Genomic DNA, 288358 nt, shown 5'->3' with positions numbered 1-288358 from the left:
CTTTAGGATTCTGTTAATTTTAGACTACAAAAAGACATTGCAGTCAGGTGTGCAATGCTGAAAGGAGAGCTAGTTCTGTTTGATTTGGTAGTCCTAACATATTTTGGAGCTACTTGATACTCAAAACATAACCACATATACAAAAAATTTATTTGAATGTGTCAGATAACACAGCCCTAAAAATTCCATTAATAATTAGAGGATTAAGAGATACATTCACCCACACAATTTTACTGATTTATACTTGAAATGTGATGCTGAATTCTTCACAGAATCACAGATGGTCCTTAAGTTTTGTAGAAACACAAGAAGCAGTCATTCACTTCTTCTATTTTAACTGAAGTATTTTGGGTTACTTCAACACGAATCTGTATCCCTCTGATAAAACTTCCTGTATCATTCGGGAAGGATTTTGTACAGCATTTCATTATTTTCATATAGTCTGGGTGTGCTGTTAATGTTCTACTTGGAAGAAAAACCAACAGCTGACAAAAAAACAAAACAAAAAAAAAACACTTCAGGCTTTGCGAGGTAAATTGCTTTTACAATTCTGACTAGAATAATGGAATTTTTTCTGATTTTACAGCTGCAAACTCGAACACAGTACTCAATTTTGCTGTGGCACTAAATAAGAGTATCGTCTACAGTTATTTCTATATGAATTTCCATTCCAAGTTTCTTTATAAGTCAAGAAAGCTACATTGTGGCATTTATAAAGTTTGTACAGCAATATCCTCTATACTTCATAAAACACAGTGTATGTTTTTTAAGTTCAGTGTATTTCATTCACAGACCCAAGCAAAACAAGCATTCAAGAACTAACAAATTAAAAGAAAAATTAAAAAATAAAAATTAAAACTAGCAGCCATTTACTCTGTGCCCAACCAAACAATAAATGACTTAGGCCAAAATGGGATGTACAAAGTGTTAAAATTCAAACTGTCTACCAATTGATGACCTTCTGTTTAAATTCCCTCTCAAAAGGGCTCACCTCTAACATGCATTCAAACTCCAAAGATAGAAGTTAAAGAAACAAAGAACAGAAAAAAGGTATTAGCGCCAAAAAAACTAACACTGCCACATGCCTAAGACCATTAAAGCAAACTAAATTCCAAGGCCTAATACCTCTCAAACAAAAAAAGCTCTTAATTTGAATTACACAATGAAATTCTAAGGTCCAAGTCCTCTCAAACAAAAAACACTCTTAATTTGAATTATATACTGAAATATTTAGTGACATATGTTGAAGGGAAAAGGTGGTTTTCTTCAGCTGAACTCAGAGATAACTTATAAGTTTTTACTGAAGAAGTAAAACTCATTTTAGCATGTCAAACTCTTGTGAGGTACAGATGGTCCTTGCAGATAGCCCTGTGGTAAAAAATATTCCAGGTAATGAATCAGCTGTTGCACTAATGACTGCTTGGATCATTTTGGTGCCACACTGATTCTACCCCCAAACTCTGCCTCTAACACTGCTAGCCCAGACTGTTTCAGGGCCAAGGATGGCTTTTTTCTGGATAGCTGAGTGTCCAGTACGCTTCAAGGACATATACACTTTTAAAACCAGAGATGCAAATACAATAGCTGGAATTTTTTTTTAAATACCCAACATTAAAAACATTGCTCAACTATGAGTTGTAACTTACGTTTCCCAAACATGATCCTATTACCAGAAAGAAGTATGCGCTTAACAGGTCACACCTAAAAAACCTAATGACTAGCATGAGCAACTTCCATCTTACTCAACTTCCACCTTTACTGCCTCCCAAGCATATAATAAACTGTTCTACACTGGAAAAACCATCAAACAGTAAGTTGACAAACTAGAACATAATCTCAGTGAAGAACCCTCATAAAACCCAGAGATCCAAATTTAGTGCAAAAATTAAAAGGTCACATGCTACATAAGTGCTGTCACAGTAGGTGCTTTAAGTGTTAAAGAATACTGTGTAAATTTTATACTTGCAGATAAAAAGAATTCCCAACATGCAACCAATGCACTCAAAATTATCTTGCGTAATTAAGGCAGTGCTGAAGTGTGAAGATGTGAACTACAGCTCATGAGAGCTGCAGCCAGGGAAGTGACAGCCCAGCTGAGAGCTGAGCACAGGCAGCAGAGACAGCATCTGCCCTCCCTGTTGCTGCTGTGCCCAGACTAATTCATACAGACCCCAGCAGAGAAGTTCAGCTGTTTGCCTGCACTCTTTGCTCACCCACATCCCTCTCATTTTCTGGGAAAGGACTATCACCAATTTGATGGATTCTCCTGCATGGAATGGGAGTTCCCTGGTTGGAAGCTCCCAGAGCTCTGACCCAACTGAAAAGGCAACTGCTGGGCTGAAGTGACTAATGTGCCATTTATTTTAAGAACAACCAGAACATAACCATATTTTCTAGTCATCCTGGTATAAATGCATTTTTCAATACAAACAGTAGTATTTAAATAGACACAAGTATTCCAGACGTAGCTAGTTTTGGTGACACACTTTATTGACTAGCATCAAGAAGCACATAAAATATCAGCTGTTGTTCAAACTGGTACACCATTCCTAGAAAATACACAGGACAACATATTCTATGACTTATTTAAATTATTCTCTTCCTTGCAGTCTACCATTGTCTATCAGCATTATGTTACTGATGAATCATACATACTAAGAAAACTTTCACACAGTTAAAAACACAAAAAAGAGTAAATCAAAACCCAACCTGTCCTAGTTTACAGCCTTCACTCACTTAGCTTGTGTTGTTCTTATTGTGCAAATACTCCTTGCCAACATAATTGTCATTTTTGTATCCACCGCCCTGTTTGCTGCTTGAAAAACGTTAAAGGCACAGAGCTTCAAAGGCTATCGGACATTTTTAATGAAGTGTCCTTAAAACATGTTCAGAGGAAAAAATGTGAAATAAACATGTCAAAATTATTCCTGGATGCTGTCCAGCAACCAGCTGTGGTGCACAGTCTATGCTAACCCTGGGAACATTCTTTTTTCTCTATGGGCCTCCAGCTTTGTCTTCTGTTCCTACGGGTATTTGTATTCCAAATGCATTCAGTTAAATCTCAAACTAAGCAAGACCAAACTGAATTAGTACTTCAAGAGGAAAACAATTAAGCATGACTAAGCTTTTAAAGCAACTAGGTTTTTTTGGTTTGACACTGAGTACCTTTTCATTAATATACCATAAAAACCACACTGCGGAACACCTACACTGCTTTAATCATGTCAAGCTTTCAAATTCTAACACTGAAATTCTGCTCACTTAGGGCAATTAAATAACCAAACATCTATTTTTTGAATAGCAGTACTAATTCCTACTTCATGGCCAAATCCAAACTTTGCTAGTCATGCTCAGTGTCTGTAGATTATAGCAGAGTTCTAATTATTTAAGACGCTGCTCAAGCATGCGCATAGAGAGTTAAGAAAGGCAAAGGTTACAAAAGAAAGGGTAAGAAAAAGGTGGGCCTAACACTTAGCAGAGAAGGTGAACGAGCACCAAGGATGCACTCTTATCATCTCTTAAAAGTCATGGCATCAAGGGAGATTCCCAAAGACTGGAAAATTGCATGTAGCCATCTTGAGGAAAGGCAAGAGAGAGGATCTGGGGAACTACAGGCCACTCAGCCTAATATCAGTTTAGAGAAAGGAGTAACCCCATGCAGCAGTACAATGTAGATCTGACTTGCCCATTCTCATCAGCATTAATTATTCAATTCTCCTTTAAATCTTTACTGACAGCATAATACTATCACCCTTTTCAAGGTGCACTTATTATACTTTCTAAATTTGGGCACATTAGTTCCCCTTCACCTCCAGCCTTCTAAAATTTCTCCACTGTTCCATGATTTGTTAGAACTCAAAATGAATAATTCATACAGCTTCTGAGCTTTTTTTCTTTTTTAGTATCTGTAGGTGTCAGTGCAGCAGATTTAAAAACATTTAACATTAATAGTTGCTGGTACAGTGATAATACATTCTTCCCATCACTAATGATGGAGGCGGTGAGATGTAAAAGCATCATCCAGCCTCTTTCTGAATACAGAACAAAATATTTATTGAATATTTATGTCCTTCACTGCACAGCAGAAATTTATCATCTTTGCCTAGTATTGGACTTCTATCATTACTAAGCTTTTGTACCCTTCAAGAACATCCTCTATATTTAAAGAGCTCCATTGTACTCTACTGCCCACAGATTTTTATTAATAACTTTACCTCCTTAATCTCCTGTCTCCAAGCCATACAGTGCTTGCCATCATCAGCTCCCCATTCTTTAAAACTGTACTGCTTCACTCCCTTCCTTACCTTGTTTCAACCAAACAAATCATGTCTCCTAAAAGAATTGTTCTGGGAGTAACTAAATGAACAAGTAGGTGTCAAGCAAGTCACATTTTTTTTGCTCAAGTACTCCTTGTTTTTTAAGTCTGCTCTTCTTTTAAAGATTTAAGTTGGAGATATGTGCATGCAGAACTTGCTCTTGGCTCCCAACATGCAAAATTAAATCACAGTTCCTAACACACCTGCTCTACTTATTCTACATGCCTCAGATAAAAAAACCTGTACAGAAGACAAGAGAATGGCTTTTATGTGTTTGAAAACTATCAGATAGATATAAAGAAGTATTTTTGAAGCATCAGAAATTGATTAGTGGCCAAGTGATTTATCAGCACAAGCTCCCAACACCTGCCACAGGCTGAATTCCCATAATTTTTCTTTACTGAATACAGAATGACTTTTAAGACACTGCTCATCTTCCTAGGACCTGAATTACATGATAAAAACTCTCCAATATATTTTTTCAGATAAAAAATACTTGCACAGTACTACTCTACTTGTCTTCTGAATTGTTCAATCAGGCAACAGAACATTTAATATACAAGACCACAGAAAAGCCTGTGCTATGACATTTCACTTTTTAGAGGTAGTCTAGTGAGCACTCATTAAACATATTTTAACATACAAATTATTTAAGTCTGCTGTAATTTTCTTTACACAGCTGTAATTTGGTTTTCTCATCTATTGTTTTGCTTTATCTCAAATTTGCACTTAACAGCAAAATATGCAAGCCTGGACAAAGAAGACAGTATCCTTTAAGATTTAGATAAGGATTTTAATACGGAAAGAACATTACCAAACATATTTCTGTAAAAACAAAAATCAGTGCTTTCCTTGCAGCAAAACAGAAAACCCTGAATATTATTGCTACCACATTCACTTCTGCTCTACAAAGTCATTGAACTTTCATTACCAGTGAAATAATGCAAGATCTGTGCTGTAAACTTTGTAGTTTTGAGATGTGCACTGGATGCATGCCAATAATCTGCATCATCCTCTGTATCAAACATTCATTATCCAGCTCAACTACTTCTTTTTAGGGTACTGGAAGGGAGGAGGGGAGATTAAAAATAATGGTGGTAACTGCCAAAGGCATTTTGCATTTTTCCTCTAAGCTATTTCTGATCTGTGTGAATTCATTTGCTACATGCAGGCCTCATGGCCCATACCATGTAAATGTCAATGATCATGCTACAAGTTAGAACTGAATTAACCTTAAAAATGAAACACAAAATTGCAGTGACAAAGAGTTCCCTTCAAACTCACAGTCCTGTGACGAATCTAAAAATTTAGTAGTTCTACTGATGACAGTTATCATCAAAGATCAATGAGTAAATATTTTTTTCAGTATTTCTGGCTATATACAAATGTAATTTGCAAGTATTTTAAAAACTGTTGACTGCAATAACTGTAGCACGTATGGTATTTAAGTATCATGAAAATTCACACATTGGAAGGCAAATTCATTTTATACAGATGGAAGAACTGAGCTTAAGTTTCTGAAATGAGAAGTTTTGGATAAGAATTCTAGAAGCAGCCTCCCATAAGTAAAAACTTTAGACAATATGTATACATTTAGAAGATGACAAAACATAAGATTACTTCAAGCACCAAAGCAGATGACAAGAACAGAACTCTTTCTATACAGGAGAAACACACACATAATAATAATAGTGTATTCTGTTTCCTAATACCTTTCAAATTGCTAAATACCTTGCAACGTTCTCTCTTTTCATGACTGTTCATCTAAAACCATAAATTTAAAAAGCCTTAAAAATACAGAATCAGAGAACATCCTGAGTTGGAAGGGACCCACAAGGATCATAGAGTCCAAGCCCAGCCCCTGCACAGCCCCACTCCCAAGAATCACACCATGTGCATGAGAGCATTGTTCAAATGCTTCGTGAATTCCAGTGGGCTTTGTACTGGGACCACTGCCCTGGGGAGCCTGTCCCAGTGCCCAGCCACTGTCTGGGTGAAAAACCTCTTCCTGACATCCAACCTAACCCTCCCCTGACACAACCTCGGGCCATTCCCACATGTCCTGTCCTTGGTCACCAGAGAGAAGAGATCAGTGCCTGCCCCTCCTCTTCCCTCACAAGACTGCACTGAGGTCTGCCCTCAAGTCTCCTTTTCCAGCCTGAACAGACCAAGTGATCTCAGCTGCTCCTCACACAGCTTCCCCTCAAGGCCCTTCACCTTCATCTTTGTGGCTCTCCTTGTTATGCTTTCTAACAGTTTTGTATCTTTCTTACATTGTGGCACCCAGAGCTGCCCCCAGCACTGGAGGTGAGGCTGCCCCAGAGCAGAGCACAGCAGGACAATCCCCTCCCTTGCCCGGCTGTCCCTGATGTCCCCAGGACAGGGTTGTCCCTCCTGGCTGCCAGGGCACTGCTGGCTCACGTTCAACTTGCCATGGACCAGCACCCCCTGGTACCTTCCTCTGGCACTGCTCTCCATCCTCTCATTGCCCAGTCTCTACATCCAGGGTTGCCCCCTCCCAGGGGCAGAATCCAGCACCTTGCCTTGTTGAACTTCATGTGGCAGCTGATTGCCCAGACCTCTGGTTTGTCGAGGTCTCTCTGCAGGGCCTCCCTGGGGAGCATCAAGCACAGCCGGGCAAGGGACGGGATTGTCCTGTTCTGTGCTGCATGGGCACAGCTTCTCCTGCAGGCCTGTGCAGAGTTTTGGGCACCACAATATGAAAAGGATAAAGCTGTCAGAAAGCATAAAAAAGAATGCCACCAAAAATGGTGAAAGGCCTTGAGGGGAAGCAATACGAGGAGTGGCTGAGGTCACTTGGTCTGGAGGAGACTGAGGGAAGACCTCATTCCAGTCTACAGCTGCTGTGTGAGGGAAGAGGAAGAGCAGGCACTGATCTCTGTGGTGACCAGCGACAGGACCTGAGGGAATGGCCTGAACTTGGGCCAGGGGAGGTTTAGGCTGAATATTAGGAAAAGATTCCTCACCCAGAGGGTGGCTGGGCACTGGAACAGGCTCTCCAGGGAAGCTGCCACAGAACCAAGCCTGAGCTCAAGGAGTGTTTGGACAGCGCTCTCAGCACATGGTGTGACTCTTGGGGCTGTGAAGGCCCCAGAGCTGGACTTTGATGATCCTTGTGGGCCCCCTGCAACTCAGGATATTCTATGATTCTTTCTGCACACCAATGGCAAACAACATAATTCATCAACATTTTAGCAGTACTTAAGACTCTGTCATATACAGTTCAAGTCAAGAAAGCCACTGAGATAAAAATTGCCCTTAAAAATCTAGTCAAGAGGCACTCTGTGACTAAACAGCTTGTGAACACTGAAAGTGAGAAACCACTGCACTGGAAAACAAAGCGCCTTCAGTTCTACCAAACGTGCTATTACACCGGATACGTGTGAAATTTGTTTACACGTTACTTTTTATAGACAGTTTCAAACTGAGGCACTTAATCTACCCTTAGATAGTAAAATGAATTAATTACTATTGTATCCTAGACACATTTATGCATTTTGTCACAACAGTAATTTACACGTCCTCCCTAAGAGAGAACAACTCTGAATATAAAAACACAGTTGACTACATTGTCTGAAAGGTTAAAAACTCCCCTAATTCAAATCATTCCTTATTTCTCTAGCAGCTGGATAAAACCAAAGAGTTTCTTTCTCTGCACTTAATACACTTAGTGTTAGGTCCAACTCTTCCCTGCATCACACCTATATGCATCACCTTGCCTCTAGTACATTACAGACATCTAAGTCCACACGAGTTTCAAGTTAAATCACTGCAAGATCATCATGCACACATACACAGAGGATAAGCAGAATCAGCTTACGTCCTGTAACATGACTTCTATACAAAAAGCAAGACTCTGAAACCACAAATTTTTCATGAACGAAAATTCATTACCACTCAGGGTACTTTCCACCACAAAGGTGAAATTCATAATGGAGAGTCTGGTCAGTTACATTCTAAGTATTTTACAAAATAAATTCAAAACAGGTTATGTGTAATTACAAAACAGTGAGCAATTCTTCTCTGCCTTCACCTAAGCAGAAGCAAAATTAAACAAGTAAAGAGAATGGCAAGATGAACTATACACCCTATTAGAAAATAGGCTTCAGGAGAGTTTGCCTCTCAACTAACTCAGTATTATGAGAACACTGACAAATTTATAGTCAAAAGTGAGCTGTTTTGGGGGAAAAAAAAAAAGCTTTAACGAAATCATTACCCTGCTGCACAGGAAGCCTATCATGCACACAACATATTTAACACATACCCAAGTGGCTAAAGGTAAGCCCCTCTTCATATGAAGTTTCCCAACAAATCTCAGGTGTCTGAAGAAGACAAGCAGGCCACAATAAAACAACAGTGTAATTGGAAATTACAAGCAGCATCTTTTTCTCTCCAGTTATACTCACCTAGTGCTTCATGTTTCTTTTCACGTAACTACTGTATAAATACTTTATTCCAGGACTGGATTTGTGTTGAATAATACTCCGTAAGAATATCTGGGTTCAACAACAAAAGCAGACAGATCTGACATGCATGTTCCCAGTTACATGATAGACTATGCTTTAATGAACTGGCCACCACACTGACTGCATTCCAATTATAACTAAGGCATCAAATTCAAGACTTCCTGAAAATATTAAAAACACTTTCATTAAAATATATTCTTCCTATCATTCACTAGCATAGCAACATACTCAACAACACACACTCCAACTGTTTTCATTCCTATTAACATAGTAAAGCACAGGCATTTGAGTACAAATACAAATTAAACTAAGAAAAGGGCTCAAACGGATACAATTTATTACCTGCAAACCATTTTCTTCTAGGTATAATCATAATCCCACTGAACTCACAGTTACACATTGATAAGGCTTCAGTCAGCCAGTTACTGGGAACACTTCTGAGTATCTGTGTTGCAAGTACAATAATACAGCTAAACAAAACAGAATTACTTGCAGCCTGAGAATTTCACAAAGCAGCCAATTAAATGCACAAGTTCATAAGACTGGGACTGTGACAAAAAAAAAAAAAAGGTTACCTATAACTTGATAATAAGATACAGTAAGATAATGAGATTGCTCTTAACTGAAGTATCACAATTCAGGCTACCTCTTGAACCAAGAGAGTACAGAACCTCCAAATACTTCCTCTGACACTGTCAGTAACAAAAAAGAAACAACAAACCAACCCAACAATCACCACTGTCACTGTATCAGCACATTACACCTCCTCACACCCTAAAAAAACCCTGCCATCACAACCTTTCATCCTTCTTGGCACTGCGAGAAAACAGCATAAAGGTCACGGAAAACAAACTTCACTCACATTCTTACAGGTGTCTCCTCCACATTAAAGCTGAAGAGCAGCACAGAAAACCTTTTGGTGCCTTTACAGAACAGAACACTTCAGTTCCAACACCTCTGAAGTCAACATTTTTCAGAAGTACACAATCGCTCCTATTTAAAGATAAAATAATACCTTGGGTTTGCTGTTTATATGCCAAAACTGAAAATCAGAAGAAATACAGGATAACTGAACTATGCAAGAAAGACAGAATTGAGTAAGATTCTGGGGTTTTTTTCCCTTTTTTTTTTTTTTTAAGATATGCAGCTACTGCAATGAATTCAAAAGAAAAAAAGAATCCTGAAGGCTCAGCTAAGTAGTTCTACATTCAAACAAGCTTAGAAAGATTTGCCAATTATATGGACTAAAGTAAGAAGCTACAGTCAAAATCTTTTTATATAATAACCTATTTTCCAAATGTATTAAGAAAAAATAATCTTCAATGTGAACTCACAGTCATTCAACCAAGATTCAGCAAATTCTAAACCCACACACTTGATTTGTCATGTATTTTGGCTGCTAAGTCTGACTCTAAAAGAGTGATGTGCTACCTTATTATTTTTTAAAATATTTCTCTTGGGATTGCACAGCAAAGGAATGAGTATATAGCCTATCTTACACAGGAAGGAGAGATTTTTATCCTTAAAAACAGGAGGTTCGCCCACATGATCACCTGGGACAAACTTGGCCAGTGCAAGCAGGCTAGAAGGTTATAGGAGCCTGGGAATGTTTAACATCAAGAAAGTAATTACAACCCAGCAAGATCAGAAGGAATTACACAGGAAATGTGAACAGTAACCCTTTCATGCCAAAAAAAATCATGAAAAAGTCAGCTCTCAGCTGCCAGGCTATAAGTCTGTACAAACCCATTGGCAAAGGCAGGAATGGAAAAAACACTATATATTACTAGGCTATAAATTCCCAATGATGTGATAAAGCTACACCTCCATGAAAAGAACAAAACCCCAGGTCTTTCTCCTTGCCATGTATATGTGGTATAATTAAAGCCCAGAAGAAACAGAAAAAGTTGCTAACATTATGCATGAATGGTCAGTTGTTTCTTCTGGACTTTTTCTTTTAAATTTATGCTGACAAAACAACGTTCCCTCTAGAAGATAGTCAAGAATCTTGTTCTTATTTAGTCATGGAAAACCTCTGTCCAAAATATGCAGGGCATTATTCAAGCAAGAATGCTAACTCTCTCTGTTACCTATTCCATGAAAATGAGTCTCCTGAATTCTGAAAAAAACCCCGTAACTCAGCAGAATGGGCTCAAAGTACTCCATGTATATGCTGGTGAAACAACTTCTATTCTCTAGGGACCTGGGGGAATTTGTAACCTGACTGCACTTCAGTCTAGCTAGAAAGCCTTCAAGTGTGATATTGGAAAGTGAACAGTGATCACACACCTGTTGTTCACACAGAACTGGGACCCATTTTAATGAGATGAGATTTCTTCCTAAGCTCCTCACTAAGGAAAAGAGCATTCCTTTAAATCTACCAAGACATAATGCTGTACATAACCACAGTCAGACAAAGAAATGAACAATAAAGATACCAAGCACTACTGTTTTTATTAATTGAATAAAATTACCATGATTACATATCCTCATTGAACAAAAATAAGCTCCTCTAAAATGAGTCAGTGTATATCTGCTCTACTGATATATGAGATCAAAAGATACTTATACAATTTTAAAAAAAAATTAGTGAATTATCTTACTTAAACAACATGCTTCTTTAGCTGTTCTTAAAGCTGCAAATTAAAACAGCTTCATCACACATAGCAGTGCCAAAAACAGCGTATCACTTTAGCTTCTTTTCTTCCAACCTTGTGACTCAGGTATTCCCCTCTATCTTCTTTTACTGCCAAAGCCCTTCTTTTCCCATCTCTTCTCTTGGATTCTGTTTTGTTTCCTTTTCCTTACTTTCATATATAAGACGGATGGGATTTTGCCATCATTAAAGCCACCTCCACAACCAATTCCTGCATGGCTGAAGTCTACTCAGCTACCTGCTCAGTGGAATCTCTAAATAAATAAAATCAAGGGGCAAAAAAAAGAAAATGCAAAAGCAGCGCATGAGAATTTCAAACACGGGCATGCAAATAGGACAGAGACAGTGCAGTAAAGAAGCAACAAGGACAAGATGTAATTGCTGATATTATGGTCTGCACAAGTAACCATAACTCCCACTCTTCAGGAGATAAAGCAGAAACATGAAACAATTACATTTTCTATTATTTTACTGAGATGGAGGCTGAAAAGAGACAAGCACCATGACCTCACTCTGGAGACAAAGGGAAAGTTCTATTTTCTCCTGCACTAAACTTAATCCCACTTCTAAGGGTTGGTGATTTGCAAAAATAAACTGAACTAGCTTTCCCAGTCAATACATGTTCTTCAAAGATTAAAGTTGCTTCTCCTAAATTTGTCTTGTCTCCACAGCAGATTAAAGATTCGGCAGTACAATACTCATAAAAGATGTTAGCCAAAAAGACTGCAGTAGTGGATGAGCCACTAGTTTTTCCAACAGCTATAAATGCAACACAAATCTGGCCGCAGGATATAACATTGTTCATTGATCAGAAAAAAGGATTGCAATATTGTTGCAATATACTCTGCTTCCAAAGGACTTGTATGCGTAAAGCAAAAATACTCCCAAGGCTGGTTTTTTTCAGTTCAATGTGTTTAAAGCCACAACTTATTTTCAGCCAGGTGAACTGACTGAAGTCTGTCAGAAGCCAGGAGCCACCTACAAGGGCTATTACTGTGCAAATGAGTCGGTGGCAACAGCCACGGGAAGAGCTCCCTGTAGCTCCCTGTACCTCCCACGTCAGGAACTGAGCATTCCTTTCAACACATGAATTTGTAACTGACTCATCTGCAGCAGCCTGAAGCAGCACTGTGGCTCTCAACAGCGGGCACTGCATAGGATTCCTTTGCAAATCGACATTTTCCACCCGGCCACACGCGCTCTTTGTGAAACCTCTGTAGAATTTGTATCTGAAAACTTGTAGGAGTTGACCTCAGTGATTCTTGCGGGCCCCTTCCAACTCAGGATATTCCACAATTGTAACGTACTGCTACAAGTAATGCTCTTTAATTGGAAGGTTACTGGCATTCATCTAATTTCTAGGAAGAAATGTAATTAACTTTCAAAACCTTAAAGAAAAAAATGTCATATTTTGGGCCTGTGAAACACTTTATAATGAAAAAGTGAATTCCAAAGATACTAGTTTTGAAAATTACTATGCTTCTAAATACAGTTATTTGTAATACAACTACATTTCAATAGAAATTTAAAACTTCCTCTTGTGGAGACATCTACAATCAGTCAACCTACACAAGTTAACACTGCAAGTATACACATTAAACATTTTCTACTTCCCAATCCAGAACAGCTTTCTAAAAGTAATTGCCAAAGACTGAATTATCAGGTAACTGACACACAAGACTTGGAGAAAGAGAAGCCAGTAAAGAAAACCTGGAACCATTCTCTGTAAATATCCTCCATTAGGCAGGCATGCCTATTCCCTCTCAACCATTACTAACATCTATGAATCCTTTAGGTTTACCTATTACTATTACAATTATTAATAAACATTTTTGAAACAGTCTTTCTAGTGTTTCATGTTTGAAATGTTATGAAAAGACAAATTAAATAAATAGTTTCCATTATTGAACAGCAAACACTTCAAAACATAATTACAAGCTGACAAAAAAAGGCTCTCATGCCCAAGTTAATTACATCCCTCATCACTGAAATCCTTCAGGATTAAATAAAACTCAGGATACTTACCCTGTCCTATTCCCCTGATAGGACACTTGCAATAGTATATAGGTACAGTCCATTTTACAAAATTTTTTTTTTTACTTTTTGTTTTCTAGGGGGAAGATGCTTTATATATTCTCTGATATCACCATCAATACATTATTCCTTTTCCTTGACTCGCATTTTTGAGGATATTCAAATTAAAACCCATTTTTCCACAACTTGTATAACCAAGACTCTATAGGTTTTTTTTATTTTTTGCTTTTCCAAAATAAACAGCTTCCTGGAACAGGAAGAGACTTATCCAGATAAAATCAGTTCTATATTCAGGAGCTTCCAATTTTGTCAGCATTATTCTTAATCTAAGGAATTTTTATGCTTCTCAAAAGCTGATCAGCTAAATCTTTCAAATGTAACTGCATTTCTCTAAGTGTAGAGCCATTTTAAAATTGAAAAAATAAAGTAAGAAATTGGTTTGCTTTAATCTTGAACATGAACAAAGCTTTCTTTCAAAACTGAACAGAAATTTCACTTTCCAATGAACATCTATATTTTTAGATTAAAAAAACCTTCAAAAAGGTTTCAAAACTTTTACAGTTAGTTAGACCAATTATACCTTAATAACACCCTAGACCAGCTCTCCTCACAACACCCAGCTATCTTTAAAGCATGCTAGCACATAAATGTAGGTTTGACATTTGCATTAAATCATTTAAAAAAAAATTAAACAGGTACTACCTTGATCTAGCCTAAATAGACTTTACAGTTCCATGCTTCTCTGGAAGCAAAGTCTTATCATGCAAAAGAAACCTTACGAACACTTAATTACTTAAAAGAGCTAGAACACAGTCTTTAAATACTACAGAATCCACAACACAACCATTATTCCAACTTTTTTAATGTGGTCACAAAGTCTTTCTGACACAACAAAGAAATCTGACAGCCAGATTAAATATACCTGTAAGAAGTTAAGTTTAGGGCAAACAAATGATACTAATCAAACACACCAAAACTGTTCGTTTCATCAGCTCACCTGAGGCAGAACATGCTCTAAACTGGTCAGAGGTGAAAAATCCTGCACTGGACTAGACCAATTCAGTGTCTTAATAACCCTCCCAACAGTTTTTGATCAAACCTGGCTTCCTTAAGAAGTTTAAGAACTTTGGATTTAAGAAATCCAAAAGGCTTCACTCAATCCTCTTGGAGCAGCTCTGACCACAGTTATCTCCAGACCTGTTACTTTCAAGTCACTGAAATTAGCTGTCTAACCAAGAAACAAAACATGCTGCAGGCAAGTGAGTCCTGTGTCCTTTTACCAGGGCACTGACATAGTTCATCAGCAAAAGACATGGGAAGGTTTGTTCTCAAACCTGAACAGCAGCACACTCCACTCAGAACTTTGCAGAGGAGAACAGAGCAGGTACATTATATACCTTACACGTATGATGCTTCTGTCAAGTGACCTCACTATAATAATTGCTTTAAAAAAAAAAAAAAAAAAAATCAGACTTCATAGTCTTACTAAATGCACAATAACATACATTCCTGTTATTTCAAACTCCATCTCCCCAGCAAATGATAAGAGCTACTGTCAGAGCTAGCTAGACAAGAGTCCAGCTTCACCACCAGAACAGAAGACCCAAAACAGTAGTCAATGTGGTTTACTAAAACACTAAAAAACCCTCCATGAATTATCAAGCATATCATTCTACACATACGACAACAGGGAATAGGCACAATTTCCAAATACAGCAACCTGCAATCAAAATTATGCCAATGTAAATATGATGTAAATTATATGTAATTATGATGTAAATATGATGTAAATTATAAACTATACTGTGGCAATATATACTTTTGTAGTATATGTAGCAATATATACTTTTGTAGTGCGAATAGACGATGAAAGAAAAACAAAGGTGTGAGAAAGAAAGAGAAACAAACCAGCAATTAGGCTGCTAAGTAACAAACTACACCAGGTAGTTTTCAGAAATGGCCCTTAAAAAGCTAAGATTTAAAGAAAAAATAAGTCACCACTGACTTTCAGATCATTAGAAAAGTGGAAATAAATAATCAAAAGCAAGAAACTTCTCCAGGATCCCACATCCACCTGGGACCCACCTTATCATGTAAAGGCTGGCAACATGTAGTGTGGCTTTTAAATGTGTATTCTTCAAATAGTGACAATCCTGAGTAGCAAAACTTACTTTTCAGGTGTTCCAACCCTAAATAATGTTTAAAAGCTGACTATTACTTTAGACCTATCATCCCTGGCAGAGTACCTCTAAGTTACTGAAGTTTTTCTGCCTTGACAGGGGAATTCCATTTCTAGGATTCACACAGAGAAAATGTTTCAGCATAAATCATGGCTATTCTAAGCCAGGAAAATATCCCACGGATTGCTAAATTACCATCTTTCAGGCAAGTTCTTTGTAATTAAGGTATCAATTATAATTTCACAGGCATGTTTTATTTTATAAATAAACTCTGTTTCCACAATTTGAGCTGTGGGAAAAGAATGTCTGCGTCAATGCAAAAACCTTTGCAGCACAGCAAGTTTTGAACTGAATGCCAGCTGTAAATGTTATAACATGGATTCTAGCATGGAAAAAATAGGAGGAAGACTTCCCCCTCACCCCCAAATTCCCACAAGACTTCTGAATTTTTTTATTCCTGTCATGGCACCTCCCTGACATCTGCTCTTTGCTGCTCTAGAGCCAAATACAACAAATTTAACTCAATCTGCTGCTAACCACACCAAAAGGAAAAACTGCAGCCTGCACTAAATGGAGAGAAAAGGACATTTAAGTGGGAATGAGAAAAAGCCAATTCTGTACTCTTTTCCTGCTGAACACTGCTTCTGATACTTTTATCACAGAGTTTTATATTTGAGTTTGATAGAGACTGAAAGCAAACAGTTTCTAGAACTTGAACTATGCCAAGAGAAAAGACTGGCAGAGCGACAAGCATGCTCATTTAATTAAGATACCCCCACTGCTATTTTTATGACTTTTTACATACTCGCTGGGAGTTGGCAGGGTGACACAGAAGGCCAGCGTTAGCTCATTTCATCCTCCCAAAATATTCCATCATTCTAGGTACAGAACAAACTTGTGTACTGACTTGAATTAAATTACTGCAGGAACACCAAGTTAATGCACGAGCCCAGGCAACAGAAAAATCAAAGCTGAACAGAACAGTGTCTCATGAGTAGTAAGTAACAAAACCAACTGGCCTACATAAATTCTTTCCAATTTCATGAGGACCCTGATGTTAATCCCCGAAACCTCTTCTCCAATGTCCACATCTACAAAAAAAAACGAAGTAAATCAGTGCATCCTACCAAGGGAGCTACACATATTACCTAGTGGGTATCTCACCTAGATATAACTCAACACAGGGAAAAAGAGCAAATAAATTAGTGAGATGCTGTAACTCTTTCTCCTATAAGCAAACTAGGGATAGATTTAATTTCTTTACTCACAGCATCAACACATGGTTTTTAGATGAGCTTTATTAAAAACCACAATGGAAAAAATAATTTTGCAAGTGACAAAAAGATAAGGGATTATATTCTTTCAGGAGAAAAGGTAACCTGAGCCTGTGTAAATATTCTTGCACTCTAAATTACCCGATTTCTACTAGAATTTTTCTAAATTAAAATTATCCCTAGACTGCAGAGCTCAGTCTTACCAGTTTATTAAGAAATATATCCTTTCTCAAGTTTCCTTTCTCACTTTGCCACCCTAATTTCACAGAATGTCCCCTTACTCTTACAGCATGAACCAACAAAACAAAAGCTTTTGAATTACCTCTGTCAAACAATTCATCATCCTGTGTACTTGTGTTATACTTCTCCACATTCACTGCCTTTCAAAGGCTAAATAATCTCTTTATAAAAGCCAATTTCCATCCCCACAGATTCCTCTTTTAGGCTCTTCCCTAATTCCCTTCCTCTCTACATCCTTTTTAGAGGCATCCAGCACCACATCCACTGTGATGGCATGCTGTGTGACAGTAAGACACTGATTTTTACCGTAGCATTTTATAATCCATCACACTTTGCTCACTTTGATTTTAAGTATGAACATAGGTATCAGAAGTTAAGAGAAAAGATTTTTAACATGCAGTCTCCTACTTTTGAGTATGTGGCATTACTAACATGACAAGACATCATTTGGGGCCAGGAAGTCTTTGGTTTTTTGTCCTTCAGCATAATTTCTTTTTTGTATCTCACCCACTACAGCCTGCAAATCTTTGTCTTTTGCCAGTCAGAGTACCTTCCCAGAAAGGAAATCACTGGTTTACAGGATAACACAAATACACACTAAGCAAAGGTAACTGCCCATGACTTTTTGCTTTTAGGTCTTCAATGAGGCACCAAGTATGTCAGTAAAAAAAAAAAAAATGCACAAATACAAAAAAATGCTTTGGCACAAAAGCAAATCAGTAAAAAAAATACAGCAGACCTGTCCTTTTAAAAATTAAGACTGTAGTAAAAAAGATAACTCACACTATATTTAGGACAAGAATATTCTCCATCCTGCTTATTCTACCAGAACTATTGAAAATACATAACATCTCTGAATTAACTTACTAAATATCACAAAATATATTGGATATTATATTGGTCCTTCCAAAGTACAATCCAGCCAAAACCAGCAAAAAGTTTCCAAAAACACGGTGCATTACATTTCTAATTTGAAGATTTGAAATCACAAGAGCCTATCACTATTTTTCTCTGGAAGCTAAAAAAAAAAAAAAAAAAACAAGACAATCTGTAAGACTTTTTATTTTCCCCCTCGATGACAAAGAATATTGTCAAGTTTGCTTAATATTGCCATTTAGGGAAAAACATAATAAAGTGATTGACCTGACTCTCTGTTCTTAAACACTCTGCTAAAAGAACAAACTATTTGTGAAAATAACAAAAACCAGCTGAAGGCATTTGGGTGGTCTCCATTTGAGTCCTATAACACAGAACAGTTCCTTTTTCCTAAATCCAATACTGATTTGTTTTCCTGCTTCAGTAAATCAGATCAAAATCTGTTGATGACAAAAGCAACACAAGCCACTGAACATCCATATCATTTTACTGGCAGGCTGGTAACTTCCAAGTGTTTGGTTCATCACACACACAGTACTACACTTACAGACAGAACAGGACTATGCAGGTTTCTATACACGATCCTTTTTAATTCCCTAACAGTATTTTGGGGCTCATATAGTTTTATCTTTAGGACACTGCACAGAATTAGCAGAGACCAATGCTGGGTAGTTCAGTTTTACTGCTCTGCTTCCTATAAACATAGATCTATCTTATTTCTTCACTAGCAGTTCTGTTTTGATTAAGCTGAGGAAGAGCAAAAACTATCAGAACTTCGTGTCTTGCTGCATGCAGCACTCTTTGAAAGGACAGCCTGATATAAATCTGAGATTACCCAACCTCACAATCAGCAGATTGTAGTCTCCCTTAGGAAGGAGAGTTGGCCAAAAAAATCCACCAAAATTAAGATCTACGTCATTCAGCAGAAGACTGAAGTGTGCTCAAAACTATAAAAATCAGTAACATTTTTGAAAAAAATCCCTATTTTCTACAGTTCATCCCAAATAAACACAAACATACATACAAGAAAAATTAAGTGGCAAAGAAGCACAATGTAACAGCAATGGCTTCAGTCCACACCATTTTCATAGTGTTGGCCAAAGAGAAATATCCTTTGAAGAAGAGATACAGTCCCTTGCAATTGTCATTAATAGCTGAATAATGCACCAAAAATTAAGACAATGCACCTTTGAGAGGTTTTTTGGTTTGGTTTCTGCTTTGGGGTCATGTAAAACCATTAAGTAATTCCCACAGACGTTTCAGCATTCAGCTGCTGGTAACATAGGGCTTCTTGAAAAAGACTGAGTATGGAAACATAGCTCTGACTGCTCTGCCACACACACTTGAATGGCAAAAATTTTCCTTGGAACTGTAACTTACAACCAACTTAATATCCTAAACCAATTCCAGTGATAGATCCTAGTAAGTCTGCCAGAAGCAGTTTCTTTCCCCCACAGCTCCTTTACCTATCAAACAAATTTTCCAAGCTGCTTTTCCATATTTTTAGCACCTGCTCCTCCTGGCAAATATCCAAGTGAGCCCCAAGAATACTCCTGTGTCCCCAGTGACTTGCTGTGACAGAGGCTCTTCAGCAAGGCTGAGATAGTCCAACTCTGAAGCTCACCATGACCTCTTCTTGGCATTAACTACGACACTTTTTCTAAACCAACAATCCTGAGTTTAGACTTTCTGAAAATCAATGAACTGCTAAGCCACAAAATAAAACAACATGATGCACACACAAAAATTAACATCCTAGAGCAGCCTCTAAAAACAAAAGTCACACTTCAAAAAAAAGGGCACGTTTATGACTCAATACTCCATATTGGTACTCTTTTATAGGATTCCACGAAAACAAAAATCTCATTCTGAAAAAAAAAAAAAAAAGTTTAACCACAAATGAAGTGACCACAATGCATTACAATTCTGAAAGATGTACTGAGCTACTGATTACATTCTTTCCTTTCCATCTGTGCAACAATTCAAGGTGACTGAGCTGACAGCTCAGTACTAAACCTCTTCTGGTATGAGTACACCAGCCAGCCTCCCTTCAAGCAAGGCTTTCAGTACTGTATGGCCTTCAAAAAAGATGCAAGAACCAGAAAGAAAAAGAACAGTTCACAGTTCAGGAGAGGAAAACATTCTTTACCATTATAAAATGGTAAAAAGACCGAACTGACAAAGCAAAGGTAGTCTCTCCTTAATTGATGCCCTTTTGCATCCTTGCTCAATACACAGTACAGTTCTACCACAGTTAGGTTTATGGTGTTTTGATTACATTCTTGATATTAACTGGAAGAGTTATCAGATTACAGTGTATTGCTACACAAACCTCACTAACATTTCCTACTACATTCAATTACATTATAAATACCTGCTAAATTAGTCCTTTTAAAAAGTAATGCTTGAATACAACTGACACTAGATTTAATCAGCCAATTAGGGACAAAGCAATACCAGTAAATACAGTACTATAATACAGTAAGTCAAACATACAATAAATTAGCAAATATCACACTTCATGACATTTAAATAGGATGATTTCTACCCAGCTGTTCTACAGTTTCATGAGGTGACAAAACCAACAGTGACAGAGCAAATACAGTACAAAGACAACAGCATTCTCCAAATGCCATTTTAAGCCGGCAGTAAGAATCTCTGTTATATCAGCACAAGAAAGAATGAAACTTAAAAAAACCTAACAACTTTTTATTTTTTGATTTAAAAAATATCTCTGTCATATATTTTAATGGTGGTTACATTGTGAAGAAGTCTGTAATTTGTTTAACTCTGACAACAACATGCAAATATACTTCATGAGAAAAGGCTCAATTTTTACTCAAGAAGCACTGTTTCTCTTATTCGCCAATGTTAGTCTTCTAAAAATATATGGTCATGTTTTAAATTTGTTTTTAAAAAATCTTTTTCAGTAAAAGTATGTTCTGGATCTCTGTAAGTGCATTAAAATGCCAACATGAAGTATTAAGTCTTACCAAATAAGGCCAATGTCTTGTCTTGACTACAAATAAGGATGAGTATCAAAACATACTTTCCTGCTGCTGAACCACTAGTATCTTTTATTGAAATTATGAAAACAATTAGTTTCGCTGGAGTAGAAGCCCAATGGAGTACACCCTCAATGACCTTAAAGAATTATAAATGAGCAAATAAACAGCAACCCAAACACAGAGGCAAAAACTGTCTTTGTGTTCGGATGGACACAGAATCAAAATCTAAAACACTCTGCAAAGATATTAACTGTAATCTTTCAAAATACCCACCTTGTATGTCCTGCTGCTGCTATGACCAATGAAACATTTCATCCATCTTAATGCCTATTTCAAGGAAATAAGAAACAAACAAAAACAACAGAAAGTTCCAATATCTCAGGAAATATATTTAGCAAAGGACAGAAAATTGTATTTAATAGAAGAGATAAACATTTTAGGAAGCAGTAAACAAACAAGAATTCTACTAAAACACGTTTACCCATAATACTACTGCATTTCCCCTGAGGCGTACCATCCAGTAACAGAACTTTAGACTACAGACTACAATATTAAATATCTGAATAAATACTGCTAAAATAACTAATAAAAAGTTCATACATTTCTGATTTTACCATACAATACACTTTCTAAACTCCGATGTTTCGTTAATTGCAACTGCAGTAATGTATTTCCAGTTAGCTTCTAATCCAAGCGCTATAGTCAACATTTGGCTATTTCACTTTGACCTGACACCATCTACCTCCTTAGGTGCAAATAAATACATAAAACATCACCAGTTTCATACAGACATTTAAAACATTAAACTGCTTCTATAAATGTTTTACCTGTGCACATAAAAATGCTTGAAACAGTCCAAGTCACTGATGAAGAACACTCCTCCCACCTAGCACATCCTTGAACCTGTACATCAAAAACATATGTGTGACAATCACTACAGCTTTCTAAGGCTTCACATGAGAAAAATCTCACCTATGCTTTCCCTATCATTGCTAGTTCTGATATTATCACTCACAAATGAGATGTAGGAAACATAAGAAACCAGTATTTTCTTCATTAAATGCTTTGAAAAACACTTCAATTACAACTTTAGCCACCACACAATCTTCTCATTAACAGCCTGCCCAAAAGCTAGAAATACTTGTATAGTGGTGGTTTTCCTCTGATCCTCCAGTTATCATCACCCAAGAATATCTTTACCATTAAATACGAAGAACATTGGATCATTACAAAAAATATGTTAAACATATGACTTGTAATATACTTTCTCTCTTCCTTTTCCTGTCTTTTGATGAACTCTAAACTGGAAAAAATCCAATTCTTCTAGCTACTGAAGCAGAAAAAATATACACTCATCCCTGATGTATTTTGCTTTACATAAAAATAGCTTTGAAAAATATTAAATTATTACTAAAAATAACTAGCTACTATAAGGTTATTGAAAAAACAAGCAAACAAACAAAATAACAGCTCAGTATGTTGATTGCTGAATAGTTCTGTGAGTTAAAAAAAAAAATGTACCTGAACTACTGTGATCCAAGGGAGCTATGCATTTACCCTGTTATCTTCCTCTTCCCTTTTTATTAAGGAATAATAGCATGAAAGACCACTATTAATGGCATATTACAGATTCAAATAAATCAGTACAAGAAAATTCAAGGTTATACTTAGCTTAACTATACAGCATTTAAGGGCTAGGCTTTTGACTGAGACTTTATACACATTAAAAAGCCATGACAAAAGTTAACTTGGAGAAGAAAGGAACAGAGCACAAAACAAACTACATCGAATCAAACTACATCAATCTTAATTTAGGTACAGAAGTAGGTAAATCTTTTAACAGAGCATGACTTTTGGGCCAAATAAATTGAAAGAAAGCAATCTTTCACATCGTTTCAAATCTGCCACGCTGCAGACATTTGCAGAGTCTTTTGAAAACTCTCTTAGGCAGCTTTAAAATGCTTCCCTCCTTGTGTAATCTATGCCAGACACATCTGATCACTTGGAACCCGGAATACATTCCTGATGTCATTATTAAAAGTTCTAACGGATTCATAAGCCGACAGGCCTCAGTAAACTACACACCAACTCTACACCCATTTACTGCATCCATTTCCGCAGCCACAGGACAAAACCCCTTTGGCTATCAGTTCCTTCCAAACCGTAAGGAGCCCGAGAGGACCGCACATCGTATTTGTACTTTTATGGAAGCAGCAGCAAGGTTATGAAACATCGCTCGGGTCTCGGAGTCAAGAGCTCGGCGCAGAGCTCTGACTCACGCTGGCAGGGACCGCACAGGAGCCCAACGCTGCCACGGCCCAGCGCCACAGAACCTGGAGGCAGCCACTGCCACCCCTCACAGAGGTCACGCTCTACGGCCACCGCTGAAAAAAGCGTGAGCTGTACCAGCAGCCGTCGTGACTCGGAGGAACCGCTCCTACGCGACCTTTCTGCAGGTCTTTATTATAACATCAGAACCGGCAAAGGCAGTCACGCCCTCTCGCAGTTCCCGCACTCGCGGGGGTGACACCCGGGCCGGGCTGTGACACCCGGGCCGGGGCTCCGAGCTCTGAGCTCACACGGCGCCCCGGCCGAGCGCCGCAGGCCCCGCACCGCCGCTCCCGGGCTGCGGCGGCGAGAGCCGGGCGGGCCCCGCGCACACCTCGGAGGCCCAGGGGACGCTGCCGAGCCCGCCGAGCCGCGGGACCAGCTGTTCCGTGACGGGGCGAGCCAAGGGCCCCGCAGGCGAGGAGCGAGGAACCCCCTCGGGCTCACCGAGCGAGGGCCGGAGGAGGAGGAGCCCGCCCCGCCGGGTGCCGCCATCCCTCCGCCTCTTGCTTCCCGGCCCCGCGCCGCCAGCGGGCTCCGCAGGCGGGGGAGAGCGGGACAGCCGCGCCCCGGCGCCGCCCGCCCCCAGCCCGGGCCGCGGCCCCACCACCGCGGGGGGAAGGAACTTACGAACGCCCGCCGTGCCCGGGTCCCGCCTCCGCGGCGCGGGGCGGCGGCGTCACCCCCGCGGGAAGGCGCAGGGGCGGGGCCGCCGGCGGGCGGGGGCTGTCGGGGGGAAAGGGGCGGCGGGGACGGGGTTTGTTCCGCGCCCGGGCTTCGGCGGCGCTGCTGCGGGTGCGTAGGGCTCCGGCCCCGGGTGCCGCTGTGCTGAGTGAGGCCTTCCCTCCTCGGGCAGCCAGCCCCTGGCGGGGGGATGAAGCTGCTGTCCCAGCCGGTCCCAGAAACTGATGGCCGCCAGGCGGTGGGATGGGGAGTTTCGAGGGGCAGATCAGAAAAAGGAATGTCTGGAAAATACAGGCGTTGTGCTGGCAAATAAGCGTAAGGGACCTGAAGGCACTGGGTCAGAGGGAGTGCAGATGGCTGAGCATGAGCCGACTTGAAGGCCGGTGGCACCCAGGCCTGTGTCAGCAATAGCGTGGCCAGCAGGATGAGGACAGTGTTTGTACTTATGTGCTCAGCAGTGGTGAGGCCACGTCTCAAGTACTGGGCTTGGGTTTGGGGCCGTCATTTTAAAGCAGACATTGAGGTGCTGGAAAATGTCCAGGGAAAGGCAATGAAGCTGGTGAAACATCTGAAGGACAAGTTTGATGAGGAGCAACTGAGGGAGCTGGGAGTGTTTAGTCTGGAGAAAAGAAGGAACAGGGAGGACCTTACTGCTCTTTAGAGCTACCTAAAAGGAGACTGGAGTGAGGTGAGGGCCAATCTCACAAGTAATGAGTGATGGGACAAAAGGAAATGGTCTCAAAGTTGTGACAGGGAAGGTTTAGTTTGGATATGAAGCAAATAATCTTGAGTATCCTCACAGGCTCACGCAGGTAATCAGGCCCAGCTAGCATGGGTTTATTAAAGGTGAGTCCTGACTGACTGACCTGTCCCTCTGTGATGGGGGACCCACTTAGTGGGTGAGAGAAAGGCTGTGGATGTGTCTACCCATCAGTAAAGCCTTTGACACCATTTTCCACAGCATTCTGGAGAAACTACTTCTCGTGGCTTGGACAGATGTGCTCTTCATTGTCTAAAAAAAGTCCAGGTGGCCAGGCCTAGGGAGAGTTGGTGAATGGAGCTACATCCAGCTGGTCACTGGTTACCAGTGGTGTTCCTCAGGGCTCTGTGTTGGGGTCAGACACATTTAACACCTTTATGCCTGATCCGACTGAGGAGACCAAGACCACCCTCAGTTTCTGTACACAAGTTGAGCAGAAGTGTTGATCTACTGGAAAGTAGGAAAGCTCTGCAGAGGGATCTGGGCAGGCAGGATCAATGGGGTGAAGCCGTGGTACAAGGTTCAAGAAGGCCAAATGCTGGACCCTACACCTGGGCCACAACAACCCCTGCAGTGCTGCAGGCTGGGGGAAGAGCAGCTGGAAAACTGCCTGGTGCAAAAGGACCTGGGGGTATTGGTGGGCAGCAGCTAAACACGAGCCAGTGAGTGCCCAGGTGGGCATCAGTATCTTTTGCCAAGTAACAAGAACTAGGATGAGAGGAAATGGCCCCAGAATGCACCAGGGGAGGGTTAGATTGGATATTGGTAAGAATTTCTTCTCCAGGAGGGTTGTTAAACACTGGAACAGGCTGCCAGGGGCAGTGATGGAATCACCATCCCTTGAGGTATTTTACAAATGTTTAAAAAGGTGTTTAAAAGACACTGGGTTTAGGGACATGGTGTAGTGGTGGACTTCATAGTGCTGTGTTAACAGTTGGACTTGACAATTAAAGTCTTTTCCAGTCTATATTTCTGTGGTTTCTGAAAGAAAAAATGAAAGTGTGACAGAAATAGGATAATACAGGATTTAAGAGAAGGCTGAAAGGAGAAGTTATTTGGGCAGGAGAGAGGTGGGGAGGTGCAGAAGAAAGAAGGGGAGTATAGAATATCTAGGTAGGAAAAGAAAAGAGAAACAACATTCAGAATTTTTTAAAAAACTAGCCTCTTTTCTTTACCTTTTTCTAACCATCCCTAGTACCACAGAGGTGTTACTTGTGGGGAAGAAGAGGACTTCAGGAAGACTGTCTGCACCACTTCAAAATTTATTGGACATTGAGGCCATGTCCTTTTCCAGTTTCATTCTGTGATGCAGGACTGTCTCCATCTTCACAAGCTTCTCTTTCAGGTGCTGTGCCAAGACACCCCTATCTCCCATGAGCCTGCACTCAGCACAGCTTTCTGCCATAGCTCTTTGCTGGAAGAAGGGGTGAGAGTAATCCCCTTGCCACACTTGGAACAAAGAATCTGTGGAAAAGCATTGACACAGCTTCTGGGAAATGGGGGTAAGGGAAAGAAGGAAGTGGTGTTAAGCTAAGCATTTAATTTTGAGGGGCTTTGCTATCATGTACTTAGCATCATGATGCTGGTTGTGATAATAAGTCCAAAAGCACCAAAAGTGGCCAAAGTAATCGGTAGGGGAGAAGACAGGGATATGGAGTGTCTTCCAAATATTCACATTTCTTTGCATGTACCTAAGGCTGAAATTTGAACTGTATAGGTGTAGACAGTATGCTGACCATTAGAAATATATTTTAAATGTTTGTGCAGTTTTCTGAAAACCCGTTTCTGCAGCTCACTCCAAAGTGACAGCTAAGGAAGCAGGTATCCTGATACTTGACACTTTTTTCTAGCATAGCCAAACAATAAAAAGAAGTTAAAAGTTTAGGCTCTTTTTGAACTCAGATTTCCTGAAATTAAATGTGAATTAGAATTAGTGATTCTGAACATAAGCACAGTTTTGTGAGTAAGTAACTGCATCTTGGCAAATGAAATTTGTAGTGATAAAACAGGTGGACTGGCTCAAAGTCATTTCAGAACATTTATGATATGATACTTTCCTTCAGTCATGTGTTCCACTTGGAAATTCTATATTTGAAATAACTGTTCTGGTGCTTCAGAATACTTCCTTTAAAAGTCATTGACAATTTCAACAGGAACTGTAGTTTAAAATTAAACATTCTTCACCTTCATGTACCTACAAAAACAGTTACAGAACTTATCAAATAAAGTGAATTTGAAGGTGAGTCCTCCAAATGATGTTGAATAATTACAATTCCTTTTGGATATATACAAGTAATACCTTTGTTTAAGCAAAGGTATTACTATATGCATTGTATGTACTGCCTTTCTGAACCACAAATGTGGCATAATGAGCATGTGATGGTTCTTGATCTGTTATATGCCACTTAGAGAGACAGAAAATATTCTTTACAATGCATGTTTGTTTGTACCTTTAGCAGCTATTCATTTTTATTTAAAAATAAAATAAAATGCTATAGTGGATTTTTTCTGTTGGTGGTAAAAAGAAAAGAGATGACAATACAAATTTCATGTATAGACTATTTTCAGTATTCACAGAAAACATCAGTTGTTTCTAATAGAGAGTGTATTAATTTTCCTTACTTCATGATATACTGTAGAAACTTAGTAGCAGTGACAATGTCAGTCTGGAATATCAAGTTTTAAAGCAACACTGGGAAAAATAATTCATTGTGACTAGATGAAGAAAATGTTTTTTGTGGTATAGTACCTCAACATCTGAGCTTATAATATTCAATAGTACCGTTTCCTGAATATTTTTCAGAAAAGTGTGTCAGTAATCTCAATCTTATTTTACAGGCTTTTTTTGAAGGAGTTTTTCTTAAAAGCGAAGTAATAGAATGAGTTCCTGCTTAGTACTGAAAGTAAGCAGACCTTAGTCACCAATAAACAAAACCATGGGAAAAAATGAAAGCTGTGATACCTGATTAAGATTATATTTTCTGTACAACCTATAGTGGACAAAGAGCTACTGTTTTAAAGATTGCATTGGTAATGATTTAGAAGAGTGGTAGTGTATTTTCAGATAGAATAAACTGAAGAGTATACATACATTATTAAGAATTCTATGATATATGGTATTTATGTGCACTGCTTAGAATTCAGGGTAATAAAAAAATCCATAGTTGCAATGCTCACATTATTTTTTTGTATTTGGCAATGTGGTATACTTTCAGAATTAAATCAATAGAGGTATTTGCGCAGCAGTGCTTTTGCCATGTATCAGTGCAAGTGGAAATGCCAGAACGTGGTCATAAAGAGGTGAACCACTGTGATCTGCGGTGCTGTGAACTGGAGCCTTTATGGGGACAGCAGCAGCAACAGACAACTGTAATACTTAACACCCTCCTGTATCCATGAAGTTTTAGAACATTATTCACTACTGTTCTCTCTTACACTGCAGTCTACATGGCACAATTTTACATCACCTGTAAAGAAAATCCTCCCACATGCAGTAAGGTATTGCTGCATAATACTAGTTTGCTTTAGACCAGGCAGAGAATCATTTAGTTGGTGTTGGCTTCAGTAGTTAAGTCTGTAGTATTTCAGAACACTGTTATTTAAAGATGATGAAGATACTTCATTCCACTGCACTAGAGCACAGACTGAAAGAAGTTAGGAAACTTGGACAATACCAAGCACAAGCTTTGAAAAACCTCTTAGTAGCAGACTTCTCCTGCTTCCTAGAGATTAGGCCTCCTGCTGACTATTTGTACTTTTTAAATGTATAAGAGATTTAAGCTTTAATATCTGCACCTCAGTTCACCTACCTTTGAAACAGCAGTGGTAATTCTGATTTAAATATTGTGATGATACATTAATAAATATGAGCAAAACTCTTTGAAGTTGAAAAATATAATGAGATTTAAGTACATTCCTTTTTGTCATGATTAACCTGTCAGACATTTAAGTGCTGAAACACTGCTTTTGGAACAAAAAAAAAAAAAAAAAAAAAAAAAAAGGGAGGAGAAATGCCAGCTAAGGTAATAAAGAAGCCGAGATCCAGATCGAACAAACAGAATAAGCAACTAAAATAAATACAGGGGAAAAAAACCAGGGGACAGAGCAGATCACAATATACAGCTCAGAAAAATGAGAAGAAAAAATCTGAAACAACTGCTGTTGGAAATCAGAAGGGCGATTAATATGCTACTAAGGAACACCTTTGCATAAGATTCAAAAAGAATGCATATTAAGACAAAGTGTCAGAGAAGTCTGGGCAGCAGTTTAACTCGCGCTGTCTCAAACAGATAAATGGTGCCATGTAAGTTCTTGTTTCTTCTCCTCAGACTCTTAAGAGGAGCCTATGGCACTACCTCAGATACGTGAGCTCAAGTACCTCTCGTGTCAGGGGATGGTCAAATGGAGACATTCAGAAAATTGTTTTGATCTTATCTCGAAGCAGACTGGACAAGAAAACTGAGACTGGGCAGAGTCCTATAAGTGAAGGAAAAAGACTTCAGTCTGTTCAAGTACAGGATAGACTTGCAGGAGCAGGTAGAAGGAGGAAGGACAAATTCATGGACAGCAAGCCGAATAATCTTGCACACATTAACACATCCTATTCCAAATCCTGGAATGGATTAGAGATGCTTAATTTTAATATTTGCCCTTATAATAATTATATCTGCAGATTAAAGGTCAAAAGCATATATATTCATTTGCACAGAAGATGAGAATCCATCACTGCACATGGTCAGCACAGTAGTCAAAACAGCAGCACTCTGTATGGTTACACATACATCACCCACCTGGCCAGACAGTGAAATGCACTGTAGTCGCTCATTCAGTCCACCTCTTGTTCTGTTTTTCAAAAGAAGTTGGACACACATAACTAAGAACTGTATCATCATCAAGAGCATGAAAGCCAAAATCAGGCTGGTTGGCATTTCCTAAATTATCAGGATGTTTTCTGAGGATTCTGGAGATGATTTGTCAACCTCCTAAAATTCTTTAAATGTAGCTTTTGTGTTGTGAAGGCCAGAATTTATGTTCTTTATTACTACTTTATGGAAGAGAGTACGAACATATCTATTCTTCTTTTGAGGTGACACTTTGAAAAGCTTCTAAGAAATCACAAAGTAAGAAAAATCTCTCTTTAAACTGATTTTGTGCCATCTTAGGTTGACTGATTTTCCAGAGACAGCAATAGATTTCAGCAACATGAAATGCTTGACTGGTGATGCCAAATAAAAATTATTTTTAAAAACCCACAAGCTGCTTGTTCTGAAGTTTTCATTTTGTGTCCAACAAGTTGATCTGTGTCCTTCAAGGTAGTAAAATACTGTGACAAGCCAAGAACACATAGTTCTTGTCTCTCTTTTTCTTAATGACAAGCCAAGGAAACACACATGACTGAGAGGAAACCTGCAGGCTTGCAAGCAGGAAGAAGCAAACTCCCTTCTTTCAGTATCATGAAATGGTTTTTACTACTACTGTGGTCTGAAAACCCTCTACAAAGAATTGTAACATGGTGAAGGATTAAAAAGATGCAGAACTTTTGAAAGTGAATAAGATAAATATATACAAAAATAAAATATTTTTAAATTAGATTATAGAAAAAATGAAATTATACTTAGAAATGTGGGGAAAATAAGATTTTGCAAACAGAATAAGTAAAATGAAGGGAAACAAAATAAGCACAAGATTAAATGGGAATGACAGAAATTAGCGATTCAGAAGTAGTAAAGATACTGTTTCATATGCACTTAGAAAATAATTTCCATAAAGGTTGAACAACTTAGAAGTAAGTAACAAAAGGTTTATAGAAATAGCTGTTCCTAAAAAGCAGTCAAGGAAACATTTGAAAAATGTGCAGTTGTAAGTCCGTCAGCCAGCCCAGCTGCAATGCATCCTAGGGGATAAAAGGTATTTGCTGTGAAACTTCCTGTAGTGCTGTCAATGAAGCTTGCAAAGAGGGACAAATAGTGGGAGACTGAAAAAAAAAATCAAATATGACCTCTTTTTTTTTCAATGAAAGCATAGAATGCCCTTTGTAACTGCAGTCCATACTTGACCACTATGTATCTTATTCTAGCAATATTGTATAGCAAGAGTATGCTGTGTTCCAGAGACAAGGATTATATTGCTTTTGCTGAGAATTTTGAGTTAGCTCGTGAAGGTATTATGCTGACAATGAAGAGCTCCTTTGTAAAAATAAACTTCTGAATAAAGACTGCAGTCACAGAGAGAGCATTCAAGGCTGTGAGTAGAGCAGGAACCCTGCACAGACAGCCATGCTTCTAATACCTGATGATCTGTGGCACAGACACACAGTTGGCTTTCTGGATGGTTTTCAACATGTTCTCATAAAAATCTTTATTTGTGTGTGTGTCTCGCAATATGTCTCTTATGTAATACAAGGAAGTGCCCCTCTGTTTCAGTTTCGTAATGCAGAAGACTTGCACACTGGGACTTTGCTTCTTGCAGATGATTATGCCTGAGTACAGTTTGCACAGCATTTTCTGGGAGTGCAAAGGTGGCACACATGCAGCTGTGTCTAGCAGAGCTGCAGCACCGAGGGTGAGCAAATTGTTCTTGAATCACAGGACAGGCCATTGGGTTTAATGAATATTGCAATCAGATTTGTTTTAAACCATCTTATAGATGTCTGCAGAGCATATGGGAATGGGATGCACGGGAGGTTGGACAATGAAGAATTTCTGTCATTTTGATCTCAAGAAATTTAAAATAGTCCTTTAGTACCTCTTGAAGCTGTTGCTATTTTCTTTCTTTAATTTCAAAGAATTAATTTGAATACTTTATCTGAATGCCACTCAGTAAGCAAGAAAACTATATTCTCCTTTTCCAGTTAGGTACTGAGGCAAGGAAGCCTTAATGTTTTTGAAGGTTTCTCAGAGAATCCCAGCCAGTCTGTTCTGCCCAGACTGACAGTTAAGACGGAGGCTTCTGTTAGACACAAACCATATAGGAAAAAGATCCTGGTGTGAAAAAGCTGAGTGTCACTGAGCCACTGGCAGTCTTCTCTGGAAAGTTTTCTTTTTCCTTGTCTTCTCTTTATAATATATATTTAAAGCTGTGTTTGTTGTTGTTTTCTTTTACCATTACTGGCAGTCTATAATTTCTACATCCCTTGTCTTCAGTGTACTTCACTACACAAGAGATTTATAAATACATCTAAATTTATTTGGTCGACTTCTGTGTTTATACAGTTCCCACTGAAGTGAGGTCACTGAACTAAAGAACTGACTCTCCAACTGGTTCTCAAACCCTTGTAGCATCTCACTGTCATTCTTGGCATGTGAAGCGTGACCTCTTGTCCCACAGTGGCCAGGCATATTACCAAGAGGTTTTATCATAGTCACTTACTCCACATTTAATTAGTAATATTTTTTTTCACAGCAGTGCATCTACATGACAGTTTTATTTTTCATTTCCATTAATAAATCTGGTGTACAGATAAAAGTGCTAAATCAAAGGTCCCTGTAAATGCTTACATATCTGGAAAACTATAGCATGGCGGGGGGGGGGGGGGGGGGGGGGATGGGGAAGTCCTGAAAATCTATAGTCAGATTTTATGTACTTCTATTCCCCAACTGAATTTAAAAAATCATGGGAACCAGCTTCAGTCACTATGAAGTATCATGTGCTGAAACCTCATCACATCGACACATCACCAGCTAAGTATAGAGTAAACTTCTGGATGCAATCAAGTGACCCATGGCCTTGGCAAAGATCTAACTTGAAGTCTCATGGGGAAATAATTTCTGGCTCTTAATTTAAGACAAAGCCAAAGGAATTGAGCCCTTCAAGTGCTACAGTTAAAACCCAGAAATCCCACTTTGATTTGAATAGTGAGCTTCTCAGTTGCTAGCAGGTATGTGTGTAAGAGTTAGTGAGGCACAGATTTCCTGCTATTTTGCCCTTAATGTGGAAAAATCAATCAACTTCTTCAAACAGCAGACTTCAGATAAAACATGCGGTGCTTGGTCCTTATGAAAAGGCTCTCTTTTTCCACAACTTTGATAAGAAGACGAAGTTAAACAGAGTTTTAACCTTTTTTGTGAGTACTTTTGAAGTGACTGAGGACCTGATTTTCATTTGCATCAAGGCTTTTGCATTAAGCTTAAGGAACCTTAAATGGGCATAAGCTGTAATTAGGACCAAGTCCCCTGTCTCTCCTAGCTTAAGGTATGTAGCAACTCTGAATCTTTAATGTCTATAGATGCAGCTCCAGGGGAGAACCTCTGATGTCCAGAGATTCAGCTCTAGGGAATAGTGACAGACTGGCAACAGCCTAGAAATATGATTAAACAAAAGTCTGTCCTCTGAAACCCCTAGAAAATCAGTATGTTTAAAAGCATTAAAAATTTATTATTATTCTTTATTCGGGATTCATATCACACATAAATGTGAAACCAACTATTATAGTCTTCAGTCAGTGGTGAAGAAGCCTAATAATTTTCATAGTTTCTTAACTATTTTACATAGATGATACATTTACTGTTATTTTATTTTTCATATGTATTATTTGTACATAGGTATATTAAAAATGTATGAGTGAATAAGGTCCAAAAAGCAAAGTTATAGCTGCTTAAAATTAGAGAATCCAGTTTACATTTTTTCTTTATGATTACAGTGAGTGCATTATTTCAGAAGATGTGTGTGGGAAAATGCTCATATAGTGCCTTGTGATCCTCAAATAGAAAAATTATACAAAGGCAAAATCTGACTTTAGCTTTAAAACCATAAATAGTATGTTCTTAAAACAATAGCATAAGGCAAGAAAATAAGTTGTTCCTGTAGTCTTAAAATTCCTGCACCTTGATTCCCTGTACATTTGTCTACCTCCATCACATTCAGGACCATTCTGATGTTCCAGTCTTGCAAGGGACACCAGTATTGTGGCTAGCAATGCTTGGAGCTTGCTGGGCTATCAGCCAGCTGCTGCCATCTAAAATATGGCACAATTTATGTCCAACTAATCCCCCAAATGGCACAATTTTATCTTGCTGTTCTCCCCTACCTGCTTATTGCTGCAAAACCACTAAGAATGTAATTTTCTTTGAGACTCCTCTTTCAGATGCAGACAAAGTTCCTCTGTGGATTTCTCTGTTACTGCCAGGGCACTGGTAGGCAATAAAAAACAAAACAAAACAAAACAAAACAAAACAAAACAAAACAAAACAAAACAAAACAAAACAAACCATACCACCAGATGAAAAGCAGTGCTGCAAACACCTCATTTCCGTGGGCAGCCAGGTTAAGAAAAGAAGTTTATAAGGCCTGTGACCATCCAGCTCTTGGCCATGAGCAGCCCAGCAGTGAGAGGAAGGAAAAGACCAATAATACTGAGCTGTGATTCCTCAGCACAAATCCTGTGCCAAGACATCTGTGTCCTGGACAGAAAGAAATGGAACCATTTTGGTAACTTGTCTCCTGGGTTAAGGGTAAAATATGTCACAAGAAGGATGCAGGATATCCTAGTGAGTTCTTACCAATTATAGTCCACATAGTAATGGTAACACAAATGAAGGTAGACTTCGTGCACTCATCAAATTACTTAGCAGATGTAACAGAGAAGAAAGGAGATGCCTGATGTCAGGAACCTTGTGGTGTCTGGTACAGAGGACAGCCAAGGAGTCTCCCAAGGCTTCTTCCCCCTATGCTGGTTCCAGAGCAGCAAGACATGTCCATATAACAAGTGAGAAGGGCACTTTTGTTTGGCACAAGAAAACTAGCTAGAATTTTCCAGCTTGTGAAATAAAACTAAAGAAAAGTATTAGTCTAATAATGGCAAGTATAAAACTTAAAAAATAGTATCTATATTATTATAATTAATTTAAAATATTGTCTTGATATATGAAATAAAGGTTTGTTGTTGTTTTTTTGTTGTTGTTTTTTTTTTTTTAAAAAGGTATTCCTAGGGCCACAAATTGTGCAAGATGGGAGAGCGTTCCAAAGAAGTACTGAAATATGTTTTGCTTGGCGTACTCTCCCCTGCTTATCTACTAGCAGGTAAGATAATAGAATACATGAATCTTTGGTCAGGAAAGCCTTTTATCAGTCTGTTCATACTTCAGTTATTGATGTTTAAAGTTGACTGTTTCATACCGTAGTCAAAGGAATTATTCAGTAAAGCTCCCAGTGATGGCAATGGTAACATATATCCTGCTGTTTATTTTCTTCATAAAAGCAACACAACTATATTTTAGTTCATGAGCATCTATTTTACATAATTTAAGTTGCATGAATTGAAGAGTTGGACCACTATATCTAGAGATGAACTATAATGGATTTGTAGTTACATATCTGAAATACAGGCTGAGTGTGAAGGAGTCATAATTTACTTTTTGAAGGAAAAGGTACAGGTTTTTCTATCACCAGGTTTTTCCCAAATGCCACATGAAAAGGTTTTTTAAAGCATCACTAATTAATTGATATTGACAGTCAGTACATAAACCTTTTAGATATAATTGTAGTCCTATACAGGTGGAATTGGTGGATCTGAGAAGAAACCAAAGGGTCTTATGTTATATGTATGTCTATTTAACATTTTTATGATTTATATCCTTTAGACTTGAAAACATAGGCAGAATTATGTTCAAATTTTTAAAAAAATCCTGGAAACAGAAGGAAAAAGCTGAAATTTAGTAACTATCACTAATGATTCCAGATTGAATGCTTTCATGCATAGCCTACAAAGCCAAATGAAGATGCATCATAAAAAATGTCACTGAATTGAGAATGTTAATTTTTCAGGAGACGTTGAGTTGGTTGCTGTCTTTTTTTATATATTTAGCTAGGAACACATACCAAAGCATGTTCTAAGTTATGTATAAATAACTACCCGTTTCCCCCATGCAGAGAGCAGGTCTCACAATTTGCAATGGTAAAATTTAGGATGACAGAATATACACAGTATAAAAGCAGAATATGGGAGAAGAACTGTTTTGTTTTTAACATAAAAAATTCTGTCTACACAAGAGAGAAAGAAACAAAGCTTTTTAAGGACACTCCTAATTGAAACAGGCCAGATAATAAAATGTACAAAATTAGAAATCCTTTTTACAAAGCAATAGAGCGAAAATACTCAAAAAGTGGGGACATGCCTTGGGCACATCAGTGGGAAATTCCTGGATATGTCTGCTTGGGGTTATTCCATTGGATTAATTTAGTCATTCACTGAAATTACAGTAATTAAAGAGAAGTGCACGCATACCACCTGTTTTTTTCCCCCAGTCAAGATGCTTTTCTTATTAATCATACAGTCTCTACAGTTCTATGTCTATATATTAATAAATGCTCCAATATCCCATGAGGATATTCCATAGTTGTTTTTTCTAATGGTGAATTCCAGGCTGCCAACCAGAAACTACAGAAATCTGGAAACTGGACTTAAAAGTAACAACTCCTGTGACTGCTGTGCTGGCATGTGCTGATTTTGCCAGGGCCACCTTTGCCCTGCTGACAGGCAGTGTAGGGGATGCTGCCAAGCAGCAGACTGGTTTGGCAGTGTAATTTCATCAGGTTTCTGAGGACATGGGAATATTGTTAACAAGAAAGACAAAGACTGAAAAGCAGCTTTTCTGGAACCACCATACCTGATATGAGACGTGCCTGTAGGCTGAGCCAGCTAGCAGAGCTCCTGGGATGGGTGGTGAAGCAAAACTCTGATGTCTGAGCCTCCTAGCAGATTGTCAGAAAGGTAAAGACACTCCTGAGAAATCTGTGTCCTAGAAGTCACCTAAGCGTTGCAGCACCAGAGCATTAGTATGAAAGTTGTCCCCAGTGCTGAAGAAATAGGCTGCCCTTGCTCTTTGGGGTGCTGGCTGCCCCCACTTACTGCCTGTTAGTAGTTAACCAGGTCGGATCTGGCAGATCAGCTTCTGGGCTTGTTGCCATAGAAGATTGAGATGTTTCTTTGAGCAGTTCTGCTCTACCAGGTGTATACACAGGAGGAACTGGCATCTCTTCAGAAAGCAGAGGAGAGAGATTTGTGTCCACTGATTTTTGGGAGCAACTTTTCTGCTTCATTTGCTCCGACGGTGCCTTCTCAATGTTTGGGTTCGTGACTCATAGATGGAACTAAATGTAGCACTTGGAAGGGCAGGACTGACCTCTGCAGTAGTCCATGCACATGCATGGCAGGGCATTAATGATTACTGTATAGCATCCATGCCTAGATTTACATCAGACAGCAGTAGAGTTTGAAACAAAAGAGTTCCCACGTAGCTGGCACAGGCACTACTTCAAAACATTTAAATATCCCTTTTCAAGAGGTAAAAAAGGAGTAGAAAACTTGGTCACTGATATTCTCAGTGAGAAATGTAATATACAAAGAGGTAGAAAGTACCCTGATGAGGCTTGTGGAAATAAAACCTAAGGATTGCTTGTAACTACGCAGGCTGGCAGAGGCAGTGGCAACAGAAGCTGCTCCTTTAGTAGGCTGGACACTTCAGAGAAGTTCCTGTAATCTTCCCTTCTGCCTATATCTCCTCTGGTTTTAAAATCCTAACTCAGCTGTAAAAACCTTTAGATCTGCTTCCTCCGCTTAAATGAAAGAAAAAAGACTCTTCAGTCAAATTCTGTTCCAAATGGCACAGATATAAAACAAGATCGACTTGTGGTTGACTTTAACGGCACCAACTGGGGCACACTGAAGCCCCTCAGCGGATCCATCACGTGGCTCAAGTCAAATGCATCAACAGCAGAGGTACCGCCAGCGGCAGCCACGTGTTCCGGGGGCACGGCCACGTGACACAGCGCGATAGCCACGTGATTGTGGTGGTTCACGTGACACCCCGCGGCAGTCACATGATTTGGGGTGCGGGTTCACGTGATACCCGCGGCAATCGCGTGATCGTGGCGGTTCACGTGACACCGCGGCAGTCACGTGGCTGAGGAGGCGTGGTCGCCTGGCCCCCGCGCACGTGCCCCTTCTCTCTGAATCCTTTGGTTTCCTTTGGCTGTTCCTGCGGTTAATCTTAGTCCTGAGTTCCTAAGGCCTGGATTTCACCCACAGGGGTTCCATCTGCAGCAGCCTGGCCTAAACGGTAGCAGAATAACTCTGTCAGCTGAACGAACCATGCAAGCACCTTTCAGCTGCAAGTTCGGGGCTTTCAGTGCACCTGTCCCGTACTCTGGGGAGCCTGAAAGGGAGCACGTTTCACGAGCAATCACAAAACAAGAGAGGAGAAACATATTTGCAATTCCAAAATACCTACATAGAAAAGCATTGCTCAGAAATACCTCCACACGTGTCCTTGCGTAAGTATCCTTTGTTGTGAGCACGGCTAACTTGTAGTGAACCCCTTGACGTGGGATTTTATTTTCAGACCGCTGCAGACACAGATTTTTTTTCAAAGCAACAACTGCACTATTTACCACATGCCACAGCTGTTTTTAGAAAGAGTTGCCATGAAACATAATTTTAAAAGAACTTTCATGTAAGACCCACAACCTTCTAAGTATCCTTACTAAATAGTACATATTTCTATCAAAAAGCTGTATTCTATTTTTCTCAGATAACAATATTATTATATAATTCTTTACTTCAGTAGACATCAATGTTCTGTTCTTTTCCTGTATGTTAATGGGAAGGAAACAAGAGGTTGCTTTGATTCTAAACTATCTTGTCTTTATCTGTTGCATTTATCATGCAAAATAGATGCAGGCTACTGTCGGGTACTTGAGCAGCTTTCTGTGCTCATTTTAAAAGTGGTTTTCCCAGACAGCTGCATATGAAACAATGCATGGGAAAATCAGGGCCCAAAACTCAACCGAAGACATACCTGGACTGAGAGCCTTACACCCTTTATGGCATAAAGCAACATCATTCTATTTTTAATGGAGCCCGTTTTCTGGAGATAAGGATGTGGCCATAGGGGTCCTCAAACTGCTATAGCTGAGAAATTTCATATGGACACTAGAATGGGAAAAATAATCTAATATCCAGCTTCTCGTCTGATTATACTGAAAATTAGTTGTCTGCCTAGATTAAAGGTGTATCTAAAATGTGAAAACCAGCTGATTAAAAAAAAAAATGCTATATCCTTTGTTTCCTTCTCACAAGCATCTCTCTGTCCTGCATCTTGGGCTAGACATCTCTTTCCACAGAAAGTTTTGCATAAGACATGCTTACCCAGTCTGGTAGCAAATCTGCCTTGGTCTCTGCACATGAACAAAATACACTCTTTTTAGTATTTGTTATGACCATAAAGAAAAAAGGAAAATATGTGTTAGGCACTCAACATCCACTTTTACCCTCAACTAACTGTAATCCCTTATTATTTAATTCCCTCAGATGTGTGCATGCAGCTTCTAATGGGTGAATTTATGCCATTGCCATATTGAGCAGGACTGCATTTCCCTGCTGAATAGCTATGCCAGTTTTCAGCAGTTAAAAGGCCACACTTTGAGGTTGAGCATTCTCACTGTCTGTCTGTCTGGGATACCCAGAACTGCAGTTTTTCTGTGTGCTTTTTGTGGTGAAGTATGGGTGAGCCACTGACTGCAAGGAAGTCCCCTAACTTTGTTCTTTCTAACGCTGTTGTATCCAAACAAGGGACAAAACACAGAAGACTGAAGCTAAATCAGATACTTCTGTCTTTAGTTAATCAAAGCTGTAGTACAGATAAGCCTTGAAAAGGCTGGAAGGAACTCCAGCATCTTGTCTTCTTTTGCTTCATTTTTTTGCAGATGTGTGTGCTAACTTTTTTTTCCCCTTTTGAGATAAATGCAAGCAAATATATATGCATATTATCTACAATGTTATTTTATATAACTCAGTATTTGTCTGTTGTTTATATACTACACATAAGCACACAGAGAATTTCCTAGCAGAAAATTTAAGATGACAACTGAAAAGCTACTTCTAGGAGAAGTGCATATTTTCAAAGATGTGAAAGCACTATGTTAGGGAGCAAAGCTCTAAGCAATGTATGTAATTTTCTCACGGACCCTTTCCTTTTGTACTCCCTTCCTTTGCCTTTATTGTTGCTACTTCACTATAAGAAACAGTGCTCTAGGGTAGACCTCAGAGCCCCAGTTCCTACCAACCTCTTCCTCACTTATTCTCAGTAGCAGAAGCTACTGCAAGCTTACTTTGTGATAGAGAAAAGAAGTTCATACAATGCCCCAACTCTGCAGCTTTCAACTGTTCCTCATTTTTCCAGATTAGTGCCTTAATTAAGTCCAAATGTTTTTCATTTTCTCCCTTATGGTCCCTTCTGTGAAACCTGATGCTGGCCATGGACACTGTCCTCTTGTGACCTTTTCTCTTCCTGTTCCTGCTGCTGGCTGGTTTTTAAATTGTGAGCAATTGCAGGAGGGTGATGGTTGCACACTTTTTTGTCTCTTCACACACACAGGGGGCTGTTCACTCCGTTGCTGAAGTCAGAACCAGTTAGGACTCCACCTTGCTTTTTCCCTTCTCTATGGGGCGAAGAGAGTGAGAAGAAAACAGATTTTTAGCTGGTGGATAAAGCAGTTCATACCGTCCACTTGAGTCACTCTCAGTACAAACTCTTAATACAGTGCGACAGTAATTTATTGCATTGCTTAAAATGTATAAATGAGGTTTCTAAGTCCAGCCATTGATTTCAAGATTATTATTTTGCAAGTTCAGCCTGCAATTTCACATGCATTATTTTAGCAGATCACGTGGGTGCCTGTGAGGCAGGAAGAGAACTCAAAATATTCAGCACAGTGGAAAGAGTTCAGTAGAATGGAAACACAGAAATTTTAACTGACTCATTTAGAAATTTACCTGTAACAATGAAGTACAAATTTTGCCAATACAGTATGTCAGCAGAGCTGAACTGAAGATAACAGAGGAAAAATTAAATTAGCTAAGAATCTGGCCCAAGTGATTAAGGAAAAAGAAACTGAAGAAAACAAAAAAGGGCCTCATCTTTTTCCTGTGGCGTGAGTAGCCCCAGTTACTGGAACTACACTGATGTAAAATTGGTTTATGTAGCAGAAAAATCAAATCATATGTCAATTGGAATTGCATGACTGATGGTAAAAATAAAAATTAAGCATGAAAACCATGGTTAGAGAAAAAAACATTGCAATGGGAAAAAGATGACAGTAGCATCTTCAACTGCATTTATCTGCAGGAAATAAAAGAGAACCTCTAACACTTATATTTTATATTAACACAAAGCAACAGCATGTCTTTCTCAAATAAATATTTGTATCAGTAACCTCATTTCTCTATGTGAGGTGTAATAGGATTTGTAGAAATTGTGCAGATGTCTCCACAAAAACTGCAAGTACCAGAAGATGAATGATGTACAGAAACAGTAATTGTTTATTTTCTCTATGCAAGGTTTGTTCATTGTTCCCCTCAGGGAGACAGATGTGCAGACTGTATGTGCTGAGTGAAATGAGAACCCCTTCCTTTTTGACACCTTTAAAATTATTCGAATTAAATCTATACTTTGTTAAGTGAAATGTTTCAATTTAATCAAACTGTGCTGTCATGACCGTACTTACATTAAGAGTTTAAGAGCCCTGCTTTGCCCTCAGCTAATCCCTCACATATGAGGTTTTCATGGTTAAATTGTCTCCTGTGTAAGTAATCAAGTACATATGAACTTTGCTGCTAGGGAAATTGAGCACAAGTCAAAATCTCTAAGAATGAATTGCTAAGAACAGTGGAGTTAAGGAAAGGAGGGGAGCTGGCCTCAGTCATCAGGTCCTCCTGATTCTCTCTTGCCTTGCAACCTACTCCAGTGAAAATCTTAAAGATGAACAATATCTGCTTCTGTAACAAGAAAATGCATTCAATCTGTGTGCTCCTGCTTCCACCCTTTCACTTTTCTAATCCTTCTCATAATTATATTTTGAAAACCGAACACCCATCATATTAGTGCTGGTCCATGGAATAAGATGCAAAACCTAGAGGACAGCATCACTTTATAAGTTTCCAAGTGTCTGGAAAGTATGGCCAGCAGGAAAGAAAAAGGAAATAATGGAACTTCCAGCTCAGAAGACTTTTTTGTGGAATCACTGGAAAATGTTGCAATCAAAAATCAGGGAAAGCAGGTGTAAGAGTTCCAATTTTTAATGTGGTTAGAGGTATACTAGCCAAAGCAGGACCACTATGAATTTTAACAGTAAAAATTCACAGATAGAAGGTGGTAAAGAAGCAAGATTTAGGCCTTTATGTGATGAACACACGCATAAAGGGAATATGTGAACAAATTGCAAAGTTGATTAATAAATTAAGCAAAGTTCCATAAAAATTGAATAAATGCCTAGAAAGATAGTCAAGAGGTCATGTAGCCCATTGCTTTACCCACTAATAGGAATTATTTTTAGATGACTTCTGACAGTTTCCTGTCTTTCCTAAAGACCTCCATTGATATAAAATCTGTGATGTTCCTACTCACAAACAGTATATACTAGCTTTCTCCTACTTTACCACTGAATGTTTTTCTTAATGTTGAAATTATTTTTTTTTTTGCTAGAATCTAATCCTATTGTTAAAAAAAGAAAACAACCCAAACCTCTCATTTTTATGGGACTTTTTATCTATTTGAAAATATTTTTTCACATCTCCTTTCCTCATTTTCTGTGTTTTTTATGCTGTGCAATGTTTCATTTTACTTCTGTTGGCCATATTTTGCAAATAGCTTAACCAGTTTGTTCTCTTTATTCAGTCTCTAGAGTTTCTCTTATGTGGAATAATATATGCTTAACAACATTTTTTTGAGGAATTTACAGCTGTCTTTGATGCCTGTGTTCACTTTGCTGCCTGCTATCTATTAGTTTATTGAAGCCTCCACGCTTCTAGTCCAGCATCTTTTTTTGCTCTTCTTCCTTGCCTTTCCAAGAATCATATACCCGTGACTCCAAGGTTACTCTTACATATGTAATCTTTCACCTTCACATTCTCACATCATTCTTTACTGGTTAGCTTCAAATCTGGAAAATCCTACATTTTTTTAAACAATAATTGCCAGTAATTCCAGGAACTCACTGGACATTGGCATTCTGTTGCATTCTTTCACTAAAGAATACCTGGATGGTTAAAATTCTTCATTAATATTATATCCTGTCCTTTGGCTGATTCTGCTTTTTGCACAGAAAAAGCTTCAAGTCTTCCTTGTTTAATATTTTGAAGTCTTTGCAATCAAAGCCTTCATGTTCTTTTCCTCTTTTACCTCCTCAGAGATAGTAAATTCCTCCACATTCTGGATCTTCCAGCACACCTGTGTACCCTTGAAAGCAGGGCAGTATATCTAATCTTTCCTGTCCTTCCAAGCAAGCTAATGTTACCTTTATTAATATTCCAGTCATGCCACCACCTCAGCACAATTCATGAGTATATTGGTGAAAGCAGTACCCATTAATGAGTTAAAAAAGTCGGAGTGCCTTTAAGAAGATGCATTTGTTGGAAAGCCCAAGGACTTAAAAAAATTAAAGATAATTAGGGGAAGCCTTCTGAGGAAAAAAGAAACTCTCAGAAGAACAGGACAGAGCAGGGAGAGTGCAGCATAACAACAGTTCACACCACTCACCTTGAGGCAGGAGCTAAAATGAGACTGGATAAGTGCTCTGAGAGACCTGAGAAACCACGAGTGGCTGTGCTTATTGGACACCACAGCAGGGAACAACAGAAGCATTCACTTATATAGAGAGAACCCAAAAAAACCCGAAGTAGGTATGTTAAGAAAGGAATATTTTCCACTACCTACAAGGAGAGAAATCTTTGGAGACGTGGTTTGTGCCAAATATTTTCCTGTGCTTGGTGCATCAGCAGTATTCTGGCAGGTGTCCTTAGGAAAACAGAGCACATGTTTGTGCACATTCTGCACCTCCTCTGGGAGACACTGTTTCTGCAGATGGCTCTTTGGGTTGTGTTTGGCACCCACAGTGTTTCACATGACAACACAGGAAAAAAACAATGGTGGTGGTATTAAAGTATTAGGTGATATTCCTACCTGGGGAAGGCAGTAGAAAAGTATGACCAGAAACTCTGAGTAGCCAGAGGTTTACAAAAATACCAACAGCAAATACTGTTATGCAGAAATAACACATCTGGGAGAAAAAATAGGATGTGAGTAGGCCACTATAAAGCCATTTCCGACACATTTGCTTGAAGAGGCAAGAATGCTGAAGACTGCATTCCCCAGCTGTCCCTGCCAGGCTGGGAAGTGCTGACTGCTTCAAGTTGTCCAGCTCCAAAGCAGGAGAATGCTCCTATGGATAGAGGTGTCCTGTGGCTGTGGCCACAGTGCTCCGTGGCAGGCAGCCCATGCTGGCTCATCAGGACCTGTGGCAGCTTGGTTAGCAGATGGATGTTTTTAGGCAGTGGCTTTGGCTGGACCATAGCTCTGCTCTGGCACATGTGAAGCCAGAGACCAGTAATTTAAGTATAATGGGTACAAAGAGAAATGGTGCCACTGCACTCATGTGGAGAAGGAGGCTTCAGCCTGAAATCAGGAGTGAAAAGTAACCATGTCCTGTAAAAAGCAGAGGCTGTTAGGCTGACCACTAAGCCATTGTCCCTAAGGACCTACTAAACTTCCAAAAAGGATTTGAAACTCATTTTTGCAGCTACATTTTTACCTTTGATTTAAAATCAAATTCAAATCTGGCAAAGATTTACAGCTGCAAATGTGTTTTCTATACCACAAATAGTCAGAGTGCAAAAAGTGGAATTAAATTTTCCCTAGGTCAGTCTGATAAAACAAAAAAGTGCAGTCTTGGACAAAATGATTGTCAGGAGCTCAAGTGCGTATTAGGCAAAGCACCACTATGCTTTTTTTTGTACACTCTAAATAATCACAACTGATCTTTGTTGGTGACAAGGTACTTGGTTAGGTAGACTCTGGTCTGGCAGTTATTTGTTCCTCTGAACTACTCGTGAGAACAGAATGTGGGGAAATCCACGAGCAGTGGCCCATGTACAGCTTATTTTCTCAGCCTGTTAAGATGGAGTTCTTGTTGTTTGGAAGTACTTTGTTTAAAGGCACTGAGCAGTGATTCCAAGGGCACCATAAAAAATGTGCTTAAAAGGATACGTGAAAGTCAACCAAGGGACTGAAAAATCTAAGAGAAGGTCCAGGGATGTTTTATATTGGCCTTAAATAAACAGTGCCATTGTGGGAAGTTAAATATGGTAGCATCTGCCAAAAATACTACTCAAGCAAAAGAGCTTATGTTGGTAGCAAAAGAAATATCTCCCCCTCTCTTCTTTCCTGGCATGAAGCAGGCGTAGGTTTGTTTATGTTGGCTATATAAACTTCATTGCTTCAAGAGAATTATTCTCAATTCCTGAAATGGACTCATTTGAAGATATTAGAATAAAAAAAGGACAATCTCATGTAGTTAATCTGTTTCACTGTAGCGGAGTTTTCTTCATTATCAGATGCTGTGCTTGAGACTGACATAGAATCTTTGAGGGGTGACTGATGCAGAACTAGGACCCAATCAAGTCATATTTTTCAAGAGAGTTTCATGCAGGCAGAGACCCCAGGAGAGTATGCCATTTGAGTCCCAGAACATAGTATAAGCAAAACAAAAAGGTTTACAACCAACCTGAGAATATGAGACCTGGGGAGCACAATTTGTCCCCTAACTGAGTAAACACAGTAGCTGCATTTCATGCTCCAAATTCAAGAGGTCATTCCTGCCTGAAAAAGTATCGGACTGTGCTTAATATCCATTGAATACCTCTGTAATCTGAGCCTCAGCTGGTCCAATAGGCAGGTCACAGAGGAAAAATATCTTCAAAACACACAGAGATTTGCATGCAGAAGGATGATGCTCACGTGTCTAGAGAACCACAAAGGGCAGAAGAGTACAAAGACTTTGCCTAATGCAACTGCAGCTGCACAGTGACTGGGAATCTGCTTCTTAGATAAAGTGAAATTGCACAAACCATAATTTCTCCTCCGTGGGAAGGCAGAGAGCAGTGGAGCTCACCTCCTGCCTGCAGCTGAGTGAGCCATTTTCTGCAAGGAGAACATTACATTTAATCCAGCAGGGAGGTCCCCATTCAGGTCTCTTCCAAATGCTGCCTTTCAGCTTAATGTTTAATCATTCAAGCTGCCCTCATGCCTTTATGAATATAATATGAAATGGAAAAAGAACTGTTTGCCTCTAAGATTCATTGCCATCAGATAAAACTTACGGTATTTATGTGGTGTATTACACTAAAGAAAATTACTCTACTGGGGCATAGCTCAGTGCTGGCAGAAACCATGAAAGAGATGCTAAATTTCTGGAACTACTGTGAAAGACTGAAGAAATTTGTTATTTCAGTATTATGATAAGCAATATGTGCATTGAAATTCTATTCCATTAAAGACTATATACTAACATTCAATCAATAAGACTTTTTGTTTTGTGTGTTTTTTTCCCCACAGGAAAAAACTTTCTGAGGTCACGCTTCAGAAATGAACAATGAGTATGTAAAATTTAAACTTTTCCTTAAGTTGCTCAAGACCTGAGAAGAGTGAGTGCATGTGGAGAAAAATGCAAAGGATCTTCTATTCTCCACTTGATCATGCTGGTTACATTTTTCTATAGTTCTGACTTGGAGGTACACAGAAAGCAAACAGAATTTATAGCATAAAAAAAATCAGTTGCCATCCTTTATGCTTTCAAATGGAAGATGTGAAAATGCCACAGACTGAGATTTTTATTCATGTAAATACATATTTTTATGTTTCAAGTGTTTGTCAGGCCAGAAGAGGGTAAAAAATTGAATTTGACAGTTAATTTCTAATCACCTCCTTTATCATCCATTGCAGTGCAGTAATAAATCCTACTTCACCTCTCCCTTGGACTCTTTTTATTCAGATGACTGCGTTTCCATGGCTGTTGTTTTCATACCTCAACCTCCTTTTCTAGGCTCTAACATGTGCTTCAGGACCCATCCTCAGAGTTCCACTGTCTTGCAAAGCCCACAAACACCTAACATTTAGAAATATTATGTTAACAAAGGGAAAGGAGTGTGTAGTTGGATTTTTCTCAATGTATTTAGTACATTTAGTGATGTATATCCTTTTACCATGTCATCTTCTGGCTTGATCCACACAAGAAAATGGTTAGCAACTAATAAAATATGCTGATGAAACATTTACAGGATCTCTGTGTCCAGCAATAGCGCTCTGGGCCAAAAATGACTTGGGAACAAGGGCAGCAAAGTTGTAATGAGAGGGAATGGAAATTCTACTTTGCATAAGGAGACCAGAAGTGCTTGACATATTTAGTGTAGCAAAACAAAAGCTGATACAGAATGTCACTGCTTTCTATAAATACACCGGGAGGTTAAACATCAAGGAAGGAAAAGATCTTTTGAAGATAAAGCACAGCGTTGGCACAAGAACAAATGGGCATAAACTGCCCATGAATGTATTTTAACTGGAAGCTGAAAGACATTATGTAGCCAGTTGAGCAATCAACAACGCTGGAGAGAGCAGACTTCCAATGCAAGTTTGGGGGCACGGGCGGGTTTGTAAGATGGAGTGAGAACAGCTGAGGAAAGGCATTGTGTGATGTGGCCTGGGGCTAGCGGGGGACTGGGTTCCAACACACAGGGGGTCCCTTCCAGCCCTCTGTTCCTTTGTTTTAATTTTTCTCAAAGGTATTTGGAGATTCTGCATGGTGATGTCTCACAGCTGGTAAAGGATATGGCTCAGAGAAGAAAAAGAAATAAGCAACATGTTTTAGCTCGCCAGATGTATGTTATTACTTTATTCCCAATTCACAGGAAATGAACAATCATTTAGTACTGACAGGTACATACTGGAACTTACTATCTTTCTTTTAAACCTTAAAATAATGTGCTACAGAAGTTTAGCATTAACCTTAAAGTAGATTTCACATTTTTGCCAAGGTTACTGTGATATCTTGTGAAACCTATGGGGGAAAACAGAAGAAGAAGAAGGAGGCAGCAGACAGAAATGATATAAATTGCTGCCAGAATGGCCAAAATGCTAGTAAGATTTAAAAAAAAAAAAACCAAACAAAAACAAACAAACAAACAAAAAAAACCTATTATCCAAAACTCCTCTGCTCGCAGAGAAACCAGTGAAAGATCTCTTGGGAGCTGCAGAAGGTTAGGTAGGTCTGATTTTCATTGGGGTGTAACCCAAATTACCATCTTAATAGACAATTAGACAAGACAAAAGTAATGGTAAAAGAAGCAAGTGTCTCACTGAATCGAAGGACTACAGTTTGTTAACTGCATTAAGTGGAGTGGGTTACAGCTGTATAAGGGTAGGTCATTTCAGGTCTAAGACCAGGTCAGTGTTGTTTACCAGGATGATTCAGTTTGGCTTTTTACATAACTTTTTAGAGTTTGCCTCTGAAGAGGTGAAGGTTAGGTATGATAGCAACTAAAGAAAAACTCAGGCCAATACTTTCTAATGTTGCTAGAGTTCAGCATGCCTTTATTTAAAAACAGATAAGGCTGAGCTCTCAAAGGCAAGCAAGTATCCAGCTCTATCAGCAACCAGTTTGTCTAAAGGAGAAATCTGGATGGCATCTGAGAGCCACCAGGCTGCTGCTCAGGGTGTCATCATTCCCACTTTTTCCTTTTCCACTGAGCAAGTCAATGCCAGAAGTGGCATTGGAAAGTATTGGTTTTCCCAGACATCCCTTGAACTGGCAAGTCAGGATGATTTCTAAATAGCAAATGGAAACAGAACCATTCAGGTTGAAAGAGTCTTCTGGATATCACCTTCCCAACCTGCTCTTCAAAGCATGGTTGACCTGTCCAGCTGAGGTTTGAGTATCTCTAAGAACAGCTATGACCAATCTCTCTGGGCAGCCTGGCCATTGTTCAGCTATTCTTAATGGGATTTTTTTCTCCCATATGTCCAACTGGAATTTCCCGTTCTTACATTTGTCTTGCCTGTTATCTTCCTGCTATGCAGCTTCAGGAAAAGTCAGTCCCATCCTTCTCAACAACCATTCCCTAGGTAACTGAAAACAACAGTAAGATTTCTCCCGATCCTTTTCATCCCCAGGCTCAGCAAAGCCAGTTCTCTCAGCTTCACTTTATTGCCTCTTGCTGCAGTTCCTTGAGCATCTCGCTGGCCTTCTTCTGGACTCTTCCATGAATCAGTGTTTCTCTTGTAGCAGGATTCCCATACTGGACACATTATTTCATACAAGGTCTCATGATTGTCTAGGAGAGGAGAAGAGTCCCTTCTTTTGAGCCCCTGGTTTTACCCTTCCTGTTACAGCCCAGTATACAGAGGGACCTTTGTTCCCAGAGGACACACTGCTGACATATTTAACCTGTTGTTCACAAGGACTGCCAGCTCCTTTCCTGGTGAGCCAGCATGAGTGCAGCTATTGTCCTGTGTTGGCTTAATTCAGCCCAGGTGCAGTTTTTGTGCTTTCTTTTGTTGAACTGCAAGAGTTTTCTCATGGCCCATTTCTCCAGCCTGTCGATGTCCTCCTGAATGGCAGCTGTGCCCTCCAGAATACTGACCCCTCTCCCCAGTTTGATATTATCTGCAAATCTGCTGAGTGCATCATAGATTATTGCGAAAGACACTAAGGAGTACATGAAACAGCATCAGCCCCACTGTTAAATCCAATAAACTCTTCAACTGGTTATCAGTTAGACTGAACCGTTGGCTAATTTTCTGTGAGCCTGAAGATTCAGTCAGTTTATCACAGATCTCCAAGTCCAGCCATCTAGTCCATATCTCCCCAGTTTGGATACAAGGATGCTACAGGAAATAATCTCTGAAGTATTGCTTAAATCAAGGGAAATGCCATCTATTTTTTTCCCCTCATGTACCGAGCAGACATCACAGAAGGCAACCAGGCTAGCACAATTTGCCCTTAAAAATATAATTTTGTTTTTATTCTGAATTTCATATTTAAGTTCTGAAATTGCCAATTTTTCCAACATTCTCCCTCCAAAACTTTATCTCACATCCAGAATATCACTAACATGGTTGGGTTTCATTCTTGAGGCAGGATCAGCACCCCAGCACTTTCAAATCTCTGTCACCATGACTCAGAAGCAGTCCTGAAAATCATCCAGACTTTTGCTCATGAATCTTTTCCAACATCCTTAAAATGAAGGCTAAGCAGAGGCCTCTGCCCTTCCTTTATTCATTATTTTTAGGTGAGCCAGAATTAAAAGATATAGATGGGCAAGCTAACTTTACTTTTCACTCTCTGTCTATATTTTTCCCCAACGTATACTTACTTTTCTTTCATTAGAATCTATAAAATCTATTTTCCACTTTTTGTGTTGTGCTAGGAAGGATATAAATGGACTAGCACCCTTTTTTTTGAGCTTATGCACATTCTCATTTTCTTTTCACCTTTTTTTCTTTTTCTTTTTTTCTTTCCTTTGATGGATATTCACGTGAGTTTGGCTAAATTGAAGGCTTGCAAGTAACTGTAAGGCTGAATTACCTGCAGGTAAATCTTAGTACCCTCAGAGGAATGCAGTTAACTTCAACTCATCTCCAGTCTGAGTTGGTGCTTTTTGAAGTAGGTCTTCGTGTGGTGAACAGGAAGACTATGAGGGTTTTATTATAGTTGGCTTCCTTTACTGCATTAGTGTTTATATTTTCCCAGTAGAAATCCCCAAATTGAAAATATAGAGGTGTCAGCTAGCACTACTTTATTTAAGGTTGTGTCAACGTTTCCTATAAACGTTGTTTTTCTAGGGTTTATAACTAGACCATAAAAATGTGCTCAACACAGAAACTTGGCATAGAAGAGCTCAGCTTGGGAGAGAATTTTCACAATTAAAAATTGAAAAGTCCACTCATCTGGTTTTAACTAATATCCATGTAATTAAATGGAAATTAATTGATTTAAAGATGCATTTTTGCAGCATAATTCAAAGCAAGCTTTAATTTAAAAGAATAAGTTCACCAAGGGATTATTTCATTAATGTTATCTTGTTGCACTCAGTAATATTGAAAAAGTCAAAATTACTAAGGTATTGCACACTAGGAAATAGTGACTACATCTGCAAGTGCTGGTTTGTATAAGCCTCTTTGCTACACATAAGGAAATACTTTTAATAGATGGGGTTAATAGTGCATAATATGATGTTTGCACAATATTTCCTATTATAAAATCACATTTTGACACATTGTCAAGTTTTAACCATTTGGGATGATATTTTATATTCCAGGTGTATGCCTAAGGCAAAATTTTTGGAAAAAAAAATTGTCAAAACAGATTCTGGGAACAAGAATTGAGAAAATATTTTGTTTAGTTCATATTACCAAAAAAAAGTGATAACAGTGTTTATTTTCAAAAAGGTCTAATTTCTCAGAAATTTGTAGCAGGGACTCAAAAAGCAGGAGTGCATCAAAGTGGCCTTTTCTGTTGGGAAATGCCTGTTGCTGTTTTTATAGAAGTCTCTCATTTAGGTCCAGTTAGAAACTTTTGGAATAAAACCTACTTTGTCCATGCTAAGTAGAGCCATTTTAATTTAGGAATTAATATTTCCATACTTCCCATCTTTAGGGCACACATGTGAGTTTCTCAGGGATGCGGGAGTGGATGAAAGAAGATGCTCTGTGTCCACAGAGAGTGATTGCACTTGTTCTGTCCCTTCACAGCTCCTGCCTGGCACAAAGCTGGTATGTGCATCATCCTGGGCTGAATGTACTCCATCCGAAGCCAAATAAAGTGGATTTCTCCAACTTTGGAGAAGTAAAAGTCAGGGATGGGATGAAACACCCCTGCCAGAACTGAGGCAGTGTAAACAAGGAAATTTTTTTAACAGCTGGAAAGAAGGCAAAAACTTGGCTAAAGGAAAACAACAAACAGATGGTGGAACCAAGAAGTAGAAACTGGTTAGGACTGACCAAAGAGGGAGGGACATAACAGCGGTGGAGGTCTGGACCCCTCGGGCAAGAAGACTGAGAGCCAGGATCTGGGACTGTGGCAGACATGAGAGAACTGGGCAAGAAAAAAAATATTCTTCTTTGAGAATATATGAGCTTGTATCTCCAGTGGTTGGGCTAGGCCAAAATTTTAGACACACATCTGAATTTCAGAGGATGAGTTGTGAACTTTGAGTATGGAGCCAAGCACTGCTGCAGACACTAGCAAGTCCTGAATGGTGGCTGGCAAATTCAAGAATTCATCATCTGGATGCTTTTCTCTTTTTCTAATACTTTAAAGACACTAAGACTACCTTACGGTATGACACTTTCAGTGTCATTTTTTTACATATTCAGTTGATGTGACTGAAGTAAAGATGTTCAGTCATCACTGGGGAAGAGCTGCTCCCCACAGCTGGAGAGGACAGCAGGACTTCTGAATGGAAACAGCAGAGTGCTCACAGGACAGCCTCCAATAAAGTTCAAGGCAATGCTACGAGTAGTCATAGGGTCCTTGTTCCAGATGTAGCCTAAAACTTGGTCTCCTAAATGTGTTTGGGTTTTTTTGTTTGTTTTGTTTTGTTTTTGTTTTTTGTTTTTTGGGGTTTTTTTTCTGAGCAAATAGCAGAACAATGGCAGAGTGAAAGATCTAAGAGAAACCTTCTTTGGTGTTGAGCTCCCTGAGTTGGAAATACTATATATACCAATTAAATACAGCCAGGCTGTTTGAACTGCTGTGTTTTAGTAAGCAAGCAGTATATCACAGCAACACCTGAGGGTGCTGCTTTGATCACAGCCTGTCAGCATTTCCGCTGTGAACTTTGTTTATTAGAGGTAGGCTGCAAAAGATCTCTCTATGCTGAAATTTCAGTGCAAAGCCTGTCCCAGTCATCAGTTAAGAGAATCAGGAGGATAGAAGCTCTCATAATAATGTCATACTCCTATGTGGGATTTTCTTTTTAAATCTGAGGCTTTTCTTCTTTTCTGGAAACTAAAGTTTCTATATCATCTTCAAAGTGCATTAATCCTTACTGCATACTGAAGAAGAAAATCAAACATCTGAATTATTAAGAGAGGTGTTTGAATGGCTGAAAAACTTCTCATCAATTTTTTATCCATTCATTTTGTACAGTTTTCAGGACACAAACGAAGCATTCCTCATCCTGCTGGACTCTGAGGTGGTTAAACCGCATCTAACTGGAATAAAAGACAGGGCGGGGGAGAGAAGAGAAAGGAAGTGTCACATCCTCTGCTGTGAATAGCTAACACGCTCACAGCTATGCTGAGCCGAATGCTCAAATCCTTCATGTGCCTGCTTTGGGATCGGGTGTCTGTGCTGCGCACTCTGACCAGCGGGTCTCACTGCCGGCTCTCTCCCAGGCTCCCCTGCTGAAGCCGCTCCGCTTTGTATGAGCTGATTAAATATTCAGAGGATGGCAATGAAAAGGGCTCTGCGGCTTGGGGTGGGGGTGCTCATCCAGGAGGCCGGCTCCCAGTCCCCGTGCCAATGAATATTTAATCGCTTTGTACAAGGTGGAAGAGTTTCAAAAGGAATCCCTGAAAATCTGTAGCTTGGCAGCTCGAGTATTTAACCGAGAAGTGTCTTGGGTCAGAGCCCCTTTTCAGTATTGTGCGGGAGAAGGGATTTAGAAGTAAAACCCTGAGAAATGCTTTGGCCACTACAGTGCAGTACTCAGCTCCGGGGACGTTGTGTGAGAGCGGCTTAGGCAGCCAGCTCGGAGGATGGAGCTGTGTCCCTCCCACCCCAGTGAGCCGTGAGTGCCCTGCTGGGCTCCCAGCGCTGCCATCCCTCCCGGGCTGTGCCGGAGGGCTGGACTTGGCATTGCCGTACGGCTACCCCTGAGCCCCTCGGTGGCTTTTGTACTGCGGCTGTCGCCCAGCAGTGCCGTGTTTCACCTCCCTGAGGAGCAGTCAGCGATTTCCTTGGACGGCGGTGAGGTTGTGTGCTGATGGAGGTGAGGCGCTGCCAGCTCAGAGGACAGGCTCTGAGCAGGTCCTCCCGAATGGGCTTGGAGTTGTGGTGTTGGACAGCCTCTGCTGCTGTGTTCTTGGTCTGTGGCTGCCCTTGAGAAGAGGTTTTAGAGAGCCCAGCATCATTTACTGCTACAATATTCATGAGGGAAAAAAGAAAAATGAAAAAAGTCTGTTTTATGACCGCAACAACCTTCCCTACATATTTTTATAACTGCATAGGAACAAGTAACTATGTTATTATAAACTGGATTCAATTTGTATCTACACCCGTTTGTAACTATAGGTACATGCATACATCAAGTAACGTATACATAGGAGTGTGTACATGCAGCTCTGTCCATAAAATTCAGTGCTTTCACAGTCTGGAAGTGATCATGCCTGGCTATCTACAAAGCTGTCCTCCCCAGCGCCCTGCCAAACATCGCCATGGCTTATCGTATCACTTCAGCAATCAAACGACAAGTTCATTGTGGAAGAAACCCCAGCCTGGATTCAGAGAAATATTTACAGATGTGCTTAACTTTCCATGAGTGAAATTCCACCCCTATTTAGTAACACACTTGATTTCAGCAAGATCCAGCTGCTGCTTCAGGGCTGACATCCCTGGCTATACTGGTCCTTCTCTGAAGCAGCCTGGGCACATCAGTATTTACCGCAGGTTACTGGGTTTTAATAAGAGCTTGATGAAAAGAGGACCAGTTGTTCTTTGTCAGTTTTTGTGCTGTGGGAGAGAGAGGTAGCAAGGACTCAATAAAGGACCCCAGAGGGGCTCTCTCCATCCTGCTGTCCGAGCCCACATTGCCCTTCCCTTCCTGCAGCACTAACCCTTCGGGCTGAGCTCCCCGGGAAACTGAGGCAAGTGCTGGCCGGAGCTGCGGGTGGGCTTCTGGGGTTCCCAGGCTGCTGAAGATCCCGGCCTCTCCGCCTTCCGGCAGGGCTGCTGCTCCCCGCCAGGAACGCGACCTGGGGGAGCATCCTCATCTGCCTTCATCCCCTCCCCTGCCGGGTCACGCTCTCAGCGTGAGAAACCGCTCCAGCTTTGGAGTGAAACCGGACCCCGCCCGCCCGGTGGAGGTGACCAGATGTCGTGGTTTCACCAGCAGCAGCGGCCCCGGAGGGGAATCGCCCGGTCGCCAAAACGCCGCGCTCTGCCGGTCCCCCGCGCAGATGGCCAACCTGGAAATCCCACCCCAGCGCTGGGAGATGCCGATCGGCCAAATCCGCTGCTGTCAGCAAAAGACAAAACCTCTCCCAAGCCTTGCGGCTGGCGATAAAAGGGAGCGGGCGCAGGAGCAGCCCTGCGGAGGCCCCTCGGGAACAATGGAAACCTTTTCGGGAGCCGGCGAGGCAAAGCTGGACAAAGGCTCGCTCTGCCCGCAAACTCCAGCTGCTGCCTCAACACAAAACAGGGGGCTGCAAATTTGGTTTCTTTCATCTAAATCCTCTTAGGCGGAGAGCAGGGGAGCACCCTCGCGTGTCACGCTCTCTCCCTCGGCCGCCAGTGCGCGCAGCCTCGAGTGCCGGGCGACAATTCAGGAGCGCTTATTTGGCTTTGTAGGAGCGGGGCGCTTTCCCCGCCGTGGGGGCGAGCAGGGAAACAGGCAGCGGAGGGGCATGGAGAGTATTGAGCAGAGAATTTGTGCCTGCCTTGCGCTGTTTTTCCTGGAAAAGGCTGAACTTTTCATGTTCTGAAAAGCCAGATGAACAGCACAAGTCATTAGTCACCCAGGTATTTACAGTGTTTTTCCTATTTCCTTTCTCCCATGGCCTCTGTGGTCAGCAGTATAAAATTCCTAGGCACTCCCACCTAAACACAAGTTTCCTGTTTATGCTCTCAGTGGCTTTTATGTTTAGCTGTTAAAACCCGTTGTCTAAAGTACCATAAAACAATATGAACAGAGACTGCAGGTGAGCAAGCAGGGGGGGAAAGCGAAGCCATGAGCAGGCTGAGCGGAGGCTGGTCTGGCCAGGGAAGCGGGGCTGGGGGAACAAAGGAACAAAGCCCAGCGGCGGCCGGGCTGCTGCTGCTGCCCCAGCGCCGCCGGATGCGCCCCGACCTCAGCCCCAGAGCTGTGCTGTGCTGGCTGAGCTTCCTCATCTCAAATCAGCTCAAAACACCTGGCCTTAGAACCTAGGTGGCTCAACGGGTAGTGAAAGTCATTCAAGGTCTGTGTTATTGAATAACGTAGAGTTGTTTAATTTGAGTTATGACACCTTTTTTTGAGTATTTTCATTACGGCAGCGTTGCACTCACGCTGCTCCTGTTTGGTCTGGTAGCATTTACATCATGTATGTTCCTTCTTTAATGTTTGCTTCATCCTGAAACCTGGGAGAAAAGTTGTCTGCAAGAGCAACCCTGAGGTTCTCTGGAGCTGCAGGAAGGGAGAAGCTCCAGCTGACCATCAAACCTACCCCTGGAGCCGCTGCAAATTCCTGCCCTGCCAAAAGATTTCCTACACCTTGGTCAGACTGCACAAGCATTTTAAAGTTATGCTGACATCAAGAACATCCAATTTAAGATACTTTGTTGTGACCACATGAGGTCATAATTTCTGAAGATACAAAATATGGTGGTGGTCACAGCATAGATTTAGACAACTCTTCCCAGAACCCTTAGGTAACTTTATACCCATAGCTATATCGATATCACTAGGTAATATTATACGTTGGTCAACTCATTTTTATCACCCTCTCAAATATGCCAATTCTTCAGAATAACATTAGCATTGGCCTTTATTACCATTGAAATAAAAATTAATAGTTATAAAAATACAAAATATACCTTGACCCACCATAAAATTTGTAACTAAAATTAACACGATTTCTATGAAAACCTTTTATATACAACAGTGTGATTTTAAGGGCCTTTGTCAATATTGTCCTTGATTTTTTTTTTTGGTTGATTTGGTTTAGCCAGACACTTACAGCTATTTAAACATAGTTTTGTGTAATTAGTTATATCATACATTATGTCATTTTTTACTACAGACACCTTTGACATTTAATGTATTTCATCCGGTAATTAGTAAAGAATAATTAAGCTTTTACTACTATAACTTCTTTTCATGATCCTTGTCTTCTAGCAAGACAGAGCAGCAGTAGCAAAGTTTATGTTTCAGATACTAAGATTTATCAGTAATTTTACAGTTTCTGTATACAAAGCAAGGACTGGGTTGAGACAACGTTACTCAGTCTATGTGTTCCCTTGCAGAGATTAGCATGAGTGAATAACAGATCCACTGTGTTCAAAATCACAACACAGGGAGATGATTTTATGTGCATGTATAATATATAAAAATACTTGTGATCTATATATTGCATAGGTTTTTGGTTTTTTGCTTAGTGAGACTAAAAAGGTTCAAATGTGTACAAAGATTTCAAATGCAATATATGCAGCATAATTTCAACAGCTCTGTTTGTACTGGCAACTCTCATGAGTGATATGTCACTTCACAAGCTTTTTTAAACACTCTTTTTTGAATACAGATGGTCTTATTTCCAAATATTAAATTTTCTCTGTGTGATACACAGTGGAGCACTGGTCACTGTTCCTTTGTCTGTGTTGAAGGTTTGATTTTTTATTATTTTTAGCCTATATTTCAGGTCCTTCAGCAGCATGGGAACAGAGTGCTACCTGGAGCATGGCACGGACAGAACATTTTTTTTGTCCATACTGGACTTCCAGGGTATGTTTTTAAGTGTGTGTTTCACCTAAAAGACATTGGGTTCATCTATCCCAGATCCACTCCACAAAGGAAGAGAAAGCACAGGAAATAGGGAGACTGGCTTTGGAAGTTGGCTTCTGGCCCAAACTAAGACTCTGGTGTAGATGCATCAGTGTTCAGGTTTTCATCTTACTGTCATGGTTCCTTCAGGTCCTCCATTTAAGTACACAGACTTCAGAGTGGTGTGTTCCCAAATCTCATCTTCTGACAACCTCTTTGCAGCCCTGTTCAGATGAGCCCCTTCCCTGCCTTCTCTGCAGAAGTTTACACATCCTAGTCTTGGTCCCCAGCTGACATCACTCTCTCCCACTTCAAAGGGGGGGGGGGGGGGGGGGGGGATATTTGAAATATTTGAAGGCACCTCCTTGGCCTGGCTCTCAACAGAAAATTAACTTTGCAAACCAAGCTAATTTGTGGATATGATGAAGCATTCCAGTAAGAGACACATGGGAAAAAAAACCAAAAAGAGTCAACACAAAGGAAGTGCTTTAATGTAGTCTTGATTCTGCAAATCACTTCAGTTTCATGCTCAAAATCCCAGTGAGGCATCAGCACCTGGAGTGTGTGTAGGCAGAAGGTAGACAAGGAGATCACTCACTGGTGCAGGAACAAAAGAGGTGAAGCCAAAGCATCATCTGTGAGAACTTTTGAAGGAAAGTGTCTCTGCTGAGAGAAGGTTACAAATCTTCATGCTTGTTGCGATGTGTGCATCTGACCAGCAGCATCATTCTAAGAGCAGCCAAGGAACCATGAAGAGCAGAAAAAAAAACTGCTTTAAGAAAAGCAATCTGAAAGCTGTATTTAATTCTACATGAAACAGAGCTTTCCCCAGTCCTGAGGCACCCCCCCCCCCACCCCTTCCTCCTGGTGCTGCATGATAATCCACAGAAATTCAAAAGGTTTTCTCTCTCTCTTCTCTTGCTCATCACAGAGCTGGTCCTCACAGCAGCACAGCTTGAAATTCAACTTTAAAAGACACGTGTTGTTTTCTGTACCATTGACACTCAAAAATGGAATACCGATATGGGTCTGGACACAAAGTCTTCCCTTAAAATGCTTGGGCTGGGCCCATTTTAAACTGCAAAAGTAAAATCACTAAATATGTGTTCCCTGCTTCATGAAGACATGCTACTCTTTCCTCCCTGAATCTCACATGTCTCTGATTAAAGAGGAAACCAGAAGTTCCACTGTTTGCTGTGATTATGGCTATTATATTTGCATTTTGACTCAACTGATATTATGGGTGGTCCAGCTCATACACAAAGCTTGACTTGTTCTACCCTTAAAGTGCAGCTGGGTGGATCTTCTCTAATGAGACTTGAAGCCAGGTGGACACAGATACAGATCACAGGCCAAGTTGGATTCACATTTGCAGAGAGTCACAAGGCTTTCAGCAGACATGGACCAGTTTCTGTGTCCAGGTGGGAGTCAGACTAAACTCTGGCTTCCTCTATTCTTCTGGAAACCCCAAAACAAAGCACAGCTCAGCAGTTTGAGAGAAGTTTGGCTTTTTTCCTACAAATTTAATTGCAAAAAAATCCATGCAAAGGAAAACTGTACAAAATAGCTTCAAGAAGCCCTGAAGCTAGGAGCCCTGAGATTAATTTACTGTCCCAGATTACTTCCCTAGTATATGTGCATAGTGATTTCTGCTGGTTGGCTCCCTTGAAGTCACTAGGAGTTTCATAACACGTTCCATTGCTGCAGTCACTTTCCATTATCCATGGGTGGCTTCTCTGTTGGCAGATAAGCTGCATCCTGGGCCTGAGCCAGCTAAGCCAGCTCTGTGCAGCTTGGCTGAGATGGAGCTCTGAGCTCAGCCCTGGCCCCACACACCTCTGAGTGACCACGGAGCAGACACTGGAATTAGCTGGTTTGATCTGCTCTGAAGGCAGAGAAACTTTCAAAGGATTGGGAAAGGAGAAGGATGGTCACAGAAAGCAGAACAGGCTTCAAACAAAGAGTTAAAGTCCTTTGAAAAACAGTTAATGTGGAATGAGCCCGTTTACAATTCACTCTTCACTATTGAATGAGTTTTTCTAAGTGGAAGGAAAGGATCTGTCAGTGCTTCTAAAGCCCAAAGAGCAGGGAAGGTGTTGCAGTTGTTGTACCTGCCTGTGGGCACCAGCCAGCCTCATCCTGCCCTGGGGAGAATGCTGCCTGCTCTCATGCCCACAGGCAGGCACTGGCCCCCTCCTCCCCCACTGCTGGGTGTTGGCAGGACAGACTCTGCTCCTGCATGGTTGCCTAATTTACCCAAATGTAGCAACCCCAGGTCTGAGCTTTCACTTGCAGTTCATGCAGAACCCCCAGAGCAAAGAATTGATCCAACAGGGGTGAACCTTGCTTAAACGAGCAATTTCTACTTAGTCTCTCTGATGGAGACAGGAGAAAGAAAATGAAGTGCAGAGCCCATCTATTTACCAAGTGCTTGTTGATTCTAAACAGCTCTAATACATACAGTTCTGCCTTTATAGAGGACAACACATACACTATATATACACATTTATTTACACACAGCCACAGGTTGCATGGCAAGTTATCTGTGGAATGGTGTCTTGGAGCTCTACCAAGTCAGGGAGGAATGTAACTACACAGATTGAGGGGAATTCAGAGAAGATGGTTTGTTAGCTCATTCAAATGAAAGGATGCTAACATATACTTGGGGTGCTGTGATCAGGGAAGGTTGAAAAATAGTAAGCACAGGAAAGGAGACACTCAACCTATGAAAACCTTATTAAATAGTCTATTTAACCATCAGTCTTTATTTTCAAGCAACAAAACTGGTTTTAGTGGCAATCCCCACTCCTAGCCTCAAGTTCCCTTGTTTTCAGAGACTCTGTGTGGCAAGGGAGCTAAGGGAGCAAGGAGCAAGGGAGCACAGCATGGATGCAGCTTTCATGACTGGCACAAACAGCCTTACCCAACAATAACAGTCCCCCAACAATAACAGTGTAATATATTCTCCCCTCTGGAATTTTATATCACACAAGATTACCCAAAGGTGGGTAACTGCTGCAAAAGATCTTTTTAGCCAGATTGGAAACTATATGAATGCACCAAATTCCCTGTGCTAGGACACCTTTGATGCTGCATCCACCGAGAATGCAGAAGCTCTCAGTTGTTCTCCACTGAATTTGGAGCTGAAATGCCAGATCTGCACTGAGGTCCATTTTAGGGCCTGTTCTGGCTGTTTCTGTCTCTCAGTGATGGAGATCTGCTGACTCTGGCTTCTCCTCAAATGCAACAGTGGGGTAAGGGAGGCAGTCCATTCCAGATAGCTCAGAACAGGAGAAAGTGCCCTTAGCAGTGATCTGGAGTCACCTTTGGGTCCTCCAGGTGCCACTGAAAGGAGCTGTCTCTCCCAGCACTGTGCAGTGCCCTCAGAGCTGTCACTCCAGAGCTGTGTGGGGCCAGAGGAAAGGTTGGGACATGCCCAATACTTGGGCATGAGCCTTATGGGGCTTTCTTTGGTCAGGACTTCAGGTTTCATTCTGCAAGGCTACAAAACCTCCAGTAGAAATTCTGGAATGACCTGTGAGGAACACATTGCTGCCCAAAAACACCCAAGAGAATATAGAGAAGGTGTTTTGGGGCCCTGTGGTGGTTTCACCAGCAGGACCTGGTGAAAAGCGCTGCTGAGCTTTGCCCTACTGCTTTCTGTGCAGGGATGCAAAACTGGAAGAGAAAGGGTGAGACAGAAGTGTCCCCAAATCACAACAGCAATGTCATCCTCACAAAAGTACTCCAAATTCAGTGGTCACACAACAGAATGCTATAAATCCTGACTAACCTCACTTGGCTGAGAGTGCATGACTGATGTCAGACTTTTTTAGCAGAAACACTTAAATCACCTCAAGATGAAAACTGCATTAAGGATCAGAGAACAGACAGAATTTCTGTCTTCTCCTCCTGGGCAGATTTCTCTTTGATATATGGCTCCCTAAGTATGAAGAACAAGAAGTTGTCGAACTGAAAATCAGCTTAAGGTGTGTGGGATGAGAGGTAAAAGAGCTTCAGACACAGATACTGCTGAAGATTTGGCAATGTCTCGTACCAAGGAGAGTGAAAATTTCAGACATCAGCAGTTTGGTCTAAACCCACTGTTTTGCACATGGGTTTTACAAACTCAAGCTTGTACAACAGATGTCACAAAATGCCCCAGACATATCTAAGGGACAATTCACAGGCCTTCCTAAACATTTTAGGGACTTAATCCGTAACCCAAGAGTTTGATCTCAGGCATGTAAAAGTTTGAATTAAATGCTTGATTTGGACCTGGCTCCTCATCCTGTCTTAGTTCTGCTAGGGTTTATTAGGAATACAAACCTTCAGAGTGTGGCTGTGTCATCTATTTTTTTTTTTCTGCTGACTTTGGCATGTGAACATATCCTGCTCGTAAAGACAACGAGGCTGATCCCCGCTGTGGCCAGCTGGATGTATCTCATCAGGGACTACCTCCTGTTGAAGTAAATTGTTTTTATTCCTCAAACAGAAGCCATGAGATTTCTGTAATTAATGGCCCACAATATTGGAATGCCTGAAATCTCAAAGAAAACAGGTTGTCAGAGCCCTACATGTTGGGTCTGGGGAGTGGTGGCCTGCTGAATTACCCTTCTCTAGTTATACAGGACCCAGAAATTTGTACTGCAGGTAGGTTCATACTAACTGACAGTGACAAAATTTGCCAGAACCCACAAAAGGAAAATAAAATAAAATAAAATAAAATAAAATAAAATAAAATAAAATAAAATAAAACATCTGCTATTTTATATGCATGGACCTGTTGCAAGGTGCTGGATCTGCCTAGATGCCTCGCAAAATAATGTGCATACTAATAACTGGAGAAATTTTCTTTTGGGTCTGGTAAGTGATACCTATATCCAAGCAGTCCTGCACAAACCCTGTGCACCCAGAAATAGAAAATACCATACTGAATACATTTATTAGTCTTATTTCTGCCTACAGTGTTACTGTTTTATCCCAGCCATGCAGTTATTTCACATGCTAACAGGGATCAGGTCACTACAACCAAGGGTATTTGGAAAAGTGGGAAAAGACTGAAGTTCCAACCTGGTTAGGTACTGCTGATTCTCAAACTACTCATATTCATGGAGAGAACCTGCATGATCATCTCAGGGGGTGCCCGTGTGCTGTAACCCAGCTGTTGAACACTGTCCAAAACCCATGGAGGTGTATAGGGCAGGCACAGCTATTTGTAAAACCTACACATGAAAGGCACTGAAAGTGGAGAAAACTGTTCTGCTTTCTGTGTGTGACTTTTGAGAGTCTGGAAAGGGAGCTAGCATAGCTACTGTAGCACAGATCTACACCACAGCTTGCTGTGCATTAAAAGCAATATAACCACCCATCAAATCCTCAGAGAAGTCAATATATTCACATGTTCTCCTCTTTTAATTTTTTTATTTTTATTATTTTTTTCTCTGGATATAAAATGTACTTGGCCCCCAAGAGTAATGGCCTGGGGAAGAGGCAGAGGCTTAAGCCCGTGTACATGTCAGCCTGCTCATCACTCTGCTGCGTGGTGGCCTCATTACCCATTAGAAAAGCTCAAAGAAAGTCTGAATGAGTAAAAAGGGTCCAGATTAAATTTTACTTACCACATATTTAAATAATTATTTCTACAACAACATGATTCATTTTTCATTCATTGTAAAATCCCCCATGATGTACTCCTATCTACTATCTGTTCCAAAAGCCGCTGCATCCTTTTTTAAATGAGTATCAGATGCATCCTTGCATTTGGACCAGCTTATCAAGTTCAGGCTCCTGCAGCCCAACTCTTAGAAATACATCTTACATTCATATGAAAATTACACTGAAATCAAAAACACCAAAGGAACTGGGTCCAGTGGTATGTTTGGAACATGTGCTGTTCAACCAAAAGCAGCCAAACAGAATCCTAATGGGTTTTGTTTGATGTTTAGTGAGAAGGTGCCTGCCAGACTCACCTGTTTCAATGTCTGGCCACACATTAAATAGTCCCACCACTTTCTAATCTACCATATCCCACCTCCCCTTTGTCCTCCTCTTTGATTTCTTTGGAGCAAAGGTGTCAGTCCTATGGACTGGGGTCCTGGAAGCAGCAAAACATCTGAAAACAAATAAACCTTTCCTATCTGCCATTTTGCATCTAAATTCCCCCTCTGCACTGAAGGCCCACTGTGAATACAGACATATGTTTTTAAAGAGACACAGTTTTGTCTTGCTGATCACAATGTAATTAGAAAGCTATTTGGCACATACAGGAACTTCTGTACTAATTTGGCACTATCCCATCCTACTACTGGCAGCATTGGTTTTGCTCCCTGTTGGCGACTCTCCTAGATGTCTTACAGCTCCTGGAAACATCAGCCATGCCTATTCAGGGAATAAGCTGGCAGGATGCTGACACCTTGTGCAGTACATCCAGAAGCAGCGTGGCTGTGTGATGTTGGCTCATTATCAGACTCCACTGCTGGATCTTCTGAAAGGGGTATGGCATTATAGAGACAGGTGCATGGTTTGTATTATGAAAGCCAGCATGACATTTCCCATTAACTCAGCTTCAATTACAAGGTTTTATTTGAGTTATGCTTCGAAGTGGGGTCCTATGTCAATTCCTCATTAGCCTTTTTTCCTGAAGAACTTAAAGTAGAAAGGTAGTATTTCCCCCTTTGGTCTCACTTGCTTTAATAGGAAGGGCACAGGTTTCAGAGGTTTCAGGTATCCTTGTTGATGATCCATGGGAATATGGGTCTCCCTAATCCAGTGGACTGTCTCCAGCATTCTCTTGTCATGTTCATCAGTAATGAGAAAACACGTATTGCCAGATCCTGTGTGGCAATTCTGGAAGAGTGCATAACCTTTACAAAAGAATGTTTTTATCGTAATTACTTAGCCAATGATTACTTTCTTCTTGCTGTTTGGGTATTTTAGCTGCCCCACTAAATCAGGACTCCATGCCCTCCAAGTGAACACACAAGTAAAACATGAAACAATCCAGTGTGGTGAAGCCTTTGCCTGATCTACTGCAGGACTGAGCTGTCCTCCTTAGTGCTATTGATCTTCATTCCCAACAGTCCTTTGAAATCCAGCCTCCCTTGTCGTTTCCAGAGTTATTTGAGCTTCTTTCAGAGGCTTTTCACTGTCTTCTTCAGAGTATTTTGGAAGGGGGAAATGTAAAGCTGCTTTCTCTTTCCTAGCCCTTCCCTCTCTTTCCTCAGTCTCCCCTTGGTGTCGGTGGCTACTCATGCCTCCTCATCCCTGTTGGAACAATCCATGCAGGTCCCATTAGCTCCAGAAGCCATTCTTAATATTGCTGACACCAGCCACTCACATATTATGACCTATCAAAAAAAAATTGGAAATTTTGTTGGTTTTTTTTTTCTTCTTTCTTTTTTTAAACTTTGGGTGTTGGATTTTCAATATTGTTAATACAGTATGAAAAATTCACTTCCTTCTTTCAGAAAAACTTTGATTTCCACACAGTATTATTGCCAGTAAGAAAGGACACAGCAAACAACTCTGGGACAAGGTTCATGATAAATGAGGAGGGTCACAGAGCAGACAATACCTGCTACTGCCCCTCTGGCTTCAATCCACTATGCCTAAGCCAGGGAAAACATTTTGGCTTTTAACATCATTTGCAGCCACTGTAACTAGTGCAGTACAAACATTACTTTTATAAAAGGCTGGTGATTTTCTAATCCTGCAGAATACATTTAAAACTTTCTTAAGTGAATTCTACTGGTTTACTGTAGCCTTCTTATTCATGGTTCTCTTTGTCAGCTTTAAAAGTGTCATCTTACAAATGCATGCTTCCCCTTTTCCTTGTTTTCTGGGACAGGCAGAACAAGAGCATCTGACTGGCAAAGATGTTGATCCCCTATGCTCATGAAAATGTGGGAGGAATTAGGTCCTTCCTGCAGATTTGACTGCATTCTCCAGAAACTAAGCTTTCATTTAAAAACCTAATGAAGTGTTTAGCCCTTCTGGTAGCAAAGATAACCATGCTTCAGCATTTTGCAGGGGTTATCTTGTGTCAAAGCCAGAGAAACTGCAACTGAACCAAAATTATGAGCTTCCTCTCTTTATCTTAAATGGGAACTAGGTGTAAAGCAATGTGTCAGGGATGGTGCACCACAGACCTGGAGACAGAGAAAAACTGCTGAAGAGAGGCTGTCTGAAGGGTTGATCCAGTCTGGATGGGGGTCCCATGGGATTCTGCCATCTCCTGCCTCCTCTCCACTCCTTGTTGCTCACTGTCCCTCCTCTCTTGCAGTTTCATACCCCAGCCCCTCCTTTTGTGGTTCCTTCATGAGTCCTGACTAGCACTGTTTCAGTTTTCCATATGGATTTATGCACCCAGGCCATAAGTATGACAATAATTAATAATACGAGAGGCAAGATGGGCCATGATCCTTTTTTGAAAGTGACAGAGGGGCAAATTTTGGCAGAAGTACTTAGAAATATCCTGAAAGGGAGAAGCAGGGCCAACGCTGATAAGGAGTCTGTGCACTCAGACACCCCATATGCCTACCCAAACCCTCCCATTCTCCCAGCTTTTGGTATATTGCCAGAAGGACTGGCTGTCTCCTAGACACAAGTGACCAACTTCATCATCCTCAGCCCTTCTTCTCACTTGGGAACCATGAATTATTCACAGGTTCTTTTAGCAGGTTCACATTGTACATGTGGCATCTGAAGTTGCACAGAGTAACGAGGCTGATGAGCCTCCCCTCTGAGTGCACATGTGGCCACACCTGCAGCCACATCTGCGCACCAGGGTAGGAATATTCGTGTTCTCTTCTTAATGCATCCCCTCACTGCAGCATCTCAGGCACTTTTTTTTTTTTTTTTGCTTCTTCTGCTTAGTATCTTCACTGAGCTGTTCACAATAATGCTCAGGTCTTTTCTCCAGAGATTACAGTTAATTCAGAAGCCATCAGTGTGTCAGAGTAGTTTAAATTATTTCTTTCAAATGCATTACCTTTTAGTTCAAGTTCATCTGCCATCATGTTAGGACAACCACTGGTGGTATTAGAGTTGTCTGGTGTTTCAAACAATCCTTTGCAGCTTTTCCTTTCTGATCAAGCTTTTATCAGCTGCATAGTTTGACATTTCATTGTTCATCAAATTCTTAGTGCTATTAGGAAATGCAGTACTTAGCAAATCCACTGAAACTATGATCATACTCTTAAGACATCTGTCTTAAGACACAAAAAAAAATCTATAAAAAACCTAATGGGTACATTCCTTATCTCAAAGTCCATATTTGTCTGCTGTCTGTTGTAAACAGATCCTCATAGAAACTGAAGGAAATCAGTGTAATGTATGTACAACATAGTACCCTGCACATGGGTAGATAAAAAATAGTCCTTATAGACATCCTTAGGGCACTTTGATTTTAATACTTTTCAGCCTTAGGCTTCAGACACTTATTTCCACTGCCAGCTTGTCTCTTCAGCAGTTGTTAATCCAGGACAATATTTTACCTCACCCTCTTGTTACCAGACTTCTTTCATATTCTCACAGGCAGAATCCTATCAGAAGCTTTTCAACACTCTAAAGAAATTTTATCCATCATCTTGCTTTAATGTACTATTTTTTTTTAACTCAGAGAATTCTATGATTTTAGGAGAAACATAATTTGCTTCTATGTCATGTTAGTATGTTCTTAGCAAAGTATTAAAATTCTTTTGCTTTATTAGTCTAATTATTTTCTCAATCTTCTACACACTGAAGTATTTGATTCAAAAATTATCCTTAGTTCTGTTTTTAAATGTGGGCTCCATATTGAGCACTTCTGCCTGTGTTGGTGTCTCAGTTTCTGCTTTTTGTGAAGGAAAATGGTCTAAGCCTTTAATCACAAACTACCTTCAGATATTACTGTAACTTCAGCAACTCTTGGAATTGACTGCAGCAGAGAAAGCAGCATACCTTGAAATGAAAACTTTCAACTTTTTTTTTTTTAAGATTTTTTTCATATAACTATCTTACTACAAATCTCCTCCACAGTTTTAACAAATCTTATTATAATAATTCACTGGGTGTTACTCATGAGCTGCTGTGACACAATTGTTTCCATGAATGACTTTATTGGGAATATTGCTGCAAACTGAGGAAAACAAAAGCTCTATGGGAACTTTAACTCTATCAGCTAGACTACTGTACTTAGCTATAAGGACTATTATTAACCCAGTTACAGAAACATTTACTTGAATAATGAATGAGCTATTACTGCATGCTGTAAGCTGTGCGATCTAAAAAGAAAAGCTGAAAGTGTTCACACAGAACAGTGGAGGACAAACAAGGAAAAAGGAAGAATTATGTCAAATATTTAATTTTTCTTTTAGGTTAGTTTTGGAAAGGTATTGATTGACATCTGAGGATAATGATCTCCCCAAAGATTAAGGTGAAAATGAGTCTGTATGTGAAACTGCCCCTTTAAGAGGGTGGAAGGTAAATTAGCCCTCAGGCACAAAACTCTTTACTTTTTCTTCTGTGCAGAAATGGACCCTCTTCCCCCTCCCTCATTTAATCCCACACAGCTCAAGGTAATTTTTTACCAAGCTGCCAGGAACACCACAGTCAGGCAGTGCCAAGGCACTTGCTGGGCAGCCCTGACCCCCACCAGGCTTGAGCTGCTGCTGCCTACAAAGGTGCCCAGCTGCACCACAGTGTCCCAGCTGGCCTGAGAAATGGCACAGAGGACACAGAGTTCTTACAGAGCCAGAGTGAGGAGGCACCACTGTCCCCCTGGTCACACCTTTCTGAGACCTCAGGCCATTGCTGCTTCCATGCATGATGCTGAGAGTCCCCTTGAGTTCTTTATGGCCACCACTCTGGACATTTCTGCAAGGTCTGGTCCTTTCAGAAGGGAAAAAGGATTGACAGCTGGGTCTCCCATGGCCCAGACAAAGGATAAGGTGAGTAGAAGATGAAGAAGGATGAAATGACACCTCTCCTTCTGGCTCCTTCCTTGCCTCCTCCCCCCTACCTTCTTGCCAAAAAAAAGAAAAAAAAAAAAAAAGTGAAGCTATTTGAGCGCCTCAAGCTGAACCTGAACTCACAAATAGTTTCAGGACTTTCAAAACCACATTTCCGTGTAAATTTACTCTTCCTCCAAGGATTTCACCAGCTTCTCCTTCACTCCTGGTTTTATTTTCTGACTGGTTATGGTGTGTTGAGAGGCCAGCAATAAGTTCATTGTTAGCACTGCTCAGCCTTCTGTTGGGAAACAACTTCCCTCCTTTGTAGGGCTGCCCATGAACTGTCTTAAGACGTTTCAAGCTCCTTGCAATCCCTTTTGCACCCTGCCTGCCTTTACTTTTTTGAATTCTCTCCAGTCATGTTATTAACACAGTTTTTAGTCACCTGCTTTTCTGGAATAGTATTTTGATTTAACACAACTGTTAAATTTTTCCCAGGTGAAAATTAACCATTTACTGTCATTTTTTATTTTTCACTAGGCTGAATTCACACATGCCGGTTTTGTGCTGATCAGCTAGGAAAAAAATTTTCCAAACTTTAGGGGCTTATGTAATGTATCCTTTCCCTATACACATGGTAATAAAAAGTCCTGTTTATTTCCTCATAAATTCACTGAATCCCTTGAAGGCAGACTCTTAGAAAAACGCTAGGAACAAAACCTTACCATTTTTGAATTTAAAAAAATATTTTTTTTCTACAGTTACTTTTGCTGCAAACATTCCATATTTACAATTATTTAATATTGATTGTATTTTTTAATATGAGGCTGTTTATATTTCTTTTTGTGGATGCATAGAGGAGGGATTTTAATTTTCTGGAAGATTCCTGGATGTCTCCAACCACCTGGCCAGTCTTTCTGCTTGGCCATGTGGCAGAGGGAGCTGCACGGACCCAGCCTCAGCCTGTGTGCTCATACTCTGACAAACAGGGTGCCTGCTCTTCCCACAGTGGGAGCCACCCTGCCATGCCCCAGGGCCACCTTCAGCCTCTTATTTACACTCTCAGAGCTCACTCCTGTGATGAAGCTGAGATGAGGATTCACCAACACAAGATCAGATGAGATGTGCATGGAGAGCTGAGGAGCTGCATTGCACATCACTGGGAATCACCTCATTGCCTTGAAACCTCTGGCTTTAATAGACATTTTAATTGGCTTTTCCTCCCAAAGTTTTTTCTTGTCTCCATTCATCTTGCCACCCATAAAAGAGTCCAGAATCTATACAGGGACACAAAAGTCATTTGAGTAAGACTAGATTTATTTCCATATTGCAGTCATTCCAAGAAAAAACATAGGTAATACTATGTCTGAGAGTAAAGCATATTTGGACTGCTTTCATACTTTATTGAAAAGTATATCCCACTGAGTATCAACACCAAACAACATTACCTAGAGAAATGTTAATAATAGTTTAGTTGCTTACTGGAAGATTAAGATTTTACAATTCTCACAGAAGAACAGCATTCTATGTAAATTCCTCTTAAACCTTGACAACAGTACTACAGAACGGATAACTTATTTATTTTAAAAATGTCAGCAGGCTATGACCACTGAGATGAAACATCTCATTTTCAAGAACATCTTCAGGGATGATGGCAAATTACAGGCACTCACAGCGACGCACATGGCATTAAAGAATACAGTGTATGAGCAAATATGACAAGTAGAGGGCTGCTGGTTTTTTTTTTATAAGCAGAACAATAAATTTGCCTAAAAGGCAGATAAATTGTGATAGAATACAATATTCTGTACTATGGTGTTCTAGTTCAATGGCTCTGAAAAACTAAGGAATTTTGTTTAATTTTTATTTCAGAAATTTGAGCCCTCTCATCTTCACAGCTCTCAGTCTGTGTTAGTTACCAAACATGGTTTGATAGATTGCACTAGACAGAGAAATAATAACCAGCAAAACAGTTTTATACAACTAGATTTTTTCTTCCCTCCACCCCCCCCCGGGAAACTATCACAGAATTTCTTGCTGCTACTTTATATAAGATACTGCTGTGGGGTTTATATTTTCTTTCTTATGTAAAGTACTTTTTTTTTTTGAAGAATTTTATCATTCAATCATCTTTGCAATATTTTTCTTTAAATCTCAGACTTTCCATCTGTGTTTAAAAAATTATCCAGTGATCAAAACACCAATGATACACATGAAGTTTCATTTTCTGTAATAAAACTACAAATGGCTTAAAAAAAAAAAATATTTTAAGGGCTCAGTGTAAGAATTACCTGCCTATGTATATCACTTTTTATTCCTGTACTTTTTTATTCCTTTTAGCAATACTGTTTCTGTAGAAAGATGCCTAAAAAGAAAAACAAACACCTTAAGTAAGAAGTTCTCAGTGCTGCACAGCTCCCAGGTACAGACACTATCCCATGTTTTAAAGGCTTTAGGGTCAGACACTCACCTGGTATAGGTCGGGATGGCCCTGCTGACCCCAGTGACAGCTCTTATCAGATGGGACTTCAGCTTTCAGCATTTCCATGAAGTCTCTGTAGTGTACAGTGGGTTACAGATCTAAATGTTTGCAGTTTTGTTCATTACAGAAATGTTTCCAAAGAACTTGATGTTGAAATGAAGTGTGTTTCTCTACAGAGCAGATGTATCACCATGTTTAGACACTGCAGTGACCACTGCGTAAGAAAAATCTTTATCTTTCTGAAGTCACACTTGCCTGAGAGTGTCTAAGCCTCATGCTGCGGGCCTGGGCCCAGCCTGCCCTTCTTCCAGCACATGCATTTTCCCTGAGCTCACCCAGGAATAGGCTCCTGTGGGTGTGCGGGACCAGGGCACTCAAACCGGGACCAGCAGCACAGACCGGGGCTCCCGGGTCAGCCCTCCCTGCCCAGCACGACACCTGAGAACGCACACAAAGCTGTGCTTACCCCCACTGACACAGCCAGCGGTTCTGCCGAAGCTCCTGAGTGGCCAGCTGGCACTCCTTCAATGGGAAATGATTTTTATTTCTGAGGTGACCAGGACTGCCCTGAGGGAATGGCAGGTGCTGGCTGCAGGGTGCCCGGTGCCATTGCAGCAGCTCAGCTGCCTCCTGCCTCCTTTGTTTGCCACCCAGGCAGACCAAAACTCCTGAGCTGGAGTCATCCAGCCCTCAGCTGCAGCATAAATGACTCAAATGCTGCAACAGAAATCCAGGGAAGGAGAGGATTCACCACTCTCTTGGGATACTTCGTGCTGCTTTACTGGGGGAAATGTTTCTGCAAAGTTCCCCAGGACTCCCTTCAGTGGGGGAGCTATTTAGTACTAAACACTGCTTCTTTACTACCCCCACTCCGTATCCCAAAACAGGAGCAATGATTACTCATGAATGCATCTATAATCCTGGTGCTCAACCCCTGCCACAGCCCTTGGGACATTCAGAGTAGCAGTAAGAAAGTCTCAAATTATTTTTACATCATTATGAATGGTGCTACTTCATTATTTTCCTCTTCATCTTGTGCATTAGTTGCACCTTGGCCACATACGAGCTTTGGCCTGCAGCCTCTGGAGTGCTGGTTCAGTATGAGCTCCTGCTGTTTTCTCTGTTGGAAAGCTTGAGATGATCATCTACAATAGTCCTCGTAGACAGTGTAGGTTAAAAACCTGTTTCATGAGTATTTTGTGTCTCATGCCCATCCCATAGCAAGGTGAACCTTGTTCCCAGTTCTCCTTTCTGTCATGTGCAAATACAGAGCACCAATGGCTGAGAAAGCCTTTGGCTAGAGCTTCTACCTTAATTTCAAAGCAGAGGACTGACTGGGATAGTGTGTGTGCACCTGGGAATGTGACAGGATCACAGTATGGGCTGTTTCCTCCAGCAGCCACCTGCAGCAATTGCCTCCTTCTCCAGCCATAGCCCACAATCATCCAGCTGCAGCCTGAGACCTTAGCAGAGAAATTTGGGTGCTCAGCAGAGCTGAAACAGACACCACCACCTCCTACAGCTGCATCCCATGTCCTCCAGAAGTCCAGTGAGCTGGGGTTTAAGACTGAGTCCTGAACATGCAGGTGAAGAAAATACATTCAGGACAAACATGTCAAAAGTTGGATCAGAAATCCATACCGCAAACAGGATAAAATGCAAGAAGACAGATTTCTACTCCAGACTAGGCTAGACAGAGGGATGTAAGAAAGAGAATAAATCTGTACAAAAATTGGAAAGAGTACCAATATGAAGAAAAGAGGGGAGCAGAAGTACTCTTAATACTGCCAAAGGAAAACTGAGATTGATCTCACAAAGCTTGAGGCAATAGAGCAAGAGCTCTTCAGCAGTGTAAAACATGAGGAAATAGAAGTGAGACACTATGGATCCAGGCTTTGCCTCAGTTTCCCACAGGGGGGATGAGTTTAATCATGAGAGGAAAAGACAGACGAGGGTAAAAAGAGCTGGAAATCACGGTGGAAACAGAACTTAAGGAGTTGAATGCGCTTGGTTCAGAGAAACAGTATGATCTCATCCGTGTGTTCTGAAAAATACTGGCACAAAAATGGCAAGATGGGTGCTTCAGAAGGAAAACAAAGTACTCAGATTAATTCTAGACTCATTAGTCTGCCTCAGCTGTATTCATGGTTTAAAAGAGATTCTGAAGAAAATTGTAATTAAAAAAGGTGATAAAGCACGACAGGAGTGATTTTAAGGTAGCTTCTGCCAGATTGTCTTAGATAAAGCATTAAATTTATCTAATAAAGAAAATATTCCATACGAAGTCTCTGGGCTTTAGTAGGATATATTTACTCTAGGTCATATGGAAATCCTTTCTTTAAACTGGAAAAGCTGGGGTCAGTTGGGAAAGTGAAAGGTGAGTAAGAAGTTGGCTTAGAGATAGGAGTGTAGAGGAAAAGGAGACAATGAGTAATCCTGCAAGAAATATGGGGCTGGAGGGAGGTTACTAGGAAAGACTCCAAAATCTTAATATTTAGATAATGACCTTGTCAAAGCATTAGAACTGTGCAGATGAATTAGCTGGTGACCTAATGTTAAGGAACATCATGAATACAGTGGAATAGCAGAATACCATACAAAAGAGAAATTATACGGCCCTTGAGGCTAGAGTAAAGGGAAGGGATGAAATTCTACAGTACCAAAAATGAGCTCATGCTCTTGAGAACAAAAGATCTTCATGCAGAACCAGTCCTAACTTCCAGCTGTGGAATTTGCTCAGTCATACCAGCATAACAAGGGTGTTATCTCTCATTGATTGGACTGATAAGGAGTCTCCAAAACACCTTTAAATTATGGAACAAAATTGTACAGGTAAAGCAAGAGGAGGTGACATTTTAGAATGGGTGCCCCATCAGCATCATCTCCATAAAATCCTCCTGTGAATGGCAGCCTTACACACTGGTACGTGTGGGACAGCCACTGGAGCTCCCTGTGCTGGCCACTGGCTCCTGATCCCTGAGACAGAGCAGCCTGTCACATCCCCTGGCTGGGCACCAGGCAGTCTCAGGGCACAGAATACCTAAGAGTGTCCAGGCTGCAAGGTCTGTCTTACCACAAGTTTCTCGACAGTCCTGATCAGGAGCAGGGGGTTTGGAGCAGGTTCAGAAACTACAGATGGTCAACCTCAAGGGACTGGTTTTGAAGGAGAACGCTCCCAAATCCCTCAGTAAGAAATAGCAATTTTCCCCTAATGTGGACATGGAAACCTCCATTGCTTGGCACCTTTTTTTTGGTCAGTTTTCCCGTGCAATAGGGAGGGCATGGGCACAGATGACTTTTTGCAGAGCAAGTTTCTCTTGAGGCCCTGTGAACCCTCAAGAAGAAACACTAGTCAAAAAAATAAAGCAGGAGCCAACTCTAAATCTGTTCCCTTGCCATATTGCTCTGCCACCACAGACATGAGCTCTTGAATTCAGATCTAAGCATACATGCTTGCAAATTCACAAATGCTTTTCCCTGAGCTAGAGGTACTTTGCATAAACTGAATGGAGGCACTTTGGATTAACTTGGCTATAGAACCAGCACAGACCCAGAATCTGGGTGTTTTCACACAACAGAGGAAAAGGAGCCTTCTTTTATCTTGCTGAATAACTACTGAATATTATTTTCAATAATCTTTACAGAGTGTCTACAATTATAAAATGTGACTCTATAAGCAGTGGATAAAGATTTCTGAAGGTTTGAAATGGTAAGTATTCTAAATATCAAGTTCCAGCAAGGTGTGCAGATGGCCAGTTCTGCGTGTGAATAAGCTATTAAGGTGTTTATAAAAAGCCAGAAAATAACCTACCCAAAAATCTCTCAGATCAGAAAAATAAATTTAGTGGCTATTTTTCAGCTTTGAAGTAAAGAGCATCATGGGTCTATAGAATTTCCATGTGTTAAGATCTCAAAATTGCAGTCAAATATGACTAAGGAGTCATTACTGCTGCAATATAAGGACTCATCTACAAAAAATGCACAGAAAGGGTTTGTCTGAAAAACAGGAATTCTGATGACATGGGATCAGCAAGGAGCTTGGTAAAGATCCCAAACACATCTATAATACATGGGCTGAAGTCATGGTTCAAATTTATTGTTCAATTACAGCTTCAGGCTCTTGGAGTTCACTGTTGCCAAGAAATATATATGACATTAAATTATAGAATATTTTCTTAAATATTTTAATACATTTGAGTACTTGTAACATTTTATTTAAGCATATTATTCAGAGAACAGAAAACATTGCTCTTTCCTAATTAAAGGTGTGAGTCAGCAAGACTAATAAAATGCTTACTCCAGTGCTGGAGAACTCTCTGAAGAGGGAGAAAAATCCTATTAGAAAGTTCCCTATTATCCTGGCAGTGCCTGCCTGAGTGACATCTCAATGTAGTTTTGCTGAGTTAAGCCTTACAGGGCCCATCCACTTATGGCACAAGATTTCATTTCACCATTAATTTATTTGATTTGTCGAGAGATTAATAGGCATGTGAGATGTTAGTTAAAATTTCAGAGCACCTTGTGAGGCTCTATCAGATAGAGGAAGGCTGTTACTAGCAGGATTGCGGATGCTATCTGAAGGGTGCAGGGTCACAAAATGTGAGGTGAGACTGGTTACCTTAGGTGGGAAGGGCCATGGAGACACTGGGCAGGCAGCACCTTCCCACTGCTCTGGCTGAGAAAAACTATCCAAAAAGAACAAGATAAGAGATGGCATCTTAATTTACAAAGAGTATTCTGTCAGGGTTTGAGGTGTTTTACTTCTTGTGACACCTGCAAGACACACTGGACATTCTAGCTCTGCAGAACTATAAGGCTTAGCAGACCAAAAGTTTGGTCTCTCACTTCTAGGGCTGACCCACACCTGAAGAGCTCAGCAGCTGGAGGCTTGGCCAGGTCTGCTCCTTGGTGCACTCATGATATGTCATCCAGAGCACTGGGATCCAGTCTTCTTTCACCTTTGTGTTCTTTGGAAACCACAGCAAAGAATGCACCCAGCCCTCACCCTTGCATGGGTTTAGGCTTTCAACAGGCTCTGTAGTTAAATGTGAGAGGAAGGAAGAGCCCTTGGTCCTGTAACTCAGATGAAGCTCTGTGGACCAGCAAAGGCAGTGCAGAGGATTACAAAAAGATTTCACCTTTACTCTAGCTCTTCTGACTGGTGAATAGATCAATCATTAAAGCAGATTGCATGGCTTTTCAAATGGTTTCAAATGATTTGTGAGCCTTCAACTTTATACACTGCATTCAAGAACCATTAAAGAGGCTGTTTCTGATCTGAGATCTGTTAAGTAGAAATGCAGTATTTAAACTGGGATTACCTTCTCAGCTGCAAATTTTTAATAAAATTTCTAAATGGCAACATTAACGTCATTAGTAATGAAGTAGATACAATTATTGCTAAGTGAACATTCAATACATATTAATAGCATCTCATACAAACATGCAGGAAAATTTCATTGCATACATTTGACCAGAATGTATCCCGCAGGGAACAATCTCACACTCCCATGAGGCCAGATTCCCATGTTGTTCAAACCCATACAGTTAAAAGAATAATTCTGATAATTTCTAATAGGTTTGAGAGAAAAACATTTTCAACAGCCTTCCACAAATCAAGGGTCTGATCCTTTGTGATGAGGGATAAATCCACAAAGGAGTTTGGCCACTGTAATGCTCTTCTACTCCACAGCCTCCCTGATATTCCCTGTATCACTAAGTTTGTCAACTGGGAATACTTCAAAACAGGAGGTGAGGGTCAGAACCCCTTCAGGCAATGACAGCATCTGAAATGAAGGAGAAGTCCATTAAAAACCTGGAAAAACCAGGTGACAAGGGGCAACATGGCCACCTGGTTCTCAAGCATTACACAGGTGGGTGCTGACCTGTGGAGAAGGCTCCCACCCCTTGGCCATGCCTGAGCAGAAAATGGTGACATGAAGTTCTGAGCCAGTTTTAATGGCACCTCTGCTCTTTCCTTTTTGCATTGGTTTAGGTATCTCCCTCAGAAGCCAAGACCTAACCTTTCCATGCTCTCTCTAGGCTGCAAGCAGGCTAGATTTAACTCCTTCTGCAACCTGCTCCTAGTACAAATCACCTTATTTTAAAGCATTGACTAATTTGAAACAACTAAAATGGCTTTTTTTGGATGGTACTGTAATGCATCACTGAGCCCCATATCCTTTCACATCCACCAGTGTCTCACCTGTGTTGAAAGAACTGAACTCAGCTCCTCTGCCTACTTTCACACGTCATTTAAACCAGAGCTATGCTCTTTAGCTGCAGTTACCTGTCCCTGTTAATGCAGTAAGTGCCTGGTTGGTGTTCAAGATCATTAGCCCCTGTGCATGAGCATGTATCTCATCTTGGCTTCAAGTAGCAGTCTCTCCACTGAGAGCCACATGCAGAGATGGTGGTGCTCTTCTCCACTGCCATCCTTCCGGGAGATTTTCTGAAGTGAAGCATTGCTACTGTGCAGATCTCTTGGAAACAGCTGTTTGCTGAAGTTTGCTGTGTCTTCAAATATTTAATGAAATCCTTATAGAAGCTAAGGCTGAAATTAAAGCTGAGAGGAGAGTCTGGTAGGATTTGAAAAGCCCAATTCAGTGAGAGTCATGAGAGTCTCTTGAAGCAAAGCTCTCTGAAGCGGTACAGTCTTTGCTCTGGATGAACATATGTTTGCCTTGTCCCTGTAGGAGTGGAGCACATTCCCCACCAACACAGTCTCGTTGTTCTAAAGAGGGATTTTCTGAACATCAGCAGCTTGTCCAAATGCTAATCCTGAAGTGATTGAAGCAATTCTTTGAAGACTATTATTTTTCCAATACACATTAGAGTGTTATTCTGGACACTGCTTTTCTTTTCATCTGTCTGCAAAACCTGCAAGAGATTTTCCTATTTAGGGCGTGAGTCTGCACCTTTGAATTTAGCAGGAATGTTAGTATTGAAATAATACAAATCCAGATTTTTTTTTTAATGTGGTACATAAAATAGGACTTTTCCCAGAGCCAGAACTTATAAACATCATGTATTTTCCCCATTTTAAGGGGAGTGGCATCACAGTGTTGCCAGAAAATAAATATTCCCTGTTCTCTTTCCATTTCTCTCTTGTACACAAACATTTATAGTGAACGTCAAGAAAATTACAGCATAAATTACCATAACTGAGAGTTTAGAAATTGCCCAGAACTATAAAAATGTTGGACTGAGAACAGACAGAAAGAGATTCTGACTCGCTGAGTACTGACCATGATCAGTACAGTGGAAGAAGATGGACACAGAACTTGCAGTAAGACACTGGCAGTCTCTCTAAGGAACTCTCCCTCAGTGATTGAAAACATCCCAGATAAGACATATCCCCATTTGGGTAGAAATGTAGATCTCCTCCTAGTACCAGATGGGTGGATTTCTGCACATTGAGAGCAGCAGTGTTAGTGCTACCAGCCATCACACTTAGCCCTTCCCCTCTAGACAATTCCATTGGTATAATGCCATATTTTATATCTGAAGATCTGCTTTATCTCACAGTTAAAGCCTCCAGTGTAATGTTTGCAGAGGTCTGAAAATCCAGGATTTACCTGGAATATGTGACTGGAGGCAGAAGAGCCAATGGTAAAGGCTGTGGGTAAGCAGGAAGATCCAGACATCAAGGTGCTCACTGTGAGCATGACAGCATTGCAGCCTTTATGCCATGGTTCCCACCACATCCTGTGTCTCCTCTTTGCACCATGCCTTGCTGCACTGCATCTCTGTCTCCATCTTCAAACATCAACATTGCATGGGCGTGGTGTGGTTTTAAACTCCCTTGTATGTCCTTCACTTTCATACAGGGAATACCAATACATTTCTCCATAATGTACTTTCTTTAAAGTTTTATCTAAGACAAACATATTTATGTTTCAGATATCAGATCTGAGTTTTTCAGAATCAATATCAGCAGAATGTGTCAGAATAAGGCAGTGAATATCTTGGCATACCTGTATTCCTCTCCCCATACATGCAGGAAAGGAGTGGATTCTAGACACTGTGACTAATTTACAAGCAGCTTTCAGAGTTTCTGTTTCACGGGTAAAGCAATGACTCCCTTAATCGTGAGTATTCTCCTGTAGTCCTAAAAATTCTGATAATTATTTGGAAATTAGAACAGCATCATCAAATTTTTATCAGAAAATTTTGTTCAGCGTTTACTTACTTCTTGAGGAACATATGTGTTAGTGTGTTTAGTTTCCCATACAACTCACAAGGAGGATGCTGCTTAACACCCCAAATGCCAAAAAACTAATAGTCTCTTCTAGAAGTGAATCTGTAGAGAGTAAAGTGACCCATGATGATTCATAATTTTCTGGGAATAAGCAACCCAAGACTGTGTCATCAGAATGGGCAAATACCATAAGCACAGCAGTTTTGCTAGCAGCCACCTGAGGTTAAATAACTTGCTTGAACGTCATCCAGACATCCTGTCATGGCTGTGAAGTCACCATGGCAAATGATAGGTGATAATGTGTGAGTTCAAGGACTTAGCTGAGCTTTATATCCTTTGTTCCTGGGTCAAAAATATTTCTGTCCTTTATTGATCTTGTTATTATCCTACCACAAAATAGAGAAATAGCCAATATTTCTCAGTATTTCTTAGAGGAAATGAGAAAAAGTGAGGAGCTTTCATGCTCTTTCTTAACTGACTGGTCCAAACACCTCTGCAGATTTTCCTTTGAATTTACTGATTTTTTTCCTTTGAGCTTTTTACAGGTGGAAATTTTCCTGGGAAAAAAAACCAGGCTCCTCCTATAGAGAAGAAACTGCATTGTTGCAACAGCTGAAACCTTGGAACCCTCCACAAACATTTTCACAGGCTGAAGGAGTAGCCAGGCAATAGGCATTTTCAAATTGTTGCTATCTACCTTAAATCATCCAGAACAGCCCTGTGTATTGCCAGTTTTTGGCCCGAGGTGAGGGTTTCTTGGGCCTCCTGGAATAACTCCAAATCCCGACCGAGATGACGGTGCCAAGGCCTTAAGTGCTGCAGCCCTGCTTCTATCACTGTGCAGAGCCAGGGAAGAAAAGCGGTCTGGGTCCTGCCAAGCAGACCACAAACCACTCGCTGAGCCCATTGTTGCTCTATTTCCCTTAAAACAGGGGTTCTCTTCTTTTCCTGGTCATGCTTTTTACTGGTGTGTGGTGCTGACTTGTTCCCAAAAGTGAAAGGAGACCCCGGTGGGCTGTGAAGCTGCAGGGGCCAGAGGTTTGTCTGGTGGAAAGAAAGTCTCATGCTTCCTTTCCCAGCCCCTATGGAGCTGGTGGCCACCTCCAGTATCAGGTAGATCACCATCCTCCTGGGAGCACATCCCACATCCACAGTGCCCCAGGCTAGGCCAGTCCCAGGATTCCAGCTCGTTACTGACCCCAGTGCCAGCAGCAGAAAAGGCTCCCTTGGGATGCACATCCCTCTGGATCCACGCCTCATCCTGCTTTGCACCACTCCTTGGAGTGCAGCAATGGTGTGGGCTCTGCCGGGCTGCAGGCAGCCAAAGGGAAGGAAAGCATCAGGGGCAGTAAATAAGTGCATGTTAAAAGTTAACAGCATCAGTCAAAAGCCTCAGAGATGGAACATTATCAGTCTTTAAAAGTTATTATGCAGAGGCAGGCTGCTGAGTGCATAAATATTTTATAGATCTTAAACTATTGAACAGTTATTGAAGCCGGGATTTAATCTCTTTCAGCCTGACTTGACAAAATAACAAAAAAGGGGGTCATAGTGAGAAAACAGGCTATGAACTGGTATGATGAAATCTTGGAGTCTATCCAGAGAGTCCATTCTTCTCCCATACTGGTAATTGTTGTAATTCACTGATTTTAATGAAGTTACTTTTTATTCACACCCAAAATAAGCTGGAAAAAAAATACAGTGCAAAGCTCTTGACTAATCTTTGGAAGATTTACAGTATTAGAACCTCATCATCTGTGTTGCAAGGTCATCTGTGTGTAAATATTTCTAGTGCCTTTCAACTACAGATGTAGACTTTGTTTTGTCACAAAACCAAAGGAACAGATTTGATATATGAAGGCCTTTAGATGTGCCCTAAAGTTCTTCCCACAAATACATATGAAAATTCCCAAGGTTTCCTGAAGGAGTGCTTTATACTGTGACCCTTTACACTTCCATGGTGGTTTTATTTTCTGTGTAAATTTTGAGAGACATTGGAAAATGCCCTAGTGTGGCTTTGATATGAAAATTCAGAGCTGCAGATAAAACCTCATGCATTTTCTCACCTGCACAAACAAGGATGAACCCACTAAACTGCAAAATGGGCTTTGCAGACCCTTTATTTTGTCTGTTTCCTGCATAGCATGGAAAAGATTTTGCTGAAGGACTCTGCTGAAGGACTCTGGACAATTGAAATTTGCTTCCTGCTCAGGAGCAGCTGCTGCAGCACTTCCACCTCTCACAGGTGGCCCAGGCCAGCTGCCTGCACTGGAGGGCTCCTGCCCAAGGAATCATCCTGGTGGGATCAGGGGCCTCCCTGGTGCTCTGTGGGTACATGGCAGGTGGAAAAGTGGAGCTGCCTCAAATGGAAACACAGCATCCACTGCTTTCCATCGAGTGGGCACGGCTTGCCCTGCCTGGAGAATGTCCCTGGAAATGTCTCTCCTCCTTTCTGGGAAGGGAAGAACAAAATCCCTGCCAGACTCTGCTGTCAGGAGCTCTGACTCTTCCCTGCCATGACCGAGCCCCCCACATGCTCATAGCTGAAAAAATTGCCTGCCCTTAAGCACAGCCTGACAAATGTCTTCTCTTTTTTTGTCTTTTTTTTTTCTTTGGGGGGGGGGGGGGGGGGGGGTGTTTGTTTGGTTGGTTTTATTTGGGATTTTTTTCCCCAAATCTCTGTGTGTGTAAGACAGGAAGATCTGCTTTCCTGGAGTCGCTCTATAAGTTAGTCGACCAGCACTGACCCTGGGCTAGGAAGGCAAACTGCAAACTTCTCTATTAATCCATTAGAAAAGGGTCTCATTCAAGTTAAAGGGAGGCCAGTTTCTACCTTCTCTCTACTGAATATTGCCACAAGTTTTCTAATGCAAAACACTGGAATACTGGAATAGATTTTTGCAGTAAAGATTAAAAATACAGGTTTTTTTAGGAAAAGTGTCCCTTTCTGTTACTTTTAAGGCTTATCAGCCTTGGTCATACTGATGAGAGGTGCCCATGGAGCACTTGTACCAGCACTTACTGGAGAAACATTGGGCATGATTAGACTGTGTCTGTATGATAGCAGTGTAGCTTAGACCCCATTAAATTAAATTAGACTTCCCATTAAATTAAATTAGACTCCTCTTTACTTCTTGGGCTCGCCTGACACCAAGAAAATGAATTGCTGTGATTTACATGCTGCTTTTGCTTGTACCATCTTTCAGCTGCTCGACATGTAAGACACACACATTTAAATCCATGTAAAATAGAGTAAATGAAGGTGGATTGAAGGAAACACAGAAGTATGCAAGATTTGGTGACTTGTGTGGGAATTTGTCCTACCAGTCTCAGTCTTGGCAATGAGGGAAGACTTAGTGGCTACAGCAGGATTCTCCATCCTTGCCCTCCCCTGCAGACCTAACTCTATTGCCATCTCTGGGTTTCTTTGGCTTCCCTGAGGGATGTGGAATGCTTCTTATGTATTTCATCTCCCTTCGTCATCCTCCCTTACTGCAAGCCCAAAGGCAAGCATGGAACAACATTTATCTTGTTACCTCCAAAGAAAAACTTGTAACATTTCATTCATTCACTAGCAATTTTTGGCTCTTGTTTCCCTCCTGTGTATCAGTGAAGCTGGTTCAAGAAAGAGACTGCTTCATTTTGACTTTCTGCCTGCTCACTATAACTCTCCTTCTTTTATGCGACAGCACAGCATATTATTAAGAAATATTTACTGCATTTAAGCAACAGTTTCCAAGAGCAGCTAGTATAGAAATATTCTGTTAAACTTTAGGCTGTGTTTTATTTTTAAAGTTACTTCTTCACAATGTAAATTCTGACTCTGGAAATTTCCTTCAGATGTTTAATCAGCCCCTGGGAAACGCACTTGCAGCAGCTGGTCTTTTGAAGCTGGCACACCAGACCAAGCTCCGTGTTAGATAAAGCTTGTTTCTCATATCTCCATTCAGAAGAGTCAACATTCAAGGGCTCAGCTAGATATCTTCCAGCTTCAGCAGTGCTGGTGAGAGTACAGTCAGCCCGTGCCTTCAGCTTGTGTACTTTCAGACTTCCAGGACTTTACAGAGCTTTAGGGGTTCAATATTCTGTCATACAACATTTGTGAATTTGCTTTCACCCAGGCAAGATAATGGCCTGGATTTTGCATTTTCTCTGATTCTTCCTCACGTCCTTTCTTTCTTCACTTTATTCCTTTCCCACAGACACCTGCTTGCTAAAGTCTACATATTAGAGGGGAACATCTTATTTCCTCCATTCTGCCTTGAATGTATTCAGAAATATTGTAATAACTGTAGAAATAACTGTATTCAGTTCTCAAAAGCCTCAGACTTGGGTTACAATAAATATTACATTGCTGAAATTTAACTGTACCTGAGAATTGTGCTTAATTAGGGTGAATTAAGCCCAATATCAATGATGTTGGAGGGAGCTCAGTCCTCTTCAGAACAAGTCCCTGCCTGTGTAGGGCACTCCTGGAAAGGTGCTACAGTTCTGCTCCAGGGTGCTGAAGGTACTGCTTGCATCACAGGATCCTTTCTATTTTAAATCCTCTAAATCACTGATTTTTCATAACAAAATATTAAAAAGATACATAAAGATACATCAAAAGATAAGCTAGAAGTCCTTTGTTTCCTTGTGTTGTGTTACACTCTTCCATTGTAAAATAATAGTTTGATTTTATATGACACAAGGTAGATTTACCTTTACTGCATATAATGCAGAATTTTTTTCACTTAAAGGTGGCATTCAGTAACATTGATTTCCTACTGTTATATATGCTGTCATGTTAGTATGTCATCATTAGCTCAGTCTTTATCAGTATGGGCCAACATTGTTGGTCCTAAATCTAGCAATATGAGTAAAAAGTTTGTGTTTTAGAGGTGCAGAGTCTAAAATGCCTCTCCTGGCATTCACCTGGAGTAGAGAGGTCCAGCAGAACAAGAACTAAGGAAGTTTTAAGACTCTCCAGACTTGCAGCTGAGGGAATTTCAAGACAGGTGGATGCAATAGACTACAGATGCCCTGAGATTCTAACTGTTGCCTTAGGCAGGGGAGCTGCAAGGTCTGCACTGGTGCATGATCCTGTAGGTAACCAGCAACCCCGGCCCCTGCATGCACAGAGCAGAGCCAGAGCCCCTCTGTGCCTCCTCTACAGACAAAGGCAACAGCCATGGCTGGTGAGAGATGTCAGAGGCAGCAGAGGATGTCCCAGGGGTGATGAAAGTGGGGGTCATGCCAGCCAGACAGAAAAGGCTTTGAGTGCATGGCAGGAGCTGTGATGACACTCCTGGCTGTCCTGTGTGGAGAGGTGTGATCCCTCTGCCCTCCCTGTCCTCAGCCCTGGACTCAGCTCAGCAGAAGTTATGCCATGTAACATCTGCTCTTACTGGGACATCAAAGAGATTGTGAGAAAGGTAAAATAGGTACACAGCCCAAAATATATTATAGCCAGGTTAAAGTGGCCAATGAAAGGTTTTGTATTTGACCATACACATTCATAGAAGTTTGAGTAATAATGTGCCAACCTCAGGCCTCCCTCCTCAGGAGGGGGGAGGATTGCAGAGCAGAAAATGAGCAATCATGCACAGGTGGACAATGCAAATTATAAGATCTCAGAGACTGCAATTAATGAAAGAAAAATAGATGATCTCAGAACATAAATTGGAGCACCGACATCTGGAAAATAAAGACCCACATGAATACAAGGTGGCAAATATGGAACAGTTTGCTCCATATCCTAAGAAACAATAAATAATTCTGATGAGTGGAGTCCTTTTGTGTACTGCTGTGCATACTTTGGGCTCAGCAACTTAGAAAGTACCCAAGAAGTCTTCCCTCAGATTTTTTTTTTCCCTAACAAGTCTTCAAAATATAGTCCAGTATATTTTTCACTCGGTGCTTTGGTATCATGATGTCATGCACAGTTTAAGGAACTGAACCAAATAAAAAATACCATGGAATACATGCTTTTCAAGTCTCCTGGCTTGGGCAAATCAAACCCATGCATGTAGTTTGTGAAGGCTCTCTAGAAAGCTTCATTGTCACTGCAGAATATGTTTTAAATGGTGTCTAGTCCCCAGAAATCTATTTTCTGGTTTCCTTCCAGGCCTCTTCATTGCTATCTCCACTTGCTGCAGAAACCGAGTACTTGTGTACGTGGGAGGTGTGGTGTAGCACGGATTTATCATGCCAAACAGAGCACTCCTTATTGGAGGCACACTGCTAATACCTCTGAAAGCCTACAGGGCCTGTTGGAAGGGACTTAAATCATCTGCTGGTATTTATTTCAGCTCAAAGTTATGCATGCAAAATAGTCATAAAAAGGGTGGCTTGATGAATCTTTCCTGCCCTGAGCTTGCACTGCACCTTCTAGCTGACCTGCTCTGGCTCAGACACATGGCACATGAGCTCTCCCATCCCTGTCCTCCCTCCTCTTCTTCTCAGCGGGGAAAGAACGACAACAGGAAGCTCTCAGCTGCAAACCTGCTGTCAGCATCCTTTGAGATGTGTGATACCTGGGCAGGGGCTCAGCGGTCCAGCAGTGCCTGGTTGGCCCCTGCCCATTCCTTGGCTCAGACTTCCCATGCAGGGACACCACCCCCAGTGCTGGGATCCCTCTGGCAGCACCCAGCCGGGGCCCTGAGCTGCAGCATTGGGATCCTTAGCTGAGCTTAAGGGGTTTGCTGTTCTCACCTCATGACACTGCCCCAAACAGTTGTTACATGTCAGCCCAGATGCTTTGTTTCAGAGGCAAATGCTGTGATTCCTGCATACATCTGCTTTCCCAGCTTGTCAAGCACTTAAGTGCCTTTCATCCTGAAGTATCCTAAATGATAATATGCACTTATATAGCTTAAGCTCCTCTAATGAATGAGGTTCTTCATAAACAGTTGGTAATTAAATCTCACAACAGCCCAGTGAGCTGGGAACTACTCTGCAGTGGTGCAGAGGGATGAGCTGAGGCTGTGAGGAAGCAGGCAGGGTTCAGGCTGCCAGCTCAACTCAAAGCTCAGTGGCCATGAGGGGCTGGGAGCTGTGTCTGCACTGAGAATAGTTGCTTTATGTGCACGAGGAAAGAGCACAGAAACCAGACTTTTCCTCAGAAATTACTTCCCATACGAATGTGGATAGTGAAAACTGAGCAGTTTCTGCTTCCTCAGTGGCTGCCCACTGCCTCTGTTCAGAGCTTGTGGTGACCCAGCTCAGCCCCTTTCCCTAGTGTTGATGCTGGTGGTGGTGGGACAGGGACCCCTGGCACTGCTGCCAAAGTCCTGCTGGGCTTGGTCATCACAGCCTCCTGGGAAATTCATACCCATTTTGGCTAGGGAGTGACAAGAGGTTTCTAGGCAAGAATCAATTGGTTTGAGACGTGTTGGTGAAGGAAACAAGAGAGAGAAATGTTCATGCAGTCAAATGAGCATTTCCCATCAGAAAACATTCCAGCCAAAGGAAAAAAGAAAAGCATCAAACAGGTCTGCCCATGGACTGCTCTTGCTCTGGGTCTTTTTACCTTTCTCAACGCTGCTGTCATTTGTCACTGACAGCTCTACTATGGGAATTCCCTTTCTCTCTATTTTGTAGCACTTTCAGCTCTGAGACAATCAGGAATTGTACATATCACAATTCTAGCTTTCAGCTGAAGGAAAGGACCTCCTCTGCAAGGTCTTTCATTATATCTTCCACAGTGGCTCTTCCAAAGATATAATGAAATCTGCTTGCTTGAGTCAAAGAAATCAGCACTGCTCAGACACATGCAGCTGATACTTTTCCTCTAGTGGGTTCTTATGCACCTTCCAGATACTGAACTGCTCTTTGTGTGTAATTTTCCTATCTCTTTGCTCCTGACACTTGTTTTTTACTAACCCATAGGATTCAGGTATCCTGCTGAGGTATCATACAGTAATGTTGTTCCCTTCTTCTGTGATGCCATGAACACACAAACCTACCCATTTCCCACTTTTTTGAGCCCTGAAGTTACCCACCCCAGCAGTACGGCAGCATGTGTTTTGCCTTGCCAGTGCAGTAAAACTAAGACAACAACAAAGCATTACAGGAAAAAATCTGTCCCTGTGCATTTTCCAACTCTGTTGTGGGTGTGCTGATGTGTTTTTGCTGATCCAGTCCTGTTTGCCCTCCTGCCCTGTGGGGGTCATCTCCCCTTGCTATTTGACTGTTCCTTGCTGCATCTTTCAATTCAGTTTGTGCTTTTTTTCTCTTACCAGGTCCCCCCTCCATCTACTTCCCTCTGTGCTGAGAGTGTTCCTGCCCTCTCAGCCCTGCTCCCCATTTCTATTCAGCTCAGCAAGCCCTGGGCCTGCCCCAGTTCCCAGGAAAGGACACCAGCCCTGTCCCCTCGGCACACACTCAGCAGCAAAGTTGTACTAATGCTTTCCTTTGCCTCCTTTCTCTCCTCTCCCTCTCTCTTGAGGTGAGATCTGTGTTTCCTTACACCAGAGAGTGTGAGCAGAGAAAAACCAGACTCAAGGCAAAATTCCCATTAACTTCAGTGGGGGCAGGATTTCACCTCAAGTGTTTCATGTTCTGGGCACTGGACAACAACATGAAAGGATTCCACACTTGTAAAACCTGAGCCGCCGCAGCCATTCAAGCCAAGCAAATGCAGATGCAGTTCCTGGTGCCCCCTGCAAGCCCCTCTGCACAGCCTACTTGCTCCTCCAAGACCTTTGAAGGTCATTAATCTCTCCTCCTAGCTGTTTATTGTTGCTATGTTGCAGCTATTGCTGAGTGAGGAGTTACCCCTGCACAGCCTGAGCTCTGACTGTTGCTGCTGCTGTCCAACAGTACCTAGAGCCTTCTTGTCTTTTAGGTGTGCCCCGCTTCAGACCAGCCTTCCCCATCTTCTTTCTTTATTGCTATCGATGAGGATTTTCAAGCCTCTTGGGCTGCTTCAGTCATACAGGCTCCTCCGGCTTCCTGGGACATCAATTTCCCCAGAATTCCTACAACAAATCAGTGAATTCCTGAAATCTTGCCATGTCTGCCTTGCTCTCCACTTGCCTTTTGGTGATCCATCTTCAGTTTTATCTCCACTGCTGCCCTGAGTACCAGCAGGCACCCACCAGCACTCATGTGTCTCTGCAGATCACAGCATTGCCTCGTGCCTCGTGGCTGGTCTGCCATTCTGGCACTGCCCACTGTTCTATAGTGGCTTTACCCTCAGCTGCCTTTATTGCTGCAAGCCACTGGTCTATCCCAGCACTTTGATGCCTGTGGCTGCTGACAGCCTGTCTGGCAGCTTGCCCTGGGATCTAGATTTTGCTACTCATTGGTCTCTTGCTGAGCTGGTGTACTGTCCCTGGGAGGATTGCTGCAAGAGCATGGTATTTCCAAGTAGACATCTCTTCTTGTCTGTGGAGTTTTTGCTCTTGGCTCTTTACTGTCATTCCTGCCTTTCACTTGTTTTGTAGGTACCCAGGGGAAGAGTTCTTGTGCTCAGATTCCCCTGGTACTGAATTATTTGAATTTTGCTGCAGTGTATTACAACCTACTGTCTGAGAAATGTACCTTGCATTTCATGATCTCTGTTCTTGCTTGAATGCCTTCCACGCAACCTATTTCTTAAAAAGAGAAATAACAATTTAACATGGACATGTAGTTACTGCCTTTAAAATGGAACAAATCAGTTCTGACTCTGTTTTGGGCCTGGTATTTTCCTGACCTGGTCACACTGTTTGACATATATCAACTGAGCATCCTATTCTGGCTGCCAGAGATACCCACTGGCTTGCCTGAGTGTTCATCTCCTGTTGCCAGTCTGCTGGGACTACTGCTCTGCCTATTGCCATGGCCACAGATGGTCTCTTAGCAAGCATCAGCAGGGAGTTTCCTTGGCACTATTCCTTCTACAAGTGACCATGAGCTGCTCTAGTCTCTACAGCACCTGGAGCTCTTCAGTACTTTGTTAGACGCCTGGGCATTTCCAACATGGTTTCATCATGTGTTAAATACAATTTATTTTTCTCAGAGGAATGTAGCTTTGGAGTTGTTCTAAGGACAGTACTTTATTTTTCACTGTAGTACTAAAGAAAAAAAGTCATGTAGTTGCTTAGTGTAATTACATATGTCATCAGAATCTCTCTGGGATACTAACACTGATTAAGCCCTCTAAGTTGAATTAATGGACCTAAGGAAAATAGAGGAGAGAAACTCTTCTCTTGGTCTTGTTCTACCCAACAGTATGTTGGGACTCTGTCATCAAATGCCCAGGGCTGCTGAAATTTGCTCTGCTTTGTTCACAGTCATCCTTCTGTGGCAGCAGGCTGAAGCTCTGGTTGTCCCATAGAGACTGAAACCCCCAAGGTCTCCCCATTCCTGTCCCTGGGCTTTTCAGAGGGAAGACAGCTGCCTGTGTGTACAAAATGGTCAGATTTCTTCTTTTGTCTGGGGCTTGTCAATCAGTGTCCTTCAGAAACCAACAGACATCAGATGCAGAGGATTAACGTCGGGCTAATTTTGCCCTGATGTTCCCCTCCTGACTTTTGTGCTGAGGTTGCAGAATGCAGACACACACTCCTACAGACTTCCTCTGTCACACAGCTCTGTCTGCAATACCCCCAAGATGCTGGTGCTGCAGCACATCTCTGTATGGCCAGATGCCCAGGGGCATTTCTGCCAAGCTTTACTTTCCAGGAGCTGTGTCAGCACTGAGAGGCAGCTGAATGGCTCATCCATCTCAGTGAGCCCATTACTGCACCACAAGAGGTGCACCCTATCCCTACACTACATGTGTAATCATATTATTTAGTTACACTTTTCAATATTCAGTTTATCTGCCTTCAGTGGCAGATGCTGTGGTTACCTGAGAGTTTTCTCCTTGCCACAGGCAGACCCAGACTCTGTGCTGGCACTGGAGGATGAACAATGCCTGTTTCTGCAGACCTGCCTGTCCTTCATCACTGTCGTGCAAAAACAGACGATCTGCAGCTTGGCACTCATGGGCACACTCTGTGGAGCGGGGCAGGGAGACCATCTCCAGCTTCAGCCACATCTGGGGGTCTCAGAGGCTGTGATGCCCAGACTTCCACCCTCCTCTCTTCTCCAGGAGAAGCTGTGATGGATCCAACAACCACCCTGATGGCCTTACAGGTCACAGAATGGGTTTGTGACCCAGCTCTCAGTGGCCTTTCTCCACCTGATCCAGCTGTTCTGCAGTGCTCTATTCACCTGGTTGCAACCACAACCAGAAGAGGTTTTTTTCCCAGACAGTTCAGAAGATTTTCTCTGGTGTCCCATATCTGTTCTGCCCTTGTGTCCATTTTTTACCCAGGGCAGTTTTGTGGCACTCACTATTTTGAGGTATTTATGGTTTAGAACTGTTTCTTTCACTTTCATTCCAGCAAGCTGGAAGCACATATCTCACAAATGACCCTGTCATTAACCAGGGAATATTTAATGTCTCCAAATTCATAGGTGATGCCAGATTTCTCATCTGTGTAGTATAAATCTCAATTTTCCTCTTGGGCAGTCTCATCTGCCTGGAGCAGGCCATTTGTCTGACACTTGTTCTGTAGTTTGGATATTATTCCTTGCTGAAATCTCACTCACTCCTTGTTATTTCCTGTGTCTGTTGAAAGCAAGAGCAAGAAAGTAAATAAAAATCTTTACTTTCATTTTTGTCTTTTCATATCTATAGCCATGGCTTTGTGCAAGCTTTCAGGTTTTGCCCCCACTTTTCCACTACTCAGAGTATCTCTCCTGACTGTCTACCTTCTTTATCTACTCTTGGAGTCTATTAATCCTACAACCTACTAAGAGCATGTCTCAAGTGCTGGGGCTGAAGCTGGGAAAATAAAGGCAGTGATATACAAAGTTGTTGCACCTGTGACTAACACTGAGCCATGTGCACAGAGATTGACCTTTTACTGCCTTCTCCCAAATATTCTGTCTTGCAGGCTGTTTTCCTTCCCCAGCTTCCAAGCACTTCACATATCCAATGTCTAGCTCAAGACCTCCTACCAGCATGACCTCCTACCTTGAAATCACTCCTTTCATTAAAACATTCCTCCAAGGTAGTCTGGGTCTGTTTCACAAACAGGGAACCACAAATTCCAGAATTTCAACTCTTTACTCAGGGGGGGAAATAAAAAATTTAAAATTAATAATGAAAAAAGAACCTTTATTTGGATGAAAGCAAACTATAATAAGGAGAGGAAGAATTTTTTATTCTATATGATAGAAGAAGAGAAAGCTTTGGATGTTCAGATAAAATGGCAGATAAGAAAGTCAGACATTTCCAATTTTTAATATAAAATGAGAATTTGGGCAGAGGGTAGGGGATTTTAGAGGGTGGAAGGGGTGGTAGGAAGGGTATGCTGGGACATCAAGAAATTTGGACTTTGTAAATATTTCATAGAGTAAAAGCTGCTTCCATTAGGCTCTTCTGTTTACTTCATCTAGGCAACACAGGTGCTTGCAGATCCCACTCCAGATGTATTGCATGTCTTGTACTAGGGCAGGACCTGGCTGTTATCTTGAACTAATAGAGTTCTGTCTGTCCTCTGTAATGAGGAGAAACCACAACTTCTTAGATGCATATTTTGGAGAAGTAAATAAACAAGGAAGAAGGAAATTGTGACCTCTAAGGGAGTTCTACTGTCTCAGTGGACAGAAGGCTGAATACCAAGTTTCTTTAATTTTTATTATGCATTTTTCTTAGCAGCAAGGAAAAAACCCACAAATTTTAAATAAAAACTATCAATAACATAAAGAAAGAAATGTGCTTGAGACTGAAGGATTTATGTCAACATCTGGACTTGGGGCTTGCAAACTAGGTGGCTGAGGTCATTCCACTTTATAAACCCAGCTCATGAACAGTATACACAGCCTACGAACAAGTGTAAAACCTGGAGTCACATAAACAGTGTGTTTCATTCCTGAACATTGAAATAACAAAAAGGGCAGAGCCAAAGGGTTCCTCTCAGCATATGCACTTTAAATATATGTGGAGGGCCTTTGTGACACAGAAATAGCAACACTGGGAATACAGAAAATGAGACAGAGCAATATTTACATTACTTTTTTTTATAGGGGTAAAGGGTTAAATTTATTTAATGATAGGTTGTTGTGGTCAAGGATATGGGCTCCATCACCTTTCCAAGGCTCTCTGAACAGTTAAAACTAATAAAATGTTTCCATAGAAACAAATTCTTATTGTAATCTGAAGCTATTTCTCCCTCTAAACTTATTTACTTGTTAAAGCAAGTAAGAACACCTTTGCTTTACGGTCAAAACTGAAATAAAAAGCATTAAATTGACTGCTCCTTCAAATCATTGGCACCCTTCTCTCCCATGCACCTTCTTGTCTCGGCCAGGAGGTCAGAGCTACCCAGCAGTGCACAGGGATTAATTGTGACAGATGTGTTCCACCTATGACTCTATTAGCAAGCCTGCTCTGATCTCAACTTGAAAATGGAGAGCTGTTTCTGCACACATATGTTGGCCTCATGCTTTTTGGCTGAAATTAGCAATCACAGGAAGCTTAAGGGCAGCTCTACAAGCAAAAGGTTCTTCACTGTCTCAAACCCCAAAGCCCAAATCTCTCAGACCTGGTGGTGTTTCTGAGACAGCTGGGTCAGCTGAAGGGACAAGCAGCCTGCAAGAGCTCTTAGGAGAGAAACATCAGAGTGGAGAGAAACATCCTGCTCTGGGATAAATGAGATAACCTGCTCCTGCTCGGTTATCTCATTTCAGAGAGTACGTGGCAGTGTGGCAGAGCTGCAGAGAATGAAGGATGCATGATGCAGATCAGAGGTCTGGAAAAGCATTCGCAGAGGGAGCCTGCTGGGGCTAGGATTTTCAATTTCAGAAGTGAAATTATTCCTCTTTTATATGGCTGTAATGCAAATCTGTGAAATTATAAATGGGTTTGGGGGGGGAAGTGAGAATTAAATGTTATTTGTCACAACAGAATTAGAGGTTGCCAAAGGGCTTATCCAACAGTAAGTTTAAAACAATCAAACATCAGTCCTTTTTCTTACAGTTCTTAATTACTCTCTGAAATCTGTTGTCACAGCATAGGGCTGAAATAATATTTAACTGAAAAAATTAATTGATTTTTTATTTGAAATTGAACACTCCCATAATTGATATGTATAGCTATGTGTGATGAGACCAATGCTTCAAACGAACTACTTATTGCAAAAGTCCTTAAAACACTGTTATAAAATGGGAGGGTAGTAGGAATCTCATTCTAGTTGCCCTTTCTCCATGGAACTCTAACATGGCATAAAACACACTAGAGCTAGGGCTGAGGGCTGAAGGGGCTGGGACTGATCCAATTTCCTAGATTCTGATTCTTAAGAGAGCTGTGGGTAGGTGGCCAGGCAGCGTGCAACCATGTGAACATCTTCATGGTGGAAATGTGAATATACTGACTACAGTCTTTGGTAGCTTGGAGCTACAAGGAAGGAGTGTAGAGGAAGTTCACAACTGCAGACCTGATTCCTGGGGACTTGGACACTCCTTCATGGGGAATTTGCATTCAAGCGCAGTTTAATTCACTAGTCTGAAGATGAATGAACAGTGATGATGGTATCCTTTTGGGAGATACTTATGACTTTCATCTCACTGGGGACACAAACTTTTTCAAAGACCATGCCAACGATTTGCATGAATCACAACACAAAATTAAGCACGTTTGTTCCATCAAAAATTCCCACAAGGCAATATTGATCTGAGGTTACCTTTAAAATAAAAATCTGACCACTTAGACTTAAAAGGTCTTTGTCAAGCTTGGGAATAATAATTAGAAGCTCTTTTCCTTCTCTGACCCTTGTTTGCTTAGTTGCATCAAGTAACTTTGAAACAGTGCTGTCTTTCTGTCAGGTTGGACCACAGCTCAGACAGCAGCAGATATTCTGTGACAAATAAACCTTTCAGGAATCATGGACCAAAAAGCAAATGAGAGATCATAAATAGGTAATGGATGAAAGTGCGTTACCAAATTGTGATGCCTTTCAATCCTGGTGGTGGCACCCAATGGACAGCCAATGTGATTTCATGCTAGTCTGGGCCTGCAGATTTTACAGATTTTAACAACCTCTGCAAGGTAAGTTAATCTAATTTACATACACCACTGCTCACTAGGGCCAAAGACAAAGGAGAGGAATGGAATGACACAGAGAACTTTTATGTAAAGAGAAAATCTTTCATATGTTGAGGACTAGTAGTGATCAAAATGTGTTCTTAGCTGATGGCCGCGCTAACTTCATCTCATACACAACCTGGACCAGTACAGCCCAGATGGCTTTACTTTGGGTGTCTGCACAAAACCAAGGACTTATGATGTCATGAAAGCCACAAGGCTTTATCCTGATTACACTAGTTCTTCAGGCCAGGGCTGATGTTCTGACTGTGGGATAGGGAGGAAAAAGCTGGACCCCTGTTGCAGTTTTTGGTGGAAGGGCAGAAAAAACTGTCCTTCAGCATGCTCATTTCAGCTCAGATGTACACGGTCCCTATGTCCAGCAGGGGAAAATACTTGGGCAGAAAAATAGGCTCTGTTCAGTTAATTTTCTTCAAAATGTCAATCTGTTTTGTGATCTCTTACATTCATAGAAAAAAAATTCTACCATTTTTTTCTTACAGTTTGATACTTGAGACCTGTATTTTCATTCTTGAATCTTGACAGTCATTTCAAGAGTTTCAGCACTGAGAAAAGCATCTTATCTCCATAACATCACAACAAAGGAGTTACATCTCCCAATTTCAGACTCAGTCTAACAATTTATCAGAGCAAATCTTTCATAAGATTTCTGAATGATTTATTTTTGCTGTCATTAAAATATTTTCTTATTTACAGGTTCAACATTTCTGCTAATGTTGCATTTCAGACACTATCTGCATGGTGGATGCTTCTGCTGCCTTTATCCTTCATGGGTGTAAATTGGTGACAATAGGAACTTCAGCTATTTGTTCTTTTTTCAAAAAGGGTACTTGTACAGAAAAAATGTCCTGTTTTTCCCGTGTAACCATGAACATACTTGCTTAGTGTGTGTTTCTACTGTGCTCATAAAATGGAAGAAGCTCTTCAGGAGGAAGGAGGTATATTACTGCAACTCTGTTGAGTTCTGTGAATGTGCAATGTACAATTTTGGCTCAATTTTTAAAATTTGAGTCATATTTTAATTTTGCCCAATTTTCTCCCATAATCCTTGTTATGACAGCTTGCATATTTTAATACTAAGATTTATTTCCTTCCCATTTCTTAATATTGCCTTGAGACAGCAAAACAGCTTGACTACCATTAAACATGTATTTTACATTGGAGCACAAATATTTGATTGAATTGGTTGTTTCAGTGATTTAATCACCTAATCGCTGAGGTTTTATTTCTAGATAGAAATAGTCAGTGAGTTTGGAAGATCAGTTTCATTGCTGGAGACTGGAAATAATCTGCTTCCAAATGACATAAATAGTTGAACAATTCAGGCAAAATATTCCCTGAATGTACATCCAATGCAAACCTTGGCTTAAGCAAGTTGGAACATCATGTCTGTTTTTCTTTAAATTCATTTTTACAGAATACTAGGTGTCTAGTTGAGTTATATTTTAAGATTATGACATTATTAAAATTATACTTTTGTGTGCATACGCTCAAAGCCACATTTATGATTTTTTTTCCCCCGAGCATAGTCATGTATTGCTTAGATTAAAGATAATGTTGCAAACTGCTCATTTTTAAACACAAGCTTCCAACATCTGCAGTGCAGAAACAGAGAGAACCTTGAGGGTTGAGGCTTTCCAAAAGGAAATATAATGAGATGAAAGTGAACTAATATTTGGAAACTACATCTCATATATTTGTCTTAAATATGGATTCTAGATAAAATCTCATCAGCCTTTCTACTTCTATTTAAATAAAGCCTGTTCTTTAATGGCAAATAACAGCATCACTCCAAATATATGTATTAGTATACATTCTGTGTTTCAAATGGCTTTTATAATTGCTGGTTGGTGAGAGTATATCAAACCTGGCAAACTAGACTACTGCTCACTGAACTCCTTGGTTTGGCTGAAAAGAGAGCCAAAACACGTTCTTGAAACCAAAGCAGAAAACCTGAGGTGTGGCACGGAGCAAGAGCACAGAGTAGATGTGCTCCATAAAAAGTCTGCTCTTCTACTAGTATTCACCTTTTAATGTTTTTAAGACACTAAATGTCTTTGGAAGTGGTAATTTTATGGCAAATCCAAGGATGTAAACACCCAAGCAACGTTCCAGAACTAATAGCAGAAAAAAGCCTTGTCATAGTTCCAGGAATTCTCTCGGAAACTTTGGGTGAGGACTTTGGGGAGGTAGCTGCTGCTGAGGAGAAGGAGGAGGTTTGTGGTTGTGTGGTGAGGGCGCTGCTGCCCCACTGCCCACCAACCTGGCCTTGGGGGCTGGAACATCAGACATTCCCAGCAAAGCCACGGGGAGGGCACAGCAAACTCAGCATCTGAACCTGAAATCCAGTGACTCCAAGAGCTCCACTGTTTATGGGGCCTTTTCCCATGTGATTGCTAGGAGGTCAAAGGCTGGCCCAGGGGAAGGCAGCCCCGCTCCCTGTGCAGCCCTGGACTGCAATGAGTGCTACAGGATGAGATGCCTGGGCTCCTTATCTGCGCAAGAAGTGAAGGGGAGAGAAGAGTCAGGCCATGAGAAGGAAGATACACATAAAAATGAAACAGACATTGCTACCCACCACCACAGCAGGTCTGGGGCTTGGTTATGAACCATGAGGAACTGTCTGGGCTCTGCAGGCAGTGGGAGCAGTGGCAGTGCTACCTGGAGACACACAACACTTCTGAAACCCCACCTTTGGAATTAAACTCACTGCAGCATTAAAATGTCACAAAACATTCCAGGCTTTGACATAGTTTGACATAGGATTTTATGGTGACTTTAAAGGGTGAGGCTGGAGTGATGTGTCACGCAGGTACATACTTCTCCAGATCCGCTGTGCAGCCCACTGCTAATAAAAATCTAAACAATTATAACTTAGTTACAGACAAACAGATATTGGATTGTTCTCACTTTTTGTAAAATAAATTCACTGCCAGACTGAGACATTGTATGCCAAGTTTCAGAGGGGAGTGCATTTTATGGCTGAGTTATAAACCCCTGGAAGAAGAAGTTTGCTATGTTAATGCTGACACAGCCAGAACTGTAATAGAGTGAAGAGTATTGCAATGATATCTCATTTACCTCTAGCAAGGAGCATATAAGAGAAACTAAATAATGCATTCCTCCTGCTACAGATCATTTATTTAATCAGTAATATTTTCTCTGATTTTATTTGGTAGGTTAAAACTACAAAGGTTGTGCATCGTTTAATCAAGAATAACAGTAGTCTGCACCACAAGATTTATATATGTGCATGTGATAAAACACATATTTATTTTAAATTTGTTAAAAACTATTTTACATAAGGAAAAATTTAGCAGTAACAGAAAAACAAAGCAAAAAAGCAAGCAAAACTGCAGCAACTTATTGCAAATGACTGCAACCATCACAAAGGGCATGTACAGGTGACTGTTGCACGTGATTGAGTACCCAAATGGTACCCAGTGCTGCCTTTTCTCCAGATATGAATAATTTACAGCAGAAACCCCAGAAATGCTCTGCTGTAGCACAACACCTGCTTAACTGAGCAGGAAAGGCTTGCATTGAACTAGCAAATTAAAAATAGGAAGACAGTCATTCATGGGTAATCTGAAGAGAGCGGTCTGGAAATTTTGGCCACTGGCTGCCAGTCTCTGCCATGACCCACGAATGTAGCACATCTGTTGGGGATGTATATGGTGCAGAATTTGCTTGATCAAGCTGTCTCTAGGTTGGTCCTGTGTAAGAACCAGTGCCTGTGCCTTGGCATTCTGTACTGTGACCTCTCTGATGTCCATTACTGGGTGTGGTTTGGCAAGCTGCACTGCAGAATAAACCTTCTAATTCTGAGAAGTGGTTTTTCAGGCACCTCTGTCATTTCTGGATGAAATGTATTCAGCCTTCTGGAGCAGACAAATAAGACTAACCATGCAATATACGACATTTTCTTCTGTATTTTGTAAAACTGAAATGACTGAAATAATATATCAGGAGAAGATTTTGCTCTCCTTGCTCCAATGTGCTTTGGCAGTCCCCACGCAGTGAATAGTTTCTCCAACTTCAGAGGAATGCCTCTTGGATGAAGATAGGGCTCACGGTGAATTTAGCTGGCCTGCTGCTTCAGGAATTCAGGAACAAGCTCTTACACATTATACAGGAAAAATTACACAAATGTCCAATGACAAGTATATATTGTTGATGCTGTATCCAAGAAAAACTATTGTGTACATGAAAGAATGTGTCTGTTTGGCACTAGCTGAAATAAGAACAGTCAAGAATTTGTGGTCTGGGCTCTTTTTAAGTCTTTACATGATGAGACTGAGCAACAGTTTCTGAGCATTTTTGCAACTCTTCCCTATATTGGTCCTCTTCCCTGTCCCCTTGCCAACAGTCTGCACAGTTAGCTAAATGTCCTCTTGAGTTCTGAGATTAGTGATACATCCTACATTTTCCTGCTTAGGCACAGGAATCAGATTGAAAAACTCAGACTGATTTTGTTTTTTGTAATTTTTCTATTTCTCCACCTACAAAACAAGGGAAGTCTTTGCTCTGTAATTTAATGTCCACCTCTTTTTCCACCAGGTTGGTTTGGTATTTCCTTTGCAAACCTCAATTGTTGGCATTAAAAACTTGGCCATTTCAACTCTACTGAACTAAAACTTGGCAAGCAGATTTTCAGCTAGCATTTAATTTATTCTTCTAAAATATCTTGCTTTTTATGAGTAATCTATGACCAGTCTTTATCCATACAATCCTCACAACACATCTAGGTCTCCTGAAAGTGAATCACTGGAAGCAAGTGGCTTAAAAATGCTGCTGACTCCCCTCACAGACACATAAACCAGAGACTGCAGAGCCCAAATTCTGTACCAAAGTGCATTATCATTCTGTCTGTCTGTCTGTCTGTCTGCAGGCAGCCTTTTCTAGCAGTTCTCCATATCTGGCCAAGGTCTCTTGGCAGGAAATGTAGATAGTTCTTACCGAAGTCAGAAGGGCAGAGAAGCAAGAAGGCACAGAATAAATCTCTCCTGGTGCAAGATCTGGGCTGTGTCACCTCAGTGCTCTGGCAAGGTGTTTCCTGCTAGAAAAGGAGCCACAGCATAAAGGAGTTTCTACTTCTAGTAATATACAGGAAACTGTACCAACTAATTATGTTTAAAAATGGTGGTGTCAGGGTGTAGAGAGGCCCAGATGAAGCACCACAGAAGAAAAGCTCACCTAACCCACAGCAGCAGCTGGCAGCCAGAGGAAGGAATAAGACAAATAGGCCAGGTTGTAAGGCCAGGTCAGTTAGGAAGTGGGGAAAGCCCTTTAGTATTGCCTGTAAAGATAAAAGTGTGAAGTGTGCCCAAGTGCACTTCAATGCTGATAGTCAGGAGTGAAGAAAAGTAGCTCTGAAAGCTCCCTGTGAGCACAGGGAGGAGCAGGTTTCACAGAATCACTGAATATTCTGAGTTGGAATCTACCCATAAGGATCATTAAGTCCAGCTCTTAAGTGCATGGCCTGTTCAGGGATCAAACCCATTATCAGCACCCTGCTCTTACCAATTCAGATAATGAGAGAGAGTCCTGACCTTTCCTGACCAGCTGACATCCCTCAATATGTGGTGTCTCCAAGTGTGGGGTGACAGTCACTCAACCCTCTTCCTGAATGGGCAAATCACAGTTGGTATCCCAGCAGTGTGGGGAACTCACTTTTTGTGGACAAACCCTCCAGTAGCCAGACCTGCTGCCGTGGTCAAGTGCAACACATTTGTTCAGAGCCAGCTGTTAATTAAAACCTGATCAGGGAGGGGGGGGGGGGGGGGGAATCGATTTAAAGCCAGGAAAAATAAAATAAGTGCCTATTTGTCAAAAAAGCATGGGTAGAATAAGGTGGAGCTGCTCAAAGGGGTATAGCTTAGCATGATTATATTTAGAGTTCTTCCTCAGAAAGCCAAGGAAAGGCAAGTGCAGATCCCTTGTGCCCCATCTTTGACCCCATCACCTCACCAAGGCTATGGAGTTGGTGGGAGCTGGATTCACTTTGGAAGAGCATGGAGAGCAAGGGAAAGGCTTCCTGACCATGATCTTGACACATGATTCCTAGGAAATGTAGCAGACACTACCTGATTCCTGGCAAATGGCACAAACAGGTAAGAGCAGTTTTTAAAGGAAGGCCTCTTCTATAGTTGTCCACTTTGAAGGGGAAGGAGGTAGTCAAATCACTGTGGTTTAACTGCTGAGTAGCAGCTCCATTTTTGGTCTTCTAGCGATGAAATGCTGCTTGAGTTCATGGTGCACCTTAAGTACTCCCTGACTGACATGGGAAAAACAGTTCAAAGCCTAGGATGCCAGGATGGATGACATTATTTTTCTGAACCCAGTTGCAGGGTATTCTCTTGGGATAGGTGGCATACTATCTGACTCATCTGCTAGTAGGGTGTGCTGCTAAGTGACCACAAGTTAAATAAACTTGAATTCCTCACTCATGACTGAGGAATAATGAGGAAAGTTCCCTTCAGCTCTGCAAGTAGCTTCTGCAGGTGTTGGACATCTGGAGCTCCTTCAGTTCCCAAAATCTATTAACCATGGAGAAGAGAACAGGCTGAGTAGATTATTGTGGATTTGGATGAAACAAGAAATCAGAGACATTTCTGACGAACAAACACTACTTAAAAGTGCTTGCTACAATCACTGTTCCTATGCTAAATGGCTTCTCTCTAGAAGTTACCACAAAGTCTTTGCTTTTCATGAAAATCATATAAGAAGAACAAGCTACCTGGTCAGGACAGTCCATATAAAACACTCGAATAAATTCTCAGGCATGTGAGTCATTTATTTCTTCATATGTCAGGAAAACAGAATACATGTATAAAGCCACATAATTCTGTAAAGATAACTTGTGCTGAAATTCAACAAAGCATGTTATTTTTAGTAGTTGCGGATCATAACTGGACATTTTACAGAGAAACCTACAAAAGCTAGTTGTGCTTTCTGGTAGTAATTACCTCCCACAAATATGACTCACTTCTGCAGTTTAAATGCAATGGTTTAGTGTCCCAAAATCAACAGTTTTATAAATAAATCTCTGAATCACAGACTGAATGCCTGAAGTGTTTAAATATTTCTTACTGGCCTGAGAAGTAGTTTGCATTTAAGGTTTTTCTTCATAACAAACTCCCAGTGAGAAGGACTGACACTGAAGGGGAATGAATACAGACGAAGTCAAAAGGCTGCAGTGATCCAGGCTGCTCTAGAAGTCTGGAGCAGGACAGCATAAACTAAGTTTTCTCAGTCTTTAGTGTTTCTGCGGACAAGAAGTGGGATTACCAAGTTAGATGTGAATAGGACCCAGGATGGAAACAAACTCCTGTTTCACAGCATCCTCTTCTATGGAAAGTGTACCAGGAGCTGGGGTCACCTTGCTCCATGCAGAACTGGGAGGACTGTTTCAGGTCTCCTGGGATGCAGATCATCTCCACAAGAAATGAGGAATGACCATAAAAGAAGAAGCCTCTCCTCAAAAGCCAGCAAGGCTAAAAAAAGAAAATAATGTCACTTTCCAAGAGAATTGGATTTGTTGTTGTGAAAACTACAGTTAATACAATAGCTAATAGCTCTAGTTAACTTGTAGTTAGTTTTTTTGAAATGACACGAGGTTTTTCGCCTGAATGGCTCGGGTTTGCTTCCTGCCAGGCATTTAGCACAGAAGCGCTCCTGCGGGAGGGCGATCGCTGCCGCCGCGGAGCATCCCTGGTCCCATCGGGAATGCGCGACACGGCCGAGGGAGCGGAGCCGCACCGGGCATCCTCTGCCCCGCCTGCTGCTGCTGCTGCTGCTGCTGCTGCTGCTGCTGCTGCTGCTGCTGCTGCTCAACATCAGCTTTCAGCTCTTTCTGGGTTCACTTCCTGCTCTGCAGCTGTTCCCGCGGCCGCTCCGTCTGCCTGGAATTGGCAGGACACGGGGAAACACATCGGCTCTGCGGCCGCCAAGGGCCGGCTGCTGCCAGGGCCTCCCTCGGGCCGGCTCCCCTGGCTCCGCTGCCCCGGGCCGGGGGAACGACCGGGGGAAGGAAGGACGGAGCGCGGCCCCGAGCGCGGCCCCGAGCCCGAGCGCGGCCCCGAGCGCGGCCCCGAGCCCGAGCGTGGCCGGAGCTGCCGCAGCGCTCTCGCCGGGGCCGCGCTCGGGGCCGCGCTGGGAGCGCGCCTCCGCCGGGAGAGCGCACGGACCGCTGCAAAAGGGCCGAAAAGGGAGAAAAAGAACACCAAGCTCACCTGTGGAGCTTTGCCCGAAGGAAAATGATATGTCTCCGGGGAAAAAAAAAAAAAAAAAAAAAAAAAAAAAGCTTGATTTTTTGTGTCCTTCCGAGGATACTTCTAGTTTCACTGTACATTAAACTCAGATTTTCCCCAGTTAGACAAAGAAAAAAACCCAACCAGCCAGCCAACCAAAAAACCCCCATACCTGTCCCTCCCCTAGCTGACATTGCCATACCAGGACGGCTTGCTTGACTAGAGGTGACCTAAATAATACTAATCTGATCAGAAAGTAAAGCAGAAATATTTATACATGTACATGTGTTGAAAAGTCAGTTAACCTGGAAAACCAAATCACACAGAAGACAAGAAATGCAGATACGCAGTTGAAACCTATAAATTTTCTATCTTTGTTTAATTGCAATCTGTCAGTTAAAATCACTACTGAATGTGGGATTTCTGCTAAGAAGTTATGTATCATAAGAGACAGCACAGAACATGCAGTAATTTTTATTTATATTTAATTAGAGAAAAAATTACAGAGAAAAAGGAAAAGACCAGAGAACAGAAAGCTAAAGAAATAGGAGCTGAATAAAAGAAAGAGAGGAACATTTTAGATGGATCATCCACTAGCAATTAATCAAAGATTTCTAAAAAGTTCAAGCCCAGAGTCTGCAGCCTTATCTTGGCTAAGGAGTCTCAATGTGATCTACAAAACAGCCCACTTACGAGTAAATGCATTCACCTCTTGGCTGACTCATCCTCAGACATTTGCCTTTCTCCTTTATTTATATTTCAGCTGCTATAAAATCTCTAATGCTTCTTCAAACCCACCTTTGTGGAACACACTGATCACTGCCATTTCTACTGCATGACCACTCAGAGACCTGCTGTACCAGCCCCAAAAGCAGCTAATTCTCCACCTGTGAGTTTTAAAAATTTATTGGTAACAGGACAGTGAATTTATTTTCTCTCTCATCTCAGCAACTGGAGAGTGTTAACTTTGTCAGGCTCAGTTATATCAATTTACATTTATTATATCTAGAAATAGTTGTTCCTCTGATATTATGCAAGCAAAGATTAGAACAAAGCACATCATTACAATTATTGTGAGGCTCCATTTTTGATGACTGTGCACAATATCATTTAATCAATTGCATAAACTCCCTACAGTGATTCCCTGTGAGGTGCAGGCTCTGTGTGTGTTACCAGCCACAACAACACTTGCTTTCCACAAGCTGCCTGCCCTGGTGCAGTCAGCAGGCACATGCTGCCTAAGACCTGTATTAATGCAATTTTTAAAAGTGCAAGGCCTCCTGATTCTTCTACTTGAAGTTTTACATTCTTATTTTGCATAAAATACAAGTGCCTAGAAGAAAAGCAATAGATAAGGTAGCACCATTAACTTAGGGTTTTTTTGGGTTTTTTTCTTTTTTTTTTCCCAGAAAAAGTCAGGAAGGGAGACTGAGGCACAAGATGTGAGCAGAAACTTAAAAGCAGAAAGTGTGCGATCAAGAATTTCAACTAACTACAAGAACAAAATGGAAACAACAGAGAAGCCAGATAAGCATGAACTTGCTGGCAGATCAGAGGATTAGCGCAGCCGAGACAGGATTGTCCTGATGAATTACAAACATGATTATAGGACGCAAAACATGATCATAAGATACAGAAAAGCACTGGCAGCACACAGGAAGAATTTAGGCCCTTGTCCAAGGCCTTGGACACCTCTGCTGCCATCTTTTGAATAACTGGGATGCTCACAAGGAAAAGATAATGTCAAATTGGAATAGATGCAGAGTGAGGCTCTGAGGTTAAGCAGTTTATTTTATGAATAAACTACCTTATGAGATTACAAAAACCGATGGCCAAATAAAGCCAGATAGGAGATATAATTGCTGTCTTTAAATCTCTTCTATTCATGTTATTGATGCTAGGAAAAAAAACCAAAAAGGCACAGATCTAGAAATACCACATTTGCAGAACCAAATAAGTTTGAAAACCCACACTGGCTTTTCTGAACCACACTCAAGAGCTATGCAGGCACACCAGCCTTCCCAAGGCCAAGTCAGAGATATGGCTGGCTCAGTTAGCACAGAGATGGAGTGTAAGAAGAGAAGACTTGGCAGATTACTGGTGTCTGCTGTGCTCTACCTACCTACCTACCTACCTACCTACCTACCTACCTACCTACCTACCTACCTACCCCTGCCTATTCCTATCCCTTGGTCAGCTTTACAAAGAGTCTGAAGCCGTAGGGACTTCAGTAGCCTGCAAATGCTGCCCATTTACTGCTGAATCCCTCTCCCAGAGGGAAGCAGGTTTATCTTCAATAAGTTGGGAAAAGACTATTTATCCTACCTTCCATCCTGAGTCTGCAAGGTGGAAGTAAAGGTCTAAAATATAAACACCCCAAGGTTTAGCCCCTCAGGGAGCAGGGCTCAGATACAGCCTCCCTGCTGCTCTTGCGGAGGATAGCTGCTCTGCCAGCCCCTCTGAGAACAAGGGATCTGCTGAAGGTCACATTTCTCTGGAGGGACAGTGAGTTCCTGTGCAGGTTGTGCCCCAGGCATAACCACAGCACAGCCCCCTCTGTCCTTGCCCGCTCTCTCCTCCCTGCAGAGAGGCCAGGCCTAATTGGGTTCCTATTTTTGCCCTTGCTACAGAACGCCTGAAAAGGAAGAAAATTCTCTTCACAGTGAAAAGATGTTTTAAAGAGAAGAAATGCTGCCTGAGCTGAGTGAGCTCAGTGGCTCTTGTGGTGCGCTCCCTATATGTGTTCAGACTCTCGTTGTAGATGCTCCAAGGCTTTCCCCTGGTATAGTTTCCTCTCAAATGCTCTGTGTAGTCATTTGTCCTCTGTTTGAGATCACAACTGTGAAATGCTTCAAGTGGTGAGTGTACTGTCCCACCTCTGGCTGCAGTGACAGAGGGGACAGCTTTGTAAGCCATGGAGGCAGGACACTGGCACATCATCCTGAGAATGCAGTTTGAATCAGTGAGGAAAATGGAGTCTGATTAATGCATCTGCAGGGCAAAAAATGGACAGCGATCATCCTTTGTTTCTCCATTTCTGACTTTTGCAATGTGGATTGATCACAGTGCTCTGAACTCAGTAGATTTTCTCCCTGCAAGCAGTGGAAAACATTGATGCTTTATTTACAAAGAATTTCTGGAAAACCTGTAGCACACACGTATCAACAACTACTTGCTTGGATGGTTTTGATTTAATAGGATTTTGAAAAGCATATGGAGAAAATTTATGTCGTAGTTTGCCTTAGAAGTGAGCCATGCCTGAAGGAGTGAGCTCTTAGGAGTCACAGTGTGTCCAGGTAAAGTGGGTGCAGGGATGTGTATTTGTGTCTTTTTGCAAGCTCTGGGGCCCGTGGCTGGATTCTACCTTGCTGAAGAATTCAGCCTGTATGCTCTCTGTAGAACTTACATTTGCTAAAATGTTTTGCTCAAGGCCTTGAGTTTTATAACATTTTTTATGATGCTTGCTCTTTGGAGCAATACCTATAATATGTTCATTTTCCTTTTACTCCAAGCTCCAGCAATCGCCCTAAAATGGCATTATGCAACATAGCACATCTGGCCTGGAAAAGGGCAGTTGAAATATTCTATATTTGGGTTGTGATCATTATTGTAATGTAGGTCTAGCAAGGGGATTTGAAGATAGATAATGTCTTGAAAATTTGAAAATTTTACCTTGTCCTTTTATAGTATTTGTTTTAACTGACCTTCCTTTATTTCCAGATTGTGGGAAAAGCCCTTCAGAGTTGACACACAGGAGAAATATGGAATACAAGCAAGGTGTATCTAGAGTCTGCAGGGACCCAATACACTCTGCACTAACAGTTAAACAAGTGGGAATTTACATCTCTCAAACATCACAGCATTATAGCTACATTTGAATTTCTAATTATTCAGTCCCTTACAAATGGTTTCTAATTGTATGGTGTGCAGTAGCAACTCTGAATACACAAAAATCAGGTCACTGTTATTCAGACATCTTTTATTTCAAAATAACCCAGTACCTGATGCAATTCCCTTTAAATAGTACATCCTCAAATCTTTGCTTTAGCAGCTTCCTTAAAATTTCTTAAGGGGCTTTTCTGCTTCCCTATTGAAATTTACAGTGGTCTATTCAGCAAGGAAGAAACTAATCATGGTCCCAAATCTAAGAAATCTCTACACACAAGTAGCCAAAATAAAGTAATATATACACATTCAGTCTTTGCAAGAACTGGATTCAGATAACCATAAAACTTATAAAATCCAACAATGTCACCAAAGCACAAAGCAAACAGAAAAGTCAGACCATTTAGTAACTCATCTCAATTCAATCAAGTTGCAAGCACAGTACTCATTTCTCAGCCAGCACTGTGATTTTCAGATGGGAGTCAAACCTCCAGGATTATTCCAAACAGGTCTCACAAGTTATTTAAAAGTATATATTCATTATTTATAGCTTAAGTATTTCTCTTGTTTCACTTACAATGAAACTCACATTTGGACTTTTTATTGGCCTAAAAATTATTACTAAACCTGGTTAAAACCCTTGCTTTCACAACACAGACTGAAAAACACAGCACACTCATGACAGAGCAGGTAAATATGAAGGACAAGTGCATAGATGTTAATGTGAAAGGCAACAGATCTCACTCACACTGGCAAACAAGTAGGAACTGAAAAAGACTGGGAAGTAAGCAGAAGAGGAAAGGAGACAAGAATAAGCACTAACAACCTGAGTCAACATTAACAAGAAAAGACTCCCTGAAGGGAAGAGGTCCCTTTCTCATGACTTTTCTGTTTATTGATTCAAATGGAAGCAGATAGATACCACATTGTGGACCTGTTTTCTAATTAGCAAACAAACAGAAAGCTATAATTAAAACATCTGATTTAAAGAATGCATGAAAAGCAACCTTACTTTTGACTGTGACCTGTTTAGTCTGCTTTGAGCTTTTTAGGAGTTCAATATCAGAGGTTATGGAACAGATGGGAAAAAAGGAACACCAGCATATTTTTTTCCCATAAGCTAAATAATAGGGTGTGGAATAGGTAGATTGCACATAAGTGGTAGACAAAACCTTGATTTAGATTCTAGAACTTGTAAACACCCTATACATTGCAATTTTTAGTTACTGAAAATCAGTAATATATCTTTAGTCTAAAAAAACAAATAAACAGCTTCCCAGATAATTTAGGATGCGGCAATGTGTCAAACTTACTCATCAAAAAAGTCACAGTTCACATTGGTTTTTTGTTCCATATTTTATAGAGGAAGGATGCTTTCAGCACACTGTAAATCACTTCCATATCCAGTGTCATTAACCTTAACACAGTCTTCCCAAGGTTTTGAAGCTCTGCAGTGTCCCTGGTCACGCTCACAGCTTGCAGCAATCACGACGAGGTGCAGACGTACTCCCACCCGATTTTCTGGATCCAATGAAGCCACAAGAACATATGTGTTTGCACTGATCCCACGCTTAAGCTCACCACAGGAAAAGCTGCTCAGACTTGCTCTAAGCCTGCAGTTAAATGGAAGAAGACAGACAACTTCCAGGGCCTGACCCAATATCCACCAGTTTCTCATGGAGCCTTGGCAAAGACAGTGTTAGCCTGTCTGTCAGGCCCCTGGGAGCTTGATGTCCAGCACAGCCAACTCTAAGGGCTGTTTCAAAACCAGGAGCAATACGTCTTATTTAAAACCTGCTGGTTTGGGCATCTATCTCCAAATACTCCTACAGGAAAACAGCGAAGTATCAAAACTCAATATCAAAAATTATTGACATACTGAGTAACTCATCAAGGAAAATATCTCTCTAATCGTAGAAACAAAAGATTGGTATTGCTTCTGTGAACATTAATAAGGCCATTTATTTACCAATAGCAATTCAAGTTTTACAACTTTTTATTTCTTAGATCTGACTGATGACAGCAAAAAAATAATAGGGGGAGGATACAAGGACAATGAAGAGGAGAGATTTTCACTTTGGTAGAGCACCGAGGAAGTACCAGAGCCTCTGTCTATGTTACATCAATAATTTCCCTTTTTGTTAGCAGTGAGCTGGATGCTGAAAAGGGGCTTAACAAGGAATGGAGCTAAGACAGTGCTGTATGCCAAATAATCTTCACTGACCAAGATCCCGAAATTACATCATCTTTACACGTCTTCAACAGTTTTATTATTATGGTTAAAAATGTCAGTATCCAAAGAGCGTCTTATAATGCCTTCCAGAGAAACACCTAGGAAGAAGCCAGTGAGTCAGGTGGTCATGTTTTTGGTTATACAGTGATACTAAACACAAAAGTAATTTATAAAAGGGAGGATAAAGTCTACACTTCAAAGTTTTGTAAATATCAGGGAATTTTACTGGTAAAACAGGGAAGGAAAATACATTTCACCCACAAAAGTTAAAATTGCTGGGAGTTTAAATATGTACATATTTTCTGCTGCCTTTTCTGCATTTTTATTGGTGGATCAATCAAGTGTTTCTCAGTAATCTTATTCTGTCCCTGCTTTGGATCATGCTTGAGTGGATGGATATTTTTTTTTCTTTTTTTGGATATCCATGTGCTAAATTTATACAAATAGGTACAACTTCTGAGACTTTACACAGAAAGTAGAAAAGACATCCCAACAAGATTCTCTATATGGTCAAAATAGTATATTTTTGCTTAATTGCATGATAGATACTGATGAAAAATTTTGCTGAACTTCTGACTTGAAAAAGTCATACTGCAGGATTTAGCCAGCAAAGGAAACTCCTGTCTAATCAGGTAAAATTTCAACCAACCAACAGCTGAAATTATAGCCAACTAAAACCTGCCTCTTATAATGGAAATGCCAGATATCAGTAATTGTAGGTCACCACCAGTTCTGTCTACAGCTGAGTAATTTTATTTTAAACTATTATTTAGTTTATAAACTCCATGAAAATGGAGTTTAGGGGAAAAAAACTTTTACCTATTAAATTCAAAATACAGGCTTCGCTATTGCTCTGGTTTGGGCCAGCCAAGCAGCAACAGAATTCCCACCCCACTTGTTTGCTGTGGTTACACAGCCCTGTGTTATTTCCACTATCTCACACACAGAGCCAGAAGAACTTGGAAGATGAAAATTCTTTTGCTTTCAAATATTTTCCTTTTAAAAGCAGAAAGCTAAGTGTAATTCTATGAATACATTATTATTTTGGAAGCACTCCTGAAGTCAGGAAATTCCAAGTCAATGCTATATTATATTCATTGTGCAGATGTACCACTTTCTATTCCTCTTTTCCTTGCTAAATATAACCTGTTGTGACTTATTTTTTATTACGGAATGTGCAGTGGGACAGTTTCTGCAGTAATGCTGGAATCTCCACCCAGGGGAGATTAGTTACATCTGAAAGTGGATGGGCAAAAATGAAGAGTAAAAAATGGCTGAAAGCAAGGCACTGTGTGCCAGAAAATGGAGCACATACTCCACAGGACTTTCATTTTGAGAGATTCAAGACATTGCTCATTTTCAGACAATTATCTGGGGTACCTCAGTGATGTCCCTACTAACCAGTAGGTTCGTTATTTTTTTGTAACATTCTGTATCAAAAATTAGTACTCAAAATTCTGGGAAAGATTACTAATTCAAATATTTGGTAATTCTCTTGTTCTTTACGCTTCGCTGTTTTGGAGTAAACCACTTAGGAATATAAAGTAATAAATATAATGATATTAGATATATAGATATATAATTAAAAGGAGAAAACAAACAAATGGCCACAAAAAAATCCCCTCGAAAACAAAAAAAAAAAAACCCACCAAACCAAACCCCAAGAGTTATCAAGCGACTTACACTGATTTACAGCCCCACCTGCTCTTCCCAAACATAGGTCATCCTCTTGCCTCAAGGCTCTCCTAATTGAGGATCCTTAATTACCAGCTCATGCTGCAGGACGTCTTCCAACCTGATCTGGCTGCCTCGTTCTGCTAATAGGGCGCTAATGGAGCTTTCCCAGGGGTATGCAGAGGGGTGTCCCAGGGAAGTGGGAGCAGGGCTGGGCAGGGGCACCCACGCCTGAGCCTGAGCCGCTCCTGAGGCTGTTGGCTGCCAAGTGCACACCAGGAGAGTTTCCAGAAACCTCTGGCTTATGGCTCTGCTAACCAGGAAGGAATTAAATACTACAGAAGGCAGTTGTGTGGCTTGCCATTTCAGGCCTCGCTTTAAGCAGCACTTTGACAACAAAGTTCTTCTGCTGGACTTTCTCCCCAAAGCACAGTTTTACTTCTCCTCTTATTGTTGCTCTCTGCTTTTGCAAAAGCAGCTTTTCCATTTGTATACCCACTTCCACCCATCCCTTTGCACAGTTGGCTCCTGGCAAATTCACTTTTGGGAATGGATTTGTTTCACCTGTGTCACTCCAAAAAAGGACCACAACTGCTTTTTAATTTTTACTTCCCTGAAAGGTAACTACAAGCTAATTACCCTCAACAAATTGCATTGAAACACTCCTATAATGATATAAACTGTTACAAAATACTAAATACACTAATACCAAAAATTTGGATGCCATGTACATCAATTCAAGCAAGAAGAAATGGAGACCAAGCACCAGCAGCAGTATGTAGAAGAGATAGAACAGCGATGCTGGCAAATCTTATAGTAAGGCCCACTACAGACAGTTGTGTAGATACTTAGTACTGATTGATCACCCAAAAATCCTTCTTCAGCAGAGTCCTGTGGACTAAATCAGTGGGATTGATGCTGGATAGAATCTGCAATTGCAGTTCTTGGGTTCCATGAGTAATGGGGCCCTCCGTGTATTTTCCTTGGATATTTAAAAGCTATGAAAGCACTCCAGCCCTTCTTTTTCTTTCCTTCTATAACTTCCTAAGATCCTCAGCTGTAAGTGGGACTCCCAAGAGAGAATATGTAGTGACTTAATGTTGACTTGACTCAGCAGAATGTGGTGAAGCATCATCTCAAACCTCATTCTGTTCCTCTCAAAGAGCCCCGATTTCCAGGGAATAGCTTCCCCTGTATCTCTAAGTGCCTTCTGTAGATTCCCACTCTGGGAGCAGTTGGATAAGCAGTGCTGTCAGGTGAGGAGGGAACATGCTCCCAGTGATGGATGCATCACCAGCAAGCAGAGCACTCACCACTGGTCAGATGGACTCTGTTCAGCAAACACATGGTTAGAGCCTGACAGAGCAGCACTGAAAGATTCATAACAGAAAATGAAAACAAGGTGATTACCTTTAGCCTTGTGGAATGTGATCTAATTCCTAATGGGAGAGGCAAAGAGAAAAACCTGACACTCTGCTCAGTGCATATTTTAACCCCTAAAATGTCTTAACATATAGTCAACATACATTAATCTTCGTGTTTTATTATTATATTTAACTGTGTTATTATTAAATCATTACTCCCTATTACTTTCTGCATAACCCTAAGCCAGTAATTTCTTAAACTCTATGACTCTCTTTAGACAGGAAGGTTATACTCACTTAGCATCTAACAGAGGAATTTAGCTTATATCTGGTACTGCTTTGCATCTTGCTTCAATATGTTTTGATTAAATACGGCAAGCTAAAATATTCTTTCCAATACTGGAAGGATGTTTTTCTTTTAAAAAGATCCCAGATGGTCAGATTACAGAAGACAGGTCTGTTCACTGAAATTAATAGTAACTTAAAAATTGGAGATTACTAGTCCCTTAAATCAAATAGCATCTTCTAAAGGGAAAGATAGAAAAATTACTGCTACATACTCATCCTGAAACTTACATTCTCAGGCTAGGGATAAATGTCCTGGTACTAATTGATGCCTGTATTTTCTTTTTGAGATGGTATCTTTAACTAGAATGTAAAAGAGCTCCAAAAAGCCTGCTGATGGATTGTGGTCCAAGGAGCACTGACTGCATCTTCATGAGAAAGCAGGAGTCTTCCCATGACTTCAGGAAGCAATGGATCTCGGTAATGAAACAGCATACTCACCTTTCATACACGATCTAGGAGAATACAGGGAGAGCCATATGGCATGTCCTAAAATTAGATATCACTTAACATAGTACCTAATTGCAAGGCCACAGAGCCTACATCTGTTGGAACTGGGTGTAGAATGAAATGTCAAATGCAGATTTAGATCCAAGTAGGACTGCAAAAGGGAAGTGTTTTCGACATTCTTTTACTTGAAGAAGAAAAGAGCTTTCTGATGAATTTGTTAAGATTCTGAGGAGGAAGAGCAAAAGGTTTGGAGGAACCTGTATCTTTTCCCATCAGGAAAGTGGAATAAAGAGTATTTGGAACTTTTCTGCTACCTACTGCCCCGTGTTACTCCCCAACAGAGATGTGTCTCCTTAGCTGGTAGTTAATAGCAGAGTAGAAGCTGTTGGAACAAGAAAAGACCAAACAAATCATCAAACACTTTTCTTGGTAAAGGAAATTTCCCATTTTGGCTAGTTTCTCAAAGCATTTAGGAAGATTACTCTGATGAATGAAATGTGTCTGACATGGCGTATGACCTTCCATATATTGTATAAGTCAAAACCACACAGGACTGCCTTCCATGGAAATCCCAAAATCATCTTCAGAGTGGGGCCTGCATAACCTGCATGATTAGGATTTGGAAACTATTTTGAACAAGGAGGAAAGATACATTAACACATTGCCAAGTGACACACCTTCTCAAGCTGCAGGAGAGTTGGGGTAATGTAGCTAGCATGTTATGGGATAAAATTAAAACTCTGTGACTGAAACGAGAAGCATTAATATTTCCATTCTGCAATGTTGCCATCCACACTGGATATAGGTGGAGCAGCTGAAAAGAACGTTGATCCCACAACTGGAAACAGTAGCTTCTTCAGCCACTTTCAAATAAATGGGAGAAAGACTGGGTCTGTAGCTGCTGGCCCAGTGGAGCATTTTTAATTTGGGCTACTGTTGTTTTCAGTTTGCTAATACAAAGGGATTTGAACAACAGCCTTGGCTGTGGTAAGAGTAATCTCCTGGGAAGGGATGGGGCAGCCAGATGTGGGTATAACCAAGGGATCATGAATCTAGGCCAAGCCCATGACTTTGTGACCTTCCTAATCTTTAAAAATAGCTTTATGCATATGTGTATATATACAAACAGATAAATTGTAGTAACAGATAGACAACATAAATTTTATCTAAAATTGTTTTGCGTATTTTTTAATATTCTGAAAGGTACGAAAATCTAATTAAGAAAGGCACCCTGACCTCTGGTGTAGTAGGACATGAGAGACAGCACTGTGTAGCAAGCAAGTAAAAGAACACACAGATGAATTTACATGAAATATTTCCATTACATTTTAGCCATGGGCTTTGCTCTGGCACATTTGGTGATTCCTGGCTGGCTGGGTACTGTGTCTATATTTTCTTTTATGTATGAAGAACGGCCTGTTTGCTAAGTTTGGCATTTCAGACTAGGTAGTCACAGTAGTGGACAGGTCTGTCTGTTTGCTTTTTTTTTCTCTGATCTTGCCCAAGTCAACAGAAAGGGTTATCCATCACTGTTGTAGAGGAAAAACAGGACGAGGAAAAAGGCACCAAAACAGTTTGCTTAGGATTCACACCAGCATGCATCAGTTTAAGGAGAATGGAGACCCAAGCAATGCATATGTCCTTAAAATGCAGTTACAGAGGCTGTAAAACAAATGTAGTTCATTACTGCTCAACAGAAAATGTGTCTGTGGTTTGACTCAGATTAAGACTAGGCTGTAGTTAGAATATCTTGCAATAGTCTGAAAAACAGTTGCCCATAAGCTACCTGTCAAAGGGGAAATTAACAGGAGTTGAAAACATAATTTTTCAGACCTTCTGGAACAAACATTTAAGCAAGAAACAATGTTAAGATAAAAGCATTACAGAACATATAAACACTATTTAGGAGGAGAGCACTATTTATGAAGCAATCAGCAACTACAGATAAAGCAGTCTAAGGTGAAGAATCCAAAGTTGGTACAGTCCTAGATTCATGGTGAAGAACACTACTGAAATGAGGAGTTTATCCATTTTGTAAATTAATGTAACACCAAAAATTAGCAATTAATCCCATGAAGTTTTTGACATTATTTAGAATAAATGACATGACAGCAAAGTACTATTATTAGTACAACTAAGTAAATTTCTTCTGTCTTTCTCTGAAAAATGCTGCAATGATAAATCTAAATATATCTGGCTGCAGGAACACACTTTGAACTTCATCTCTGCAGAATAAGGCCTTCACAGTTACACTCTCTATGTTAAGACTGCCCAGATATTTTATAAACATTTGTCTGCATTTCAGATATTTGGGGGGGGGGGGGAGAGCTTTTTTTTTTCATTCCACAACAAATGCTTTTGTTTCCTTTGGTGTTGCATGAGATATGGTAAATTATAAGAAAATCCACGGAGGACAGCCTTGTAATGAAACAGTATCTAAATATATTTGGCAAAACAGACATCAGTTGCAGGTGAGACAACAAATTCTAGGACTTTTCATTCCACAAAACTGGGAGTGAAAATTAGAGCAGAGGAATGAAGTCATCTCCAAAACCCCAAACACCTCATGACAGGAAAATATACCTCACTGATTGGACTGATGTCAGGAGTAAGAGATGGGTTGAAATTCATCTCACTTTACTTACGTGCCTGTGAGATGTGCCAGGCTCTACTGACTAGATCCCCACCAACTACACAGGCAGTTGGAAGGAATAGCCCACAAGTAAAACTATGTGAGGCAGCTGAGTCCCACACCTGGGCACCTACCATGGTTACTAAACAGGAATCAGTCATCACCTGCAAGAACTCAACTGCTCTGCAGAAGGCCTACCAACGGCTACTGAAATAGGTAAGGAATCTTTCAAATAAAACAAAATTACCTAAACCAAATCAAATTTTAATTGTTTTACTTCAGATAGCTTTTTTTTGTATTTGCAAAACTGCGGTCAGTCAAGATCCTGGCGACACCTACAAAGCTCTGAATTACTATTTTCAGCTTCCACAAAATTCCAGTTACTCAGGATTCTTCAGGTAAATTCTCTGGGCATGTGAAGATCTGCTTCTGGTATTCCCTAATCTACCTAATTCTTCACACTACCTAACCTCCTGCAGATCTTTAAACTTGGTTTTTCTCTACCTAACTGCTCTTCAGGAACCAATTGGCCTTTTCAGAACAAGCTCAGCATGCACAAAACATTGGGTATGATCAATATGAAATCCCAGTAGTCACTGAGTTCTTGCAGGATATTAAAAACCAAGGTTCAATTATATTCACTTATAATAAAAATCTGAACCATTGTTACTCAGCAATGATGGAAATTTACCTTACTAAAGAAAATTCAGATGGTCTTCACATATACTGATTAATGATTTTGGTTATAAAATACTTAAAATAATAATGGAACTAGAGAAATATTATAATCTAATGGCCATAACATTTATCTAAGTGGTGTGGAAGAGTGCTTTAAAGTTCTTCTCTTAAGATGACACAGGAGCTCTTGTCCTTTTTACAGTACTTAGTCATCAATAAGAGAAAATGAAAGCTCTTCATAATATCTAAAGCCCAGGGGTTTAAGATACTGCCCACCATAGACATCTCTGTTCAGATCTCCCCAGTAAGAACAGGGAATCTAATAAAGAGAATATCAAATCCTTTAGCTCATAGAAACCTGTGGACCACCTGCTCTGCTTTAACAATTGCTCTAATGAAGGCTTTTAATACTTGGGTAAAAAAAAGATGATCCCACACCTTTTAGATCTAAACTCTTTTTAGACTTTTTTTTTTTTTCCACAAGGAGAACAGAAAACCTTATTACCTCTATGGACCCAAACTAAGCTTTCCTTTTTGATAGCACAACCCAAAATTCTTGATATGCATAGCCTTATGTGAGAATCACAATCCCTTTCCAATTCTGTACAAACACATGGTTATTCTTTGCACTGATTTGCTGTTCCCTGCTCCAATAAACTCAACTCAGATATAATTACACTAGAATTTTACACAGCTCTGTAATTCCAACAAGTTTGGTCTATGCATCTGAGTTTCAAATATATTGAATTTTAACACCATATGTTTGTAACTATAAGACAGATCTTGCCAACCCTGAGAATCAGATCAACTATGCTGAGTACACCAAAGCTTTACTTCACATTCCAGAAATTAACCATTGCAATATCTGTTTCTCCTTATGGCATTGGGTGATGATTTGTTGCCTTAAGGAAAATGAGACTTTCAACTATATTTATTTGTTTGTTTCGGTAGACTCTCATACTTCATTGGGTTTTTTTTCTGGTTTTCTTTATGTTAATTCTGTATATTCAGAAGACACACTGCAAGCTTCAGAACAACAGCTTTCCTTTTATGTATTAACAAACATTCCCAGGAGAAGAATTATGAACTTAAAGTGAGAAAAAACAAGAAATGAGAGATAACAAATGAGTAATGCCTAACATTAGAATGTGTTTCAACTACTAAAACCCCCAAATATAAATGAGAAGACCATGCAATGAAATAATTAAGAAATCAGTTTTAAGTTGGGATTTAGAGAGCTGTGTGAACCAGCTGTACAGACATCATAACAAAGGAAATAACCCCAAATTAGAGCCAAATGAGCAGTTGCACAAAACTATGAGACAGCAAACAGCAAGAGGGCTGAGGAGCAGAACTAAATCAGAAGTAGAGTGGAAGTTACAGAAGCAAATAAACATGATCCATTTGTGAAAATATTCACAATGCATTAGTGTTTAATTAGTGTAAAGGATAAGAACACTTAGCAGAGTCATCATATACAAAGATGAATGGAAAATGCACTGCTATTAAAAGCAGGCAATCTAACTGCACTGCAAATGTAAGTTGATCAGTCACAACTTCAGATGTAACTTTTAAAAAAAAATTGTGTTTTGAAACAGCACTTTGCTACTGCATCTAGTGGTAGAAAATAAAGTGTTTAAGTAGACATTCTCATCTGAAGTTCCAGGTATTTTGAAAACAAACAAAAAACCCCCCACAGCTGTTCACTATCCACCACTTATACCCAAATTTGCATTCCATTTTGAATACATTAGATTTGCCTTTTGGATGAAGAATGTGAAATGATATTTTCGAGTTTTTTCTCAAATAATTTTTTGCTTGTGTGAAGGCTGTGAAACAGAGATCACACTGGAAGTTAAAATTAGTATAAGAATGGAAGAGTAGGTCCTTGTTATGTTCTAGTACATTCATTTTTTACAGCATACTAACCTGACATAGGTATCAGCACAGGTTAATTGCTTTCAAGAGAAAAACAATATGCAACAAGTAGGGCAAAGGGAGAGTAAGAGAAACAAAATGGGTTTGAATGCCTTTGTGACCTTCACAAACACTTTTTCTTAATAAGGACGATGTTAGAAAAGTCAGTTGCATATGTGCAAGTCATTATAACTATCTGCAGCTATGTACTAATTGATGATTTATGGCAGAGTTGCACCCTTACACTTACATCTTTCAAGCAGGTACAATCTCCTCAAGCTGTGCAAACACATGACAATTTATTAGAACTCATAAGCTTCAAGCTTTAAATGAACAAGTAAATTCATGGTAAAGTATGGAAACAGAAAACAAAATTATGAGATGAGGAAAGTGAAAAAAAGGTAATTTCCCATGATAAATATTTACAAAGTCTGCTCTACATGAATGTGAAAATTTCAACCAGCTTTACTCTTTTTTGAGACTATACAACATCCCAGGATACACCAAAACTTATTAGATTCATTTGGAAGCATAAATAGAAATTGGAAGACCATCTGAAAGGCCACTACACCTCTCTGTTGTTACCTCAAAAATTAACATTTTATTCAAGATTACTTCCTCAGCTGCAGCAAACTGTATATTTCTGTGTCATTGTTCTCCTAACAAATATTCCAACTACAATTCCGATAGAGGAGTAGAAGTCCATTTAACAAAAATTTAAAGACGAAATCATCAACTGAAAAATAAACTTTAGGAACTGAGATTCCAAGAATTACATGAAATTGAAAACAAAGTTTCACTAATGGAAATCAGAAAAAAAAAAGAATATCCACAAAACAGAAATAAAACAAGAAACAATACACAAAAAACAATACTGAGTTGTTTTCCACTGTAATTCTCAATTCATTAAACTAAATGAACACCCTTAAATCTAGAATACTCAAGATACAACGTGAAACTTCACGAGCATCAATAAGGAGTAGGAATACAAACAAAGGACTGATCCCTTTTGTTTAATGATACATACTTAAGAGATCATAAATCATAGCACAACATACATGAACATCTTTAAAATGGGAAAAATGGTAAGAATCATTACCTGGTTTTTGTACATCCATACAACAGTGTGACTATGGAAGTATTTTAATTATTGTCTTCAGACAATGGAAATAAATTTCAAAAATGGTGAAGTACAGCAGCTGTGCAATCCCATGTTTTAACTACAATATGCCTATTTAGGTTGCCTAAATTCCCATACTAATTATGTTACTAGAAATTGTTATGGATGACCACTGTCTTAGAATTCCTCCTTTAAAGAGATATCTTCTCAAGACTGCCACATTTAGGAGGATGCAGAAATTAACCACTTCACAAAGATTTTGCAAATGAATACATTAATTAATTTCTGTATCATTGACTGAAAAGTCAGACTGAACGCTGTGCACCAGCTTTTCCATTCTTGAAGCACAAACCAGGTTAAATTACATATACAACGTGCTCATTTATTGTAGAACATGACAAAGATAATTAGAATTTTAACTAGTTGCTTTGCATCCAGGATTAGAATAATGTATTAGAATAATGTGTAATATTATTAATGTATAATAAAAATTCTTTCACAGTGGCTGCACCCTCAATTTAGCACAGCAAATAATGGTAACTTTGTACACAAAGATGTGAAGTGCCCAGTTGCTCAGATTAAGTATCACAGTTTAAAAATCAAATCCCAAAAACCCAACATGTCTACATATTATATTCACAAATTGGGAATGAGACACTTTTCACAATGAATAGTGATTTGGGTCATCAATAACTTGATGCAAAACATTATTCTCTCTTTTTTTTATTTTTTTTTTTTTTTATTTTCTAGACCTCCTAGGTCTCAAAGATAACGTATACAAAGGTTGCCTTGGTTTTCTCTTCTCATTTATCCAAACTATAGCAGTGTACAGCTACCAGTGTTCCTGCCAGTTTCAGTTCTGCTCTTCAGAAACTAATGGGCAGCAGGAGTTGTCACCAGTTTCTCCCAGCTGCTGGGAAATCTCAGGAGATTAAAGTTCAAACAGACACTATGGCTCTTGAAAAAAAGAGCACAACAAACACCAGGAGACTGTTTCTCTTCTCATTCTGTTAGGAAACATAAATTGCTCAAAAGGAAGAGACAAGAATTCTTATCCAGAGGTGAAAAGTGACAAAACTCAGTGAAAACAAGCTCTTCAAATTGCTTAAAGAGGGCCTGGAACTTTGTGTGGGCATGCAGGAGAATATGCTTACAAACCTACAAATATGTTTGCATATATTATTTATTATTTGCGATTACCTGCTAAGAACATGACTAAATTTAAGGAAGTAAAAACTTTGCATGAAAACCTGTATATCATATTTTGATTCACCCTCAAATTCATCCAGAGAATGATAAAAAGCATCTAACAATTCCAAAACACCTTAAGCACTCATTTGCAAACAGTTTCACGGCCACAGCCACCTTCTGCACAGAAACTTTACAAGCAAGGACAGTGAACTAAAAACAAAACTCTGCCTTAAAATTTGTAATTCTCTCACTCAAAATTTGAGCTGACAAGTTGCACTTTTATCTTATAGTTGGTTTCATGTTGCAGTTCTTAGCCATCCTCCTATTCAGAGTTCAGTACTCCCAGCTGATGCCAACTCTAATGCTTTTGAATGACTCCTGTTAATCCATCAAGCACTCGGTACTGTTTGCTTCTTTCATCACTCTTTGGTAGATCCTCATCAAAATGATGAGGCCAGCAGCCAAACATCACTGAGCAAAGATAGGTACGCAAAAACAATTTCTGAGAACTTCAGACAAATGACTGGTACCTGCAACCACTGTTTTCATGTAAGTATCCAAACCCAAGACTTGGGAGTTTTTGAGGGTACAATTGATTAGGAAAATATCCCTTTGGATCTTTACTTAATTCTTCATCCATTTTAGCCCAATACTTCTTTTCTAAGCACTTCTCTTTGTCCAGACTTTTGTGGGAGGTTCAGATGCAAGGTGTGCCCATAAACTGGCAGTGTTCAATAGTTGATGTCCTAGAGACATGTTACACCACTTCCATGAAATGAGGTGACTTGTTACAGAGTGTGAATATATAGCACATGGAATATGACAATGTAGAGCAGCTGAAGGCCTCAAGTTCTGTAGTGTATCAATTTCTTATTGAAAGTATGCCATTAAGAGAAATCTTTCACTGAAAATTATTTAGATAAAAGTTTCCCAGAAGCACATAAATTCTGCAGAATCATGCCAAGATAAGGGAAAAAAGGGAAAATAAGGAAGCCTAGGAGCAAACTTACTAAATTATTTCATTGCCTGAAGTGAAAAGCAAGAGTAAAACAGCACAAGTGTTTGATGGCTTTAATTTTTAATACGTTAAATAAGTTTATTAAAGACAACAGAGGTTGTTTATTAAGTATCTAGGAAAAATTGCTCTCTTCTTTTTATGTTTTTTACGGCACAGAATTTTATACCTCTCCTCCTCTTCATAAAACCGGGAAGTATGACTAAAGCAAGTCCGAGCGCGGCAGATTCCACGTACGGTGGGAAAGGCGTTCCTGCGGTCCAGCTGCTCGCTTCTCGCCCAGCCCTGTAAGAGCAGACACCGGTCCCGGAGAGCCCCGGTCCCGCTCGCAGCGCCAGGTGCGAGCAGCGCGGGCCGGGAGCGCGGCCCCGCTCCGGGACAGCCCCGCGGGACGGGGGAGCCGGGCCGGGCCGCGCCGCCTCAGCCCCGCCGCACCTGGGGGAGGCTGCCGGGGCCCGCACCTGGCAGCTGGAACGGCCCCTCAGCGCGCCGCTGCGGGACTGCCCCGCGGGGATCCTCCTGCGCCGCCCCGGGGGCCGGCGACCACCGACACCCCCGCCCCGGCCCCGCCCCGGCCCGCGGGGGTCGCCCCGCGCTGCCGCCGGGCCGGGGGTCGGGGTCCCCGAGCCCCCCTCGAGCGGCGCCGCCGCTCCCGGTACCTGCGGGCGCAACTTTTCCCCCGCCGCCGTTCAAATGCGCTGCCGTAAAGCGCCCGTCTCCCGTGGCAACAAGGTTCCGGGCGAGCACTAGGTGTAGGAAGGTGATGTAAAAGTAAAACCACCCAGTGTCGTAAACCAGGTCCGGGGGGGAGGGGAGGGAGTGAGGGGGGCGGGCGGGGGAGGAGGTGACTGGAGCATTTAGACACCAGCGAGCGGATCATGGCGGATGGCCCCAGGTGTAAGCGCAGGAAGCAGCCGAACCCGCGCCGCAACAACGGTCAGTCACCCGCGGGGCAGCGCCGCGGCCCCGCTGGGGCGGCGGCGGAGCCGGGGCGGGGGCCGGGCACAGCCGTCCCGAGCGCGCAGGGGGGAGGTCGGGCGGGCGCCAAAGTAATTCCCCCCGCCGCGGCTCGCCGGGAGCGCGGCTCCCTCCGCACCGTTATATCCGCTACCTGGAGCCTCCCTCGCCGCCGCCTCCCTCCTCCGCCTAGCGGTGCCTCCGCACTCCGCCGCTGTCCGGGACCGTTACACGCTGCTTCCCCCTCACGCCCCGCGACCGCCCCGCCGCCGGCAGCGGGCTCGGGGGCCCCCGGCCGCGCCGCCGCCCTCCGGCCCGGGCGGGGACGCCGAGCCCCGCGGGGAGCGGCGGGGGAGCGGCCGCCGCCCGCCCGGCCGCGGCAGCCCCAACTCCGAAACTTGTTACCTGCGCGCTACCCCGGGCGGAGCGGGGCCTCCCCCCGGCCCCGCGGGCGGGATCGCCCCGCCGCCCGCCCGGGAGCGCCTCTGCCGCCCGCCGGAGTTTTCCCCCCGCTCGCCCGGCAGCGGGCCGGCTCCTCGCCCCCGGCGGGCGCTCGCCTTTGGCGGGGGACAGGCGGTGGGGGACGCCGGCCGTCCCCGAGGGGGCACGCCCGGGAGCACACGCGGGGAAGGCACCGCCGCCGCGGCGGGCGGCGATTCGCGCGGGGGCAGCGCGGCCGCCCCGGGCCGGCGCCCCCGCTCCGCGCCCGCCCGCTCCGCGCCTCCCCTCCCCGCCGAGAGTTGGTGCCCGGCGGCGCCCCGCGGCCGCGCTGCCGCCCCGCCGGGCCGGTGGGGAAGGGAGGGCTGCGCCCGAGCGGCGGGGGCGGGCGGCGAAGTTTCTTCCCTTCCCTCTGGCTTCGGAGGTACCTGTTTGTATAATAATGGGTGGTAACGGTTTGGCCGGGGGCCCCCGCTCCGCTCTCCGTGCGTGTGTGACCAGCTGCTGCAGTCTATATAAGGAATTACATTTACATTTCAGACTTAAGGGCTGCTGCGGGGTAGTGTTTTTTTCCCCCTTTGGTACGTGTGTTACTTTAAGATGCAATGGGAAGGTACACGGCGGGGGGAATAAAGGCTCGTAACACCCACTCTCTACTTATTTTCTGGAAAATGGAGAAGTAGTTCGGTCTTCGTAGCACGACTCTTCGGAATAGGATGTAGAGTAGGCGATTTTGTAACTCTCCTTGGCAATTTTAGGTTTTATGTGGCATTTCCTGTGCAGGGTCACAGATAGGAAGGCTTTGCCTGCGATCTGAGATGTTTTCCTATGCAGTGAACGGTCTCCGAAATAGATCGCAGTCGCGATCGGTGCTTCACCTCTCTAATCCTGACTGTTCGGGGCGTAACGTGGTGATAAATGACGGCCTTTCCAGGGGCTAACGGGTTGGTTTGATTGCGTTGAACTTAAAAGGGTTTTCTTATTTTTGCTGTGTGCATTTTCTAGCAAGTATTCTTGTTTGCACGCTCATGTTATTAATTCCTTGTCGTACTGTAAATATTTATATTTAGCTCATGATATGGCTGTGCTAAAGGTAAGTTTGGAAAGTGCTTTTCTCTTTACCTTATTAAAAATGTGGATGATCAGAGAAAGGGGCTTTTCTTGTTGCTGACGACAACATGTGTGGCATGTGAGTCTGAACCACCCAGCGTCTGTGCAGGAGCTGTAAACATGTTTACCTGAACAGGAAAGAAAATGGATTTTTCTCTTAAAGATCCAGTGATATGAATACCATACTCCTAAAAGCATATCAACAGATGATTTGAGAGAGAAATTTTCAGAAAACCTGGCTTTTGAAATCGACGGGAAAAAAAGAACCTTGATTGCTGCAGCAAATGGCAACTTGTGCAGGTAGAAAAAAAAGATGGTGTTTAGTTTTCTCCTGCATGCATGTCAGCCCCCTCCTGTCTGCTGCTTTCGTTCTCAAGGGAGGGATTTATTTACCACGCTTGCTGTCAGTGTTTTTCCTTTGTGCTTAATATTGGAAAACCAGATTTAGGGCTGTTTAGCACAAACCATTTTGTCTGCAGCATGTGTCACTTGCAGAAAACAAAAGGTGTATAAGATGTGTATCATTCCAGGTATCTTTCTTCTTCATCACTTTTGGACCACATTGCTGCACCCACTTTATTATAAAAAGCCTCTGAGTCTTCATCAACTAGTTCTGCAGTGTAAAATGTAGTGTGTCTCGGTTTAGGCGGGTTTTGGTTCCTTTTATTGAGGAATTAAAACCCACTTAAGTAATTGTGCATTGGAGCATCAGGATCGGTTAGATAATAGAATCTGGATAATAGAGATTTCTCAGCAGTGGGTTTATGTTTGACTTGCAAATATTTACTGAAGAAAATGCATAGAAAAAATGTTAACCCTTTAACCTTTTAAAATAAATATGAGGCTTTTTTTCTCCCCCAAAGTCTCTAAATGCATTTGGTTCTTATAGGTATCCTCTGTTAATGAGGAATGGGCATAGGGGAGATGCATAAGCAACTGTCTTGTTTGTAGTATAAAGAATAAAAGCATTTTTATACTGTTTCCTCTCCACTTTCTGACAGAATAGGAGATTATTACAGAGAAATTGCACTAGACACCAACGTGCCAGTTAATAATACTGGGCTATGGCATTGAGTTATACTGTAAACTTTTCTTCTTTTATCTCTTCTTAAACTTGACACAGCTATTCTTACACTGTAAACTTTTTTTTTTTTCTTTCTTTCCCCTGCTTTCTCTGTGTTTGGTGCATTGTTTGGTGCATTTGCATCCTGGTGCATTGATTCTGTCTGGAAAGATGGTCTTATCTTAACTGTAGAGCTGGTTTCTTTTCTACCTTGCTTATTGGTCCCTACAGGAGATGGCCAAAGAGCCGATTGGTGCTGCCATTACAGCCTCCACTTAAAAGGAAATCTGGCACTTACCTGAAGAAAACTACCCTGTGTCATTGTCCTTAGTTCTGGCCAGTACACAAAAACATCTGCTACAGTAGAAGAGTTAATGAAGTGTTGAGACTGTGTGACAGGTCAGAAACACAGTGGTGGTTGGGAGTCTCTCATCCTATCTACTACTTCCCCTCTCCCCCTCTCTTGACAGTAATATGAAGAGAAGGAAAGAGACAGGGCTTGGGAATTTTTTGCCAGTCATGTGCATAGCCACACTCCTGTGACACTCCTGTGTTGACTTCAAATAGATTGAATATCAGCAAAGGTTTTCTTATTCTGAGCTGGTTAGCAGTCAGGATTAGTTGCTTTCTTAGCTTCTCTCATGTATGTTATGGGATTGTCTTAGTTTTTATTAAACAGCAAAAGTGACACAGCTTGTTCTTCAGCAATGCTGTGAGGATAAGTAAAACAAACAACGTATTTAAAACTTTCCTTCCTAGAGTGTAAAAAGATATCAACCTTAAGTATAGCTGTTCTGAAAATAATGCGAGTATGCCTTCAGGTTTTAAGATGCATATTTAATGATAAAAAGAAGAATGAATCTGAGTGAATTCTGCATGCCATCAGGTACATGTGAGGAGAAGGTATAAGCCAGCCTTAGTCACAGTGTGTTCGTTACTAAAAGGTTATGTAGATTGACTTGTTAGAGTGCTCTTTCAGTTGCTTTACATTTGTTTTTTCTCTCTTTTTATTTCTATTAGACAACAGTTTAATATAAAGTTTTCCTACCAAGCTAAGAACTGTAAGAAGACTGTAAGACCCTTTGAATAAAGCAAAAGCATATTTCTTTTAGCTTCAAGGTGTTAACTACTGGCAGGATGTCAGGTGTTAGTGATACTTGGGATACAACATTCCTGGTTGTGCCTGTATTCTCTTGCCCCCTTGCCTTTCTTTTTTGCTAGGTATCATGTTTTCACTCTAGTGTTAATTTAAATTTGCAATTTGGGATTTGTGGAATGTAGCCCAAGTTAAAATTTCAGGCACATGTGAACAGGTGTGCATGGACAACTGAATTAACTGTTGTAGACCAAAGAAACCTTCTCTTTTATAAGCAAGTAGTACTTCTGTTTTAGTGTTAGCCACTGAAATATAATGTGAGTTCTCATAAAAACGTCCCTATCTTTCCATTTCTCTGTCAGCAATCAGTGCTTGTTAATTTAACAGTTGTGAATCAGGTTGTCCTATGGTAATTAACTAACTGAGGCAGTTGGGGTTTTTTTAAGGTAATTTGTTTCCTGAAACAATTTGCCTTGCTTGTCGGGTTCTGTACATGTGCTGCTGAAAGGGTTAATGAAAAGTACCAAGAAGATGAAACTTTCCTTCTGACATGGGCTTCCCACTCATAGAGATCACTCAATTTTTTTAGTTAGGAGTCTGAGGATTTGACTTGTTTGAATTCAGTCCAGATTTTCTGTTGAATATTTTTAGTTGTATCAGACTCAATCGGGAGGGGTTTCTGTGGACTTTGGGCTTTATCACAGGTCCTGTTAATTGGTGTTACTGACTTTGGTTGAGCCCTTGCTCTCTGTAAGCTGCTCCTCTGTACACAGAGCAGGAAGAAGGGGTTCTACAGCTGTTCCCTGCTTCCTTCCCCACTGAGATTCCAGTTGTGGTATTAAACTGTTATTTATTCTTATACAAATTTTCCAGTGTTGGGGGGGAGAGGCTGAAGTACTCTGAAGTCAAAATATCACTGTCATGATGTTCCTCATGTGAAAACATCTGTTTTAATAGAGTTTAAAATGCCAGTGAGGGATGGCAGACGTTTTAAACATTTATTTACTATGGTAAAGAAATAAAATTAACTTCTGTGAAACTTGGATTGTAGGTTTTTTGCTTATTGGGGTTTTTTAAACTGAGTTTTGATCAACTGCTCTCTATTGCAGAGAAACTGCTGGAGCTATATTATTTGGCCAAATGCCTCTTAAGTGCCCTTGCTTCTAAATTCAGTCATTATTGTTTACCAAAAATATAAGCTTGTTGCTCTCAAGTCATTAGCTGCTTGTAGTCACTTCACAGACATTTAACTAATTGATATTGCAAGCTGACTGGAGTAGGTGTGCTTTGTCAACTGTAAACCTGATCTTTAACAGTACATACTACATCTGTGTAAATCATAAGGATTCTACTCATGATAGATGTCAAATACCCAAAACTGGAGGTTGAAAACCAAAAATTGCTCTATTTTTATGTAGGCTTTCATAACATATTGCAAAGTACAGTTCCAGATTAACTTTCAGCTGATTAACATCAATATTCCTGAATTTTTGGTGGTCGTTACCTATATTATTTAAGAGGACTCATGCCTAAGATCTTTTCTGTTTTGGGCAAGTAAGCAGAACCCTGTCTTTCATTTGTGGTCTCAGAAACATTGCTGTTTCATTCTGGCATCTATAATAGGCCTGTGATTTTTGAGAACTAAATTCTCAAGTGACTTACCCAAGGTCACACAGGAAGTCCATAGCAAGACTGAGACTCAGTCCATTTTTAATCTTCAGGACTACCCTTGCATTTGGCTTGATCTAGAGCCTTAAAGGGAAAGAATAGTTCTGTCAATTGGTAGATATGATTCCTTTCAGCTTAATTGTTTAAGTTCTTTCATGTTTATTGGACTGTTTTTGCTTTTGGCAAACAAGTGGCAAGATGCAAAACTCAATTTTGTCTTTAGCCATTTTTAGATGGTATTAAGATAGTATTTTAACTGATGCTAAATGATGGTTTCCTGCCCAGTGAAGATTGTTATCTTCTGGTGTGTTTTGTATTCCCAAATCTTAAGTTCAGTGATGCAAGGATAGACAAAAGTGAATCACATCAGGAGACAGTTAAAAGACTACACTGTTAACATCAACACCCCTACTGGGATGTAGAGGGTTTTAAGGGGGCTGTTTTCTTGGAGTTTAACATCTGGGCAGAAATTATTTCATCAGATGTTGGTGTTGTTGTGACAGTGATGACTAAAGAAGTCTCAGCATATTACCAGTATTTCTAATACTTGAAGATGGTAAGTAAATAAAAAAAGCATACGTCCTCCTCAAAACAGAAATTTCCCAGGAATATTAGTAAGTGCCAGGCCTGGCAAGTCGACTTGAGTGGGGCAAACACATGCAGGTCTAGATTTTACCACCACAGCTGCTTGTCACAGGTGGAGCTGTGTGGGAAGTGGCTGTGGGTGCAGGTGGGTGCTGCTCCTGCCGGGGCAGAGTGAGGCAAAGGTGGGTGTGAAGAGTGTTCTCATATCTTCATTTGTGAAGATGTGTGGTTAGCTCTGGTCACGAGATGCTGCAATACATCAGTTTGGGTAGGGATTCTTTCCTGCTGAGGGAAATGACGTTTGAAGCCTTTAGTAGTTAAAAAGAAATGGACAAACCCCCAAGCAAAGGCTGGAGAGTAGAGGGTTGTATGCATGAATGCTGGATGGGTGAGGCAAAGCATGTATGGAGAAAGAGGGAGAGTGGAATAGACAGGGGGGTAGTCTGCTTCTCACTGAAGGTCTCATACCTCATTTCTGATGCACCTTGCTGGCCTTCCAGGGAGAAATGTATTTGTCTGCTGCATGAGAAGGTCTCAGTGGTAAATAGCTTGGGCCTCAGTTGGCTGGGTGATGCCTTGAAATACTGGAATTGTTGTCGAGTTATGTAAGGGGTTTCCATGAGTGTATTGTTTTCTAATTCTTTCTATTTCCATGTTATGTTGGCAAGTCTTAAAAATCTTTTATAAGTCATTGCCTCTAATACTCCAAGTTGATTTTTTTAGCTAATTATTATGTGCTTGTGTATTTATTTCTCAGTCTTGATTTGCTTTTCTGGTTGTCCAGTTCCTTGCATCTTATTTTATTGTTGTTGGAAAGAGTAGCAAACGTTTGATATTTTAAAAAACTGTTTACAGTTTCAACTTTCTAATCTTTGTGACCATTTCTTTTAAGGAAACACTTGAGTTGCTTTCATTTTTCTTATTGAGCTACAGTTTGTTTATTTAATAATCTATGTATCTCTTTCTTGCTTAGATAAGTAGTATTCCAGGGTGACAGACAAGGAGAATGGGAAGCCCAGTCAAGAGCAGTGAGACTTGATAGATAAAATACTGACTCCAGTTAAATGCAGCATAGCTTTATAAATCTATTTCAGTACTCCTGAGAAAAATACTACTTTCGTCACATGGTATGTAAGTACCTTTCAGGCAGTAAAAATGTACGTACTGAGTCTTCCTGTATCTTAGCCTATACATCCAATTCCTTGTGTGAGTACCTGGCAGCTTATATTCATGTGTTAGGAGGGTAGGTGATGGTAGAGTAGAAAGAAGAAACTTGTTAAATTTTTATCTGTGTGTGGAGCACAGATATTCAGATGTGGAGGCAGGATTCAGATGTTTCAGTTGAGTAGTGCTGAACGTATTAACCAGGTTTCTTTAGACTTGTACATTTGTCCCCAGAAGGGACAATAGAGAAAAAAGGAACCTTTTCTACTTTGTCTCACTCTGATTGTCTCAGATGCCATTACTGTAATGTAGCATCATCTTTTATTTTAACATGCTTTTTCAGAGCAACAGAAGTTAACTAAAAATACGCTTTCTCATTTTTGAGAAGTCAGTGCTGTTTGAAAGCAGCCTGTTTCAGTTCTCTTCCTTTTCAGCTGTCATTCCCAGCTGTCACAATCTCCTTGATGTGAGGACTTTACCGCTGTTGTCTCAAAGCAGTTTGGTTAACAGCTGCTGTCACCCAAAGGTTAAAACCTGAAAACGGGCATCCTTTATTGGCTTCCTTACAAATATTTGCTTTCTGTTTGGTAGCATCTTTCTTGTTGCTCTCACTTCAATGTGTTCCATTGATCCTGTTTTTGGAGAACTGTGTAAAGCAAATGATCATGTCTAATGATGAATGTACTCTTTGGGATGTGGTAGGCTGCTTAATTATAACTGAAAAAGAGGACAAAAAAAAGTTCTTTACTGTTCTGACATGACATTGCATCCTGTTCAGTTAGGATCTGCGAATATGAGTAGCAGTTGTTTGTCAGTAAAGGACATGTAAAATTAGTTCTTTAAAAACCAAGAACTCTCTGTGAGATGGGAGTGTATCAGAAGCAAAAGAAACAACTGTTCCTTAACTAACTGCATGGTATTCTGTACTTCTTTCGATGCAGATATCCTGTCTTTTTGTAACTCATGTGTTCTTTAGCTTCTCACAGGTCAAGCACTGGAGGAGCTGGCAAGCTCATTGGAGATAAATGAGTTATAAATCTTGCCATTCACCATGATCCTGAGAGTGATTTTCATGGCCAACACTTGAAGTAAAGGGGTTAAGAGTCTGATGTGGTAGCAGGTATTTTTACCTATGAACTAGTGTGCCTGTCCATATTAGGATCAGGTGCTAGTTGGACCAGTGATGATAGAGAACACCTTCAGTCACTGTGATATAAAATATTTTCATTATTTCAGCAAGTGTCCCTTTCCCAATTCTCTTTGATAGGCAGCTGACAGACAGTGAGGGCAATTTTCTATTCTGTTTTGTAGGCATCCATCTGCAGATGTGTATATGGAACAAAGCAAAATGATATTACAAAACATCACAAATGTGGCATGATTTGAAAAAGGCCTGGGGAAATCTATTCCATCTGAAAAAGGGCGAACTAAAGAACAGAAAAATCAGGTCTTAACTACAAGACTTAAGTTGATTTTTGTTGGACTGGTATATCCCTAAAGAAGCAGGTTGGGCTTTTTGTTTATTTTCCTAACACCTTTCTCCTCACCTGAGCTAACATCGTTTTTATTAATGCCCAGAAGCATCAGGGAGATGAGTTGTCCCTGTTTCTAAGACGCACTTATCTTTAAGCAGTTTTTCTTAATGCCTTGAGGTATTTTTGCCTTGTGTACTTCCAGGTATGTATCAGATTTTCCCTTTTCACACCTGCTAGTCCATTTTATAATTTCTGTTAAATTCCTGTAAGCAATGTACTGTAAGTCATGTTGGGTCTTAGACAAGGAAAAGGAGATACAGTTCAGAATCTGTAACCTGTTTAATCTTCCATCCTGTTTTATGTCTTTCCATAGCCTTTCCTTTTCTTCATAGTATTCATGGAACAGCTATTTAGTTAAGTCAAGCAAAATAGAACCAGTCACACATTACTGGATGAATTCTTATACACTTGTTCACAGGATGGAGCTAGGCACAGTATGCCTGGTAAAGAGCATGAGGTGGTGAATAAGGACTTTGAAGCAGATTTAGAGCTGTAATGACTGGCTTCCTTCCCTGCTGCTGTCCCTTCCACTTCCTTGCTAAGCATTTTCATTTGAAATACGAAGGTGTGGTCATTGGGCATATCTGTTCTCAACTTCCAGTAATTTTTTGCTCACTGCTGAGCTGCATCATAATTACATATGCAAATGTAGTATTTCCCCCCCACCCCCCCCTTCTTACCTTGTACATGTGGGAGATGAAGATAAGGTTGCAGAGTACCGCTGGGGATGTGCTGCTGTTGAGGAGGTGCTGCAGAAGGAGACAAGTACTCGATCTGCAGGACAAGGCTCAGCAGGGGATTTCAGAACTTCCATGTCTGAAATGCAACAAGAAAACAGTATTCTTGCCAACTTTAAACTCTAGATAGGAGCAGATTGTAGGATGGCTTGTTATAACAACCTATTTTGATACGTTCTAGCTACTGAGTGGTGAAAGTAAATTTGCATTTCCAGTATGCATTTGTTTTGTAGACATATATATCTACATTTATCTATATCTATCTGTAGTTATATCCAATAACTTAATCTATTAGACTGGCTTGAATGCTCCCAGTAGTAACACAAGGTAGACTTCTGTTCATAAGTGTTGTAATGATAGTAAAACCACAGGGACTAATTCTATGGAACAGACTATTCTGACAACTTCTGCCCTTCATGGTATGGGGCATTCATTTACTTTGTACATTTTCCAGATTTGGAATTGACAGATGTACCATGTTTCTGGAACATTAAATATGATTTTGAGCAAATACTGTAAGATAGAATTGGTTCTGTGTTGCAATCAAAATTCTGGGAGGCCTTCTGCACAAAAGTGAAATAATAACTTAGAAATGAGAAGCAGAATTTAATTGGTAGTTGTGGCATAGGAAAAGGGAAATGGTTCCAGTGACATGGCACACAGTATAATGTGCCGTAGTTCTGTTTCACCATGTGATTAATCACGCCTGCATAGTTCGTGTGGAAGTTACGTGATGGAGACAGATACCTTAAAAAGATGAGCCTGGTTTTTGCCTCAGCATGTGAGTGAATAAAACTAGTGGCAGTTCACACAAGAACAATTTTAGCTTTCCAACTGTAAAGGACACAAATAGACTTAGTTGAATAAAAATCATGATGCACAGCAGAGGTTTATGATCCTGACAGAAAATTCTTACGAGGTGTTTGATGCAGACTGTTGTCTGTGGATCTGATACTTCAAAAATATGTTTGGCAGTACTGCTTGTGACAGTGCTAAGATGCTTTCCTTCAGAAGTGATATAAAGTAAGGTGGTTAAGAACTCTAGCAAATATGAGCATTTTCTTTGTTTTAGTATGAAGTTGCAAGCCTTCTCCATTTATTTATGTCAAGTGCCTAGAAAAAAGTAATTAGAAAGCTCCTTGTTGTGCACTACTGTATGCAAATCATTTAATTGCATTTGCTTTTTCAGATGTATGGTGTCACAATAACTTGGCATACAGAAAATATATGCAACTTTGTAGAAAAGAATGAGTTCTTTTTTGAGCTGGAAAGAAAACAAGTACTGAAATATAAGCTTTTCAAATGTCTTGTTCTAATAGTTTACATTGCCTATATTTAACTCTTATTTCATCTTTCTGACTTTTGACAATATTTTTAAGCATCTTGAAGGTCTCATATAGCAAATTCTCAGAATAAAAATGTTTGTGACTTTTCAAAAGTTCTAAGGTTCTCGCTTACTGAGTAAAGTCTTCCAGGTTTGTGCCTTAATGTATCTTAATGGACATCCTAAAGAAGCTTTTTATCCCTTAAATATTTTGCCAACCTGTCTACCTTTAAAGAATTAGTGTTTCTTCCTTCAACCACAGTTTTAAGTAGAACTGTCAATCCAATGTGTGTCTTGCTCATTCTTGGGTCTGGTGTTGGAACACTTTGTAGCTGAAGTGTGTGTGCGCATGTGCAGCTGCATGTGCTGTTTTCCTGCCTTTTCCTTTTGTCTGTGAAGCTTCTGGCTGATAGCAGATTAGCCATCTGAATGTGGGCAGCAAAGAGTAATGGGCTGTACAGAATGCCTGGGGCTTCTTGCATACAATAAAATGACTCCATTATAAAGCAAAAAATGACAAGCCTGCCATGGAGGATATCTGTATTGGGGAGATGGAGAGAGTAGCCTTTGGTTTATGATCATGTTAATGGGTGTAAAATAAACTTAATTTTTTTCAGCAGTCAAAAATATTCCTAGGTGCTTTACAGAGCCGTGCTGACCTGATGGTTCTTCTAGCAGAAAAATACTTATGAACCAAATTGGTTATGTAGTACTTGCTATTCCTGATTGCTGTATATGTGTGGGGGAAGGAAGGGAGTAACAGCATGATGGCTCAGTTTCATTTTCATCATGCAGGTGTGTGTGGTTTTATCTTTTATTTTAAATTTTTTTTTGTCTCTAATGTTTTACTTACTTAGAGGATTACATAATCTGCCCTGCAGAAGTGTGTTAGGTTTATTAAGTCTTTTGGAAGATGTGCTAATACAGATTTGAAGGAAATTGGGCCAGGAACATGGCTGAGACACAGGGAATCCAGATGCTGGAGGAGGACACGAAATATAAAGCTGTAGAGAGTTGGATCAAGTAGAAAAATGAGGCTGTGTGCAGAAGCATATTAGCAGGAAAACTAATGAGGAATCTTATCAAGGTTTTTTTGACAGCTGTACTTACCCATTGTAAGAATCCAGTGTTTAAAAAGCCCTCTCAGCTGTCTACAGTTTACTGTGTCAGTAAGCAGTAGTGGCTGCTTGTGCAATTCTGACTTCCTGTTACAGCTTTCAAGAAAAGGGTTTTTTTTGTTTGGTTGTTTTTTTTGTTTGTTTTTTGGTTGGTTGGTTTTTTTTTGTGCATTCAAGCTCTAAAAGGTACTCTCCCCTATTAAAAAAATAAATAAAACAGGTGCAATATGTTAATTTATGCTAAATGGAAGATCTTCGTGGTTTATATCTGCTCAGGAAATTAAGACAGCTTCTGATATATATGAGCTTCCAAACTAACTGGCAAGTCAGGATAAAAACAGTTTAGTATATAGAATATAAATGAATTGTTTAAACATAGAAAACTTATCTTAAAATGCTTAATTAAATAAACCTCTTAACTGACATTTGGTTTAGTTTGTGTTGTAGTCTGTTCAATATGTCACTGTGGTTACAGCTGAAGTGGACTCTAGAAATCTATACCTTAGTAGCAAATGTATGAATTGCAACTTTTAATAAATAAAATGGGAATACTGTTTGAACAAGCTTTATTTTTCTCATTCTGTTAGCTGCTGCCAGGTCTCCTTGTGACTGTTCTGGATGTGGATACTAATTTGTTGTGAGGATCATGTCCCTTGAAGACCTTGTTTTAGCTACATGTTACACACCAACTCTTCCCAGTCTCTTGGGTTGATTTGCTTATAAGCAAAAACCTTCCTAAAAATTTCTGTTCCCTTCCTCTCCTCTAATAAAGTCTGCTGCTCATCACCTTCTCCCCCTCTCCCAAGGAGAAAGGAAGCAACTGAAACTCATTCTACCGTAGAGCTCCACAAATGCTGCTCCACTAACAGCAGTGTTAATTTTCTTTGCATACATTTTTATTTTGCATTCAGAATTGTTTGTATAATCATATGACCTTTTTGTGATGGTGAAGACTGTAGCTACTTAGCAAGGGAGCTGGTGATAAAACTAAAGCTTAGTTATCCATCTCTAACAGTGGGTAAGTGGTGACAAATAAGATACATTCCAGACTAGTTTGAGAGATCTGTGGGGTTTTTCTCATCTCCTCTTTCCTTGCCCCATGTGATTGCTGTGGTTTACAGTAGGAAGCCACTAGTTTCTGCAGTCACAGATAGAAAGGGTGGTGTATTCACTGGTAAGCAATGTAAAGACATCTGAGTAAGAATAAGAAAGTGAACTCTCTTGGGGGGAAGGAGTTAGCTACATATTTTACAAGTCTTTCAACATCTGTGACTTAATTGGCAAGGCTGAAAGCAGCATGTTGCACATTAATGCAGCTTAGGAGAGTTACATTTATGAATATGAATAAAAATATCTATATCTGGTCTTGTCTTTTATAGGATTTTCATAGTTGCACATCAGACTGAGAAGGGTATTGCCTTCAACTGGCATGGCTACAGTATTGTGCCATGACTGGTTTTCAAGACAGGTATGGGAAATTGCAGAAGAGCAGAGTGGCAGAACAGTTGAAAAAATAATCTTCATTTAACCAGAAGAAAATGTGGAAAATGGGGATTTCATTACCTTAAAAGTATTTAGGTACAGAAAAAATATTCTTTTAGTAGACAGTTTTACTTTTTATTTGTTTTCTGTGTTGTTTAAGGTAGAATGGTGGCATAGCTGACTCATACACCATATTATGAGGGAAGTTTGCAGGTATTAAAGGATCTGTGCTAATATATTCCAGACATCCATAGAAGAAGCCTTGTGATGGGGTACGTACCATTGAGGGATGGAGTCAGGTGTGTGGAGCCCTGTGTCCTTGCTTCCTAGAGATGAATGATTGCACTTCGTTAGTGGCAAGTGATATGGTATGACAGCCTGTCTGACCACGAGGTACACTGTTGCAAAATGTCCCTTTCAGACAAATTCACTAAAACCAGGAATTTTTGAGAATGTTCTGGGTTGTGCTAGTACCTGGTAGTTTGGAAGTAAACGTTTGGTTAACTGGTATGGTTGAAGTTCTGTATTTAAAAAAACACTAATAAAATATAGACCTAGTACTAATAAACAGGATTAACCCTCAATTATATCAGCCTTTGGGTTGATACTTAAGATTTCTTTGTAATTTTTTGTTGGCCAATATCAGTACAGCAGGACTGGAATCCTGAGTTTAGGATGTGATAATTAAGAGCACCAGCTGCAGAACTATGAAGTGCTTGAAGTGGCTTGAGGCAGAAACTTGTAAATCCATATTTTTCAGGTTTAAAAGGTAACCAGTTCAGAATATTTATTGCTAGATTTAACTCAAACTACAATATATTTTAAAACTATGCAAGCAGGTTGTCTTTGCTGATTGCAGCGACGAGAATGCAGAAAGAGTTTAGTGTCCCCTTTGTAAGGTATCTAGTATACAAAATAAGAATTTATAGAAGGCCTTGTGCAAACAAAAGTGCAATGATTGTCACAAAATGAGATGCTTAGAAGATACAAGCCTGGAAGGTGCTTTCTTGTATCCTTCACCTTGTGTCCTCTCCCCAGTTTCCCTGCTTTGAATCCTAGTATCCAGGCCTTATATTAAGCTTTGACAAACACAGTGCTATTAAGATGTGTAAGCTCACAGGTTTACAGTTATTTGCTTTTGCTTCCAACTTCAGCCCAGAACCATGCAGTTTACCTGTCTTTTAATTCTGTTGTTTTTCTGAGGTAGAACAGACTTGTTTCTGCAGCAGACAAGTTATGGTGTGTGAAATATTGTTTGTTGCCATCTTTTCTATGTGTTGTAGGTCCTGTGTGAATCCTGGTGACTCTAGCAAATATGAAGAGTCTTTTAGATGTGCTGTATAGACAGATGTTATAAAGCCTCATGGTTTTTTCCTTATGCTGGAATTTAGTAGTTCTTAAAAGAAGTTAAATGAGTCAGTGCAATGTTCTCACTCCTGGATGAAGTGGTGAATCCTGTCACGCTTATCTAGCTGTCCAAGAGCATCATGATTTTAAGACGTGCAGAGCTACAGTGTATTTTCACCTCTGTTCTTCCTCCTCTTCCAAGCAAGACTGTTTTGGAGTTAGGGGAAAAAAGCTACCAAAAAAAAGCCAAATCTATGTTTTTCAGCTTAAAGAAGGCTTATTATTATCTCTGCTGTAATAATAGGTTTTTTAGATTTCTTGGAGCAAAACATGCAGTTCTGAAAAACCTATGTGATTATTACAGAGTACTTCAGTGGACAGTCTCTGATACAGTTGGGAATTCTTTAATTTGGGTAACTTCCAAAGTCTGAAATGTAATCCTCAGCTGATCAGCCTGTAGCATATGAGGACAAGGAGTGTCAAGTTGTTTTTTTGGAGGAAGCATGTATTCAAAATCATTCAGGTTCATTCACGTGTGCTTGCCCTTAGATTTCCTTTTGATGTTGACTTGTAATGGTGTTCTGGAAAACCATACAGCTGAAGGGGTGTTGATATTGCTGCCTTGGATGTTATTGATGAGACTAATCAATACCTTTGATTTTTTTTTTTTTTTTTTTTTTTTTTTTTTTTAAGTCTTGTTAGCTGAATCTTTACTCTCTGTAACTCCCAGATTCCCAAAGTATCTGGTAGCCATCACAGCCATCTGCAAAACTCAGAATATTCTAGAACTAGTAAGCAACTGCACCAACATGACAAATCTGTTTGCATACACAGCATGCTAGAATAGGAGGGATTTCTGTACCATCTTGAACACAACCTGCCAGGCATTAGGAAAGAAATGTGCTTTGTTCACAGCAGGGGACAGAAGAGATTTGGAGAGAAGTGAGGCCTGCATTGCCTTGTGATGCTTGTGTTGTCACCCTCATGTGAGAAAGAATAAGTGTTTTTTAGTCATCTCTCCTGTCTCAAACCCTCTAGAAGTGTTACTTTTGTTGGCTTTTTCTCCATTCTGCAGGCAGGACAGTCATGGAAAGCCTACGTGAAGGTTCCATTTACGCTTGTGGACTCTGGAACAAAATATTCAGTCTTTGAGATCATGTCAATCTACTTTTAATGGAATTTTAGTTATTCATGTGGGAAAGATGCAGATGAAGTAGTCATACTGAGCACCTTCAGGATTCAGGAGGCCTATTTTCTTAGCTGAAAAGAGCAGGCATATTTTGAGCTTCCTTGAGTGGTGCTTTTTTTTTTTTCCCCCATTTGTCAAAAGAATGAAGACTGTCTCCTGCCCAAAGGTTATTTAAATTGATGCCTTAGTGTTTGAGATGAGAGCATGCAATGCAGCTAATTCCTGTCAGTTAATGGTGTGTGTCCCACTAAACACAACCCTCTTGCTGTGGCCTTGAGAAGCAGTCAGTGGGGTGGTCCTGTATCTGCTGGTACCAAATTGTGTGTCTTTGGTGGAAACTGAGGAATAGAAGCTGCTTTTTGGCAGATGCACTCACAGTGCTTTGACATAGGAGCTAGAGGTAGTAGTAGGAGATGTTGGTGCCTTACTCTTCAGCTTAGGAGAGTCTGGGTTGCAAACAAAGTGACAGAAACGTGTCCGATTGCCAGCTATGGTAAGCCAGCATCCTTATGTAAAACCACCTCCTGTAATAAAGTGAGGTTTGTGATTCTCTCTATTTGAGATGTCTACTGGTGGCAAAATGCTATATTATTATTAAGACATAAAGAAATGGAATTGTTCCTTGGAAAACACTGCCTCAGAAATGCCACTTTTTAGGGTGTAGACCTCTACATCGGCAGTAAAAACAAATAACAACTTGCTTGCTGAACTGTGACCTGTTTTGGAGTGACAGTCTTGCAGCTTGCTGAATCGACAGCTGGGCTTGCTGCTGTGCTGCCTGGAGCTGAGAGCGAGCTTCACAAAAGCTTTGGAAGAATACATTTGTTTTCATTCACTGGTATTTCTCAGCAGGTTTTCAGTTGCTGCTCCCCCACTTTTAGTAGCCCTGAAGCTTCTCATCCGACTACTGTTTCAAGTTAGTTTCTTGTGTGCCTTCTTTAAATAGCCTTAATGGCAGCTGGCGGACTCAAATAATGTTTGAGAACTAGGAAAATCAATGATAAGTTATTTGATAAAGCTTTTTGAGCTCTCTGGTTTAGCTAAGTGATTTAAATGTGAGGTTTTTTTTTCTGGTTTGAATCAACTAATTGACCTTTAGTTAGGTAGAAGAACCTGTGGGTTTGTTTTTTTGAGTAAAGAGGGAAGGATGTAAATGGTTTGGTCAGGCCTTCTTTCTAATAATAATTATATTTTCTGCAGATGAGTTATGTGAGTTGACATGAGTTTAGCTAAAAAGGAAAATTATCCATCTTTTCCAGATGAAGTAGTGCCAATTGTGAGGATTAAATGTTCGTGCAAAAATTATGTCTGAGCTAAATTTTGCTGAACGTGCTATGTCATATTTGGCTGGCATAAACTCTATGTCAGTGTTTGTGGCAACGCGCTCATTTAAACTAGTTCGTTTCAAATCCTAGCAAGCAGCAGCTGAAACATTGCTGAATGACCTTTGACATAGGGACCCATGAATGCCCCAAGTATGATTTCACTTTCACCACGTTCTTTGTGAATCTGAATGCTTGTCAAATCAGATGTGTGTTTAGACCTTTTCACTGAATATGCTTGGAGAGAAAGAACAAAGCCTGGGGTCAACTTGGCATAATCCCTGCGTTTATCTTTATTCTATTATAGCGGCTTGTGGGGGATGGAGTTACTATTCTCCGTGAGGTGAAAGTGCAAGTAGAGTGTAGGTAGGCTATCCATCTTTTCTTCCAGACTTTCCCAGCAACCTAACTGGGCTCCCATGATTTACTTGTGTTAGTGTATGGCTGACTAGGCAGATTGCTGGTTGATCCATGTGCTTTGCTAGTTTTTCTACCCATCAGAATGCTGTAGCTGCTGCACCTACCCACTGGTGTAAACAAGCACCTATAGCTTGTTCTGGATGGCGCATGCAGGAATGGCTCTGTGCTACAAAGTGCTTTGTTCTCCCCAGTGGACACGGGAGAGGAAGTAACATGGGTTTTCATATCACAACTACTTTTGCTTCAGTACAATTTTTTTTTTTAAATTTTAAGTGATAAACAGCTTCATAGGGTACATATCTTTTTTGCTTTTGCAGGCTATTAGTCACACTCAAGTAAAGAGTGACTAAGTCTGTTATTACCCATTCAAATTGGGAAAGCCTTTGTCTCTAAGGGAAGAACCATAGAGTTCTACGAAATTATTGTTATAGACCTTTTGCAGTATTTTTAGATTTTACTCCTCTGGTGGATTCACTTCACAATACAAGATTGTTTCTGTGTGGAGCTAGAGTGGTCTGAATCTGAAAATGAGCCATTGTGCGGTGAAGTACAAGTGGGTGGAGGAACTCTGTGACAAAAGGCCTAGTTACCTTTACAGTTTGTTCGCTGTACCTCATATACTTTGTTTCAGAAGAAAAGCACTATTCAGTGACTGGAGGATAAGGAGGCAGCCTTTCACACGAGGCTTATGGGAAATTTCTTTCTGACTTGGGGGTTTTCATCTTGCGTACCCTGCACCTTGTGAGGCCTTCCCTGAAACAGCTTAGTTTGTCTCTGAGCCCTTTGCACCTCATGGGGTGAGCGCTTCCAAGTCTGGTGCTTTGACCGGTGTTTTCTGCCTTAACACGTGCACTTGTTTGGGGATTTTTCTGTTGGATTTCTAATTAAAATTAGAAAAAAATATTTTTAAGGAAAGAGTGTGTTCCTTTGGTTTTTTTAAAGGCTTCCAAATTAGGAAATAAATAACTCACCCTCATTAACTTCAGAGATTTAAAGTACATTAAACATCAAGGGGATCTGTCTTTTTATATACATGTAACTAAACCTGTTAAGAGTAATTGTGAAATCATGAGTGTACTTCTTTAGTTTTTAAACTAGGCTTTGAAGCTTGATGTCCTCAGCAGTTCCCTTCAACTTCTTCCATGTTTTTTCATAGTTTACTTTCTCTTTTCATAACTTATCCTCTAAGTACTTTAAAACCTGTTCATACTGCTTGAAAACAAATTTGCTTCACTCAGCACCCAATTTTCAGATTTAAAACACTTTTGCACAAAGAATTGCTCTTGAGCTGGATGTTTTTGGGGTTTGGATTTTCTTTTTTTTAAAGGAGAATTATGTTTTTTCAGTCCATCGTGGAAGAGAGAACGAGTGCTCTGGGGAGAGCAGGACTCTGCTTCTCTTGCATGACCCCCAGGCAGGCAAGGGATGGCTGAAGAGAAGCAGCTGCCTGGCACTCTCTCTGGACATGAACACCCAGAGCTGGCTCCTGCTTTCCTCCCAGAAGCACAGGAAGGTGTACTCAACCCCACAAGTCACAGCCTTTCACATGAGTTGGAACTAAAAGACTTCAGCCCAGCAGAATAATTTTAAAATGTACTCAAGGCCTGGACCTATACCTGTGTTAGCTGTCTGGGTTATGGAGGCAGAAGCCACTGGCAGGAGGGCAAGAGGTATTTAATCTTCTCTTGCTGCTTTAAGGAATATGTTTAGTGCCTTTTTTTGACACTACCTACATAATTTTGCTCAGAATCTCAGGCTGAGCAGCGTGGTGTGCTTTTTTGCTTGGATCCTGCCCTGACTGTATACCCTCTCCCTATCATAGCCTGCCTTGGTTTGAATGTTGCTCTTACATACCTGAGTGTCACTAGCCTGCATTTAAGAGCCTACAAATCTGCCTGTAGTGTTCTTTGTGGCATGCTTCGTTCAATTGTATAATATTAATGACTGCAAGAACTTGCATCTTAAAACCCCTTATTGTTGCTGGCTGTAAACTAGTAAGTTAATAAATATGCCACAATGCTTGCTGTTTCTCAGTATAAGAAAGCCCTGAACAGTTCTACCATAGTTGAGTGAAACTGATATGTGTTTTTCAGAGCTGTTTATGAGTTCTTATCTACTAGTTTTGGGTAGTTGTAAATAATACTAGAAAATCCTTTGCTTGTATTAATCAGAATGAAAAGGCAAGAGTCAGATGTTCACTTTTGCAGTTTCAAGTTTTTTAATTGGTAAATCAAACCTTCTGTTTTTAAAATGCTATTTATATGTTACATAATAACAGCTTTTCTTTTATTTCTGTCTCCCTTCTCTTCTGTCAGGCTATGAAACTACATGCTTTGTAAGAGTGTCTATTTTCTTTATGTTCTCTGTTTCCAGACTGCTTCAAACTTGAAATGTTAAGGGAGGTTTTCTAGTAACTAATGCTCCCACAGCTTCTCCATTGGTTTCCAAGCCTGGTATGTTCTCTTGAGGTTCTTTTTGGTCTAGTTGTGTGAGGGTGGGATTTGGAGAAGCATCTCTCCCAGCTGTGAAGTAAGAAGGCTGAACTGGAGAAGCAGTGCTGGAGGAAACAAACCTGCTGTTTTACACCTAGTTGCAAAGCTGATCTGATTTCACAGTTGATCTCAAATGCAGTCTGGGTCAAGGAGACAGCTATGTACTTCAGTAATACCAACAGCTGACAATTCAGGAATGTAAACTTGTTGGATTTTTTATTTCTCTTACTGTCCCAAGCACATGTGCCTGGGGGAATAAATGAAATGTGCCTTAAAGGCTAATTTGAATAGTTGAGACCAAAAAGGCACAGACAGAAGTGTATTCAAAGGCACAGTTCCTGGCAGAATAGCTGACCAGAAGCCTGCCATGTGGGGGTCCTTCAGCTCATCGGCGCCTGCGACTTGCCATGCTGCTGCAGAGTCTTCTTGCTAATTTGGGAAGTATTCCTTCTGAGGCCTGGAGCCCATTGGCATGAAGCATTCCTTCAAACTGGACTGAAATCTATGGTCTACCTTTCTGCTCAGGTTTTGAGCTCTTAAACAGCGTCAAGTGTTGAACGTGTGAACGGTCTTATCTCAAAATGGAAACTGGTGGATTTGTCCCCAGGTTCTCTCTGTCTGGAAACAGTTGAGTTCTCTTAAGTATCTGGCTACCGACAGCCCCTAGACTTTTGTTCTTTTGTTTTTGCTTTGAGCTTTAGCTAGCTACTGTCACTTAGTTATGTTTTAGAATGCTTTGTTCCAAAAGGAAAATTAAAAGTTACCTTACTTGTTCATTTAAAAATGGCTCTGATCCTATTTGAGTAGCAACTACTAGAGTGAAACAAGCCAGCAGCTCCACACTGCTATTACTGTGGAATTGTTTTCCAGAATTTTTATTTGTTGGTTGGTGTGGTTTATTTTTGAACCTAGTCCTGTCCTAGTAGCTAAGAGAGGATGCAGGACAATCAAAATAATTACGAATTTAGGTCCTCAGGTGAAATAACAGAGAGGCTGCTACTTGGGTTTACTTGACCAAGTATTAGATGAAGGAAATAATATCCTGTCAAGTAAATGTTTAGGGAAAGTGTTAGGTTTGGTGGTCATGTTGAAAAAGTAAAAGTAAGGAAAGAACCGCTTTTGTCAGGCTTCAAGACAGCAGAATAATGCAGAACCACTGTCACGTTATTTACAGCAATATTTTGCTCAAGTCTTCCTGTAACTGCTGCTTGAATCTATGCTCTAATATCTTGATTTCTTGACTGAAAATCATTCCTGGTCAAGGAGGCAGGCAAGGCCAAAGGAGTAAAAGAATTAATGAATTGTAGATAGAGGTTTCATTCACACTCTACCCTGGGGAGTCCTGTTTGCCAGGAAAGCTGGGTGTAGACAAACACCCCAGGAGGCCAGCGGTTGGCATCTCAAGGGTTAAGAAGGTAGCCTGTGCTTTAGCTGCTTTCACTCTTCTGTCCTTTCTTCTGACTGAGATACTGAGAGGGATGTTAGTCTGCATAATTGTCAAACAAGTGGTCCCAGTGTTATTCTATGGGCAACCAATTGATGCAATCTGTGGCTCTGTCAACAAGTGGATCTGTTATCTCACAATTGGGAGAGATTAAGAACAAGTGGTCAATTTACAGCAATTCAGGGAAGTGGTGCTTTGTTGTCTTATGCCGGTGTCTGAGCATGCCCTAACGGCAAATTCTAACTTCTGCGTTGTACGAGTTTTATGGTGTGGGATTTTTTTTTGTTTATTTGAGGTTTTGTTTAATTTAGAATATATTTTCTTTCACTCGACCTTAATTTATTTAATTTTGTAGTTTTTAAGTCCAGTGCTACGTACGTATGTGTGACAACTGGGAAAAATGTGACACAACTATAATAAAAAGATACATCCATGTCATCCCTTCCCTACTTACACAGTTCATGAATGAGAGACTTTTTCCCTGAGCAGTGTGTGCTGGAAGTCATTCAGATGTGTTGCTATTTTTAAAGAAAACTTTTGTAGGGCAGAATTTCTCCTTCCTTATGTATGTCTAGAAACTCTCTTCTTTACGTGCAGACTGAAACTTGTATGGAACATAGTTCAGGATTTCAGGTCATTCTGTTAGCAGGCTTTCTTATTGACTTCTCTTTCCCCCTATATCCTTTTCCAGAAAAGGATTTTTTAAAGGACTGTTGTCCCAGGGCTTGCTTACAGCATGTATACGTTTGGCCTATCAGCATGCCTAGGTACTTTGGCTGTATAAATTGTAGGGTTGGCTCACAGTCTTGGGCACCTAAATTTAGATGCCAGGGTGTGAGCTCATTGCCTGTGCTCCCATTATAGTCTGCAGAGATGTAGCCAGTGGATCTGAAGAGCTGTTCAGCTGACTGAACATAGATATCTGCTTTAGGATGAGCAGAATATAACATTGATTATAGTGGGAACTTAAACAGCTAGTTGATGCAAAAATGCCTGAATCTATGTTTTACTGTCTGTGAGCTGTGTCTCATCTTAATGCTGTTTTTACCTCTACCAGTCAAGAAATTGTTTTATGCTCTTTTGCTGTTAAAACCCCCTTAGTGCGTTCTCTCCTATATTACTTAGTTTTGAAAATAGTAGTAGTAGTTGTAACTTTTCACACTCTGGAATTTCATCTTGAAGATATTACCTGTCTAGAGCTATCTCTAACAACCTAATCTCCAGTTCTCTGGGTCTCATAGACTGGTATCTTTGTTCAGCTGGGAAACAGGCTACCTGCCATCTCCTGCCCCATGTTCCTTCCTTCAGAGCATCTTGGTATCAACCCATCTGACTCAAGTCAGGTTTCTTGTGTCTCCTACTGGGAAAGGAGTGAGCTTCTTGCACTCTATATGCTGTTTCAAAGTGTTGAGGAAAGAGCAATGAGGTTGTGCTGTTTTCTCTTGTTCAGTTCCATGTGCTGTTGTAGATGGTCACAACTAGCTTTTAATTTAAAATGTTAATTTATTTTGGTTACTTAAATAGTGCTTTTGTACTGATATGGTGACCATAAATGAGATTGAGGCATTGGAGCAGGGAGGTTTAATAATGGGAAAAGCTGCTTTGAAGCTTTGAATTGAGATGTATCTGTGAAGGACTAATTTTTTTATTTTTATTATTTTTTAATAGCAGTGAAGTTTTCAGGGCCTTGAATTCAATATGATTAGAGTAATTGCTAGTTGTTTCAGATCAAGGAAGAGTCAGTTGTGTAGCCAAGCAACTCCAACACAAAAATGTCTTTCCTTACTCCCTTCTTCTTCTTCCTGTCTAGTAGTAGTTGCCTTCTTGACAGTCTCTTTGTAGCCAGAGTGCACGTCTTGGATTTTGCTGTGTCCTCAATATTCAGAGTGCTCACTAACCACAGGATGCATTCAGTGCTTAAGGAGTGAAGTGGCTGCGGGAGGGGGGCAGCACAGACAAGAACCGAACAATGATGCTAAAACAAATAGATACTTTTAGTCTGATCTCCCACACTGTGCAAAGTTATAGGTGAAATTGGTTCGTGTTTTAATGCTCATGCTGTACAGTGTTGTTTTACAGTGCTTTTGATTTCATTTATTGAAATGAATAGATTTATATTAGAATAGGAGTAGGTTTGCACCGTTGTAATGAACTAGGGGACTGGTGGAAGGCAGAGTAGGCATCTTATAGGAATTCAGCCTGTAACTGGGTCTTTTAAAATCTCAGATTCTGAGGTAAAGTGATGGGATTGTTAGAACTACCCCACAGGTGTAGATTTCTTAGGAGAAGATTAAGAGGGTTGGATCTCAAACTTCATGCTGATTTTTTTTTTCTTCAGTGTCTTGTTTTACAGATATAACTACAGGCAGCCTGACAAGTATATTTTTTTTCCTTTTCTTCTCTCCCATGACTGTATCAATGTAGTATCCATCTGCTTTGAAACATCACTTTGTATCTGGGGGCTTATTGTGTCATGGTTTTTACTTGAGAGCTAAAAATTTCTATTAAAAATTGTCGAGGAGATGCATCTATATGCATAACTGTATTAAGTTCTGCATTAATTTTTCCAAATTTCCAAATTTAATTTCGTGGACTAAGCAATATATTAATATATTTCTGTAGAAATTAAAATATCTTGAAGTTATACAGGAAGCTCTATTAAAAGTCACCACATTCCTTCAATGATCTGGAAATGTGATACTTGAGCGAAAATGTTCTCTGCAATGTTTTCTCCTGATCCTTTCATGTTAGTGTGAATTTTAAGAAGTCTTTAGGAAATACTTTTAAAAAGATCCCCAAAAACATATTTAAACAACATATTTTTAGTTGTTTCAAGTACAATTTTGAAGAATTCTAATCCATGTGCTTGATAGTGAAACTTATGAAAAGTAATATGAAATAAACTGGTGATCTGAAAATAGTTTGTTCTATATGTAGCAGTAAGTGGGATTATCTACTCAGAATGAATGTTCACTTGCTGACTTTTCATGTTGACCTTTTGGGGATTTCAATCTTGAAAAGCTTCAGCTAGAATGTAATTATAGAAAACACTAGAAAGTCTTTCAGTCTTTAGTTGCTCTCCGCTGCAAATGTGTGCATACCTTTAGAAGGATGATCCTGGAAGACACTGAGATTTGTGGTGCCCAGCTGGTTGTGAGCTTCCAGGACTCTTGTATATGTCACTAGTGAAGACCAAAGCTGGAGTATCATGCCTGCTTCTTGTACCAGCTCTTCAGAATTGTTGCCAGCATGATGTACAGGAAAGATTGTGTCTGTGTTCATATTAAAAAACAAAGCAAAGTGAAACAAATATAAAAAACCCCAACCAAAACTACCACCACCACAAACAAAAAACAACCCCCAAAAGTTAAAACACCAAACTAACATTAAAATTTTAGCAAAGCTGTTAGTGCTGAGTATAAAGGAACCTACTTTGTGTTTACTTGGAGGAAGAGTAGGAAATGTGGTGACAAGTTTCATAGCTCAGAGGAAGATGTGAAAGCTGAAGTTGGGTAGTTCTAGTAGGTAAAGGTAGGTGTCTATTGCTTCTCAGCAGTTCTGGCATGGCTTCTTCTATGTGTCAGATCTCAAAGACAGTTAAATTTAGGGAATTTGCCAAACATTAGTTTGTGATGACCATAACTGAATTTTTAAAATGGGCTTAATAAACCTTTTAAAATAGTGGTTTCTGGGTTAACCAGGAATCATGGACTTCTTGAGCTGGTGGCTGGTATCAGTTTTTAACCCAGGGATTGGTAGGGGGGACATACACAATTCTTTGCACATTTGGAAATTGATTACTGTCTAGATATAAGATTTCCATATTTGTGTTCTGAGAAATGTTCCCAAATACTGATTGCTTAAGAAAAGCTGGGGAAAACTTCCTCAGATGCCGTTTGGTTAAGATTATATGCATGCAACACATCTCTACGTTGGGAGAATATATGCAGCCTTTTTCACAAATACTCTTTTATGTGATAATTTGACTGTATGTCTTTTACACTTCATTTGAAATGAATATGCCTGCATCCCTCTCTCATGGCAAAAGTACATTGCGGTAAAAGGGTTGGTGGGCAGCGCTTGTGTCTGTGAGAGCTTTCCACAGATAGCAGAGCTTGTAGGGGGCATTTGCCTCTACAGGTAAATTGTGAAGTTAATTAATAGCTTATTCTTACACCACCTCCACTCTTGAGTTTGTGTGTAATCTAAACTTGAAGAATGATGTTCTTGGTGTTGTAACACAAGAGCAGCAGGTAAAACTTGCTTTCAGGTAGAATTGTAGATTATTTGTATTACTTACATGTTCAACTGTCAAACTTCTGAGTTTTTGAATGAGGCCTTGGGGTAGGTGATGCTAGGTTCTCTTTATTGCAGCTGGCCACAATAAGCAGGAGATGCTCTTGATGTCTATACGTGGTATCTCAGATTTCTTTCAACTAGATTGTTGTGTTGGGAAGAAACATAGTTACGCTCTACAATGTATTGGCTGCTGTTGGCTTCTAAAAACTCGGCAAGGAATGAGTGTACTGTTAACATCTTTCTGTTACAAGATGTATTTTATCATTTAGCCCTCAAGATGTTTGAGCATTTTTTAAAGTCAACTTTAAACATGCAGTGCTGTGGACTGAGGTGGAAGGGGAAAACACACATTGCTGATACTGTCAATGATCCTTTCTGCTGTTTATTGAATGGAATAACTGACAAAGGTGACTGTTTTGATCCTTGCTCATGTGCTGATGCACCTTAAATCTCTGACATTACCATTGGAAAAGCTTTGAGTGCATTTTTTTATAGCACTGTGCATATCTAGTAATTTTGATTTATCTTCTAGAAGAGAAGAAAAGTAGTTGTGGTGTTTCAAATGGATCAGTAAGGATAAAGGAGCTGTGCTGGTCATCAGCATAACTGCAGCTCTAATTGCCAGCTATTTTGCAAAGCAGTGATGATGATGTGAAATAGTCATCTTTTTCCCATTCTTCTCTTGGATGCACTTTCTGTAGGCTCTTGCTAGTGCAGTTATAAGCCAGTAAATAATGGTTGTAACCCACAGTTCCAGCTGCAGTTCCAGTGTTTGCTTTTTCTCTGAGGTGGTTTTCTGCTGAATGTGTGTGCTCTTTGATTATCTAATCTGTGCTTCAGTATATCTAGGGTGCCTGGCCTTCTGGAAGCACAGCCCAACATGACCCTTAATTGCACAGCTGGCAAAGGGTACTGGTGTTGGCCAGGATTAGTTTTGAAATGCTGGCAGCCCCAGGAGCCTGTCTGCTTTCTGTATTTTGCAGGAGTTGTCTGGAGGACTCTGCTTGGTAAACTCCAGGAGACTGCACCCCATGGGTCAACCAGTTTTACTGGATAGGAACAATAAATATTTCATAACTTTACTTAATAGCATCATCCTGTAAATTAAGCAACAAAGTTTTTTTGGATGGAAGAATTACCCGTGGAGGAATATCCATATGCTGTGCAATTCTGTTCCGTGTAGCTCTCTGCAGAAGTCAGTCTGAAGTTATAATGTCAATCTACCTCTACAAATTACTTTGCTGAAAGCAACATCATTACTATGGTTCAGAAAATCTGGTTCTTTCATGAAGTCCTGAACAAGCAGATTTACTTACTCTAGTCTAATGCAAGCAGCATGGATCATAGACTTTCCACAACTGCATCTTCCTCAAGCTGGAATTTCTACAGTTCCTGTATGGTACTTCAGTGGGGTTTTTTTTGTTGTTTTTTTGTTTGGTTGGTTTTTGGTTTTTTGTTTTTTTTTTTTTTTAGTTTTGGGAGAATGCTGTTTTCAGCTAAAAATTTATTCTTTCAACAGTGTAAACCAAAAATATCTTCAGATTCTGGGTATGGTAAGGGTTTTAATGTATTTATTCTGTTCCAAGTGTACGGATATACGTGGCAGGAAGTTGTTTTGAAAGTTGATAAGAGTTATTTCTTCTTTTGAAGGGTGTGATTCTTCTGGATTATTCTGGAGTATTCTGAAATACTTCTGGGGCAGTAGCATGTATAGTGGAACTAACAAAGGCCAAAAGTCTCTGTTGGTTTAATTTCAGCACTAAGGTGTTGATCGTGTATGGGGGCAAAAATCCATGATCTGTGCTAGAAGAACTCAACTCAAGTTTTGAATAGGCTGCATCTGTTTCATCCTAAACATGCTTCTGAGTCAATTTACTAGTTCTTTTTGTCTTTGTCTTATTTTTTTTCCTGTAGTTTTTGCATTCCTGATATGCTTTTTCACAGATTTTTGTTTTTATTGAGAAGATAGTAAAAGATGGATGCTTTTTGGGTTTGGGATCCAAGTGGACCTTTCTGCTTGTGGAACTTATGTGAGGTTTTTTTTCTTTTCTTTCCCCTTTGCCCTGCCCTTTTAAACCCCCTCCTTCTCCTTTTGCTCTAGTCCCCAGCCTAACTGAGATGTTTAGTTTTATCTTTAGCAGTACTCTGAACCCAATTTCTGGTGAAATGTGAACTTCTACATGCAAGCGTAGAAGATCTGTGTAAATTGCTGAATGCAATGAATATAGCAGTTACACAAACATGGAACCCATCATTGGTTTTCTTGTAGGATGGTGCTCAGAAGTTAAACTTGTAATGTTTTTGATAAGGCTAGTAATGACCTATAACAGTCCTGTAGAGCTGTGCAGTATTTGTGTGTGAAGAACTAGGGCCAGGGACATCTGTGTTAAGTAATTTTATTTTTGTTTTTGCAATGGGAATTTCTTTCAACTAATTAATTACCATCTCATTAGTCTGAATAGTCCAGAAAAATGTTTCTTTTAATGTAAGAAGCAAACCTGTTGCTTGCAACTTTAACATTTCAGTAGTTTTTTCTGCTGCCAAGTAACAGCAGCAAGTTCCTCCTGCTGTGCCATCAAGATAAAAGTTTAAATAACAGTCTTGGTAACTGAAAAGCATCTCTGTGACTGAATTAACTGCTAATAACATTGTCATACCTGCCAGTGGTTTCCTTTGAGGTATATCAACCAAATTTTGGTAAAGAAAGACTCCTGCTATGATGTCTGCTGGAATCTGGAGAGCTGATCACCATTTTCCAGTGGTTGTTTTGAACCACCAAAGCAGCACTTACATGATAATGGACCATTTCAAACCTGTTTGGTTTGCACTTACTTTAGTAGAGCTGTTAAGTCAAGTGAAGCAGCTGTGAATGAGTCCAGCAGTTTTTTTTAGGTGGGTTGGAAGAGTTCCATAAGGAGTAACTTCTGAAAGGGAGTCATAAGAAATTTCTTTTAAATGCTTAGCAATGTTTTTGATACCATGAACTGTAACAGATTTTCAATGTAGAAAGTAGGCAGCTGTCAGGCATGGTTTGGAAAGTTACAGTTCGTTAAGAGAAAAAAAAGAGACAAAAGTTTTATTTGCATGAGACCTTCCTTTCCTAAAATAATTAGCACTACCATAGATCCAGTACTCCCATATCACCAGCATGAGAAACATGGAAGAAATGCAGTTTTTGTCCCAATGTATAGGAGTTTGGGAAAAGTCCCGTGAAGAGTATTTCTATAGCTTTGACCTCCAAAACCAAACAAAACCCAATCCCTTCCTCCCTCCCCCTTGCCATTTTTAGATGTGGTTGGAATAGATGAAACAAACCACAAAGCAAACTAATGCAAAGATGTCTGACAGTCTGATTTGCAACTCATTTCAAAGTTAAGATGTGTGGCCTTTAGGCTGGTTATAAGAAGCTGTTCAGAGTCCATTATTCTGAGGTTTCAAAATCTAGGTATTCACATTGAGAAATAAATTTCACTGGTATTAGTTTCATTATTTCTGATTCCAGGTTCCACCTGCTATTGATACATTAGTAACTAGCACAACCAGTAAAATATATTAGGTATGACTGGAAGCATTGTTAGCAGCTTAGCTTCCACTGTTCCCATGGAGGTGAGATGTGAATGAAAAGCTCAATTTGTGTTTTGAAGATGAGAACACAACTTTGCGGGTGTACTTTTACCTATCTAAACCTGAAAGTTGTTACATTGTTGAGTTAGCACCTGTTTGGGGATTGTCAAGCAGCTTGCCTTTGAATTCTTTTTGAAATGACCAGACTTCTTAAAATGTTGCAGTGCTCCTATGCTATTTAACTGTACAAACATGCTGTGCTGCCTTCATCCCTTCCTTTCAGCCTAGCTGTGAAGCGAGGCAGGCAGTATCAGTAATTGTCTTCTGTGAAGCTGTGCCATGAATAATCTCAGTAGAGAGGTCTACCAGAGTTCCAATTGCAGTCCTGAGAAATTGATCTGGTTATGTTTTGGCACATCTGCGGTATTTGTATGGATGCTTGTTCAGCATCATAAGAAGCATCAAAGGACTGTTTTCCAGACAATACAAATGTGGACATGGGCGGTCTCCTAGATATTTTCAGCTCTTCTTCCAACTTGCTCCACTTGAATGAATGTTAGTGGACAGAGAGAGAGAGTGGCCCACAGGTAGGTGAAGGTATGTGTGCTTCAGCTGTAACTTTACTTTTCGAGCTGTAGGAATGATACTTACGCTTATCTTCAGTGGGCATTCCTGTGGCTGGTTTTTCTCTTGTGCTCTAAGTGCTTTTAATGGTATACTTAACAATTCAGGCAACCTTTCTGCACAGAAACGTCTTCAGAAGCCAAGTTTTGTAATTTACAACTATTATTGAAGCTCATACCTTGCCATTAGAAAAAGGGTATGCAGTTCCAAAAGTAGGATATCCCAAGGCAAGAGTATTTTCTACAGATAACTGCTTGGTCTTGTGTCAGGAGAGGAACATTTGTGATCTCAGAAGTAATCTCAGAACCTACTTGCAGCAAGGTCAGGAAGGTAGACACTGTGGTCTATTGTCATTGTCCAAGTAGTGTTTGTAGTCACTTGGAATCATGATAGAACTGGTAGAGTAAGTTGAAAATCCTGATTGTTGCTGAATGCTGATACATCTCATTGTAAAGAGTTCTGTTTCCTTATGCTCTGTGTCTCAAATAGAGGTATTCTGAAGGTTTACAAAACAGAAAGGTTTATGCTGTTTCTCAAGCATTAGGCTGCCACTGTGTTTGGAAAAAGAAGTTTGAAACACAGCCACCTGTTCAAAGTTGCTTTGTGAAACCAGTTATTTCATATTTCCCCAAGTTGATATAGAAGCAAGTATCTATGACATACTCTTATACTGTGTACTACCCATTGTTATGATTTTAGTCACTTTTTCTGTTAAGTCATCTATGAAGGAGGAAATCCATCTTGTTAATGCCTCTAAATTTGATCATTCTCGTAGTGTAGCAATTCCCGTACATTTCAAGTTCTGAAACTTAAGTTCTGTTCCCTGGTATGAGTACATTCACTTTGTTTAGACTTTTCTCATCCGTCATTTAATGTACTGAGAATTAATTTGTTATTTTTGTTCAAAGGTGTCTGGCCAAGATGTGGGGAAAGTTTTTATCCTGATACTGAAGAATGTTTTGTCAATTACCTTTTTATTGACCTGTGTGAAACAGGATGATTCCCATGGAAAATCTTTTAGCGTGATCTCTTGTGATTGTCATACCTCCTCTGTTAATATAAATCTTTAATTTTCTTTGTTTTGAATAAGAAGAGAAGTATCTGCTGCTATATGCAATTGACTCGCTTTAAAGGCACTATTTAGAAGGGAAAGAGTTTGGCTCAGTAAAAAGATTTAATTGTGAAGTACAGAAAACTTGTCTGTGCAGCTGTGGTTGAGGGAAATGAAGTTGATGTTCCAGCCATCCATCCATACCTCATCTCAAAACACTACTGCACTTCAGAGGAAGTAGGACACCAGAGGTGAGACAGTAGTGTATTGGAAACTCGTCCTGATTGCACTGGTTTCAGAGGTGTTGGCAAAAGGCATAACCAGGTGCCTTGACTGATACAGCTATGGCAGTAAAACTTTCCTGAGTTACTTAATTTATATTGACAATCTCTGATTTTCCTGTAACACACTTGCAGATATTAAGATAAGCCACTGAATGTTGTTAGATCTGTCCATTTCCTAGGCAGGCAGTGCAGATCATCACTTGTCTGATTGTATGGAACTGGCAAAGCCCTTCAGTTACAGGTCTCATGGTGCACAGTGGAATGGGGTTGTTGAGGGCCATGCAATGTGGGCTTCCTCACCTATGAATCTGAAGGATTGTGTAGCATGACCTCACTTCTGTGCTGGTGCATGGTGGCTCCAGTGGTCATCTAACACGAGAACTGAAGGCTTAAGCTCTTGTGGTTTTGGAGAACCAGGCTTTTCTCCTCAAGCCTGATTAACTGTTAATTCCTTATCAATTTGACTTCTGCTGTGTCATGCCCTTTATTTTAATAGCTGTGACTCACTCTATGGGCACCAGTGTGTTATGCTGAGTTCATGTAATAGCCTTCGCTCGGTCATGGCCGTGCTTCGGCGTAGAGCTCTGGCTGTGAGCGGCATTGGGTTACTCACGAGAGGAAGGGCGTGGAGGAAATGTGATACAGCTTGACAAATGGCCTGTAACCCTTTTAGCCTGAACCTGCCAGAACATACACATATAGTCAAGGCCATATGCTGCTTAAAGATTATTTTATATATGAAAAGAGAAGAGCAGCTGGCAGACACAGCTAATACAGGGGAGTTCATGGAGTTGAGATGTCCCAAGCCTGAAGCTTTAGGAAGCTCTGGGAACCAGCCTAGTTACAGGAGAGATGACATATCTGTGTGTTAATTCAAGGGGAGAAAATCAGTTCTAAATTCCAGGGTTTTTTATAAAAGGAGCATAAGAAAAACAGGAAAAAAATATCAGGAACTGTACTTCAAGTACAGGTGGTTGGTGCAGTGGTTTTTTTTTTTGAGGAAATAGCAGCTGACAAAAGCAGAATGAAAAGACATCCATACAAATGTCGCAACCCATGACATGTTTGAAGATACAATATAAAGCATCAGTGTGAAAGAGCAACCCTGAGCAAGAATTAAAAGCTTTGGAATAAGAAACTTTCTACTTCTTGGCCCACCTTGGCTTTGCATTTTTCTCTTGTAAACCTCACAGTTTAGTATTTGAGTACTGTCATTTGTTTTCAGCTAATAATAAGCCAGTCTCCAGAAAAGCAGATTCATATTCTTGAGTCTCTTTTAAGGACCTCCTATCTCTGTGAAGCATTGAAGAAATAATGCCAAACATTATGACTACGTAAAAACTAAAAAGTAAAGTGTTCATATAACTGTAATAAACACTGTCTTTATAGTCTGCAGGCTTTATTGAAGTCTCAGTGTTCCTTTGACAGCCTCATTTGCCATCATGCTAGTCAAAGAGCAACAAAGGAGGTGACTTTGTTAGGGGGTCACCAGAAAAGCAATGGAAGGAGCCGCGTTCGCAAAAATATTTGTGTGCATTTTACAACCATTTCCCCTGCACTTACGTGGGCTGAAGATGTTTCTGTGTAACACCTGCATTTTTGTAAGTGCATCCCTTATTGTTCCCACTGGGCCTTCTCCTCAACTGCTTATTTGCTTCTCTTTCATACTGTGAGTGAAGAAGAAAAACAGAGAGTTTCCAGTGTTTGGAGTAGAGTCAGCTAAGGAATGGCCTTGGATTGCTTTCCAGAGCAGGGAGATATTCTGCAGTGAAAGGAGTGCACAGGGAAAGAGTCACGAAAGGAGCTATGGCAGACTCTGCCCTGTGGGATAAGGGATGAGGTACACTAGTTTCATCTTAATTTAATGTGAAACATGGGGGAAGACTGAGGATGGAGATTGTAAGCTCGGTATTACATAAAGGTATAAGATTCTGGAACTTAGCTTTGTGTGATGGAAGCATTATGTAACAAAGTAAAATATTAATACAAGATTTTAGCAAGGAGACAAATTTAAGATTTAACACTTGTCATAGTCAGCTGTATTAAAGCCAGTGGATTTGTATGATTCAGAAATCTAAGGACTGTCTGTTATGTTCAAGGGAGTCTCTCCCTGTGTGCCTTCTTTACTCCCATTTCTTCATCTTCAATTTATTTGCTTCCCCTCTGTTGGTTGAGAGAAATGTTAGATGAGTTACGACTTTTATGGATTTGAGACTGGCTTAATGCACACAGCTTGGCAATAACTTTTTGTAATTGTTGACTGTTGATGATGGCCTTCTCCTCCTACTGAAAATACATTTTATGGTTGGGCAAGTTGTGGAAAAATTCACTTAAGTTTTCTAACAGTGATTTTTAATGCTCCATTTGCTGGGGGGGAGGCGGGGCAGCCAAAGTGGGGAAATCAGTTTGGCTGTAAGTTCAGTGTTGGATGTGTTTTTCTAACAAAGGTCAATGCTTACATTTTCACTTCAGAAGTGCTTGGAACTTGTCTTTGCTAGACCTCTGGAAGAAGCAGTTTGTTAGGCTTCATTGCCTGTTGAATAGGAGTTTAGTGAATGGTTAAATTACTTTGCATGTGAACTATGACTCTTTTATAACCTGTTTAAAACTAATTAACACACCATGCTTACTTGAAGCAACTTGTAAGTTTTGACTTTGAACAACACAAAACCAAGCTTGAGCAAGTGCTAAACTCCTTCAGTTAGACTTCAGTCCACTTTAAAAATTTTCCCCTGAATCAGAAGTATAAAACTAGGACACTTTACTTTTCTCTTATTGTATGCATGCTTTTTCTTTTAGCTACAGCTAGTCACAGTAAAATTCTTTGTTATATTCTACTATGGGAGGGATGGCAATAGCAGCACGTGTGGAAGTTTGACCTTTAAAGGTCCCTTCCAACCCAAACTGTTCCATGAGTCTGAGTTTCAGGTCAGAAACATATAAAATGCCTGACAAAAAAAAAAAATCCCAAACCCTAACAACACCCACCAAAATAAGCCTCCAAGAACCCAAAACAACCCTATCATTAAACAGAACTTAGTAAAGAGGGCAAAAATATAAAGTACCATCCATAACAGTGGTGGTTGAGGTAGGCAGTTCTTTAACTGAGATTTTCATCACATGTGGTATAAAGAAATGTAATTTGTAGCAAGAAGTAAACAAATTATTACTACCAAACCTGAAATCACAGTTGGTAGCATTTAGTTTTGTTTGCTTTGGTATGTTTGTTTGAATTTTTTTTTAGAGTTGTATGTTGTCTTTTTATTTCTTATACTGATCAGTTTTACAATTAAGGCATAACGTTTCAGGAGCAATATCAAAATACATACATTCCATTTCTTTATCAAAAAATGTTGTTCTTTCCTTTTAGGCAATCCTTTGCCTAAAAAATGCCTGCAAATTAATTTCAGTATCACTCTCTTGTATCTTCTTTCCCCTGTCTCAGTGCCTGTTTAGAACATATAATTTAAAATAGAGCTGCTTCTGAGGCTTTCCCAAGCTCTCTGTCTGTATTAAACATTGGAGAATCAGTTCTAATCACTAGAAGTGTGTGTAGTAAGCCTGAGCTGCCCTGTGTTAGAACATGCAATTGTGGCACATACTGGAAATGAGATTTCTTCTTGGCAGTAACTGGGTGGCAAAGAGTCTGAAGCCACTACAGCTAAAAAATAAGGAACCTGAGGGGATGAAAAAAACACTGGTTTTTGTCTTGGTGTTCACTTTTAAGTACTCTTCTGACAAGAGCTGAGTGTAAGTTTGGAAAAAAATTGATACTGTTTTTTATTCCCTTCCAAGTTTTGAGATGGAATTCCAGCTTCATTAACATCAGGCACCTGGGATCACTCATGTATTGCTTTATTACCAAAAAAGCTCCACCTATCATTATGCTATTACACAATTGTGTGAAATTTTATGGGGATTAGGGGATTGAAAAGTAAAGTGCATATATAGGTTCGAGATTGAAGTGTATTTGTATTGTTAAGTAAATGCTTTGGGGTCACAGTTTGTTTCTTAGTCCTGAAAAGGTAAGTAAAAAATTCTTGGAGTAGGACACCAATATGTACATCTTCAGATTTAAGAGCCCTCCAGTGGCTAAGTATATCTTTCATTTATGCAGATGTAAACAGTGTAGAGTAATATTTTTATAGAGGTGGTACTAAATACATTTGTATGTTCTCCTTTACATTTATGTCTCTTTAGGCTTTATCTTATTTAATGCAGTGTTGTATTGCAAAAGAGAAAGGTGGCAGTAGGGTTTTTGTTGTGGGCATCTCCCCCCTTCCCAAACCCTTTGTATTTGTTTTCTTTGGTTTAGGGTGTGCTGATAAATCGGTAGCACTTACCAAAAGCCCATTAGATAATTGCTTCTTAAAACAGTGATTTGCATGCATTGTTTTTTTAGTGTCATGATAGTCTTGCTGAATCTCTTTCACTGTAAGAGCACTGCCACTGCTAGCCAAACACTGAGTTACTGCTGGGACAGTTATTTGCTATAGCATGACTTAAATTTCCCTCTCATCCTCCCTAAGCAAGCAAAAAAAAAATTTGCTTGGAATTCTTGCAATCTTCTTTTGATTCCTCTGTCTTCCAGTCTATTCTGGAAAACTGCTCTACATTTTCTTTGCTATGCTTTTGCTTGTGGGTGTGGGTTTGGAGACTTTTGTGAGTCTTTCGGGAACTTCTGGCTATTGGAGATCAACAGCAGAGACAGCTGGCTGATTGCTCCTATGGTTATTAGCAGGCAGATGGAGCAAAAAGCATGTCAGTCTCTTTGGCACTATTTCAGCTACACTTGCCCTCTGCACAAAGGACTTTTGTATTTTCCGTTACACTGAGAATCCTTGTATAGCAAAACAAATCATGATGGGAAAATTAAGTATATGGGATATTTGTACCCCTTGTGACTCTTCGCTGTTGTAATCCTTCTGTGTTCAGCTCGTGATAAACTTCATGTTGAAGCCTTTGTTTTCTCCTAGGAAATGTTGCAAGGCCTCAGCTTGTGTCTAAGAGTAAACTACACAGGATCTAGAAGCCTGGAAATCCAGACGGTGGCTCCTTCATGTGTCCTGAACAGTAACATCCTTTTTGTATCACTGTGAACCAAACCAGCAAGGGGTGCTGGAGGAAGCTGTTTGTGAGACTGTTTCAATATCATTAGAGGGAGGTAATTTCTGCTAATTAGCCAATTATTTTGGTTGCCCCAAAAGAACAGAAGGAAACTTAAAGTATGGAGTTTTTTGCCTTGCCTTCACTGTGTTTGAAACTCTGAAGACTGATAACCTCACACTAAAAAGGTAAAACTAAGGTAGCATCACATCTTGAGGAAGATTACTTTTTCCTTTAATTCATGGTCTTTAGTATATGTCTTTATCACTTAAGACCTAGAAACTGACTCAGATTTACAAGAACTAGAGAGTGTTTTCTGACTATAATAAAGAAAAAAATCCCAGAGTATTTCTGACTTTAATATAAAAGTGGGATTTGTGAGGGTGTTTGGTAGGCTCTTTTGACTGCCACAGTTCTTTCCATTTTCTGTTAGAAATTTTAGTGGGATCAATGACAACTCATTCCTTGCTGAAAGCTTTTTTGCTTTAGTATAGTGATTCCCCTGAAGGACATGGGATGTGCTCAGAAGGACTTTTCATACCTGTTGACTTGTTAAACCATTTCTTAAAAAAATGGCCTTCTTTAAAGTTTCACAGCTGGTCATGGATAGGCAATCCAGGAACAACTAACCTTTTGGGTTTTTTATGTTAACTTCATCTTCATCTCACTGAATTTATTTAAAAGTTCATTGAAGCTCAGGAACTTTTGTCTGGTGGAGAGAGTAGAGCATCTTGGGACAATTTAAGTTTTTTGGTGGTTTTTATTTGGTTGTTTTTAGCTGTTGGTTGAGGTCTTGTCTGTTTATTTCTACTTTTCTGTTTGTTTGCAGAATTTAACATGGACATTTTTGTTCTTCACTAATATATTGCATTTGGAATTCTGGATTTGTACTTTCTAGTTAGGAAACTAGAACAGAGAATTTTCTTTCACCTGTTTTCTGCACAGTGTGAGGTAGCATGTGCTAGTATGTTGAACAGGTACACTAATGTGTATTAAGAGTAGGAATTCTCTGTATGTATGTGTTGAATGGGCTTTGCTGGAGAATTAAAGGTGTGCAGGTGTATTGCTTCTGTCAGAACTTTTGCATGGCTGTGGAAGGTGTAAAACATTTTAAGTGATTAGGAAGCAAACTGCTTGTGCAGTATGGTTTGACCGAGTCTTTGGATTAGAGAGATGTTTTCAATAAGTAATTGTAATACACTTCTATTTGACTTCTATTGCACAAGATGTAAAATCTGTAGCATGTACAATCCTTGTTAAAGCAGATTTGAGCCTTTCTAGATGAGTTGGTTCCAGATACACTGAAGAACTTCATCTTCTATGGCAGTATAAAATAAGACTTTTTTTTCTTTCCCCAGAGTTCTTCGTGGTCATGCTCACATACTACTGTGTCTATCAGGTGCTTCTGGGACGAATAATTGTAGGCTGAGGGGGTTTTATGTTGTGTGGATGTATGAAAGTAGTCACCATGTCTCAGAAAATCTCAAAGATACATTGAATACATTAGAAGTTATGCTTTGGTGTTGAAAAATAATTCATGGTCAAAATAATATCAAAATTGATATGCTGAAGGATGAAACATGCCAGTTTCATGAAAGCATGGTCAAAGCATGAGGAGGATAGGGGGGTTTCTTTTCCTGTGTAATCCTGTCTCAGAGTATGGAAGGATATGTGGTATTGAGAAATAAGCTTTTTTTTTTTTTTAAGTGAGCATAACCAACGTATCTTTAATTGCCTGGATGTGTTGAAGAAATGAATGCCTGTCTCATATTGCACTCCTCTTCTAGGAGCTTTACCAGGTGCAGAAGTTGAGCTCAACGAAGCTAGCTGTGAGAAAACCTGACTTTTTCTACCTAACCACCAGTATTTCTACACTGAATCTCACTACTGTTTTGTTAGTCATTTTTCCATTTTTCTTTTTCTTTCTGCACTAATGTGCAAATATGGGTAAGTAACTTGCTGATAAAGTGAAACAGGTGACTGCTTTTAACCTTGCTGGAAATGTCTTCTTTGAAGGATTTGTAGGTTTGGCATGTGTCCTTGTAATAAACACTGTTTTCCCACAAATTACTTGCTCTTCCTTGCTACCTGAAAAGATTACTAATGAGGAAGAATAAATCCACCTTATGGAGGAAAAGTACATCTCATCTTCATGTTTTTTTCCCCACTGTCTTTGACTCCTGTGCTGTAATCAGCTTCAAAGGAAGTCATCGTGTTCAGTTCTTGGTGCTGCCTAGCTCTGGTAATCAGTCTCCTCCTTCTGAATCAATAATAGGCACTGGCTTTAAGGTTGCTTGATGGTGAATGAAGAGCATGTGTTTGGTTTTGGTTTGTTTGCTTTGTTTGGGGTTACATTTTTGTGTGTGTGTTTGTTGTTTGTGGTTTTTTGTTTGTTTGTTTTTTTTTTTTGGGGGGGGGGTGTTTTTTTTTTTTTTTAATTTCACTAATGCTTTATGTAGAGCATCTCCCACTCGCTATGCCTTTGAGTACAACTGTCTCACTTAGAGCCAGTTTAGGTCATTTGCAGCCCCTTGATATTGTCAGCAACACAGAACCCCTTAGAGCAGATGGCTGTTAGGCATTAGGTTACTGTGGAAAATTCTGTACAATAGTGATAAGCTGCTTTCTGTATTTATCAATATCATACCCATCTGATGTTTAGGATATTACTCACTGCTTTTCATGCATTTTTTTTGCCATTTTTATATAGTCTTTAAAAGTGCTTTGTAGGTTGATCTATCACTTTTTCATTTTGTTAGTAAACAAAGACAGTCACCAGCTTCTTGCTGTGGAGTACATGATTGAGGAAGTTCCATATGTCTATTTAGGGCCAGCTTTAAAGACTTTCCTGAGAATTTGATGGAGAGCTCTTCAAAGGCTTGATCCAAAGGGGTTTCACCTGTCTTTAGAGTCTCTTCATGTTGAAGTTGTCATAAATAGCTCACAAGTAATTGTACTGTTAAGTTCAACTCAACATGCCATAAAGTGATGGGGAAATTAAACTTCTTGTTGTTTTTTTAAGGGTTGTGATGGACTGGAGCTGTTGAGAACAATCCCTCAAGCAGAGCCATTTTGAAAATTGGTTATAATAATTTTACGCTTTTGCCAAGCCTATTCTTTGTTTATTTTGTCTATTTAAAAGCCTCCTAAAGTACTTGAACCAGGTTATTTACCAAATTAAACAGACAATTAGAAACTGAATGATAGTTTTACTACTATTAAATCCAACTGTAATACTAGAGAAGCCTGATACAGGAACACAAATTATCAGAACACATTGGCTAATTCCATGAAAGCAATTTCAGAAGAGAAGTTAGAATAACTCATAGTTTGAGTAGATCCTCAATTGGAGTTAGTTCCTCTGGGTGTTTTACAGATGTTTTGTGGTGTACGTAGTGTTATGATTAACTGAGGATGCTTCTAAATTAAACCTATGTTAGGAAAATAATAATTTACAAAGGTAAGTGTTACAGTATTTCCTGAACAAAGTAAATTTGAAAGGCAGCTTTTGTCAGTATAATTAAGGCTTTTGTGGCATTAATATATATAATTCATACCTGTCAAGACTTTAGAACTAGACCTTCTTAGTGAGACCTCATCCACAAGTGCTCTGGGTTTAGTAACATGAAAATAGTCACATGCAGAAATGTGTGAATCTCTTTGTATTTTTGTGTTAATAACCTCTTCTCACACTGTTCAGGATGACAAATAGTGGCAGCATACCCAAACAGACAAATTATTGGAATAATAATGATGAATAACCTTAGATACTTATTCTGTGAAATCTGTCAGCTATAAAGCTTTCTATACAGCTCTTAGCACTTGTAAAGGTCATGGAAAGCTAGGCAGTGAAGTTGTTCAGAAAGTTAGGAGAAATACTCAAATTATCCAAGTTCTTCAAGCTGTAATAGTTTGTGTTTGTCAAGCTTTCAAGTACCATCTTAAGGTACTTCAGTACGTGGAAGAAAAATGCTTCTGCAGGGGACTGTGTAATCTCACAGCAGAACTGCCCCCCCCTCCCTTGATATACTGCTACTAGCTGTGCCTGCAGAGATTGCCCAGTTTCTGCTTGTCCTTAAGGCTCCAGCTCATGAATGAAGTTAATGCTAACAGTCCTCAAGGATGGTTTGAAACTGTAATTCATGTTTTTTTCCTACCAGCTGGTCTTCTGTTCACTGAACGCACAGTTGTGCTTGGGAATTTGCTTTTGCGCTCAGGCATGTAAAGCAGCCAGAGTAGTTTCTACAACATAAGGGATTGTCTTATTGACTGAAGAAGCAGAAAGTGTAAGTGATTATCCACCTAGGATGGGAGTGGGGCTAGGAAGCGGGACAAATTAGACATGTTCCCTAATCTGAGAGGGTAAGGAGAGCTGAACTAATTACACTAGTCTGTTAATTACATTAGTCCATGTCCTAATGCATTAGAGGATCTGTGTTCTGGGAAGATAGGTCTCCTACTGAAGTTAAAATAAATTCCCTTATGGTGGGTGTCTTGTGGGGGTCTCAGGTCCTGCCAGCATAGGTTCCTCTCTCCACAGGTCCTACTACAGGAGTCTGCTCCAGCATGGGCTTCTCACTGGGTCTGTCTTCTTTGGGCATCCACCTGCTCTGGTGTGGGGTCTTCCCTGGGCTGCATGTGCATATTTGCCCCACTGTGGACCTGCAGGGGCACAGCCACCTCACCATGGTCTCTTCACTATGAGCCGCAGGTGAACTTCAGCTCTGGCATGTGCAGCACCTCCTCCCCCTCCTTCTCCACTGGTCTTGGTGTCTGCAGAGTTGTTTTTCTACCATATTCACTCTTCTTTCCACTGTTATTATTCCAAGCAGCTTCCTCCTTAAATGTTTTATTCCAGAGGTGCTGCTGCAAGGGCTCAGCCTGGAGCTGACTGATACTGGCTTTGTTGGACCGAGGGGAAGCTTCTAGCATCTTCTCCTAGAAGCCACCCTTGTAGCCCCCTGCTACCAACACCTTGCAATGCAAACCTGATGCAGACCAGTACCTTGTGACATCCCTTCAGGAAAATTTGAAGAAAGGATGAACGTGACTTTGAGTAATATTGGCAGGACTGAGGAAAAAGCCTCCCAGCAGAACTAATGCTGCCTCGACTTTGTCTGCCTTGCCCTTCCATTGGTCCAAGAGCATTGATTTGCTAAAATAGTTTTGTTTATAGTGACCCTACAGACTTGCTGACAAGTGGTGTGTATTTACATCACACAGAAAGTGAGAGAAGTTTCAAATGTGAGGTGTGGAAGTGTAATGGTGTTGGGACACTACTGCATAGTGTGGAGACAGCCTTGATCTGTTACTGTGTTGGCCTGGGCTCTCAACTGAGAGGTGTGGTTACTAATCTGATTGTGTGTAAATGCCAGTAAGGGTACTTACCAGGTTTAATTAGCACAGAAGAGCATGTGTTTTGCAGGCTGAAATAACTAACTGGTTTTGGACTTGGTAGCTCCATTTTAAATAGTGGTGATCTGTGACTCCTAATTTAGATGAGATGCAGGAATGAGAGGGCAGAATGAAGGTTAATACTTAAATTTAGATACTGAAATTCAGACTGATATTTGACCTTCCTATTCCCCCCCCTTTTTTAAATTGCAGCATTCTGTTTGTCTCTTCAGAATTGAAATATATTTATCTAAATTTTCATGTTGGTTTTGTGATGATGTTTTGTCGTTTTTTGGAGATTGGAAAAGCAGAGCATTTCTGTAAAAATATCTTTGTATCAGTTAATATTTGTCAAATGCATCTGTGAGGCTTCTGTTAGTAGGCATTGGCATTCTGATTAACGTGCTGTGCCCACCTCTGTATTTAACCAAATTGTATTTTCATGGGGGAGTTGGAGGTTAACAGAACAAAATATGATTATTCCAACATCTGATCAATTCAGGATGTGATTTTGATCTTGGAGTGATGGCATTTATTGGCAGTTGGTGACTAAATTTCTTAATTTGTTGAATTCCTAAATATATGTTTTATAGGTGTTGGTTTCAGTGATCTCTGTGGGTCCCTTTCAGTATGGGATGCTCCACGATTGTTTGGAAAGATGTTCATGTCTGGGAGGCAGGGGGAAGTATTTTAACAGAGGCGTATAGATGTACTGTACTTATCTATGTACTGCTATGGGTCATCATCTACCTGGGCATCTTCCTGGTCTAGGTTACCTCTACTTACATCTCTAACTATTTAGGTATTTCCATTTTTCCTTCTGAAGAGTTCTACTCTTAAGTGTCTTCTTGCAGTCATTTAAAGTTAAGAGCATCATGATGAGAACAGTGTCTCCTGTAGCCTGCTGTAGTAATTTTATCTCATAAGAAGGCAGTTGTCCATACAGAAGAAAGTGTAGAACCATATATTCATCTCATAACAGTTGCAAACAGTTCCTGAAGAAAGTATTGGGAGCTACAACTGAAGTGTTTTTTTAAAGGAAAAACTTAAATGCAGAACAGATATTTCAGTATCCTTCCTGAGCACTTGTACTTACTGTATACAAGTGAGTGCTGTTGCACTTTCATTACTTGACTGGAGAAGTTGAAATTATTCAAAACTATTTGTAAAAAAAGCATTATTAACTCCCACTGTAATAGTAAAGCAGTTATAAGCTTTAAGTTCTGCGTGTTTTATTTTCAGTGGAGAAGATGGATGGGTGATAAAACACAGCATGGAGTAGATACTCAAGCTTTGCAAATGTTTCATATTAGTATGGTAGTTTGCAGTCTCATATCTTGTGAAGGTACTCCTGTGGTTAAGATTGAGGGGTGTTGGTTTTGGTGGGAGTTTTTTTTTCTTATGAATTTCAATTAGTTTTCCCTCTTTACTCTTCAGCTGTCTCTCTAGTAATGACCCATCCATGTTTGTGCTTCTTTCGACTGAATTATACCTCTCTTGTAATGTTTCCAGATACTGTCTACTTACAAATTAGTAGCTGAACAAAACAAAACAGATTTAGAAGAGCATGTAAAAAATTCAATCTAAAGAAGGAAAAGGTATTTGCAATTAAATAGCTTTAAAGAAATTGAGAGAAAGCTAGAGAAAGATAATTTTCCTTGTAGATAACTTCTGCTGCTTCATTTTAAGGGCATGAGCAATTAATACAATGTAGTAGCCCAGTGCAAGTTTAAGTGTTGAATGTTTTTCTCTTCAGTCTACTGCTAGTATCCAGAATGTGTAAAATGTAAGGCTGCAGGGCCAGATTAAAGCATTCTATGCTGATTTCCAGAAAGGTTTCTCTCCTTATGAAGCACAGTTGAACATTATAGCTGAATAGTGCTCCGGATTATTGATATAAGTCTGCACTAAATCTCTCTCATTTTGGTGCTATAAGGGTTTTTAAAACATCTTTTCAGTATGCATTGCCTTTCTCAAGTGTAAACTACCATCTCTTGTACTAGCTGTACTAGCTCCTTTTTTTTTTTTTTTTTTTCTTTTCTTTCATCTTCCTCAGCAGAATGTAGAACAGCAGCAGGAAGGAGGAATGGAAGCTGGGACAAATTTCCAAATTTCAGTTGCTGAAGAAGTTATAGAATGTCCTTATAAGCTGTTGAGGGGCCCTGCTCTTGCAAGATGTGTACAAGTATTGATGCTAATGGAAATTGCTGCATCATGCTTCCTGCCCTGCCCAACCTGGCATAGCAGCTCATGGGTTTTGCTTCATAATCTGCCTGTTGCTGTGGGACTTCTGCAGGAGAGGGTTGATGCATTTCTGATGGTGGAATTTTGTTTATAATTGTTTGTCACTGGCTGGGAATGGATTGAATGTACAGGTTGAACACCTGTTACTCTAGATGGTCTCAGACTGCCACCAGCACAGTGGGTTTTTACACATTTCCAGTTGAGCTTCTGATCACTTGTAGTGAACCACTGATGATTCTATGGAACAGGCTTGGATGCAGTTATTGTATTCATGTTTGACACGTGGAAATATTTAACATGCTTAAACTGACAGGAAGTATATTCTAAATTCATTGTTAAGAGAGAGGCAAAAGTTTAAATCATGTATCTGTGGCTTTAATGGTTCATATTTGAAAATAAATAGTGGTAGTAAATGAGAATGTTTGTCTTAAGTTTTGTATGCTAAGGAAAGACACTCTGCAGTGCTGGTATTACACTGATGTTAAAAAGTGTGAAAATAAAGTTGTTACATGTCCAGCACGATGATGGCGTTAATTCCTACCACTCTACTGTGCAGAGTAACAATAACCCCTGCCAATCTCCTCTGTTTGGGAGGGACAAAAGGGTGGGGAAGAATGCCAGACTGTTAGCATAGTTTCCTAGTCCCATTTCAAATATTTATTGAACCTGTTAACAAATACAAAATGAGCCAGAGTCCTTGTCAAAGAGAGGGCTTGACTCATTTTGTTGCCCTTGTGCCATTATGTAATGCAAAGTTACACAGGAGTGGGTCAGAAAGATAACTTCCATGTTCCGTGGTCATAATGGCTCTTCATACTGCTTATTGAACACTTGAAACCAAAAAGTAAACTGAACAGACTATATTTAAAACCACAATTCCACAAGGCTTTCTCATGTTTGCATTACTGTTGAGGGTTTTCCTTTTCTCCCATCTCTGACATCCTAAATTAATAATTTTGTGTTTCTAAAAGGCTTGGAACCAAGGTAATTTCAGATGAAAATTTGGGATGATTTGGCTAAGGAAAATAATTCAAAAGAAGATCATGATTCTTGTTAGATGATACAGGTCCTGAACTTTTTCTCCTCTTTCCTACTAATTGTGGTGTTCAAGCTACACCTTTCCACTCCAAATCGATGTTTCTGGAGTAGGGACAGCATGTCAGTGGCAGCAGTGCCCTAGTCTGTGACTCCATGGACCTTCTCTTATGTTACATTAAGCCATGAAGCTTTATTTAAAAGTATTAAACATTCAGTGGGCTCTGACTGTATAGACAGAAACACTTAATTTCATAAATATCTGAGGAGGAGTGATCTACCTGTTTCAGCACAGATTCTGTTTTGAAGAATGTGTGTAATTTCTAAATGATGGGGTCACATGTTCTCTTTTGTCCCCTAGTGTTTTACACTGAAGAGGTAAAAAAGCCCAGATGAGCATTCTGCTAAGTTTTGGCACATGGATAGAGTGATATTACTGAACACAAGAAGCTTTGAAATTTTAAAAGCTCATGTTCAAATATAATAAACAGAATTGCTGGAAGGCTGCATGTGCCAATTAGCTAGAAGATGTGGGGGGACAGGATAGGACATGACTGTGAACAAGCAGTGTAAATACCTTTCTTCCCTATTTTCTGGTTGAATTGGCTTCTCAGACTCATAAACTTCTCAGGGGAGAGATGTTTTTACTTCAAACTGTCAGGTTTTTTAAAATTACTGTAATTAATTTTGTCATTTTAAAAATTACTAATAACTGTAAATTTTTTTAAATTACTTCTTTTTTTTTTTTTCTTTTGGTTGCTTCATCTGTAATATCTTGTAATGGAATACCAGTTTTCACTAGACACTATTTCATAATGTACAGGCTGAAAAAGAGCAGTACAGTATTCTTTTTCTGCCCTGTCTTTCAGGAAACAACTTCCTTGTGAAGAAATTTTGTGTATACTGTGTGTGGGGTTTTAATGTATGAGTTACCAGATCTGAGTCTTGTGAGCACCTTGTTTGAAAAAGTCAAAAACAAGATATTTGTAGAGTTTCCCTACAGCTGTCCTCTGTCTGTGCCTGTAAGAAGCAAAATAAACTGAAAAAAAATCTTTATTTAGAACCCGACAGCTGAACTGATACAGGCAGAATTCCTTCTCCCTGCAATTAGTTTTTGAGGAAGACTGCTGTGAAAGCATGTTCCTTGTGAGATCTGTTAGGAGATACAGAACTAGTGATTTGCTATTTGTACTGATGCAAGTTGCACTGTGTAGGTTTAGTTATGTAATGAGTTAATAACACACGTTTAACCATAAAGTATTTTTTATGCTCCTTTTGAAATTTTTAAATAAAATAAACTCAGAACACTTGTCATTTTAGGATGTCCTACGTATCTACTATGTTTCAGCAGTAAGCAGATGTTTTAAGAAGCTGATGAGATTGGTATTCAGTGCAAAGCTAAGTTGTTGATAATCATGAGTCAGAGCTTTTCCTGTAGTTGCATAGAAAGCAAAATTCTTCATGTTCTCCATATTCCTCAAGATATGAAAATTACTGAGGGGTGAACTTGTGTGAAAGGATAACATTTTGGGGGATATAATTTAAATGGAGATCTATTTTATCAGTCTTTGTGTGTGGGATGAGCATCTTCAGGGGACAGATTCTGTGATAAGAATCCATCCTTTGCATAATGAACAAGTTTGTTATGGCTCGTACTCAACCCTCCCATTTCTTCCCTATCACTTATTTTTGTATCTAGTGCTTAAAATCTTTTTATCTGCAAGAAGATCCTAGTTTGTTTTATTCCATTGATAAAAGTCTTTAGAACTTCATAATCCATTTTCTTACAAGTGTTCATTGATGGCCAAAACAGCTGATGTCCTTATGCAGGGCTTGGGAAGAATAATTGAAACTGAAGTAAATACTGAGTGACGTCCCTTGAAACCCAAGAACTTCTGAAGTATAAATCTGTTTCTCTAATTCATCGATTTTAGGAGAAAATTGTTGTTCTTTTTACTGATGTTTAGGTCTTATCTTATTTAAGTTTGCAATAGTATTCTCCAGACTGATGTTAAAATGGCATCACTTGTGTTGCCCTCCTTCCCCATCCCCCTGTCTGTCTGTCCACACTCAGTCACAGACAAACCTATTAAGTCTTCACTGTTGCATGCTGATTTATCTGTGGAGATACTATGCATCTGGGGGGAGGGGGGTGTTTGAGTCTGAGAAAACAGTTTTTAAAATATAAATTTAATATTTAATATTACTGCAATTATCTCTGCAATGATAAAAGTTTCTTCCTTTAAAGCATATTCCTTTTGCAGGAGTATCTCCTACATCAGTTCTCAGCTGGAGGATTTACATTTTTTATACAACCAGTGTGTTTTAAGCTTCAAATGCTATAGTTTTTCTGTTACTCTTCAGTCATTAGTGAAGTACAGGCTACAAGACAGAAGAGAGATAACTTACCTCTTTTGGTCAGATTCAGAACTATTCACCTGCTGATCTTTGCTTGCAAGAGTAGTTCTGGTATTTATGTGGCTTTTGGGAATTTGTTGGTCAACAGCTATTTGTATGCAGTGATCTTAGACACTTTGTAGCTTACTTTCACATTTACATTTTTTCATTTGTTTTGGTACCAGTTGTTCATGGTTTTAAGGTGCTTGAAAGTTCAGTTCTGATTCTTCAGGAAGTTTCATGCTGTTTCAAAGAGCAGTTGTACTGTCACTTGTGCTATCTTGACCTGGAGAATTGTACAGAAATATTTATGCAAGTCTTCCCTCAACCTGTACAACAAACTTGGGTGTTGTTTGTGCTTGTATCTGTATTGGACTCTGCTTTCTGGGGACTCCACTGTCACCCTTGTCATCTCTTTTTCATGTTGGCCCTTTTAATTGCATGCTGAGTAAATTATTTTGTTTAAGATTTGTGTTGTTTCTTTTTATAACTAGTATGTGGCTTGATGTAAATGCTTCCCTCCTCTATTAATTTAATCTAGTAGTTGGGATCTTTTGTACTGGTTATTTCTTTGAGAATTTCAGTGATGGGACTGTTTTGGGTATGTAAACAGTGTGAATTGATCAAGAACAGGGAATTACAAACTTAGGCAGCAGTGATACTTATTAAGTATAAGTAAGGCAATTCTTTAAGCAGATATTTAGGTAATTAAACAAACTGTAAGAGTCACATTGAAGAAGCATTCTAGCTGATCACATCTTGGCTGAGATTTCGTATTAAAAAAATAAAAGTAAAATGTCTTCTTGTTTCTTGTGGGAGTTCAGCCTGCTGGAAATGCACATGGTGTTGGGTAATACAGGTTCAAGTGCTAAGCTTTTGAGGCCAATAACTAATGTTCATGGGCCTTATGGAGGTGGTATGCAGATATTCTATTGTCATGAGTAGTAATGGCTATGTTATAACTTATGCCCTGGTTTCAGCAGCAAGTGGCTGCCTGTAAATATTGCAGATTTGGAGCTTTCACATAGAACTCTGTAGACGCCATTTGCTTTAAAATATCGTGTTTATTCTGTTTTTCCTGTGAGTTCTTGCTTGGTTTTAAATAGTCCATTAGTAGGAAAGCCATATATATATGCACAGTACTCATATTTTACTTGTATGTAGTATGCAAACAGATTTTATTCCAATTAAGTATTGTCCTACATTTTTTATTATTAAATTATTATTAAAGGCAAGTAAAGAAAAATTAGTACTTCAGGTTTTTAACTTACGCATCAGTATGTCCTGTGACCTGTATGTTTCCCCTGCATGGACACTTGTGCAGGGGCTATAGCAAGTTAAACAAGGTATTTCAGTAGAAGTCAGAAAGTTCTGTTAGGTAGAAGAAGGGACTTAACGTACTTCATAAGTAAAGAATGCTAGCTTTTCAAAAATCCTGTTATACACTTGAGAGGATGCAGATGCCACTGTAGTATCCAGATATTTTTCGGTCTCCTCAACCAAATACATTTTAAAGAAAACTTATTTTATTTTCTACTCTTTCCCCTCCCTCCTGTGCTATTTCTGAAGGCATTCCTAACCTCTGGTTGCAAAATACAGTTTTATTATTAACTTGTTTTTAAATCTTTATAGAATGGTTTTATAAAATGTCCAGTTACTGCTTTTGATACTCTGAGATACCTGTATTCCTCCTGTGCAAATTGAAAGGGAAAACCCTCAGGCCCTGAAAAAGGACCATGCTTTCTCCTCCCCCTCTTTTGAATTAATTTAGAGGAAACCCTGAGAAATAAAAATTTAGATTCTAACCCCACTGTTTTTATTTCCTTCATGCTTTCATATTAGAGGTGGGAAGTAATTTTGCAAAGCTATGGCCAACTGAAGACTTCCAGCTTTTTAGTTAGGAACCAACATCATTCAAGAAACTGCTATCAAAAAGAATAGGTGTCTACAGCAGTAGCTAAAGAAGCATTTTTAAATGTGTCTGAATTTTAAATAGTTAAATGGAGGTGTCAAAACATGCACTATAATGAATACTAAAGAATAGTACAATACAGCTGAGGCATACATTGCCTTCATTTTCTGATTACGTGACTGTATGCAATTATTATGACAACTAAATGAAAGCGAAATGTAAATGGGGAGGAAGAATAGATAGTAAAGTCATATTTAAGTTTATAAAAAGTTAAATTTAAAACAACTGACTTGTTACTCTGAACTTGAAGATAAAAACTTCAAGGAGATGTTTAAAACATCTTTGAATAAGAACCTCTGCGTGAGTAAAGGTTAAGTGCCAAACTATTTAGGGTATTTCATATTAAAAAATGAAAGGTACTAGACAATGATCATGCTATCTTACTCAGAAGGAATTATTCAAAATTCATATTTATTTCCAATCTGTGGGTAAGAGGAGTTCTTCTGGCTTCTTGTCAATAGATAAATGTTAACTTTTGTCCTGTATCTCCATTGTGTCCTGGTTACTTGGCCCGTGAAAGAGAGTGAAGTTATCTTAAACTGCCTCTAGTGTTTACTCCTGTCTGTTAGAATTCAGTTAAAATTCAGTTTGTATTCTTGTCAATTCTATAATCCTGCTAAATTCTAGACTTGAGCCCATGATACATTAACAACATTCTTCCAGCCATCTGTCCTGATCTGTAGGCTCTAACCCTCTTGTGTTCATGGGTAGGTACAATCTTGTCTTTTTTTGGGTCTGTGTTTTTTTGTGGTTTGGTTTTTGAGGGTGTGTGTAATAAATAGTTTCACCTATTCTTAGTTCCATATCAAATGTCCTATGGCCTACGTTCAAAACCTCAGAGCTGGGATCTTGCTATTACTTGTGCAGGAAGACCACAGGATTATTTTGTGTAGGACCTGTGTCAAGACCTTGGATGTGGCCAAAGGTTGTCTGCTGTCTTTTTGGTGTGATACTGCTTTGGCGTGTCAGAACAGGGCACCCACTGCTCTGTGCTCTGTAGCTGCTCTATCCCTGCCAATGCTTGGTAATTTCTATTGAACCAGCTTTGGCAACCTCTGTTTCTTGCAGTAGCTGATGAATCTTTGTGTGATGTGTTTGAAAAAGGCATGGTAAACTTAGGTTAAAGCATTAGTCAAAAATGAAAACAAATTTATCCTTGTAGGGAAGGAAGAAGATGCATTAGTGGTGAGTTTCTTCTACAGCAATGCAATTAAAGACATAGAACAGGTGTACTTTGGTAAACTTTCAAACATCATTTTATAGCACTAATTTTGGTCTCTAAAGCTACACTCTAATTTTCTTGACTGAATTTATAATTTCTATTGAAACTGATATGCTGATATAATTTCCAGTGTTTATCATTGAGTGAATCGGCTTGCTTAAAATCTTTAATGGAATTTTCTTTTAATAAGTAAGAAATTTAGAAAATATGCATTTCAGAAGTGGGGGGGGAAATTGCAATACATCTTGGTGCTACCAAGGCAGCTTGGAAAATCTGATAGAATAACACTTTCCTAACTTGTTTAGCAGGCAATTGAGAGAGTATTTTTCCTTAATCTGGAAGTTATATTGGAGTTTTCTGCATGGTAAACATTTCCTGCTAAAATGGATTGATAATAGTATTTCTGATAAGGATTATGGGGTTTAATGAATATGTTATAGTTCTTCTTATTCATACATTCAAACAACTACTGAAAATCTTCACCTGAGACTTCAGTATTCAAGCCATGATTCAGAATATTTGAAAATGTAAAATTCATTTTCTTCAGCCTCAATATCTCCTGTCAAATTGTTTGTATATTTATTGCCTTTGATGTATAAGTGTCAAGACTTGGCTGTGAATGTCTTTAATTTTATTGTCAATTTTACTTAAGATTGCTTTGATTTGAGTAGGGTTGTTTTGGTTTCACTTTTAGGATGCAAGTAATCCCTTCACATTTTGTCTCACGGCATGAAGAAACTGAAGGAAATTCTTAAATGCATGAGAATGGGAAAGACTGAAAATAAAATTCTGTAAAAATTACAGTAGATAATAAATGTTTTTAATTACTCTTTAAACATCTTTGTAAGAAGGGCTGGGATGCTATTGTAAGTTACAATACTAAATCTCAGTGAACACTACTGAGATGCATAAAAGTGATTCTTGTTCTATGGTTTATGACTCTTGTGAAGTTTTTTTATTCTATAAAGCTGTCTCTAGAGAACTTTATGTATGCGTAGAGACTTGTGTATCATCTGTTAGGTGACGTGACTTTATATTTTTGACAGTGTAGCCTGACACTTGCAGGATTCAGGTTAAACATGTTTGCAATGTACTGATCTTTAAATCTCTTAGTTATATATCTGATGATACAAGTGTAGATGGTGTAAGGAACCAAATTTGGTTTCAGTCATTGTTATATCCCTTCAGTCAGTACTGACCTGGATAGCATTGAATGGAGATGGACATTTCCATAGATATTTCTACTATTAAATTCTAGTTACATATGTCAGTAAGAGATACGATTAAAAAAAAAATAAAGGAAATGCAGCATTAATATATCTGACTCATATTTTCACATCTTCTGTGCTTCTATTAAAGAACAAACTAATCTTTTTAATGGCCAAATTTAACCCAAATGAATTTGTTTTCAGAAGGAGTGTTTTGGTTGTAAACATTGTTGAGTTCTCACAAACTGAAGTATTTTGTAGCGTAGTATACAATGGGGAAAAAATTATAATGTATATAATTAGGTACTTACAGTGGAGAATGCAGCACATAAGTGAGCTGCAGAAGTGCAAAAATAAAAGCTGTGATTGCTGAAGGGGGGGTGATACAGCTTTCCCTTCAGGCTGCTGGTGTGCTCTGGTATTAATATGCAAATAAATGCACATATACACAATCACATCGTCCCCAGCTGAACTTTGTTGTCCCCTCAAGGTCACAATGAAATCATTGCCCACAGTGATTGTATTCACAGATAATATGATTTGAAGTATCTGGAGGTGCCTTTTAAATTACACTGCAGGACTGACAGATTCCAGAAAGACCAAAGAAATGTTTGGTCCTCCTTTTAGCGAAGGTGATAAGTTTCTGCAGGAATTTGCCAGTATCTCAGTACACAGTATGGCACTTTCATTAGACAGCAGAAATACCACGGACAGATTGTGGGAGAGCTTGCAAGAGAAAGTGGTTTTGACTTTTCCTAAATGATGTACTGAACCCAAAGGAAGGTACTGCACATACTGCTATTGAGGAATTAGTCTAACAGGACTCAGGCTAACTTCATTCCTGCAGGAATGCTCCAGCTGTCCGAAACGAGTCCTTGGTAGTTTTGTTGAAGACCCCTCCCCACCCCCAACTGGGATATCTGTAAGAATGTTCCATAAAACTAAAAAGAAATGGAAAGGGGAAGACCGGAGTGATGCGATTTTTCTTGAAGCCTTGAAATCACCACATAACTTGCAAGGGGTTGACTTGTGTGTAAGATCAAGAGAACTTGTGTGATGAGATGGTGCAGTACAGAAAGAGGAAGGTAACCTTTCCTCATAAAGTTCAAATGGTGCCCAGCATTGGGAATAGGAAGTATGTTAGGTTCTAGTAAGCTTAGTCCAGAAACACTAGAGAAGGCCAAACCAAGAGTCTGGGGAACAATTTACAAGGTGCCTGAAAACTATTAAAGCCTTTTTTTCCCAAGCATTTGAAACAAGAAGCTTTCTGTAATACTAGAAACTGATTAATGTATGGAAGTGGCACTTGAAGAAAATAAGATCATGGAGCAAAAAAGCGATGTCTTTAGGTGAGTGTAAACAGCATAGGAGTTCAAACAAGTTCACTTGAGTCCAGCTCTGCTCTCTTGCAGAAGGAAGCTGCCTTGAAACAGGTTGTTAAGAGTTTGAAGGTGGGGGGAGTGTACAGCCCCCTAGGTAACATGTAGTCTTCCTTATGGATGATATGGGAATGAAATCACTGAGCAATCTGTGGCATTCAATACATTTATTGCTCAGGACAGCTTCTGTATCAGGGCAGCTGGGAAGAAGGGTACAGCTTGGGGATGAGTCCAGAGAGTTCCAGACCTGCAGGTTTCACACTCCTGATTTCCCTAAAAGTGTCACAGGGCAGGTGGACAAGAGGGATATGCAGTTGACATGGTTAGCCAAAACCCTTGTGAAAGGTTCTTAAATCCTTTAGACAGGGAAATTAATTTAAAATTGAGGGTGCCAGAAAAAGGGAGTGGTGATGAAATAGGATACTCACACAAATGCAGAAAACTTTTGCTGTTCAGTAAATTATCTGGAAAAGGATGCGGGGAGCAAAAAGAGTAACTTTGCAAGTGATGTGAAGTTATTCAGGGTCATGGAAACTAGGGTGACATGGAGCTGCAGAGAGATTTCATGCTAGAATGGGAAAAGAGACAAATGAATTTCAGTGTTATAAAAACTAATGCTGAAGCAGAATACTTGTCCCATGATAAAGGACAGATAGCTGGTTTGTGACTCCTAATACATGCATCAAAAGAAGAGACAGTTGTCTCATCTTTCAGAGAGACTAAAATATTAATGTAATATATAAAATTTTTCAACAGAAATTCATGCAAAAAAAGGAATTGTGCTGTAGCAGCTTGAACAAAAAAAATAGATATTAAACCTAGTACTATTTAAACAATGGGGTTTGGTTTTCTTACAAATTAGGCAGTGTTTTAAGCAAGAATTTTATGAGAAGTAGAATCACTGTTCAAAAGAGGTGGAATGACACTATGAACTATTTGAAATGGCAAATAAAGCATAGATATAGATGAAAGTAGAAAGCAGAATTGAAACAGTTTGGCTTAGATGAAATTGCCATTTTATTTAAGCTGTTTATTGCTCCATATTTTGGAACCAAATATTAATGTATGTTAACAGCTGATTGTGAGATCAAGTGTGTAAAATCCATTTTTTTGAAGTACAAAATCAGCTGATATAAAATGTGTAGCTGTTTCCCATGTTAGGGGAAACTTCATAAGCACAGAAAGAATTGAAGAGAGGAAACCAGAGTAAAACATGGCAGATATTCTGGTAGCAATGCTCCTGACTTCTCTTAGTTTTAATTTTTGTGTAAAGCATTTATTTGAGCCAAATGATCCTGGATACTGCAGCTGTGATTAGTTTCTATCTCCAAGGAAATCAATACCATAACACACCATTAAACTAAAACAAAACTGCAATATGGGCAGACTGAAAAGGTTTTTATAGTTCATTATAGATCAGATTATCATATTTACCAAATTATGTGAAGAGAAGATATCAACAACATTTCATCTAGTCTGTAGCCAGCATAATCTAATTTAAAATGAGTATGATACAAAAACCAGTGCAGAACAGGAAAGAACAATAAAAGGAAAAATTATAATCAAAGGGACAAGTGTAATGCAAGGAGGAAGAAAAATCCTGCAATATAGTTGCTTTACCTGGTTGCTGCTACCACAGAATTACTTCTCGTGTAAGAAGAACCAAAAGAAGAGATTAATTCCCTGTCAAATCAAATTTTCCCCCTGAGACTACATGTAACATTAAAAATGGGAACAGTGGATTTTCAGCAACTCTCCATCTGAACCAGAGTGCAGCAGACTCCAGAGTCCATCTAGTTGCTGTAAATTTCTTTCTTCAAGACAAGACATACCATTCTGCAACATTCCCTCTTAATAAGAAGATTTCTTTTAAATTATATTCTCTGTTCGGTCTTCAACTACCAGAATGGAAATTTTTCTTTTAAATGAAACACACCCACTCTAAATACGCACTATGTGTTGAATTCCAGTCTTTCTCTGGGTTTCTTTTTCATCTTGGTTCTAACCTTTAAGATCAAGCTTTTCCATTGAGCTCAAAAGGATGCATGCACATGTAAAAAAGGAGAAAATAAGTCAGCAATTCTGTTAATTTGTATTTTTTCTCGAGAAGTGATTGACAGGTTTTGGAGTTTATTTTGGACAAAGGACTATATTTTGCAGAGAAGTTCATCTTCAGTCATGCCACTGATATGCATCTAAAGTGTAACCACCACCTTTTCTTTATTCCCGGTGTAAAAGAGTTCCCTGTGTAACATTCATTTCTTTTTGGCATTTTGCAGGCGTGTGGATATTCTGGCTGAGAAACAAATGCTTATGTCTAACCAGAAAAGGATTGTTTTTAAAAGGGCTGGGTTTTTCCTGGTAATTTTACTTGTTAAACTTCAGCAGCAAAAGAAGCTTTTAGTGCTTTAAGTGGGCTGTGAACATAATTTACCACTTTGAGTTTAATTAATTGTTGATATCCGAATCTCGTCAAATGTAATTTGCTTTGAAAGAAGTGAGACAGCAAATGGAGTACCTGAAGACTGTAGTCTAGGATTTGGAAGCCTTGTTCTATTTTGAAAAAAGAAAGACCCCTTGAAGCAAGACCCTTTAAATTCCTGTCCTTCTTGATTTATATGCTCTTATGTCTTAAACAGTTTTAACTGTTTTTGCTCTAAGTGAACACTCAGAGGTTAAAAAATGGCAAGCTACATAGTTAATTTGAATCTCACTACTTTTCCACTCTGTTCGTCTTTTCTCTCCAAACCCAGATTCTTCACTGAATGTATATGAATGTATGTATATGGGTAATTAATTGCTTTTAGGTTCCTGGTAACTTGCATTTTTTAACACGTAACTCAGGTTTCAGTGCAGGTGTGTGGTATATATTTAATGGAAAATTAGTCGCAGCACTTTTCCACCTCATTGTTCCACGTATTGCTTTGAATTTTGCAGTGTAATGTTCAACACTATTCAGAAATAAGAAATATTACTAAATAGGTATTTGTAATACTTCACAACTGTCTCTTTTCACGATGCTGCTTTGAGGTGCAATTTTAAAGGTAAGGTTTTCCATCAGTTTTGAGTGACTTTTTTACATTCTTAGATACTTCAATGTTTAACTTGTGCAATACCAAGAATAACTCCCACTAGCATAGCTACTGCTGATTATTTAGTAGCTGTTTGCTTTAGAAGAAAATTCAGGTGGATATCTGAAAAAATGGAGAAAGTAGTATAATTAATGAGGTTTTAATAACTTTGGTCTGAATTAGCTGCTTGGCATCAATAGGGAACCTGTAGCAAAGACAGGAATAGCATATGGTTATATGAGCAAGTGACTGTCTTGCTGCAGTTCTGGTATCATTCACAACTTTGCAAGTTCTGCAGTAAATGAACCAAAGAGGCAACAGCCACTGACAGTTCTTCATTCTTTCCCAGTGGAGATGCATCCTCTACACTCAAGGGTAATACAGTTTTGTTGGGAAGTGCCACATAAATAATGGTTTCCTATGACTTCATTTTCACGTCAGGTGGGAAAAGTGGAGTTTAACAGCCTGAACTGACACCTTTGCACTTTCATTCTGTCAGCCTGTGTGCAGCTGATCAGCAAGTTGTGGACTCTTGAATTCCCCATGGAGTCATGTGGCCTGGGCTGTTGCTGCTGGTTCCACTGACTGCTGTAGAATAGGAGAAGGCATATTTTGCTAGCAAGCTGTATAACCTCTGCCAAGAGAGAAGATAATAACAGTTACAAGTTAGGCATTCCACTTGAAAAAGTTCTGAAAAGCATAGAGGCATCTCCTTTTCCTGCAGCTCTGAGAATGAAAATTTCTCTTTCCCAACCTGCTTTTGTGCCTCCTACCCCACTCTACTCCATCTTTGGATGTTTGACTCAGTCTTGTTCATGGTATCTAACTGCATTATCCAGAGTTCCTGTGTCAATCACACTTTCTTCATTCAGTGTACCAATATCTTCATAGAAACTTACCTGATTCCCTTCTCCCTTTTTTCTGACTACTGTTCTTTATTTCCTTCCTTGGACCTCTTTCTAGTTGTTCTTTTTGCTCTGTTCCTTCTTCTTGTGCTTCTATCTCACCAGTGTCTATCAGAAGAAATGGAAAAGAGCTACATGACTGTGTCTTCTTCCCACTGCCTTTCAGCACCTGTGATTGTCTCTGTGTCCTGTCCTTTGCATTCCCAGTTTCCCAGCTCTGCAATAGTCCTACTTGTGCCTTTCTCTCTGTTCCCAGTTTTCCCACTATCTCAGCATCCTCATTCTCGCTCTTCACCTAAATGCTTGTTACTCCTTCACCTGCTATTTCTCTTACTGTCTCTTAGTCAATTACCTATCTTCCATGATTTGGTTTTCCCTTGACCTTCCCTCCAGTTCCCACTGTTCTTGCCAAGTAGGCTCAAATTCTCCCTTGCCAGTTTCCTGCAGCTTCCCACTCCCTGCGTCTGCTACAATCTACTTTTTTCCTTTTCCTCACTTCATTCATGCCCTTTGCATTCTAATCACATTTTCCTTTCTATGTTGCCTAGGTGTCAGCACAGAGTAGTTGAAAGCTGAGGAGAAACTTTCTGGCTTCTGGATTGTATTTTCAGTGCTTACCTAATCAAAGAGCTAAAACTGTGGGGAAAATTCATTTTTTAAAAGACCAACTTTATCCTTGAAGTCATGGTTGTCAAAGAAGGATTGTAAAACTTTCTTGGTTAAATTCCTAAACTTTTCCCAGTGCTGCTGTGGTAGTATTCTTCCAGATAATGTCAGTGCACAAAAGTTTCTCAACACAATTGGATCTCTCTTGGTCATTCAGAAAGTGAGGAGAAACCTTGCTGAGAAGCTGCAGCACAATCCCCATCCCACACACAGGCCTGAGGGACTCCCTTACCATGCATGCCATGTGCTAGAGAGCCCATGAACTAGGTTTAAGTAGTCTTGGTGGATCCCATGCTGCTTGTCTATCCAACCTGCTGCAGAAGTTGAGCACTGCAATTTTCCATCTTGGGCAAGTCTTCCTAGACTCACATTTCTGGGCAGAGCACCGCTGAGTGTCATCCACCATCTCCTTGGACACCTTCAAGGATTAGTGGGTGTTGGCAGTGCTGCTCTGCTTGGCATCTCCTCATAATTCATCTTCCAGCATCCAGACTCTGGTAATTATTTGATTTGTTGTTCATCTCTGAACAGATGAGCTGTTTGGTTTTGCAGCATAAGTGGAGAAAAATGTAAAAGATTTAGTTAGGAAGAACTAACTGCAGATGCTAAGGGAATGTTGTGGAAAAAGGAGAACAGCAAGCTATCCACATCGAGCAGTGTGGCTCAGTGGCTTCAGTGACTTCCCAAATCAAAATGTCTACATACAATGAAAGTCAAACAAGATTTTATATATATGCTCTGTGCAATGTCTTCTATACGATAAAGTATGCCGCATTATGTTACTCTACAGAGCTTTTTCATCATCCCTCTGTAAATGCATTGCCTTTCTATTTAGATCTTCTATTTCACTCTGCTTTTTAAAAAATTGTTGGGTTTTTCTTATAGGGAGAAATTTTGCAGTGATAAACCAATAGTAATAAAATCTGTTTTGTATAGTAGCAAATGATCTCAAATGCTGCTTGCTTTGTTTTTAATGGCTAACAACTGATATTTCTACCTCAACTGCCACACACTTCATAATTTTTTGTTTAGTGAGTTAAAATAGGCAGTGATTTTCATATACTTGGAGTTTGAGCTGTGTAAACATGAAACAACTATTATGAAATTGCTGAAAACATTCTCAATTACTTAAGCACTGAATATGTGGATGATTGCAAAGATTTTCATTTTCTGTGTTAATGCTACTGTATGACAGTTGATTTCCATGTTTAACTTTTTATTTTAGAAGCTTCATTAGCAGAGTTTTGGTTTTTACCAACAGCCCATAGCAGTAGTCGAAAAGCATTTGATGTGGTTGTTCCTGTATCCTTTTATTGGAATTGAACTTGCTTTTACCCAAGTTTCACTATGTGTAAAACTAGTTTAGCATTTCACTGCTCTGACTTTTAGGTTCATCCCCTTACATTCAGGATGTTTGTATGCATATATGTATGTTTTTATGATTATGGCTTTTAAAATATCTAATTTCTGTAATTAAAACTGTCATCCTGTGACACATAGGGAAGAAAAAACCAACCATAAAGGTCATTACATAAAAAATATAAAATACTTTGTAACTTCTGCCTTTGATATGTTAGAATTGTTCAATTTCTGGGTTTCTCTGCCTCTTTATTAAGGCTGTACAACATACATAAATGCATACCTATATATGTGTGTGTGTATGTGTGTGTCTATAATTCTTTTTTCTCTTTTTGGTTGCAATTTCAATGAATCTGGGAGAAAAAACACAACTTTTCCTGATGGTAGCAAGAGGATTTTTGGCATGCTACATTAGCTGGAATTGGATGTTACAAGCAGAGCACCAAATAATCTTGAGGAAGTAGATTATTTGATTTTTCCTATTTATAAGTTTCATGCTGTTTTAAATTAGGTACACCTGTAAAACGGAAAAGGAATGTATTTTAGTGCACTTCCTAGAGAAAATACTGAGCATTTTTAATTAGTGCAGTGACTAGTCAACTGTTCTATTCTCCTTGGAAATTTTGCTCATTTTTGTTTTTCTTGACACCACTTATTTCTTCCTTTCTGTTTGCGTCTCTTTGACCTGCAAGAATCAATACTCTCTATCTCCTGTTTTTCAGTGTTTACTTTTTCATTGTGGCACTGAAAGCATGACCCCTTGAGATCCTTCCTGCCTTAGCATAAGCTGATATGGCACAGATTGCTTAGGGAAGAAGAGTTAGAAGAATCCTGTTTGGGTTTGTGATTTGTGTTGTTGGTTTGGTTTTTCTTTTCTTGGAACAGCTTCAGCTTGTGAAAGTTGTCAGAGTTGCAGTTTTACTTTGCAAGTGGCACTTTGATTTAAATATAAGTCTGGAAAACAGCAGGAAACTGTGGTTAAAAATAGCTGTAAGTATTTCCTTATCTTCTAAAGTATTAATTGGAAAAAAACTATACTGCCCTCATCTGTTCTTTTCCTTTCAATTCTTGAACATCTGCGTTACCAGATTTTCCTTATAACAGCAGTTCCAGACTCTCAGACTTAATTAGTCAGATATTGGATTTAAATTATGTATTCAATGTATGCTGCATCTGGATAACACCTTACCTTGTAAAAGCAAGATTTTGTTTCCTTTTTCAGATTTTTTTTTGGTGTGTTTTTTTTTTTCTTGTTGTTACTTATTGTTTTGTGAAAACTTAAGTCTTCATGCTGGAGTTCATGCTGTTTCTTCCTTAGGACTCATGTCTCTGTTAAAAATTAATTACTAATCATAATACCTGTTAGAATTTCAGGAGTCCTCAAAATGATAGTTTTTAGGTGTCCTTAATATCTCTAAAACTGAATCCATAGCTGAAAAACCATTCTGCTCAGCACAATTTTGCTACTGAACCTCAGACACGAATGTGGGTCTCTTTGGCATGATTTCATTAACTGCTTATAATCTTGGAACAGTATCTAAAAAGAAAAATAATAAAACAGGAAAGGTTTTAAAAACTGTGGAGAAACTGCCTGCAAAACCTGAATTACCCCAATCGTGCATGCACTTGAGAAAAGGCTCAGTGTAGTACTTTTAAATTAAGTATTACATTCTGTGTGCCTGTCACATTACTTTGATATTTTGTTAACCTCTTTGAATTCTGTGGGTTAAAGTAAAGGAACTGTAAAGAGATGACCTGGAAACTAGCTGATGGGGAAGAGAAGGCTCTAAGGAAAGGATCAAGGAGCAGGTTGTAGCTCCTTGCCAGGGCTGATATCGACTGAGGTTATTGGGAAAAGAGGAGTGCAAATGTTTGCAGAGGCTTTTAAGGTACCAGAGACTACTGTACATGTAAAACTTTGTCTCCAAGCTTTTGCTTTCATTCTCATCTGTCTTCAGGATTTAATGAATAGTATCTTTCAAAGATATTGATGCAAGGTTATTTCAGGTCTCTGACTGGAAGCTCTTGAGAGACAAAATAAATTTGCCAACAATACTTGCAGTGTTGAGATGGAGAAGTACAAGTCTGAGATTCTGTTTGACACTGAGTTATTGCAGTCGTTATGCAGAGCAGCCAGGATCCAAAAGATGAGCCAGGTCACCAGCTGCAGGAAAGAGTGTATGTAAAATGTGAAGCATGGCTACTGCGTACCTGGAACAGTAGTGGTTACAATGGTCTGTAATGCACAGCTTTCTGTCACATCTGTTTCTCATTCAGTGGTCAATGAACAGAGCTTGCTTTGGCTGTGTAGCTGCTGCTCAGGTCACTTTTGTAGAACAACTGGTGTTCACAGGAGCAGCTGCAGTCTGTTAAAATTCTCGTCTGCACATGTATGTGGCTGTCAAAATGATAAATACTTTTAAAAACTTGACCTTCCAAATTATTGAACACAAATTGTTGTTTTGTATTGATGGCTTTTTTATTTATTTTTAAACCTGGTCTTTATCAAGTGAAGCCTAGTCTTCCTATTGTTAGAGTGATATTGTGAAGATGTTTTAGTACATGGATACAAAGAATCATAGGATCCTGAAATACGTTGATTTGGAAGGGACCTATTAGAATCATTAAGCCCAAGTCCCAGCCCTGCACAGGACACCCCAGGAATCTCACCATGTCCCTGAGAGCACTGACCAAACTCTTTGTGAGTTCTGTCAGACTGGCACTGTGACCACTTCCCTGGGGAGCCTATTCCAGTGCCCAACCACCCTCTGCGTGAAGAATCTTTTCCTGACATCCAGCCTAAATGTCTCCCACCACAGCTTTGTGCTGTTCCCTCAAGTCCTGTCTCTGGTCACAAGAGTGAAGAGATTGGTGCCTGCCCCTCCATTTCCCCTCATGAAGTTGTTAAGGGTCAAGTGAAGTCTCCCCTCAGTGTCCTCCAGGCTGAACAAACCAAGTGACCTCATCTGCTCCTCTGGCTTCCCCTCCAGACCCTTTACCATCCTTGAGGGCCTCCTTTGGACACTTCCTAACAGCTTAATATCTTTTTATATTGTGGCACTCAGAACTGTGTGTAATATCCAAGAAGAAGCTGTCCCAGAGCAGAGCAGGACAATCCCCTCCCTTGCCCGGCTGTCCCTGATGTCCCCCAGGACAGGGTTGTCCCTCCTGGCTGCCAGGGCACTGCTGGCTCATGTTCAACTTGCCATGGACCAGCACCCCCAGGTTCCTTTCCATGGCACAGCTCTCCTACATCTCATTACTCAGTTTGTCCATACATCTAGGTTTGGTCCATCCCAGGTGCAGAACATGGCACGTTGCCTTATTGAACTTCATATAGTTGGTGATTGCCCAGACCTCTAGTTTGCCATGTTTTTTCTGCATGGCCTCTTGGCCCTTGAGGGAGTTGACAGCTCCTCCCAATTTAGTGTCAATGGCAAACTTACTTAATATTACTTTGAGTCACTAATGAGGCTGTTGAAGGGAACTGGTCTGAGGATGGATCCCTGTGGAACCCCACTAATGACACCAGCCTGATGTCACCTCATTCGCTGTAGCTCTTCATGCCTGACCCACGATCCACTCACTCACCCAACCTGTAACAGGGCTGTCCTGTTAGCTGGACACTTGGTGCGTAAGGATATTGTAAGCGAGTATCAAAAGCTTTGCAGAAGTCCAAAAAGGTTACATCTACTGGCTTTCCTAGATCAGCTCAGTGGGTTACCCTCTTGTCGAAGGAAATCAGATCCAACAAGCAGGACTTTCCCCTCGTGAGGCCGTGCTGGCTGTGACCTTGTCCTTCAGGTGTTTTTCAGTACTTCCTTTCCATGATTTTACCAGGCACTGAAGTGAGACTAGCAGGCCTGTAATTTCTGGAGTCCTCCTTCTTGCCCTTTGTCAAAACTGGGACAATATTCTACAAGCTTTCATCCAGCTGGGACCTCTCTTGATTCTTGAGACTGCTTGGAAATTGTCCAGAGAGGTTTTGTGATGACATCAGCCAGCTCTTTGAGGATTTTTGGATTAATCCCATCAGACCCTCTAGATTTGTAGTGATCCAGCTAGAGCAATAGGTCCCACACAATTTCAGGGTCAGTTGGGAGTTGAACGTTCTCATGATGCCTTTGCAAATTAAATCTGCTTACCTGCATAGTGGACGAGCGTTGCTTGTCTTTTATGTGGAAGGAGACAAAAGTCCCATGAAAAAATAGCAAGTGGTTATGTGAGAGAAAAATGTAGTATAGTGTGATAGGGCCTCAACCTGAATTTGCAGGAGCCATTATTTTACCCTCAGCTGTGCAGTCATCTTCCTTGCTTAACTTCTGATTTTGTCTTTCATGCAATCTATGTGGAGTTATTTCTATATGCTGAGTCTGCTCTTATCTCTTCTACAATGTTCAGTGCTTTTCAGATTAATTTCCCCAGCTGGGTGTTAGTCCAAATGTTGATGTATCACATGCCATGCAGAGGGTATCTGCCAGTGGCTTTCAGCATTCAATTTGTAGATCCTAAAACTTTCTTGAGGATGAATTCAAGTTTGTTAATGAGCAGTAGCAGAAACTATTGCTTTTATTGCTGCATCTGTTAGGGTTTGCTGTCATAGTCATGGTGTGCTGAGAGAGGGTAGGGCCTGCAGTCAGCCCACTTTTTTTTTTTTTCAATATGGAAGTGTATTTTTTATTTCCTACTCCCACTTGATTTCAGACTATTATTTTAAGGATGTTACATTCAGATGTGGTAATGATGCCTTAGAAAACCTAGAAATGAAACAACACACTTTCTAGATAATATTAGTATAGGAGGCCATGTAAAGGTTGGTCTTTATTGGAGGCAGATATGGCAAATGTTCCTCAAACACCCACCCCCCTCCCCCACAGGGTGAGTACCGTCTTAAAAGTTTGGCAAATTAGCATAATTGACAAAAATCACCAATTAGAGACATAAGTGGTGAGGTACTTCATGTGGGTTTCAACCTTGGTTGCCAGGGAGAACCAAGATGGGATAAGGGCCTTGTACCCCCAGGGTCTTGGAGCTCTGGAATATGTTTTGTCTTGCTGCCTCCAGAAAAGGTAGGGAAAAGTACTGGGACTACAAATACAGTAATAGACTACAAATATATGTGTAAAGAATACAGAGAATATGTAAAAGAAAAAAGAAAAATCCATTTGGCATCAGTGGGACAACTGCTATTAGTCTATACAATAACAAAATGCCTCTCACAACATTGGAACAGAAGGTGTAAGGTTTCTGTAACAGTAGGATAAATTTCTTCTCACTGGAGGGGGATTTAGACATCGGAACAAGCTGCCCAGGGAGATGGTGGAGTCACTGCCCCTGGAGGTGAATAAGAAAAGACTGGACATGGCACTTGATGTGGTGGTGTCCAGTCAAAGCTTGGACTCCGTGACCCTAGAGGGTTTATCCAAACCTTATTATTTGATTCTGTAATTGATATCTTTAAAGCTCATGAATGTATTTTTTTTGGAACTACAGTGGTGAAAATCAGAAGACATGCATGCTGCATTTTTGAAGTTATGCACTGCTCAAAATACCTAGTGACTGTTCTGTTCTGCTTAAGGCATAAAGATGACTCTGACAAAATGTTGAATTTTCTTATTTTAGTCATGCATATGCTAATATTTGCCACTTCTATTTCTCCTTTGCTCGTTGCAGAAAATTTTGTCAGTGTTGAAATGAATTCTCTGTTAGTAAATGCACAGCTGTTCCTAAAAAGTGCTATAAAAACTGTATTTTTATCTGTTTAAGTGACAGGCACAATTTACTTTTGGGTTCAAATTTGCCATCACACCTAAAGACCAGTATTGTGGAGAGATTTGTTTTCCTAACTATTGAAAATTAAAATATTTCTTCTGGTCTCTTACCTGTGATTCCAAAATTATAAGTGATATCATAATTTTTTCTCTAAATTTATGGGCATGTGCATGCACGTGTGTTGTGTGTTCAGTGGGTGGGCAGCAGAGCAGGAAGAGGGTGTGCAAAACGCAACATTCAGCACTCCTGCAGAAATGTTCTGAATCATGGAGTTGGTGCTGATTTGTGATGATAATGATATTAAGATACTCTCCAAAGTTAAAGATCTAATGAGGTTGAAGGAGGTGATTCTGCCCCTCTGCTTTGTTTTGGTGAGACCAGACCTGCAGTGCTGTGTCCAGATCTGGGGTTCCCAGCACAGGAGGGGATCTGACCTGTTGGAGTGAGTCCAGAGGAGGCCACCAAGATGATGAGAGAGATGGTGCAGGTCTCCTATGAGAAAAGGCTGGGAGAATTGGGATATTTCAGCCTGGAAAAGAGGAGGCTTTGGGGTGACCTAATTGTGGCTTTCCAGTACCTGAAGGGAGCCTTCAGGAAAATTGGAGATCTTTTACAAGGATGTCTAGTGACAGAACAGAGAGAATGGCTTCAAACTGAGAAAGGATAGGTTTAGATTAGGTTTTAGGAAGGAATTCTTTACTGGTGAGACACTGGAACAGGTTGCCCAGAAAAACTGTGGATGCCTTATCCCTAGAAGTGTTCAAGGCCAGGTTGGATGAGGCTTTGAGCAACCTGGTCTAGTGTAAGGTGTCCCTGCCCATGGCAAGGGGTTGGAACTAGATGATCTGTGATTTGGATATAGGGGATATTACATTACTAGAAATAATCTAATTGGCTCAGCTTGAAGAGGGCTGTTGATCAACAGAACAGCTGCCAGTCACTGATTCTAGAGGAAGAATTTATTTTGTGGCATTTCTTATCATTCTATTCTTAGAATCTTTCCAAAGTTAGAAAACAATTGTTTTAAGATCTAAAGGTGTGTAAGCATTTTTTTAAATAAAAACTTTAATTTCAGATGGTACCATGCAAAAATAACTTTTCACTTCCTCTTTTTCAATCTCTAGGATCAATTCATAGATCAATTCATAGATATCCTTGTAAAAAGTTTAAAGTTTGTGTTACAAAAATTTTTTTCTCACCTTCAAACCTCTTTGTCATTTGTTTAAATATGGCTATTTCAATTTGCTTTTAGAGAACAATTTGAATAAAGTTTCTCTGTACACAGATTTTAGTTAACTAGCATAGGCCAAAAGGATTTGCCATCCAAGTACTTCCTGAAAAAAATCCTGTACAGTAAATAAAAGGATATTCTAACAGTTTTTAGTCTAAGTAGACAAGGCTACCATATGTGTACAGAACAAACTCTAGGCTGCTAACTAATAAAGTAAGCATAAATACACACTTGTGGATGTGGATTCCAGACTTTTTTCATCTCAGCCTGTCTTGAAACTGCCATCTCCACCTGTCCTGGGATTTCTTGAGCCATTCACTTAAGAGGAAAAATTCTCTCCTTCCCACTCTCACTTCTCATGTGTCAGCAGAAGCCCAGGAGCTCCGGGAAGCTGGAGCCCCAGGCTCTGACCTTTTATAAAGCTGGCAGAGATCTGGGGAACTTTGTGTTCTGTCTCAGCACCCCTCACCTCCCTTGTGCTGTGTGAGAGTCTCTCTTACTGGTTGGGAAGAGAAATTTGATACTCATTACCACTTACCTTATAAATATATGCTTTTCTTTGTCTTTACTCAAATATGAGTATCTTTGTGTTTCAGACTAGTTATCAAAAAGCAAGGATGAAAAAAGTTGTCTTTTGTTGAAGCACACTTTTCTAGTCCTGAAAATAAAAGCAGTTTATCATTATGCCTTGCAAACCTAACATGGAGGGAACCTGTGAAATTCTATTCAGATAAAGTAAGTTCAAATGTAGGTGCTATTTAAAAGTTGTAGTCATGTTTACTGTCTGAAATATTTTACTAGGTTTAATAAACAGGAAATATTTTTTGATCGGTTAGTTGAAGCTCTGGCATAGGTGCAAAGATGAGATTTCATCTAATGAACTACTTTTAATACTGTAGTGCTTTTTTCTTCATTACAATGAAATGTCTTATGTTCCTCATGCAATCAGGTTATATGGGTCCTAATATACATGATGATGTTGTTCTCCAGGAAGCACTACATTAAATTCAAGAGTATCATTTTAATTGAATTACATTTCCTACAAATAATAAGATTTTTGTAGTCTGTCTTCAGTGTGTGAGGTTTTCAAAAATTGAAATAGATATAGAAATCACCCTTTGATGTATTTTCATTTTAGGCTAATTTCTTCTTGATGATGATTTAAATATGGATCTGGAAAAGGGAAAACAGGACATGATTTTTAAAATAGGAAAAAAGAAAGACCTCAGTGTCCAGCAAGTCCATGGAGGAGATCTTCCTGGAGACTATTCTAAGGCATATGGAATATAAGGAAATGATTAGTGACAACCAGTATGGCTTCACTAAGGGCAAATCATGTCTGACAGATTTGGTGGGCTTACATGGCAGGGTTATGGCAGTGGTGGATAAAGGAAGAGCAGCTATGTCATCTACCTGGACTTGTGGAAAGAATTTAACACTGTCCCACAAGACATGCTTTCTCTAAACTGGAGAGATGCGGGTTTGATGGATGCAATATTCAGTGGATAAGTTATTGGCTGGTTAGTCACACTCAAAGAGTTGTGGTCAAGGGCTCGATGTCCAAGTGGAGAGCAGTGGCAAGTGACATCCCAGGGGTTACCACTGGGCCTGGCACTGTTTGACATCTTTGTCAGCAGCGCGGGCAGTGAGGGGAGCTGCACCCTCAGCAAGACACTGAGCTCTGTTGTGCAGAGTTCTTTCCACTCGAGGGAGGGGATGCTGTCCAGGAGGACCTTGACAGGCTTGACAGGTGGCCCCAGGCAAACCTCATGAAGTTCAACAAGGCCAAGTGTAAGGTCCAGCACCTGGGTTGGAGCTAAATGATTTTTAAGGCCCCTTCCAATCCAAACCGTTCTGTATTTTTATGATTCCCCATATGTAAATTCTAAGATATAGAGTAGGAAAAAACTGCCCTGTCAAATTCCTTCTCAGCAGACCTACCACCTGCATTGGTGTGTAGCTAATTCAGAATGACTTCAGAAAGCGAAATGAACCTTTCCCATGGATATTTTCTGACAACTGGCTCATCTTTTCATATTATTGGCAAGAACCACGTTAAGACATTCTGTCACTGATCCTTTTTTTCATTGTTCTAATTCCTTTGCTCAGCAGGGTAAAGTACACATTGTCTTAGAAATTCCCTGCTGGTAAGCTGAGAGATGATGTACTCCCTGTGGCAAGACAGCTGAACGTGGGCTGCTGTGTCCACAGTGCAGCCAATTGTGTGGGATGGCTTCTGAGTAGCCCAGGTTAGTCTATGGATTGGAGAGCAAAATTCAGAACTAAAGATTAGGTACCCCTTTTTGTTTTGGTGTACCTAGTGGCAAGCTAAATAAATACATAATTTAGCTGCCCTGATTAATTTCTCCAGGGATTTGGTAGAACATTTTTTGTACTGGTTATGTTATCTGACAGAAGCAGTGCAGACACAAAAACTAAGGAAGCAACATATTCTAAATCCAAAAGAAATTTGAGCACTTCTTAATTACATGCAGAAAAGGGAAGCAAGCAAAGTAAACTTTAGGAAACAAAAATTGTGATAAAGGTGGTATTTTGAGCTTGAGAAGGACCTCTTTTCTTTGCAGTATGTATTTCTTTTAGAGCACATTGGCAACTTGTGCTGTATGCAGGTGTTCCTGCAATCGCTGGTGCAAAATGCAGTGAGAAAGCACCAGAGGCTTCCTGAAGAGAAGCTTTGCACAGCAGTGGCCAGTGATCAAGAAAACACTTTACACGAGTGGGAAAAACTAAACTATGATCACATGTCTGAGGTCTTGCAGATCTTACCTGGACCAAAGACTTGCCTACATTAAAATTTCCAGACATCTGTCTTCTGCTCTTGCTGTAGCCTGTGTTTTTGGAAAAAAAGTTTTACAGTTTGATTAGGTGTAATGTTTCTAAAACTCGTATTTGCATTACCTTCTCAACTTGAGGAAAATGACTTTATAAAATGTTATTTCTGATCAATGTCATAGTTTATAAAAATTTTCTTTTAAAAATTGTTTAATGTTACAAACATTTATAAAAACATTTATAAGCATTTATAAAATTGTTTTTCAATGTTACAACAACAGCAAAGAAGCACAGAAAAAGTGATGTCTGGTATTACATTCATGTTAGGATTTTTAATATGTTTTAGACCTTTCACTTCTCCCACTGTTACTTTCTAGCAGTTCTTGACTGGGTTAGGGACCCAAACACTAAAATATAGGGATGGAAATGCAGGACAAAATTAAGCTCCCTATACTGACAATCTTTTTTTTGAAAGAAATAGGTCTAAAAACTTCATTGACACTGGTTTCATCTCTTTTAGGCTGTAAATTGGTCTGAAGAGGGTTTGACTTACCAAGAGAGTTCTCTGCCATGTATGGTATAGAATGGTGAAGCTATTTGGAAGCTTTAGAAGCTCCTGGCTGGAATTGCTGCCTTTTTTTTATTCCTTAAGCTTAATTTAGGTATATATTTTTCTTTCAAATTCCAAGTTGCTTGCACTGCTGCTCCGAATGAGTTTGAAACAGGTAATTTGTACGTCTACAGCAGCATGCCTGCACTAATGAGCCAGGCTAAACGGCAGGATGGGTTTGCCTGGGCCTGGCACAAGCTGGGACACCCATGAGGGTTTTGGTTTGTCATTGCCTTCTGCCAAGTCGAGTTGGAACCTGGTGGAGCTCCCTTCTACTTGGCAAAGAGCCTGAGTACAAAGGTAGAGCCTTCTCTGCAGTATGCAGCAGGCCTTAGTTTTCTGCAGGGCTGGTTCAGTGATGGTAATACTGTCAGCCTTGTGCAGTAGCTCCTAATGTGTTGGCCATGTGTGCTGTCCCCTCTCATACTTTCTGCATGTGTCACTCACTATTTCTGCACATTTAAGGAAGTTCAGGCATCTCTTCCCAAGTATATTTAAATTAGAATGTTGGAGGAGACCGGGATAAAACTGGAAGCCAAATGGATTTTGTAAAAGGGAAGTTTTCTCAGTTTGGTGATACGCATTGTCTTCCTACTACCTCCTGGGAGAAGGTTCAAGTACACCTTAACCCTAGAAGTGTCTGTTTTCTGTCAGGTTATAGCCAGGTATCTTCTCCCAGGTATTTTTGTCCTTAGGTACCTTGTCATAGTCACCTGTGCCTATGAACTGTCAGCATTTTTGATGCTGAGATCTGGGCTAGTCCTGCTAAAGTCATTCCACTTAATCTTGGAGAGAAGTAAGCACTACTCCTACAGGGCAGCTCATCTCTCCTGGAGCAACTTGCTGTCAGGGTACACTAAGCGTCCACTGGAAGCACTAAATATATTCTATTTTAAAAAATGGTGTGAAATTCTTCATTTGTATAGTCACCAAAGAGGAAAATAAAATAAAAATACGTAGTTTCAGGTGTTGTTTACTACTCATTCCTCTGTTGCTGTATCAAATGGAGCAGGAGTATTATTAAGGTTTAATTGATAACATACTGTATCTCAATCCAGATATTGCATCGTAACTGGGATGCATATACCTTTCCTTAATTTTTTAATTAAACGTAATTTGAATGTCTATTAAACTGTGTAACAAATGAGTAGGCAGGTAGGGTCAGACATGAAAAATTCAGCAGGGCTATTCATGAGCAAGACTGTGGTTTTTAAGTTTTCAATTCGTGAGGGTAACTCAGTATAATTAAAAAATAATTTTATTGTAGTATGATGAAAGTAGGGCTGTGCTTTTGGTCAGCGCTCCTAATGAAGTGAACTCATGTTCATGTGCAGATTCTTGTTTGTGTGTGTCCCAAGACCTTCTTTGGAATGTTATCTCTAAACTTGAATTTCATTATCTGATATTTTATCCCATGTGGGCTGCCCACCTGCTAGTTTTTAAAGTTTTTATTGTGTAGGTGTTGGTTTTCATTCTCATTTACAGCTTGGATAGGTGTAGCTGTCTTGCTGCTTTCATCTGTATATGTGTTTATAGTTGGGTTGTATCTTTTCTGTTGTGTTTCCTTTTCTATTCCTGCTTCTGTTCTCAGCTCAGAGTACAAACACAGCAAGGACTGGGGTTCCCCTTGCTGGATTACAATAAATTTGTTTTTCCTGTAGTTGTTGACTGTCAAGAAGTTCCAGTGGTTTTTAAGGACGTTAGGCACTTCATAAATAATTGTAGTTATTTATGTGTGTGTGTGTGTGTGAACACTTCTGTATATCTGTTGTCTTAATACAGGTATATTTTATAAAACTCAAACTGTTTTCCTTTCTACTCTTTATAGAGGTCACATCTGATATTGAAAGTTTTTGTGGTTTCTGTCTTTACTGCTTTTCATTGGTTTTGGGGCTCAGCTTGCTCTAGACCCTTTTGTACTTCATGGTGAACTTGTTTTTTTTTTTTATGTTGAGAATATGTATTATCATAATTGGTACCCAAAGATCATGGCATTTTTCCAGTTTCACTTCCATAATCCTTTCCTACTAGCTTGTGGGATGCCACTGTGGGATTGCAGCTTTCTTAATCTCTAATGATAGTGCTGAATATCTTGTCCTAAAACATATTAAGGATTCAGACCTGTCACCTCTCCAGTTCATTGTGCTTTGTCAGTCCAAACTCTGGCCTTCTTACTGTGGTGGGAAATGTATCACAATTCTTTCCTTTTTTTATCAGAACTCAGTATTCTTCCATGGCTACTGCAAAGTTGTGAGGCAAAAAGCTGAAAGCAAATTATAATAAGGCTCACAGCAACCACTGAAACTACTCTTAACACTAGACTTTTCCCAATTACCAGGCTAAAAACTTAGTTGCATATTGCATGAGAACAAAGGTTTCTGTTTTATTGACAATTGTTCAGTGAAGGTATCCTCTCTAATATTAGGAAAAGCTTGAAATCCTCCCTCCCAAAATGTTCATACAAGTGAGAAATTACGTATAGTTGACTCTTTGTTTCTTCTAGAAAGCTCTGCTTGTAAACATACTGTAAACAGCAAGTAAGAGCCTTTGTTATTACCAAAAGTTGTTAGCATGAAAGTATAGATAAAGTATAGATAAGTATAGATAGATAGATAGATATCTATCTATGTATATATATATATATATATATATATATATATCAATATATGTATAGTGCATACAAGCTAATGCACATTTTTGGAGGAAAACTATTGGTTTCTATTCAGGTATAGCTCCATTTCCTAGACACAGGTTAAAAAAATAGGCAGTTAATTAAAACAGCTATCTGGACTACTGGCCTAGCACTTATAAACAAATTATGGAACTTAAGGTAGATGGAGGGTGTACACCTAAGAAAATAGAAGTTTGCAAGCTTTGGGGAATGAACCAAACTTAGGTGACATTAAGGTTGAGAGGGTGTGTTTCTTTGTGAAAGCTATTTCGTTTTCTAAGTATTTATTGAGGGCTGTTGTGAGGGAGATGACAGTGAACCAGATGAAAAAGTAACATACCTAATGTGGAAATGAACATGTTCGAAGATGCCTATTGACATCTGAACCTTTTCTACTTCTTTATTTTCCGGGAGCTGAAATAGCACAGCTTGCTCCTTGCTTTTATCTAGATCTTGCTGTAGTCAGCTGCAATTTTATCACTTCACTGTGTAAGCTACTATAATATGCTTTATTTAAAACATGGAAATCCAGTTAGAAGGTGTAGCTGCATAGAATACCAGTACTACCTTACTGTGGGGAGCGACTGAGAAGAGTGGATCATTTACACTCTTTTCTGGGGTGTTTATGGGTGTAGGTAAATGTTTTGATAGGTGTGAAGTTCTTAATTGAATTCTGAAGTTAGTTCTTAATTGAATTGAACTTCTGAATATCCTTTATGCAGGAGGTCACTCTTGCTTTGTGGTGGGACCATGAGACATGAAGAAGATGCAGCAGGGTGGTAAGGTTAGGCATGGTGCTGTGGGGATGGCCAGCACCAAGTGCAGGTACAAAGAACAATGCCTCGTTTGTCTGTCCAGATGTATGAATACTGAAATATGATATTTGAATATTAAGTTATGTTTCTAGATTGGAGAAAGATTTATGTAATTTTGCTGCTCATGGGAAATACTAGCTTTTTTAGAATCAGATACAAAATAGCCTGTGAACTGTACAGAACATCTTTGAGCTAAATCTGATAAATAAGTGAGACTTAAATTGTAGCTGGGTTAAATACCACAGAAAGGTTTGGGGAGTGGGGAGTATTGGGGTCCCCTACTCATGGAGCTTGTTTTCCAAAATGAACCACAGAGGAGCAGGTAAGGACTATGGATATATGGGTGGATATGGCCCATTGTGACCAATGTTTTCAAGTAGACCTTGAAAATCACTGGCAAGTCTGTGTGTGTAAAGAGGGCAGCAAAGATGGAGCAGGAAGGGGAAGAGGAGTTTGAGGAGCAGCTGAGATCACTTGGGGCTGCTCAGCCTGGAGGAGACTGAGAGAACACCTCACTTCAGTCTGCAACTTCTTAAGAGAGGGCAAGAGGAGGGACAGACACTGATCTCTCTCTGGTGACCAGTGACAGGGTCTGAGGGAATGGCCTGAAGTTGTGTCAAGGGAGATTTTTAGTTTTGATATTAGGAAAAGAGTCTTAAGCCAGGTGGTTGGAACAGGCTTCCCACACCTGGTACTGTGACCACTGCCTGCCAGAGTTCCTGAAGTGCTTGGACAACACTCTTGGTTTCATGGTGGCATTCTTGGGGCCATCCTGTTCAGGGTCAGGTTGAACTTTTGTGGTACTTTCGTGGTCCTTTTGGGTGCCTTCCAACTCAGGATATTCTATGATTCTATGACTATCAAGGTAGAAAAACAAAGCTTGTAATAGGAAGAAGTGTTCCAATACTTCTCACAGTAACAGCAAAGAGTGGGGTCAGTAAAATGAGAACTGTTTGGGGGTTTTTTCCCTACTAATTTTTCTGGTAGTGTTAAATTAACATCTTTATATTGTGATCCACTTAACTACTATAGTGCTTCTGAGAAAAAAAACTGCATAATTTTCATCATTTTTTGTCTGAGCTATTTGATTAAAATTGATTTTAGTGTTGTCATATTTGTCATTCTATCATGTAATCTTGAATCTCAAAAAATATGGGAAATGGGAAAAAATTAGAACTTGTGCAGGTATTTTCTTGCTTTTCTTTGTGCATTAATTTCTAACTATTTAAAATCAGGAAAAATAAAAAATGGTCTCATAAGAATCAGGGTTCTCCATAACTTGTTTCTTTGCACTGTTCTCCTGGGAAAACAGAGAGAAGCTGTTTCATGTTTGTATTAAATGTTTGCATAATATACTTACTCATGCAGTTCTATGTATTGTATTAACCTAATTTGTATTACTTTATATTTGTAAATAATGCTGTTGAAGCTGGATTTTGTGAGCAAGTCTTAATAGTTTCATTTCTTTCAGATCTGTTTGCAAACTACCACATAATTGGCCTGGTTTATTGATCTCACAGAGATTACGTGTCTGACACTGCACCAGTTAATAAAAGGTTGTGTTGGCTTTCTTTAAACTGAGTATTTGAGAACACACAGTTCTGTTATTCTGTAGAATTTAAATTGCTTATGTACTGGAATATTTACTACCCTCTTTGTTGTTTCATTTCAGAATGACCTTATTTAAAAATGTATGAGGCTATTTATAATCGACTCTGTGGCAGTGATTAAAGAGGTGTGAATAATAGCTTATTGGAAGTTGACAGCTCCTTGTTTGCTAAACTGCTGTTAGAACATTTAGGCTGCTCAGTTGTACCTCATTTTTCTGAGGGGAAGCTGCATTTTGACAAGTGCATAGAACAGGTATATGTGGCTGACATTTTTATTATTTAAAGAAAACATTTTGGGGTTATATCTTTAACTGCATGAGGTTAATTAATTGCTTACTCTGTGCCTGATGATCTGTCTATAGTGTGTTAGTAAAATAAGAGTGAATAAATGCATTTTTACTTGCAAGGTGCTGTTCTTTCTGAATAGAAAGTGTATCTCCTAATGTGTTTGATGAAGTGGTCAGGCATCTGTCTTTCTGATAAGAGTAAGACTGGTCTCTGATGTTTTTGATTTGTGATTAGGATTCTAAATAACTAACTTCAGTAAGACAACCAAGTAATTTTTTTCATAGCTATTCAAAAATAAGAACAAAGAATAAAAGGACCATAACATACTTATTTGCAAGTCATGTTGAAGTAATTCAGTTTTTTGTAACAGCATACATAGATACCAGTGAGCTTGTAGATAAGGCTGATAATCAGATAATACTCAGTGTTTATCCACAGAGCTGATAACACAAATAACTTTCTGGCTTTTGCTCTGCCATCACTAGTGGACCTAGTTCAACCTAGTGGACCCACTTTAAAAGTGAACAGTAATTAAAGCCCCTCTTCACTCTTGTGTCTTGGTTTATGGGAATAAGTAGTTTCTTGTAGTTCTCCACAACCCATGGTGATATTATAAAACATAAAACTTTTTAGCTTATTTTGGAGAGGTTGTGTCAGAAAACTGCAGGGACTTCCATGTGCATCTTGAGTTTCTTGTGAACAAAAATTGGTAGTCAATTTTCTCAATCACAGCACTGCCTTTTAGCAATGAGCTGACCATAACATCAGAACTGTTTATTCAAAGTGTTTAATAAATGGCACAGAGATTAATCATTTCAGATGGCTTATTACTACAAACATGTTACTGATTCTACTGCACTAGCATGTCTAATGGTACAAGTCACAGTAGAATTACAAGAAAGAATGTATAATTTTGCTAGATCCTTTAAGAATTCTTAATAGAATAATTGCTACTGGCAAAATGCTGTCGTACAGGATATCTCTCCATAAGCATTAGTTCATAATTTCACAGGTTTTACCACATAAGGCACTAAAATGAGATAGAGCATAATTAGTATTCAGACTGCACTGAGCTAATGGACTACTTATAAGATTTAAATACTGTTTAAATAAATATATTTTGAAATTAATCTTAATTGCAGCTGTTCTTAAGAACTAGATTGGGCTTTTTACAGAGAAGGGGTGATGTTTCCTAGGTGTGTTCAAATTATGACAATATGTTATTTTCAGCTATTCTGGTTCACTCAGCTTTCTCAAAACTCTGCTTCAGGTGGCCAGAAATGAATGTGAAGTTCCACTCAGGAGTTGGCTGGTTTGTAGTGCTGAGAGTTTCTGTTGTGGGTAGTCAGTCAAAATGCCTAGGAATTCTCATGGAGAAATGAGTCTGAATGCCGTATGGCTTGAGTTTTTCTCAGGTATGTAGGTAGAGTATGTTGCAAGAGTATGTAGCTTTGCAAAACAAACAAAATTTCATGTAAACAGAAAATTTGGAATATCAAAACTCTAGAACTCTGTATGGTTTTCTACGTGCCTGAAATACTTCATCTTGCACTTCAGTTGTTTCTATATGAAGTATTTTCAGTAGTGGCCCTAAGATTGTACTTTTTCATCCAAAAGCACATCACCTGAATTTGCTGTTGAGCTAAGCATCACAGGATTGGCTTTAATGTATACTGTCATGTCCTAATTTTTTATTTTCTCAGGATTCCTAACTCTTCTGATCTCCTCCTGTACGTTTAACATAACACACATTTAAAAATGCAGCGTTGCTGTCCTTTGAGTACAGCAGGCATATTACAATTAGGCTATTTATGTGAAATGTTTGTTTTAAATTCTACATCATCCTGGCCACCCTGATAGTCTTGTGTCTCAAAAGTCACTGTCATTGTGCAAAACTTCTGGTCACAGGGAGTTTAAATAATTTTTGTGTTAAGAAAGTTTGGTTCCTTTTGTGGTTTTTAATGTCTTTAACCAGATATGAGTGGTATTACAACATTGTAATGTTGGAGAAGGAACCTGGAATGAAGCCAGTACAGTGAATGTTCACATGTGTTTCTGTGCACTGGGGAGTAAACGAAATGTTTAATTACCCACTCTACTCCCTCGTTTTTTTACTCTTTCCTTGTGTGGCCTTGAGTTTGTTAATCAACAGACCTCATAAGCGAGCTGGATGATGTATTGTTACAGCACCTTTACAGCTGCTGCTTTCCGGAGCACGCTGCTTACCTGCAGTGGCCAGAGCCCGTTGCTTCCTATTAGAGTACAGTGTTTACTAATTGATCTAAATTTAGTTGGTAAAACAAAGTCGATTTTTACTCTTAGGCTAAAGGGTTTGTAAAGTCATGTTGTATTTAAGTTGTAATGTGAAGGCATGTGGGTCTGTTCTAAATTTTTTGCTGTTTATCTCTCTGGTTTCCAAAAAGAACCAGTATGTCATTTTTGTCAGCTTTCAAAAAGATGGGTGTTCTGAAGGCAAGGGTAAACTTACTGACTCGTACTTTCAGAGAGAAATATTTATTTCACTTCATGTCTCGTGTTTGGCTTAAAAATAAAATTTTAGGATAAGATTTCATAGATGTTTCTCAGTTTTTACCAGTCCACAACAGATCTCTCATGCTTCTACACAGTATCTTTAAGCACAAAGATTCATCCTAATAATTGTCTTTCTTAACATTCATGGAGTTTAGAAAAGTTGTAGATTTAACTTGGGAGTATGGATGTATTTGGCCATTACTGATATATACAATAATATTTTGGTTATTTCCTTAGACTTTTTACCAGGCAGCTCTTCATACTGGCCATAACAGCTCTGAGTATTGTACTCTCTGTGGTAAAGGAAAGTTAAGGCACAGAGTTTTTCCATACAATCCTCAACACAGTGGAAATGTGTCTTTTCCCCTCTATTGCTGCCTTTCCCAGAAGTGCTACTTCTGTCAGGCAGCCTTGCAGAGTTGTAGGGTTTTTTCTTTTTAAACAAGTCATCTCATCTCTTCTCATCTTTCCACCTTCATTGTGGCCATTTGTTTTTCATGAGTAAATTGATTTCTTATTCAGTGGTGACTTCTCAGTAGCCTTCTGCTCACTGTCTGTGCTTGTGTTCTAATCCTCAGTCCATTTCCCTGCACCCCTTCCCCTCCCCCCCTCCCCCCCTTTCTCTGATGGCATCACAGCTTCAGAAAAACTAAATTCCCCTGAAAAACAGGTCCGGTATTGATGTAGCCAGCCCCCTCTGTGATTCCAATTCCTCTCAGAGATCCTGTTTCTTTTAGTTACATTTGTAACCATAAAGATGTCTCAACTGCTTTTAGGAAGAACAGAAGATTAGATAGATCTTAATAAACGGTGTGGGTATGTTCTTGGAAAAATCATCAGAGGTTGGAAAATATGTTTCTCTATTTAGAAGATCCCAAAAGTCAGGTCTGATAACATTTGAATCACATTCAAATTCTGTTTTCTTGGTTTATTTCCCTTAGGAAATAAAAGGCTGTAAGACTCTAGAGATGTTTAATGTCTGAGCTATTAACAGCCAACTCTTCATTATTAACTTTCACAGATGGAGTAACTAGGTTAAAATGTTTGACAATTTTTAGCATTATTTTTATTGGTGCTATTCCTTTTCGTAGCATATCAGTGAATTGCAGTTGCACTGTTCTGATAGAGCAAATAAGAGTCTTAAAAACTAAAATCTAGTCTAAAAATACTGTCTATAAAATTAAACTATTACATACACTAAAGTAGCTGTAGGTAACACTATGCCTTTGCTGTCTTCATTAGCTCTCTGGCTTGTAATTTTAACCAGATAGCTCTTAAAAAATCTCTCAGATGTTGTCTGTGAAGCAATAAAAAAAATTAACAGGGTATTTGGAAGTTTTTCTCCCTTTTTAGAATTTCTGGAGAATAGACCTGATACAGTAAGCTTGAAAATCATTTGCCTTCTAAACAAAAGAGTTTTACCTCAGTTTTACACTGAGGTTTTGTTAAGGTTCAGCTGTTCATGTAGTAGCCTTTACAAAGAAAAGTCTGACTTGCAGTAACTTCCAGATGTTTTTTGCTGTCTTCCTCAGTACCCACCTGAAATAAGACACGTCTAAGTTGCTTTCCAATTGTCTTTTCAATTTGTTTACAAAATGTTGGCAAAATGAAACTTAAGAATGCCTCTAATGCATGCCAAGTAATTTACATGAATAAATATGGGGTGGATGGGGTTTTTTTTTTTTTTTTAAACTAGTCTCCCTGCTTAAGCTACCCTGTAACTGTTCCTTTGTTGGATTGTTCTTTATTGCTGTTTGTTTACCTTATGTATGAATTTCAGTGTTGCATGAAACAGATAAGCTCTTTTAAATTAAAGTCTCAAAATATTTGATTTCATCCTTGTGTAGACAGTGGGAATTTGAAGGTGTTGGGCTAAATTGAATACAGTTATCCATCACCATTGACAAGTCTTGGAATACTTGCCATACAGTAAATTCCAATATCATATTTCAAATGTTAGTTTTCTTTTATGAATTGATATTTTGAATCCTCTTTATTTGCTTTATTTTTAAAGTTGGTTTGGTTTGTTTTGTTTTTTTTTTTTTGTTAGGAACCTTTTACAAGATTTACTGCCATGTCTTGATCTTGTGCAAATGTGTGTGCATGCTTTCGTAGAAATTCAGTGTATCATATAGTTGCATACTGTAAAAAAGTAATTATGAATAGTTAAGAAAGGTTTTAGCATTAGCTTATTAGCTACTGTTCAGTCAGCTCACTTTGCACTCATATTAACACTGACTGAAGAATGTCAAAAAAGCTCTTTTCTTCCTTCTATTGTTCTGTGCCAACACTTAATTTGCCCTTCCAAATAATAATAATTAAATATAATATTATATAAATAATAATTATCTGCAGTCTCTCTTTTATATTTTTTAAAGGTAGCAACAAATGAGTGAAAGATTAGAAATATTTTTGCCTGTGGGGTTTTTTTTGGGGGGGGAGGGGGTTGTGACTGGAAAATGCAAAATAGCATAAGGAATAATTCAGTTTAGAGTTCATGAAGAAATAAATGTGAAGCTGAATGAAGCAAAGCAGATGAGGGAATTTCTCCACAGGTGCAGCAGAGGACAACACACAATGGCTTTTTCTGGATCTCAGTCACATTGCAGACCAATTACTGCAGTTCTATTCTTTAAGGAAAGCTATTTCTTTTCTGATTGTAAAAGTGCTTTTCTTGGCCATTGCTTCTTTAAGGTAGATAAATACTTTAGATTAGGTGAAAAATAAACAAGAATGTTAGAAATCCTGGCACTTGCATCCACTACAGCTGTTTCTTCCTGTACTGGGCTTTTTTGTGAATTCGACATCACTCTTGAGAGAGGCAGTTTATTTTCCTAAATCATTGAGCAATATACAAATTTTCAGCAGTTGATAGGATTCTCTTGCTGGTAGGATTCAGAAATGCAGGAATGAACTATAATCAGAGGAATATAAGGTTTAAAGGCAAGGGTTGCCTTTTGGAAAGAACCCTGATTCTCAGGAAGGGAAGACTAGGAGCCCTCCTTGGGGGTTCCAGCAGCCTCCAGGATTTCAGGAAAGGCAGACAATGGGCTTCTTCCCCTGCTCCACTGCTCTGCCAGTCAGAGAGACTGTTCCAGTGCTCAGCCACCCTCTGGTGAAAATCCTTTCCCTGATATCCAAGCCAGACCTTCCCTGACACAGCTCCATGCCGTTTCCTCGTGTTCTGTTGCTGCTCACAAGAGTGAAGAGATCGGTGCTTGCTCCTCTGCTTCCCCTTGTGAGGATGTTGAGGACCACACTGGGGTCTCCCTTCAGTCTCTTCTCCAGGCTGAACAGACCAAGGGACCTCAGTCACTTCTCATACAGCTTCCCCTCCAGACCCTTCACTGTTCTCATGGACCTCCTTTGCACCTTCTCTAACAGCTCAGTGTCTTTTTACACTGTGGCACCCAGAGCTGCCCCCAGCACTGGAGGTGAGGCTGCCCCAGAGCAGAGCACAGCAGGACAATCCCCTCCCTTGCCCAGCTGTCCCTGATGTCCCCAGGACAGGGTTGTCCCTCCTGGCTGCCAGGGCACTGCTGGCTCATGTTCAACTTGCCATGGACCAGCACCCCCAGGTCCCTTTCTGTGGCACTGCTCTCCATCCTCTCATTGCCCAGCTTACTCTGCCACGTAAGTTCAGACAGAGATAATATCGTGTCATCATGTTATGTCTGCTCTGAAGTTCCTGGCTTTGCAGGGTATTTTCTTACTTGTTAAGACTGTTTTGATAGATAGAGTGTCAGTCTTTGAGGCTAGCAGTGCTGTTTTCTCAAGATGTTATTTCACAATTTAAGGGAAACAGTCTGAAACAGTTTGCTAGAACATTTAATAGTTTGCTAGTTCATCTAAGTAACTTATATTGAGAAGTGAATAAGTATTTTATTTTTTATTTAGGCTAGTGCTTAATTTACTATTTCTTTGTGTTGGAGAGCATATATGAGTATATTTCAGAAAGAGGCTCTTGTATGTGTCCCTCTTCATTCCTGCAGCACTTTCTCCATGCTGATTTGAATCTTCGTATCTCTTGATGGGGAGCAGCTGTAGTGTCTGTAGCAGCATGGCTGTGTAAATCCTGGAAGTTTATTGTGTTCTGATAACTTCTTTGAGAACCAGACTTACCATGGAGTGTGTGCTAACAGTGACTGTGAAATATTGCAGTAGATAGATAGGGGTTATTCTTCAATGTGGGAGCCAAAGAACTGCAGTTTTTGGTCAAAACATCTGGGTCTAAGTGCCTTTGCAGGGTGATTCAGTAGCTATATGTGAGCAATTTGTGTACTGGAATGGAACAGTGTAAATCCGGATTACCATTTTAAAGACATTAACCCCAGTTTTAGAGGCATCTATCATAAATTTCTTGTATTTCAGAGAAAAGTAGCATCTTGCTAATGTGTGCTGTAGGATACATTCACAGTATTTTGAAGTATCTTCAAGAGGTTAGTATGGCAAAATATGTTTATTTCCTTAACATAATATCAGAAATAACCAATTAAGTTTCATTCTAATTTGTATAAACGTAAAAATTCTTACTTAAATATATAAAATCCACTGACATAAATATTTCCATTGCTACTTTAACAATGTATATAGTACTATGTATGTAGATGGAATGCATCTTTTGAAAATTAGATTATTCCTTAAGCTTTAGGCTTCCATTTAAACAGGATAAATGAGGCCTTTCATAATCTCATGTAGCCACCTGTTTCAAGAGAACACCAGGGATTGTCTATCCTTGAAATCCAGTAAAATGGTGTAAATCTGTTACATGTTTTTTGACCATCTCTTTTTTCATGCTCCTACACTGCAGCAGATTCCTGGGAATGATAGCTGTTCATTATCTTGCAAAGGGGACAAGCCACACTTAGAATTTGGATGATGTTTTATCTCCCAGTTCACACAAATAAATTAAATAAATGGACAGTGATTTCATATTTTAAAAGAATTGAAAATCAGTAATGTGAAAAATCTGTAATGTAAAAATGAGTATTGAAGAAATATAGTAGACAGTTAAAAATTGGAGGGACTTGGAACTTGTCATACCACTCCCTGACAGCAATTCTGTGCTGCCAGTGTTTTGGTTGATTAGCTGTGAATAAAAATGCAAAAAAATTATGTGCATACCATATATGAATATGCATAATAAACTCATATTAGTCAAGGTGCAAAGCTATGTGTAGCAAACCAGTTCATCCAAATTACATGCTAAAACTATGTTCATCTACATTTTGATCTTCTAGCATCTCTTTGTAATCTTCAAAAAAGGGACTTAGAAATGTTTGCTATAACAATATGTCATGGTAATATCGTATAATCACTACAAATTAGTTACCCTGAATCCAAGAGTCAGGGCACATATTTTGAAAACTGAAACATTAAGCACCATCGAAAATGCTATTCTGTTATTATGTGGAATTTGAGTGAAGCCAAAATGTAACTTGTCAACTTAATAGACAAATTTAAAAAAAAAAAAAGAAGTCTCTTCACTTGTGTGGTAAGGAAGGAGCAGCCAGGGGAGTTACTTGAATACTGGAGTATTTGAACTTATAGTCAGAATAAATAAATTACTATTGTGCATTGACAAACTACCTCTCTCTCAAGAGGTGTATTTAAGAAATTGCTTGGAGTTTAGGAAAAAATGTTCTGAAATATGAAATTAAAATAAATTTGTACTCTCTAAATAAATGTATTTTGATAATTTATTAATTTAGATTATATTTATGCAACATCTCTTCAAACTTGTGTCATTTATTGCTCTGTTAATTTAGGAATGAGTAAAGAATAATGTCAGAGCTTCACAAGGCATGTGATTAATTTCAGTGATATGTGTGCCATATATAAAATTTTCATAATGCTGAAGACATTTCTTGTAGCATCTTATGATAGTAATAAAATTTTTGGGATAAGAAAAAATTTCTGTCATAGGCTTTTCTTGCATATAAAATGTGCCATTGGAGTATCATCCTTCTGCTTGTATTTAAGAGGATCTCAACACTTTAAAAGCCAAACTGGTATTCCTCTAGTGTAGTCTTTTTATTATCCCTGAAATAAATATTTACTGTCTGTAAACCTAGGTAATGATGTTACATAAAATAACTGGTATTATGAAATATATACATTTATATAAACTTGTCAACTGTGTCTTCCTGAAGGATTAACCTGGCCCAATGGTATCTGAATTGTTTGAGGGTTTGAGTAGCATCATGGAGTGGGTTTGGTTACAAGTGATAGCTTCTACTAACCCAGCTTTTTATGTGGAATGCTTTGGCTGTAGGAAACGTGGCTGTCAAGTTTTTCATCATGGATTAAGGTAGTTATCAAACTGTAATTCAGATTTAGTCATTAATGAGGATAAATCTCAAGCAACCGTGTTAGAGTTGTGTTCAATTTATGCTGCTGTTGTGACCAGAAATAGGATATTACACTTGTTCAGCGAGTTGGTCAGTGTGAGCAAAGTTGTATGTAATTTTGGTGTGTGTGGTTTATGCCTGTGTGTATCTTACAAATTAGTGCCTCCATCTTGCTGCAATCAAATAAACTCCTCTTACCACATTTTCCCAAATGATTGGAACCCATTGGTGCCTAGTGCCAGTTAATGATGAGATAATTTTCTGTGGCTCATCTTTGGTTGGTGGCATTTTTCTATGTGCAAGGGTTAATTTCTACTGTAATAATAAATCATCTTTTTAAAATTCTGTCTCTGAGAAAGTAATTAATGGTCTTATCTCCCGAATGCATCTCTTAGCTAATTTTTTTTCAGTATCTGAGAAGTTTTGTAAAGACAAAAATGTCAATTGTCTGGAGCTAAGAGTATTTTGAAAATAGAGCAGAGTGGTAGAGTCACGAGTGGAAAGGCAATTTTTGAAGAGATAAGAAGAATTTGCAATACATGGGCATACTTCTTCCTCTCAGCCTTTGGTCAGTTTAGATCACTGATTCCATTTGTTCAGTAATTGGAGGTACTAAAAGATGAAGGTTTCTCTGATATTTATACATCCTACACCTGAGTTTTATGATCATGGCACTCAGTTGTCTCGGAGGCAGTAAACCACTGCAGCCCTCGGGCTGTACTCAGCTCTGAGGAGCAGATTTGGGTGTGCAGATTAATTTTTCCAGCCTTCTGAGTAAAATGCTAAACTGTATAATTAATACTGGTGATAGAAGTGCAAACTTACCAGCAATCGCATAGGATATGAAGGAAAGGTTTCTACTTTTTTCCTCTTTGATTTAATCAGACATCGACTAAAATGTTGCCACCTATCCAGAACTGGTCTCTGCAGCATATTTTAGAAATTTTTAATTTTTTTTTTTACATCCTTTTTTAAAATTTAATTTTTTTTAATATCAGGGGTTTTTTTTAAATCCTTAGCATCAAGATTTTCTGTTTAGGCCTATGCAACTTCATGGTGTGTTCTTGAGAAAATGAAAAATGAACAGAGTGCAGATTTGGTCAAAAGTTCATGCCTGTGCATTACATAGCTACTCCCACTTTCTGCTCGATATTTATTTTGTCCAAATCCATTCACAAATATAAATACTTGTAAAAACTTCCATGTTGCATAGTACAAGTTCTGTCATCTATATTGAGTGAACACTACTCTTCATTTTCTGTGGCTCCCTGAGGAATAGTATGTGAAATGGGGGAGTCCTGAGAGGGAAAAATGTACGATGGTACACAGCTGCTTCCCTTCCGAGTGTTTAAAGCTGCCGTGAAATTACAGAATTTTTTTTTTAAATGTATGGAGGGCATATGGGGTTTTTTTCACTGCTTCATAAATACTTCACTGTTTTTATAAATACTTCCTTAAAGTATTAAATTTCCTACAAGTTTTTGTAAAACTTCCTGACAGCAGCAGGTGACATGGAATTACACAGACACAGTTAAGTTCCCATTTGTAGGAACTTTGGCTTGTACAGTGGTGATAACAGGCAAAGGGTACAGTTAATTTTCTCATACACCTTTGGCTGTCTCGTTTTTGAAGGTTGATTTCTTTCTTATGGGACTATTTATAGTATTTTCAAACCTGTAAGCACCTTGTAGTAAACACTATTTTTCAAACTATGCTGCCACTGAGATTTTTTGTATTTGCATGTAGCATTTACTCAATCTAGAGACTGTAAAGAGAGAAAATTTGGACAATACTAAGCTTTTTCATTTGAGAAATGACCATCTTTTGCAAATCTGATGGAGAATTAAGTATCGCAAGTCCCTTTGTCACTGAAAGACTGAAAGACCTAATTTTGCAAAGCTATAAAGCTTGCATTTTTAACACAGAAAAGCTGCAGAGTAACGAAGAGTCTCAAAGCAGCATGGTGAAAATTATATTTAAGTTACTTTACTGTTGGAGCCCTAATAAGAAAAATATTTCAAAAGCAGATTACTTTTGTATTATGATATACTGATTCATTTCCAATTCTAACTTTAGGCTATCAAACCTGAAAATATGTATGTAAATATGTATATGTGTGTATGCATATGTAAACAAATGTTTCCTGTATTAAGGATTATTTTTGAACCTAAACATCTGAAGTGCTTTTCTGTGTGTACTCTTTGCTTCTCATCTCTGGATTCGTGTCAGTTCTACATACAGCTAAATTCTCATTTAATCACTGGTGTTGATTTTTGGAATTTCCTGCCCTTGGAAGATCTCACACATCTGTAACAAGTAACACTATGGCACTATGGTGGCAAAACTTCCACCATGTCTGCCCCACTGGGAAGTCTTGAGCTCATCCTGCATTTCCAAATAGTACATGACCAAACTATCCTGTTCCAATGTAATTTTGCATGTAGGACTAAGTTACCTGAAACTGGCATGATAATAAAAACAAAGGCAACCAACAGAAAACTTTCTCAGCGAGGCTGAAATATTTGCCAGATTTGCTCCAAGTGTCACTTATGTCATCTCAGAGTGTAGTTCCAGAGCTGCAGCTATTATTCTTGTTCTGAGGAATTGGTCCTGACTTAGGTCATCAGACTTTACTGCAGACTTTGCCATCAACATGGGTCATGGGTTTTTTAATGTCAAATTCTGGTTGATTTTGAAACCATAATTTAAAATTGACAAGCAGAAAAATTCTATTTACATCATTGATTTTAATGTGTGTTGGGTAAGCCAAGCCAAACATCCAGTCTCCCTCTTGGTAAAGCATTTAGAGCACATTTTAGTCTGCAAGTCTGCTTGCAAAGCATTTATTTTAAGCTCAAAGTTTCTTTGACTTGACCTGAAGACCAACTAATCCACAGCATGTGTATTGAGGTGATTTATATACCTTAGTGCTTATTAAGATTCTTGAATTTTATGGGTTTTAATGTGTTGGAATATTCAAACAAAGTGTGTCAAGCTGCATTTGACTAGAATTCAGTTATGAGTTGTAAAGCTATTTTGAAAGAGGTTTTTATTAGTTAAACAAAATTATCAGAAATGTGCTTGGTACATATAAATATTTAGACTTATATTTTTCCAACTATTCATATATTTATATAAACATGTATGGGAGATGTAAGTTTGTTCCCTTCAGGCAGAGGAAGGACTGAATCCAGTTTCCCCGTTCTTGTGTGAGCACACTTACTTGTGTGTATAACTACACAAGTATAAATCAACATGAGTCAACCTTTTATATAAAAGATATAGTTCTGCTCTCCACAGTCATAGCACATAGACTGTTCTTAAAAGCAGAATGACTTTTCTGAAAATTGCAAGTATGTTCTTAAATTAAGTTTTAAATTGATTGTTTCAGAAACTAATCTCTGGCATGGTTTTTGTTCCTGAACAATTTAATTGAGAGTATAATACAGTTTCCTCATACTTTGCATGTAATGAGATCTCATTGTGTATTTTTACTGAATTCAACAGGCTACCTAATGGAATGTTTTCTGCTGCTTCCACTCTTCTCTGTAATGCTGCTGGCCATCCCAGTGCTACAAATCACCCTACTGCCTGATGGAGGCAGTGACATGAGTGTAAAGTAGCAAATATTTTCACTAAGGGTTGCTTGTACTTGTTTGGGAAATAATGTCAGTGCTTCCACATGGTCAAGCCCATACTATGGCAGGTAAAATGCTAGATGGGTAAATGTGAAGTAGTGTATGTTGAGGAAAGGTCCTGTGATTGGTTCTGAGCTGATTGTTACCATTCAGGAACAGCACTTCTGAGTTTACATACAATAAACCTTTAGTAATGCCAGCTTAATTACTTATGGAAGTCAAGAAAAGTCCTAGAAACATGGTTGTGTTGTTAGAAAAGGGGTAGAGAAGAAAACAGTGCATCGTTGTGCTTCTGTTCTAATCCATGATGAATGCTGGGTGCAGTTCTAGACTGTCACCTCTTCCCTTGCTAACACAGTGGTGAGGCAGAACAGAAAGTCCAGAGTCTTGCAGCAGAAATGATCAGCAGAAAAACTTTTGTATGAGTAACAAGCGAGCAGAAACTCTTCACGTTGTAGAGGAGGGTGACGTGATGACATGTATGAAATCATGGACAGCACAGAGCACACAGGGAGGGCAGTTCAATGGACACCCACTGGATGTGGTGCAGAGCAGGTTCAAAATTAACAGAAGAAACTTTTTCTGCCCTCAGTACAGAGCTGTGAAACTGCTTGCCTTAGACTAATGTGGATGCCAAAATTTTCATGAATTCAAGACGTAAGCAGACAAATTCACAGCAAATTAAGCTCTTAAGTATGAAGACAACACAAGTCATTTAGGGATTTCAGAAGCCAGAAAACTCCAAGCAGAGAATTTTAGTAGAAGCATGAACATGCCTTCTTTTTTCTTAAGCTCTTTCTTGTGTTTCTGCTTCAGATGATAGCATGGTTATATATGTATTAATGCATATCAAGTGTAGGTATTAAACTGAGAAGAAAAACATGAAAAAAACTTTAATGTCTAGCTTTACTAGAGACAATGGGCAGCTTATCAGTGGAGAGTTGAAAGTATGGCATTTAATTCAGGAGTAGTAACAAAACTAATAGTATACCCTAAAATCTAAGTATAAAACACTGAATGCTAAATTACTAGGTTTCGGACTTCACAATATATTTTGCTTAAATATTGCACTAGAGCTAAATAATATATAGGAGCAGATTTTCAGGTAGGCTGACAAAGAGTAAATGGTTTACAAGAGATGATTGCACGCTGTCAGAGCAAAAATCCATGAACCAGGAATGAACTTCAGAGATCACAGGAGTTGTTTCAGTTTGTAGAATCAAACCTTTCTCTCTAGGAGTATTCATGCATCAGCATTCACAGGTTTTTTTGGAAGAACTTTCAGAAGTAGGATTTCTAAAGGATCAGAATCTCTCACACCTGTTCTACATCCCCTGCCAGTTCAGTGTTGAGATGCTGAGCTCACACCACTCAGATGTGTTCAACATCTTAAAAAATTCAGCAGTGTTTGTGTTAAACTCACAAATTCCTAAAAGTTTTGGGGTTTTCTTGGTCAGTGGAAGTGGGTAGGATTTTTGGATTAAGTATAGAGAGGTGTACAAAAGACAGCTAGTAAGAATGCTGGACCAGATTCTACATAAAAGACAGTGACCACTGTCAAGTATTGAACAAAAGTTTTTAGCAGGTTCAAAGCAGCCTTCCAGATCCTGGTATTATGTGTTAAACATTTTGCTTTAGTTCTGTGAAATTCTGTCCTCTTTTTAGTGCCAGTCTCTCCTCTTGCCACCTGGTCTCAAATTATTCTGATGCGTATTCCACCATGTATGTTTTTATCTTGTTGAGTGACATCAACTTGATTGTGTCATTCCTTGTGTTGGGAATGTCATCTTTCATGTCGTCTAATGATTCTGAGGTCAGGTCTGAATGGGGAGTGGTGAGCAGGTAACTGCTGACAGCTTTTTAAGAAGCTTGCCTTCTATTGCCACTCAGGTGACAATAATAATTGCTTTTTTGGGGACTCACCCATTATGTTATGGAAACAGTGAATCCTATAGTATTTTATCACTGCAGTATTAGTGTTCACCTTGAATTTTCTGGGTTTACTAGTTTTAAATCAGCAACTAGCAATTTTTTCCTTTCAAATACCATGTTTGATTTGATTCGACATATTTATCATAGTTTCCCACCTGTATTCAACCAGCAAAATAATATATACCTCCATATTAGCTCTTTAATCACTACTTCCATCTGAGCACATTTCTTTTTTTAATCAGAATTGTGCAACATCATACATCTGCTTTGCATTTAGCAATTTGATGTAAAAATCCAGAAAGTAAAGCTCATTTTCTGTAGTTCATTTTGCAGTCATTTGTTCTTAAAGTAAGGAAAGTTTCAACTACAGGTAGTCATTTGTTCTTTAAGAACCAGGATACTGTATCAAGACAGTGATTAAGAGGAGAAAAAATTATTTTACTTCATAAAATATATTTTTAATTACTATTTCTTAATTATTTCAGATGTTCTTTAGTAATGATATAAAAATTGGTTGTATTGAATCAATGTTTAGCTTTCAGTGTAATTTATAATATATTTGTTGAGGCTTTCTATTAATCTGTGAAAGTAAGCTGAAATTAATTCAACTCTAATAATGTAAAGTTTTGCTAAGGTGTCATACTGTATGTTGAACAGAACAGGCCCATGTGTCATACATCATACGTGCTTGTCTGGTGACCTGTCTTCAGTGGATTCCAGCCATGGTTCACGATCTGTAGCTTTTACAATTATCTTGGTAAGACATCCCTCAGTGGTCTGTTGCTTGTCCCCTGTGGCTGATGCTGTCCCTGGAGCCGTGGTGGCCAAGGGTGATGTAACCTCTTTAACTGTCCTTGCTTTTCACAGAGGAATGTCTCATCGTGGAGACACTGACTGCTGTTGGTGCCAGATTTCTGTGATCCAGGCTGAATTATTTTATTTAGATAGTCACTGCTTTTAAATGACATTAGCTAAAAATAAATAGTACTGAGTCTGAAATACTTGTAGCTCCTTCACTGGGAAGCTGTAACTGTTCCAGGCAAGGTTTTATGTGTGTTTTATTTTCTGCATGGAATATTTTGCCAAATTAGAAGCCCCTTGAAGTCATAATTTATGTATAGTCAATTGAATTTCTTTCAGAGATTGTAAGCAGTTGTCTCTACATACTGCATTTGTATTGAGTATACTTCAGTCTTTATCCAAAAAGGTTTAATAAAATTTATTCCTCCCAATTTCAGCTGCAACTGTGGCGCCAGGCATTGAGCAAGGCTTGAGAGCCTGTTTTCCTCTTCAGTGGTAACTATTCTGAGGAAACATCAAGGATGAGAGGAGAAAACCCACAAAATTGTGTACAGATAGGGAAGGTCTAAATTTGGGTCTAGGACTGAACTGAAGAAAGGAGAGGGGGAAGATGATTACCCCTGGAACTGAGTGCCAGATGCCATAGTTCCTGTGAAACATGGAGCCAAAACCTGCCTGAGCAAATGGAGGCAGCAGCTTCCTACTACCACCCATTAGTCTTGTAGGGCACCAGAAACAGATGTGCATTGCTCAAGCTAAGATTTGCAGCCATGAAGGTATCAGTATGGTATCATGTAATGTGATTTTGATTTTAATTAGCTAAAATACAGTAAATTACGGGGTTTGATTGTTTTTTTTAACTGTCGTTTCCATTAAAGAATATTAATACATTCTTTGAAATCAAACACTTGACTTTGAAAGCTGAGCGTTCAGAAAAAGTTGGAAAATGTCAAAAATGAAGATTGTTCAAACTGTTTTGTCTTTTGCATGTATGCATAATGATAAGGTCTTTAATTATGTGATCACATAATTTTTTCACAGGAGGAATGCCCAGAGACTGAATCAGGGATGTTTATTGAAGGAAGCTGTTGCACCAGAACCCTTGCCTTAATTGCTGGAAAGCATAGTAATTTAAGTAGAGGGCTGCAGGAATCTCTCTCCAGGGCATTTGAAAGCTCCACAGAATGACTAGATTTTACTTTCTCATTTTGAAAGAGATTTTATGTGATTCTGGGAGGTCACTTACTTGGAAGTGATCTCAATGTTTCTAGTTGCTGTGGCAGATGGGCCAAGGTACCTGGGCTCTGGGCACAGCTGCATTTGGAATGAACATAAGTGTGCTTTGAATGTGTAAAACGCTGTGTAAATGCAAGGTTCTCTGAAAAGCACAGCCTGAAGTGCCTGCACTGACGTGGCAATGCCAGGATTGCCAGAAGACTTTTCTGGGTTTTAAGCAGCCAGGTTCTAATTTGCAAAATGGAGATAGCATCACCCTACTACAGTTCAGTTAATTATATGTTTTGAAGCATTCCTGCTGAACACCATCGGAGGAAATTATATAAAATATATAATCATATAATTATACAATATATAGTTACAATGTATTGCATATAAGCATATGCCATACATTATAATATATAATATGGAATCCCATTCTGGCTAATTTCCTATAAGGGAAGCTTTGGGAACACTGCTGGCTGAAGGGAATAAGAAGTATAAGCAATCACTGTGCAAGCTAAACAAATGAAGCAGAATGCTGCAAATACTCAGTTCACTCCATAAACTGAGCATTCCCTTCGTGTTTGCTATCACTGCACTAGATAAGGCAAGGATCTTGCAGAAGGAAAGCAGCATGTAATCATTTAGTTAAAATTATGTGTAGGTATATGACTGGTTCTGTCATTTTAAGTGCTTGACTTTCTGCTGTGTTTGGTGGTGGGTTGCCTGGCCACCTCAAATGTGCTGAGACCTTTTAGATGCAGCTTTGGCAGATTTATTTTCACCAAAGCATTTTGGGGAAAGATGAAAAAAGAATGTTGGAGCCAGGTTTCTTGTTTGCTTTATTGGCTTGCCTTGTTGACAACTGATTTTTAATGGAAGAAACTGAAATCCCAAAGACCATTTGTTCCTTGCTTTTTATGAGGAAGGAGAAGTTTTTAAGTTTTGCAGAGTTGGCACTTGAATATAGTGAGGATGTATGGAACTGTTTGAAGGTGAAGAGAGCTGTAATGAGTAGATTATAATATATTTAATGAGGAAAGAAGAAACAGTTTTTCTCCATAAGTCTAATTTTTGAAGACAAACTGTTTGATTATGGTTTTGTTTTCTGTAATACCACTCTAGTCTAATATAAGGAATGCCACTTAATTTCCTGAACTAAACATGAACTTTATTTTTAAAAAATCAAGTATTCATTATCTACATTCCACTAATCCCTAAAAATTTTGATCCCCTCTCTTAATGATCTCTTTTATATGTGGCAAATGTAAATATGTTGCTGTTTTATATTAATAATCCTTTGCATCTAAGCCTCAGAGTAAAGCCCAATCAAGTGAAAAGGTTAAAATTATTTTCCACTTCCTCTTGTTTTATGTTTGTTCTCACACTTTTTAAAAGCTGCATTTACCATTCCTCAGGAGAATAAATTCATAAATCTCTTCTGCTTTGGTGAGGGAAAACGTCTTCTGTATTTGTATGTCTTCTATATCACAGTATTATAGCATCACTTACTGCAGCTATTTTACTTTGCAGAATCAGTTACAGGATATTAAGTGAATATAAATTTTTTCAATTGAAATGGACCAGATACTAGTTTTTAGGAAATTTGCCTGAATTTGCTGTTTCACAAGATGTCAGTGTCATGAGTAGTGGGGAGTTACTACATTTTTCAAATAGCACTATGTAAAATATGGAAACACTGAATGATTGTTTTAAATTCAAAAAGCTCTTTTGTCATTCCCATGCATGTTTTAGATGAGAATGAGACATTTTTCTCCTGAATTGGAAGGAAATGAGATAGTAGCCTATCTGTTCATAATGTTACTCACTTTTCCTGTTAGCATGAATTTTTAAATGACTAAAGTATCTACTTAAAAAAAAAGCTAACTTCAGAAAAGCAGAAGTCTGGTTTGCTATTTATCTACCTTAATAGGCAGTATTTCACATGAAAGAATCAGTCTGGCTTCTTGTGAACTAACAGTGACAGGATGCAGGTATCATAAAGTACCATGATTATATGCCTCCCAGGTATAATTCTGATAAGCATTGAAGGAGTGCTGCGGCCAGGTCTTGTTGGTTTATCTGTCTGTAAATTTATTCTCTTTCTTAGACTGTATTTTGAAGTATTTTAGTAAGAAATTCAAACTTGGCAGTGAAGAAATAATACCAATGTAGATCTGTTTCATAGCTTAACTTCAGTGTGAATAACAAGACATTTAAACAGAGTGTGAAAGTAATTTTTTCTTAATACAATTTGCTTACAATTCCTGACATTTTAAGTTGAAATGGCTGTAACTGATCTTTTGTGCCTACAAATGAAGACTATTTTAATAATAATCTGCTCTCAAACGGCAGAAAGATATATATTGTCATGTAATCTTTTGTCCAAAGACTCATGTAATATGTTATCCAGGCTAAGAAAATAGAGTTATTACCTTTTCATGGTAAATGGGCAGATGTTACGTGATATTCCCTGTCTAAGTGAACTCTGATTCTTCCTTTCACATTCATCCTGCTGAGTCTTTAATGGGTGTAACTACAGGAGTATTTTAGCTTGGTTTGGGAACATTTAAGCCATTCTGAATTCCATCTCATTATTGTTGCCGCTTGTCTCCCGTTGGTTGCCACAGCAGGAGTGTGGGGTGGCACTGGTTACAGGAGGAGGCACGGGAAGCTGGGCTGGGGGAGCACACAGTGTGTGCCTGTAGGCAAGGGCTGGCTCCGTGGGACCCCGAGAGCAGCTGGGCTGCCTTCTCTGAAGGGTTCCTGGCCAGGGGCCGTGGGGTCTTCAGTGACATAATAATCATAAATGAGACATACAGCAATGCTGCCATGCACTTTGGAGTGATGCAGTTGGAATTCTTTTGCTCCACTGCGGCTCCAACTCTGGAGTTGTCCACTGCCTTCTCCTGTGCAGCCTTATGTTGGGTGTGCCCAGGGAGAGGCAGTGGGAGCCCGGGTGCTCCTTGTGTGCTGACATTACAGCCAAGTTGCTCATAAGGCAGTGCCGTCCCCATGGGGCAAGAAGCAATAATAATGTGACCCCACAGAGATGCCCCACGTGCTTTGGACCTCCATGCTGTCAGGCAAGAGTATATTGATCAGTATTTTGTTTTTGTCTCTCCACAGTCACCAATTACAACAATGTGGTAGAAGCAAACTCGGATTCAGATGATGAAGATAAATTGCATATAGTGGAAGAGGAAAGTGTCACGGATGCAGCAGACTGTGATGCTAGCGTGCCAGAAGATGACTTGCCAACGGACCATATAGTATTACCAGAAAACAGTGAAAGAGAAGGGAGTACAAACAGTTGCTGGGAAGATGAAGGTATGTTCATTTCTACTGATACTATGTAAAGAAAGTTTTCTAAAGTGAAGATTCATTGGAAAATTTTTTGGTCCCTTTATTACTGAAATAACATGTAATATTCACAATCAAAAAAGAGGTTTTATAAAATATTTATTATACCGTACTTCATGTTCTTCATTTATTATTTGAAGCAGATTCAGAGGTGGATTAATTCCATTGGCATTGCTTAACAGGAACTTTCAGTCTGTAGGTGAAGCATTCCAAGGCTGATTAGAGACTAGTTACTAGCTCTTGGTTTTTTCAAGTCTTTGCCTGGCAGGTCTTTGCCAGAGCTCCTTGTAAGGTTCAGGATTGGCTCAGCTTGGGGAGTAAGCAGTAATCAAAAAACACTTAAAAATCAGATGTTAATTTCTCTCTTTTTCCTTGTCAAACACAGGCAGAAAAAAATAATTTTTAGATGATTAGTTTTAGAACTGGTTATGTAAGTGAAAATGAATCATTATTTCGAAAACACTGGAAGGAGGAAAAAATGTTGTACATATGCATCAGGTTTAGAAGCTGAAAATTTTAAGCAGACAGGAAATGGGCCTTTTTTTACTGTGGAATCAGATACTGAGTTTCATATCATAACACAGCATGCTTACTTTTGAGCCAGATTGGGATAAATGCATAAATTAGTGGAATTTATTGTGGAATTTGGCCTTAGTGCTCTGAAAGATACAGTACGTTTTCCAGCATATCCCTGTTTGTATCTGAACTCCAGCCACAGTTCCTAGCATCCACCTTTTAACACTGGTGGTTTAATACACAGTGCATGACCTCACATCTAAATAAACTGAAAGCAGTCATATGGTCCCTAACTGCAGTCCAGCTGAGAGAGAGCAGCTGAGAGTTCAAAGAATAGCATCAGCTGAGACTGTTTTTACATAGCTGCTTTTGCCAAGGTATGCTGTGCTGGGAAATCAGTATTTTGGAGCTAAATTATTAGGTAGGTGATTTTCTTAGTTTTCCTGTAATGTCTTTGTTCTCTTGCAGGCTGTGTCTATCAGAAATTGAGGTTACATTAAAGTGGGCTCTGTATAGGCTTGAACCCTTCAAGCATAGGTGTAGGAGAAAGGGGGAAAGAGGACCACTGACTCCCAGACATTTGGGATCAAGATCTCTTGGACTGGATGTTTTCTGGAGATGTACCAGCATCTCAGGCAACTTTCTGGGGGTTTTGGGGGCTCTAGACATGTGATGGCATCTTTTTTTGACTCCTTATGTCAAACATACAGTTTTTGACCTTTAAAAATTTGTTTGCTAAAATTCCAAATTGTCTTTGATTTTAAGTTCTACTCTGACTGTAGATTTTCAATGTACATAATGTTTCTCTGCTTTGAAGCTTGCTAATGAGGACAGAATTTCATTGGTAGCCAGACAAAAGATTAATCAATTGCCATACAGGTCTGCTCAACAACCACAAATTTCCTCTGTAAAAATTATGTATTCTGAAGTCTCTTTTTTAGCAGTCTGGAAGGGTTTTTTTATTTTATAATAAGGGTTTTTTAACTAAATCATTTAAATTTTTGGCAATGACTGTATGAGAAAAGTGAAGGCTACATTAGGTTTTATGGACCTTTGATTTGCTAGGGTAGAATACACTTTACTCTTTTGATAGTTTTCCCAGAAGGAAAGGTATGAGCTGAGTCATCAGTCTTGGTTGCATGTTAGAAATATGAAGAGAGAGGTTCTGAATACATGATCACTTTCATACAGGGAAATGTACTGGGGTAGATGGTGTGCAACCATCTTCAAGACTGGTGATTGTCTGTAGAAAAATATACTATATAGCAGTTTTAGTAAGTTGTGTTTCACCAGTAAAGTAGTACTCGGTAGCTCTGGGCTAGCTGGACTTGACAGAATGAGTTTTATGCATATTTATTCTGTTCACAAATTGCCAAGAATAGATACAACACACAAAACATTTCTTTATCAGATTAGTTTCCTTCTGTTTCAAATCATTCTAACTGAATTTCTGAAAAGACCCTAGGAACAGGTGTTTTAAATATAAGGTGTGTTTCTCAAGAGGTTTAACTGAAACAGACCTACAGGTTTAAAAAAGTGAACCACGTGTATCCTGTACAAGTTGTTGACAGTGTGCCAGCATTCATGTGTGCAATGATGCCCTAATATGATTCTTCTTTGCTTTAGTTAGAAGTAAAACCTATGCTATAATGAAAAATTCTTAAAAAGACAGGAGTTAAACTTACTGCATTAATGCCTTTTAAAAAGTATTATTATATACTGTACGTATTTAGCAAATCTGGAGGCCACAGGACTGGAATTAGGATATCTTTGAAAAATTGAACATTAAAAAAAAAAAGAAGATACAGACTTTGAAATAACCTTCCAAAATGAATGAAATTTTATGTTTCATGTTTTATGTTTAAGATCTTTCTGGAATTCAAAAATTCCTTTAAGTCATCAAATTTTAGTTTGAACCTAAATGCTCAAAAGTGTGTTCTGACATTTGGTGGGTTGTGTGGCATCTTTTTGATCAAAAAGCAAACAATTAGTCTATACTGCAAGCTGTAGGTAGTGCTTGCTACATGAGTATCATAAAATTATCTCTGAAGAATTTAAATTAGAAACTCTCTTGATGGGCTTTGGAATTTATTCCCTTTTCTGCAGATAAAGACTGCAGTGGAAATTTCAGTGAAGTTTGTCTTTTTGCCTACAGCCAAAATTTCCTCTTTGCTAGTGGTTTCAATTTGATCAGTTATCTTAGCCATGCAGAGATCTTTACTGTCAGCCAATGTCAGTAGTGGTCAGGTATGTTTGCTGCTAGTTAACACTGTTCCCTGTCATCTGAAAATCATCAGCATTTAACCCTGGGAGGCCCTTCTGTGTCTCTAAGCAGTAGCTCATAAGCAGTGATGAGACATAGAAGTCCAAGAACCTGTTTTACAGCTATCTGGTATGTCCAGCTGTAATACCAGGATGGATATTCATGACCTAGATGCTATTTATGGAGACCTCTATTTAAGCTGTCATTTAGCAGGTAGCTTGAATTTCCTATGGAACTCAGAGCTGTGACTTCTGCTTGGTGGAACAGGGTCTTAAGATCTGTTCCCCCATCATCGCATCCCATTCTGTTGTTTCCCAGCTGTGTGATAACTGGGCTTTTGAGGGAATGATTGCAACGTTGCCTTTCTTTGTGGACCATACATAGCTATAAAGATGTATATCTACTTCATATTTTTCAAATTGCTAATTATTCCTACAGCATTTCCCTGTGGAAAAGAGTTTCTCCCTGTCTTGTACCCTACTTTTAGCTATTGGGAAGAGACAGTAGCATACAGAGGTTAGGATTATTAGAATTGAGAGGGGGTTTAACTTCACTAGATTTATCTATAATTCCACAAATTCCTTGACGCTCCCTTGGGAAGCATGACTTTTATTTGTACTGAAGCCAGTGGAGTTTACTGAAGACACCATAATTTAAATTTCCGGAGTAATAACTTACTGATATTTCCCCCCCACCACCTTGTAGATCTTGTTTCATAATGGAGAAAAATCACAGCCATCAAAAATCCTCCTTAAAGGAAAACAGTGGGTTTGTATCGTGTTTGGTTTTAAGAAATTAAATTTTGGGTTTAAATTTGCATTGCGTCCAGTCATCCATCTTACAAACTCTGAACTAAGTCTGCTACCATGAGCCAAAAATGTAAATAGTTCACAATCCAGAACTAACCAATATAATACAGGATGTTGGAGTTTGTTGGGGTTTTTTGAGGGTTTTTCTTTTTTGGATGTGAGTTGAAATTAAGGTAAGATTTAAAAGCTGCAATTTCCTTTTAAACACATTTTTTGTTTAAAGCAAAAAATGTGTTTAAATTGTCACTATTTTCAGATACCTTGGGTCTGTGTTCTTTGGTCAAAGTAGGCAGAATTAAGAAGCTTTTCCTTTGAGGAGGCTGGTACTATTGGAGAACTTAAAAGTTCTGGGATTTATCATCTTCCACATAATGGAGAAAGTGCCTTCTCCTGTAATTGAAAAGCTTGAATAATCTGGGCTTTTGACTTGCCAGCCTGCAGGATTTTTTCCTGCACTGCAGTGTAGTGAAGTAAGGTGAATAGAAGTATAACAGTTGCCATTTCAGGTCAGGGCAGCTGTGTTCTCTAAACTTCTGCATCACCTAGAAGGCTTTTTTTCTGGAATGTAGGTCTGAAGCATCCAAGTTTTCCATAATGGAACTATGAAATAAGGATTTAGTTTCACATCTCTTAGCCTACCATAGTACTGATAAAGGGCAAACCAAGCCACATAGATTTCCTGTGTAGTCCTGCCATGAGCCAGGTACTGACAGAAATGTCGGCAGTGGCTTTTCTTGTGAGAATTTCCCAGTCCACGCTAACCAGTGAACCAAAATGAAGAACAACTTGGCCATTTATTGATTTGAACCAACAACCTGTATTGAGTTAAAACTTCCATGCTGCAGCCTTGAAGGCTGCAGCTCAGCAGAGCTGGCAGAGCTGGGGCAGCAGCTTGGTTCTGCAGACTCATACCGAGTATTGGAATCGATACGTGAAGCACAGTTGTTCTGAAGGGGGAGCACATGTTTAAAAGTTGGGGTTTTTTTAAAAATTTTTAAGGCAATCCCAACCTTAAGTGGTTTCCAGATGATTTGCAAGAGAGAGAACACATTAGATTGCTGTTTGCAGACATTACCAGCAAATTATCAATCATTTCTGAAAACCACTAATTGGAGAAAATAACATAACTGCATTTGTTTTATGATGCTCTGATTTCTGGAAATAATATTCCAGTGTATCAGATGGCTGCATTTGTAGATGGGGTCACTTTAGCTGACTCTTTACTTGCTGGTGAAACACACTGTCCACATCTTACCTCTCTTCACATAATGGTCAGTGTTTAGTATTGCTTCCTTTTAAGGTTTGGTTTCCTTTAAGTATGAAATATCTTCGTAGTTCAGCTGATCACACACTGCTGAAATAATATGCCATCCATATTTTTAAAAGAACGTTGTGTTTAAATGCACTTCTAAACAATACAGAAATGGAAAGCACTGCTGAAGAAATAGCTCAAGTGTATTAAGTTGTTGGTGTGCATGTGGCTTCTGTTGTTGTTGTTTTTGGGGTTTTCTTTAAATGGTCATTCTTTTTGTGAAATGTGCTATTTCAGCTGGAAAAGAAAGAAAGGAAATCCTGGGGCCTGAAGCTCAGACAGATGAAATTGGATGTACAGGTATTTCTTTGTTAATCTGAGTCCCTTACTCATAAAGTGCTATTGAATTTTGGTTAGGTGACTGTCATTCTGAAATCTTTGGAATTCTCCCACCTCTGTTTATAAAAATGCTTTGCTTTTCCATGCTTGGGATCTTAAACTGTAAACACTGTTTTAGCTGAGGAAAAAAGTCTGGGCATCTTTTGGTGTCCAGGGTCCAGAGGTGTAGGTGACCAGTGACACAGAGCAGCCCTCCCTCCCAAGGACTGACCACACAGCTCTGGCAGCACCGCATCTCCAAAGGGCAAAGCAAGGAATAGCAATGGTCTTACATGGAGGTATCAACAGGTAGTGTTTTTAACTATGAAGAAATATACAAAAATAGACTTAAGCTAATACTGTGTTTCATTACCGATTCCTCTGTTTGTACTGATCACACAGAAGGCAAAATAAAATGTGTACTTCGGTTTCAGAGTCAAATAGAAACAGACAGTTTGTTATTTTTTCCATTTCTCTGCTTGACAGAAGATTAATACATATCCCATCCAAGTTTTTAAAAGTTTATGGGGGGTTTATTTAATTCCCTTACTAGACAGGCAGATAATATCAAAGTCTTATTTAAAAGCAAACCCACATCTAAACACATTGATGTGTTTTATAGTGTAGTTCCACACATTCTTTTCAGTTCCTATAAAGTCAGTTCTCTCCTTGTAAGTATGGGGAGCTGCATTATTCATTGCTTTTTAGTCTACATGTGAGAGACTGCTTCGTGTCATAAAAAGATTGTGTCAAATTGTAAATTGAGTATGTGACTTCACACTGAGAGATGAATCATAAAACTTCTCTTTCCTATTAAAAATATGTCTCATATTAATAGTGGAGAACATCTGTCATGATTTAGGGTGCTGCAGGCAGATCTTTCACAGAATGTTCCACCATGGTAAAAAAGTCAAATACTTGCAATCTAATATTTATTATACAAGCATTAAGTAAAATATTTAATTTAATTTTTTATTTGCTAATTTTGCAATACAGATTTTCACTGAGTTTTTCTCTTAAGTATTTAACTGGAAATTGTTGGAAGTTGTTAACTATATCTGAAGCCTTTTTGGTAGCCATTTCCAATGCCAGAGAACAATCTAGTCAGAGTTCATGTTTGCTGTATTTATCTGGCCAGCTTGTTACTGAGTTTAAATATCTTCTGCATTTGTGCTAATGAACAGCTATAAATAACATTAAAAATTGTATCTTGAAGGCAACAAGTGTACTTTTGCAAACACAGGAGCCAAGATGGTAAACTGGCCTTCCAGCTACAGGCCTAAATCATAGTTAATGTTGCATTTAAGTTCTTTTAAAGCATGGCATAATCTGGCATCTTAAAAGGATTGACCTACACTAGTATCTGTAAAGAGTTTTTAAATCCTTGGCTAGAGGGAGATTTGGTGATGTGAATTACTGAAACTCATTTATGTTTTATTTTAAATTTAACTTTGTATCTTGTGGCTTGTTTTTCACACTTAGTTAAAGAAGATGAATGTGATTCTGATGCAGAAAATGAGCAAAACCATGACCCTAATGTTGAAGAATTCCTTCAACAAGAAGATACAGCTGTTATCTACCCTGAAGCACCTGAGGAGGACCAGAGACAAGGCACACCAGAAGCTAGTGGTCAGGATGAAAATGGTAAATTATGTCATCAGTTCAGTTCTTATGAAATCAATTGCACTCACTGACCCTGAACTTCTGCTGTACTTAAGACAGCAGTGCATATACATGTAACTACAGAGGAAAAAGACCCTTAGTTAAATAATTATAAGAGGGTATGATCATCATGCAAAAAACATTTCTGCTTGATTCTGTGAAACAAGACATGCACTGGAATATTCAGTTGTATGAGTACCTAAATGATAACCTCAAGTTATTGAAAAGAAAAGTTCAAGCTTTCATAAATCCATTCAACATCATTATATGAAAGAACAGAATAGATGTTTATTAAATGTAATAGAAGAATAGGAAAATAATACAGTTTTATATAAGAATAACTTAAGGAGAGTTATAAAATGTTTCTTTCGGTTTTTATATTATTAAATAAAGCTGCAAAAAGGATTTATTAGATGGAATTTCTTTTATTTCATGGGCTGTCTATGACAGGCTTTTGGGATATTTTGCCTGAAAGGACAGCAGCAATGAAAAAAGAAGCATTGTTCATACAAAAAATATTTATGTAATAAAGTAATGACCTGTTGTTATTTTTAAGTAGATGTATTTTTTTTTTTGCTTCTGAGGAAATTTCATGCTTAAGGTGTTTTGAGTGAGATGGAAAGCTACACTTTATTCATTCCTTTGTCATGAAATAATTGAAGACAAATGCTGTTGAGATTGGTTTTGCATTCTGTGTGTTTTCTCAAGTGTTCAGCTTAGATAGCTTGTAACAATTGGAGTATTTATGATTTTTCAAGAAAAAGTAACAGCCTACATAAATGGTTAGGAATTGTGTTCTAGTTGTTTTAAGAAATTAATATAACTGAACAGATAAATGTCATTGTAGCTGTAGTACTGTACTGGAGTCTAAAGGAGAGCAGTGAAAAAAATAAAGATAACCTTTTTGTTCTGCTCCTCCAGAGATTTTATGCTATTACAGATTTTACTTTTAAAAGTACATTCATTAAATTAAGATTTTAATATGCAGTTGCAGTGGCATATATTGTCAAGTTAGTTTTACAGACTTGCCATATGATTTCCATGTAATCATTAAAAATTGACATTTGTATTAATCATTTAAATTGAAGCTATCCCTGTAACTTTGCTGAGAAGAATTGTGAAGATCACAATGCTGAATAATAGTGTTTAATGTTTTAATCATTTTGGAACAGAAAATGCCAAAAATATAGTGACATTTGGTTAAGATGCACGCTTCCAAACTGGGAAAGTACACAAGAGAAGTGACGGAATCTGAGTTATTAGTGACTTTGGGAAACTGTTTTCATTTCTCCATTCCCTCCAATGGAAATAGAATTTAAGTTAACATGCTTCTGACATTTCCACTAAGTTGTATTTGTGCTGAAATGGAGTATTATTTATGTCAAATGAGTTGAATTATAGATGATGAAAAGAGAATTGAAAGGAGGTGTACTTGGTCTATACATCAGGGGATGGCTTTGTTTTTGGACAGCTCAGCTAAGCCTGGAAAAGCAGAGATGGATAGAACAACAAAAAATCCCTGTGGGTAGGGGTTATTTTGATTGTTACTATCACAAGTGTAAAAGAACCTATATGACAGAAAAAGTGTTGATTTTTAGTAATAAGGAAAAGTTGTCTGCTTTTCACTGTTGCAAGATCAGTGGCACATTCACTAAAAATTAAGTTAGTAAATTCCACACAAACAGAATGAATTGCTACTTCATAGAACATATAATCAATCTGTGGTGATAACTGCTGGAAGAGGTCATGAAGGTAAATAATTCAGAAGTACTTTCTAAAGTACTGGTTCATTTATGAGTATTAATAATTCTTACAGTTCTGAAACTTAAAATGACAGCATGTACAAATGTGCCCTTTGTGCGTCAGAGAATAAAATGTTAATCAGTAAAGACCTTCTACTTTTCTCGTGCTCAGCACAGTGCATAGGTGCATCCTTGCAACATTTGTTTCCTGTTTGTCTTGAAGCAAGGAGGAGTGGCATGGTCATTGGAGGTCATGGTCATTTATCACCTGTAAATTGATGGTTTGATCAAATACAGCAAGCCCTACATTTAATTGAACGTACCTTTATCAATTTATAAAGAGATTTTTTTTTTTGGTCCTTTAAAAAATTAATTTTTCAAGGATTAAATGACTTACTGTGTAGAGGGCTAAACATATGCTGGTAAGAAGGGATGGAGATAAAACTTAATAAATGGTGGCTTCTTGAAATAGACTTGTGAAATTATTATTTAGCTTCAATCTTGTTTCACTTTTCCCTGTGCAAATATATTAGTACTTCATGAAAGCCAGCAAAATAGATGCCATAGATCACATTAGATCCATATATACGACCTCATGTTCGATCTCTCTACTTTCTGTCCTGCAGATAATATGTCCTACTAACACGTACAAATCTGTGAATCACAGAATGGTTTGGGTTGGACAGGACCTTTGAAGGCCATCTATGTCCAGCCCCACTGAAATGGGCTGGGATATCTTCAACTTTGTCATGTTGCTCAGAGCCCTGTCCAAGCTGGTCTTGAGTATTTCCAGGAATGGGATATTTGCCACCCCTCTAGGCAACCTGTTGAAGTATTTTACCACATCATGAAAAATCTGCTTTTTATCTAGTCTCCATGTAGACTTCAGTTTAAAACCATTCCCCCTTGTCCTATCAGCATATTGTGCTGCCTCTCTCCAAGGTACATTGGGGCAACCATACCATAGTGTGGGAGATTGTATAATATCTGGGGGAAAATCTAAATTATTGCTAGTCCTTCTCTAAAACAGGTGGCGCTTCCAGCAGCTGCGTATTTTCTTACAGTAATAGGTGTAAATGTAGAGCCTGTTTGTCGCTGGCAGTAAGTTTGGAAGTTAAGTTTGGTGCTTCATGTCTCCTGCGTAGGAACACCCGATGCGTTTTCCCAACTGCTCACCTGCCCGTACTGCGATCGAGGGTACAAGCGTTTTACCTCCCTGAAGGAACACATTAAATACCGCCATGAAAAAAACGAGGATAACTTCAGCTGCTCCTTGTGCAGTTACACGTTTGCGTACAGAACGCAGCTCGACCGCCACATGACATCACACAAATCAGGAAGAGATCCAGTAAGTGGTGTTGGAATTAAGGGTTATTGTCCTCTGCAGCAGTGCTGGGATTTGTTACATGGGCAGAAATGTGCAGAGCAGGTAACTGTTCACAGCAGATCATGTGTGTGCTGATGGTCCAGTCCCAGAGCACACTCAAGCTTGCTGCTTAAGTCAGGCTTTTTCTGTAGCTGTCAAAGGCTGAGATCTCAATTCCTGTTTTCATTCATCTAGGCAGCGGGGTTGTTTTCAGAAAGCTTTGTTACATTTATAGGTAATTTGCTGTTTTTTTCTGTTCATTGGCTACCATTGCATAAAAACTATAACTCACATCTAATTACAAGCCTTTAATGAAACACTTCCCTTTTTTTTTTCCTAAGTCACGTTTGAATGATTCACAATTTGCTGTAGCATTTTTGCCCTTAAGAAACCAACCATTGTGTTGCTTGTACTGTGAGGCACAGTTTTCAAATGCAATTCATGCTGTAAGACAATATATAAATAATTAGTGTGTAAAATATGGTGTTTCAATACTAAATGAAGCAACAGAAAAGGCTAAAGATGTTTTGAGCTTGTTTTCTCTGGTTCATGGGTTGATCTGAGGGCATGGGTCCCTGAAATGTCATCCATGAGTTAACCATCTGACCATTACAGAAGATCCTGAGACTTTGTTCTCCTGTCCCTCCTTTTTTATCCCCACAATGTCCCAACATCCATCCCCAGCACATGCTTCCATAGTTTATCAGTGGCATTCTGAGGCTCAGGAACCAACTGAAACACTCAGGAATTACCCAAAAAAAAAAAAAAAAAAAAAGATTTTCCACCACAAAGTTAAAGAGGCTTGGAGATGTTTCCTTCAGAAGACAGACCAGAAAGATTGATAATCTCCAGAAACAGTAATATTCTGTTAAATTTGGAGACAATTATAACAGAAAAATGCAAAAAGAATGTAAAAGTAAAGGTACTTCCAACATTTCTGGTAGCACCAAACCAACAGGCTGTAAGCCCAGAGTAAATGAAGATGCTTTACTTGAGGAAACCAGAGTAAAGGATGGTTTTTTACACATTGGCTGTTAACCTCCATCCTACAAACTATCACCAGGTTCAACAGTTTAACAGGCTTAAAAATTTATTACACATTTTTATACCTGAGTGTTCACATTCACTGGTCAATTAAATTGGTACAAGAAGTATCAGCCATTCTGCTGCAAGGATTTTATTGTCTCACAAGCTTTGAAATAACCTCACCAGCATATTCTGGTGTGGCAGTTCTTTTTTACTCAAATATGCTTCCCATGAACAATTAATTTCTGTTTCACTTCTTTTTTGGCTCAGCTTGCACTTTAAAAGTTACTTTCATCTTACGTACACCTTCTATTTCTAACTGTAAAAGCTATGAATGCTATTTATATAATGCTTTTCTTGTGGGCTACCACATTTGTTTCCAGTCTTTTCAGTTACAAGCCTAAAACCATAAGAATAAAGTAGCTGGGGGAGATAGAATCCTTTCCCATACTTGAATGTAGTTTGAATGAAAAATAAAAAATTCCAGGTGAGTAAACACTCTCAGAAGAGTTGTTCAAAAGGAGAGCTTAAACTGTATTGCCATAAAAATATTTTAATGGATTTCTACTTTTGAAGGCACAATTTTATTTTATTAATGTTGTTTCTATGGAGTATCTGGAACTCAGTGTTACACCCGTTTAAGTGTGTTCTATTCCCTCAAGCCACAGACAGAATTAAAACTACAATAATTTAGATACTTGGCAAATTTGAAATACTTGTTTGTCATTATTGCAAAGTTGTCATGTCTTCAAAATTGGCTGTGTATACACGATTACATAATTTGTGTAATGGAAAATGAACTTTTGTCCTTAGTAAAGTATAGACCTCCTGGTTGTGGATCTGAAACAGCTGCATTTTTAAAACTTGATGTCTTATTCCTAAAGAACTTCACCTGACCTGTTAGCTGGTAATGTCCATCATGTGGCAATTTTGTAATTGTTCTGTTCAAGGAAGCGAGCAAAGATAAAATCTAGCTTAGTGAAGGCAGTGGAAGGGGTACCTGCATACTGGGCCTCCTTCTGAGCCGGGGAAGATATGCAAAACTTCTACTCCTGCTCCAGCAGAGAGCTGAGAGCCATTCTGCACCTTTTTCTTCCCTCCCTCCTCTCCATGCTCCTCATGGCTCCCTTGGCTGCTCCTTTACCACTAACAGCTGGTAGGAGGTAATGCTGCATGTGTCGTCTGCCTTCACATGCAAAGCACCTAAAGAGATGTTGAGGTTTGAAAATGTGTTTTAATCTTTTTCTCATCAATTTATGAAGCACATGTAGGTAGTGTTTTGCACTGCTGAGAAATGGCAGTTACTGGAAACCATGGTCAAACTAGCTGTGAAAAATCCCTGATATACCTGTAATTTCTGTCTTTCAAATAACTTTTGAGGGTTCTCATTAATTAGTTTTGTTCTCTGATGTGAGAGGGGTAGGCTTCAGTCCCAAGCACAGTAAACATTTGGTGCAGGGATGTATTAGTGGCTAGTTACAGCTTAAAGCTGATGTTTCTTCTTTCAGTCCTTGAAGGACTGTAGAAGAATATTCTTTGAATGTCACAGTTAATTCTTTAATGAGCAGAAAACAGCAATTATGTACAGTGTATTAGAAATATATATCACAGCACAAACTAATGTGGCTTTAACAGTGCTAAGATGGGGAATTTGAATCTGAGAAAATGAAAGTATTACAGGTGATACTTTAGAGAAGTGTTATGATTTCTCAGTTACATTTAAAAAAGATCCTTCAAAGTAATTCTGAGTAAGTCTCAGGTTTAAAAAACAGTATTATGAGAGACAGCAAGAAAGCTGAACAGAGAGTTACAAATGCAAGAAGCTAAGGCAAAATAGATTTGGAAACATTGCCTAGCAGAAAGCTTCAAGCACCTTACAGCTATGACTAGGAAAACAGGAAAACTTAAAAAAAAATGGTAAGTGGAGTGCGGACTTCTATGCCTTAGAAATAGAAAATTAGATTTAAATATCTTAAAGTCTGGAGCAGAAACATTTCTAACAGATTGAATATATGTACTGATATTTAGTATGAATATTTATGTAGTCCAGGACCCGCAGTAATTGTATATATACTGAGATCTGTTAACTTGTATAATTCAAGTCACACAGTAGTAACTGATTCTTAACAGATTTAAGTAAATCCTGACATGGTCCTCTAGACTGCAGCTGATCATTAAAGTGAAATGCAGTGAGTAAGCCACAATCTTCTAGAACATCATCTTCAAGGGACTTAGTTAAACGGAGCTGAAAAGCCATGTGAACTAGCAAAAGACAGCTGACAAACCCAGGAATGAGGGCCAGGTGCTAACCAGGATAAGTTAGAGTGGAGACCTCGCTGCGGAGCCCAGGGGGAGGCAGGAAGCAGCCCACCCTGAGCAGGGTGGGAGCAGTATCTGCTGAGAGGTAAATCTGCAGCTTAACCAAATGCTTCTCCCAAGGGAACTGTTGAATTAGAGTATGTGGAAGTAATTTAGATGATCTTATTTCAATTTGTCTTCTGTTAAAGGAGGACAGGGAGTTGAACAGGAAGGGTTGATAATTTGGACGGTGTATCTCATGGCAGAGACTTCAGCCTTTCATCCAGGAACCTGCACAGCCGCAGGTTCTTCAGATCTGCAGGCATGTCTCGCAGCAGGGTCGTCATCCTGTGTTTTATCCATCCCTGCTTCTCCAGCACAGTTCTCAGCCCCCAGTTGTCGTGTCTGTGCTCAGGACGAGCCCCAGCACCCAGTGAGCATCTGCTCCCAGTGCTTCCAAGCACAGCAGGCCAGAGCTGGGGGTAGGAGTTCCCTCCATGCTTTCACACCAGAGGCAGCTGATCCACACCTGCTGGTGATGGTGGGCAGCCTGTTTGTCCCCAGAGATCATGAACAGCTCTGTTCATGAGTTTATGAAAATGCTTATCCTGGTTACCAAATATCTGCAGTGCATCCCAACAGTGGTAGAGTATCTTTTTGCCAAGTGAGCTCTTCTTTAAAAGGGGTTGCTGGGTTTTTTTAATACACAAGTTGTTTGGACAGAAAAATTCCTTATTCCTCCATTTAATATTGGTAATTAAGCTGCTTCAACTTTAGAAGTGCATGTAATTTTTGTCTTTAAAAATACATGTTCATAGATTTATACAGTTTGTGGTAAAATTACAGATCTTGCACATACATCTCATCTATATGCATATATTTACATGTCTGTCTTAGCTTTTGCTTTTTTTTAAACTAGTATGACAGTAAAGACAAAAACAATTTAGAACTTAACAGTAAATGCTCTCACAAGGCAAAATCTAACAGAAATAATCACAGAGCTTCAATGAAGAGGTTTGGTGTTGTGTACTTGGGAAACCCCTCCATATTTTTATTTATTTTAGTTTAGTTTCTCACATTTATTTTGCAAATTAATTGTGATTGAGATGTCTTTATTGTCACTGAACTACCTTCTCTTGAGCAATCCTGTGGCATCATTATGTAGAGGAATCCAAGGCCAACAGTAAGCCCTGGAAGCATGTAAATGGAAAAATCAAGTAAACCAATTAAAGTTTAAACAGGCTTCTATAGACTTTAATTTTTCTCTGTCCTGCGGGAAATATTCTGTGGGTAGTGGGCTTGGGGTTTTTCCTGATGGTTTTGCTTTCACAGGTAGAATTTGCATTCGTGCTGGGACTTCCTACTAACATGTCAGTATAAACTTCACATGAATTTAGGAGAAGAGGCAAGGATATTTTACGTTTGTTTTGTTTCTTTCATTTTACTGTACCAGATTTATTCAGAAAAAATGTGTTTCTCAGTTTTTATCTGATTTGTAATTTTTTTCTTTTTCCATACCACCTTCAGTCTTTTACAATTATGGTTGATTCCTTTCAGGTTTGTATTGCATTTTCTCTGTTGCAATGTGAAAATGCAAGGTGTTTCTGCAAGATGCTGTCCTGTACAATAATTAAGACTTCTTTCTTACAGAGACACGTGACGCAGTCCAGCGGTAATCGAAAATTCAAGTGCACTGAGTGTGGAAAAGCTTTTAAATATAAACATCACCTAAAGGAGCACCTACGAATCCACAGTGGTAAATAAATCGAGCATTGAATTGAGTACTAATGTTGACATTTCTGCTTTTTTTAACTTTGATATAATAGTAGTCTTGTAAATCTAAGTTTAAGATACTAGTGTTCTCCTTATTTTTCCCTGTGGAATACTGACTGCAGCCTTCAGCTGTGTGCAGGGAATATGTAGAAAATCTCAAGAGGATTTACAGTTGCAGCTTAATGTCTTACAATGAAGGAAAACTTGACATGTCGCAGAAGAAACGGGGACATCTTTCTGGTCCTTTTCACCTTTTTCTGTCAGTTTTTTCTTCAGTGTTTGCAGATCACTCGGTGTGTTACAAGCCTTGCTAGAGAATTGTAATTGATAATAATCAGGACATAAGAACTGTGTGTTCCACCTGTGGCTGTAGTTGTCATCATTCGAGATTAGTCATGTTAAAGTAGACTCAGGACACAGTTTATTAGAAAAGTTGTATGAAATGTTATATAAGAAGTTAGAAGTTAGTGGTGGTGCTGGTTTAATGGAGTTCAGTGAAATCTGTCGTTGTCAAACAGAGAAGTACTGGGACACATGATCATGTGGGCTCCATCCTGTATCTACTAGTGGATGGCAAACTTATTAAAGGAGCCTTGGCTCAGAGCTATAGCCTTACTGTTCAGTTCACTAGATAAGACTTTTTTTTCCCTAGGATCTTTGAGAGGTCATTATGATGTATTCATTCTGGTAATTATTGTTTGATGAAGTTATACTGTAACCTGGTTAACTGTTGCATATGCCTTTTTTTCTTTCCTTTTTTTTTTTTCCTTATCTTTAGGAGAGAAGCCATATGAGTGCCCAAACTGCAAGAAACGTTTTTCCCATTCTGGTTCATACAGTTCACACATAAGCAGTAAGAAGTGTATTGGTTTGATGCCCGTGAATGGTCGAGCCCGGTCAGGGCTCAAGATGTCTCAGTGCTCCTCCCCTTCCCTTTCTGCATCACCAGGTAGCCCAGCAAGACCACAGATACGACAAAAGATAGAAAATAAACCCTTGCAAGAGCAGCTTCCTCTTAACCAAATTAAAACTGAACCTGTGGATTATGAATTCAAGCCCATAGTGGTTGCTTCAGGAATTAATTGTTCAACCCCTTTGCAAAATGGGGTTTTTAGTGGTGGTAGCCCATTGCAGGCAACCAGTTCTCCTCAGGGTGTGGTGCAAGCTGTTGTTCTACCAACAGTAGGTCTGGTGTCTCCCATAAGCATCAATTTAAGTGACATTCAAAATGTACTAAAAGTGGCAGTGGATGGTAATGTAATAAGGCAAGTACTGGAAAACAATCATGCTAATCTTGCGTCCAAAGAACAAGAAACAATCAACAATGCATCTATACAACAAGCTGGCCATTCCCTCATTTCAGCTATCAGTCTTCCTTTGGTTGACCAAGATGGAACAACCAAAATTATCATCAACTACAGCTTGGAGCAGCCAAGTCAACTTCAGGTTGTTCCACAAAATCTAAAAAAAGAAAACTCTGTTCCTGCAAATAGTTGCAAAAATGAGAAATTACCAGAAGATCTCACAGTGAAGTCTGAGAAAGATAAGAACTTTGAAGGAGAGACCAATGATAGCACTTGTCTTCTTTGTGATGACTGTCCAGGAGATCTTAATGCACTTCAAGAATTAAAGCACTATGAAACAAAAAGCCCTCCTCAGCTTCCCCAGCCCAGTGGAACAGAGGCTGAGAAATCCAAGTCCCCTGTTCCATCAGAAACCGGGGAGAACAACTTGTCTCCTGGTCAGCCACCTTTAAAGAACCTTCTCTCGCTCCTAAAAGCCTATTATGCATTAAATGCACAACCAAGCGCAGAAGAGCTTTCAAAAATAGCAGATTCCGTAAACCTACCACTGGATGTGGTAAAAAAGTGGTTTGAAAAAATGCAAGCCGGTCAAATTTCTGTGCTGTCTTCTGGACCATCTTCTCCTGAACAAGTTAAATTAAGCAGTCCCACAGACAACGATGATCAAGCAGCAGCCACAAATGTGAGCGAACCCCAGAACGGCACAAATAACTCACAAAATCCTGTCAGTACAACAAAATCTCAGACTTTACCAGGGGCTTCAGCTCTGAATGGTTCACACAGTAGCACGCCATCAGCATCACCACTAAACCTTTCTTCATCAAGAAATTCACAGGGTTACACGTACACCACGGCAGAGGGTGTACAAGAAGAGCCACAAATAGAACCTCTTGACCTTTCGCTACCAAAGCAACATGGAGAACTGTTGGAAAGATCTACCATAACTAGTGTTTACCAGAACAGTGTTTATTCTGTCCAAGAAGAACCTTTGAACTTAACTTGTGCAAAAAAAGAACCACAAAAGGACAACAGTATTACAGACTCTGATCCTATTGTAAATGTAATCCCACCAAGTGCCAATCCCATAAATATTGCTATACCTACAGTCACTGCCCAGTTACCTACAATTGTTGCCATTGCTGACCAGAACAGTGTTCCCTGCTTGAGAGCTCTCGCTGCCAATAAGCAAACCATTTTGATTCCACAGGTGGCTTATACATACTCTACTACAGTTAGTCCTGCAGTTCATGAGACAGCACCAAAACAGACCCAAGCCAATGGAAATCAGGTACTTCAGTCCCCATATTCCTACATGATGTATTCAATCTGTATCTGTGCTGAATTAAAAAAAAAAACTATCAAGGTAAACTAAATAAAAATATAAATACAAACTATCAGGCTTATTTGACTTGATTGTAAATGGCTAATAGTTATTACTGTTGTGCCCTCTGCAAATCTAGTTAGCTCAGGCAGCTTGAGTCCAGACTAACAGAAACTGTTGTGCATTAACAACTCAGTTATTCTCTGTATTTAATCTTCTAGAACATTAGTGCTCACTATTTTAAAGACTATCTAATGCTCCTGATCAAAAAGCAAAATAAAACCATGGCTTCTGTCTTTTGCTGGCTCTGTATCTCCTCTTTCCCCATATTCATAAAATAAACTCTTTAGAAATTTTGACTACTCCTTTCATGCTGCTCTGCTTGCTTGGTTTGCAGAGTAGCTGAATTCATCCTACACCATAATGGCACTTTATACAAAATGTTGATATATTCTCAGTTGAAAGTCAGGGAGGTATTTATCTTCATCTGCCATTCCTGTATCCCGGCTTGTTCCTCCCTGGGTGCATCCAGATGTGATCTAATCGGGGTCAGTCCTCTTGAGAATCAACTGTGTTCATTAAGGTAGGAACAGGGCAGAACAGAAAAGTGGCTAAGTGTTTCTACTTAAATCTTAGAAACTGGCTGTCTAGCATTTTATACATGCTTCTGTATTGCCAGAGTCTGAGGAGCCTTGAAGAGTTAAAAGGCTGCTTATATTAGAAGTTTGAGGCTAACATGTACATGTAGCTCACATGTACACTTTTATATTCAGATTTGATAATATCTAATAAAGTATGTGTGACGCTGCTGATGTAAGTAGAAACTACTGTGCTTCTACAGGGAAGCTTTAGCACTGAAAATGCTTAGAAATACACAAGATTCATAGTTTTGAAATTATTTACTAATTAAACTTTTTGAAATCCCCTAAATTTTGGGTTGAGTAGTAGTTGTGATAGTTTCTTGAGGAAGAGTGTAGTCAAATACGCAAATTCGAATGGTAACTTAAGTAGCTCTTTTGTGAAAACTTCAGCAAAAACAGTCTTAAATTTCATAAAATCTGTGAGGCAGCAAAAGGTAGGTGACCAGCATTAGCTGAAAAATGCAGTTAGGTGGCAAATTTGCTCTTCCCACTTACTGAAGTGCTTTACAGGTCGGTAATATTGCATTTATTTTATGGGCCCTAATATACAGTGTGCCAGCATAGCTTAGACTTGGCCAAGAGTCAGATTTGGATGTGATTAAAGCCAGTCCCAGTGAGGAATCTGCATCTGGATGGTGACAGAGACTGCAAAGCAGAACAATGCAATAAAGGGGTTTTTTTACTGTGGAAGTCTAAACAGTTCTGTTTGGCTATTTATGGAATTGAATGAGAATAACAGCTTCAGTTTATGTGGGTGACTTCTTTTATTGGACTTAACTTTTTTTGTAATTTTTCTGAAGGATGAAAGGCAAGACACTAGCTCAGAAGGAATATCCAATGTAGAAGATCAAAACGATTCTGATTCAACACCCCCAAAGAAAAAGATGAGAAAGACAGAAAATGGGATGTATGCATGTGATTTATGTGACAAAATATTCCAGAAGAGCAGCTCATTATTGAGACATAAGTATGAACACACAGGTATGTACTAGGAAAAGACTTTTCCAATTGTTATTTCTTTGGTAAGGTGTAACTGATAATTTCAACTGGAATCCAGTTCTCGAGCAGTGTAGGGAAGTGTAGCTGTCCTTACTGCCTGTGCTAAGCTTTCTTTAGAAACCCCTGGTTTTGTATTTCTATTTGAGAGAACAGTAATTCTGTCTTTCTTTAAATTTGTTAGACCTAAACCCTAAATAGAAAAAGGGGAGTTTTTGCATCTGGCTTGTGGATAATCATCTGTAAGCCACAGCCTATAACTGAGGATATATTGCTTCTAAATCTACCTTGCAGGGTTTTAATTTTTATTTTTTTTAATTAAAAATAAAAATTGGGAAAAAAAAAGATCGTGTATGTATTTGATAATGTACATGAAAAGCAGCATGCCTGTCTGGTATGAAGAATTTTTAAATTGAGCCACATTTATAATGACCTGAAGTTAACCAGCTGTTCATTAGACATAGAATCTAACCACTAATGGACACCCTTTTGGCTTTGATTTTTATTTTTAATTTCTCATAATTGTTCCTTTTGGCTCCAGTTCTGGTATCTTTAGGATTTTTTTAATACTTCTTGATCTCTTATTTCTTCTGTAATGTCTTAAAATAAAAATTCTTATTTTTATTGGTTAGGTGCCAAATATATATTGGGTTTTGTTTTATATATTCCTTTCTTGCTGGCTCTGTTATCTTCTCTTTCACCACATCCATAAAATAAACTCTTTAGAACATTTGGCTACTCCTTTCATGCTGCTCTATTTCCTGGGTTCACAGAGTAGCTGAATGATTATATTAATTATATTTCTGCACGTTAACATTTCAGTGTTATCTCACATATAAAATTAAAAGCATAACAAATTCTTTCTTGTCTTGATCAAGTTTCTCAAGTTGTATTCATTAAGGGTTTCTAATTTCATACCTATCTTGTCCTGACACTTAACTCCTCCTTTTCCTAACATAGTATTCTTCCCCTACCAGTTTTAAGTTCAATGTAATGTTCAAAATCATAGAATCATTTAGGTTGGAAAAGACTCCAACCATTAACCCAGAACTGCCAAGTCCACTGGTAAACTGTGTCTCAAAAGTGCCACATCTGCTTGTCTTTTAAATACCTCTGGGGATGGTCACTCAACCACCTCCCTGAGCAGCATGTGCCAGTGCTTGACAGCCCTTGTGGTGTGGAAATTTTCCTAATTTCCAATCTAAACATCCCCTGGCACAACTTGAAGCCATTTCTTCTTGTCCCATCACTTGTTTTTTGGGAAGAGAGACCAGCACCTGCTTTGTTGCTTGTTTGGCATGAGATGACAAGGATGTGCTAGTCATCTCTGTGGTGTGACCAAAAACCTGATGTCTTACTGTCTTTGTCTTTCACGTCTGAGTTAAGACTGCAAAGTTGTTTTGTGTAAGAACTTCAAGTGTTAAAATCAAAATAACACTGCTAGGCTCCTGATACATTTATAAGAGACTCCAAAAATAAGACAATAGCTGAAAAACAGCAGAAACGCACTGAGTGAAACAATTTTTTTTTATGTCAATACATGTGTAGTCAGCAGGTTTTGTACATAAAGCATTCAACCTAGATTTTAGAATTACTTTCTTTTTACCTCTATCATGGAAGGACTTGGTACACAAAAACCAGCATAAAAGCTTAGTTGATTTTAAATTCCCATCAGTGTAGAAAAGTTAAAATGCAATTGAAAATAGTTTTTGCAAGAAAAATGTCTCCTTTTCTAATTTATATTTGCTCTTTTTTGTGCTGAAAGTTGTAAATGAGAATCTCTCTATCCTCCTATGGTGAGTTTTCCTAATAAAACTTACAAATTACTGTAGGGATTGTAACAATGTACCCTTGCACCTTCCTCCTTTGGGCTCAGGAGAGAAACTGAGGCTGATACTGCATGGAGTAGAACATCTTGTTATATAACATTTAATGAATATTAGTATGTTCATCAGCAACATTTTGCAATGAAAACAGCAGTGTACATTTTTTAAATTTCAGCTACAAGATGCCCAAGTGTTTGTGCTTTATTTTACCAGGTAAGAGACCTCACGAGTGTGGAATCTGTACAAAAGCATTCAAACACAAACACCATTTGATTGAACACATGCGACTGCATTCTGGGGAAAAGCCCTACCAATGTGACAAGTGTGGAAAGAGGTTTTCACACTCGGGGTCTTACTCTCAACACATGAACCATCGCTACTCGTACTGCAAAAGGGAGACAGAGGAGCGCGACAGCGCCGAGCCCGAGGAGATGGGCACGGAGGTGCTGAGCAGCGAGCACGTGGTGGTCAGGGCATCCCCCTCGCAGATCGACTCGGATGAGAGGGAGAGCCTCACCAGGGAAGAGGAGGAATACAGTGACAAAGAGGAAGAGGAGGAAGAAGAAAAAGACATAGAGGGACTTCAGGAAGAAAAAGAATGTAGGGAACTACAAGAAGTTGGGGATGCAGAAGAAGAAGCAGCAGTAGAAGAGGATGAAGGGAAAACTGAAGGTAACAAGAACGATGAAGCTGTAGATCAAGCAAGCAATGCAGAACCAGAAGTTATACAGAATAATGGGCAGGTATCAGAAGAAAATAACGAATAAAGCTTACATGCTAGGTTTTTTCTATAAGGAAAAAGAATTGGTAATGAAGTTCCTTCTATATTATACATGCTTTTCATGGAAACGCAGTAGCCTGCATACTGTGATTTCTGTTCACTACTGTGTAAAAAATATATATATAAAAAAATGAAAAGAAAAAAAAAAAAAGAAATCCAGGTGTGCCTGAACCTCAAACTTAGTAATTTTTCACACAGTTTTCAAAGTTAGGAACAAGTTTATAACATGAAGCAGATTAGAAAAATACAGTGACTCTGGAAACAAATATTTAACAGGTTGTAGGAAACCTGATTATTAGACAAACATATGGCATTGTTTGTTTTATCAGTATTAATTTTCATTCTTAAGTTGATTAATTTTTAAACTGTACAATTGGGAGAGATTTATATGATTTTTTTTTTTTTAATGGTAAAACATTTCCTAAATCCACTTCAGTATTTTCTTATGTTTTATAATGTGAGAACTTCTGCACTACAAAATTCCCTCTTGCAAAGACGTGTAATGCAGTTGCAAACAGTGCTTGGCTACCTTTGTAAATTCAACCTAGAAGGTAGCAGTTTATGACATTAGATGTTGTAGTAGAGCATATTATCATTTAAAGTGTATTGGTAGCCTTAAGAGAGAAGATGATAGAAGAACTGAAGTTTCTTACTCATGTGGTTAAAAATGTAGTTGAGAAGATTGTTGTTGAGTTCTGATTGCAGGGACTAACAGTGTTAATACTGGTAAGGACAGGAAAGTTGTCAAAAACAGTGTTTGTAATTGTGTTTTGAGTATGTAGTAACAATATGAAGGATATGATATGAAGCTTTGTATCTCCTTTGGCCTTATGCAAGACCTATGTGCTGTAAGTGCCATTTATCAGTATTACAAAGGCTCTAAGCAGCCTTTATCCAATGTGTGGCCTACAATAACTAGCATTTGTTGATTTGTATCAAACTTCTAAACTATTAATGGGGAAAAAACACTCAGCCATCAGAGAAGTAAGAACACTGGTATATTTCATTATTTAATTATTTGGTGGTATTTTGGGTTAATACCTGACTTGCAGAATTTCTCTACAATAATTACAAGGGAAATTTTCTAATCTGCTTTATTGCTTTATTGGTTTACTTTAATTTCAGACACATACATGACATGTTATCTGGCTCATAAGTATTTTCAAATGTTAGTTATTATGGACCCCATTTATTAACAATGTTAGCTGATTTTTACCTATCAGTATTATTTTATTTCTTTTAGTTTATAGATCTGTGCAACATTTTGTACTGTATGTCTTCAAACCTGGCAGTATTAATACCCTTCTTACTGACATATGTACCTTTTTAGTTTTAGAAAACTTTTATATTTATGTGTCTTATTTTTATATTTCTTTATTTATTACACAGTGTAGTGTATAATACTGTAGTTTGTATTAATACAATAATATATTTTAGTATGAAAATTTGGAAAGTTGATAAGATTTAAAGTAGAGATGCAATCGGTTCTCTTGCATTGAGATTTGATTTAACAGTGTTATGTTAACATTTATACTTGCCTTGGACTGTAGAACAGAAGAATTAAAATGGGAATGTATTAATTTTACAATTGCAATCAATTCATTTTACCTTTACCCAGTTTTTAATATAAAGCTCTTAAATTTTGAAATTCACTGTGTGACTAATAGCATGATGCTCTGCAGTTTTATTAAGAGATTAGTCTAACCATAAAACTCTCATTTCCTTAGTAAACCAAATTAGAATAATCTTATAAAACAGTGTTGGGAACAATGTTTAACATTTTTGTGCCAATTTGTTCCTGTATTCATGTGTGTATGTTACAAATCTGAAACTTCATTTTTAAGTTCCTTGTTACATCATGGTCATTTTCTAGTTTTTTACCAGACTCCCCATCTCACAATAAAATGCGTCAACAAGTCTGACTTACTGTCATTATTCTGGTAATGAAGAGAGTGCATTTAAATTATTCCTATGAGAAGTTACTGGGACACAGCTCCTGCTTCTGTGTCAATCCTGGGTTTCAGTGGTATGTAAGGAGCATGGAAGTGAAAAAAGGGTTTGAACTGTCTACAGGCACAGGGATTGCTGCATTAGTTCACTGATTTACCAGTGTCAGGGGAGTAACTGAGTTTACAAAGTGAACCATGTGGGTTGTTCTTTTATGTCTTTTTATTTTGCTGTACCTATCTAATATACTGTTTAATGATATTTTTCAATAAGACTGATTTTAAATGAAATAAGTCTACAACGGTTTTCTTCACTTAGCAATAAGTTAGCTGTCCATGGAAAGGCTGATGTATATATTGCTGTTGAACTTTCCAAAGATACAATGCCAACATTGCAGATACATAATTTCAATAATGTAAGTATAAGGGCTTGAAAATTTTATTATATAGTCATGTTTACAATTTTTTGCAGTTCAAGCAAAATTTACAGACTGTTCTTTAAGCAAAGTTCTGTTCTTTAATGATCCCTAAAATGGAATTTCAGTTGTTAATAGGAGGAGGGGGAGACATTCATGAACGTAATTTAAGTTACTTTATATTCACGTACCTAAGTTTTGGGTATTTCTCAATCTTATTATCTCAACATTAGTACGTACATAGGATTTCTCCCATATATTAATCATTTTACTTTCTGTGCATTTTGCTGTACAGTATATGGATACTGCACTTTTAAGTAAATTTCTACCTTCATAGTATCATTGAGCTAAATATGAGAAAGCTGTTTTGAAAAAACAACCATTTAAGTTGCATTTATAATAATGCCTTGTAATTATTATCATCACAGAATTAATCACGTGGTTCAGAATTTCTCACAGGTAAAACTATCTCTGCTCTTTTTTAGGTAATGAAGCACACCTTGAAACTATTTTAAGATTTTCTGCATTTTTCATATTTCAAGATGTCTGTGATAATAAACCCAGTGAGGCTTTTGTTGAAATGGGAAAAGGTTGTTGTCTTTAGTATTAGAGAATTTTAATAAACCCAAGGTTACTCATGTAAGTGACAGCTGAATGTAGGCTGTATTTGGATAGAAAGTAAAGTCCAAGCAACTTTTACTCAGGAAATGCCATTGTTTTGGGGGACAGAATTTATGTTCATTACTTACACTACATTATTAACATTTTTATCTTCAGAATGGATTGGTGCGTTGAATTCTGCATCTGTGAGCTCAGCAATGTCTTTGGTGTTTGTGACTTTGTACCATCATCTGTTACCTGTTTGAAAAACACAGAAACTGTGGCTTGTCTTCATTTAGTTGAGCAAACTCGTGTAGAATCCAGAGGATGTGTTTGGAGGATGTGGGTGCTATTCCCAGCCCTGGCAGTGAGAGATTCCAGCAGTGAGGAAGTCCTGTGTGTGTGGAGCTGCCTGGGCAGCTGTGATGGAGTCCAAGCCCCAGGGGAGGAGCAGCAGCCCAGCTGCGACCATGTGGGTTTTGTGATTTTTTGACCCCTCTCTAAATTAATGGCAAAGCAGTTTCAAGGACAGTAAGTTTCACACATGAAAAAAAATAGAAACAAAAAAGGTGGGGGGAAGCAAAAGTGTAAAGCCTTTGGTTCTGTCTTTTAGTCATAAATGAAAGTTGGGAAAGAGCAGCCAATATGAGATGTGTAGTTTTAATGAAACTCCACTGTGCTATGACCTGTTCTTCAGTGACAAGATGAAAAGTCCATCAGCTGCCCTGTGTACCCAGACTAATGTCTATGCCTGCTTCTTCCTCAGGCTCACCATGCATGGCTCATCTTGGCACAGCAGTCAGGGAACAGGCTGACAGAAAGAAAAATGTCCTTGGAATTCAGCATGGTGCAAAGCCCTGCTGTGCCTGGGGTGCTGGTTTTATTTCTGCTACTGACCTGTCTCCAGAGTATAACAAATAACCCCGTCAAAATCCATCGTAGTTGCAAAATTGTGACAGTTGTATGTCCTCTTTTATCCAATAATATGAGATTAGGAATAATGTTACAGAATAACTACAGAAAGATTGTTACAGAAGTAAATGTGTAGTTTTGGCCCTGGGATGGGAAATACCCTTCCAAAGTCCTGAGCTAATAGGAGAAGAAAGATGGACATGAGGCTACAGAGAAAACTCTGAGGACAGAAAACTGAGAATACACTGAGGAGGAGTAAACTGCTCCTTCTCTTTCAGTAATACTTGTATGGCATCCTAGTAATGAATTTGGTGGCTTTCACAAATTCTCCATATACACATTGCTGTCTATTTGCTGTTTTTTTTGGAGCAGCCTTTCCATATGTGTAATCAATAGCACAGCAATATTCAGCTATGCTGTATGATGAGCTTGAAAGTTTTTTAACATACTGAATTCCAAATAGATTAATGGATGCTAGAAAAAGAAATGAGGAAGTTTTGTTACTTTGGCTAATCTCAGAGTTGCAGTATGTTTCAGCAAATACCTTAGATTTTAGTAGAATAGTGCACTATGGTGTATCAACCTAGAACACAACATATTTACCCTAAAAGGCACAGTTGTTCAGACTGAGTAAAAGTTGCTTCAACTGGCAACAAGTGTTGTACTCACACTCTTGAGTGAAATTATTCTAATGAAATTATTGCTGATAAACCCATGATCAGTGTTTGTAGAAGCAGCACTTTACTCATGTTTGTGCTGGCAGTGTACCTGGGATGGTGGCAGCCACTAGACTGAGTGGCAATTGGAAAGCAAAGCTATTTCCAAGATAGAAAATATGACACTACTAAAAGCTCAGTTTTTGCCACAGCAAGATGCTACACTGGGGCTTTTATCATCAAAGCAATGAAAGATCAGGACATGACACTCCAAACCAACATAGAAGTCTATAACAGAGAATGAAAATACTTCTTAGGGTACAGAAAACCATTAGAGGTGAAGGTAATGGTGTGAGGATGAGAAAAGTCCCTTTTGGTCCTGGAGGCTGTAGTGAAGATAGGTGATGGGGGAAGAGAGAGAAAAGAGCTAATCTGCACTGTGCTGAGCACTTCTTCAAAGAGGGTACTTTGCAATTTATTTACTACCAGCGTATAAGTCTATACACAATCCTCTGCTTGGATAGAGGTTTTGATGTTTCTTTTGCAATTCACAATCGGGTGCTTTTTTTTCTCTTTGCTTGGCAGAATAGCTTGTTTAATTGTTGCTACAATAATCTCTAAATTTCATAGTGGAAATTCAAGATCAGAGTATCTTCCAAGTCTGTACTTTGTCATTTATTGTTCATATTTTTCTTGAGCAGTTGTTATAATGATATTTGCACAGTCTTATTGCAAAGTTTTTGATTACAAATTCTTGAGTGTAGTGACTTGTGTTCCAAAAAAAAAAAAAAAAAAAATTAGTGAGGACCAAATTAACTCTCAAAAATGACCAAATATTTACTACTTTTGTTTTATCCCGCTGCTCTTTCATGGCCTCTGGTTACTTATCTGTCACACAGTCATTTTAATTGTGTGTATCCTGCCTATCATACACATTGTATATATGTTGTCTCCAGGGGAAACAATATATTGTTATGTATTCAATGCTTCACAAAAAATAATCTGCTTTTTTAAAAACTGTAATCGAAAAATAAACTGATAGTTGGGTCTAAACATGAAATGTGCTGATGAAAGGAGCACTTTTGTGGCAGTTTGTCCTAGTAGCTTGCCGAATATAAAAGTCTTGAACTATTAGCCTACAGTTAGGTAAAGTTTTTCAAGGCCTTTCCTCTATACTGGCAGATCCCTCAAAAGATCTTAAAAAATTATGAGAACAGTGGCAAGTAATCATTAGAATACATATTTGAGAATTCCATTTCAGTCTTTCCTTTGGCTTCCTGGTTAGCCTCAAGTCCTCTGCTTCTGTTTTTAGATTTTGACATTTCTGTATAGGAGACTGTCCTTGGGTTTTGCTCATCATTGTGTAAACTAGGATTTGTGTAATGATCACAAGATATATTCACTTTCTGTGTTAATTCAGGAATGAAGGGGATAAATTATTAAATGCAAAAAAAACCCTGAAACATGCCTTCACTAACTTTATGTCCTTCCTGCCAAGCTTCTGTTCCTCTCCCTGGAAATCCTGCTTACTTCTAGCTTTGGGCGCAAAGAAAGACCAGTCTGACAGCACTTAGGATGACTGGGTCCTATTCCTTCCCATTTCTTACCCTTCAACAGCTCTCTCTTTAGGCCAAATTCTGCATTAATATCATGAGATCTCTTGAATTCTGTGAAACTTTCTACATTTTTAATCATAGGTAAGCTATTGCAGAGATAGAGAGGGAGCATTTTGCTCTTTCAGTGTGCAAAAATAAAATCTGCTGCACCAAATTGATCAAGAAATAAGTTAGTTAGAAAATCATGCCAAATCCTGAAAAGAACAAGAGCTCCCAACAGGTTTGCAAGTTCCTCTACACAAAAAGGCTACTTAGAATCCTACTCCCTTCGCAAATCAAATTAATATAATAATGGGACAACATCTCTGTGGACAGCAGTTCTCAACTTGTTTTGCCCTGAGCATAATACTGTCACTGGTCTTGTCCAAACCAGGAGCTAAGACTTGTACAGACTCTGTTTGAGTCCTTGTGATCAGAAAAGGCACAAAACCCTTGCTGGAGTGAGGGGAATGAAGGTTTGACCCTTCTGGAAGTCGGAGTGGGTTGTTCTGCCACCAGCACTTTTTAGTGAGCTGCTGCCCTGCTGGCCAGGCAGTGTTTGCAGTGGCCCCAGTTAAGGGGTGAGCAGAGCAAATGATCTCAGCTCTGGTTGCAGAGGTAAGAACAGCTTCCATCAAGGCAAGCTGGCTAAGCTGACCTCACATCAGCTTTTCTTCCCTGATTTAGACAGCTCCAAAGGATTCCTCGGGCATGAGCCAGCAGTCATGCTTTGGAGGAGCTACTGGCTTACATTGCTCAAGCCCAGAAAAAAGCCACCCCTCAGTCTGTAAATTATAAATTCTTGAGAATAGTGACGTGTGTTTGCCAAAACATGGTATTTCCTTTAAAATCCTCCTTTAATCTTTTTAATTTGGCTTCTTATTGACATTTTGGTCTTCCAGACAATCTGTTGTGTCCTGAAGTTTAGGGAGAGGCACTCTATAAACCAAGGAACAAGGAATTCTACTATATGCATTTGTGATGAGTGTTACCACTATTTCTGTATCTTTTCCAACTGTGATTATAAGGTGAATTTTCCTGTCTTAGGAGAAAAAAAAAACATATAAAATTAAATAATTGATGAATGGTAACTTGAACAGGGTTATTCAGACAGAGTTGGAAACAGAACTAGGACTCTAACATGGGAAAGCCTTCTGTCTTGCTTTGGCATGCAGTTTGTTCTGAAGGATAGTGGCAAATTGAGCATTTCTGTGATTTGCAGCAGCCCTGGGGAACTCAGCCATTAGCAGTTACACTGCTTGACAAACTTACACTGCAGTCAGAGGCCAATTCTTCAGCCCAACCAACAATCTCAGACTTTGTATACAATTAAAGTGTTGTATGTGGGGTCAGCAGATGCCAAAAAAAAAGGGCAGGTGGGACTTTTGGCTAGGTGGTTGGTTGCCACCAGCAATTTACTTGCAGAAATATTCCCAGAAAGCAGTGATGTTTGTCCCTTGTTGCTCCCTGCACAGGCTAATGCTGGGATTGCTGCTGTACATGAAGTGGTGAGGATCCATCAGTCTGGAAGAAGCTCAGGTTCTGCCAGTGGCTCTTATGGAGGAAAAAGAATAAAAGCTTTGCCGATTCTCTATTGCTGGCCCAATACATAATTTTGTTCTTTGCAGGTTTTTTGTGAAGGTCACCTATTAGGGACGTGTGTTTTGGCTCCCCAGTAGAGGTTCCACCTGCAATCCTCAGGGGAGAGGAGTGGAGAGGAAGTAACACCTCCGTGCAGCAAATTGCATGTATGTTTAAAAATACAAATTGTTCCATCCTTCTTAACAGAAATTGCTCATCTCATGATTACTTATATGAGTAAAACCATTGTAAGATCTGCTTTTTCTCCTTTGCTATTAAGGTATTCTGATTTTTCAACATTAAGGATAAACTTAATTTCTACTTTAATGTAGTCTCTTATTTAATCTAGTTATTGCTTCACCATTTATGTTTAGGATTGCTTACTCTCTGATAATGGAAATACATTTAGTTCACTGAAATCTGAATCTTGAGCTCACTGCATATAAAACTAATTAAAAATAGCTGGAAAATTTGATGTAAAAAATGATGCAAATATTTCATCACAAGAACCATCAAATGGTCAAAGACCATTTGTGTTCCTTGTTTCTTAAACTGTATTTTCAAAACTGCTGTTCAAGTCCATCTTCTGCTCCTCCTGCTACCCAGTTTTGTCAGTTTTGCCCCATAGACAAAATCCACCCAAACACTTGTGCATCCCTCACTGCTGTGACTAAATGAGGTTCTCATGCTATGGCCATGTTCCAGTGATTGTCTCTGCTGCTGGAAGAGCCAGCACTTGAAAACACTAGAACAGGAGACAGCCTGGCTTCATTGTTATAATAGAACTGCCTCAAACAGACCATTGCACCATGGTCTAGTCATAGACTTCCTTCTAAGCACAAATTTTAAATTCCTCTGGGATTTCTCATGGTTTATAACCTTGTAGTTCACAAATTTGCCTTTCCTATAATCCTACTACGTGAGCTTTCTCCTGTAGCTTCTGAAATGCATATTGCCCATCTTTCTGGTTAGGTATATGGATGCATCATTTCCTGATGTGGAGTTTTCTGAGTGCATGTTGATATCCAATTGTCCATGTGGAAAGCAGTCTTTGCTCCTCCAAAGGTGCATGTTACCATCAGTGTCATGCAGCTCATGGAGATGCTGTGCTGGATGACCAGTGGAGACAAGGAATGGAAGAATGCTGCTGTCTAATCTCTGAGGTGCTCTAAATTTAGGATAATTATATATTTCTCAGCCAAAAAAGGAGACAGAAATAAATTAAATAACCTTGTGAAACACCATTTCCTTGCTATAAATATCTTGTAAGCACCTATCTTGGTTTTTGGCCTTGATCTCATAAGCAGTGGTATTTGTGAGCTTGTGCTGCATGTCCCTTTCTTTCATCTTATATTTTGGCCTGATGATTATGCCTGGCAAAGTTTGGCAGGAAAGATGATGTGTCAAAGGTGTGAAATCCTTGCATGACTTCTGAAACTTGGCTTCCTAGGGCAGAGGAAACTAATGCATTAGCAAACTAATATCCTTGCTAGGCAAAGGCAGCTATTACTGCATCCCTTACAGTGCAGTTCTGAACTGCACCCAGCATGTGCCACTGCTTGTCCAGCCAGGAGAGGTAGGAAAGGTGAGAGTGGGTTTCATTAGTTCAGTCACCCTCTTGTTTATGCTGTTATTTGAGAGAAAAGTTAAAAGAAAATGAACAAACACAAAGTGTAAGTATGAATGTCTAATTAGTGATTTACTATTGCGCTGCCTTCAAACAGGAGAACATGAATTATGGTGCTAACTACAGTGTCTGGCCATTGTCCATATGGGACACTGCCAACAGGATTGATACCTTCATCTCCATCACAGGCTAAGAATCATGCTTATTTGTTCATTCTCCAGCCAAAAAATATGGGATTCTATCATGCAAAGTAGAACTAAACCAACAATGAAGTCTTTGTCTTCCAGGAGGTCCAGAATGGACTGTGGTGCCTTGAAAACTCCTCGTTTCAATGGAAAAAGTGAGTGCAAGTTTCATATGTCCTTCATGAGTGCTGTAACATGGGAAGTAATCATGAATTATCTTGTTATTCCCACACCAGTGTGCAGTTCAGTCCGTATGTTTTAGGTGGGTTTAAGTCTTTTTGCCATTCTCCCCAAGCAATACAGGTGAAGGAAGAGATGGTCCATGGGCTCTAATGGATTAATCAGCATGCTGATGCTGGTGCACTTCGGGGAATGCCAGAAGCAGATGTTTAAGCTTCCTGAGAACTGTATTTCCAAACTCTGAGTCTGTAATTCAGCAACCATTGCAGTCAGTATGTGTAAATGTTGCTGCTGCTGGAAGGAAGAATCCAACACCCTCTCATCCTCTGCCCTCTCCCAGTACAGCCCCATCAAGACTGATCCTTAACAAGTTAATAAGTAACCAGCCATTTTTCCTGGATTATTTTTCAGCTGAAATAGGTCCCTAAGTAACACCAAAGCAAGAGAAAGGAATGTTGGGGGGTGGCTTTTCTCCTTTTAGGCTGATACAAAGCAGGCACTGAACATGTTCTGAAATGTTCTTCACTTTAATTTAAAGCTGGTTTCCCAAAAACAAGCAACCTGTACAGTTTATTAGTCCAAGACTTACCCTGGAATCTGTGTTGAGCAACAAATTAAGAAAGATCCTCTCATTGTAGTCAGAAGCAGTAACAGCTCATAGTTAAACTCGGACCCAGGGTTTGCTCTGCTCTTATTCCTGCACTGACATTGGTTTCTCTGAAATGTAAGTAAGCAGTGTCATGTAAATGAACTCCTTTGTTCCCTGCATGTGTGACTTCCAGCTACTGCTAAAAACTTAATTTATTTTGTGATCCAAGCTGTTCGGTTTTGTTTTGAGCTAAGAACCTCTTCCTGTGCTGTTTGATTTAAAATAGTTCTTCCCCACTCTCCCACTCCTATGTCTGTGCTTTGCATGCTGCTGCTTTGCTGAAACTACAAAGTAGTCTCTGGATTACAGGTATTCTACTTTTCTGGGTTTGCTTTATTCATCATAGGGTTTCTGTATGTTCTGATAGGTACCAGATTGAAGCCAAGCACAATTTTGCTTAAGATTGGACTGAAAGCCAAAAACTGAAGTAAATTACAAAGGTGAGCAGGACCCCAGTAAGAGTGGGCTGCTGGCATGTCTCTGCAAAGGCAAAAGTGGACTGCTGAGTTATTGTCAGAGCTAGAAAATGTCCTTTGCCCTATTGTGTAAACCACTCTTTTTTGCTTTCAAGCTGCTACAAGAGCAGAGGGCACAATTAGCTCCATTAGTCATTTAACGGATTCAAAATCTGAATGGGTTGGATTTTCCCTTGCTTATAAATGAGGCACTGGCAGCAGGACGTCATCATGCTGAGACTGGAAGCTAGACATAAGAAAAGACTTGAGGGCCTGACCCTGGAATAAAAGTCTAAGGATCTCTGTTGGGAAGCTACAGAGTGCAAAGGGAAAATTAGGTTCCTGGCATTGCCTGGGCTCAGGGATGCACTCAGTTCCTTCTGTCCATGCATGCTCCAAAACATGGATTTCTCCCTGAGAATCTGTGTTTTTCTGGATCTGTGCTGGACAGGGCTCATTGCACTCCTTCAAGCTCCACTCCTGCCCATGTGCAAAAAGTAAAATTATTCACTTGAGGAGAAGGAACCCAGCATCCCATTTAATCCACCTGTTGTCACCTCAGTGGTTGATCACCATAACTTAGCAGACACGAAGTATTTCAGAGCAGCACTGGTGCACACCCTTTCCCTTTATTGAGGATGTTTTCCTCTTTAGACAGTATTTCAGTACCTGTGAGAAAGGGGGAGGTGGAGAGAGGACACGAGCCATACAAACAAGCATAGGCACCAGAGGAAACCAGACTCTGATCCTGTGGGAAGAGCAGTCCCTTGGCAGAGGAGACACTGCTGTGCTTTGCTGTCCCAAGGACCAGTCCATGCACGTTCAGCCACCATGGTGATGTAGGAGATGAGAAGCACCAGCCTGAGAACAGCACGATGTCCTTGCCAAGTGCTCTCAGACCAAGCTGCTGCACAAGGAATGGGTACCTCTTCCACCCAAGCTTTGGAAGAATACACTGGGATGACCTCAGTGCACAGCCTGCAGATCAGGCTCATTAGGAGGTTTTGGGATCTCTCTAAAACAAGGTGCCCCTCACCTGGTACCTCTGGGCACTGAGATGACCCTGATCACCTCGGCACAGGGACCTCTGGGTGCCTGCTGGAGGGGCTGAGGCACCTCATTAGATCTACCTTCTGTTGTCCACATCACATCAGCAAACACATAGACTGGCTTTTCCCATCAACTGACAACAAAAAAGAAAAGCATCCATGTCCATTGGCTTGCTGGTTTTCATCCAGACTCCGTATGAAATCTTTCTAGCTCTCAGTATTCCTCCGCAGTGCTTTCAGACCTGACCTCACAAAAGTACTTTTATAGCTATCCAGTGGATGGTCAGCAAAGCTTCCAAAAAGTACCTGAAGATCAATCTTGTTTCCCCTCCTCCCAGCTGAGCAGTATGCTGCCCTGCTGAAAAAAACCCAAGAATTTTTGTGGGCATCTGAGTGGATCTTGGTCCCTTTCCGTCAAAGCCAAGAGGCAGAGCTGGCAGGGGAAACAGCCAGGCTTTTTCCCCTTGGGGGAACACAAGGGGGAAGGCAAAAGTCCTGGATCACAGACGTCACATTCAGGATGGAAACAATTCAACCATTTCTACAGCAGGAAAAAATACCTTTATCTTTGGTCAGGTTTCCCTGTCTTGAGAGGAAAGATAAGTCTCAGTCATTATCCACAGGCATGCTGTGGGATCCAATTTCAGTAATGCTTAGCTGGTGAAGCAAAGGGGCTCCAGGAGAGTGAAGCTGCTGCCGTATGGATGGGGCTGGAACATTGCCTGGAGGTCACCTGGTGCTCAGTTCCAGATGCCCTCTGCAATAGGGGCTGTCCTGTTCTTACTGCTCACATCCCAAGCCTTGCCTGAGGGGAAGACAGACCATGGCTTTCCTGCACTTTTGCTGCAACACATTAAAGCCTATGTGTGTGATGTGGCTCTCCCATGGCTGTAGCATCCCAGGGCTTGAAAACCCGACAGACAGAAGGACATCTCTGGGCCTGCTTGGTGTTTAAAGTCTGACAGCCCTGCTTGACTCTGCCCCAGAAAGATCTGCTTCAAGCTGCTTATCATTTTTTGCAAAAGTTCTGTTTTCCGTGTGGAGACTTGCATCTCAGATTTGTCAATTGTTTGTCAATTGTTTTTTTTTTGTTTGTTTGTTTGTTTGTTTGTTGGGGTTTTTTTTCACTTTTTATGTATATAAACTACAGGAGAGAGGATAAGCATCTTTTCCTGTGAGAAGATGGGTGATGAAGGTGTTGGTGGAGCACCCTCAGTACTTGGTACTGTGTATTATGAGAGAAAAGGCAAATCAGTGCTTTTCAAAGGTGGGGTTGACATGGTTCTTCTTCCACTGCATTAGGCAGGCAGCAGGTTTGTGGAGGCCAAGTCTCTCCTGTCCCTTGGGATGGTCACTAAGAGACCACCTGGACAAAAATGGAGCATGGCAAACCCTGCTAAAATGTGGAAGAAGGGGCAGGGGAACCAGACAGAGAGATGGGAGACATGGGCCTCTGCAGCCCATGCTGGGACTCCTGGGGCCTGGTGGACAGGGTGTCCAGTTGCTCTGACTAACCCCATGGTCCTGCCCATGGTCATCCTCCAGCTCATGCTGGAAATGGAGGCTGTTCACATACAGGATAGGAAGGGTATTTTCTGTCTTTTGCTTTTTGTTTATTAATGCAATTAATATTTATTTGTTAAAGTACAAAGCTTACTTAAATTCCAAATGTTGTGAGAGAAAACACTATGAAGAAAGAGTTCAATATGTATTCCACATGCTTGTTACTGCAGTCAGGTGAGAAGGGTTCATGTGCATATAGACTGCAGACCTAAAAGGCTTTTGTTCTTCATAACCAACCTTCTCTGAGACACAATGAGCTAAGGAAAACATTGTCAGATAAAAGTGGATGTAGTCATACTCACACATTATTTAAACCTGTTGTGCAATACCTCACAGTAAAACCAACAGTCATAAAGCAGTAGAATTATTTACCTTAATTTCACAGAAGAAAATCTTCCTTGGAATCAATTTGGTGTTTAGCTTTTTTTCTTCTGGTGTTTCCCAGTGAACTAGTGCTGGACAACTTGTTCTCAGGAGAGGAAACTCTGTCTGGACATGATGGAGGATGCTTACAACTGCGTCAGCAAAGGGGTGTCAGGTTTTGTACAGTTGTTTCCTCAGCTCACCCAGGAAAAATTATTCTCACTTCTTTTACTCTCACAATCTTTTACTTTTTGGTGATGGTAATCATGATTCCAAGCTGTGAAAACCTTTCTCACTGGTAGTAGCATGCTGTCTGGAAGAGCTGCCACTAAAACCTCTTTGTGTTGAGCAGGCAGGTCACAGGATTATCTTGGTGATCTGTAGCGATGCCACCATTCCTCCCTTCCAATGCTGGGTGTTGTTCCATTCATCCAGAAGTGTTTCCCTCACCCGGTTTCCAAGAAGGAGCAAAAATACAGCAATAATAAGGATATTTTAGCCTGATAACTACAAGGACACAAATAAGAATAAACTGTCCAGAATCTTGAACAAGAAATGGAAACAAAGGGTACCTGAAAATCTGGAAGTTGCCCACATTGCTTTAGAGATCACTGCCAGCAGCCTACATCTGTGCACCATATGAGCAAGTGAGAAAGTGTCTTTGAGAAGGGTGTAATGTTGGTCCTGTGTCAATAATGGATCTAGTCCAAGGTACTGAAGCATCTGCTCTATATTTCACTATTTTATTTCTTACACTTTAAGGATATTTGAGAAGGTGAGTATCCACACCAAAAAGACTTCATTTGAAAGAAAAGCTAAGACGTGGTCACCACCAGCCAAAATGCTTGCTATGCTAGGAGGTACTTTGGACTCTCCTTCAGGCTACATGTCAGCACTGGAATCAAATGATCACCATATGTAGGTCTGTAAAGCTCCAAAATTAGCTGTGTGGAGAGCAGCTCTGGGATGGTTACTGCTGGGTGGTAAACTGCCAGTGCAGGAGAATCAAATTATTATTGGCTCCCAGTGTGACTCCTATATGCTGTTAATTCATTACCTGCAGCTTAATTGCCAGCAGAGAGGAGCAGGTCTCTTCCTTGTCTCAGGGAGTGTTAGCAAAAGAGGTTTGTCAGTGGAGCCCAATCAGAGGGGCCCACAGGCCATCCTAGATGTGAGATAAGTGTATGTGGGAAGTGGGGTTTGGAAAGCAACAATTTAATCCGTATCTTGTACGGATTGCTTGCTCACAGAAAAGATGGACTTCTACTGTATGTGACGTGGAAGGAAAAGAATCACAGCCACAGTTTTCCCATCCTTGTCTCTTCTGCAGCCTCTCACTGACCCAACAAGGGGGATTTTCTTTTTCTACATTTACGACATAATTTGCTATGCCTTGGGAGGGGTGAGATGCTCTTTTGTGTTGGGGGGTCTCCCCAGCAGCACCAGCGGAAGGCAATTACGATGCTGGTGATATTCTCTCCTTCCCTGAAGAGTTAATGAATTCCATCCTTCTATTGTTGCAGAGTTTCCCCAGGACCTGCAGCAGGGCAGGATCCTCCACGCTCTGCAAAGGGTTTGCTTCCTGGTAACAGAGCAGTCCATTAGCTCTTGTAGCTGTTGTTCTTGAACTGAAAGCTCTGTGCTCTAAAGCCCAGCAGGAAGAGACAATTAGCACTAAATTGTGTATTCTGGGCAAAATCCATCCACTTCTGCCAAGATTTCACAAGGCCTCAAATGCAGTGGAAATACGTGTGGGGTGGATGCTTTTTGCATAAATGTGGAAGGAAGTGTGCATGATTGCACTCCTGGTCAGCGCGGCCCAGAAACAGGATCTGGGGTCGGTGGGGTTTGTGCCAGCTCCACACCCCGGGGACCTGTGGGTTTGGTGATGACAGCCCCAGCAGGGGACAAGTGGCTGCAGTAACCTGTGGGGGAAATAGCCCCTAAACCAGCCATTCCCCTTGTTCTGCTGCCTTCCTTGACTTTCTTTTGTGCACCCTGCTGCCAGCCCTGCTGGGGACTACCCTGCTCTTGGTCCTTCAACAAGGTGGGCTTGTAGATGCCCCAGGCTTCATTTTGGGAGTGTCTGTTGTAGGACAGACAGAAACCCCAGACCCTGCACAGCACTGTCACTGCAGCGTGATGTAATTCTTTATCCATGCACTGGGTGCCCATGTTATATGTGCTTTAATAAACACTCCGCTGTTCCAATTCTTCTTCCTCTGCTTCACAGCACACACAGTTCGGATGCTTGGCCACAGACTTTTGGCAGTTTTCCTCTAGGAAGTGCCACCCGAGTCCAGCTGCTGCTCCAGGAAGATGCAGGTCTTCTGTAGGTCCTGTGTCATACCTGGCAGCCCTGGCAGATGCCTACTGAAGATGCCCATGTTGGAAATACCTCCAGCACTGTGTGTCCAGGCCATGTCTCCAAGGGCCAGCAGTCACTCCTCAGACTGGTGCTGTGGCTAAGAGCCACTGTGTCCCAGAGCTTGTCTCAGTTTCATTGCAGCATTTCAGGGCTAAACAATGCAATATACCAGACAACTGGGTATGTTCAAAAGCAGTTGGCTGTGATGAATGCCGGCCACAAAACTGGATCCTGAGGGGAGTCTTGCAGGACTTTGATCTCAGGAAGCTCTGGCTCAGATAAAAGGTCTGAAAATACTCTAACAGGTGGCCTAAATTTTCACAGTCCTGCTGTACCAAACCTTACCAAAAGCAGAGAGTGGAGGACATCACATTTCACATCACCAGTTTATAATGGGTAGAAAGAGGTCAGGTTGCTGCCAGACAGCGAAGTTTAAAGTTTTCCTCATCTTCCCACTTCCAGACAGAAAACGCCCAATTCATCCAGCCTTTTGCCTTGGACTGAATCTTCTAAACTCTTGGGCTTTCATATGAGAATCTTTGGACCTTGACCATCCATTTTCCTTATTCCATGATGCTGAGAACTTGACACCACGCTATGCAGAGAATGCACTGGTGCCAATTAGAGCACAATAATTTCTTCCTTGTTTTACGTGAAACACACTTGCAAGTGTGCGTGTCCCAGGATCGTTTTTGCCTTCTCTTTTGTTGTGGGCAGACAATACCAAACATTCAAACAGTTGCTGGATCTCTAAAGATTGAGGGTCCCTTTCTGCACAGTCTGCACTGCCTGGCAGGCCAGTCTTCATGAGGGTCACAGGTTGGGCTTGTTTGTTGGGGACTTTTACATTTGACATTTCCCTCTTAAGTGTTTCTTACTGACATCTATTTGATTTCTGATCATACCTCAGGGGTTTTCAGAATCAATTTAGATTCAAACCTTATCTCCCTGTGGGAAATGGTATAGATGACTTGTGGACAAGATGATCATTTATCTTAGTTTGGGTACTAAAAGAGTAGTGAATCTTGGCTACATGGACTTGTGTTTGACAGGCTGGTGAATTAGTTTACTCAAAAGGCTTTAACACTTCAGATAAATTACTATTGGTTTCCCTTCTTTATTAAATACCATAATGATATGGATATTTAGATTAGAGATGTAGAGATTGTTTACTGCACTGTGAGCCACTCCCCTGTCCCTGGCTACAACCAGTTACTCCAGAGCTTCTTTTATTCTGCCCGTGCTAAGGACAGGTTGTGATGTGGCCTGGAAGCTCAGTTCTGTGGTTTGCCATTCAGGGCAGTATGGGAGGTGTGAGCACTGCCAAGGCAGAGTGGAATCTGTAGGAGCACCCAGCCCTGAGCAGTTTGCTTCTCATTGCGCCCAAAATGCTCAAAACCACAAAGGGTAAGTTTGGCCTGGTGTGCAACCTCATACAGCTTAGCAGATCCTGGCACAGCCAGGTGAGCAGAGCCTGGTACACCCCACAGCCTCAAGGCTGAGTCCCCAGCCTGGGCAGGGGTCACTCTGCCATTTAGATACTCCATTGTGCCATTAAGCAATTGGCAAAGAACTTCCTGGCATTCATCTGTCAAATGTATCACAGTTAGATCAGAGTGTGCTATGAGGTTTCTTGTTTTCTTAGGTAATTCATGATACTAAATGCTAGCTATGGCTTTCATAATAGCTTTGGACCACTGCCTTTGCCCAGTCTGTGCCAGATTTATGACAAACCTTGTTTGAACATTATTTAATCCTCCCAATATGACAATGAAATATTGAGGAGTTTTTTTTAAAAAAAAGGCAGCTACAGTCCATTTTCCAAAATTTTACATCTTTCTTGATATTAAATTTAGACTTTTCCCCACTAGTTTCCATGCAAGCATGTTTTCAGGAAGTGTGTTTTCATTCTCATTGAGGAAAATTAATTAAGCTTAGAGGATGTACAAACACAAGTATCCAGCAAACGGTTGCTGCTTCAATCCCAGCAGGGCTATTTGTAAAACATTCCTGCAAAGTTAGACATTGAGTTTATTATGGAACCAGGTATGTTTTTGATTTGTTTTTTTTCCTATTGAAAGCAATAAAAAATAAAGTTATAAGAGACTTTGCTTTGGAAAAGCAGTCAAGAAAGAAGCTTGGCAGCAAACATGTCAGGTGCTGTAAGCCTGGGGAGTGCTGTTAGTTCAAAGAACCTGAGTGTTACAAAATAGACTGTCCTCCAGCAAGGTAAGAGCCCACACAGATCTTCAGAGCTATTACTGTGGCAGCATTGCCATTGACTTCAAAGGTGCTGACTTGCAAAGGGTTATCAAGGCTTTCTGTGGAGCATCAGATGTGGGACTACTGTTGAATTTGTAAGGACTAGAAACCTCACATCCCTTTGAACATGTGATGCCAAGTGCATCTCTCATTATTACTAAATAGATCTCTTTCCAGTTACTGATTGTTTATGGTGCTGGGTGGCTCTGGATGCCTCAAAAATGTGCTAAATTTTTACAGAGATATTTCACTAATTCCTATACCTATATGCAATTTCCCTTCCCTCCCCATTTCCTAAAATAATTCCTGTGGGATTAATGGCACCCATGTGTTGGATTTGCAGCACCTGCTCTCAGATGGACTGTGAGTGTGTTCCACAACATAAGTAATTCTGCTGCAGAAATAAAATATGAGAAAAGTGGCTTAACTTCATGGCTTCTAGAAACAGTTCAGTCTTTGGACAATAATCCACAAATGAAGCAGGTGCTATTGGTATGACAAGTCAGACCTTCTACCGGTGACAAGATTTGTCATCATTCATATGACAAATCCTCATGAATTAATGTATGAATAAGGAAGATGGCAGGTCACTTTAACACCCCATCTGATTTCTGGTGAGAAAAAGATGCTGCTCTTTGCCTGGATCCCTGGGAAATGTTGCTGGATAGGCTGAGCTTTCTCCAGGAGGGAGCCTGCCCTGGAAGGGCAGGTGATGATGTAGCTGTGGGCAGCAGCAGCTTCAGCATGTCAACAAATCTCCCCTCAAAGCCCAGAGATCTGCAGAGATCCACCCTCACATACACCACGGGTTATTTGTGCAGTAGAGGTGTCTCTCATTCCTTCCTGCACCTGAGCTCCCAGGAATAGCTCTGGCTCCTGGGTTCTGGCTGAGAAATGCCCTCCTCTGTCCCTTCTATCCTCCTCCCTCCATCAGGTTCTTCCAGTCATGCTGACATTTGGAGCTCTTGGAAGGAGCAGTGCTTTGTTTAACCCTCACAATCTTTTTTGCCTGAAAATTTAAAAAGAAGGGGAAAAAAATAATGCTTTGAGTAAAGATGTGAAACTGTTTTGAACTCCAGAGCTAAGCTGTGTCTCAAAATTAGTTATATCTCTCTATAAAGAAATGCAGTAGGTCAAAGGACATAGTGAAGTAATACGTTATGGGGAAGATGACAGGAGAAGAGAAAGTTTGGGCTTAAGTGAAAAATTTTTTGCTTTGCTGGCTCTTGGTATGGAGCCAATAACAACAGAGCAGGAGCTGTCTTGAAATGACCGTGGAGAGCAGGTGTCCTGCAGACAGTGTTGGAACTACTGAAAATAATACTCTGAGTTACAGCACTTCTGTACAATGTATAATAATATTAATAATAATAATAATAATAATAATAATAATTGCCCTTTGTGGGATGCATGAGCACTGAAATACTGTTTTACTGACAATCACTTTGCCTCCCTGGGAAGAGTCATATGGGACCCCCTCCCCACCACATGGAAACAAGGAAGTGCCTTTTGTTTTAATGCAAGTTTCAAGGTTTACAATATGCAGTCTGTTGAAGAGTCAGGGGCTCAAAGTCATCTGAATTAAGAGATTTTCCTCTCTCCAGAGAGCCACACAGGCATCTGCTACCTACCAGCCCTTCTGACAGCAGCTCTTTTTGTTCCCCATTTTACACGCTCTTTCACTGCAGCAACTTGAGAAGCAGCACTACATTCCCAGAACCAGGAGTTGTGTCCCCAATTTCCAGGGGAACAAGTACTGCTGTTACGACCCCCAGTCTATGCTGCCTGCTCCACAAGTCCAGGAAAAATCTTTTATTGTGCTCAAAACCCTTTGACTCTCCTGCCAGTCAGTGAAGATCTTTTCATTAAGTAAAAGCCCTGTGTGTAGATCCTGAAGGGAGATGAGCACCTGGAGGCCTCTTGAAGCCAACAGAAGTTGCTTGCAAGGGCTAAAGACCTCTCAGGATTTGACTGTGAGGGTTTAACAATCCACCCTCTGACATGCTTTTTATTTCCCCTCAGTGTCTATTATTTTAGACCCTGTACTTGCTGCAGCATGTGTTTCTCCTCCAGAGTCATAGCATACAAAACTGCTTTGATTCCTGACACAACTTCAGCTGGCTCCTCACACCACGGGGCTGAAAGGTGAATTAGAAATGGTTTCTCTGTGCTGCAGGCACGGCCAAGCACACCCAGCTCACCCCCAGCCCACTCTGGGCAGGCAAAAGAACTGAGATGAAAGAGACTGAGTGAGAACAGAAACTGCAGGGGCAAGGGAAAGCTTTCCACTCACATCAGGCTTCGGTGGCTTTTTGCAACAAAAAAGTCAAACCAAAAACATTAAGTCCTTGTACCAGCAAAAGTGAGATCTGTACCTGTATTTATGCCAGGGACTGTAACACTACATGAGAGGCAAGTCTTCTCCCTAAGCACATAAACTTATTGCTGGGTAGAAGCAGGAAAAAATTACCTTACTTCATATAAGTGAAGCTTAGACATTCCTCTGAAATATTGAACACCAACTATTGCTGGAGAAGAGCCCCTGGGCTGAGTTGCTTTTCATGAACAGTGTGGCAAACCATTATTTCTGAAGAAGAAAAGGGCTCACACAAGCATATGTGCTGTATTTAACACAGGTTATAGTATCAAGTGACTGAAGAGAAAAGATGAATTGATATCTTGTTATGGGGGGTTGATAAATGCTATTGATATGGCAATTTTTCTCCGAAGACTAGATTATTAAATAAGTATGGTACTAATTGTATGACAGCATTGTATTAGTCATAACAAGATCCTCTGCAATGTTTTTTAAGTGCTCTTCCAGATGAGATTACAAATATGCAGAGGAAAATACAAAAAGTTATTCAATTTCATATCACCTCTGATTTTTTGACCTGAAAGAGAAGCACTATAATAGAAAATTATGAAGACACATAATTTTTGCTAAGAAATGAACTGAAATCTGCTAATGTGGGGCTAAGGGGGATAGCATGGCCGGAGAGATGTTCTGACACTTCAGAAATAAAAAGGTAAGAGGGAATCCTACATGGGATAAATAATAAGTCCAGAGAGACATATTGGCAGAATAATTGCATCAAAGCCAGCCGAGTCCAAGTGTGTGTCACTGCTGAGGGCAGGGCAGGATGCAGGTGGGGTGCTCCAGTTTCCCAGGCAATAGATTCATCTGTGACAACATCACTGAAATCTGCCAAGACCAGAGCATTGTTAGAACTTAAAAGTCACGAGCTCCCCCAGTTCTTCTAATCTAATATGCCTTTGAGCATAAGATGCAAGAGGGAGGGGAAAAAATGGGAGGAGTTCTTTGAATGGCAGGTGCACAGGCAGACGGAAAAGCCCGAGTTGGAGAGAGCAGGAAAGGTTTCTAAAAAGGTGACAAAATTCCTGAGAAAATAGAGTCAGTCAGGCCCAAGAAGAGAGCTGAACTACTGCCTCTCAGGGTGAATTGAAAAATCTGTGATGGAGTGAGGGATAGTGGGGGAAAGGAAAAGAAAACCTGTCACAAAGAAGAACGGGTGGGGAATCAAGAATAAGCTCCTTTCCCTTGTTTCTTGGCAGTATCCTGCCACCTTGGTGGGTGTCTGGATTCAAAGTGTGTGTGTCAGGTACGGGGTGATGCTGTGCTAGCGCAGAGGGCAGTCAGAGCACAGCATGAGTGCTCCCCAGAGGTGAGGGTGCAGGTGATGCTCTTACTGCCAAACCACACACAGCCCATGCAGTATTTCAGAGGGGAGGGGAGGGGATGAGATGGTTGGTGACTGGTGAAGAATATGAGAAGCCAGAGGAAAAGAGCACAGCTGGAGAGAGGGGGAGAGAGAGGCTATCAGGAGGGAAAGCCTTTTCTGCTGGGCAATTGTCCATGGAGAGGGCAATAGAGGGGTTCTTCACAGGTCAGGCTAAGCAGCTTCTTTCCATCTGCTCAGAGAGAAGGAATGTTCAAATCTCCACTTCGCTTTGGGTCCTCTTGAGTGTGATGCTGCATCCAGGCAGCAGCAGATTTCTCTGAAGCAAATGCAAATCTAGGGAGGCAGTGGTGGAACTGGACTCAGTTGTGGGAGGTCATCAGGAGACACAGGAGGGAAGACCCAGCAAAGCTGGGCAGAGATAATGGGCAGGGAGGAAAGCAGCTCAGATGCAGAAAGTGCCATTTCCCTGGGGGCACAATAATTTGGGTAGGAGATGAGGAAAAGGGGAGAGACTGTGGGAAAGACACCTCTGGTAGACCACAGACTGCAAGAGGGATTTGTAGGCGATAGAAAAGAATATACAGATCATGAAGGAAAACTGGGGAAAAAGGGGAACCTGGGTGGTGCCAGCTGGGAGAGGGACTGGGACAGGGCTCGGTGCACCTTCCATCAAGAGATTTAGGCTGAAGGTTCGGGCTGAAGAAGCTCTGAAATCCAGGCAGATGCTGTGCCCTGATGTTCTGCCTGTACTAATGGGTTCAGTGGCTGGGCAGGAAAAGACTGCCTGCAGCCAACATTGTGCCACAGGCTCTCACTCCTTGTTGCCCTATTCAACTTTTTACAAAGTACCAGTAGGCACAGAGCTGTACCTGCTTCTTCCAGAGCCACTTACTGAACACCAAAGCAGAGTGGCTTTAATTCCACCCCTTTTTGTCATCAGCCATTATATCTGTAATAACAGAACAGCCTTAAATAGGTGTTTTGGTAATATTTGAAATGGCAGATGAGATTTAAATAGGTGTTTTGTGTAGAACAACATCTTTTCTTAACAGTTTGTGCCGTGAAGATTGGTTTCATTTCTGCTTTCTGCCTCTTGTAAATTTGTGCATTTTAGACTCAGGCCTCTGGCAGGCTGTGTTGGAAGAGCACTGCTCTCAGTTGTCTGTGGGCAGCTCTTATGAGAATGAAATTATGCCCATTTTGTGTGACACTGCCCTATAATGTAAAAGCAAAATTCCACGTAACATGTTTTAACCCATCGTAGGTAAAAGCCCAACAGGAGACATAGTCCTGAATTTTCAGTTAAATCTCTTTTCCAATAAAATATAACCTGCAAATTCCAGCAGCAGATTAAAACTTTGCTGAAGTTGTACACTTCTGCAGAGTTCAAAGGTTGCTGGATAAATTCCCCAGGAGCATCCCTCCACCTTCCATCCATCACAGTCACTCGACTGGGCAGTGGGAGGAAGAGCTGGGGATGACAGAATGTGGGGAGAGTTGCTGAGAAACACCCACCAAAAGCAAAAGCAATGGGAGAGGAGCCAGAGGGGATGGAGCAGCTCCCTTGTGCAAGGCTCAGCATTTCTTTTTGCTTGAGAAGCAGGAAATGCCTCAGCTTCTGCAGTGGGACTGGTGTTCCTTGGAGTATTTCCAGTCCAGTCCCCATGCTGGTTCCTCTTTCATGGCCAGTGCTCTTCCTCATGGACACGCTGCAGCCCGGGGCCCTGGCTGCTGGCCCTGGTGGCTGTGGTGGCCCTGCACCGCCGCCTCCAAGAGAGGGAGTGGCAGAACCTGGGCCTGGAAGCAGAGCCAGAAATAGGGAAGGCAGTTATCTGAATCACAGTGTCCCAGTTTAGCCTCTGCTGGTCACATGCCATGTGCTCCCTGACAGCCCTGCACTAATGTTACAGACATCAGCAGAGCCCTGCTCCAACGCTGCGCCTCCAGTCACAAGTGGAGTCATGAGCTGGGAAAAAAAGCAAGTACAATCTAAAACTCCAACATCTTGAGGCAAAGATGAAGAAAAAGAAAAAAAAAAAAAAGCCAACACCTGATAGAAATGGCTGCAATGCTCTGCATCATCTTACATAAAAGCTCTTTCTCAGCTGTCCTGGTTTGAAAGTGTGGGTGTGGGTTTAGTCATGTTAAAACTGGCATCTCTGAGGTTACTGTTGTGTGTCACATTGCTAAAATGAGGTTCAATGATAATGGAGATGATACTGGTAAAGATTGGGGCCCAGATAATCAGAGAAGAAAAGAGAAAATATTGCTGACAGAAACTGCAGAGGCCCAGGAAACAGCTATAATGAATGTATCAAACTGGATATCTGTATTACAATATATTTTATTGATACAAATATGTTCTGCAGCACCATTTCTTGCTTCTTTCCTTCTAGGATGGCTTCATTTTGGTCAGCGTGCACTAAGCCCCATGCTGGTGGCAGACATGTCAGGGCATTGACTCCATTCCAACAGTGAGGCTGAGGCTGGACACCAGGGCTCTGCTGCCTTCCAGTTCTCAGGATGGGGCTTACACAGCGCCATGGCACCCTGACTCCACCAGGTTTTCCAGCATCCCAGTCCTTTGGGACTCACCCTGCACATGCCCTGGCCATGGGCCATGTCTCCAGGATTCCCAGGGGGAAGTTCTGGTACACAGACAGGGATGGTCATCACATGCCTGTGGCACCATTGGTGACCAGGACGGGACACTTAAGTCAGTTCACAGTGAGTCTTGCCAGCCCTGGGCAGACAGCAGAGGCACAAGTCACTTCCAGCTGATCTTGTCTCTCCCTCATTCCCTGGACAATAGTGAAGGTGGCACAAGGCTCCCCACCGTATTTGGTCACGAGGATGAGGCAGTTCTTCTACACTGGCTCTTTCTGGTTAAGGGAGCAGCAAGCAGAACCCACAGTGGGCTGCCCTCCTGGAGTTAAGAAAACTCAAAAACCCCAAAAGGAAATGAAACCACCCTTTCTAGAACATGGAAATGCTGAGGAGGTGCTTCATGCTCCAGCAGCCAGAGAGGTTCAAAGGGCAGCAGAAATCCCCCAGTGTGTCAGCAGTAGGTGAGGGAGAAGGGGCAGCACTGCAGACATCAGAAGGAAGCAGCTGGCAGGCAGCTGAGGCAATGAGGAGGAGCTGCTTAGTCCCTGCTGGCACCAAGGAAGGGGACAAGAGACAGGGAGAAGGGCACAGTGAGGGAAGACAGCAACCCAGTGCCAGTCTCAAACACCCGAAGAGGAGCAGAGTGTGATGTGCAAGAACTGCAATGTGCAATAACCACCCTGAGACAGGTCAGGATCAGGCTTCTCTCGGGAACCCCTGCAACAAGTTTTCCCCATTTCTACTGTAATCCTGCAATTCCGCTGTTCCACTTGTAATCTCCTCATAAAAGGGATTCTAAGCAAAGCTATGGGGTGTGTCCACAAGGCAAAGTTTTCAATGTGGATCTCTTAATCAATCTTTCCTGAAAATTGTATGTTATAATACAGTGAAACATTTAGAAGCAAAGAGGCATCTAAAACATAAAGCATAGCAAAGGTTTTAGGTGTAGTGACCAAATTACAATGATTGCAAGGGCATGGGCCTGAGATCCTAAGGCAAACCAACATGCAATATATCTTTAAAAAAAAAAAAGCACTAAGGTAAGAAAGGCAAAGAAAGGGGCCCATGGAAGGAATACTTTTTGCATTAAGAGATTATCAGTAATAACAACCAGCTGGAGAATGAAAGACCTCAAATTTATGTAGAGATTGTCGAGCTACTCAGGCTCAGCATGCCAAGAAGATAAACCTCTCTCTTCCAGGTCAAGTTACTTCCAGGTAAATTATGTCTAAGCTCTATTTGTAAGAAGCAATAGTGACCTCACATGGCTTTTTAAATTATTCCAGCAGATTGTGATCCCAGATCTTGTTATTACCTTGATGAAATAATCTAAATTCAAATCAGGCAGCCAGGTGTGAATGCCAGGGCACCCCTGTTCTCCTGGAAATGAAAATTCTTTCCGTGATGGGAAATTTGGTGACATGGGGTGGGAGATGGGAAATACTGTTCAGCCCTTGAATGATCCTGGCAGACCATGGACAGGGACTGATCCAAGTATCTGATACCTATTTTGCAATCATTATTTTCATTATCAGTTATCTCCTTGCAGCTGACTTGAGATGGTGAAGGAGTGATACTCCAGATTTGGTGTTTCTCTTCTGACAATTTTTAGGCAGCATTTTGGGCAGCAGTGTCTATTTGAGAGAATTTTTTTTTTTGACAGTTCTTTTTATACAACAGATATTTGATTTCTAAGACATGTTCAGTGTAGGCATCAAACACAGGAGCTCCTGGGAAAACTCCCTCTCTGTTCTCCATGGCCCTATTACAAAACTCTCACAGAGCCTGGGCCAGGATCCTTACAAATGGGAAGCAGCACAGTCCCACATGCTGACCCACAGCAAGGTGCAGCAATGCAGCAATTGAGAAATAAACCTTTTAACAGCTGCAAAGTAGATGGCTCTCCTGTATAATCAGAGCTCACGGAGTAGGTCATTCTGACCAACTGCACTGATGGTGGCAATGTTGACAGTACTTAAACATCCAGCCAGGAAAGCTCCTGAGCATGGAGTGCTTCAGTTCAGTACCAGAGTGATTACAGCCATCTCCTGGTTAGCAGTAAACTTTGCTCCAGCTTTGCTTTGGTCCTGGAGCTACAGATTCAGGGTGTGTTTGTACATGGGCCACTGCCAAATCAGCCCATGTCACATGTTGGACACGAACTCCAGGCAGTCTGCAGCAAAGCGGGGAATAAAACCTCAGGAAGGATTTGTAGATGCTCAGGTCTGTTCACAGCCCTTTGGCAGAGTCTGAACACACACTGGAGCCACAAATCCACTCTGAGCAGGGTGCCTGCCTGAGAAACTGCCTGCCAAATAGCTGCTCACATGGTAGTAAGTGTGCATAGGGTTTGGTTTATAAGAGACCTGTGCGTGACTGCCTGTGGAGGAAGAGGAGAGGGCCCGAGGTCACCCTTTATTCTGAAAGGAAGATGCTGAAGAAAGTCGGTGCTGCATGTGAAGCTCTCCACCACCTCTGGAAAGCATTCCTGAAAGCTGACACTGCCAGTAATTTTTTGTTTTGTTCCAAGGTACTCATACTTCAGATGGCGACATCTTGACATTCACATCCATTATGTGAACGGACTGCGGAAATAACTCAGCTCTTACTCTCTCTGTGATATTAATCCCCAGCTGCTGGCTGCAGCACAGAACCACCTCAGACCACAGGCACCCCAACAGCCCACCAGCTCCCCAGCCTCTGCTGCACTTGGCTGCAAGGAAGGCAGAGGAGCATTTCCTAAATCAGCCTTTCCCTGCTTCAAAATCTGAATCCAAGTTGGCACATTAGAGATTTCCTCCTTGCTGTGCAGCCACAGGTGCTTGGGGTGAAATATAAGGCCTTTAACATGAGCATTGTGATAATATAATTTCCCATCATGGGAACCAGGCGAGCTTCATTAAACAACGGCTCAAAATTGTACAGATGAGAAAGGAGCCTGCAAATTAGGATACACAGCTCTTGTTCACATGGCAAAACATCATTAGCTTTGAGGTGGGAGACTCTGTTACCTTTTACACCCTGTTGACTTTTAATGCTGGTGTTTTTAATACGCATGCTGCAAGCTGGTTTGGAAAATACAAACTGTGGTAATTGCTCCAAAGCTCAGTTCATCATTCCTTGGAACAGATGTCAGTGGGGAAGGAACCTGCTGAAGGAGAAGGGGAGGAGTGATCAAAAGGGCTGAGGAGTAGAAAAACAGAGTAATTTTATGTGAGTGAAATAGGTTACCCATCTGGACAGAGAGACAGGGATGGCAGTGCTCAGGGCTCTGCCATGGTGCCTGGTACTTGCTTTTACCACTGGGCACTTGCACATTCAACAGCATTTAGGAGAAAACACATCACATGAGGGATACATCAAAGGCTAAAAAACAAGTAGTCCCTTGGCTTAAGTGTTGCCTCAACTTAAACATTGCCTAACCCCAAGAAGCAAAGGTGATGTGTTTTCTTTCTTTCTTTCTTTCTCTATTTCTTTGAGGATGGAAGGAAAAAAAAGAAGGGACGAAGACTTGAAATGGGAAAATAAAACCAACCAAAAAAAAAAAAGCCTGTATGGATCCATATGCGTGAATGCTGCCAAGGAGAGCAAAGACACACTGACAAAACAAGCCAGGAATGCTGAGGCCTGAGTTCTGAAACACATACGGTTTATGTTGTTCTTACCACAAACCAAAAATATGTTCCCATTTGAAATGGTTGAATCCACAGCTGTTTTAAAATCCCTTGGTACTTCTGAGACAAATGATCCAAGTCAGACTGTGCTAACAGGGTCAGTTTTAGAGCCAGGCAAGAGCTGTGACTGATGCAGAATCACTGCAGCTCTATCCTTTTCCACATCAATCATAGCTCAATGAAAATCCTGTGGGGCTGTCGGGCTCTCTTACAATATTGTTTACATTACAAGATGATGTAAAGCTCCTCCAGCAAAACTGCACTGCCGGATTATGATCCTCACTAACAGCAAAAGAGCTTAGGTTGCAGCTGCAGGACAGCACAGAGAGATGCAGACACATACCCCCGAATTTACATCTACAAAAGCCGTCATTAATGTTTCATAAAATACACCCATTGATTCATCTCTGCAGGCAAATTCTCTCCCTTTAAACCAATGATTATAAAGCACCTTGGGGTGAGTCTACATCCTAGATGCTCTAAAAAGTAACCAGCTTGTATTGTCGTAAAAGCTGAAATGGCTTTAATCCATTTCCTCACAATAGCAGTTTTAATTCACTCCAAGAGGGCTGGCTGTCAAGAAAATAGTATTTTTCTCAGATTCACACCTGAGGTCAAAACCTTGCCCTCTATGCCAGAGCTAATAAATCACATTTCTTTTTTGCTGTTCCTTTTGAACAGTGAGGACAGTCTTTTGCAGAAAGACAAAAAAGGGTCTTTGCAGGCACGTGTACAGCATCATGGGGGAGGGATGTGGAAAAAGTCCCAGCAGCATCCCATAATCATGTACCAGGGAGGGCAGGCGTGCAGCTGTGCCTGGCCTTGAAAAGAAAGACTCAGCACCTGTTTACTCTTGACTGAAAGGTCTCAAGTTATGCCTGTAATGCTCTAATACATCCCATTAAATATTTGCATACTAAACATATAGAAAATAAAACCTTTTTGAAGTGACAAACTGAATGGCATTGCAGCCTCTCCCACTTGCCACGGGTCCCTCTAATTGGTCCCTCTCATCCTGACACTTGATTGCTCTGGAGACAGGGTGGGATTTAAGGCAGAAATTCCCCAGGCATTCCAGTGGTGCACAGCAGTAGCTGCTCACAGACAAAGCCCTGGCAGTTGCCATCACAGGATCTGGGAGCTGGCAGCCTTTCCCTCAGCCAAGGAGACAGGACCAGACTGTCTCATGCATTGTCAACAGCAGCAATCACGGCAGGTCATGACCTCTCTTCAGCCCAGCTTTCCCACCATCAACATCCCTTTCCCAAACCAAAGGCAAGTCTGAAATCCAGAAATATTTCTTTCTACCTGCAGACTCTGCCTGCATCCTCTAAGCCACTGTGAAAGGTCCTCCTTAATACCACAGTGCTGGCTGTAACTAAAACCAGATAAAAATCCTTCTCTGGGCTGCTCAGCAAAATGCCAAGGTGCCCACAGAGCCCGCTGCCCTCAGCCACCCAAATGCTCAGCATACCACGATGGTCTGGGACCACCCTGCCCACCCACAAATGCCCTGTACTCATGCCAGCAGATGGAATCAGGTCTTGCCGCACTTCCCAGCTCAGTGCCTGAGCGCTGGGACAACCTGCTGGGGAGCACTGGCAGCACTGGGAGCATTCATATCAAAGTTCCAGAGGCCGGTCCATCCCCTGGCCAGCGCTGTTGGGATGGATGCTCTGCTTCACAGCACCGTGGTGCCGGGGCCTGGGGACAACAGGAAACGTGACCACACCAGCCATTTTGTCATGCACATTTGACAGACTCAGCTCAAGTCAGACTTGCGTGTGGTTTCAGAGGTAGTCAATGTCTGGTTTGATATTCTGTTGTCATGGTTTGTTTTCAGTTGTGGTTTTAAGCACCAGCCTCACAAGTGCTCCTGCCTGTAAAGTGCTTTTCATTTGAGAAGAATGGAAGCAGAGGCCCCCTCAGCTCACAGGCTGGGTTTGGACCAGCAGCAGGAGAACATTTAAGAAATGGCATCTCTGCCTGTGGGATGAAGACATGTTTGGGGCTTTCCAGCTTTCCAGCCTGAACCACAACCTGGCCTTGTTGGGTGCAGGAGAAGAGATTACCATCTCCTGGTGTCCCGGCCATGTCTGGCATCCTTGCCAGAAGTCCCAGGATGGCCTGGTTGCACTGGAGCAGCAGATACCAGCCACCTCACGCTTTCAGAGACAAAAAGTGAGTCCTCATCTTCTCACCCCCAAGCTCTTCAGAGGGCAGCGAGACGACCACCCTGGCACTGCTGGCCCGTGGCTGGTGGGCAGAGGCAGGTGCAGGAGAAAGCCCATTTTGGTAGCCTGTCCCTTTGCAATCAATGCTGCTGTGTGCTCTACTGCTTCAGGAAAAGACCCCTCATGCTGGGTAAGGATGCTTGGTGCTGCTCAGTCTCTAGGGGTGTTCCTTCCACTGCCACACACTGGAAATGCTCTGCTCCTGGCACAAAGAAGCTTTATTCTTATAGCAGAGGCTTTCATTGTGCCAAAGGAACTTGTTAAACACAACAGCCCCCTTTGTACGGCTGCTTCACCCATGAGCCACATGCAGTCCTAAGGCAAGGCCTGAATGCTGTGGAAGGCTTTGCATGATCTCTCTGCACAGAGATACATTCAGCTCAAACAGTGTTATTTTTGTCTCACTTTTTGGTGACTGCCAGGGGAGACTCAGATGAAGACAGTGGCAGGGAAAGAGTGTATGAGCCCTGCAGACACTTGATGTCTTTTCACTCACAAACATGTAGAGAGGGAAAAAAGCTCACTGAGTTCCTGATGTGCCTAATTGCCCAGCAGCAGCAGAAAGTGAATTGGCAGTGTCTGCGTCAACCCGCACCGGCTGGTTCCTCGCCTCACCATATGTCTGCTCAGACACTCACGACTCCCCTGAACAAGCCACATGGCAGCTTGGACACTCCATAAGGGCTGTGCATGCTGTTCTAGAGGAGTAATCAAAAATAATTCCAAATGTTCAATGTTCCTGTCCTTGCCAGTGACTAGAACTGGGCTGTTATGGTGCCATTCTATTCTGAAGTTTATTATAAACATTACAGATGTTGGGAATGTAACCCTGCCCTCTTACCAGTCACATTTTTAAACAAACTATTTAATTAGATTACCAACTAGGTTGGCATTTCCTATTGCTCTTTACTGACTGGATTATTTTTCAGTCACAAAGCATCTTTAATCACAAATTAGCCTGTAAGAAATGCTTTCTCTCTCAGGTGCTACTGCTAAATGACCTTGAGCTAGAATGGTCACAGGCTCTCAAAGGTCTGGAGGTTCAACTAGTCCTGCTGCTCACTTACAGGGTAGGTTTCTGGAGGCAGCACAGCTTTTCCTTCCAGCTAGCTCCTGTCTCCATCAGACCAGCAGAAGACAACATGCTGCTAGGTGTTACAACAATTGCCCCCTCCACAAAACCAACATTTTTCGGAATGACATTCAACACTACTCTGAGCTTCTACCTCATTGACAGATGTACCTCTTTATTGGGATATGCACAAGCAACACAGCAGTCTCAACTTCCTGGTTCTTGCTTCTGGGGGAAGGAGAAAGCCTGCAAAATCTTTGTCACTGTAATACCATTGTCATCAGCTCATTGACATTAGAGGGTTCCGTGTGATGGGAGGGTGTTTTGGCCTGACACAGTCCTAACAGTGGCAGGAGTTAATAAAAGTCTTGCTGCAAGTATTGCATGCAGCTCTCTCTCAGCTTTTATCTTCCAGCAGCAAAAAGTGAACAAGTACATGTCTCTAAATCTGCTGCCGTTACAGGCTCTATCAGGCAAAAATCTTTATTCCCTTCTTGTGGCAATGAAACAAAAAACTTTACTAGCAAATACGGCCACAGATACAGATTCAGAAACTCATTACTCACTGGAGGCTCTACATTTTTCCTTCTCAGCCAGTATTATACCCCATGGCAGTCAGATATGTGGGCTCCTTTTTTTAATTACCTTGAATGGGTGAACACTCCGTAGAGCAGGGGGAGAGCCCCACCAGCTCTAAAGGCACTGGGAAGACCTTGGATCTGGCCATGAAGCTGCCCAGCCCAGGGCATGCCCAAGGGAGGTGGGGTGTGCAGAGCAGTGTCAGACTCCTGGGCCGTGCTCCTCTCCCCAGCAGCTGTGTGCAGAAACACAGATGGGAATGTTTGCCAAGCAGGCACTTTGCAAACCTTCACCCGGGGGGCAGGCAGCACAAATCCTCAAACAAACAGCTACCAGCTGAGGAAAAGTGAGCAGCGTGGCTGTTGTCATAGCTTTGGGCCCACCACTACTGCTGTGCCTGGCACCTCAGCTCCTTCCCACCCCTAATCCCTCGCTGCTATCTGCTTCAGTGCAAGGCTAGCCTTGGCTGGGCTGCATTTTTTTTTAATCTTTTCAGGCTGCCAAAACCCAAGCTGTCAAATACAAGTTAACAGACTGAAAACACAGATGTCCGTTCTTGACTGAGTTTCCCATGCAGACTGGACGTGCTCATAACAGTTTTTAAGGTCAAAGCACTGGTCCCTTTCCCCAGACCTGGTTCCTCAGCACAGTCACTCTTTGCCAATGACGCCCCCCGTGCCCATCTTTGTGAGCATCACTTTTCATGCACACTGCTTTCACAGAGCACTGGCTTGCCACATCCGTGGCTACAATTTATTAGGGACAAAAGCAAGGACTTCATGACACATACACTTTGTGTGATACAGTGCACTGGGGATCAAAGATTTCTCAGCTACAGTGCTTGAGAGTGGCCTGAGGCAGGGGGATGCAAAGTGTGCAGGAGGTTTGTCTAAATGCCCTTCTCACTCACAGAAACAGAGATGCTCTGCTTGCTCACAGGCCTGAAGAGACTTGACCTGCACAAAGATACGGTATATTTGTATTATTTGTGTGTTGCCCATGAAGAACACAGCACTGGGGACCTCTAGGGTTTGCTAAGAGCCTCTGTTTGGCACCCAAATTTAGGTACTGAGCACCTTCTTCATCAGTAAGCTTTGTATCTTCTCCAGAAGCCAATTATACCTGAGCTGAGATCATCACTCAGCTTCCACATCACTGGAACCTCAGTTTCTCTCCTGGCACTGCCAATAAAACCACATACTCAATGAGCAGATCAGATCTGTCATTGTGCCAGTCTGGGAGAATCCTGTTAATTTTTCCTGATGAATATGGAAGTTTGGCCTCCACCTTGCCTGGTGGCTTACCTATTCCATTCACTTGCCACAGATTCTGTTCAGGACAGTAAAGCCTTTGAAAGCAGGGGGTGTCAAAACTGAGATAGGCTTGTGCGTGGGCCACCACAGTGGGTCCTGAGCAGGGTGACCTGATGGAGCCTTAATACAGGATAAACTACAATAATAAAAGCAGAACCTAATTGTTGGAATCAAACAATTCTTGTTGAGGCCACCCAAGTTGATGACTTCGGGAGCTTTTGAGCTGTAAGTGAAAGGTAGTTTTTGTGTGTCAAGCTGCCAGAATGAAATCTGATTTCTGAGACACTCGCCCACAAAATTATCCCTAAGAAGCCACAGCTCATTTTCAACAGTGTCTCAGAACTGCATAAATATTAAAGTAAGGTCTCTCCTAAAGAAATTATCAATAAAGTGAAGCAAAAATTAAGTGAATACAATCATTCCCTGCAGTCCTGTATTAAGTTATTTTGTTCTCCGTTACTCTAGTCCCAGCTATATTGAGATGAGGTAGTAAGTCTGAGTATTTGGGATGCATTTCCGGACAGGTGCATGTTTTTTTAATTGTTTTTGTTCTTTTGTCTGAAGCATAAAGAATGGGCCACTGCCAGAAGCAGGGTACCAGGCTTGACAGACCAGTGGTCTGATCAAGTCTGGCATATCCTTTGTTCTTCTCTTCCAATTTAATGCCTGCTGGGAGTGAATTCCAGTAATGTGGTGATGTTTTTGCCAATGAATATTTACCAACATCCTGACTACCCTGGGAGTACATTTAAAAAACTAACTCCCAGGAAAGTGAACATATACTAAAATAAACACTTACGGATAAGCCATGAGCTTTTTTGCTTTAACACTGAAGGGAGCAACATCTGGTTTAATTCCCATGTACATTTAAGACTAAACTAACACAAAGGCACATACTCCATGTGTCATTGTTACTAGACCTGGATTTTTAGGCCATTTATAAGCACGTGGATCATGTTTAAAGAATATATTATTTTAACAACCCACTGCATCCTTACAGTCCAGGAGACAAATAGGCAGGTGGGAATCTTATTTCCTTAACTGTGGAGAAAATAACTTGTTAAAGACACGGGTTTGTGCAGATAACCCCAAAAATTCTAATCCCTGACTGGTATCAGGATCTCCTCCATCATGTTGAGTCCTTGGATATGTCTGTACCTCTCATCTTTATCAACTGCTGCCCCAGTTATGGTCTGAGGATCAGCTGGTGCTTATCTGTGAGAACTGGTTGGTGATGCAAGGTTTGTTCTACCTCTCTTCTAATTGCTAAGCTCCATTAAAACAGGCAAGAAACCAGTGATGCTCTTCCCTGGTGGAAGAGCAGGCAGTTGCAGCAGCTATGGGAATGGCATGTCAGTAGCTGAAGAAGATGAGGTGGGTTCTGTGACCATATGAAGTGCTGGAGGATGTTGTCACTGGCTGATCTCTGCTCCAACCAGTTGATGAGCTTCAACCCCACACTGCAGTTTTTCATCTCTTGAAACAGCATCAAACATCGGTAAATGTGGACCCTTCCTGGCCCCAAACACCTCAAGTGAAGCCTGTGAGAACAGAGGGCATCTAAGGTCTTCTTCCCTGCATGAAGTTCACAAGAAACACACCTGCAGAGGAGCCTTGTAGCACAGCTCTGCTAACACAGTGGCTGGAGAGAACTCCAGAAGTACAGAGCTTTCCTGGGCTGTGTGGTGTTCAACAAAGCAGTGCTGGCAGCCTCAACATTCTGCCTGTCCATCTGCTTAAAATTATAAGATTTTACAATGGCCCACAAGAAAGATGGGAGACTTTTGAATTTTAAGTCTGTTACATGGCATTTGCTCATCTTTTCTGGCATTTCTCTGTAAGAAGAAGGGTTAGAAGGTTGGTAGGGAGTTTTGTATATATTTGAGCTTGGTTTATGCCAAAACCATCCTGTAAACCCTTGTTGAAGAGCCTATGGCTTCAAGAAAAAAGAAATCAAAGCCTCCCCATGAAAGCTCTAGTGCTGGCAGCACAAACGCTCTGTTCTGCTCTGTGATGTTGACCTGGTGTCCTGCACACAAATCCTCAGTCTCTAGAGGGGAGAGGGTTTCACCTTACCACTTTCATGTGCAAAATGATGACAGGGTCAGGATTTTCTCAGATGGAAGCTGTTTTGGGCAGAGAGGAATCCAGTGCTGCCAGTTTCACCTTGACTTGCAGCACTCTGGAGCTCTAACAAAACCTTGACTCTGGGAAGAGCATGCCTGTTCCCATGTGTGCCTTTGCTGGCACTGCCTTTCTCCCTGCCCATGCAGGGCTTCACCACAGGTATGGAAAGAGGAGCAGCCCAAGGGACCTTCTTCTTCTTCTTCTTCTTCTTCTTCTTCTTCTTCTTCTTCTTCTTCTTCTTCTTCTTCTTCTTCTTCCTCCTGCCTTGTTTGGGCCTCACATGCTCAACTAGTGAATATCTGCATCTCATCAGTGAGAGCAAATGGGCAGCACAAGGGAGCTGTTAGTGAGCAGCCTGACATGGGAATGTACATTTGTACCTCCTCTAGTCCTGGATAATTTGGGGTGATGAGGATCTGATTGAAAAGAGTGAGACAGAACTACAGTATTTATACAGGTCACCATATAACCACAAGAAAAGTAGGACAGACAATTTTGCATTAACCTGTAATGTTAAGTACTTAATCAACAACTTAAATATTCTTCAAATTCCCAGCTTGACTGACAGCATCTGAATAGCTTTCTGCAAATTAAGTGGGCTTAAATTTAAGCACATTAGGGCTCTCTAGTTAGTACTGACAGTCATAAACCAGGGCTTCAGCTATGCATATTTATGCTACAACACAGATAGGCTGTTCAGTCTAGATTTGGAGGATTTAGGAATTTTTAGATTTCCAAAAATAAATGTAATGGAGCGAAGCATCAGAAATATGACATCTAGTGCTTGATTTGCAAGAGACTGTAGGTCTGTTCCTTTGAGAGCATTATCATTGCCAGAAAATACTAAGTCCTAAAAAAGTGTCAACTATAATTTGCAAATACTAAGCCACATTCCTCAGTCATTCCTATCCAGGGCAGCCTGTCTACTGTGTATCCGTTCAGGATGCTTCTCTCTTTTTAGTGCCAGAGAGTCTCAGAGCATTAAATGTACATGTCTTCATCATCCTTGCAGGGCAGCAAAGGGCTGTCACCAGCCTTTAAAAGATGGAACATGAGCCTTTGGCTTGCCCACAGTCTCTGAGGTAAAGCAAGGAATAGAAAGACTGTTTTTAAAATCCTGGTTTCCCTTTCATCTTTCCTACTGGGTGGCTTGGCTGTTTAGGCAGCAGCTTTTAATGTGTAGGTCTGCTGGTGAGAAGTGCAGATGAAAGCAGTGGTTCCCCTTCAGCCACAGCAGTCTGGCTTCATGCTACTGGCTGAAAAAACAAAGTCCATAGGCTTGTCAGAACAGGCAACCTCTCTATTTTTACACAGTGCTCAGCAAATAATAGGCAATTTGAAAACGATTAATATTTTATGCCAGTTTTCCCAGACTTTGTCTGTCATTTGCTCAGGTGCCCTGAGTGTAACTGCTATTTTATCATTTCTAAAGTGATGAAATCCAAGTCCTGTTTACGTGGATACAGCTTTTTGGCATGTCTTCCACACCTTTAAGAGCAAGGCTCATAACTACCAGCAGAAAGGAACTGCACAAGGGCTTTTTAGAGCTTGTGAAGGTTGATTTTAGTGCCTCTTACTCAGTTCCAACTTGCCAGGAGATATAGTTCTGACTTAAACACTTACATGACTAAATGTTGCCTCCACAGTGCTTTTCAAAGTCTATTTTCAAGCATGGATTAAACAGAACCTGAATTATAAACAGTTGCTTAAGTCTTTTTGTCTTCCCCTTACCCCAAAATTGCATAAATATTTGATATTTACTACATCTCAAGACCTAAACCTTGCCATATGGGATATGTAGACTGAGAGATTCTGAAAAAAAAGATGTATATATATATATATATATTTTTTAAATCTGGCAGCCAAAAAGGTTACAAAAGAGTGAACTCCTAAATACTTTCCTCTGGCCAGAGATAAAGGTGGGGTTCTTTGGGTTTGTTTCCTGAATTACCTGCCCTTACCATTATGATTAGCATAATTCAAGGTTAAATAAAAATAAGAAATGTTGACTTTTTAAAATACATAAATGAATAATCTAGAAGTTTTCTTTTCAAGTTTCCTTCCTGTTTTGGGGAAGCCTGTTGGGGTCCAGCCCAGGTGGTTCACAGTTCACACTTGCTAACAGATTTGATTGTCCTGCAAATTTCTGGACCATCCAGCTTGGCAAAGGCAGCTGCTGCAGCCTGGCCTGAACAACACTGCTCAGATAAAGGCTCTACTTATTGAACCACTTGTATGGCAGTAGCTGTTTTCTCCTGCAGGAGCTCCTTGGAAGTCTAGCAGGGCAAATTGCCTTTTAGGGCAAAGTTAAGTGCTAAAAAAAGCAACGCATTTTCTCATATTATTATATGGAAACAATTATAAAGCAATCCTTAAAAGTCATAAAGTTATATCATCAATCTCTGTATTCAGTGTGTCACTGAGAAAATGGGAGACTTCAGGTACAGAGCTGTTAGACACTTTGAACAAATATGGTTTTGTGTTTTCAGAAGAGCCCAGTACACACCCTGCCAGCATCTCTGAAAATGCAAAAGGTGTCTTCTTTGCCTTTTTTTTCCATACATATATTTAAAATTAAAAAAAAAAAGGTGGTACTTTGTGCATGTTGCAAAAATACCAAACTGGAGAGATCTCTTTGGGAGAAAAAAAAGAGCCAGCAGGCTTCAAGGGTGTCCCACTTGGGTGGCAGACTTGGCTCGAATGAGAGGCAGAGGAAGAGCAAGCACATCCCTTATCCCAGTCATGCTTGCTCTGAGCAAAGAGTTCTGTGACATCTGCCCTGGAGGGGACAGCTTTGGTAGAGAAAAAGGACATTTGCTAATGTAGCTGTTAGCTGCCATTAGTAGAAAACCAGGTGTAGACTGTGTGAATATTTCAAGTCTAATTTAATTTGGTGCTGGGATTAGGCATATGCTATTTATAAGCAAGCAATGCCAAGTGGTTCCTCAGGTCTTGCAGCAGGTGGGAGCCTATTTAGTGTGGAGTCAGGGAGAGCTGTGCACACTGCAGGGTGAAGCTGGAGCTCTCTGTGGCCGGCAGTGCCAAAACCCAGCATACAGAGAGGAGATTTCCATTTTCTATCCAACCGAGTGGTGATTAACAGGCAGAGCATGTGCATCCCCTCGGCTTTGTAATCTCATCCCTGAGAAACCACACAGCCTTTTGTGCTGAGTAACATTTGCATGAGGTGAGGACAAGTGGTTCCCTGGTACATGAGAGGTTTGGTATCTTCCTTTGGACACAAAGAGCCATTCCCAGCCGTCCTGGCAGAAGGCTGTGGCCAGGAGCTGTGCAGCACCAGCAGTGCTGGTGAGCAGAGGTCAGGCTCAGTGTGTTCTGCACACCATTTGCTTCACTATCTAGATACCGAATTTTGTTGGACACATGGCCCTAAAAGGTTTCCAGAGCAGTAAAACATTGTCAGAGATAGGAATGGGGCATTTAACCCATCAGATCTGGACCAGCTGCAGTTTTCTCAGTGATGGACACAGTTGGTCCCAACAAAAACCCTCAAACTCTAGATTAAAAAGTGCTATAGGGAATGGCTGAAATCAGGGGAAACTGTCAGCTCAGTTAGAGATTCTTATTTCCCATGCCCCTTTGTTCGGGCATGGAAAAATTTTCATAGTGCAGTCTGATGGCAAAGAAATTCATAAAAATATATATAATGTTATTTTGTCTCCTGCTTACTGTACTAATATTACATTATTGCAAAAATAAATCCTTCAGATTGAGCAGACACATTCCCTAGACATTCAGTCACGGCAGACCTACACTTCTGTCTGTCTGAAACATGACAGGCACCCAGAAAGGCCATCTGCTAGTGGCAGGAAGTTTGTCCTGGCTGTCCCAGCACTGCCAGGTGCTGGGACTGTATGAACTGCTGGCTCATAGGAGGTCTGTGCTTGGCTGCTGCTATGCTGTTGTGCAGAGAAGACCTCAAACATGGCTTGTCTGGGGTTTGGATGCACACTGTCCCACTAACTGCTTCCTTCTTCTATTCCCTGCAATTTGCAGGTGCTACTGAAATGGGGGGAAATGGGTCATTTATATGGGGGAGGGCAGAGCTGCTGCACTTCAGAGCTTAACTGAACAACCTGGAGAATAAACTGAGAAGAATCTCATGAAGCTCAAAAAAGACAAACACAGAGTCCTATACCTAGGATGAAACAACCCCACACCGCAGGACAGGGTGGGGGTAAAGCTGGCAGACAGTGGTTTGGCAGAAAAGGATCTGGGAGTCCTTGTGGACCAAATGTGGGACATGAGGCAGCAGTGTGCCCTTGCAGCAAAGGCATCCAGCTCCATGCTGAGCTGTGGGAGCATGGAGCAGAAACAACAGGCTGAGAGATAAGACAGTGTATCTGGAGCACTCTGTCCACTTGTGGACTCTACAGTACATCAACAAACAGGACTGAGTCCAGAGGAAGCCACAGAGGTGGTGAGGGGGTTGGAGCAGGTGATGGATTTATGGGGAGACGTTGAGAACTGGATTTGCTCAGCATGGAGAAGAAAAAGCTTCAGGAAGGGGGTCTACGAAAGGTCAGATGGAGTCAGACTCCTCAGTGGTACACAGTGATGGGCAGTAGACACCTGCTGGAACATGGGGAATTCAAATTAGGCAGTGGGAAAACCTGATCCATCAGCAGGGCAGAGGAAGGAAGTTCCTGACCCTGCAACAACTTTCCCAGAGAGGTTGTGCATCCTTGTAGATGCTCAAAACCCAGGTCATCAAACATCTGAGCAACGTGTGTTTGACCCCCTTCTGAGCACCTTGGTGACAAGACGATCTTCAGAGATCCCTTCCAAACTAAATTAGCCTGTGGCTCTAAGGTGCTCTCCAGGTTATTGCTGAGTTGGTCTCTTCAAGCGTGTGCTCCAGAGCACAGTTCCAGGTTAGGTTCTTTGAACTGACCACTAAGAAGTCTTTTTACCCTTTATTGAGACCTTAGAGTTGATGTCAAGCCTGATGACAAAAATACAGATGTGAATGCTTAATTCTACTGAAATTTCTAGATTCTCCTTTTTCTGGAAATCACAACATGATTTCTGAATCTCCTTGTTCCTTAAAAAATTATTAGATACTTATTTTTTCAGCTGTCCAAAAACTTCAGATGAAACTATTAGCATTGCAAAGCATTTAAACACATGCCCAGCTTAATTATTATAGACATTATTGGTGAGACCAATCATCCCATCCCATCTTCACATCCTATCTTCAGACATAAGTCAGAAGTATGATATACCATACTTTTCACTGGAAGTTTCTGTTCACTGCTTGTTTTCACTGTCCCAGTCATTTGCTGTATGTAGAACTACATGATGAGATGTGAGAACACTGCTGGTTTCAAAATTGCAAAAAAACCCCAGCGAATTCTGGCATGAATAGCAGTTTAGGATTTCCTAGCATTCTCTTATCAAACTATCTCAGTATCTTCTCCTAGGTATTTTTAGTTCCTTGCCATGGAAATATTAATGCATCAGTGCATAAGATATCTGCAGGCCAGTCCACCCTGCTAATTTAGCTGGAGATTAGGCCAGGAACTTTCTTATCCTAATTTAATTTATATTTCAGCCTCTAAACCTGGGGGGGGGGGGTGTTATGGAGTGACCTCCCACTGTGATCTAGAGCTTTCTCTAGCCCCAGAGTTGCTGGCCAGTGAACTTCTGAAGAAACACTGAATTTTCCCCTTAAGCTCCATTTAATTGAGAGTAGTTTTCCCTTCCTGCTGAAGAGAATAGTCAAAGTATAGGAGTTCCAATACCTGAAGCTACTATGAGCTTATAAAATTGCTGGCAAGTTCCTGTGACTGCTTGTGTATGATTTTATGGCACGAACTGTAAAGCAAATACGTTTTTAAAGGCTCATCCTTGAACTGCCCTGCATGAGAGTGTTTCAATCTGTCGTGACAGTGTCCTGAGAGCTGTGCTTTTCAGTACAGCTCAAGCCACAAAGCCATACAAATCCCTTTTCTGCACACATTCAGCTTGGTCTGAAATGAATAGAGGTTATCAGATTGTACCCAAATAATGGGAATCCAGCCTCCTTCTGGACTATTGGTATATGCAGACATTCATAGCTGTAGTGAGATGATGAAACTGAAAGAGATAAAATATCTCCAAAAGCAACCTATGTACCTGCTTATATCCTAGCTCTGATTGTCTTGAAAAGCAGAAAATTACCTCCCTTTTCCACTGGCTTTCAAAAGCAAGGATTGCTTTTGAGTATTGAGGCACCTTATGTGCTAAGGAGGTTCTTAGTGCTTTCCTTGGACCAAAATGAAATTAGAAAATTATGTACCAGGAAGACCTGCTAGATCTTTCTACCATTTCCCACCAATAAAAGTTACAGAATGGAGTAAAATAACAGCAGCACATTTCACTTCTTTATTATAGACAGGATTGACTGTAGCACTGAAACTTTCTGTGTTAAGGTTACCCAACAGTAAATGCTGGATGTACAGGAAGTGGAAGGACTTGTCAACTCTTCAGAGACATTTTCTTTGTAAAGGTGAACTCTTTATTGGGGTATTTGACCAAGGCAGAGAAGGTGTTAATCTGTTCACATCCAAGGCACAGTCTGCAGGCTGCTGGCAATTGCTGCCCCATAAATGTGCCTGTCATGCCTCCTTAGTCTTTAAATATCTAAACTCAAAATAGATGTCTCTGCAACATGTTGAGCCCAGCACTATTGTTTTGTGAGGCAGTATTATTCATTTAGTTTCAGCCAGCTGCTCTCTATATTCAGCCTGGAGGAACAGACTGGAATTTGTAACCAGACAGGCAGGCTGGGAAGCTATAACTTATTCCCTGGGCTGATAAACCAGTGCATCGAAAGTACAGTAAACAAACGCCCACTGGAAACCCATTCCAGCACTGTGTCCCCTCCTTTCCCCTGCCACAAATAGCAGTGATCACAAGGGAACCTGCCTTCATAAACAAATGCCCTAGACCTTAATTCTAGTATCAGCTGCATGACATAGTGTTGCTGGTATGTTAAACATGGCACATAACAGCAGGATACACTATTAGGTCACACATGGCAATATGAAATACTAGGTAAGGTCTGTGCCTTCTGCTGGGTGGGGACCTGCAGCAGGTCGGTTGTTTGTAATTACATTGCCCTCTACTGACAGATGCCCAAAGAGGTCGGGACCTTAACTCCGCTGAACTCCACTCGAGGAGAGGCTGTCCTGCCACCCGTGGTGAGGCAAAAGCAAGAGGTGGTGTCATGGCCCAGCCTGGCAGGAGATACCAGCATTCATCTCATCTGGTGGAGACACCATTCATTCTAGTCCCAAAGATGGGTACTTGGCTATGAATTGTTGTCCTCCACTGAGAGAGTCTCCTTTTCCATTTTTGACAACAAATAAACAATTGTCTGAGCTTCTTCAATCTTTTGTGGACACTGGAAGCAACCATGTGCATAATCCAGCTGCAGGCAAACAACCATTGTGAGTAGGAGTGCCTCCAGCCCTTCTGCAGCACCCTGCAGCTGTGTGGAGCCTCAGCACAAGCACATCCTCTGGCAGCTCTTACTGCTGCTTGAGGAAAAGAATCTTCACAGGGCTTCACAGAGATAAACTAGAAGATCTGTCTCCGTGTGTTCCTACAAGAAATGGTAGAGCAATGGGTGACTTCTCCTCGGCCAACAGCTCCCAGTTGATGGCTGTGACTCTGTGCTTGCCTGTGGGAGTTGCCAAGGCTGACAGAGCTTAGCAGGCACAGCCTTGACTTCCTCTGTACATCACAGGCTCTCAGCTGGATTGTGTCTGTCCTTCAGCAGAAGCCTGTCTGCTGCTTGTAACAGGCTCTCACTCCCCATATGTCTTTGAACCACCTCCAGCAACATGTGGGCTGCAGAGGAGATGGCACTCGTCTGTGAAGCTGCTGTTCGAAAGGCTGAGAGCTGGCACACCAGATGAAAAAAGCCTGTGAACTCCTGTTCTGGGACAATGGTGGGCTTTACTGAGCTACTCCACTTTCTCTGGCCTTTATTTACTTGAGGTAGCAGCAAAGTTTTAAGGAAGGCAAATGCAATTCTACAGCTATGATAGCAAGGAGAGTTGCATGGTATCTGCTCTATTAGCAATTCATACAATCAAGGCTCATTTATATATGTTCCTTAACGTAGGGAGAAATCTCAGCTGCCATGTATTTCCCCAAGGGAAATTTCCACTAATGCCTTTTCCATAAAAATTCAAATAGTACAAACTTCTTGTGGGTGTTACGCAATTTTTCCTGTCTTTAAAGATATGGTTTCATACCAAGAGAAACCAATAGAAGAAACATATTATCTGCATGAGAAAACATGTATACATGCACATGTCTGAAAAGAGCGTGTAAAGTATATGCGTGCGTGTGTGTGTGCGTGTTGTGTGTGTGTGTGTGTGTGTGTATAGCCCTCTCTACAACAGGATTCATATGATTAAAATCATCACATTTGCTTCAGGCATGAGTTATTTTCATTCAGTCACTGGTGGATTTGAAATGTTTTCAAATATCCCATGAAAACAAGCGGGAACATCTGCGAAGCCGACGGGCTGTGGTGTGTGTGGGAGCGGGTGAGTTCAGAGGAAGGAAACCAGCCATTGATCAGCTCACCATCAGGTGTCATCTCCATGGCTGGAAATGCTGGCAAGGAGGGAAGCTGGACACGGGAAGGAACTGAGCAGCAAACAAACCATGCGTGAAGCCCTGGAATAAAAAGTGCAAAAACAATGAAGCTTAGGTAATGGGAGAACGCCTGCCATGTAGGAAGAGAAACAGGCTGCAACTCATTCCAGCCCAATCACTCCAGGACAAGCATGTAAATCATCTGAGTGTGCTCACAAGGTGCTATTTATAGCTGTTAGTAGAAGTACTTCTTATTTATTGTTGTGTTTATGCCGAAGGAAACCCACCAGTACAGGAAAGATGCTTCTCCAAGTCTCCAGTGTTTCCTGCAAAATTTATGTATGTGTTTTAGCCCAGCTTTAAGTTCATGTTCTTTATTTTAAAAAGAATGTGGAATAAAGGTGCCGTGCTGATAAACATTTATTGATATCAGTGCGATACCCTCCCAGGGATCCCTCCAAAGGTGATGTGGGGCAGCCCTGGGCTGATGAGTGTGTGCATCTCCTGCCAGATCTTCCATTATCTCCTCCCTCAAGGGCACAAAAGGCTGAAACATGAAACGCCCCAGGCTCATCTTTACAAGATAAATAAATAAGTAGCAGGCAGAGGGCTCATGGGCTCTGGGTTGCTAGAGGCCTGGAGGAGGAGGTGGCAGGTGAGCAAGAGGGCATAGTGAAAGTCAGCTCTGGTTTTCCCCTGGGGAATTTGTACAGCTCGGTTGTTCCCCACTAAATGCTCCAGGGTGATGAAATGTAGTCCAGGAGCACCAGGAGCCTGCTTGAGGAGAGCAGCCCAGCAGCCAGGCTTCCCCCAGGGCTGCTTTCCCCTCTGCCACTGCTGCCTTGCTGGGAGCACTGGGAGACAGCAGGAGCCCCAGGCACCAGCCCTTTGGCCCAGGCTCCTTTCAGGTCTGCCTGTCTCCTGTCCCCAGGAGCCTGGGAAGGCAAATGATGCATCCCTAAATTGCCAGCTCTACAATGCTGGCAGGTTTGCATAGCTCCCTGAGATTTTTTCTCTGCCCTTTCTGTCAGTAGGAACCCCCCAGCTGGTAGTGACCATGCAGAAAGAGGAGTGCTTGTGGGGCAGATCCATTTAGACTATCGCTTCCCATGGAATGAGACATGAGACTGGGTGGTGGTTCCCACTTCTCCTCTTGTGCCAGCTGGCTCGCCAGGGGAGCATTTCTGTCCTGCCTGACTGCTCCAGCTTTCAGGGCCTTTATCTGGTGGGCTGGAGATCTCCTGTGCAGCAAGGAGCTGGCGTATCTTGGGTGACATTGTCCTGACTTGGTAAGAGGGAAGCAGAGGCAGTGAGATAGTGCTCAGCTGTAGGAATCGTCCTCCCATTTGCATGCCTGTGTAATCCCATTTCATTGCCAGTCCTGCTGTAACCATCCACCTTTCCTTCACTGGGGATCTCTGTTTAACCCTTTCCTGAAACATCAGCTTCACTTCTGTCCTTCCAGAAACCAATAAATACACAGATCTCAGTTATTGACTGAAGGTGTCAGGAGTCCCCGTTAGCATCAATGAGGAAATGCCATTCAGTTCCTTGCTAAGCAAGCATTTAATACATTTTTTAAAAACCCACAGTAAGTATTATTTAGAATACCAGTGCTTTAGTTTTAAACAAAACCCATTCAAGTAGTAAACTATCAGCTTTTCTCATATAAAATTCCCTCTTTGTTACCACTACTCATACTTGTAGTGAAAGGTCACACCACAGCACTTGCACTTCTGTACTTCAGTATGCACATAGAAACACATGCCTCTCCAAATGTCTTTTGGAGGTAATTTTCCTCTCTTCATAGTAAAACTACAATTTGCAGTCTAGATCTGAATTTCTTAGAGCTAGAAAAGAAGAGTATAATCTTATTTGTTACCTAAAACTTCAAAACCCCTTCATCAAGCAATCTGGGTATCTTCACAGACAGAAATATTTTCCTGTTATGACTTGACCTGCCTCTTCAGCTGCAATGAGATTCATCTGGAGTCCTGCTTTTGCACCTACACTAATACAAACTCATTTGGCCAATTAGTGCACACACCTAAATTTAATTTCTACATTTATAACCTTTCTCCAGGCTGAGACACCTCTCTGTTTCAGCAGAGCTGTAGTCAATGAAGAGGAGACACATTCACCTGGTTAGTTTTTTGAATTGGGTGAATTTTGTTAGAAGTTAGAAATTGGAGACTTTCTTTACTGGGGTCCTTCTGTCTGAATTGTTCTGGACAACATATAGACAATAAACCCCCACACCTTTGTTTTTATGACTCCTCTCCTTGGCTTTGTATTTCCCATCACAACTGAGGTGTGAAGAGGGTGGATTGCTCCTCCAGCACTGCAGAGTGAAGTCATTTAGAAATAACCTTGGGAGATCTCACCCAAACCCCATTCCCAGCAGACAATGTCTAACTTAGTAGCTAAGTGGAATTTTTCCAAATTCCAGATTGTGTTCATTGCCTTTTGCTGTGCGCCTTTTAAAAGAGTCTGGCTCCCTCTTCCTTACTCCCTGCCCCCAGTAGCTGTAGACAGCAGCAAGAACCCTGACAGCCCTTCCTCTCCAGGCTGGGCAGGTCCCTCTCAGCCTCTCCTTGTCCATCTGCACCAGCCTCCAACCATCTTGGTGGGCTCCACTGGGAATAATTCAATATATCAAGGTCTGTCTTGTTCTGGGCAGTCCAAAAGTGGACACGGTACTCCCAGTGTACATAATTCTGAGTAAAGGTTAATCACAGCTTTCCTCAAAACATGAAAAATTGCCTCAAATAATGGGAGCAAAAGCAGCCATTGCTGTGTTTCTGGGAATGGTGTCATCATAAACAAGAATTTTCAAATCAAAACAGCCTCTTCTTTTTCCTGTCTTCAGCTGAGGCTTCAAGATGAGCATCTGGGAGCTTCTCTTGAGTCAGAGAAACCTGATTGGATGTCATCTTTTCATGCCAAATGTCTCCTTCTAATAATTCAGAAGAGGACTCATTACCAAGGGTAGACAAAATCAGCTGCTATCAACTTTCATTTCTATACCTTATCTGTCCACAAAACCCAAAATAAGACTCTTTTTTAATGTCTTGGCAGCAAAGAAGAGGAAGCATTTAGCCCAGATGCTGTATTCTGTGTACATTATTTCATATCTCTTGCATTAATGTCATTATAATAACGTGCAAAGAAGAAATTTGATCTGCTTTGCTCTCCCTGAAGGGAATACATTTCTTTGTCTGCTGAGTGAACCTCCCAGCATCTCACAAACATATGGTCTCGTAGGTGTAAGTGATGCTCACCTGCTATATTGTCTTTAGCAGGAAGGAGCTAAATATATAACAGATGCTCAAGTACCTTGAAATGAATGTATTGTGCAAACAGAACTGTCATCACAGCCCTTGCAGTCACATTTTTCACCTGTTGTATGCTTGTTTACCTGTAGTTTGTTTTGACAATGTGTAAAATGTTTTTTTTTAAAGCTTGGAAAACTCCCAGTTTCAGAGCTGGGCTAGTGTCTTATATCTTCATAGGTGGCACCTTCATATCTAGACTATTTAATATATGTTTCAAACTCAAGCAAATGTATTCTGCTCCATCCACCCCCCCTTTTTTAATATATTTTTTTAATTGTGCTAAATTCGTTCTTGGTAATAGACAGTTTGGCAGAATAAGGTGTTTAATCTTCAGACAGCAGAAGACTTAGTCCTTTTTTGGTTTGCTTGGAATGGATCCAAATATGAAGTCTGGACCTGAATTTGAATTTCTTGCATTTCAGATGTTTTCAGATCAGACTTCAGGTTTAGAACATTATGAAACACAAACCAAAATATATATTCTGGCTTCTGACTCAGTTTCTTTTTTTCTTTTCTCCCCATCACTTTCACCAAGCAGAGCTTGGGTGTGGATTTTTCCTGCCTTCGTGTTCCTCTTCACTGAAATTAAATCTGTGTCATGTTAGCAAGAGAGCCAGGTCCTCAGCCCAGGGCCTTCCACAGGTCTTGCATATAATCAAATTTCCTAGTTTTATTAAATGTCCAATCTTCATAACAGAAGAAGAGGAAGGCTTGCCCTGGCCTTTACGGCCATGGCTTTTATACTTCTGTCAGTTAGGTGATTTGTACTACAACCTTTTGGGACCGAGAAGCAAGAAGTTGGCACTTTCATCCTCCTGGGCACTACTTCCCAAGATCTCTACCACTGCTGGGATGACAGTGTGAGAACAGCACCTCCTCCTCTCCTCTCCTCTCCTCTCCTCTCCTCTCCTCTCCTCTCCTCTCCTCTCCTCTCCTCTCCTCTCCTCTCCTCTCCTCTCCTCTCCTCTCCTCTCCTCTCCTCTCCTCTCCTCTCCTCTCCTCTCCTCTCCTCTCCTCTCCTCTCCTCTCCTCTCCTCTCCTCTCCTCTCCTCTCCTCTCCTCTCCTCTCCTCTCCTCTCCTCTCCTCTCCTCTCCTCTCCTCTCCTCTCCTCTCCTCTCCTCTCCTCTCCTCTCCTCTCCTCTCCTCTCCTCTCCTCTCCTCTCCTCTCTTCTCCTCCTTCTCAGTTGCCTCATGTTCATGACTGTCAGCCATGCTGCACACAATATATGAGGTATACTGCAGAATTTACCTGCCCCAGAGCTTTTCTTGTGGAATCCAAGTGACAGGAGGTTTGTTTTCTCTCCACATGTATAAAGCTGTGATGGAAATGGGGATTGTGTGGACACTCTGCTTGGTTTGAGGTTGTGCTTATCACACTGTTGAATTTGAGCACAAGCATGCAAATAACCACATGGCAAAGCTGTGGCTAAGTGCTGAACTCCTGGAAGATTCCATGCTGCCAAGCATTCTGGGATGTGCCTGATGGGCTGTTGAGCTGCTCCACAGCTCACATGTAGGGCAAGATCTCTGTGCAGATGTCCAGTATAAACTGAGCAAAGGCAGTAAAGATTTGCTGATATTCAAGTGGTTTAACTTTTATTGTCTCCATAGAATGTTGAAAGCCTCTCTCCCCAGTGCAGCCAAGTCAGAAGGACCACTTTCCCCATCTGAGGCACTTCATTGTGATAGTCAAGTGGATGGAAGGGAGAAGCTCTCACTCAGTGCAATCTCCCTCAGAGCTGCTGTACCTGGCTTGCCAAGTGAGTTTTCTGCCTTTGATCCACTCAGGCTCCAAATCTCCAACCTTGTCCTGTATTGTGAGGCAAAAGAAGTGGCTTCTGCTATGGAGACTGGAAGAGCCACCTTGCCCTCAGCTCAGACCCCTACTGCAGGAGCACCTGGGCTGGCAGGGGCATGCCTGAAGCTACCACAGCCAGGGAG

General features: G+C 40.3%; 1 protein-coding gene across 4 annotated transcripts; it reads left to right on the top strand.

Moving 5' to 3' along the window:
• Nucleotides 1-121640: 121640 nt before the first annotated feature.
• ZEB1 (zinc finger E-box binding homeobox 1) lies at nucleotides 121641-240664 on the top strand. Of its 4 annotated transcripts, XM_062506929.1 has the most exons (9): nucleotides 121641-121835; nucleotides 216561-216761; nucleotides 221932-221994; nucleotides 223495-223656; nucleotides 226562-226764; nucleotides 231757-231862; nucleotides 232658-234471; nucleotides 235946-236126; nucleotides 238181-240664. In XM_062506929.1, the coding sequence occupies exons 1-9, from the start codon at nucleotides 121778-121780 to the stop codon at nucleotides 238732-238734; spliced, it is 3342 nt and encodes a 1113-aa protein (XP_062362913.1). In that variant the 5' UTR covers nucleotides 121641-121777; the 3' UTR covers nucleotides 238735-240664. The 4 variants fall into 4 exon arrangements, with proteins under 4 accessions (XP_062362913.1, XP_062362930.1, XP_062362921.1 ...); XM_062506946.1 differs by lacking the exon at nucleotides 216561-216761; XM_062506937.1 differs by lacking the exon at nucleotides 221932-221994.
• Nucleotides 240665-288358: the final 47694 nt, after the last annotated feature.

This window comes from Cinclus cinclus, chromosome 1 (assembly GCF_963662255.1).
Source record: "Cinclus cinclus chromosome 1, bCinCin1.1, whole genome shotgun sequence".
Lineage (NCBI taxonomy): Eukaryota > Metazoa > Chordata > Aves > Passeriformes > Cinclidae > Cinclus > Cinclus cinclus.
This window is presented reverse-complemented; position numbering and strand designations above follow the sequence as displayed.

Bases quoted from the DNA above. Each gene is read 5' to 3' on its own strand.
- ZEB1 (XM_062506929.1), top strand. From the start codon at position 121,778: ATGGCGGATGGCCCCAGGTGTAAGCGCAGGAAGCAGCCGAACCCGCGC. The intron at 223,657-226,561 runs GTAAATTATGTC...TCTCCTGCGTAG, and splicing joins TAGTGGTCAGGATGAAAATG to GAACACCCGATGCGTTTTCC. The intron at 226,765-231,756 runs GTAAGTGGTGTT...TCTTTCTTACAG, and splicing joins ACAAATCAGGAAGAGATCCA to AGACACGTGACGCAGTCCAG.